The following is a 255,963-nucleotide window of genomic DNA, read 5'->3' as shown; positions in this document are numbered from 1 at the left end:
AAAATTAGAGATATCATTTATGACCAGGCACAGTGGCTCACACCTGTAATCCTAACATTTTGGGAGGCCAAGGCAGGCAGATCACTGAGGTCAGGAGTTCGAGAGCAGCTTAGCCAATATGGTGAAACCCCATCTCTACTAAAAACACAAAAATTAGCCAGGTGTGGTGGTATGTGCCTGTAATTCCTGCTACCCAGGAGGCTGAGGCAGGAGAATTGCTGGAACCCGGGAGGTGGAGGCCGCAGTGAGCGGAGATTATGCCACTGCCCTCCAGCCTGGGTGACAGAGCAAGACTCCATCTCAAAAAAAAAAAAAAAAAAAAAAAAGATATCATTTATTAAGTGAATACTCTGAACTAATCATTTCACAAAATTAACACCTAAATGCTTACTACAACACTAAGAGGTGGATTCTATGATTCTCCCCATTCTATGGATAAGGAAACGGAGGCTGAAGTCACGTGACCACATTCACACAGCTGTTCTGAGTGGCAGAGATGGGATTCAGCCCAGGCTCTGTGACCCAGTGTCTTCAGTATGTGGGACTGAGGCTCGAGAGACAGCTTGGAACTCCCTATAGACTTCAGTGTGGTCCGCATTAGGAAGTTAAAGCACTGAGATGGGACGAGGCTGTCAAGGGAGAAAACGTGCAGAGGAAAGTTGAGAACCATGTATAGAAATGGAAGACTAAGAGTGAGCAGGCAAAGGGAAGAAGAGGAGCCCGAGGTAGAAAGTAAGCAGGGGCAGCCCAGAAGAGGAAGTGGGTAAACATCCTGGAATAGGATGGAAACAGGTTTTAGGAGAAAGTGATGAGTGTCACTTGCTGTAGAGAGATGTCGAGAAGGGAAAGTCCTTTAAGGCCATGGGTGTGTTTATTATTTATTGTTTGTCGATTGATCCAGCTAATAATCAGTATGTTTGCCTCCTTAATGTTCTAGGGCATCTACAGTGCAGAAAGCAGAGAAATGTCAAGGAACCAATCTGGGTAACATCAGCAGCACTGGTAGAATTATACCTAGAACGAGCACAGAAATATAGAGGGAAATTTGTGCTGCGGTTTCCATGCTTCAAATATGCCAAGCTGTGATGTGGCAAATATAATCATTAACGCTGCTTGAAACCCACAGGGATCACTCCCGCATAGCTAAAGCCTCAGTGTTGCTTTCGGCTTGAACTCACAACCTGAAACAGCCTTGAATCTAGTATACTGTGGCCCCTGAGATCATTTGCCAATGGTCCAGATCTTATTTCAAGCTCCTCTTTCAAGCACCAGACGACCTGGAGTATGGCCATTTCCAGAACTAGCTGGAACTATTTTTCATCTAGGACCATTCAAATAAGTCTTTAATGCAATATCAGAATTTACAAACTCGGATCATTCTCTTCTACTTTGCCAGTTGCTAAGTAATCTTTTGAGGTTCTAAAACTCAGGGACTTTAAGATGATCTCTGCTGACACTGGAAAAGGAGAGGTCTCTTTCCTCATCCTTGGCTAAATAATAGATGAACTGGCATCTAAGTTGCTAAAACTGAACTCCCATTAGAGGCTTAAATGGCCTCAAAGTGTGTGTCCTGGAGAGAAGAGGCAGGACATACTGGTAGTCTTGAGGAATTATAGAAACTTGAAACTAAAGAATATCAAAAACTGTCTAGCTTAAGCCCTCATTTCACAGATGAGCAAAAAAGAGGCTTAGATATATTAAGGGCTTTGCTCTAGTCTCAGAGCTGGTTAATACCAGTACTAGGACTAGAACTAAGTCTCTTAACATTTAATCCGGTTCCTTTTCCACAATACTATTCAGAAAACAAACACTCATTGATCTGCAGATGTTCGTCCTCTTGCGTTCCAGCATTGTTGCAGCTAATGCCACTTACCGTCTCCGTGAGCATATATTTGTGCCTCAGGCAAGACAGAAGGGAGGCTGACAGACAAGTTCCTCAAATTATATTGAATGAAGACCTAAAGAGTTTCCTAAGAGGTAATATGAGCTCTGAGGAAAGACCACTTGGGCTTTGGAATTATTCACTCTTGGTTTTAATCCTGGCTTCATCATTGTCTAATTTGTGACACTGAGCAAGTTATATCTTAAACTCTGTATTAGTTTTCTATTGCTGTTGTATGAAATTACCACAAACCTAGTGGCTTAAAACATCACGAATTGATTCTCTTACAGTTGTGGAAAAGGCCCAAAATGTGTCTTGCAGGCTACAGCAAGGTGTCAGCAGGGCAGGCTCCTTCAGGTGTCTCTAAGGATGAATTGTTTTCCTGCCTTTTCCAGCTTCGAAGGTCACCTGCCTTCCTGGGCTCATGGCCCCTTCCTCGCATCACTCTAACCTCTTGCTTCTGTTGTCACATCTCCCACTACTGACTTTGACCTTCTTGATTCCCTCTTTATTTTTTTACTTAAAAAAATTTCTTTTAGAAACAGAGTCTCACTCTGTTACCCAAGCTGGAGTGCAGTGGTGCAATCATAGCTCACTGCAGCCTGGGCTCAAGTGATCCTCCTGCCTTGGCCTCCCACAGTGCTGGGATTACAGGCATGAGCCACCACACCTGGCCTTGACTCCTTCTTTTTTTTTTTTTTTTTTTTTTTCGAGATGGAGTCTCGCTCTGTCGCCCAGGCTGGAGTGCAGTGGCCCAATCTTGGCTCACTGCAACTTCTACTTCCTGGGTTCACGCGTTTCTCTTGCCTCAGCCTCCCATGTAACTGGGACTACAGGCATGTGCCACCACACCTGGCTAATTTTTGTATTTTTAGTAGAGATGGGTTTTCGCCATGTTGGTCAGGCTGACCTCGAACTCCTGACCTCAGGCGATCCACCCATCTTGGCCTCCCAAAGTGCTAGGATTACACGGGTGAGCCAACCACGCCCGGCCTTGACTCCTTTTATAAGGGATTACATGTGATTACAGTGGACCCACCCAGCTAACCCAGTATAAATAAGCTCCCCATCTCAAGATGTTTAACTTAATCACATTGACAAAGTTTTTCTTTGTTGTTTTTTTTTTTCCATGTATATTCACAGCTCCTGGTGATTAGGATATGGACATTTTTGGGGGTCATTATTCTATTTTCCACAAACTCTATGAGGCTCAAAGATAAGTCTGGAGCTAACAATTCCCATCTAGGGCTGAGTGCAGTGGCTCACACCTGTAATCCCAATACTTTGGGATGTTGAGGCAAGAGGATCGCTTCAGCTCAGGAGTTCGAGACCAGCCTGGGCAACATGGTGACACTCTATCTCTGCAAAAAAAAAAAATTTTAAGTAGCTGGGTGTGATGTGCACACCTGTGGTCCCAGTCACTTGGGAGGCTGAGGCAGGAGGATCACTTGAGCTCCAGAGGTCGAGGCTGCAGTGAGATATGATTGCACCGCTGCTCTCCAGCTTGGATGGCAGAGCAAGACCCTGTCTCGAAAAAGAATTCCCTCCTATCTAATAGTGCTTAGACATCACTTCTTATAAGACTTTCTTGGGACCCCAAAATCAGGTTAGGGTCTCCTCCTATGTGTTCCCATCACCTTCTGGGGTCACCTCTTACTGGAGCCCTTATAAAACCGCATTACAGTTACTTGATTATGATTACATCTTCCACACTAGCCTTTTTAACTCCAGAGAGTAGGGACTGTGCCTTATTTATTTTTGTATCTCCTGCCCCCAACATGGTGTCTGGCACTTGGTAGTTGCTTAATAAATATCTGTTGTCATGAGGACTAAAAAAGACCAAGTAAAATGCCCAGTGGGGCCAGGCACGGTTGCTCAAGCCCGTAATCCCAGCACTTTGGGGGGCCGAGGCGGGCAGATCACCTGAGGTCAGGAGTTCAAGACCAGCCTGGCCAACCTGGTGAAACCCCGTCTCTACCAAAAATACAAAAATTAGCCAGGCATGCTGGCAGGTGCCTGTAATCCCAGCTACTCTGGAGGCTGAGGCAGGAGAATCGTTTGAACCCAGGAGGCAGAGGTTGCAGTGAGCTGAGATCGCACCATTGTACTCCAGCCTAGGTGACTAGAGTGAAACTCCATCTCAAAAAAAAAAAAAAAAAAAAAAAATTCCCAATCGTACCTGGCTCAAATAGGTATTCAATAGATGGTGAATGGTGACTCCTTTTGCTAACACCCATTATTGCCCAAAAAAAAGTAGGAGAATTTCTTTTTTCTTTTTATTTTACTTTAAGTTCCAGAATACATGTGCAGAATGTGCAGGTTTGTTACATAGGTATACATTTACCATGGTGGTTTGCTGCACTTATCAACCCATCACCTAGGTTTTAAGCCCCGCATGCATTAGGTATTTGTCATAATGCTCTCCCTTTCCTTACGTCCCCCGACCCTGACAGGCCCCAGTGTGTGATGTTCCCCTCCCTGTGTCCCTGTGTTCTTATTGTTCAACTCCCACTTATGAGTGAGATCATGCAGTGTTTGGTTTTCTGTTCCTGTGTTAGTTTGTTGAGAATGATGGCTTCCAGCTTCATCCATGTCCCTGCAAAGGACATGAACTCATTCTTTTTTATGGCTGCATCGTATTCCATGGTGTATATGTGTCACATTTTCTTTATCCAGTCTATCATTGATAGGCATTTGGGTTGGTTCTAAGTCTTTGCTATCATAAATAGTCCTGCAATAAACATATGTGTGCATGTATCTTTATAGCAGAATGATTTATAATCCTTTGGGTATATACACAGAAATAGGATTGCTGGGTCAAATGGTATTTCTGGTTCTAGATCCTTAAGGAATCGCCACACTGTCTTCCACAGTGGTTGAACTAATTTACACTCCCCAAAGTAGGAGAATTTCTATGGATGACAAGTGAAATGCCTCCATCCCGACAGGGAAAGTACAAGAAAGCATGTCTTCTAGCTTAGAGACAAAAACCCTTTAAGGCAGTCAGAGCCAATGGCATGGTTTACCTTTTCTGTTTTTATTATAACATTGTTTTGCCCAGAACCCACCACCCATTTGCTGAAGAAAGTGTGCTGGCTGACTTTGACAGGCAAGTGGGGCAGGAACAGGTGAAAAGGAAGAAATCCGCTATCACTATTTCATCATAAACTGGGCAGAACAGAGCCTCAACCTGGATCTGCCTTTACCACTTCAAGTGCTGTGAACTCTTGGCTTGTGCCACATTTTCTCTCAATGGGCCACACTTGCTTTCTTTACTGACATTTATGCCTAGTGCAGTGGAGAGACAAGAGGATGGGCAGCAGGCCAAGTAGTTCTGGGTGGCCCTGTGGTGCTGGACTCACCGTAGTCTTGGACTTGCTATCTGACCATACGCAAGTCACTCCTCTTTCAATTTCTGCGCCTATAAAATGCATGATTCACCTCACAGACACCGAGAAATCCAAAGTGTTCCTGTCTTTAAAGAGAAAGAGTTATTAAAAAAAAAAAAAAAGCTACTGTAGATGTACCTATCAGGCTATTACTAGACCAAAGCTAAAACCAAGGCCAAAGCCAGCTTTGATTTCATTTCAAGTCCTGGAGCAAGGAACCTACTGTCAGAACTTTAAAGAAACATGCTGTTTAAAGTCAGCTTCCCAGCCTGCAATTTAGATTCAGACTCACACACATCCCACAGTGGAGACCTTAGTTCCCCTGCAGGTACACACAGTAGGACTTGAACCAGCAACTTTGCCTTTTTAGCTAAGCAGTAATGGATTGATTGCATTTACAGCCAGAGCCTGATTGGCGTGCCGGCCATATTTGCTGACAAAATTCAGTCACGTGATCTGCAAAAGGATGTTTTAATTATTTGTGAATTTATTTCTATGAGAAGTTTACAAAGGAATAAATATTAAATCAAATGCAGTTATGCATTTAGCAAGTCACTCTATTTAAGAACAAATTGTATACTCAGGCCATCATGAGCTCCTTAAAGACCACTGTGTTTTATTTATTTTTAAATCCCCATCTTTAAAATACCCTTAAAATAGTTGGCGATCAATAAATGTTGACTGACTAATTAGTTATTCCATCAAACACGATTTCTATAGTCTATTGCAGGGATAAAAGGGAAATAGAAGATGTAGTCTTTGCCACCAATTGGAGGCGACAGGGCAAACAGATTAAAGAGACATACAGTGAAAGGACATTGCACAGTGAAAGCCAATTTGCATTTATATGGAACTTGCCTGGTTTGGCAATATTGATCACTCGTTCATTTAATCTTTCATTTTTATCATTCAATAAATATTTTGTAAGCACTTTTCGATGAGATAACAAAGAAGAAGGCCGTGTTAACTCTGAATTATGCTCAGTTCTTGAGTCTTCTTTGACTAAACAGGCAAGAAATGGGCAATTCCATGGACAGTGCCCAGAACTGCTACTTTAGAGAAGCAAAAAGATACTACAAGGTTTCAAGGGAGAAAATGGATCCAGTCTAGGGGTGACAGGTGGGTCCATCTCAACCATGAAAGAGCACCTGCTTTCAGTGACATCATTTCAAACGTGAAGAGTAAAGAAGGGAAGGGCAACGTGGAATTTAGGAAAAAAGAACTCCTTCCAAACTCAGGAACTTTAATAGTCCGTAAGCAGGAATTTTGACAAATGCTTTTGACTCAGAGATTTAGAATTGTGGCTTAATAAAACTAATAAACTAAAAACCAATAAAAATAACACAAATGACCTTCTACTGTGGATAAAGGCAACCCCACTATCATTCATTTCACTATCAGCTCTGTCCAGAGGAATAAAATTCACCTTCAGCCCCCTCTTTACTGTGGATTCCTAAAACTGTGGCCAACCAACTCCCAATTGCCCAGTTTCTCCTGTGTCTTCAGTGGGGTTCCCAAGAACAGGAGGATTCTTGAGCAAGTGATTCATCAGGGCAGTGTTCTCAGGAGGAGGGGAGTGAGGAGGCGAGAGAGCACAGGGTGGGGAAAGTCAAGCAAGGATGTGGTCTCATCTGGAGACCAGCTTCAGGCTGATCCCTCCAGGGAGCTTGGGAAACCCAAAGTGCACCACACAGGCAATGCCTCCCTGATGCAGGGGGCTGAGCTTTTGTATGTCTGGGCCAGACTGCCTTTTGGGAGCCTTGACTCCCAGGAGAAGGAGGGGCTGTGAGTTGTCATCAGCCAGCCCTCACAGTAGCTGGGCGTAAAAGGGACCTGGATGGGGCACTCCTAGCACCTACCATGGTGAAATATACGAACCGCTGAATGCAAGTGAGCTCAGTGAAGGGAGATGCTAATCCCCAAACCATACATCTTGCCGTTATATTGTAACAATAAGTAATTCAAAATCAAAGCTGTTTCTACATCTCCCAAAGCACCTCAGACTCAACATATCCCAAACCTAAGTGTCACCTCACGTCCCCCATGTCACCAAACCGCTTCCCTGGTATTCTCTTTGTCGATGGGATTCCATCATAATGAGGTCACTCAAGCTACTGACTTCTCTCTCTCTCTCTCTTTTTCTCTCTCTCCAATCTGTTCCACATTTAATCAATAACCAAGTCCTACCAGTTTTACCTCTTAAATGTTCTTAAACCTATGCCTGACTCTCCCTCTTCATTACCACTGACCCAGGGCAGATCCCGGTCATATCTCACCAGATCTCCCTGCATCCAAATGCGTCCTCCCCAAATCCAACACCTCCCACCCCATTCCTGGCTAAAATGTTCAGTGATCTCTTTCTATAGAAATGTCCAAGCTGCTGACCTTAACTTTCAGCAGCTTCCCTGAACAGGCACCAGCCCATCTCGCTGACTTATTTTTCAGCACTTTCTGACTTGCACTTTATTTTCTAACCACACTAAACTGCTGACTGTTGCCTTGCCCACAGAATGCTGCTCTCCATCCAGGCCTGGGCTGATACTGTTTCCCCTTCTGCTAATGCCTTTGTCCTCTTTATCTGGCTCGCTCAGATCAGATGGCACCTCTCCAGGAAGCCTGCTGTCCTCCTCCTCCTCTTCCTCAGACTGGGTTCAGTATCCTTCCCCTGTGTGGTTGTTTCTTTTGGTTTTTTTTTTTTGTTTTTTTTTTTTGAGACAGAGTCTTGCTCTGTCGCCCAGGCTGGAGTGCAGTGGTGCAATCTCGGCTCACTGCAAGCTCCACTTCCTGGGTTCACGCCATTCTCCTGCCTCAGCCTCCTGGGTAGCTGGGACTACAGGCGCCCACCACCACGCCCAGCTAATTTTTTGTATTTTTAGTAGAGACGGGGTTTCACCATGTTAGCCAGGATGGTCTCGATCTCCTGATCTCCCACCTCAGCCTCCCAAAGTGCTGGGATTACAGGCGTGAGCCACCACGCCTGGCCCCACTGTGTGTTTTTTTGGTCTTTTTTTTTTTTTTTCTTTTTTTTTTTTTTGAGATAGAGTCACTTCGTCACCCAGGCTGGAGTACAGTGGTGAGATCTTGGCTCACTGCAACCTCTGCCTCCCGGGTTCAAGCGATTCTCCTGCCTCAGACTCCTGAGTAGCTGGTACTACAGGCATGCACCACCACACCTGGATAATTTTTGTATTTTTAGTAGAGATGGGGTTTCTACTAAACCCCCGGGCTGTTGGCCAGACTGGTCTCAAACTCATGGACTCAAGTGATCTGCCCACCTTGGCCTCCCAAAGTCTTGGGATTACAGGCATGAGCCAGTGTGCCTGGCGCCCTTTGTCTTTTACATAGCAAGCCACTGCAATTGCTACATAATATTACATTTATGTGCCCCCTTCCCTAGACTGTGAGCTCCCTGAAGTTAGGAAATGCTGTGCCTTATTTGTATTTGTATCCTAGGTGTTTAATATAATAACTGGTACTTCGTAGGTATTTAATAAATGAATGCTGAATTGATGAATATTTATTGAGCCCTCCCACCCCCTTGAGACAGTGTGCCATTTGAAGAAACTAGATTAGTGTAAACTCATATATAGTTCCCTAAGGTGGCAGGAGGCACTTCCAACACTAAAAGAACAGTACCAGACAGCGTATATTTCATTTCAGAGCTGCAGAAGGTGATACTGTCAACAACTTGGGGATGGGGGATGAGAGAGATCAGAAATGGCCTGGGAAGATTTCAGACCAGGAAGAGAGCAGCCCAGAAGGATAGGTTACAGAGAATTGGTGGCTATCTCACCCTGTTACCATGCTATGGTTTACCCACCACCAAACTGGTGGAAAAGTGAAATAGTTATTGATTCATTTGTCAACCTTAAATAACATGATTTAGAACATATGATTAGGTATAGAGTTTATTGGAGCTCAAAGCCAGGAATAGCCATCCAGGAAACACAGACTTCAAAGAAGTGGAGCCAGTGATCTAAAGTAAAAAAAGTTAAAGTCGGCCAGGCGTGGTGGCTCACGCCTGTAATCCCAGCACTTTGGGAGGCTGAGGTGGGTGGATCACGAGGTCAGAAGATCAAGACCATCCTGGCTAACATGGTGAAACCCCGTCTCTACTAAAAATACAAAAAATTAGCCGGGCGTAGTGGTGGGCACCTGTAGTCCCAGCTACTCAGGAGGCTGAGGCAGGAGAATGGCATGAACCCGGGAGGCGGAGCTTGCAGTGAGCCGAGATCCCGCCACTGCACTCCAGCCTGGGCGACAGAGCAAGACTCTGTCTCATAAAAAAAAAAAAAAAAAAAAAAAATTAAAGTCTTGCTTATATAGGCAGAAAACAAAGAAATTTAGTAGGATTAGAACATTCCATCTTAGACAATGAGATAGTTATGAAGTCTTTGTGTCAGAAAGGTAAGAAGGAAGTGAATCTATAATGAAGATCTATAGTGAAGGTGAAAGGGATCTTCCCTGGCACCCTTCAGTCATTTACAACATTTTACAAAACAATGTGGGTAAGAAAGAAGGCTAATCTATAATCAGAGAAACAGAGGTTACAGCTGCCTATTTATGTAACTTGAGTCCCATAATCACACTCCTTCAAGGTTCATAATATTTTAAAGTTCCAACAGCCTTGATTTTGAAATACTTATTTTCACACATTCAACAAATATTTGTTGAGCACGTACAATGAGGCACAGACCTAGGTGCTGGGGGATATAGCAACAAACTCAGAAGGTCTTATGTCTGCTCTCATTGAGCTTACCAGGTGGTGGGGAGACAAAACACAAAAGTAAGCAAAGAAATATATCATTACACATAGTAATAAGTCCCTGTGAAGGGACTAAACAGGATGGTGGGAGAGAAAAATAGCAGGAGGACAGGGAAGGTCTCCCTGAGGATGTGGTTTTAAGCTGAAGTTGGCAAGGACAGGAAAGAGAGGGAGGAGGAGCATCCCAGGACACAGGCCCGAGGGACTGCCCATTCAAGAAACCCAGAGGCCAGTGCAGCCTCAAAAAATGTGGGCTGACAGGACATAGTGGCTCACAACGTAATCCCAGCACTCTGGGAGGCTGAGGCAGGAGAATTGCTTGAGGTCAGGAGTTTGAGACCAGACTGGCCAGCATAATGAGACCCTGTCTCTACAAAAAGTAAAAAATAAAAATTAGTGGCCAGGCGCGGTGGCTCACACCAGTAATCCCAGCACTTTGGGAGGCCAAGGCAGGCAGACCACCTGAGGTCGGGAGTTCAAGACCAGCGTGACCAACATGGAGAAACCCCATCTCTACTAAAAGTACAAAATTAGCCGGGCATGGTAGCGCCTGCGTATAATCCCAGCTACTTGGGAGGCCGAGGCAGGAGAATTGCTTGAACCTGGGAGGTGGAGGTTGCAGTGAGCTGAGATCCTGCCATTGCACTCTAGCCTGGGCAACAAGGGCAAAACTCCATCTCAAAAAAAAAATTAGCTGGGCTACTTGGGAGGCTGAGGCAGGAGGATTGCTTGAGCCCTGGAGTTTGAGACGATGGTGAGCTATGATCACACCACTGCACTCCAGCCTGGGCAACAAAGCAAGATCTTGTCTCTAAAAATATAAACATTTTAAAATAAAAAATAATAATAAATTTGAAAAGTAAATAACAATAATAATTTTTTAAAGGTGGGCAAAGGACAGCAAAGCCTGACAGTATCTACAGTGGGGCAGGCAAAGGCAGAGCAGGTGGACCCAAGTCAGCCAGGATAAGTTTAGCTTTTGTTCTAAGTACTACAGCTGGCTGAGCAAGAGCTTTAAGACAGAGATGATGTGGTGTGATGTATTAATCAGTGCAGTTCTTGCGCTGCTATAAGGAAATACCTGAGACTGGGTAATTTATAAAGAAAAGAGGTTTAATCGGCTCACAGTTCTGCAGGCTATACAGGAAGCACGGCAGCATCAGCTTCTGGGGAAGCTTCAGGAAACTTACAATCATGGTGGAAGGCAAAGGGGAGTAATGAATCTCACATGGCCAGAGCAGAAGGAGAAGAGAGACAGGGAGGAGCTGGACACTGTTAAACAACCAGATCTCATGAGAACTTAACCCCTGCACAGTATCAAGGGGAGACTGTGCTAAACCATTCATAAGCACTCTGCCTCCATGATCCAGTCACCTCCCATCAGGCCCTACCTCCAACACTGAGGTTACAATTTGACATGAGATTTGGATGGGGACACAGATACAAACCATGTCATGTGATTTACATTCATATTGGAATACTCAGGCTGCTGGGAGGAGACAAGATTGAAAAGGAGTTTGGGAAGAAGGGAGAGCCATTGGGGGTGGTTGGGACTAGGATTAAGCTATTTAACTTTTCTCTTTGGAAAGATTATTATTTACCCCATTTTACAGCTGAAGAAACTGAGCTTCAGAGTTGGGATGGAGCCCCAATTTTGTTCTATCCCTGAATTGGTTCTTAAGTCCCAGCTGCCTCCTTTTTTTTTTTTTTTTTTTTTTTTTTTTTTTTTTTTTTTTTGACAGGATCTCATTCTGTTGCTCAGGCTGGAGTGCAGAGGTGCAATCACAGCTCACTACAGCCTCAACCTCCTGGGCTCAAGTGATCCTCCCACTTCAGTCTCCCGAGTAGCTGGGACCACAGGTGTGTGTCACAATGTCTGGCTAGTGTGTGTGTGTGTGTGTGTGTGTGTGTGTGTGTGTGTTTTGGTAGAGACAGGTTTTCATCATGTTGCCAAGGCTGGTTTCAAACTCCTGGCCTCAAGTGATCTGCCCGCCTCAGCCTCCCAAAGTGTTGGGATTACAGGCATGAGCCACCACACCCGGCCTCTTCTGTAATTCTTGTGTTCAGTTGCACATAACTTCCAGACTGGCAAAGATGAAAAGGAATGATAATATCCATTTTTGGCAAGGAAGTGGGGGAAAAGGGACTTCTCACCCACTGCAGGTGAGAATGTGAATTCATTCTGTCTTTCCAGGGGAAATCCAATGACTGAAAGAGGCGCATCCTCCTACAGCCACCATGTCCAGTTTTAGGAATCCTAAAAATAAATAAATAAATGAACTACTGAGCCAAGATGTTTGAAAAAGTCTTGTTTGTCAGTATTTGTAAGAGTGAAATAGTGAGAAAATCGGGTTACTCAAAGATGCACGGTATGATCCCATTTTGTAAGATGTATGTTTATGCATATAGAAAAAATTCTGAAAGAGTCTATGCCAAAATATTAAGAGGAGTTATTTCCAGATATTGGCATATGTGGAGATTTTGTTGTCGCTGTTTTTTTTATTTTTTATTTATTTTATTTTATTTTATTTTATTTTATTTATTTATTTATTTATTTATTTATTTTTTGAGATAGAGTCTTGCTCTGTCGCCCAGCCTGGAGTGCAGTGGTGCGATCTCGGCTCACTGCAAGCTCCGCCTCCTGGATTCAAGCAATTCTCCTGCCTCAGCCTCCCAAGTAGCTGGGACTACAGGCGCCCGCCACCACGTCCGGCTAATTTTTTTTGTATTTTTAGTAGAGATGGGGTTTCACCATGTTAGCCAGGATGGTCTCGATCTCCTGACCTTGTGATCCGCCCATCTCGGCCTCCCAGAGTGCTGGGATTACAGGCGTGAGCCACCGCACCTGGCCTGTTCCTGTTTTTTAAAAATCTGTTGTGTCTAATGTTTCTAAATCAAAAGAAGTTAACATTTTTAAATTAATAAATAATAATTGTACATATTCATGAGGTATATAGTGATGTTTTGATATTTATAATATATAATGATCAGATCACAGTATCAGCATATCCATCATCTCAAACACGAAAATGTTAACTTTTTATTGAAGTATAACATACATACATAGAAAATAGCACACATCTTATGTTCACAATCTGATGAATGATTACAAACTGAACACACTCATGAACAACACATTGATCAAGAAATAGAACATGACCAGACTCTTAGAAGCTCTCTTCATAAAATCAGACCGAACCTACTTTGCTATGTCTGGCTTCTTTCACTCCAGATTATGTTTATGTACATTGAGTGCACATGGACACAAAGAAGGGAGCAACAAACACGGGGCCTACTTGAGGGTGGAAGATGGGAGAGGTGTGAAGATAAAAAAACCATCTATTTAGTATGATGTTTATTACCTGAGTGATGAAATAATCTGTATAACAAACCTCCGTGGCTCACAATTTACCTATATAGCAAATCTGCACCTGAGCCCCTGAACCTAGAATAAAAGTTAAAATATAGGCTGGCATGGTGGCTCACACTGTAGTCCCAGCACTTTGGGAGGCTGAGGTGGGTGGATTACCTGAGGTCAGGAGTTCAAGACCAGCCTGACCAACATGGTGAAACCCTGTCTCCACTAAAAATACAAAAATTAACCGGGTGTGGTGGTGCGTGCCTGTAGTCCCAGCTACTCTGAAGGCTGAGGCAGGAGAATCGCTTGAACCCGGGAGGCGGAGGTTGCAGTAAGCCAAGATGGTGCCATTGCACTCCAGCTTGGGCAATAAGAGCGAAACTCCGCCTCAAAAAAAAAAAAAGTTAAAAAAAAATATGTGTGTGTGTGTGTGTGTGTGTGTGGTGTGTATATCTACATGTATATGTATATATAAATGTAACTTTTAAAAAACGATTATGTTGGCTGGGCGCAGTGGCTCATGCCTATAATCCCAGCAGTTTGGGAGGCCGAGGCGGGCGGATCACCTGAGGTCAGGAGTTCCAGACCAGACTGACTGACATGGAGAAACCCTGTCTCTACTAAAAATACAAAATTAGCCGGGCGTGGTGGCACATGCCTGTAATCCCAGCTACTTGGGAGGCTGAGGCAGGAGAATCGCTTGAACCAGGGAGGCAGAGGTTGCATGGAGCTGAGATCACACTATTGCACTCCAGCCTGGGCAACAAGAGCAAAGCTCCGTCTCAAAAAAGTATATATATATATGTATGTTTATGTGATTGATTCTTCCATGTAGCTGCATTTAATTGGATGAAGTTAATCAATTGATTAAAATCTTAGAATGGTCACACCTTGTCTTTTATAAATACAACACTGCAGAATCTGTGATAATCATAAGCATTTTGTCACCTGATGAAGCATTTTTCATCTAAACTAGCTCTAGGCATTATTATTATCCTCATTTAATAGAAAAGGGGCCTGGGATTGAAAGGGTAATTTGCCTTGCACAAAGCTAGTAGGTGGCCAAGCCAGGACTGCCTCTTATCTAAATCCATGCCCTTTCTGCCCCACCCCGTTGAATTAAGAGCAAAGGTAGCAGTGGCTTAAATGAAAGGAATGTTTCGCTCACCATTAGGCCATTTAGACATTGAGACAAAGTTACCAGGGAAAGTTGTCTAAACTTCTTTCCTGAAAATCATTGCAAAAAATTGGGAAGGCAAATATCCCATAAATATTCATCCAGCTTCAATATTAATTATCTCCAGAGAGAATTTCTTCTGCTGATACTATGATATCAGCATTTCTCATTTAATACTATTAATCATAATGCCTTCATGATTACATTGCATATGTAGTATATGCTTACATATCATGTGGATTTTACGTTTGCATATGCCCACTTTCCTCTCCAGCTTAATGAATATCAATGATTGCAGCCTCTTAGCAATAAAGGAGTGTCACTTCTCATTCACAGATGAGGAAATTGAGGCCCACTATCAAATAGATGGTTACGGCAGAACTGGAGCAAAATTCAGGTCTTCAGGCTCCCAGTCCATGACTCTTTGGAGCGCACATAACTACGTAAAATGAGAAACTTTGTTTCTACTTGGAAACATAAACAATGATAATCCTAATTGTTATTAAAACTGTGAAATGTTTTTTTTTTTTCCAAGACAGTAGGGCTGCATGACTTAGTTTTATGTTATAAAATCATGATATTGTACCCTAAGATAATGATCCTTCTTTGAGACATGATTCAGGTGTCTCTGCAGGAACTAATTTCACAATCCAGTATACTTCATAGGAATTTCGGAAGAAATTAGGTAAATTAGCAGAGAAAACATGAACTTATCACCTCAAATATTGACTTAAGCGCTAACACAAGTAACCTTACCTTATAGAGCTGTAGGACTTCAAAAGCAGAAGTGAGGTCACAGAAGAGCTTGGTCTAAACTTGTCCCCTCCTTCCCCATTCCTACTTCTGCTTCTGTGGATATTCCTCTTTTTTGGTAATTTTAGAGAAAAAAAAAAAAAAAACAAAAAACAAACACGAAGTAGTTCACATCCAGAGTCTTCCTACCTCCGAATGTAGCATTCACTGCGCTGAGAGCTTTTCCCCAGGAAGTTGGGCTTTGCTCTCACCTGGTCACCTTTCAGGAATCCCAAAAATACAGGGTCTGTTTTCCCTGCAAAAGAACAGTATGTGCAGGTCAAAGGACAACAGATAGGCCTATTTATGTTCCCAGAGACCTTGGCCAGGCCCTACTATCTTCTCTTCCCTTGTCCTCAGGTTGTGGGTCAGCCTCAGGTCATGGGTCAGGTCGGGCTTGCACAGCCTTGATCAGGTCCCAGGGCTTCCCTCCCCACCCTCCCTGGTGGGTTTTCTAGGCTTCTTCTTTGAGAGCCTCTATGAACCTCTGTCCTCCCAGTTACCTTTATAAATAGACAGTGGGGAAAAACAAATATTTCAATAAATAGTTGAATAAGGTCTCAGAGCTGTTGCCCTTCTAATGAGTGTTAGACACTGGAAAATACCTCACATTTCAGAGCTCTGGGCCATCCCCTGTCCTAGAGCTGGGCCCCCTAGGGTAGCGTTGTGGTCTGGGTACACACCTTGAATGCTGAGTAAATACAGAACTTCCTGGGCTTCTGGTGAGAACTCTTAGAACACGCTATATGGCATGAATATTTTCTCTCCTAGAGAAGATGGCCGAGCCCTGGGACTCTTGTCTGCTGACCCAGACTGTAACAGAGCCTGACAACTCACAGAGGTCTTTTTTTGTCCTCAAGCTCAGAGAACTTCAGGGCCAGCTGCCTTCATGTGGGTGAGAGGGTGGTGCACAGCTTAGGGAAGGCTGAGCGACAGGAGCTGCAGGGAGGGTTGTGGCCTCCTTTGTGGGGTCAACAGTGGGCCTAAGTCTGGGCTGGGTAGTTGGTGAGAGTGAAACTGGGTTGATTGGGAGAGGGACTTATGGCAGTGCCCCTGTCTGAAAGAGGAGCAAGGTCTCTCGGAAGATCCATAATCCTGATCCCTCACTGAAACCCAAACGCCTTGAGAAATCCTCTGCATTGCTGATGACTGACATTTAGTATAGTAATAGTTGTGTTAGGCCCTTTGAATGATAAACACCACATTCTGGCTAAGGATGATCTATCTCTAGGAAGAGGCCATGGGAGAAACATATCAATGAAGTCTCATATCCATAATGTTGTCATTTTAAATACAAGTCTTATTTTGGGATAATTTATAGAAAAATTGCAAATGTAGTCCAAAGAGTTCCCATATACCCCTTCGTCCCATTCCCCCCAGTGTTGACATCTTACATAACCATGGTACAGAAATGAACATAACTCAGAAATTAATACTGGTACAACTAAACGTTAGATTTTATTCAGATTTCACCAGTTTTTTCACAAACGCTCTTTTTCCATTTCAGGATCCTATCCAGGACTCGACATTACACTTAGCACACCCATATTGTTTTATATGTTTGAAAAGTTTGAAAAAATGATGGCAAACTTTCTGGCAAGAACAGAAACTTCATTATATTGCTTTCTGGCCATTATTGGAGAGAACACAGTGCTTATGAGGGAGGCTCTGGAGATAAGACAAGCAATCCAGCTTCAAATTCTGGCTCAAGCACTCTCTAGCTGTGTGCTTAATCTCTCTGAGCCTAAATTTCCTCAGCTCAAAAATAGGGATGATAACAGTATGTACCACTTAGGCTTACTCTGAGATTTACATGGATTAAGTCACACAAGGCAACTAGAATAGTGCTCAAGAAATGTTAGCTATTATTATTAATTGCATATGTAATTCACAACATAATTTTTCTAAAAATAGCTCCTTTGAGAGTCTCTGGAGTCCATCTTAATAAGAAATCACAACCTTCATTGTAAATCTGTTCCCCATTACAAAATTTGCTACATTGTATTGTAACTATGTGTTTCTGTATCTGTCTTTAACAGTATTGTAACTATTTGTTTCTGTATTTGTTTTTAACAATATTGTAACTGTTTCTATATCTGTCTTTAACAATGAACTGCACTTTGCACAGCAAGGCACATACAAGAGGAAAGTGTGTTTAGTGTGAAGGAAGACAGAAAACATGGAAAGTGGTTAGGTATCTCCTCCAGATGCTCTAATGTGGGAGTCAGGGCCAGAGTGGGGCACAGCATTTGTTCAGATCAAAGGAGCTGCATTTTTCAGGGCAAAGATTTAGCAGGGATGAAAAGATGAAATAACAGTGTAGAGAGAGCTACAAGCACTGAGCAGAGGGGCAGGGGGTAAGTGGGTCTAGATGCAAAGAAAACGCTTTCTGTCCTTAAGAGCATGCACAGTACAGGAGCCTGGAAGAACTTTTCATCCCGGGGCTGAACTGAAAATTCCACTGAACTCAACTGGGACAATGGCTGCAGTCAGTTTTCATCCTTGATGCTGAGTACCGAGCAATCCCTCCCACACTTCTTTATTTATTTATTTATTTATTTATTTATTTATTTATTTATTTATCACTTGATTGAGATGGAGTCTCACTCTGTCGCCCAGGCTGGAGTGCAGTGTCCCGATCTCGGCTCACTGTAACCTCCGCCTCCTGCGTTCAAGTGATTCTCCTGCCTCAGCCTCCCACATAGCTGGGATTACAGGCATGCACCACCATGCCTGGCTAATTTTTGCATTTTTAGTAGAGACGGGGTTTCATCATGCTGGCCAGGCTGGTCTCGAACTCCTGACCTCAGGTGATCCTCCCGCCTTGGCCTCCCAAAGTGCTGGGATCACAGGCCTGAGCCACCACGTCCAGCCTTTTATTTATTTTTTTGAAACAAGGTCTCACTCTGTTGCCCAGGATGGAGTGCAGCGGTGTGCCATCACGGCTCACTGTAGCTTCGACCTCCCCAGGCTCAGGTGGTCCTCCCACCTCACCCTCCCAAGTAGCTGGAACTGCAGGCATGGGCTACCACACCAGGCTAATTTTTGTACTTTTTTGTAAAGACAGGGTTTCACCAAGTTGCCCAGGCTGGTGTCAAACTCCTGGGCTCAAGCATTCTGCCTGCCTCGACCTTCCAAAGTGCTGGGATTACAGGTGTGAGCCACTGGAGGGGAACCACCCCATCTTTTTTTTTTTTTTGCTGTTTGTTGTTGTTGTTGTTTGTTTGCTTTTCTGTTTTGAGCCAGAGTTTTGCCCTTTCACTCAGGCTGGAGTGCAATGGAGCAGTTTTGGCTCACTGCAACCTCTGCCTCCTAGGATCAAGTGATTCTTCCATCTCAGCCTACCGAGTAACTGGAATTACAGGTGTCCGCCACCATGCCTGGCTAATGGTTGTATTTTTAGTAGAAACAGGGTTTCACGATGTTGGCCAGGCTGGTCTTGAACTCCTGACCTCAGGTGATCCAACCGCCTCAGCCTCCCAAAGTGTTGGGATTACAGGCGTGAGCCACCGCGCCCAGCCTTTTTTTGTTGTTGTTTTGTGAGATGGAGTCTCGCTCTGTTGCCCAGGCTGAAGTGCAATGGTGCAATCTCAGCTCACTGCAACCTCTGCCTCCCGGGTAAAAGCAATTCTCCTGTCTCAGCCTCGCGAGTAGCTGGGATTACAGGCACACACCACCATGCCCAGCTAATTTTTGTATTTTTAATAGAGACGGGGTTTTACCATGTTGGTCAGGCTGGTCTCAAACTCCTGACCTCAGGTGATCCACCTGCCTTGGCTTCCCAAAGTGCTGGGATTACAGGTGTGAGCCACCGCACCTGGCCACAATGTAACCATTTTGAAGTGCACAGTTCAGTGTCATTAAGTATATTCACATTCTTGTGCAAACCTCACCACTATCCATCTCCAGACTTTTTCATCTTCCCAAACGGAAACTTTGTACCCACTAAACAACTCCCCATCCCCCTCTCCCAGCAGCCCCTGGCAACCACCATTCTACTTCCTGTCTCTATTAATTTGACTACTCCAGGTACCTCATATAAGTATAATCATACAATATTCATCCTTTTGTGACAGGCATGTTTTACTTATCATAACGTCCTCAGTGTTTATTCATGTTGCAGCATGTCTCAGAATCTCTTCTCTTTTTAAGGTTGGATAATATTCTATGATACGGATACCTCACATTTTGTTATATTAATCCATTGAGGGACACTGGAGTTGCTTCCACCTTTTGACTACTGTGAATAATGCTGCTTTAGACATTACTGTACAAGTATCTATTTGAGATGCTACTTTCGATTCTTTTGAGTACATACCCAGAAGTGGAATTACTGGATCATATGGTAATTCTATGTTTAACTTTCTAAGGAATGGCCTTTTTATAGCAAGAAAGGGTTCTAGGGTGTGGGGGGTGGTGAGGAGGAGGGATGGTAGTTCCGAGAATCGAGATTACTTCAACATTCGTAAGAACCTCAAGGATGGTAGGTTGGAGGGATCTGAAAGTTAGTGTAGCACAGCTGCCTTCTAACACCTACAGACTCACTTCTGTGCGGCTTCCTTCTAGGGCTGAAATGCTCTGAGGTCTCCCTGTGCTGCCTTTACCTCTCGTGGCCACAGAGATAACATGAATCTGTCTGCTTTGTGACAGCCCTCAGGCCTCGGAAGACAGCTTTCTTGTCTCCCTGTCTTTTGTCTTCTAGAGAAAGCTTTGGGCTTTAATTTTCTTTTTTTTTTTTTTTTTTTTTTTGGTAGAGACAAGGTCTTGCTATGTTGCCCAGGCTGGTCTCAAACTCAAGGCCTCAAGTGATTCTCCTGCTTCAGCCTTCCAAAGTGCTGAGATTACTGGCATGAGCCACCATGGCCAGCCTGCTGTTTTTTAACTGTTCCTCCTATGACTCAGTTTTAAGACTCCTTATCCTAGGTACTCTCTGAATGAGTTAATTTCTGCACAATACTTATAAGAGTGGTATTCTAAGCGGAATGAAATACCCCCTGGCAAAGTCCAAGCAGCATGGCCTGGAGAGAGTTTATCACTTCCTTTATTCTAAAGCAGGGCATCAAATGACTGCTTGGGCAGGGCAGGGAACAGAAAGGTGCAAGTCAGGCCTCTGTGAGACAGCTGGGATTGGTAAAACCCAGGGTTAAATGGGAAGCATGTTGGCTTGCAAAGGTATTTACCTGGACAACAATGGCAGCCCCAACCAAAGAGAGGATTTACCCTAAGAAGAAACCATCCAGCCCACTGTTTCCTTTATTTTTTGATAGGTAGGTAAAAGGTGGATGAAGGACTGCAACCATCACAATGTGGCCTCATATGGAGCTTGCTTTCAACTAAAACCCTGAACACCTTTTCCCACAAGTGCTGCAAAATACCTCCCACCTATTCTTCACTCAAACCACTGATGTTTTCGACTCAACGGCAGGGCCTGACATGGCACTGACCTCTACTAAATGCCATGTTAGAATGATCTCATCTCTTCAACCCTTCAAGACTTGTCTAGTCTTATTCTGCCACCCTGTGTACTTAGTCCATCTCCCAACTTTATATCTTAGCTTGTCAACGCTGCTTAGCCATGATGAAGGAATTTTAGGAGCTTAATTGACTTTTTCAGTCCTCTCCATAAATTAGTGTGGTATGTACCACCTCAGCTGGACAGTTGCTCTTATATCTTTCATATTGAGCTGATTTCTGAACTCTCCCAAACAGCCAAGCATAGAATGAAGCCTTGTGAAGGATCACAACTTGAAGTCTCTTACACTTCACAACTTCCCATAACTTCTGACATATTTTTAATATGCCATTCTCTCTTCTCTAATAAGAATGGCAGACAACCTGTGAGTAGGCTATAATATTTAATGAGTTACTATGTTTGCCTGTGGATATTTTTAAAGGAATACAGTAACTCTTTAGGAGACAAATGCTTTTTTCCTCCTTGAATAGAATGCCAAGTAAAATTTGGGTAAATTTATAAATATTTCTTTTTTTTTTTTTTTTGAGATGGAGTTTCACTCTTGTTGCCCAGGCTTGAGTGCAATGGCACGATCTCCACTCACTGCAACCTCCACCTCCCAGGTTCAAGCAATTCTCCTGCCTCAGCCTCCAGAGTAGCTGGAATTATAGGCATGCGCCACAGTGCCCGGCTAATTTTGTATTTTTAGTAGAGACGGGGGTTTCTCCATGTTGGTCAGGCTGCTCTTGAACTCCCAACCTCAGGTGATCCACCCACCTCGGCCTCCCAAAGTGCTGGGATTACAGGCGTGAGCCACTGCACCTGGCCTATAAATGTTTCTTTATCAAATAAACATGGTGGGGGCAGTCAGACCTATATTATCCACCTTATTTTTCTTTTTGCCTTGATTACCAGTAATCTAGGCCAAATTCAGAGCCCAGATAATTGGCTCATCTCAGGGAATTTGTTATATTCACCCCATTTACAGAGCCCCTAGTGTATTTTTGATCTTAAATTACCCTAGTTTTGGAATCGGTATCAACTTTCTCAAGCCAGTTAGTATCACTCTGCACATCAGAAGAATATTTAAGTAAACGGTAGCCACTCAGAAAGGATTTCTGTCTTCCAAATGAATCATTTGCATCCTGCTCATTAACAAGGGCCTCTAAGTTCATAATAAGGCCAAGATATATTTTTTTCCAAAACGTCTTCAAGAGGAAAATATTAATTCAGTACATCAAGTTATGATAGGTGATCTAACAACATTAGTAGAATTAAATGAGGCAGGAAGTGCCATGAGAAATGCAAGTAACACTTAGAGAGGTAAAGCCTTCACAGCTCTTCAAAATGCTTCAGGGGCTTTTTAATAATATGTGTTACAGCATGAAACAGAGCTAACCCACATTTCAAAGGAAAGAAGGCCTTTTTCTCCTAAAGGTATATGTTCACAGTGACTTTATTATCCACAGCATTCAGCCAATTTTCGTGTTGGATAGATAAAGAACTTTCTCTCAATACCTTTGACCCTTAACATCTCTGCTGGGTGTGAGTTAAACTCAGCTGATATGAGAACAGTAAATATGACCCAAACTCTTTACACTGAGTGCAGCTGGGGGAATTCATCGACATGGCCTGAACAGTGATAAAAAGGGACTGCAATAATGATGTATTGAAGAAATATTTATCAAGAACCTAATACCTACATGGTACATAAGATACTAGAATACATTTATAAATATTTGTTGAGGAACTAATTATAAAGACTATTCCAGGTGCTTTAGGGTTCAGCCACAACCTATTATAAGTAATACCTATTATAAGTGGGTGCTTGTAATAGATATTACCATATTATCTAAGCACTCACTTTAATACTCATTGTTGTGGGCTCCACCTGATGTTATGATATGAATCTTTTTAGCTATACTCTGATCCAGAAGATCACATGATTAGCATCAATTTCTAAGGACAGTAATAAACTTGATAGTTCTGAGCAAATACATACACTACAGAATAGTCATTCAACAAATATTTATTGCCTGCCTACTATGTAGTCTATATATACATATATGTAACACACATGCAAAGAACAGTCTAGTTAGTAGTTTAGAAGGAAGGAATTGGATGTTAAACGGGCCTGGGTTCAAGCACTGGTGCCACCCTTTAAAAGCAGTGAAACATTAAACAAGTCTTAGATTCCTTATCAGTAAAATGGGAATAAAAGTACCTATCTGGAAGAATTGTTGTGAGGATTACATACAATAACACTGATGAAATACTAGCCCAGGACCTGGCATAATTGCTAATTTAAAAAGAGCAACTTGGCAAAGTGCTAGTTGGGAGGCCAAGGTGGGAGGATTGCTTGAGCCTGGGAGTTCGAGACCAGCCTGGGAGAAATAGCAAGACCCTGCCACTAAAAAATAAAAATAATTAGCTAGGCATGGTGGTGTTTTCCTGTAATCCCAGCTACTCAGGAGGCTGAGGCAGGAGGATCACTTGAGCCCAGGCGTTTGAGGCTGCAGTGAGCTAAGGTTACACAACTGCGCTCTGGCCTGGGCTTCAGAGCAAGACCCTGTCTCAAATGAAAAAAAAAAAAAAGACATTGTTTATATATATATGTACAAAAGTTTCTAAATAAAAATATTAATTCAGAAATCCACAACAGGCATATCAAAAAGATGACAGTAGTTTTTAATTAAAATATTTTAAAGGTAACAACAGGAGGAGGAAAAAAAGGCATATTTTAGCACAAAGGAAGGGAAAAAAAAAAAAAAGACACTAGGAGTTTGGTGAAAGTTTGCCACCAGAAAGCTAGTGGCAGTATCCATGCTTCAAACTCATATTGTGGGCCAGGTGCAGTGATTCATGTCTGTAAACCATGGCTTTGGGAGACTGAGGCAAGAGGATTGCCTGAGGCCAGGAGTTCAAGACCAGCCTGGGCATTAAAAAATTAGCTGGGCATGGTGGCTCATGCCTGTAGTCCCAGCTACTTGGGAGGCTGATGCAGGAGGATCTCTTGAGCCCAGGAGGTCTAGGCTGCAGTGAGCCATGATTGTGCCACTGCATTCTGGCCTGGATGACAGAGCGAAACCTTGTCTCTGAAAAAAGAACTCAGATTTTGGGGTTTAGTTCTATGTCCTCCAAGGACTGCAGACTTCTCAAACCAAGAGTAATGATGGTCCTCACAAGGACAAACTTAGGTCCACCCTCTCTGCAGAAGAATCAGGGAATTATGACTCATAGGAGCCACCACAAAATCACTAACTGGAAATCCTTGCTGCAGCTACACTGCAAAAGAATCGGACTTGATTTGCCAAATTCCCCATGTGATACAAGCGTGGCCATCTGCCAAAGAGCCAGAGGGAGAGAGGGCCACTCGCCTTCCTGGTGACACAGAGATTTCCTAGCCCCGTTACCAAACGAAAAAGCAACGCAAGGGCTTCTAAGAAGCCATCCCAATGACCTTTTGGCTTTGAGAAGAGCAGTCCTCATACCAGAGTGTTTGGGGTTTTGGCCTCTTTCAGTGTATATTCATTCTTACATGGGAAAGTTGTATTCTGAGGTTTCTGTGGTGCATGAAGCTTTTGCCTTCACCATCTGTTCCCGTGTCTTCCTTGGGTGACATCAGAGTACAGCAGTATTTTCCCTTGCCATCTAATGGGGTTTGGGCTGTTTGACTCAACCGTGTGTGTTCCTCAATGCCAGGGGAATAATCCTACCCTAAGTCAGCTGAACAGAAGCCAGGATCTAACTGCAAACAAGAGACCCAGCTTGCTTAACAGCATGGAAGAGACCAGTTTTGTTGCAGCTACCTGGGAAGACGGTTGCTAATTAGCCTGCAACAAAGAGTTCCTTGCTCATCTAAAAGAGGCAATCACTGTTCAGGTAGGTTAAAGTGTTTCTGAGACTTTTCAGTGCCAGCCGAGAGCATGGGCAGCTTAGGAGGGCAGGCTGGGTGCAGACTGAGAGCTTTAAGTACCACCGAGAAAGGTGACTGGTGGATGAATTTCTGGCAGTGCTATTGCCTCCAGGAGCTGGCCCCTGCAGACTGCTTGCTCAGAGAGTGGCCAGGACTGTAGAGAAACCGCAGGGAAGAGTATTTGAGGAGGGAGAATACAGATACTTTTCTGGAGTGGGGTGAGCCAAAGACATTCATTGGAGAGATTCCAATCTGATTCTCGGGTGCCAGTAAAATTGAAATTATTTGTCTGGGTCATGGCGTAGTTATAAGGACTCACTCAATATATGTGTGCAGATGGACTCACGTGGGATGTTTTTACACAAGGCACATGAAACTGAACATCTCCAACATGGACTTATTCTTTCTCTCCTTCTCACTCCTCACTGCTAGCCCTCCCTAACCCTTCAGCCTCTGTTATATTTCTGATCTATGCTAAGGCTGTCTCACATCCTTAGCTTCCACTCACCACCTCTTGTAGGTTCCTACACACTCTTAACACCTTTCTCCATTTCCAATACCCTCAGCTGAGGCCCTCATCATCTTTCTCTTGGGCTATATTGCAAGAGTCTCCTCACCATTGTCTCTGCCTCTAGTCCCTTTCACCTCCATCCAATCCTCTCTTCAGGCAACTGCCCACATTCTCTTTCTGAAATGCAAGCTTGGGCATATATCCAGCTTAATGGACTCCAGTAGCTGCCCAGTACCTATGGAATAAAGTCCAAAGCTTCTGCATGGCACACAGGAGCTTTCAAGATCGGCTCCCTCTGCCATTGCAGCTTCATTGCCTGCAAGAGTCCAGGACTGTCATCACCTGGATTACCTGCTGTTCTCCTAATATGACCTTGGAATTGCCTCCTTACTTCCTATGCTATTCCCTCAGCCTGGAATATCTTTCTCTTGTCCTGCCTGCCAAACTCCTCCTCTTTTTTCAAGACAAAGCCACCTCCTTTGTGAAGCCTTCCCCATCCTCCTTCCTCCAGATCTGGGTTAAGTATTCTGCCTCCTATTTGTGTGTGTGTGTGTGTGTGTGTGAAGGAAAGAGAGTGTGTGTGTGTATGTGTGAGTGTGTGTGTTTAAATATACATAACATAAAATTTATCATCTTACCCATTTTTAAATGTACAGTTTAGTGGCATTAAGTACATTCACATTCTTGGGTAACCACCACCACTATCCATTTCCAGGACATTTTAAACTTCCCCAGCTGAAATTTTGTACCCATTAAACACTAACTCCTCATTTCCTTCTATCCCCCAGCTTCTGGCAACCACCATTCTATTTTCTGTCTATGCGAATTTGACTATTCTATATACATTATATATATAGGATTTGTCCTTTTATGAGAGGCTTTTTTCACTTAGCGTCATGCCTTCAAGATTCATCCATGTTGTAGCATGTGTCAGAATTTCTTTTCTTTTTAAGGTTGAATAATATTCCATTGCATATATATATATGTGTGTGTGTGTGTGTGTGTGTACGTGTATGTAAATATATATACACACACACAGTGATATATATAATAGATCACATTTTCTTTATTCATCTATCAATGGACACTTGCATTGCTTCCCCTTTGGCTTTTATGAATAATGCTGCTATGAACATGGGTGTACCAATATCTCTTTGAGATCCTGCCTTCACTCTTTGATATGTACCAGAAGTGGAATTGTTGGATGGTATGGTAATTCAAACCCCTATTATTTTTCCTCAAAGCCGATTGTGCATGTTAAATATGCATCTTCAATGTGGTAATGTAGCTATATACAGACTTCCAAGGAGTAATTTTAGGTAATTAAAGCACAGCAAAGACTCTGCAAAGAACATCTGACTCTTCCCTGTGGTAAAAGTATGTTTTCCACACAGAAGAACTTGCAAACCTGTTGAAACGTGACAGTGTGAATAACACTTGCAATCTAAAATTAAACTCTGGCAAAATACTTCTAAGGAGAAAATTCTTTTAAGATAACCAGTTGGTAAGTTTTGTAGTTACCACTTCGTTATGACCTGCTTAGGAATTTGGAGTTAGGAACCCCAGTTCCAGCCCTGCCCTGCATATCACGTACAGCAAGTCACTTAATTTCCTAGGCTGATTCTCCTGCTTCAGCCTCCTGAGTAGCTGGGATTACATGCGCCCTCCACCACGCCCGGCTAATTTTTTTATTTTTTGTAGAGACGGGATTTCACCATGTTGGTTAGGCTGGTCTTGAACTCCTGACCTCTGGCGATCCACCCACCTCAGCCTCCCAAAGTGCTGGGATTACAGGTGTGAGCCACCGTGCCCAGCCGCTAAATGGAATTCTTTAAAGGAAAAAATGCAGCAATACTTGTTCTTCCCATTTGTGTAAGAAAAATCTTTGAAGATGAAGTAGAATCCTAGGGACATTTAAGGGTGATAAGATAGGTTCTGGTGGGATTTTAAAACATCACAATTGAGGAGACAGTTTTCCATAAATAAGGAATAGGCACAGAGAAGGAAAGCCCTGAACCAAGAATAGAAAAAATACTCTTGGTAAAAACAGACAGTAAGTCCTACATGGTATGTATACATTCCATCTAGGCAGTATCAGTTATAGCATTAGAATAAATACCCTAACCCACTTCCCACGGTTCTTTCTGGTTTGCTGTACATATTAGGTGTGGCAAAGATGTGTTTAGTCACTGTTATGATGGTGTCAAATGATGACACTTTTACCGAGTAATAAATCAACACAGGATTCTTGACTTAGAATAACTGACCAATCAACTTACTTGTACATCTTACAACCTCCATTCTTACCATGCATGTTTTCAGAATGTCTATGCTATTGATTCTCCACAAGGGAAGGCAGTATAAGGCAAGCCTGCTGGGTTTTTTTCACATATATTGCTAAACTAATATTGAGTGAGATATAGTCTTCCTTCTTCTCTGAAATTGAGGAAGTGGTCAATACAAAAAGAAACATGTTTGAGACAATTATAGAATTCAGATGACCTAACCAATGACTTGTAAATACAAGACATAAAAGGTACAGTGCTATGCATGTAGTTGCCGATAACTCTAAGAAAAAACGAGACAAGAGTTCGCTCTTCTGAGAAACTTAGATCCATTCTCAGTCTGGGCATGGTGGCTCACACCTGTAATCCCAGCACTTTGGGAGGCTGAGGTGGGCAGATCACCTGAGGTCAGGAGTTCGAGATCACCCCGGCTAACATGGTGAAACCCCGTCTCTACTAAAAATACAGAAATTAGCTGGGCGTGGTGGCGCATGCCCATAATCCCAGCTACTTGGGAGGCTAAGGCAGGAGAATAACTTGGAACTGGGAGGCAGAGGTTGCAGTGAGCCAAAATTGTGCCACTGCACTCCAGTCTGGGCAACAGAGTGAGACTCCGTCTCAAAAAAAAAAAAAAAAAAAAAAAGAAAGAAAGAAAGGAAGTTAGATCCATTCTCAGAGCTTTCAGTTTATGGTTCCGTATTTCTCTGTTTTAGAATGCTCAGAAACAGCCTGAAAAGCTGAAAGGGAGTTAGTATGTAATAAAAGTGGCATTTCTAATTAGAGGGGAAAAGATGAGTATAATGAGTGGTGTTAAAGGAACAGACTATGTATCTGGAGTAAAATATTTTTCCCTGTTCTCTTTCCCTTCAAACAGTGTCCTCCACACATGTTGTCAGGTGTCTGGTTAGACAGCCAGTTAACACAGGTAGCACCTGGGGTGCCACTCAGCAGTTCTTGAGGTGAATATTGTTAGCAGGCGACCATTCCCGCCATATGCTCCCTGCTTTTGCAAAACCAGTCCCCAGTGGCCAAAGACTTGTCTTGCTTTCAGACATCTATTATATGCCTGCCTTCAACTGATCAGAATTCACCCCCATACCTGCAAATCTATTCTCCCCAGTGACAAATGCTCTAATATTATTTCTGTGTATTAACAGTCAGCCACAAGTGGGTAGGATACTCACCTCATAGTTGTCTTCAATATGTGAAGAATGGCTGGTAGTGGTGGTTCACACCTGTAGTCCCAGTGCTGTGGGAGGATTGCTTGAGCCCAGGGGTTTGAGGTTACAGTGAGCTATGATTGCACACAGAACTCCAGACAGGGCTATAGAACAAGATCCTGTCTCTTAAAAAATGTGTTACCTATTGGGTACAATGTTCAGTATTCAGGTGATGGGTACACTAACAGCCCAGACCTCACCACTACTCAATATATCCATGTAATACAATTGCACTTGCGCCTCTAAATCTGTAAAAAAAAAAAAAATTTAAATACTAATGTGTGAAGAACTGTGTTCATTAGATTGCCTGAGCCCAGCATGGTGGGTGGCAAGCATGGGTTAAAAGCCAGGTTTCCAACAATTAGCAAAGGCACAGCTGCCAGTAAATATGGTGTTGTCTGTATCCCATCAGGAAACCCTTGCTCTTCTATTAGACCTAATTATCAGTCAGCAGCTGAGTTCCAAAAATGGTGCTATGGGTTTGGCAGGAAACAAGTCAGGAGAGGTTATCCTGCTGGGTGAGAGGTCCTGTGATGGTGCTTTACAATACATTTCCTGGTCAGCTATTACTGTGATTTGGTGACCTCAAAATCTTGGCTGGTGCTTTTAGGTCTGGAGGAGGAACTTGGGCAGTGGGAACCACAATGGTGGAAGCAGGGCGGCCGTCATTATTTTTACTTCAGGTTGCTAGTATCTGACTATTAGGGAACATGTGTCCAAGGGGTGGAATCAGGGAGAGTGGGATAGAAGGGAGAGTATCTTCTTGAAATCACATAGAATTCAGGAGAAGCTGAGTTCAATGGCAGCTTGCACACTGGTCACAGAGTCCACCCGCAGAGCCAGAGTTGCTCTGCCACAAGCCACTCCCTCATCATTCAGGGTGGGAATGCAACTTGCCAAGACTGCCTCCTGGCCTGGAGTCCCCCTCCAGCTGAAGGCCGAGCTCACCTGCTCCAGGGATGTTGCCTTGGGGCTCTGCTGATTAAGCTACCCTACCTTGCCAACACGTGTGAAGTGACAGGATGATTTTTAAAACTATAAAGATCCAGAAGATTGCATTATTAAGTGGGCCCAGACATGTTTAAATGCATTGCATATTTGAGGCCCTTTCCAATTCACAAGGTGCTTTGATACAAATTATCTGAGTCAACTGTCTTCCTCAGTTAGATTTCTAGAATCTAGTAACACCCTGTTGCCCTGTCTTCTTGATATTATATTTCAGTGATTGGTTTTCCAACCTAATGTCTGCATTTGCTCCAATATCAATGTGTGTTTTAGATTTTTTTTTTTTTTTTTGGTGGCAGATATTGTCAGATACTTCCAAATAGATCATACATTTTATTTTCCATAAGATGACCCACCTGGGCTACATCTACACTGCTAAGCGATACAATTGTCTCAGAACTGTACCCATGGAATAGAAACGTTTAAAAAAGAAAGTTGACCGGCCGGGCGCGGTGGCTCACGCTTGTAATCCCAGCACTTTGGGAGGCCAAGGCGGGTGGATCACCTGAGGTTGGGAGTTCGAGACCAGCCTGACCAACATGGAGAAACCCCATGTCTACTAAAAATACAAAATTAGCCGGATGTGGTGGTGCATGCCTGTAATCCCAGCTACTCGGGAGGCTGAGGCAGGAGAATTGCTTGAACCCGGGAGGCGGAGGTTGCAGTGAGGGAGATCGTGTCATTGCACTCCAGCCTGGGCGACAAGAGCAAAACCCCGTCTCCAAAAACAACAACAAAGTTGACCATAAGTGAACTGTTTACAAAATGAATTCTGTGTTCCCATGATTCCTATATTTCCTCCTCTGATGTCAGCACAATCTGGGCAGGGAGAAGGATTTTTCTTCCATCAGAGGCTCCAGCAAACACCTGGTAGAGTGAGTGACCTCTCTCTGTCATGGCTGGTGTGTGGTGCCGGCCCCTCTGGATAGCGGGACAGGGCCGGCCATTCTCTTTTCTCTGGTACAACCACCCGGTTATATGGATAGCATGTCAGTGCTGACTTCAACCAGGGATCCCACAGACATTTTAGGGAAAACAAGCCTTTCTGTTTTAAATCTCAGATGCTTTTGTCCAGGACTGGACATAGAAATATCTAGAAAACAGGTAAGGAGCAAATCTGGATGCCAGACCCTCTGCTGTGCTTACAGTCACCTGTTCCATTCTGCAACCCAACTTTTGTTACCAGATAAGCTTTTGTACCTGGGAAGGTCTGAATGAGAGCTCTTCAGTCACTCATCTGAACCAATGCCTGGGGCTGCCCCACCAGGACCCGTATAACTCGTACCATCTAAATTCTAGTCATAAACATAGCTTACGCTTAAAGTGGACCATGCTGCACTAATATTCAGTTCTGATTCCAAATATATGACAGGACTGTGCCTCTCAAATTAGCTTATGTAGTGAGCTGGGCAAATGATTATGTCATTTTTACAAGTTTAGTTTCTCTTTGCAGAAAACAGAACTTTACTAACAAACAGGATGTCACATCATAGGGCACATAGATGTCAAATATTCCGATCTGCCAGGAACAAAAAACCAGAATTTAAATAAAATCTCCCCAAGTATGATAATAAGCTCTAGCAACTGTCAGCCATGTGGCTACAGATCATAGAGAATTCATTCAACTATTTGTATTCTTCTGTGTCATCAGCTTCCTCGTTTATCCAAAAAATTAATTGAGCAACTACTATCTTGGGTACTTGGGAACACAAAAAGTCAAAATGCAGTTCCCACAACTTAATAAACTCAAAGTGTATTTGAGAAGACAAACCATTTTTTTTAAAGAAAATAACAATAGAAATACTGTGGGAAGCAGGAGAGGGAGGGAAAACTATATTGGATTGTGTTTTGTTTTTTTGGCCATGTGGGATGTTCTTTCCCTTTTAGCAGATAAAAAAGAAAATGTATTTTCTTTTTTTCTTGAGAGAGTCCCACTCTGTCACCCAGGATGGAGTGCGGTGACATGATCTCGGCTCACTGCAACCTCTCCCTCCCAGATTCAAGTGATCCTCTCACCTCAGCCTCCTGAGTAGCTGGGACTATAGGAGCTGCCACCATGCCTGGCTAATTTTTGTATTTTCAGTAGAGATGGGGTTTCACCATGTTGGCCAGGCTGGTCTCGAACTACTGGGTGGTTCTAGTGAACCACCTGCCTCAGCCTCCCAAAGTGCTGGGATTACAACCACAAGTCACTATGCCCGGCCAAGAAAAAGCATATTTTAATTTAAATCTTAACTCATAAATAGGGAAAGATCATGCCTTTAGTACATTCAATGCAGTTTGTTTGTTTTTGTTTGTTTGTTTGTTCATTTGTTTGAAACAGAGTCTCGCTCTGTCACCCAGGCTTGAGTACCATACCTCACTGCAAGCCTCAAACTCCTGGGCTCAAGCCATCCTCCTGCCTCAGCCTTCCAAGTAGCTGGGACCACAGGCGTGTGTCACCATGCCTGGCTAATTTTTTACTTTCGTAGAGACAGGGTCTCGCCATGTTGCCCAGGCTGTAGCACAGTTCTTATGCAGGTGTAGGATGAAGACTAATTTAGACAACCAAGCAGTTGTGTGGGGCAGGACTCCTTCCATCAGCATGATGTAGCTGCCCCCTGGCTTAGGGTAAATTTTTATCCTTTGGTGTCTGGTCCTTATTAAAACAGACTCTCCACCAGCCACTCTGGAGAGTCAGAATATTGTGTTATTATAGTTATGAAATGTTTAATCAGCATCCCTGTAATTGCCACACAATAGCCCCAAGATATTTGTCCCAGGATATTTAACATGTGCTTTGAGGTTTTTCAATAAGTGATTGGACATTGTAAGCAACACGGAACATGCCTTAGTTAAAAATGAAAGGAGGAAATAAGGAATAGTGATCTATGCAGCTACAGTGGGAGCAGAAGGAAAACACAAATCATCTTCCTCCACCCTCCTGCCTGCCTTCCCAGCATCATTCTCAGCCTCCCTGAATTGTGGCATTGACGCTTTCACTTTGGAAAAGATCTTCAAACCACCGTGATCTTTCCCACCAGTCTTTACACCCACTGTTCCCTCTATTCTAGGAATGGAGGGAACAAAATATACTTTAATGTACATATAAATCACCCAGGGATCGTGTTAAAATGCTAAGCCTGACTCAGTAAGTCTGGGGCATGGCCTGAGATTCTGCATTTCTCTCAAGCTCCCAGGTAATGCTGATGCTGCTGGTTGGAGGAGGAGCCTGGGCTTGCAACACCCTTTGCTGTCCGTCCTAGCTCAGCTGTCAGTTGTTTCTGGACACACGGATTTTATGCACACACATCTATGCACATACACGCCCATACAAATAACAACCATATCAACAACACCAACAAAACAACAAACCCTTTCAGGGACCAATCAAATTTCCAACTCTTTATTGTCAACTGATTGGTCCAGAAAGGCTATTTGAGACATCCAAACTGTTATTTCTGTATCATAAAAGGAAGATTATTTAAATTCTCCAAAAGTAGGAAGGGCTTAGTTTCAGAATAAATGACAGTCCTTTGGATAAAATTAGCTTTATGAAAAAAATGTTTTCTGCATTACTCTTATTTTAAAAAATTTATCTTAGACTGGAGTTGCTTAAAACATTAGGAAAAACTGGCCTGCTCAAAGCCTGCTGAGTGTTTAAGTCTCAAGTTTAGAGGCTGCCTTTCCAAAAAGCTTTTTATGATCCCAGGATGGGGGTTGGGTGTCCCTCCACGCTGCTCCAGAGAATCCTACGCACAATGTTGCCATAACCTTCATCTCCCTCGACTATAATTGCTTGTTTACTTGTCTGGAGTCCAAGCAGACCCAGAATGTCTTTCATTCCAAAGCCTTGAACATTGCAAGTATACAGAAAATACCCAATAACTGAATGAAGGTCTGAAATAACAGATCAATCCTGCAATCTTACTACTGTAGTGGATTCTGTGTGTGGGGCTAGGTAGAGTTGGAGACATTTTTTTGAAATGGTGCAAAATTGTGGTGTTTATAGAATGGTAAACTGTAAATATTCAGAATCTTTTTATGTAGTACCATTTTTCAAGGAGGCAGCGAAACACACATATATATTTTTACCTGTTCCTTACCTTGACCCTGAGTCACCCTTTTCAACTGTTGCTTTGAAGTGGTCAAGTGTTATTTTATTCTATGCATCTGCTGAGAACTTATATTATTTGTGTTTTTCTATTTCCTTCTGAGTGAGGGACCATGAGTTTTAGCGAGCCCTTGTAATTTTTAATCTGCTCAGATAACCTGGGCTCTTGGCTTTATAAACAGGAATGAATAGGAAACCTGTATTTCAAATGACAATGTTTCTTAATTTCCTTGTACTTCTTAGCCTGTCTATTGTGTAGGACAGATTTAGTTTGCTCTTCCAAAATAAACAGCTAGTGTGGTTTCAGGTGAAAGTTAATCGGAAATTTGTAGACCGCAGGAATATATTAGGAATTAAGATAGACAAATATTGGCTGTCAAAATAAGTAATGCCAAGTAAATCACCTGGCTAAGAATTATGCTCAATAATAGACCCAAATCTCTCTTTTTTCAATGATAGTGGTGGTGATAGTAATAATAATGCAATAATAACCACAACTCTGTGTGTTTGTGTGTGTGTCTACTAAAACACCTGTGGGCATGTCTGTCAATTACTAATGATTATCTCTAGGGTGAGATCATGGAATACTTCCATTTCCTACATTGTATATTGTGTATTTGTCTAGTGTTTGAGTTTATTACTATAGCATATATTTTCTGTTGTAAGCAGAAAAACAGGACAGAATTGTTAAATGGAAAAAAAAAACTTGTATGAGAATTAATGACACTGTTGCCCACAAGTACAGTCTTTTCTACATATGAAAGCAGAACACTATGACACGTTCAGCCTGAGGTTTCCACAGGAGAGGGGAAATTTCAGTTGTTTTTAACACTTTTAGTTGGTTGGAAAGGTCATCTCAAGGAAATAGTTTCTGATGTTTATGTCAGGACTCAACACAATATCATAAAGTTTGGTGCCTTGGCATGCTGAGTACCTTGAACAAACTGCAGGAAACCAAGAGAGCCTCAGAAGCAAGATCTGTTTCACCTTCTCTTGCCCTCCTTTCTGCTGCTTCTCTTTCTCTTTCAAGATAGGCCGTGGAAACTCTAAGGCAAGCCATAGAAAGTAGAATTCCTCTACCACAAAGCAAGTCATAAACCTGGAAATATTATTCTTTTTCTTCCCAACTTTCTTTTTGCTTTTTGAGACAGAGTCTCACTCTGTCACCCAGGCTGGAGTGCGGTGGTGGGATCTCGGCTCACTGCAACCTCCACCTCCCAGGTTCAAGCGATTCTCCTGCCTAAGCCTCCTGAGTAGCTGGGACTGCAGGCATGCACCACCACACCCGGCTGATTTTTTGTATTTTTAGTAGAGATGGGGTTTCACCATGTTGGCCAGGCTGGTCTCAAACTCCTGAACTCAAGTGAACTGCCCACCTCTCAAAGAGCTGGGATTACAGGTATGAGCCACTCTTTCTGCCCAACTTTCTGAATAGAAGCTGGCCATAAAAAAATTCTCTGACCTCCCCTGTTGGATGATTCAAGGTCATAAGACCTTCATTCCAGAGGCATCCTGCCCTGTATCCGGGAAGAAGGAATGCTGCACACAGATGCCGAGAAGAATCGGAACAGACAGGCATTGCTGGATCCCCCCTCGGTCTATTACCACAAGATCAAACTCTTTTGTCCAGTCACATTTCTACAGTGCTGTCCATTCTTCATTGAATCTAAGCAGAAAAATGGGCAGTTTTCCCTGGGTCTTCAGGTCTTCATTTCTGAAGTCTTCCATGTTACATAAAACTTTTTTTTTTTTTTTTTTTTTTTTTTTGAGACAGACTGTCACTCCGTCGCCTGGGCTGGAGTGCAGTGGTGCTATCTTGGCTCACTGCAATCTCCGTCTCCCAGGTTCAAGCAATTCTCCTGCTTCAGCCTCCTGAGTAGCTGAGACTACATGCATGTGCCACTATGCCTGGCTAGTTTTTGTATTTTTAGTAGAGACTGGGTTTCGCCACATTGGCCAGGCTGGTCACGAACTCCTGACTTCCGGTGATCCACCCGCCTCAGCCTCCCAAAGTGCTGGGATTACAGGTGTGAACCACTGTGCTTGGCCCCATGTTACGTAAAACTCTGATTAAATAAATTTGTATATTTTTTCCTGTTAATCTGTCTTTGTTTTATTTCAGAGCCAGCCAGGAACCCTGGGAGGGTTGAGGAAACATTTCCTCCCCGACATGTAGAAATCTTTTAATGCAAGGACATGAGAGTTTTTGAGTAAAGTATAGATACTGTCACCGGAAAAGGGATCTTGTCCCAGACCCTGAGAGCAGATTCTTGGATCTTGCACAGGAAAGAATTCAGGGCGAGCTGCAGAGTATAGTGAAGTTAAGATAGTTTATTAGAGACTACTCAATTACAGAGTAAGGTGTCCTTAGAAAGCAAAAGGAAGAACTCACTACCTTAAACGTAGTGCTTGCTTCTATAGGTTGTTAAGAATAGTGTACTTTATTACAAAGACTTGTGATCAGCTTGTGACATGCTATTAGTATTATTTTCCTATGTTACTATTGATTTCAGCAAGAATTAATGAGTATATTATATTATCTTTAAAGCAAAACCTAGTCTTAAACTAAGAATGCTTTTTGTTCTTAAAGTACTAGGACATTTCCATAAATTCTGGGTCTTTAATTAGTTATTAGCATCATTAACTCATTCCCTCAACCATAAATGTCTTGTGACCAACAGTGCCCAACCCCTTGGGAATGTAACACAGCAGGTTTGCTTTTATCCGGCCTTTATTCAAGATGGAGTCGCTCTAGTTAGGACGCCTCTGACAATACTTTTGGGGATTTCAAATGCTGTTGGTGATTTAGTAGAGAAAATTACATGAAAGAATCATACTAAAACCAAGTCTGATAACTTTTGCAAAATGAAATGGATGTTGGTAACAACTTAATGAAGACATTAATTCTGAATTGACCTCTTCAATAAAGTTTCAAGGTGGCTACCAAGACGCACAATTTTAAAAGATGTATATGCATCCTAATAAGGTAAAGCACTTCAAAATTAAAGTGACACTCAAAATTAAATTGATGCAGGTCTTTAGTCAAATGCATAATTTTATTCATCTGTATAATTTTGACCTTCTTGCTATTGCTGAAATTGCAGTCTTGTATTCCTCTACCACTTCACAAATCCATTTCTGTTCCCATGCATTGTAGTAGGCATTAAGATTGTCCAGCTCCAAAATTATGGTCAACTTACTGTTTGGATATTTATTTGAATTTTCAACAAAATTTTCTTAATTTAACTATTTATCCAAATATTTACTGAGTGCCTACTAAGTGCCAGGCACTGTTCTGGTCCTTGGGATACATCAGAAATAGAACAAAGATTGTGGCCCTTGTGGAGCCCATAGTCTACACAGGGGTGACAATGAAAATAAACATAAGAAATAGACAAATTATGTAGTATGTTAGAAGCTGATGGGTGCTATGAAAGAGATGATGTTTAGAGTTACAGGTTACACTGTGATAAAAGGAACACTTCAGCCAAATTAAATTTAAAGTTTAATTGAGCACAGAACGATTCGTGAATCAGGCAGCCTTTTGAGCCAAGGTAGGCTCAGAGACTCCCGCGCAGCCACACGGTGGGAGATTTATGGACAGAAAAAGGAAAGTGACATACAGAAAATGGAAGTGAGGTACAGAAACAACTGGGTTGGTTGCAGCTCAGCGTTTGCTTTATTAGAACACAGTTCAAACCGTTGGCTACATTTGATTGGCCAAAACTCAGGGATTGACACAGGTGTGGGCAACGGCCTGTTTACACCTTCATTTGTTATAGCTCATGATGTACAGAAAAACCTTTAAGCTGAACTTAAAATATGCAAGGAGGCAGCTTTAGGCTAAACTTGATTTAACAACTGTGTCAACTCTCACCAATGCCACCCACCTCCCCACACCCCCCAAGAAGGGACAGAGAACATACGTGTTTTTTAATACTATTGTTTTAGGGAACATTTGTGAGATGAGGTCCATTCATGTGTGGGGTCCAGGGCAGAGGCCCCTCTTGCCTAGTTTAAGGGCAGTATTGAGGGTAGACCTCGTTGAGAGGTGAAATTTGAGCAAAGACATGGAGGAGATAAAGGAGTTAACAACTGCAGCCATGTGGAGAAAACAAATTTCAAGCAGAGGGGCCGGCCAGTCAGCGCAAAGCCCTTGAAGCAGGACTGTATCTGGCATGTTTGGTAAACAGTAAAGAAGCAGGTATGTAGGTAGTGATGGGAGAGGAGAAAGAGACGAAGTTATGAGGAGCCAGATGGTGTAGAGCTCTGTAGGCCAATTGTAAGGACTTTGGCTTTTATCTGAGAGAAGTGGAGAGCCAGTGCAGATTTCTGAGCAGAGATGTGACATGATTTGATTTATATATCCATTTAGTCACAAATAACTTTTAAAGGTGTTTTGGAGAATAATTAAATGTGAAATTATGCACATTTACATTGACTGTGTTGTTTTAAGCTGGGATGTTACAATCTCATTGAAGATTATAATTCTGGAGTCAAATTAGCTGAAGACCTTCCTGCTTAAAAAGTTTTCCAGCATGTGATACATGCGTAAGTAAAGCTTTTTTTTTTATTATTTTTTTTGAGACGGAGTCTCGCTCTTTCACCCGGGCCAGACTGCAGTGGCGCTATCTCAGCTCACTGCAAGCTCCGCCTCCCGGGTTCACGCTATTCTCCTGCCTCAGCCTCTCGATTAGCTGAGACTACAGGCGTCCGCCACCGCGCCCGGCTAATTTTTTGTATTTTTAGTAGAGACGGGGTTTCACCGTGTTAGCCAGGATGGTCTCCATCTCCTGACCTCGTGATCTGCCAGCCTCGGCCTCCCAAAGTGCTGGGATTACAGGCGTGAGCCACTGCGCCCGGCCAAGTAGAGCTTTCTTCTATATACCTATTATTTTACTTTCTTCTTCTTTTTCATGTTCTTCACTACATATTTTGTGTGTGTTCCTAGGAAATCTTTTAAACTAAGTTTTATTTGATATGTGTATTTAGTATCGATGTTCTAAGATACTATTGAATAAAATACATGCTGCAGTAGCTTAGTTAAAATACTGGAACAGAGGCCAGGCGCGGTGTCTCATGCCTGTAATCCCAGCACTTTGGGAGGTAGAGGTGGGTGGATCACCTGAGGTCAGGAGTTCGAGACCAGCCTGACCAACATGATGAAACTCTGTCTCTACTAAAAATACAAAATTAGCCGGGCATGGTAGCACATTCCTGTAATCCCAGCTACTTGGGAGGCTGAGGCAGGAGAATCAATTGAACCCGGGAGGCGGAGGTTGCAGTGAGCCAAGACTGTGCCACTGCACTCCAGTCAGGGAAAAAGAGTGAAGCTCCATCTTGAAAATAAAATAAAATAAAATAAAATAAAAAACACTGGTACCAAAAAAATAATAGTCACAAATGACATTACTTTGTGCCTTTTACAAACAAATAATACTTTGAGGGCCAATTGTATACCATTATCATCTAAAGTCTGTCTCATTTTCTTTGCTTTAATGAAATGATAATCTATTATTTTCTACTCAAGGTTAACAGAAACTGGCTTGTTACTTAATATTTCTTTGACTTCTTTTTTCCATTAAAAAAGGGGGGTGTTTTTAAGATTAGTGGGTGAAAGTTGATGTATAAATAAGAGTAGACACAGCTTTAGGTAAAATGACGAAACAGGTTAAGTTTGGCTTCCTCTTTTTGTTTCAGTTCAGGCACATGCACCTAGCACAATACTTAGCGCATTGTAGGTGCTCATTATATACTGCTTAAATGAGCGAAAAGTTCCCTGAGACATTTATTTCCTGCACTTGTTAGGGTTCAGTGAGCCGATATCCCGCCACTGCCCTCCAACCTGGGCGACAGAGCGAGAATCTGTCTCAAAAAAAAAAAAAAGATAAAAAATAAAAATAAAAGACTACCTGCCAGAGGAAGTGGGCAATCTTCGCCTAAAGATATGAACTGCTAATGGTTAAACATCAGACGTCAGAGAAGACATATTTTAAAGTGGGGAATTTTCCCCAAGAGCACCCTCTAAACCACATCAGTGGGCAACTTAACGCACTTTGCTTGTCATTGGGTTAGATGGGAGTTTGAGGAATTGGGAGTAACATTTGGTATATAGGCTTGGGACATAATATCCTGAATTATTTCTATTTCATAATTCCTGTGCAAAAAATTATGGGAGTTGTTGATTCTACAGCAATTCCTGTCAATTTGTAGATTATCTGCTTATTAATAGTTTGTATTGTTTGGCAGAACTTGAAAACTACCGAACGATTACAGTTCAGGCTTTTTCCCAGTACCTCTGGCGTTGCTGTCTCAGTGACTAGGAGGTGAGGAGGGTGGCCCTTGAAATGCCAAACTGCCTACCGCAGCAGTCTGCCAGCAGCGTGCTGGGCCCAGAGCCGGGGATGCAGCCAAAACATCCTGGATTTTACCGACAGCTCCCACCCTCTGGAGGGACTGGTCTATTAGGGCATATGACACTGACAGTGCGCACTGTATACAAACCGTGTTTGAACAGGAGTCGGTTGGAAAATACACCACTGCACTGAATTACTTCTGCAGTGGCTTTGCAAAGCTCTTTTTGTTTCTTGAAAGAAGCCGACGGTAACCATTACAATATGGCTTTTTCCAGGTCCCAGAGGAAGGCTAGGGGTGCCTTGTGGGTAACCCTTTCTCCCTCTCCTGACTCCTTCCCGTTATTTCTTCTATCTTCATCCTCTAGACCTACACAATGGGACAGGTTGACAGTCTGTGTTGAATGGAAGAGGCGGACGATGCGCTTTTGTTTGGTGCTTCTCAAACGGTGCTCGCACTCCCCAGGGTCTGACGCAGCCCACTACGCAGAGCCCTGGGAGGAGGTGCGGACCCAGGGTACGACCCCCGACAGCTGAGAAACCCAGACCGGGCCCCGGCCGCAGCCCCGCGGGTCGGCCCGCCCCCCTGCCTTCCCTATTGGCTCGACAGTTCCACGCGTCACGCCTGCGACGCCGGCGCTGCCCTCCCAGAGGAGGCGGGGCTTACACGCGCGAGGCGGAGCCAAGAGCGCACGCGCAGACGAGCGGGTCTGGGTCCGGACGAGGGGAGGGAGGGGGTGGTGTTCTCGGTTTCCTGGGTTACCTGGGCGGGCGGGGGTGGGGAGTGCGCGGCGGCGGCGGCAGCGGCGTCGGCTCGGGGTTCTCCGGGAGAGGGGGAGTGCGCGGCGGCCGCAGCTGCCACAAACCAGGTAAAGGCGGCCGCCGGGCGCCGACGCTGCCGGCAGAAGGTTCCGGGTCCCGGCCCCTCTGCGTGGCCTGGAGGGGAGGCGGTTTGGGGCTGGTGGCAGTCAGCCTGGGTTGAGGGCCGGGGCCGCCGGGCTGAGGGCGCGAGGGCGCGAGGGCACTCGGCCTGACGCGCCAGCTCGGGGCGTCCTCTCTGGCTTCTGGGCTCTGGGACTTCTCGCGGCGCCGGGCCGCCTTTGACAGCCGCCGAGCCGCGGGCGGGAGCTCGGCTGGGCCCCTCTGGGCCATTGCAGCGGCCACTGGGCACTAACTTTATTTCGCAGCGCGCGGGGGGCGAGGTCGAGCAGGCTGACGGCAGTGTGTTGCCACCTTTATTTTATTTTTTGATCCTGTGCCGCTGCACTACTCAGCCCAGCTGGGCCCAAGCTGTCAGGTTGACGATGGGAGTTGACGGTTTCCGCGCCACCACCCAGCCGGTCACTCCCCGCGCTGTTGCCCTGCGGCGCTCGCCCACCTGTCACCTACACCGTGCGCCTCGGTCCGCTCTTTCCTCCTGTCCGTGACACCCTTTGACTGGGCGAGAGCCTCTCTTTCCAGGGGATCCCCTGAGACATCTGCCGTCTGTCTCCGGTATCACTGGAGCCTGACTGAGATGCCCCTTCGCTTCTGATGGGTTAAATAAGCTGGGAAATTACCCGAGAAGACCCCGGTACCACAGTGTAAAGCCCAGCGAAGGGGTTGCTTAATGGTCCAGGGGATACAGAGGCTTTAAGAAACGTTTCCTTAACGCTAATTCTTATCTGGTTAAACAAAACGTAACAAAACATCCCCGAGCCGCTCAGCAGACCATACACACCCAGCGACGGCACTTGATAGTTAATGGGGTTTGTTTTAAGCAGATAGAAAATTTTAAGGGAGTCGAATCTCGTGTTGAATGCGTTCGTGTTGAATTTGGGCCAGTGTTTCCTTGAAGATCAAATGCAGGTTGCATTTTCCTATTGTTTGTTTAACAGATTGATAGGACAAACAGAATTAGACTTTTCTTCCTGATGATTCTTGGCTCTTCTGCGCTATTATTTTAAAATTCCACGCCTAGATTCCCTATGCTAATAAAGATGTTGACTTTAAGCTTTCAATTTATAGATGTAGTTGATTAATATGGGGTATCTGTTTTAAAGAGCTTTGTTAAGTAGCCAACAACTCTTTTTCTGATAGCTCTTTGCTGTCATCCATATTGTTACTACAAAGATTGGAGAATTTGGAGAAGAGAGGGCATAAGGAAAAATGAATTGCTGTAATTTACATGAAAATACTTCACAAACTATATAGTTATATATATGTATTTAGTAAATATTTATTGAGCACCTACTGCGTGTCCGATACTTTTCTAAGAAAACATAAATATCTGCTCCTTCATGGAGCTTATATTCTAGTGGGGACCTCAGATAATAAACAAATAAAATATGTGCTGTGTCAGATGGTGTTAAGTACTACAGAGAAAAAGCAGGGAAGAGGGAGGGCAGGGAAGAGGGAGGGCAGGGAACCGGGAGAGGTTTGCAATTTTAACTAGAGGCAGCCAGGGAAAGCTTCCTAGAAAAGATATCATTTGAGCCAAGACCAGAAGTAAGTGAGGGGTAATCCGTGTACCTCTCTGAGGGAAGGATGTGCTAGCAGAGAGGAAGGCAGAAGGGCTTGCAGAAGCCCTCTGTGCTGGGCATGTTTGAGGACAGCAGAGAGGCTGATTTGGCTGTGGTGGAAAAAGCAAAGAGGAGTAGAAATAAAGTCAAAGAGGTTAGTGTGGTGGGAGATTAGACTGTATAAGGCCTTGTAGGCCCTTTTAAGGACTTGAGTTTCTACTCTCAGTGGAAAGGGGAGTCCACTCTTTGAGTAAAGAACCTTACCTTTTATTTTTAGTTTTGAGTCAGGATCTCACTTTGTCTCCCAGGCTGGAGTGCAGTGGCACGATCACAACCTACTGCAGCCTCGACTTCCCAGGCTCAGGTGATCCTCTCACCTCAGCCTCTGAAGTAATTGGGACTTCAGGCACACATCACCCACCATGCCTGGCTAATTTTTTGTAAAGATGGGGTTTCGCCATGTTGCCCAGGCTGGTCTCAAACTCTTGGGCTAAAGCGATCCATCCACCTTGGCGTGTCAACATTCTGCGATTGTAGGCATGAGCCACTGCGCTCGGCCCCAGGCTTGCCTTTTAAAAATGATCATTCTGGGCGCTGGATGGAGAATAGACTGTTGTCGGGGAAGGGTTGAGCAGGAGCAGAAGCTGGGATACCAATCCGGAACTGTTGCCCTAATCCAGGCCAGAGATAATGTAGCTTGGACCAGAGTGGAATTGGTGGAGGTGGTGAGAGGTCATTGATTTCAGGATAAATTGAGGGTAGAGATGTAAAAGACACCAAAATTTAGTTCCGAACAAGTAGAAAGATGGGGTACTTGTTTACTGAGATTAGGTTTATGAGAGGAGTAGGTTTGGTGGGGAGAAGGGTGGGAGTTGGTTAGAAGACAATAAAATTAGACATTCACGTTTTTAAAGAAAAAAATTATTCAATGATACTTGTTTAAGAATGGTAAGTAAGACTTTATTCAGAACCGTCTCAATAGGTATAGAGACCTCTGCAGTGGGGCCCTGCAGTAGGGGAGGGAGACTGGGCTCAACTCCGAATACAGCACGAGAAAATGGGAATTTATAGCCAAGCAGCAGTGTGGGGATTGTGGATGGAAAATTGCTAAAAGGAAACATCAGGGATAAGGGGGATTCTGGCTAAGCCGACCTAACAGGATTCTTGCTGAAGACAGGCCAGGGCGATCAGACATTACCTGGGGAATGGTGGAGGATGAGGAACCTGATCAGATATTTAGGATGATTAGATATCCAGGATGTTATGCTAAACAGACTTAGCAGGGTTCTTTGCTAATACTGGATTTTACAAGGAAGTGCACAGATGGGCCTCACAGAAAATTCAAAAGCCTGAGTAAGTTTGGCCAAGCAAAGAATTTTTGTCAAAGCTGAGATTATTAGTAGTAAACACAAGTGACTTTGTTGTGAAGACACTTTTTACGTTACCTTGACTATACCAGGGGGTTAAAAATTTCACCCATAAACTGCCAACTTTGATTTCATGATTATTTTCTTCTTAATTCTTTTGGACCAACCTAGTCATTCTTTTCCCAATTGTAGTTTTATTTTTGTTTGATTGCACTCACATAGTGTGTTTGTTAGCTTCAGTTGTAGAGAGAGCCATATAGTCCGGAATTTCAGAGTACCTTTTTGGTCTGTTGCTGTATTTAACTTGAACACCTTCATCTGATTAATCTTTTCATGAATTATCTTGTTGCCGGCTTAAGTTCAACCTTTTTTTTTTTTTTTTTTAGACAGAGTCATTCTCTGGTTTCTCTTCAAATTGTATAAATCTTTCGCCTTTTACTAAAGATTTCCGTGGAGACAGAGTCTCGCTCTGTCACCCAGGCTGGAGTGTAGAGGCGAGATCTTGGTTCACTGCAACCTCCACCTCCCAGGTTCAGCCAATTCTCCTGCCTCAGCCTCCAGAGTAGCTGGGACTACAGGTGTGTGCCACCACGCCCGGCTAATTTTTTGTGTTTTTAGCAGAGATGGGGTTTCACTGTGTTAGCCTGGATGATCTCAATTTCCTGACCTCGTCATCTGCCCTCCTCGGCCCCCAACTGTGCCTGGATTACAGGCGTGAGCCACCGTGCTGGGCCAAGTTCAAGATTTTTTTTAAGCCCTAAAATGTTATCAAGTGTGGCTTTACTTGGCCATTTGCAAAATTACAAAGGAAATGACTCATTTTTAATACTTTGTAATGTCAAAAGACAAAATTACAACAAATTTAGCTTAAAGATCTTACTTCACCTTTGCCATTGTAGAATCAGGCAACACCTCATTTTATAAAATAGAACAAGTGTTCTCATGAGCCGAGCAGAAGTGGTTGGTTTTATGGTAGTCTCACTTTCTCTTGAAGGGATGTGTGTGTGTGTGTGTGTGTGTTTGTTTGTTTTGAGATGGAGACTTGCTGTGTTGCCCAGGCCAGAGTGCAGTGGGGTGATCTCAGCTTACTGCAAACTCCGGCTCCTAGGTTCAAGCGATTCTCCTGCCTCAGCCTCCTGAGTAGCTGGGACTACAGATGCCTGCCACCATGCCTGGCTAATTTTTGTAATTTTAGTAGAGATGGGGTTTCACCGTGTTGCCCAGGCTGGTCTCGAACTCCTGACCTCAAGTGATCTGCCCATCTTGGCCTCTCCCAAAGTGCTGGGATTACAGGCATGAGCCACCGCACCTGGCCTTGGGGAGATATGTTCTAAGATCCCCAGTGGAAGCCTGAAATGGTGGATAGTACTGAATCATATATACACTATAGAGCAGGATGAGATTTCATCATGCTACTCAGAACAGGGTGCAATTTGAAATTATGAATTATTTATGGAATTTTCCATTTAATATTTTCAGACCACAGTTGACCTCAGGTAACTGAAACCTTGGAAAATGAATCTGTGGATAAAGGGATACTACCGTATACACTGAAAAGGGGTGAGGAAAACAGAAACAGAAAAGAAAAAGCAAATTGGTCATTTAAAGTTACTTTTCTTATTAGGGTTAAAGCAGATGGGACTTCCTTATGTCAGTCATATCATATCATATCAACTGGCCTGTTTGGGATTTGACTACTAACTCTGTCTCTCCTGATTGCTTGGAAGGTCAGATAAACAACTTAGTTTTGGCTTGGTGAAGTGGAACTTCAGCATGAGTGACTCCATTTTGATTTGATCTGTTGTCCCTAGTGCAGGAGGAACTCAGTCTAAACCAGTGACCTCCTATAAATTTCATTTAACACTGGTAAGTTAGTAATATGCAGGGATTAGCCTAATTCTTTTGTTTCAGTAAAAATGGCTTGAAATAAATGGGCCATCACATGTTAAATGAAGATCTTTTAAATCAAATTATATAGTATTTGTAGCAATAGAATTTGCCCTGTAAAACTTGGATAAAAAGTCTATCAGTCTCCGAAGCCAGGAGCTATGGCTTGTGCCTATAGTCCCAGTTACTTGGAAGACTGAGGTGGGAGGATCGCTTGAGCCTGGTTCGAGTCCAGCCTGGGCAACACAGCAACACGTCATCTCTAAACAGAACAAACAAACAAAACATATATATGTATATATCAGTCTTCTGGAATTTAAGGTCTACACTTTAAGAACCAGGAAATAAGCTAATTTTTTAAAATAGATTTTCAACCTAAATATATCTTAAAAATGTATAAAAATCTGTCAGATTAATAACTAATTATAAACTGATCTTGGAGTCTTTGAGGACACTGTATTGTCTTTGATATTATTTTATTTTGCTGCTGTGTCTCACCAGTGTTTGGCTTTGTAACTCTTAATCCCCCAACTTTGTTTACAGTAATGAGAGAGGTCCAATACGTTTGGAAATGTTGAAGGCTTTCCAGGTCTAACTGCTGAAAAACAAAAATCTTACCTAATAACATGAAAGATTAATGCTTAAAATTGATTATCTTAATCAAGAAAGGAATCAAATAATTTTCAAAAGGCTAGTCATTGTTCCATTCAAATATGATTCTTTGAAATTAAAACATAAAATGGATGAGGACATAAGAGAGCTTTTCACTATTTTAACTGAATGGAAGAAATAAATGAACAATAGGATAGATAGAGTACTACACATATTAGAAATGTTTAAAACTACTGCCACTCATCTTTAAAAAGCAATGTTTATATAACAGATTACTACTTAGCAATAACAAGGAATGAACTTTAGATCACACAACAACATGGATAAATCTCAAAATAATTACACAGCACGAAAAAAAGCCAGACCAAAAAGAAAAAAAAAGTACATACTGCATTGTTCCATCTATAAAATTCTAGAAAATGCCTATTAATCTATAATGGAAGAAAGCAGATCAGTGCTGGCCTGGAGATAAGTTACAGAGGGAAGGGGCAGGAAAGAGGGAGAACAGTGGCATACTAGGAAACTTCAGGGGATACTAAATATGTTTACTATCTTGATTTGATGATGATTTCATGGGTGTACACATATGTTGAAACATATCAAATTATGCACTTTATGTGGTTTGTTACATGTCAGTTATACCTGTAAAGTTGTGTTTAAAAGTGGCTTGACCATGAAAAGACATGGAGAAATCTTTAGTGCATATCACTAAGTGAAAAAAGGCAAACTGAAAAGTCTGCATACTTTATGATTACAAGTGTATGGCATTCTGGGAAAGGCAAAACTATGCAGAGAGTAAAAAGATTAGTGGTGAAGAGAAGGAGGGATGAATACGCAGAGCACAGAAGATTTTTAGGGCAGTGAAACTATTCTGAAGATACTACAGCGGTGGCTACATGTTATTATACATTTGTCGATACCCATAGAATATACCACATCAAGAGTGAATCCTAATGTAAACTGTGGACTTTGGGTGATAATGACCTGTCAGTGTAGGTTCATTGATTATAACAAATGTACCAGTTTAGGGGGGCTGTCCATAGTTGGGGAGGCTGTACATGTGTGAGAGAGCAGGGTGTACATGGAAACTCTGTAATTGCCTCTCTGTTTTGTTGTGAACCTAAAACTCTTCTAAAAAATAAAGTCTTTTTTTAAAAAAGAGGATAGAAGATTTCTGCCAGAAACCTGAAGAATTGCATATTTTACATTTAAAAATGGGGGGAGAGGAAGGTAAAGTCCACAAACTATATATTGAAAATCTTGACACTGACTGATTCCTAGAAAAACTATAGACCAGCTTGCCAAGTGCTTAGTGATTTGTAAGTAGAAAAGAAAGCACTGATTACTAAGACCCAGAATTTGTTTAAGAACAAGTCATATTAAGCTAACTTCATGCTTACTTTGCCAAAGATGTAATAGTATTTGTATGATACTCTTTGTATAGTACTACTTTATAACTTACAGAGTACATTCCCATTTATTATTTTATTTAACCCTGACAACATCCCTTTCAATTCGTGTAAGATGAGAAAGACCTCAACAGTAATAATCCCAGGAAGGCGCAAAGGGGACAGATGTGAGAGATTTTAGAAAGGCCTTGTGTAGTTATGGATAAAGGAGAGGGAGGAATCAAACCAGGCTTTAAGGATTCTAGATTGTCTGAGGGTGAATGGTGATGCAGATAATTACTCGTAATTTAAAAAATACGGGTGGAGGAGTGGATTTGGAGATGTGAAATCCATCAGTTTTCTTCAGTTTGGTGGAATTAGCTGTTTTATTTCCTTTGTTGAAACTGAGTCAGATATAAATACATTTAAAAAAAAAAAAAAAGGCCTGGTGCTCAGGAGAGAAGCCTAAACCCAGTAAAACAATTTTCATTTGTTCAGTAAATACATTCTTTCAAATACTTTTGGTAATGAAGGGAGGTTAGTGGGTAGAAGCTTGAGGAAGTAGATGTGATCATTGGGAAGGTTTGTCTGTTTTAAGGATGGAGAAGCCAAGGACACTTCAGTGGATTGAGGGAAAGGGACCATTGAAGAGGAAGAAAATTGAAGTCACAAGAGGTAGAAGATAATTGATCAAATGTACCGAGAGGAAATGGAAGAGTCAGGTCCAGGAGGACAAATGAAAGAGTTACCCTGAAGAAGAGGAATGATGTATCTTCCTGTTTAAAAACGAAAAGGAAATGGGGTAGATATAGATATAAGTTAGTATCCAGGATGACATCTCTTTTTCTCTGTGAAGCAAGATTATCTGCTGAGATTGAGAAGGAAGAACATGGGTTGGAGTATGCTTGAGGGGAAAAGAAAAGTTACTATTGAGATTGGAAAAGGGACTTAACTAGGGGTGTGTGACCTCTTTGCTGAATCATGATGAATACCCTTCCAGGCTTGAAATCACAAATGTACAGAGGCCAACAGGATGGTTAAGCAGTGTTCTCCAGCAGCCTGCCTGCTCCCACTCCCCTTCCCTGCCCCCCATAACAATGCAGAAAACAAATAGACTGAACTTGGACCACTCCCCTTCCCCACCCCCATAACAATGCAGAAAACAAGTAGACTGAACCTGGATTGAGATTGGAAGGGAAGGTGTGATGGAAAACTTGAGTAGGGGGTAGTGGGAAGTCAAGGAATAGAGAGTGGTAATCAGGCTGCTAATTGAAGGGTTGAGCCATAGGAATCCTGCGGAACAAAGCCAAGCCAAGACAAGGCTGGTAAATGTGGATAATGAAGAGGATGAAGAATCTAAATGAGTTAAGTGCAGGATTAATGGAAATAAAAGAGTACTAGAGATGGAAAAATTGGCACATATGATGTGAGAATTCTCAATATAAGATTCTGGAGTTAGCAGTTTCAGGTGATGATAAGGGCCAAAGAATGACCAATGATGGGTGGATAGCCAAGATTAATAGTGCTAATTATAACAATATTAATATTAATAAAAACTACTATTCATTGAACACTGTGTAGTAGTCACTATAGTAAATATTTTCCATAGGTTATCATGCTTATGTTTCACATATTAGTATCAACATTTTACAGATGAGGAAACTGGAGCTCAGTGAGATTGAGTAACTTTTCCCAAGACTCACAGCTACGAAGTACCTGAGTCTTTCTGAGTCCTTCTAGCACTGAAGCGCTTATGCCTGACTGCTAAACCATGCTAGCCTTCTGCAAAGTAGGGGTCATTGAAGAAGAAGAAGGCAAAGAGCATTAAGTCTTGTGTGTTGGAATCAATTATTCTTATGGATAATGAAGTCCCCAGAATATATAGCTTCTGTGTGGAAAGGAAGATAGTCATATGACAAAATTCTCAGTAAATGGAGATGGCTGACTCAAAGGTTGGTAGGTGACAACTATAAATATAGCTATAATGTAATCTTAAAAGTGGATAAAATCGAATAACAATGACTCACAAGTCATCTTGGGAAACTAGGAGAATACTGACTTGTCTTCCTGGCCCCCAAAGTGATGCATGTGAAAATATTAACCATTCATTTCTTAACCCTCTCTTCTCTCTTGGCTTGTGAAATTTTATATATATATATGTGTGTGTGTGTGTGTGTGTGTGTGTGTATTTACATATGTTTGTGTATATGTACGTGTGTGTGTATATATATATATACACCTGTGTGCACACGTGTGCACACACACACAGACACACCCCCCTCTTTTTTGGTTTTCCTCCTACCCCTCTAACCACTCCTCCTCAGTCTCATTGGCTGGATTCTTCTTTGCCAGCTCCTTCATGTTGGTGAGCCTCTGGATTCTCTCCTCCTCCTCACTTCTCTTTCTTTGTGCTTTCCTTTGATGATCTCATCTATTTCTAAGCTTTCATATACCACCTATATGTTAATGACTTCTGAATGTTCATCTAGAGATGAATCTAGAACTTTCTTCAAATCCCAAGATCCTTATATAGGAAGATGTACCCAGAAGAAATAGCCCATGATATTTCAGGGCAATATCATGTGACTAGAGAAAGTCATCTTAGGCTAGTAATCTCCACTCATGCCCATCTAGTTGAGGGCTCAATTCACTTATTTTCAACATCCACAACCATTTCTAAGGTGATAGCTTCTCTGGTTACTTATCACTGGTATGACCAAACATCTTGATTTGCCTAAGATGGCTCTGGTTTATGCCTATTGTTCAAGACCAACCTGGCCAACATGGTGAAACCCCACCTCTACTAAAAATACAAAAAATTAGCTAGGTGTGGTGACTGACGCACACCTGTAATCCCAGCTACTGAGGAGGCTGAGGCATGAGAATCACTTGAACCTAGGAGGTGGAGGCTGCAGTGAGCCGAGATCGCACCACTGCATTCCAGCCTGGGCGACAAGAGTGAGATTCCATCTCAAAAAAAAAAAAAAAATCAGTGTATCCTGTGTAACTTGTAAGAGCTGCTTATATCCATCAGCTCACTCTTATCCTACTTTTCATATTTAAGTGTCTAGACTTCGTTGTACCTTTACTGCATTATGACTTAGAGTTTGTTCAAGATTAAAATCTTTTGCCATTTCCTGAATTTCTGCTTAGTGATGCTTCCAAAGACAGTAATACTGATAATTATTCTTGAAATATTTCTCTATTAGCCTTATTTAAACATTTTGGAGAATGTTTCTAAAGTCATTTGCTCCACATTACTGAAATATATTTATTTTCTCTTCACCTTATTTTTTAAAAAACAGAACCCAGTAAGGCAGTTTTGATAAAACCTGATTATGCACAGTTTAAGGAAACATTCAAGATGTATAATTTTAATCTTAAATTAATCTTGATACTTACTACATTTTCTGAATGTTGTACTCTCATAAAAGTTCACAACCCAAAGAGGCATTTAGAGATCATCTAGTTTTTGTTTTTTAAATATCTGTAAGAATAATGGGCATCAGAAAGGTTAAGCACCTTGCCTGAGATCCTAAAGAGAACAAGGCAAAACAGAAAACTGAGAATCTCTTGACTTTTAGTCTACTATTCTTTCTGTTATACTACCAACCATTTGAAAATTTTAATGTATTTTAAGAAAGTGATGTCATAACCAAAAGATGTCTGTGCATCATAGAAACCCGTAGTGTTTGGTTTTCAATATGTAATTTGCTTATTTTAACCCTTTAACTTTAACCCTTTTTCTTTATACAAGTCTACATTTAGACCACAGTGATAGAAACTACCGAGTATGATAGAAACTACCCAGTGTGGTAGGGAAAAAAATTATGTGGGTGGAATTTGAAATGCCTGTGCTCAGAAAATATTTATATATATTCCTTTCTTATTTCTGTTCTGTGCCCTGCTCCCCTAACTATCCATCTTCACACATGGTTATAGAACAATAGATTCAGCCACCAGATCTGAGTTTGAACTTGTGGTTATCTTTCTTGGTGTGAAATGTTTTATAACAGTAAACACATTTTTCTGTAATTGACTGCCTCAATTTTGTTTTTTCTTTCTTTTGAAGGGAAGCTAATTTTTTTGTGTTTCTTAAGTATTATGAAATAAGAGGAAACGTGCTATCTATACGTACAAGGTATATTTAAAGCTTATAAATATCTGTGTTCAGTATGTCTAAAACTTATTTTGCAGAATCTTCTAAAACTTATTTTGCAGAATCTTTAACCTTATGCAAAATATATATGAAAAAAGTTTATTATTATAGTACAGCTACATAAATTATTTTTATTATTTTCATTTCACATTTAGGATAAGGCTTCAAGCTGTGTTTTTAGCATTCCTCAGGAGGTATGGAAAACTATCATGCTTATAATTGATTTTCAAGAACTTTTAAACTGTATGCTTTGAATTATCTTTAACAGTATGAATAAGCATCCAAAATTTTATTGCTGAAGGTTTTTGGTTTTAATATGAAAAATGTTTGGTAAGGTTTTTAAGGTGTTTTGGTAGTGCCTTAAATGCTAATTGTGGAATAGAGAATGGCTTTTGTAAATGTGTCTATTTCTCGGAGCCTTACCTGGGGGAACATTTCCTAAAGGTATTTGAATATTAAAATGTTTTCTATCAAAGTTAGTATTAAATGAACTGGTGTTTATTTATTGAACTCTTGTATCTGTGGTACTGTGTTAGATGCTCGTATTTTTCTGATCAAATGAGATCTGGTTTCCTTTCTTAAGAAAAGTATAATCTAGTTTTAAAAGAAACAATACAGTACAGTGTGGTGAGTGATAAGATAGAGGCATGTGGAAAAGTAATTAATTGGGAATTAATGGGAATTTCCATAGCAACATGATAAAAAATTAGTTGAGAAAGTGTATACCCTTTGAAGGAATTGCAGGGTGGTACAACGTGTTATGTGTTGGGAGTTTGGAAAAGCTAAATTGTAGCAGGTATTGCATACTTTGATCATAAGCAGTTGGGATCTTCTTCCCTATGAATTGGAGTGACATTTGTCATTCCAAGGGATATGAGTAACATTTTTAGTGGTTGTATATTTAGATTAAACAAAAAATAGACCAGACGGTGTGATCAAGTAGGAGGTTGTTAGTATTGCAAGTAAGAGAGGAGTTGAAGGTCTAAGGATGCTTAGGTGTAAGATTAGAAGGGAAGGACCAAATTCAAGGTGATGATGATAATATCTAATAATTATTGATTTTCCTGCCATCTGCCAGGCACTGTGCTATGCATTTTACATGAGTTATCTCGTTTAATGTTGATATTTGCAACAACTACAGCTACTCTTACGAACTCAGTTGTATAGATGAGAAACTGAGGCTTAGAAAGAGGAAGTCGAGTACCCAAGGTCATAGAGCAGCAGATGCAGAGGTGAACCAGTAAGTGGTCAAGAGGGAGAATTGACTAGGCGCTAGATGAAGTGCTATTCTGGTTTCTCACCTCAGTCACTGGACAGAGGCCATTTACTGAAAGAGGAATGAAGAAGGAAGAGCTAGCTGGCTTATTGGAGAGAGAAGTCAATGTCTGCTTTGGAGAATAGAAATTTGTATATAGAATACAAAGGGATTGCATGAGTCTGAATCCTGGCCCTGACACTTAGTAACTCTGTGACTTTGAGCAATGACCTAACCTTACTGTGCTTCAGTTTCCAATATGTGTCAACTAGGGATAATAATGTTACTTAGGAGATTGTTAGGAGGATTAAACTAACTACTCTACTTACCTAGAGTGCTTACAGTAGTGCCTGATGTGTAGTAATTAATCACTGTCGGTGTTAGCCAGATTATCATCATCATCATCATGCTATAAAAATCCAAAGGTCTGTTTTGAGGAGGGATGTAGTAGTCAGTGTAAAACATCTAGCACATTCCTTCTAACAGGGATAGAAAGCCGGGGAGATGATTTACCTGGATGAACCTTCATAGTTCCTTTAAATGCCGTCTCTCTCTCTCTATAGCTACAATATCTCAGAATTTCTACCCTTTTACGGTGCTCAGGGCCAAACACAGGTTCTTCCTGAGATATCTGGTTGCCGAATTTGTTTGTTTTTAGGAAAAATGAACTACCTGTTGAAAGGCTTAAGTTTGGTGTGTTTTAGTGTGACTTCCTCTGAATTTCTATTAAAATTTTGCCTGGCTGCCCTATGCCTGAGTTTCCTTTATTTCCTGGCCAGCTTTGTTCTGCAAGGAGCCAGAGTAACCTCTCCTACCTAGGTCAGCGCCCCAGGTTTCAGGGCAGCCGGAATGGCATGTTAACCAAGATTTCATGGGCTTGGGGAGAGGGGTAGGGAAATAGGCAATGTTGTTTATTGACACCCTGAAATATGAAAAAATAATATGTACACCTTTCTGGGCCATTGCTGTCTTAGATTTCCATTCTTCCCCCAGAACTACTGCCTTACTGCTGTTATACATGTTTGTTTTTTTAGTTTTCTTTACACAATTCTACATAAATTGGAAATATTTCATTAAACACATTTTTCTACTTTAACTTAGCTTAAATGCATAATACAGAATAAATATAGGAACAGCACAACCATTTATTTCCATATTCACTAGTTAAGGATTATTGTATTCCCACATTTTAAATATAGAACATCTAGTTCAGAGCCAATTCTTAACCCTCCGATGCTGAAATTTCTGATGCTCTTTAGAGCTGAAGGTGTTACTTCTTGTTAAAATGTAAATACTTCTTTTCAAGAGGAGCAACATTTTTCTTCCAAGTCATTTACTTTTTGGTATAAATGTACAATGTGGAAACATGGAAAAAGATAACAAAGCTGTAAAACATCTTGAGAAGTTTGTGGGGGGGGCAAGAAGTTTGTGGTGCTTGGAGGCGTGCTTGGGAGTTGGCACTAAGTGCAGCTGTAATTAGTCAGTTTTCTGTCCTGTCCACACAGAAAACTGTCTAATTACAGTTGTAAGTTGTGCCAGACCTAATCGCTAAAATGCTCTGAAAGGTAGAATTCTGAAAGATATAGTTTGGTTGTGAGTAGTCTGTCAAAAATTGTATGCAATATTAGGAAAAACATTGGATAGGACTCTGCAGACCTAGCTGTTAAGTCCTCTGACTTTTGGGAAATCTCTTAACTGCTGTCTGCCTTAGTTTATCTGTAAAATTTTGAGGGAGGTGATATGATCATTAACCCAGAGATCGTTTAACTCTCTGAAAGTTGATTGTAGAATGGATTCTCATTTTAAAATAATTTATTAAATGCGAACTCTGGCAGTTTTCCTTTATCATCAGTCAGCTTGTCACTTACCTCAGTATTAGTTGAAAAAATTTCTTTTGAGTATGGCAGTTACGTCTTACATATGACTGTGTTCCAGAGGCTCGTTTCTAAGATGGTTGTTGAGAATGTTTAGAATGCATAAGATTTGCCCTTACAGACAAAATAAACTACAGTATACTTGAGTGTTGCATTGTGAGACTTCCCCGGGAAAAAGGTCCGGCAAAGTACTGAGATTACCTCAACACGTGTAACTGGCTTACTGTTTGCCTTACGTGGTGCTATCCTACTTTTGGGGCCCTTTCCCCAGATTGTTGGAGCTACCACAAATGGCTTGGAGGTACAGGAATCTCTTCTCCCTCCCTGACAGGCAGGGGGCTGGGAGAGAATGGGGCAAAACATATTGCTAGCAATTCAAGTTGGAACTCTGAATTCATTTTCCCGTTGAGGCATGAGTTGTTACTAAGATTCTGTAGGGTCTGTAGTTAAAAGCCTTAACAGCATTTCCTTCCTGAAGCTGTCCCAATGTTAGTATCTACGGAACTGGAGACCACAATCTTTATTTCCTAAGAATACATGACATCTTGACTTCTAGTCAGATGCTCCTTAATGCACTCTTCAGAGAAGCAAGTTCAGTATTTGTCAAGAAGGGCCTGGGCTCTAAACAACTGCTATCATTTCTTTTAAAGTTAATAGATTCAATGAAAGTTGAACATACCACCAAGTATGGTGAGTAGTCAATAAACATGGGATCATGATTTGTCTTATGGAAGATTTCAGTTTGTGAAACCATTTATATTATTGTTAAATTGGTTTTCATGAATTTTCTTATTCAGTTATTTAATTTAGAACTTTAAGTGTCATATCTTTCCCTGATCTGCATTTTAAATTCCAAGAGGAATTTGATCACACAAAGCCCATTAAATATTTTAATTTCTCCTATTTAGTGAGTACCAGATTTTGCTTCAGTATTCTCGAGAGTGTATTTATTATCCACTATAAAATAGATTATAAAGGTTTTTATATTAATAAAAGTAAATATATAAAAATAATATTCCTAATGAACTTTGTTTTGTCTTTAGTTAGGAATCATTCTTTTTTTGCCAATAAACATATTTTTATTATTTTTAATTTTTCCATCAGTTATTGGGGTACAGGTGGTATTTGGTTACATGAATAAGTTATTTAGTGGTGATTTGTGAGATTTTGGTGTACCTATCACCCAAGCAGTATACACTGTACCATATTTGTAGTCTTTTAATCCCTCGCCCCCCTCCCACTCTTCCCCCCAAGTCCTCAAAGTCCATTGTATCATTCTATGCCTTTGCGTCCTCATAGCTTAGCTCCCACATATCAATGAGAACATATGATGTTTTGTTTTCCATTCCCAAGTTACTTCACTTAGAATAATAGTCTCCAGTCTCATCCAGGTCACTGCAGATGCTGTTAATTCATTCCTTTTTATGGCTGCATTGTATTTCATCATATATATATACACACACACACATATACATACATACTTACATACCACAGTTTCTTTATTCACTTGTTGATTGATGGGCATTTGGGTTGGTTCCACAATTTTGCAATTGTGAATTTTGCTGCTATAAACGTGTGTAAGTATCTTTTTCGAATAATGACTTCTTTTTCTCTGAGTAGATACCCAGTAGTGGGATTGCTAGATCCAATGTTAGTTCTACTTTTAGTTCTTTAAGGAATCTCCACATTGTTTTCCATAGAGGCTGTACTAGTTTACATTCCTACCAGCAGTGCAGAAGTGTTCCCTGTTCACCACGTCCATGCCAACATCTACTGTTTTTTGATTTTTTGATTATGGCCATTCTTGCAGGAGTGAGATGGTATCACATTGTGGTTTTGATTTGCATTTCCCTGATCATTAGTGATGTTGAGCATTTTTTCATACGTTTGTTGGCCATTTATATATCTTCTTTTGAGAACTGTCTATTCATGTCCTTAGCCCACTTTTTGATGGGATTGTTTTTTTCCTACGGATTTGTTTGAGTTTGTTGTAGATTCTGGATATTAGTCCTTTGTCAGATGTATAGATTGTGAAGATTTTCTCCCAATTCTGTGGGTTGTTTGTGTACTCTGCTGACTGTTACTTTTGCCATGCAAAAGCTCTTTAGTTTAATTAGGTCCCAGCTATTTATCTTTGTTGTTATTGCATTTACTTTTGGGTTCTCGGTCATGAAATCCTTGCCTAAGCCAATATCTAGAGAGGTTTTTCCAATGTTATCTTCTAGAATTTTTATAGTTTCAGGTCTTAAGTTTAAGTCCTTAGTACATGTGTAGTTGATTTTTTGTATAAGGTGAGAGATGAGGACCCAGTTTCATTCTCCTACATGTGGCTAGCTGATTATTCCAGCATGATTTGTTGAAAAGAATGTCCTTTCCCCACTTTATGTTTTTGTTTGCTTTGTCAAAGATCAGTTGGCTGTAGGTATTTGGGTTTATTTCTGGGTTCTCTATTGTGTTCCATTGGTCTATGTGCCTATTTTTATACCAGTACCACACTATTTTGGTGACTATGGCCTTATAGTATAGTTTGAAATCAGGTAATGCGATGCCTCCAGATTTGTTCTTTTCACTTAGTCTTGCTTTGGCTATGCAGGCTCTTTTTTGGTTCCATATGAATTTTAGATTTTTTTTTTCTAATTCTGTGAAGAATGATAGTGGTATTTTGATGGGGATTGCATTGAATTTGTAGATTGCTTTTGGCAGTATAGTCATTTTCACAATATTGATTCTACCCATCCATGAGCATGGGATATGTTTCCATTTGTTTGTGTCATCTGTGATTTCTTTAAGCAGTGTTTTGTAGTTTTCCTTGTAGAGGTCTTTCAATTCCTTTGTTAGGTGTCTTCCTAAGTTTTTTTTTTTTTTTTTTGGAGCTATTGTAAAAGGGGTTGAGTTCTTTTATTTGATTCTCCACTTGGTCGCTGTTGGTGTACAGAAGAGCTACTGATTCGTGTACATTAATCTTGTATCCAGAAACTTTGTTGAATTCTTTTATCAGTTCCGTGAGCTTTCTAGAGGAGTCCTTAGGGTTTTCAAGGTAAACAATCATATCATCAGCAAACAGTGAAAGTTTGACTTCCTCTTTACTGATTTTGATGCTCTTTATTTCTTTCTCTTGTCCAATTGCTCTAGCTAGGACTTCCAGTACTATGTTAAAGAGGAACGGTGAAAGTGGGCATCCTTGTTTTATTCTAGAGGGAATGCTTTCAACTTTTCCCCATTCAGTATTATGTTGGCTGTGGGTTTGTCATAGAGGGCTTTTATTACATTAAGGTATGACCCTTGTATGCCGATTTTGCTGAGAATTTTAATCATAAAGGATGCTGGATTTTGTTGAATGCTTTTTCTGCATCTATTCAGATGATCATGTGATTTTTGTTTTTAATCCTGTTTATGTGATGTATCACATTTATTGACTTACGTATGTTAAACCATCCCTGCATCCCTGGTATGAGACCCACTTGATCATGGTGGATTATCTTTTTGATATGTTCTTGGATTTGGTTAGCTAGTATTTTGTTAAGGATTTTAGCATCTGTGTTCATCAAGGATATTGGTCTGTAGTTTTCTCTTTTTGGTTATGTCCTTTCCTGGTTTTGATATTAGGGTGATGCTGGCTTCATATAATGAATTAGGTAGGGTCCCCTCTTTCTCTTTCTTGTGGAATAGTGTCAAAAGGATTGGTACCAATTCTTTAAATGTCTGGTAGAATTCTGCCGTGAATCTGTCTGGTCCTGGACTTTTTTTTTAGTGGTAATTATTAAATTACCATTTCAATCTCGCTGGGTCTGTTCAGGGTATCTAATTCTTCCTGATTTAAGCTAGGAGGGTTGTATTTTTCCAGGAATGTATCCATCTCTTCTAGACTTTCTAGTTTATGTCTGTAAATGTATTCATAGTAGCCTTGAATGATCTTTTGTATTTCAGTGGTGTCAGTTGTAGTATCTCCCGTTTCATTTCTTAATGAGGTTATTTGGATTTTCTCTCTTCTTTTCTTGGTTAATCTTGCTAATGGTATATCAATTTTATTTATCTTTTCAAAGAACCAGCTTTTTGTTTCATTTATCTTTTGTATTTTTTTTGTTTGTTTCAATTTCATTTAGTTCTGCTCTGATCTTGGTTATTTCCTTTCTTCTGCTGGGTTTGGGTTTGCTTTGTTCTAGTTTCTCTAGTTCCTTGAGGTGTGACCTTAGATTGTGCTCTTTCAGACTTTTTGGTGTAGGCATTTAGGACTGTGAACTTTCCTCTTAGCACCACCCTTGCTCTATCGCAGAGGTTTTGATAGGTTGTGTCATTATTGTCATTCAGTTCGAAGAATTTTTTAATTTCTATCTTGATTTCGTTTTTGACCCAATGCTCATTCGGGAGCAGGTTATTTAATTTCCATGTATTTGCATGGTTTTGAAGCTTCCCTTTGGAGTTGATTTCCAGTTTTATGCCGCTGTGGTCTGAGAGAGTGCTTGATATAATTTCAGTTTTCTTAAATTTATTGAGACTCGTTTTGTTGCCCATCATATGATCTATCTTGGAGAAAGTTCCATGTGCTGTTGAATAGAATGTATATTCTGCAGTTGTTGGATGAAATGTCTGTATATATCTGTCAAGTCCATTTGTTCCAAGGTATAGTTTAAATTCATTGTTTCTTTGTTGACCTTCTGTGTTGATGGCCTGTCTGGTCATTGGAGTATTGAAGTCCCCCACTATTATTGTGTTGCTATCTCATTTCTTAGGTCTATTAGTAATTGTTTTATAAATTTGGGAGCTCCAGTGTTAGGTGCATATATGTTTAGGATTGTGATATCTTCCTGTTGGACAAGGCCTTTTACCATTATATAATGTCCCTCTTTGTCTCTTTTAACTGCTGTTGCTTTAAAGTTTGTTTTTTCTGATATAAGAATACCCTGCTGGCTTTTGGTGTCCATTTGCATGAAATGCCTTTTCCCACCCCTTTACCTTGTGTGAGTGCTTATGTGTTAGGTGAGTATCCTGAAGGCAATAGATAGTTGATTGGTGAATTCTTATCCATTCTGTGGTTCTGTATCTTTTAAGTGGAGCATTTAGGCCATTTACATTCAATTTTAGCATTGAAATGTGCGGTATGGTTCCATTCATCATGCTCCTTGTTGCCTCTGTACTTTTGTTTGTTGTTGTTGTTTTGTTTTTGCTTTTTAACTTGCATTTTTGTTTTATAGGCCCTGTGTGATTTATGCTTTGAAGAGGTTCTGTTTTGATGTGTTTCCAGGATTTGTTTCAAGACTTGGAGCTCCTTTTAGCAGTTCTTCTAGTGGTGGCTTGGTGATGGCGAATTCTCTCAGCATTTGTTTGTCTGAAAAAGACTGTATCTTTCCTTCATATATGATGCTTAATTTTGCTGGATACAAAATTCTTGGCTGATAATTGTTTCGTTTGAGGAGTCTGAAGTTAGGGCCCCAATCCCTTCTAGCTTATAGGGTTTCTGCTGAGAAATCTGCTGTTAATCTGATAGGTTTTCTTTTATAGGCTACCTGGTACTACTGTTTCACAGCTCTTAAAATTCTTTCCTTCATCTTAACTTTGGATAACCTGATGACAATGTGCCTATGCGAAGATCTTTTTGAGATGAATTTCCCAGGTGATCTTTATGCTTCTGTATTTGGATGTCTACGTCTCTAGCAAGGCCAGGGAAGTTTTCCTCAGTTATTCCCCCAGATATGTTTTCCAAGCTTTTAGAATTCTCTTCTTCCTCAGGAACACTGATTATTCTTAGGTGTGGTCATTTAACATAATCCCAGACTTCTTGGAGGCTTTGTTCATATTTTCGTATTCTTTTTTCTTTGTCTTTGTTGGATTGGGTTAATTCGAAGACCTTGTCTTCGAGCTCTGAATTTCTTTCTTCTACTTGTTTAGTTCTATTGCTGAGACTTTCCAGAGCATTTTGCATTTCTAAAAGTGTGTCCAAAGTTTCCTGAATTTTTTATTGTTTTTTTTTCTTTATGCTATCTATTTCTTTGAATATTTCTCCCTTCACTTCTTGTATCATTTTTTGGATTTCCTTGCACTGGGCTTCACCTTTCTCTGGTCCCTCCCTGATTAGCTTAGTATCTAACCTCCTGAATTCTTTTTCAGGTCAATCAGGGACTTCTTCTTGGTTTGGATCTATTGCTGGTGAACTAGAGAGATTCTGGGGGGGTGTTGAAGACTCTTGTTTTGTCATATTACCAGGGTTGGTTTTCTGGTTCCTTCTCATTTGGGTAGGCTCTGTCAGAGGGAAGGTCTAGGGCTGAAGACTGTTGTTCAGATTCTTTTGTCCCACGGGGTGTTCCCTTGATGTAGTATGCTCCTCCTTTTCATATGGATGTGGCTTCCTGTGAGCCGAACTGCACTGATTGTTGTCTCTCTTCTGGGTCTAGCCACCCAGCGAGGCTCCCTGGCTCCAGGCCGGTACGGGGGGTTGTCTACACAGAGTCCTGTGATGTGAACCATCTATGGGTCTCTCAGCCATGGATACCAGCGCCTGTTCTGGTGCAGGTGGTGGAGGGTACAGTGGACTCCGTTAGGGTCCTTAGCTTTGGTGGTTTAATGCTCTATTTTTGTACGGGTTGGCCATGTTTTAATGCTCATTTTTGTGCTGGTTGGCCTCCTGCCAGGAGGTGGCGCTTTCCAGAAAGCATCAGCTGTAGTAGTACAGAGAAAGATATGCGGTGGGCAGGGCCCTAGAACTCCCAAGATTAAATGCCCTTTGTCTTTTGCTACCAGGGTGGATAGGGAAGGACCATCAGGTGGGGGTGGGGCTAGGTGTGTATGAGCTCAGCCGCTCCTTGGTTGGGTCGTGCTGGGGCTGCTGTGGGGAATTGGGGGTGAGATTCCCAGTTTACTGGAGTTGTGTACTTAGGAGGATTATGGCTGCCTCTGCTGAGTCATGAAGGTTGTCAGGGAAGTGGGGGAAAGCCAGCAGTCAGAGCCCTCACCCAGCTCCCACGCAAACAGAAGGGCCACTCTCACTCCCACCGTGTCCCCCCTAACAGCCGGGAGTCTGTTTCCAGGCTGAGGGCTAGATGGGCTTGAAAACTTCCCCGAGGCTATCCACCTCTCAGCTACGAAAGAAAAGGGCTTTAGTTCTTCCCTCCACCTGTGAAGTCTGCGAGCTGGATTTGCACCCTCCCCGGAGTTCTGGCCAGCAGGCCTCTCACCGCGTTCAAATTGTTAGAAAGTTAGGCTAGAGAATTCCTTTCCCTGTGGGGTTTTACCCCGTGCTCCTCTAGCCACCCTCCCAATGGATCCTTGTGGTGCCAGGCAGGAATGGGCTACTTAAGGACCCAGGGAGCTCCCAGGGCCTTTCTGCTGCATTCTCTACCCCTGTAATTCGCTAGGCTTGGCTCTCTAACTTGATTCAGCTCCAGGTAAGGTCAGAAACTTCTCCAGCAAACAGACCTTCAGCTTCTCCAGTGGGGGTGTGTGTTCGGGAGAGGAGGGTCTCCCTTTCCCACTTGCACAGTTGGGGCACTCACAGTATTTGGGGGTCTCCTGGGGCCTGCAGGAGCAATCCGCTTCCTTCAGAGGGTCTGTGGGTCCTCTCGGGATTGCTGGTTTGTTCTTGCAGTGGATCTGGAGCTAAAATTCACGATGCGAGCCCCCGCATGCTGCTCTGTCCAGAGCTGCAATCTAGTCCTGCCTCCTCCCTTCGCCATGATCCCAGGAGCTCCTCTCTTTAGTTAGGAATCATTCTGATGGTTATTGCTTAACACATCTAGTATTGACTAAAAAGTAACACAGTAAAGCTTAGATTAACAGATATTTTCTTGCTTAAATATTGTACAGTTCAACTGATATGTTTTAACTGGCTTATTCTTTAAAGAGAATTATATTAATCTGAACAAGTGCAGTTTCCCCCTCCCCCTCTTTGGTCCCCTCCCCCCACCAGTGTCCTGCATTTCAGACATACAGTTCTGTGTTGTAGTCTAAAAAGTTTGTAGAGAGAGGTTTAAAAATCTTGTTTCCAGGTGTATGTATTACAATCCAGTGGACTTGAGTAAAGGCTCTGGATACCATTTAGAGGTAGTATTTAGTGTTAGGGAAATGCCTTTGCCTGTTGTCTAATTTCTAATTGATAGAAGAAGAAAGGCTATGTATCTTCTAAACTTGCTTATTTCAGTTTTAGTTAATTACCCCCCAAAACATATGTAACTCCAAGACAACTGGGATAGTAGAGTCCAGTGACTAATCATTTCTGTGACCTTGGACCTGTAGGCCTCAGTTTTTCTCAACTGTAGAATGTGGGGTTAGAGAATATGATATCTAAAATTTCTGCCATTATGACAACATAAGATTCTAAGTTATTCATGTTTATTCCTTTATTCATGTCATTTACGAAATGATATAAATAGTGTTATCTTTTTTCTCATAAAGATTTTTTATTTTTACTGATGTGTTGTAAAGACTATATGAGATCTTTGAGAAAGTTGCTAATCAATCTATCAATATATATTAAACTCTGGAGAGCTGGGATTTAGAATAGTTAAATCCATATAAACTAACCTTTATTTTCAAGAAGGCTGCTTCAAATCATGGCAGATTTTGATTTAACAGAATTTATTGGGCACTTACTATTCTGTACATTATTTTGCCTAATTCTTAAAACAACCCTGATTTATCACAGTCTCCTCTTTGGCACATAACATTTTTGAAAAAAAAGTCTTTCCAATGGCACCTTCTCTAATACTATTGAATTAAGAAAATTAGGCAAGCACATAGTGTTACTTTAAAAGGGAATTTTCCAGGATTTTTTGGCATTTGGTGAAAGACTAACAAGTCTTTTGGGTGTTACTGTTTGATGAGGAAAAAGTATGCTTTCTAATCAACCTATAAGAATAAATATCATTATTATAACCTTTTTTGTTGTTTTTTCCTTTTACTTCTTTTTTTTTCTTGTGGAAGCCACAAGACAAGGAAAAAGCAGGAAATACAGGGACTTCTTATTTTTTTTTTTCAGTGCTTCCTTGGAAACAGCGTTATGAAATAGAACATCATTTTCCTCACACTGATCTGAGGAAAGCTTGCAGTGATCTTTTTCTTCCTTCAGATGGCACTGTCTGTCATAAGGTGTGCAGCTAGTACTGAGCATTTACATAGAGCTATAAAATTTGTCAACAACGTTTACTGAGGTTATATAATTTCTTAGGCTCCACATAGCAACTCTGTGGGGTAGTTTATGGAAGAGGCAGCCAAACTTCACACAGCTCTGTGTGACTAGCTAGTAATTGCTAGATTCCTGATCTGCGGCTTCTGGGTCCTATTTCACTACTGTCATGATGCCTACTGTATGTATATCCCACTATTCAGAACAGATTCATAAATAGTGAAAATAGAATGAGCTGGAGCATATTAATAAATATCTATTAAAATATTTACTTAAGAAATAAATATTGGAATTAATGAATTTGTGAAAAAGGGAACTGTAGCACAATGGACCCCTTTCCCTTCTTATCACTGTGGCCACTGGCTATTTGATATTTATTGAAAAGGAAACTCAGCCACCTAGGGACCATTTCTTGCCCTGTTGTTGAGCTTGAGATTTTATTTTCACTGTTACATGTAATGTCCTTGGTAGCATTGTCTAGAACACAGACATGACAAGGCATCTAAAAATGCCATTATATGAGGAGCTGCCCTAAAAGTGAAGAATATATGTGGTCATGACTTGCTGTGAGGGGCGGGTGTAGTAGTTCTCTATGTCAAGAAGATAAATGCGTGAAAATCCACAAGACTGAGGGTGATAGCTTAATTCTGTAATCTTTTAGGTGGATAATAAGTTGTGGAAATTAATCACAGAACCGGAACAGAGCTAAGATATCAAAGTTAACTCTCCAGATGTCTGCAGGAAGTCTCATTCAATGAAAGCAGAGCCACTGTTGACTGACTTTAGTAACCATTTCATTTCCAGAAGGTAAAGGAAATAATCCAGGGAGCCAGTACTCTTGAGTCTATCTTTGACCTAACTTGACTACGAGGGGCTTAATTAGACAAGTTAACCTAATGAAAATCCTGAGAGAGAGGCCACGCCATTCATTCAACAAATGAGTAGAATCGAATGCCTGCTGTTAGCTGTGTTCTGTTCTAGATGCTAGAGATTTAGCAGTGAATACAACAGACAAAATCTCTGTCATTATAGGGCTTTCATTTTAAGAACTTACAATGATCTGTTGTCCAAAAATACTAGCTTCATGGTTACTTAACTGCAAGGACCTTAACTTTCACTTCACTTTAGACATCTGCTTGCAGAGCCACACTGTGGATGTTGTCATCTGGGACCGCTTGTTTCAGAAATCTAAAAATTCTGACATCTTCATTCCCACATTGTGTACTCTTCAGTCTCGTAGAGATCCACACTTCCTTGATTGCCTGGATTTTCTGCTTGTCCGTCAACATTTATTTTCCTGGCCTCTTTCTTTTTCCTACCCAGTCTGTGTCTCATTTTTGGCCATAAGGACTGTTCTTCCACCCATACCCTTGGGTCCCCTTCACTTATGCTTCTGCTGCCTCCACCCACCAAAACTCCCATTTCCAGATCAGTGATAACAGTCTGCATTGTCTACTATTAGACCCAAGCAGCTGAATCCTGCTGGTGAATCTGAAATATCTGAAAAAATCCATACCACCAGAAATTCATGGTTTTCCACCTCTGCTAAGCTAGTAGCCAACCAGTAAATTCTTTTGTCTGTCATCACTACTTTCCCCCATTTGACTATTCTTCCAATAATTATTCTAAATTACTTAGCGTTTAGCCCCCAATCTCTAGACTCTCTTCTTTAAGCAGACAACTTTGCCTATTACTTGAATGAAAAAATTGAGCCAGTCATTCTTGAGCTCCCTCAGTTTCTGGCCTTCCACCTGTTTTCTATATCTGCAACTCTCCTTACCTCCTTTCCCTCAGCCTCAGAGGATGATGTGTCCCCTCCTGCTTCCCCGCCCCAGCCTAACCTCTTTACCTATGCCCTTGATCCAATCCACACTTATTTTCTCCATGAATTTTGTCCTTCATTCATTTGTTCTCTTGCCCCTGTCTTCAGTATCTTCCCTTGTGCTGGCTGCAGTGGTATGCTAGTAAAGTGGCTCTCCTGGAGAAAGAAACAAAAAAGACCCTAATGCATAACATTTGCCCATTTCCATGATGTAAATACTCTCACCATGATGATTTTAAGCTACCAACATGGTGCCAGTGATGCTGGGAAGAAGTACACACAATCAGAGCTGATAGGAGATGGATGGCCACGCCGCACCACCTCTTATTTCTTATAGCCTAAAAATACGGTTCTTCCAATTCTTTTAAAAAAACAAATACTTGAAAAAAAATATTCCTTGACCTATGCCTCCTTCTCCAGCTCCTCTCTATTTTCTGTTTTTCTTTTCTAATCCTGCCTTCTCAGGAGAGTCTATACTTGCTATTTCCTTATTCGGTCTGGTATTGGAAACCATGAGATGGAGTTAAGGATAGTTGTTGAGAAGGTATACATTTTGAGCATTGCTGAAATTGGAATGAAAGGCATGGTGGATTTAGTCTCAGTAGTCACTGTAAAGAAGTTAGTCACTGGCCTAATAGACAGAGGACTCGGCTCACCTGGTGTGGAGTGGTTTTGCCCTGACAGCAGACTCTGCACACGTGCCTCAGTTCTACTTGTGTGTTCTTTGCAGGTGACAGTACCATTTATCCAGTTAACCAAGCCAGTATTCAGAGAGTTGTCCTGATCCCTCCCTTACCATTCACTTCTCCATCCAATTAATCACCAAAATCGTGCTCCTTTTAACTCTTGGATATTTAATAAAATTATATTCTTCTGCTGTTGCTTTAGAAAAAAATATCCTTACCATTTGCTTGGAGTATTACGCCAGTCTCCAAATTGGTTTTCATGCAGCTAGAGTTTTCTCCATAAAATGTGTCTTCCACATTGCCACTAGAATGACCTATGTGTTCAAGATTGACCATGCCACTCACATGTTCAAAATAATTCATGGGCTTCCTGTCACCTGTAGCAGTGAGTCTCAGCCCTGACTGTTCATTAGAATCACTTATGAAGCTTGTTAAAAATACCGATGTTTAGGTCTTGCTGTGGGTTTAGCAGATTAGGTTCTCTGATCATGGGGCCTAGACAAACTCTATAGGTGATTCTGATAAGACTCACTAGCCAATAGATTAAAGCCCAAGGTTCTTAGCATAGTGTACAAAAGCCTTTCACCATCTGGTCTTTGCCAGCCACTCCCTCCATCCTTACTTTTCCTGTTTCTCATTTTGTAGTTGTGATACCAAACTTACTGTAATTTCCTCAGTGACTTAACTTGAGCTGCTGTTTCCATCTCTAATGCTTTTCTTCCCTTCTTTTCTCCCTTTACCTGTACAACTTCAATTTATTCTTCATGAAGCTTCCCTGGCCACTCAAATTGGGTTAAGTGCCCCTTAGCAGTACATAGTACCCTATATATTGATTTGCCTTTGCCACCGTAATGTAATCTTCTTGAGGGCAGAGACTGGAATTACTTTATGGTCTTAGTGTCTGATACAAAGTGGTTGTTTTGTAAATGATAGCTGGCAGACTAATAAGCAGGAAGAGGAATATGGAACAAAGCCAGAATATAGAGAATTGGAGTACAGAGTTCCTAAAATTCGAAGAAAAGGTAGGTAAGATGCCAGAGATAGTCTCTTGAAGGGAAAGTGGTTATAAGGTGGTAATAGGCAGTATCTCTACTGAACAACTGGAAATAATATGTGAAGGAAAGGGAGAGGGAAAGTGGCCACATGAACTGATGATTTATTTTATTTATTTATTATTTTATTTTATTTTATTTCATTTTATTTTATTTTTTGAGACAGAGTCTCGCTCTGTCGCCCAGGCTGGTGTGCAGTGGCGCGATCTCAGTTCACTGCAACCTTCTCTCCCAGGTTCAAGCGATTCTCCTGCCTTAGCCTCCCGAGTTACTGGGACTATAGGCGGTGCCACCGCACACGGCTAATTTTTGTATTTTTAGTAGAGATGGGGGCGGGGGGGGGGGGTTCTCCGTGTTGGCCAGGCTGGTCTCGAACTCCCAATCTCAGGTGATCCACCCACCTTGGCCTCCCAAAGTGCTGAGATTACATGCATGAGCCACCATGCCCAGCATGAACTGATTTTTAAATAATGTGCACAAGAAAGAAGGATATGAAACCAAATGGTCGGGTACAGTGGATCACGCCTGTAATCCCAGCACTTTGGAAGGGTGGAGGTGGGTGGATTACCTGAGGTCAGGAGTTTGAGATCAGCCTGGCCAACTTGAGCCCGGGAGGTGGAGGTTGCAGTGAGCTGAGATTATGCCACTGCACTCCATCCTGGGCGACAAAGCGAGATTCTGTCTCAAAAAAAAAAAAAATTGTATGTATATATATATATATGCATATATATATATATATGCACACATACACACACCCGCACATATAAAACCTATAGAATAGGAACACAGTCCTGGTAGAATAATGAGCTAAGATTTTGAAAAAGTTGGGCTGACCTTTTACATTTTATATGTAGAGAACGAAAATGAGGCCAGGTGCAGTGGCTCACGCCTGTAATCCCAACACTTTGGGAAGTCAATGCGGGAGGTTCACTTGAGCCCAGGAGTTCGAGACCAGCCTGGACAACATGGTGAGACCCTGTCTCTACAAAAAGAAAGAAAGGGTGCGGGGGTGGGGGATAGGGCAGTAGGGGGAGAGAGAGAGAATGAATATGACAAATAAATAATAGATTCTTACCAACAAATGAACCCAATAATCAGATACAGAGAACAAATGAAATTTCTTAGCTTTCTTCTCTTCTCTGACATGGAGAATGATCTACACACAGACTAAGAAGGGTACAAGTGAGAAAAATAAGAGGAGAAAATTGAAGCCCAAGATTGGGGAGGAGATTGTATCAGAACTCTGGATGCTCTAAAATGAATTCACAGCTCACGGTCAGATTCTGAGAACATTTGTTAATGTCATTGCTCAACTAATAATCTTTGAGTAATTATGGTGAAATGTGAAAACTTGTAGAAGCCTGTGGAGGAATAATGTTCTAAAATTAAAAAGAATGTAGATTCCATAGATTTTTGTAAACTTGATGTTACTTCCACAAAAGACTCTAGAGATCATTTTTAAAGATTTTCAAATATTATACTTAAAGAAAAGATGAGCAATAAAGGCTATGTGGGCTTTCTAAGAATTCATTTCAGATAACCCAGTTTCTACCTATAGATTCTACATTTACAGATTAGGAGAATGCTGCAGCTGTAATATATCTAGATTCCCATGGAGTATTTGACAGTCTACCATTCTATACTTGGGGACATGAAGGAGAGTTGGATTATAGTATGGGTATAGTTATTGAACAGTGGAACTCAATCTTGATTTAGTTACTCATTGGCAGCCTGGCAGGAAGTCTCTTATGGGCTGCTGTTTTTTGACCCTGTTACACTCATCAGTTTAACACCTCCTTCCCACTTCTCACTCTCAGCTGGCAGTCTTGCTGTTTATTGCACCAAGAAAATAGAAGCACCTGAAAAAAATTCTTGGTCCTCCTATTGCCAAATATACTAATCTTCCTACATCTATACTCATATTCTCTGACATTCTTCTTATTCAATTAGATGAACTGCCACTGTTCCTTCCACTTGTATGTTGGTCTTCTTCGTTTTGCCTACTCATTGTTCCTAGAATTATCTCTTCTCATTCTAGTTTTTCATCTATTTTCCTTTCTCTGTTAGAGAAACATACTATGTTTCAACTTAGAAACAAGCTATAATATTAATCAGGTTTTTTTTTAACCTCACTTATCTCATATCCCCCTCAAGCCATCACCCGTTCCCTTGCATGCTTTGTGGCAGAACTTCTCAAAAGAGCTGTCTAAATTGCTTGCCTTCATTTCCTCACCACTCTTTTCCACCCCACCAAGACCATTCTTTGAAAAGATTGTCAGTAACTTCCATGTTGCTAAATCCAGCAGTCAATTCCCAGTCTTCATCTTACTTAACGTCTCAGAATTCTTTTTTTTTTTTTTTTTTTTTGAAACAGGGTCTCACTCTTACCCAGGCTGGTATGCGGTGGCTCAATCTCAGCTCACTGCAACCTCCCCCTTTCAGGTTCAAGCAGTTCTCATACCTCATCCTCCCAAGTAGCTAGGATTACAGGTGTGCACCACCATGCCGGCTATTTTTTGTATTTTTAGTAGAGATGGGATTTCGCCATGTTGCCTAGGCTGGTCTTGAACTCCTGGCCTCAAGTGATTAGCCTACCTCACCCTCCCAAAGTGCTCTGATTACAGGCTTGAGCCACTGCACCCGCCAGCTTTCTCTCAGAATTTTTGATAGCATTGGTTACTCTTTTCTGTTTCAAGCTTTCTTCACCTGGTTTCTGGGAGATACCACTCACCTGATTTTTCTCCTGCCTCACTTGCTGTTCCTTCTCACTCTCCTGTGTTGGATACTTACCCTCTCCATTGACTCAGCCATGCTAAGCCCAGGGCTCAGTCGTAAAACCTCTTCTCTGCTCCCTTACACTCATTCTGTAGGTCCCCACTGTTCATTATAGTAGCCCCTAGCCACATGTGGCTTTTGTCTGCTATATTGTGTGGCAGAAATTATAGAACAGGCTCATCGTCTCAGAAAGCTCCGGTGAACAGCACTGCTCTGGGTTATTTCATCTGTCTAGTCCCATGGCTTTAAAAATTTATTGATGATATCCTGATGATTCCCAAATTGATTCACTAGTTCCAGCTTCCCTGCCTGTTTTGATCTTCAGCTGCCTACTTGATTACTTAATTTCTAAGAAACCTATCACACCTAACATAGCTAAAACTGAACGTTATTTTCCCTCGCAACTGTTCTTATGTCAGTCTTACCTATCAGTAAACAGTACTATTCTTCACACAGGCTAAAAAACCTTATAGTCTTTTTTGGGTGGGCATTGGGAGGGACTTGCATTCTTGGGGAGAAATGGTTTCAGGGGAACACTTCTATTTCCTCTTTCCATGCTTACTTTAGTTCCTGAGAAGGAAGAATGGGTTGACTTTTCTCACTTTTTCTTTGCAATTATTTTTTACCTCTTTTCCTCTTGCACTCAATATCCAGTGCATCCAGCATACATTTATCTCAGTGGCTTGGAACACACATTTCCCAGATACCCACATGGTCCATTTACTTATTCCATTCAAGTTTTTGCTCAAATATTACTGCTTCAGACCTTCCTTGTCCATCCTATCTGAAACAGCATTCCTATCACTCTATACCCTTACTTTGTTTTACTTTTTCATCGAATTAACATGACCTGACATTATAGTGTATGTTTGCTTTTCATCTGTCTCTACCTCACTATAATACATGATGGTAAGGATTTTGATTCTGCTCTAAACTCAGTGCATAAATTAGTAGCTCACATACAGTAAATGTTCAATAACATTTGTTGAATTAAATGGCATATTGATGAAACTTCTGATGACATAAAGTGAGATGTAGCTAATACATTAAATCAGTGTTTGTGTATGTATGTTTTGTTTTTGCTTGTTCATATTTTACATTTTACCAGTCACTATATGAGAAAAAGTGAAACATTATTTTTCTGAGAAGGTCATTTATATGATTATAGGCATTTGTTACTATGTTTTTCATTTACGGTAAATGCTAAGGATATAAAAATTCTACGAATATCGTTGAGGCAAGTTTTCTTTGTTATGACATTATAACAATTGTTGTATTAGAAATTGAAATTATAGTAATAAAGTTAGATTTAAAATTGGGCATTATAGCTATAAAAGGTAAAAAGTAATAAGACAGCGTCCCTGGCCTTAAGTAACTTGTGACCTAGAGGGTGAAACAGTCATAGATAAGTAACTACAGGGTGTGTCTATGTAGTTTGGAAACAGAGGCAAATATATAATGGGCTAAGGGCATCATTATTAAAAATGTATCTATACTTCCAGACCTTCTGGACACCTAGAATGATACAGGATGATAAAAATTAGAATACAGGTGTGTATAAAGAGTGCTGGCAGACTCAAGGAGGACACATGTGACTGTGCTGGTGGTTAGAATTATGATCTTGGATAAAATGAAACTGCATAGATATTCAAGTGAGGCTTTGAAACTACAGCGATAAAGAAGCCATGCCAGTTTAAGAGCATTAGAGAAATCCCTCAGCTTGGCCTAGAAAACGTCCCTCGATAAGAGAAACAGACAGATCTAGCTGACCAGCTGCCAGCTTTCACTTCTTACGGCCACGTTGAGTTAGCTGGAATCATCTTAGCATTGCAAGATAGATGGCTCTACCTTGTGGTAGTCCAAGCTGGAGGGTGGTAGTAGTCAGAGCAACTAATATAATACCATCTTTAGGCTCACAGTTTGATCCATAATTTCCCTTCCATAATTTTATTTTATTTTTTCCCCTTCCATAATTTTAAAGTTAAAAATATCTGCATGGGCTGGGCACGGTGGCTCACATTTGTAATCCTAGCACTTTGGGAGGCCGAGGCAGGTGGATCACCTGAAGTCAGGAGTTTGAGACCAGCCTGGCCAATGTGGCGAAACCCCCCCCCCCCCCCATTAAAAATACAAAAATTAGCCGGGCATAATGGTGGGCGCCTGTAATCCCAGCTACTCGGGAGGCCGAGGCAGGAAAATCGCTTGAACCCAGGCGGCAGAGGTTGTTGCAGTGACCCGAGATCACGCCACTGCACTCAAGCCTGGGCGAAAGAGTGAAACTCCTCTCAAAAAAAAAAAAAAAAAAAAAAATTGCATCATATTGATTAGCTCAGGAGGCAGCAGGAACAGGTATGGAAGGTGTGTTAGGACTCTATTCCAGGGCTGTTCCACTTGGTTGAGCCGTTGATATACTGCTTTCTGGTGCTCTGCCAGAGGAATGAGGGGGTGAGACTGAAATATACCCTGTGCTTTGATAGCTGTGTGCTCTGCTGTGTGGAGCTGCACACATCAGGAAGGGATGTTTTTTCCTAATTCACACAAAGCCCTGCATTGTCTAACACAGCTGTTTTCTGCCTGGTTTATCTTCAAGTGCCTAGAATAATGTGTGGTACAAGAACTGGTTGGCAAGCTGAAAGAAACTTAAGACAGTTTTCCAGATTTGAGCATTTTGAAGTAATTAAAGATCACTCCTGGGCCAGGTACAGCAGCTCACGCCTGTAATCCCAGTACTTTGGGAGGCCGAGGTGGGCAGATCACTTGAGCTCAGGAGTCCAAGACTAGCCTGGGCAACACAGCGAGACCCCATCTCATTTTTTTTTAAATAAAAACAATTTAAAAAATCAATCTGATTTTAAAACTTGTAATTCAAAATATCTTCATGTTTGCCGCATAACTATGATAAGGAAACATTCTTCATGCTTCTTCCTGGTAAGCACTGTAGAGAAGGGGAGAGCAGGTAACTAAAGAGAAATATCCTGTTGCTATCCCAGAAATAGAAATTTATCCTTTAGTCTTCTAGAAATAACCTTCATTATATTCTACTCAAAAGATTAATTCATTTAAAAACTTCAATAAAGATATGAAATTTGATGATGATTAATAAATCAATGTTTGGCTTTGGTATTGTCTATGTTCTTATGTATCCTCAAATACCTTTCATCCTAACAGGAAAGTAATGGCTGTACCTAGGAACTCTGAGTTGAAAACCTTTTTGTCTTGGTAGTATTTAGATATTCCACTGCCTCCTAGATTCTAGTGTTAAGAAGACTGGTCTAATTCTCCTTTGCAGTTAACTTGTGATTTACCTGGAGGTTTTAAGTTAAGAACTGGAAGAGGAAAAGTAGAGAGCTATTATTGAGTTGCTTTTTCAGATCACTATGTTCCAAGATTCCCTCTCAAGAGGAATTCTTGAAGTAGGCATTTTTTTAGAGTGCTCCTAAGATCTAAAAATTTCGTTGGTGGTTTCATACATCATGTATGAAGACTGGCCACTGATTATGTCACAACTTTGTTAAAATTATTTGTGGTTTACTATTGTGATTAATATGTTTGTCTTTTTTTTTGTAGGTGAAGCTTTGTTCTAAGAATATTTGTTTCATCTAGTTTATGAGTCCAAATGATATAGACTGTAAATGTCACAGCAGTGGTGAAAGACTGGTAAGTATATAATGTAATAAATATTAACCATCAACATGATTTTGAAGGCTTGAAACTACATAATTATGTGACATTCGTGAAACCCCAAGTTAAAACAGCTAAACTTTTCTTAGTAGAGATGGATGTATAGTTTGTGGTTTATTCATACAATGGTATATTGCATGATGGTTTAATGGAATGAACATTAAGAGGAAAAAGCAAAGTTACAAAAGGATATATACAGTATACTATTTATATCTGGTTGTTAGCTATAACCTCATGTTATATATTCTTTGTTTCTGGGTACTTTAAATATTAGAAAAAATTTAAAGAAAATACCGTGCAATCATCTCTTCAGTTGACATTAAAAATGACTGAAAGTCATTCAATTAAATTCAATATTTCTGTTAGGAAGAGGTGAATACTTCCTAATGTACAAAGCAAAAGTGTCCCCATCACCACAACTGATGTTGTTCTGTTAGTGCAAACTGATACAATTAGATAGAATAATGGAAATTGTATGAATATTGGATAAGATAATTCAGAATTTTTGTTATTTGTAGATTATAGAGTATTATATCTGGGAAATTCAAAACAAAATAATAAAAAAGCTCAGAAGTTTAGATATATGATTATTATATCAAAAGAAATCCACTTCCTATGTGCCTACTATATACCAGTTTTAAATCCTAGAATACATTATGGAAAACAAAATCCCATTCATAATAATGGCAAAAATATAAAGCGCCTTGGAGTAAACCTAACAAGAAATATGTAAAACCTACCTTATGAAATAATGGCAATTTCTACTTCAAGGAAGTAATAAGATAAAGGGGCAAGTAGTATAAGGGTGTTAATTGTAGCTTTGTTTATGATAATAAAAAGCTAGAAACAATCTATTCAAAAATAAGAGATTGGCTACATAGTAAACTATAATATAATGTTATATATGTAATATTTACATGTAGCAGTATGCCATACAGCTATTAAAGAGTGAGAGCTCATGTAAAATGTTTTTCAATATATCTAAATGAAATAAAAGCAAGTAATCATGTATATACACTAACCTATTCATATAAACATGTATATATTTTAGATACATTTTTAAATCAGGAAAAAACATACATTTCTGTTGAGATTATAATGCCTTTTACTGATATGGCATTAACTTTTATATCTAAAAATTTATATTGATTTCCATTATCTTAATTTCTAGAAGATAGACTTAATTATTCCCATAATTTTTCAGTTTTTCACATTTTTAATGTTTCTAAAGTTGCAGTGTATCTTGCAATGGATAGTGTCTTATAAGCACTTGTGAAGTAGTTGACCTGGCCTGCACATGAGTGCACTTGATCATAGACTTTCACATTGTCAGTGCTTCAGCAGACTTCTGTGCATTGCTGGTACTATGCCTGTTGAGTTTTTAAATGTTTTCCTGGTTGTTTTCTGAAACTTTCTGCTGATACCATCCAGTAAGATCAAGAAAGCACCAGCATATAAATTTATAGAATGACGTTAGTAGCTTTGAAGGAAAATCCCAGAAACAATACTGCAGTACTCTTAAGTGCTGTGGCATGAATGGTCTTGATGGCCCAGAAGGTGATATTGTAGGGAAATTTTATGTGATAAGAAGCATTGTGTCATAGTTTAATTCTTTTTTAGTGGTGTACTAAGTAATTATGTATCCTAAAATTATGAACAGATTCAATGAAATATATTAAAGTTGGATAAATATGAACTGAATATAAATTAGGTTATTGGATTTATTTAATAATTTTACTTTCTGAAAGCATATAAAGAACCAATATTAATATATAATAGAGGTTATTGCCGCATTTTAGAATGAGAGATGTACTTTATATTTTTCTCCTTTCTAATATTCAAAAATATTAAAAATATTGATGTTTGTTATACTAAAAGAGAGTTACTGTAATACCTAGAATTCTGATGGGAATCAAAGAATTAAACTGTGAGGTCCCAGAATGAACAGGAACTAAGGTAGTATTAGGAATTTCTCTGGTATTTCCCTTTCATGTTTATCTTTGTATCCCGTTGGTTCATTTTTACCTGGTTGGCTTCTTCTGACCCTCAGCTACCTCATAATGACTACCACAGCCCCATCTCTGTGTGACCTTTCAGCACATCAACTATATCCCTTTAGTTTAAATTCCCAAGAGAGAGAAAGAAAACCTGATTAGTCCAGTTCCTCTTTGCAACCCACACTATACGAGTCACATCTTGTGATGAGCATGGATTGTAGCTGAACTGGGGCCCAGAGCCTGACTGTGCCTCTTGGCAAGAGGCATAGTCATATGTGCACTGCCCTCTCAGCAGGGACTGTGGGGAGGGCTTCCCCCTGAAGCGGGTGAAGGGAGGTGAGGCAATACATGTCTTATTTAACTTAACATCTCTACGTTAAACATCTTTTAAAGGTTACTGGATACCTCAAAATTACTTTTAGCCCAGAGATGAAACTCTTTTGAAACTCCTTGGGGATTTCGTTGTTCATGGTTTTTCCCTTCTGGAAATTTGTACATTTTCCTCTGTATTTATGTTCCCCCATTCTGTTTGCTGTACCTTATTTCCCTTAATCTTAGAATGTCACATTACCCTTTATTTGATTTAAATATGTCATAAGAAGTGAAGTGGCGTAACTTTAGCTGTTAGAATTTTTCAGTTTTTATTCACCTGATTGGAAATCCTTTTTATTAACTGAACTTTGGTGTTTGGGGAGGATGGGTCAGTGATTGTGGGCTCTATCAAGTGAAAAATGGGTTATATTTTTAAAATACCAATTTATTATAAAATATATAAAGCAAGAACATTTTATAAGTAATGGGTTTATTTTTATTGTATTTAAGAAAGAAAGTCTTCTCCCTTAAAAAGAGAAAATGTCTTCCATCCAGGTGCTGTTACTTACCTATTCTCAGCTATGCTCAGGTATTTCAAGCCTGGGACTCATTTCTGCCATGGAAGGAATTATTTAAGAAGCACCTGACTAGGTCAGAACTATGCCTGAAAATATTATAGGGTTAAGTACCAATTTCCAGTAATTTTAAGCCAATCCTCAGTTAGAAACAAACAACAAAAACACATAGTTTTAAAAGTAAATTTGTATTTGTTTTCCTAATCTTTTTTTTGTAATACTTATTTTATAGCTCGGTCATGAGCACCGACAGTAACTCACTGGCACGTGAATTTCTGACCGATGTCAACCGGCTTTGCAATGCAGTGGTCCAGAGGGTGGAGGCCAGGGAGGAAGAAGAGGAGGAGACGCACATGGCAACCCTTGGACAGTACCTTGTCCATGGTCGAGGATTTCTATTACTTACCAAGCTAAATTCTATAATTGATCAGGTAACATTTTTATATCAAATACTGACTTTCATCAATATATGATAGTTAACTATAGCTACATGGTTTTGGATTACATAGTTTCTGAAGCCTCCTTGAGATAAAGTCCAGTCTTTCACATTGTTCCACTAAAAAAAAAGTGGACCTATTTATAACTATATTGTTTATTTGAATACTTTCAAAACGTCTGAAATATCTTAGAATTATGAATTGCCTAAGAACTAAATGGTTTCATATATACTATGCTTTTTATCATAATATCAGTGAGATAACTATGGTTCTTAGTAGACATAATCCTATATCCCTGTATCTTATGTCAGAAACATGATGAATTTTCATTTTCAATAAATATCAAATATGTTTTTGAAAAATTTTTGGAGGCTGCTAATTCTGGAGTGAAAGCAGAGACCTTTTATGTGAACTAATAATTACTGAGTCCTTTAGCTTGTATACATCTAATTTATCAAACGTTTTTGGCTTAAAGTATGGTATGACCATATGGTTTTGCTGTTTTCTAATTATAAAATTAACAGAGTTTTAAAACTAGTTGAGACTAGATGTTTTCATCTAACCTTCTTTTACAGATGAGAAAACAGATCCAGAAACATTAAGTACTCACATAAATTAATTTTAAGGCCAAATGTGATTTATATCTTTATTTCATTTTAGTAGAAAATGAATAATTATTTTGTGATTGTAAAACTCTACAATCTGCTTTCAGGGAACTAATTAATATAGTTAGTTGAAAAAATAATGAAGTGTTTGTAACACCAATATGATGGATTTTTTTTAACACTTTGAATGTTACCAGCTTTAGATGTAAAATTGGCCATCATTAAATAAAATTTCTTTGCTATGAAAGCATTTTGCTAATAAATACATATATTGAGGAAATATGGAGACTAAAACAGTACTTCTGTTTTCACTGTAAGCTAAGGAACATAGCAAATACAAATTAGGAAGCATTTACTTGTCATGGAATTTTCAGGACATTTGTAGGTTGATGGGTTTTTTTTGAGACACAGAGTCTCGCTCTGTCGCCCAGGCTGGAGTGCAGTGGTGCGATCTTGGCTCACTGCAACCTCCACCTCCGGGTTCAAGTGATTCTCGTGTCTCAGCCACCTAAGTAGCCGGGACTACAAGTGTGCATCACCACACCCAGCGAATTTTTGTATTTTCAGTAGAGATGGGGTTTCACCGTGTTGACCAGCTGATCTTAAACTCCTGACCTCAAGCAGTCTACCCCCGTTGGCCTCCCAAAGTGCTGGGATTACAGGTGTGAGCCACTGCACCCAGCCAAGTTTATGTATTTTTATTCTTTTTCATGAATGTGATTTGTTAAATGAGTGATTAAATATAATTTTTATATATTTGTATGACTTTTCTGTAAATAAAATTTAAAATCAGAAAAAATCATGTTAGACCATGTATAGTGATTTATTTTGAAATTTTGATTATTTTATATGTACACCATGCTCTGTTCTTCTTCCCCACAATAAAAAAATTCAATGCTTTGTCTTCTTTAAAATATACCATATAAATAGCATCAGTAATAGTAAATATCGAGGAATGACTCTAATAAAATATGTACAGTACTTCTGCATGGAATTCTATAAAACATTATTGAGAGAAACTAAAGAAGACCCAAATAATTGGAGCATTATATAATGTTCATGTATTGAAAGAATCAATATTATAAACATACATGTTTTCTCCAAATCTATAGATCCCAATTTAATCCCAATCAAAATCTTAATAACAGCATTATTAAAAATAACATTATTGAGATATAATTCACATATCTTAAAATTCACCCATTTTATGTGTACAATTCAGTGGCTTTTAGTGTAGTCACAGGTAAGTGCATCTGTCACCACAGTTAATTTTGGAATATTTTCATCACCTCCAAAAGAAACTCCATACCCTTTAGCTATTGTTCCCCTATCCCTTCCATTCCCCTACCCCTAAGCAAACACTAATCTACTTTCTATCTCTCCAGATTTTATGCTTTCTCTTTTATGTCATGAAATGTCTTTTAATGTATTACTAAATGACTGAAATAATTCATGCCATAACAGCAGCAGTAATTTTTCTTTTGGGAATATTTTGCTAGTCTGTAGTGTTAGCCATTCTAAAAGAATATGAAGTAGTATCTTATTGTAGTTTTAGTTCACATTCCTCTAACAACTAATGATGTTGAGCATTTTTTCATTTGCTTATTGGCCATTTGTATATCTTCTTTTATGAACATCTGTTTAAAAGTTTTGTACCATTTTTAAGGTCAGGTTATTTATTTATCATCAGTTGTAGCAGTTCTTTATGTATTCTGGATCCAAGTCTATTGGATTCCAAATACGGTATTTTCTTTGTATATATGGTAAAGAGACTACTTTCTCTTTTAAGTCATAAGAAATATTTTAAGATATTAAATGACTAAAATTATTTAGGTCATAAGTTAAATATTTTTTTCCCGTGGTGGTATTTTTTAATCCCTTCTTTCCACCTAGTCACTTTTTGGAATATCTGTAGCAATAATAGTAGGAACAGTAGATGTGCCTTTGGAGTGAAAATAAATAGCCATTTAAAACATAGGCCTTTATCAACATTTAGTTCTTTCAATTAGGAAATGGAGAATGAATGTTTGAGTTTTTAAGGGGAATTAATTGAATGAGATTTTATCATTTAAGATGAAATCATAACACTAGACACACAGTTGTATGTTTTAGGAGGAAATTTAGTTTTTCTATCTGTGCTTCTCATGAATAGGAGCACTTCTTGAGTACTCTGGGGTGATTTAAGCCCTTTCCCACCAACTGTAGTCCGTTTGCTTTATTAATATTTATTTATTTATTTTTGAGACAGAGTCTCACTTTTTCACCCAGGCTGGAGTGCAATGGCACAATCATGGCTCACTGTAACCTCAGCCTCCAGGGTTCTAGAGGTTGTCATGTCTCAGCCACCTGAGTAGCTGGGATTACAGACATGCGCCACCACGCCCGGGCTAATTTTTAAAAATATTTTTAGTAGAAACAGGGTTTTGCCATGTTGGCCAGGCTGGTCTCAAACTTCTGGCCCCAAGTGATCTACCCGCCATGGCCTCCCAAAGTGCTAGGATTACAGGTGTGAGCCACTGCGCCCAGCTTATTAATAGACATTTAATATAAAGAAGTAAATAAACTTTTTATTGAGGTATAATTTATATACAGTAAGTGCACAGATAATGTGTATGCAGTTAGATGAATAGTGACAAATACACCTCACATCAGTAGTCCCAATCCTTTGGGAGGCCGAGGTAGGTGGATTACTTGAGGCCTGGAGTTCGACACCAGCCTGGGCAACATGGCAAAACTCCATCTCTACAAAAAAATACAAAAATTAGCCAGGTGTGGTGGTGTGTGCCTATAGTCCCAGGTACTCAGGAGGCTGAGGTGAGAGGATTGCTTGAGCCTGGGGGGATCAAGGCTGCAGTGAGCCATGGTCGTGCCACTGCACTCTGACCTGGGTGACAGAGTGAAACCCTGTCTTAAAAAACAAAACAAAATCCAAATATTTACACCTGTGTCATCACCACCCAGATCATTGTTTAGAATATTTCCGCCACCTTAGAAAGTTTTGTCATGCCTTTTTTTCAGTCAGTCCCTCCCCTTCACTCACTGCAAGACCACCACTGTTGTGACTTTTAGCATGTAAATGTAGCTTTGGAATCATGTAGTATGTACTCTCATGTCTCTGAAATTCTTCCATGTTGTTGCATAATTCAGTAGTTCACTACTTCTTAATTTCTGATTAGTATTTCATTGTAAGGGTGTACTGTAATTTGTTTAACCATTCACCTGCTGTTTAATCTTTTGAGCTGTATGCATTTGGCTATTATGAATAAAGCTGCTTTGAACATTCCTATAAAAGTCCTTGGATATGTTTTCATTTCTCCTGGGTAAATATGTAGGCATACAATTTGTGGGCAAAGGGTAATGTTTGTTTAATTTTGTAAGAAACTGCCCAACTGTTTTGCAAAGTAGTTGTACTATGTTTCATTCTTACCAGCAGTGTATGAGAATTCCAGTTCTATATCCTCTCTAATATTTGATATTGCCAGTCTTTGTAGTGTTAGTCATTCTAAGTGAATATGAAGTAGTATCTCATTGTAGGTTTAATTTGCATTTTTCTGGCAATTAATGATGATGAGCACTTTTTCTATATTTATGGGTCTTTCTAGACTGCATTGTGTTCCACTGATCTTTCATGTAGTCTTTTATCAGTACCCTGTCTAGATTACTGTGGCTTTTATAAAAATAAGTTTGGAAATTAGATGTTGTAAGTTGTCTAATTTTGTTCTTGTTTTTAAAGAAAGTTTGGCCATTCTAGATCCTTCATATTTTCATATAAATTTTAGAATCAACTTGTTATTTCTACAAAATGCACACTAGGATTTCAGTTAAGATGGCATTGAATCTATAAATCAGTTTACAGAGAATTGACACTTAACAATGTTGAGTTTTCCAATGCATGAACATGATATCAAACTCTATTTATGTCTTCTTTAGTTTGTTTCTCTGCACTATTGAGTGGTTTTCATTGTAGAGGTCCTGCCTGTTGTTTGGTTAAATTTATCCTAAATATTTGATTCCTTTTTGATGCTATTATAAATGTTATTTAAATTTTTTTATTTTCCTGTTGTTTGTTGCTCATAGAAATACAATTGCTTTTCGTATGTTGATCTTGTGTCCTGTGCCTTTGCTAAATTCATTCATTAGATCTTGAAACTTTTCTGTAGATTCCCTAGGATTTTGTATGTAAATAATGATGTCATCCGTGAATGACAATTTTACTTTTTTCCCAATTTGTATGCCTTTTATTTTGCTTTCTTGACTTTTGCACTGGCTTCTAGTACAAAGGCAGATGGAAGTAGTGAAAGCGGACATCCTGGTTTAGTGTCTGACCTAAGGAGAAGCATGAGGTATTTCACCATTAAATGTGATAGGAACTCTCAGTTTTTCTTAGACACCTTTTATCAGAATGAGGGAATTTTCTTCCATTCCCAATTTGTTGAGAGTTTTTATACTGAATGGATGTTGAATTTTGTCAAATGCCTTTTCTGCATCTGTTGAAACTGTCATATGATTTTTCTTTTTTATTCTGTAATGTAGGTAAGTTATCTTGATAGTTTTTGTTGTTGTTGTTGTTGTTGTTTTCTTTTTTTTGAGACAGAGTCTCAACTCTGTCGCCCAGGCTGGAGTGCAGTGGCGCAACCTTGGCTCACTGCAACCTCTGCCATCCAGGTTTAAGTGATTCTCCTGCCTCAGCCTCCCAAGTAGCTGGGATTATAGGCGCCTGCCACTGCACCTGGCTAATTTTTGTAGTTTTAGTAGAGACGGGGTTTCACCATCTTGGCCAGGCTGGTCTTGAACTCCTGACCTCGTGATCCACCCGCCTCAGCCACCCAAAGTGCTGGGATTACAGGCGTGAGCCACTGCGCCCGGCGGTAGTTTTTAAATGTTTGCATTCCTGGAATAAACTCCATTTTGTTCATAATTTATTATACACAGAAATTTTAATCTACTTATTCTTAGGGGAAAATACTCTTTTTAAATATCAAAAATATTCTTTTTAATGGTTAAAGATGACAAAGTTGAATATTTCTACCATACCACCATGCCCAGCCTATCTTTGCTTTTAATCTTGGCACCCGTATCAACTAGATGAGTGACCTTAGTTAGTCACTTAATTGCTCCAGAGCACAGTATCCTCATCAGTAACATAAGGACATTCAGCTGGATGACTTAAGGGATCCTTCCAGTATAAAAATTGTCTCTGTGTAGTATTTGAAAATAATGGCTTCTGGTTTCTTCTATGCCCTATTGCCAACATATATATCAAAATTGGACTAGTATACATGAACATGTGTTATAAATACTACTTTTTAAAATTTCAGTGATACATAATTTCCATACCTATTGCACTCTGTGGATGTTTTATAAAGTTGTTACTTATGTTGCTGAGTAAAATGTGAAGTTTTACCAAAGGGGGTTGTACATTTATGAACAAAATATAATTCAAACATTATAATAGGTTTTTAAAAATCTTTGGCTATTTTCTATGTAGGAGAGTACTTTATTCTTCCTACATTTTTGTAGTAGTATCACTTTAATGTATAGTACTGCTGAAATGGGCTACCTGTAGTGATATATAAAATAAATAGAACAATATCAGACCTTTAGAAGTGTGGCTACAGTTTATTCACTGCTTTACTCAGCAGACCATTAAGTACCTACTATGGCCCAGCACCTCTGCTAGATGCGGAGATGAAAGGACAGTGACTGTCTTTACCAGGAGCTCTTCGCTTTTGAAGAGATAGATAAATAAATGATGACAAAGCAGTGTAAAAAATATTTGGTGAATGTAGTGGAGAGGGGTCATCAGGAACTGCTTCTTAGATATTGACATCCCTAAGTAGGAATTGGCAATGTAAAGAGGCAGGAAACACCAGACCAGAGGAATTAAACATGAAAAAACACGGGGGCTAGAGAAAACACAGCACATTCAATGAACTACAAGTAGTTTAGTGAAGTTACAGCGAAGGCTGAACTTTGCTTTGCTTTTGGTAAAACGGGGATTGGCTAATGGGGAGACCTGAAGGGCAGAGGCCATGACATGGCAAGCCTTGTATACCGTGTTAAGAAGTCTTAATTTTATTCTGAAAACATTGGGGAAATTTTAAAGCAAGGGAATAGGCAATGAGAATTATTCTTCAGATTTGACAAGTGAGTTAATGGTAAAATTGGCAAGAGTTGTTTCAATAGGAGAATAATGCAAACTTTTAAATATAGTAAAGGTAATAATAAATGAGCATTAATTTACTATATCTAGTTCTGCAGTTTCTGTTCACACACAAACCTAGTTCTATCTATGCATGATTGGTCTGACAGGAATGAGAGGATGTAGGGGATGTTGGCATTCCTACTTCTTGGAGTAGTGAGAGTGTGATCACAGTGGAAATCTTAACTGCTCGACAATGGTGCTATCCATGGAGAGTAGATAATTCATTGAATTATTCCCCTTTTAATTAATCCCCCAATTATCCACCCAGACTGATTGAAGCAATGAATATATCAGTTGATTGTGGTGTAACAGACCATGTTCCAAAACTTAGTGGCATAAAACAATGATTTCTTTGCTCATGATTCTGTTGAGTTGGCAGTTCTGGCATGGCTCAGCTGGAATAGCCACTTTGGCTCCTTGAGGTATCAGCTGGTCTTACATCTGAGTTTGCAGTCAGTTAGCAGATTAACTGAGGGCTATTGGGTGGGGCTGTTGGCCAGCCTCAGTTCTCATCCACATGGCTTCTCATCTTTCAGTAGGCTAGACTTAGCTTCTTTACATGATAGTGGAAACATTCCAAGAGGGTGCAGAAGCTGCAAGAAGTCACATAACAACATGTTGATCACATTCTATTGGTCAAAGCTAGCCACAAGTTGAGCTCAGATTTAAGGGATGGGGAAATAGACTCTATCACTTGATAGGAGGAACTGCAATTAATTTGTGGCTGTGTTTAAGCTACCATGGTCTCTTCTCTGACCAAAATTATTATTATTCCTCCTACACTCACTCCCCTCTACGCCTCTTGAAGTATATTATTCCATCATGACCTCAGGGTTGAATTGATGATCTCATGGTATGCATCAGTTCTGGATACACATGAGGCTTTCAAATATAGTAATTTTGTTGCAGCTCTTCTTGATTGAGAAACTTGTGATTTAGACAGGTTATCTGCTCCGCATATGCCCTATATACAATAATGAGATAGGAGTAAGTTAATTGTAGTAAGAAGAGGGACAGGAGAGGAACATAGCCATCTCTCGGCCATAGCAGTCCTGAAATCCAGTCAGCACATGTTGTCATGGCCCCTGTTCTAGGGTCTGGAAATATAATTATCTTCTGTGGGAGTGGTTCCCTAATCCATGTTTCTCCAGGACTCTTGGTTCCACCCTATGACGTGTCTTCTCTTTTCTATAACAATTAGCCCATAATATACAGCTTTCTCACCCTGCTTCCGCCTGTTGAAGAGTGGGCGCCCAGAGGCCTTTTTTCATTTTGAGCTGTCTCTATCCTATCCCTTTTAGGCCAAGCTGTTAGTATTTTTTAATAACCAACTTTCTTTAAAATGTTGTGAATTTCCTGTGAATCTTAGTGGGGTTCACTCTATGCCTCAAAAGCCACATCTATAATAGCCTTTGAGACAGCCCTCTCTGCTTTGTGCAGAACAATCCCCTGAAGATTCCTAGTAGTACTTTTGTCTAGGTGATAGGATCTACTAGGCACCACCTAAGTCTTTCTGGAGTCTTAACAAAGAGTATTATGGCCATTTAATAACCATTCTTTGCCTGCAGGGGAGGTGGGGCAGAATGGGAGCTGGCCGAGCAAACTATGGCCTACAGGCCAATCCTGTTGCCATTGGCTTGTTTTTGTACAATGTACAAGCTAAGAATAGTTTTTGCATTTTTAAAGGGTTGTTAAACAGAAGAATATGCAACAGAGACCATATATGACTCACCAAGTCTAAAATATTTACTATCTGGTTCTTTATATAAAAAGGTTGCAATTCCTGGACTAATTCAAGAAAAACTGTTAGCATAATGTTTATCACTGGGAAAAACAGTACATACAACTATCCTGACTCATCAAAAACATTTGATAAAAGGTCTAAAAACAAATTAAGCTTCGAATAGAGGATTTCTTTCATATACAAAGATTAGAAGAACCAATTTTTTTTTTCTTTTTCGAGGCGGGGTCTCAGAAAAAAAGACTCTGTCATGCAGGCTGGAGGGCATTGGCACAATCTCAGCCCTCTGCAACCTCTGCCTCCCAGGCTCAAGCAATCCTCCCACCTCAGCCTCCCAAATAGCTGTGATTACAGGCATGTATCACTATGCCCAGCTAATTTTTGTATTTTTTGTACAGATGGGGTTTCACCGTGTTGTCCAGACTGTTTTCAAGCTCCTGAGCTCAAGTAACCACCCTCCTTGGCCTCCCAAAGTGCTGGGATTGTAGGCGTGAGCCACCATGCTCAGATGCCAATAATATTTTTAATAAGAAGTTCTATGTGGGACCAATACAAGCATAATTCTTTATTACTATTTCCATTTGATATTATGTTTTAAATACATGTAGTGGTAAAGTGGAATATGAAAGCTAAATGTGGGAAAGATGGAGAAATAAAAATACTGTTTTTTAAAGTAATGTGAACAGAAAAATCCAAGAACTCATCCAGAAAACTTTTCAACAAAGTTGTAGAGTATAAGGCAAAGATGTTTGTTTTTAGCTGCAGCTATACAGCTAGAAAAGAAAAGGAAAGAGAAAGATCCTATTTGTAGTACTAATGTAGAAACTTTCATATATGTGTATATACACATATATTAGAAATAATTATAAAATTCTGATAGAAGAAATAAAGGACTTAAATAGTCCATACACATATATTCCTGCTTATGCATGGAAAATCAAATTTAATTAGCATGTCAAGATACAGATTTAATATAATATCAGAAATACCTATTAGGCTGGATGTGGTGGTTCACCCCTGTAATCCTAGCATTTTGGGAGGCCAAGGCAGACAGACTGCTTGAGCCCAGGAGTTCAAGACCAGCCTAGGCAACATGGCAAAACCCCATCTCTACAAAAAAATACAAAAATCAACCAGGTGTAGTGGCACGTGCCTGTAGTCCCAGCTACTTGGGAGGCTGGGGCGGGAGGATCGCCTGAGCCTGGGTAGTGGAGGTTGCAGTGAGCCATGATTGTGCCACTGAAGTCCGGCTTGGGTAACAGAGTGAAACCCTGTCTCAAAAAAAAAAAAAAAAAAAAAAAAAAGAAAGAAAAGAAAATAAATACCTATTAGCTTTCCATCACATTCTGGATAGAGTCCAAGTTCCTTATCATGTCATCCAGAAGTCCTTGAACCCTAGCCATCTGGTGCCCATCTGCCTGTGCAGCTTCCTAGACATCAGTCCGGTTTGTGATCTCAGCCCTTTCCCCTTTGACTCACTTGCCCATTTACTCCCGTCCCACCACTTCTACTTCTGAATGGCTAGGTTAGGCAATTAGTTTAAAACCCAGTCTAAACAATAGTTATGAAAAGGGCCAGTGCCTGGCACCTTGTTGGTACTTGAAATATGTTTCTTGAATGGAAAAATACCTCAATGAAAGTTACTTTACTGTTTGTTGTTTCTGTGGGGAATTTTATAAAGGTGTAACACAGTTATTTTCCCTGTAGAAAGGAAGACATAAAGATGTAAGTATTGGCTGGGCGCGGTGGTTCACGCCTGTAATCCCAGCACTTTGGGAGGCTGAGGCTGGCGGATCACGAGGTCAGGAGATCGAGACCATCCTGGCTAACATGGTGATACCCCATCTCTACTAAAATTACGAAAAGATTAGCTGGGCGTGGTGGCAGGCGCCTGTAATCCCAGCTACTCGGGAGGCTGAGGCAGGAGAATGGTGTGAACCTGGGAGGCGGAGCTTGCAGTGAGCCGAGATCGCGCCACTGCACTCCAGCTGGGTGGCAGAGTGAGACTCCACCTCAAAAAAAAAAAAAAAAAAAAAAAAGTATTAAATAAGAGTGGTATGTTATTGGCTGATTTCTCTTGATTGGGTGGTCTAGAAATAGCAGGGAATGGACCTGTTCATGGCATATATTGTCTAATATGGCACATTGGGAACTTCCCACTTGGATGTCATGAGGGAACACCTCATTCCCCTGGATTCTGTGACTATTGTGTGTACAAAGGACCTTGGGAGATAAAACTTGGGAGATGAGATCTTGGTTTGAAATAGAGGGCTGCAAGTTCTAATTTGCCAGGGTGCCCACAAATTAAGAGTAAAGGATTTTATCACTTCTAAAAGGACAGAATTACAAATGTGGTTTCTTTGGGACCAGAGAGGATAAATCTGGGAATAAATGATACCCAGACATTAATAAAAAAGTAATACACCCAGAGGATTGAAGAGAACTTCCCCAATGATGAATTGTGTTTGAAATTGTGGTAATGAAATGTGAAGCAAAGACTCGTTTCCCCCAGTGCTATATTGGGCATCAGGGTGGTGCGGGATGCCCTCTTCAGGACTACAATTCCAGCAGAGGGGCCAAAACCCAAACGTCTGCACTTGCCTCATTCTCATTCTTTCAAGGCCCATGGTTTGCAAGAACTAACTCACTTGGTGAAATGGGGGCAACAGGAATGTTCTTCCTTTCTTGAGGGGGAGAACAGCAGTCTTGGGTTCGTGTGGGAGGAGAAGCTCCACAGAAGAGGTGTTGCTGGGTCTGAGCCTTGAAGGTGGTTGAGAAGCCCTCATCTGAGTGGGAAGGACCCTGTGTCATGCAGAGCTCTGCCAGGAGTCAGGAATGCCTATTTACGCAGCAGTGGTGATTTGCCAGTATGTGGAGCCAGGGCTGAATTATCAGTACGGCGTGTCCGTAGCACTTTCTCAGACCCTTGAGGTTTCTGCAAGCTCCATTAGAATGCTATTAGTTCACCTGCCAAAGATAAAGACTCAGATTAGGAGGACTCTACCGGAAAGATATGCCAAAAATTGGTTTATCTTTTTTTTTTTTTTGAAAGACCATGTATATTTTTATTGGCATCTTTAAAAATGTTGAGGTATACTGAGTATGAGCTATACATGGAAATGTTATCTGTACATCTTTAGTTTTATTATTTGGAAGTAAAGCACATGGAAATGGGGCCCTTTTATATGTTTTATTTTGCATCTAAAATTTAAAGTCATTCATGCAGTGAATGGTTATTGAATACCCAACTCCATGTTAGGTGTTGGGTGGCAGAAAAGGGGGTGATTGCTGAGGACTAGGGCCTGAGCCCTGGAGTCCATGCCCTGAGAGAAGACTGACAAGTATGTTTGGGAAAGTTTCCCAACATATTTAGAGATAGACCTGAACTCCTTTATATGGTCCACAAGGGCCCATTAGATCTGACACTGCCTACCTGTCCAACCTACACCCTCCAGCCTTGTCTCCTAGCCCTCTCCCTCTTGGTATGTATGTTTCAGCCACTCTCCTTTCTTTTTCAAAAAAAGTTGTAATATATAATTCCTAAGTTAAAATAATCGTGAAAATAATCATGAAAATAATCATAAAATGATTAAAGTTAATTATAATCATGAAGTGACAAAAATATGAAATGACAAATTTCTGGAAAAATGTACATCGTAAAATTGACATATGCGTATAAATCTCAAAAAATCATCACAGAAAATATTGTAAAACTTACGTATTTTCTCCTTCAAGAGCCTAAGGGACAATTCTATTGCCAGTGGATTCCTTCAAACTCTTAATGAATAGATCATTTTTGTGGTAACAAATTTTTTTTTTTACTTTTATTTTAGGTTCAGGGGTGCATTTGCAGGTTTGTTATATAGGTAGATTGCATGTCATGGGGTTTGGTGTACAGACTATTTCATCACCCAGGTAATAAGCATGGTACCCAATCGATAGTTTTTTGATCGTCACCCTTCTCCCACCCTCCATCCTGAAAGAGGCCCCAGTGGCTGTTCCCTTCTTTGTGTCCATGTGTACCCAAGGTTTAGCTCCCACTTATAAAGTGAGACCATGCAGTATTTGGTTTTCTGTTTGTGTGTTAGTTCACCTAGGATAATGACCTCAGCCTCCATCCATATTGCTACAAAGGACATGATCTCATTCTTTTTTGTGGCTGCACAGTATTTCATGATGTATATGTGCCACATTTTCTTTATCCGGTCTACCGTTGATGGGTATTTAGGTTGATTTGTTATCGTGAATAGTGCTGTGGTGAACATAAGCACACGTTTGTCTTTATGGTAGAATGATTTATATTCCTTTGGGTATATACCCAATAATGGGATTGCTGGGTTGAATGGTAGTTCTGTTTTACATTCTTTGGGAAATTGCCAAATTGCTTTCCACAATAGCTGAACTAACTTATGTTCCCACCAGCGTTGTATAAGTGTTCTCTTTTCTCCACAACCTCACCAGCATGTTTTTTTTCTTTTTTTCATTTTTAATAGCCATCCTGACTGGTGTGAGATGGTATCTCATTGTGGTTTTGATTTGCATTTCTCTAATTGGTAGTGATGTTGAGCATTTTTTCATATGCTTGTTGGCGCATGTATGTCTTCTTTTGAAAAGTGTCTGTTCGTGTCCTTTGGTCGCTTTTTAATAGGGTCATTTGTCTTTTACTTATAAAGTTGTTGAAGTTCATTATAGATTCTGTATATTAGACCTTTGTCAGATACATGGTTTGCAAATATTTTCTCCCACTCTGTAGGCTGTTTACTCTGTTGATAGTTTCCTTTGCTGTGCAGAAGCTCTTTAATTAAGTCCCATTTGTCAATTTTTGTTTTCATTGTGATTGCTTTTGGCATCCTTCATCATGAAACCTTTGCCAGGGCCTATGTCCAGGATGGTATTTCTTAGGTTATATTCCAGATGGTTGTAGGTGTGCAACTTTATTTCTGGGCTTTCTATTCTGTTCCATTGGTCTCTGTGTCTGTTTTTTTTTTTTTTACCAGTACCATGCTGCTTTAGTTACTATAGCCTTGTAGAGTAGTTTGAAGTCAAGTAATGTGATGCCTCTAGCTTTGTTCTTTTTGTATAGGATTGCTTTGGCTATTCAGAGTCTTTTCTTATTCCATATGAATTTTAGAATAGCTCTTTCTAATTCTTTGAAGAATGTCATTGGTAGTTTGGAATAGCATTGAATCTATAAATTGCTTTGGGCAGTATGGCTTTTTTTTTTTTTTTTTTTTTTTTTTTTTTTGACGGAGTCTCTCTCTGTCACCCAGGCTGGAGTGCAGTGGTGTGATCTCGGCTCACTGCAACCTCCGCCTCTCAGGTTCAAGTGATTCTCCTGCCTCAGCTCCCGAGTAGCTGGGACTACAGGCACATGGCATCATGCCTGGCTAATTTTTTGTATTTTTAGTAGAGTTGGAGTTTCACTGTGTTTGCCAGGATGGTCTCAATCGCCTGACCTTGTGATCTACCTGCCTCAGCCTCCTAAAGTGTTGGGATTACAGGCGTGAGCCACCGCGCCCGGCCCCATTTTAACAATATTGTTTCTTTCTATTCGTGAATGTGGAATGTTTCTCCATTTGTGTCATCTCTGATTTCTTTCAGCAATGTTTTATAATTCTCATTGTAGAAATCTTTCACCTTCCTGGTTAGCTGTATTCCTAGGTATTTTATTCTTTCTGTGACTGTTGTGAATGAGATTGTGTTCTTGGTTTGCCCCTCAGCTTGGGTGTTGTCGATGTATAGAAATGCCACTGATTTCTGTACACTGATTTTGTAGCCTAAGACTTTGCTGAAGTTATTTATCAGATCTAGGAGCTTTTGAGCTGTCTTGCTTTCTATGAAAAAGCCAAACCCATTCCCAACACTTCATATACTTGCTAGGAGCTCTTTTCCTCCAAATCTTTTCATGGATTCCTTCTTCTCATCAATTAAGTGTCTGCTCAAATAGCCCATCCTAAATAGCCTGTCTAAAATGTTACCCTTTTTGTCACTCTGTAATCTCTTTCCTAGATAATTTCCTTCATAGCACAGCATTATATCTGAAATTTTCTTATTTTTACCCATTATTTTCTGTCTCCTGTGCTAGGAAGTAGGCTTCATGAGGATATGGATATTGTGTTCACTACAGCATTTGAAGTACCTGACACAGTGCCTGGCCTGTTTAGTAGGGGGATCAAGAAATATTTGTTTAACGGATAAAAGAGGAAAATGGGCATTCAGACAGTAACACTTCAGCAGGGTGTTTGCTGGAATGGAAGCAAATCAGGAACATGAAAGCTAAGTTTACTAAGGAAAGCAGGTAGGGTGTTAGAGAAGTCTCCCCACAGAGGAACTAAAAACCTAGAGAATGAGTTGTAGTTTGGCAGATGGGAGGATGGGGATGGAGAATTGCAGAAACAGTGAGGAAGACCTGTTGGGAGCACAGAGACCAGTAGTTTTCAGGGGAAACCTTTACCAGCTAGATGTATGGGGAGGGCTCATGTGTGGCGGAGGGAGCTGACACTGGACAGCTCAACAGGAATCATTGCCATGAAGGGTTTTCTATGCCTAAAAAGGGGTTTAGATTTTACTAAACTCCTTTTTTGAAGAATTCTGAGCCTTTTCAAAACCAGGACACCAGAAGGAGTAGTCTGAATGTCCTGTCTTTACTTTCTCACTTCCTTTGACTCTTCAGCCTATTGTAATTGGAGTTGCACCCAAATCACTCCATTAAAGCCGTTAGTTAAGGGGCATTCCAGTTACTAAATGCTTTTCGGCCATCATGTCACACAGTGAAAGGGCAACAGCTTTGGCCCTGCTGACTCCTTTCTTTCCTGAACTGGTCTCTTCCTTGGTTTCTCTGGTTGTACTTCTCTTTCTTGGGGCTGTTTTTCAATAGAAGCCTTTTCAGCCTTTTCTTTAGCATTGCCCATCTTTAAGTCTTTAAAGTCCAGAGTTTCATTCTTGGTGGTCTTCTATTGTCATTCTGTATCCTCACCCTGGGAAAATTCACGTATGTTCTTGCCTTCCACCCCAATTACTCCTAAATCTTGTTATTTACTTCATATTTTTTTAAGTTCCAGATCTATATATTTACCGTCTACTAAAAAGCTGTCTTCATTAGGATAGCCCATAGACATCTCAGACTCCATATGTCTGAAAAGTGAATCCATCATCTTTATCCCAATCTAATACCACTTGTAAATTTCCTGTCTTGGTGAATACATTATCAGCTACCTAGATGCTGAAACCAGTAACCTGTGGGTCCTTTTAGATCTTTTCTTTTCTCCCTTATGTGCCGTAGATAATCAACTGCAAGTTATTTTAGTTCTACCTTACAGTTTCTCAAATATGTCTCCTTTTCCCTTTGTTGTTGGAGTACTTCAGAAAGTCATCGTCTCTCTCATCTGGATTATTGTTTCCCTGCCTCTAACACTGCTTCCGCTTCCAACTAATTCTGTTCAGCAAATCTGATTGCGTCATCATGCGACCCCCTCTCCCACTGATTGGTGTAAGGTGAGAACTCAAACTTGATTTGTCGTTAAATCCTTTACTACCCATGTCGCAGGTGTCCCAGGTCTAGCTCTCTAGCTCCCATTCTCCTTCCATACTTCTGATAATGACTGCTCCTTTTTCTGAACTCCTAAACCGAATGCTTCTACCACCCCTGGATACTTACTCATACTACATGCCTTCTGCTGTTCTTTAACTGTTTATGTGTATGTATTTTATGGACCAAATGAGGGGACCTTCTCCAGGGCTTGGATCATATCCTCCAGAAAGGGTAAGACAGTATTTTTGTGGACATAGTGTGCAGTCAATAAATATTTATTGGATTACATTCACTAATAAGTCTTTCTCTCCTTATATATTATTTATTAATAATGTCAATTTCTCTTAAAATCGTCTCTGAGTTTTTCATTTAACTGCATGAAGGCTTCACATTTTTCTAGTAACTTTGTAGCATTGCTTTGCTAATTAATAGGGCTTAACTTTTCATTTTCACCTAGCAAATCTGTTTCTTCATAGGTGAGGAATTCTTGCAATGTGCATGGTGGTAATAGCTATTTTTGGAAATATCAGCAAGAGTGTGCTAAATACTGTCAAATACTCTTAGATTCTTCTATCATTAGAAAGGCTTATAAACTTAAAAGTATCACAGCTTTAACTGGATTGAAGATAGGTTAATTTGATTCTTAGCTTTTCAAATGCAGACTTTCAAGAAAAAGGATTTTTTGGTTCAGTTTAAGACAAGACATTAGGAAATGATGTGTCTTATCGCCTTAGAACATGAAGGATTCTTTTGTTACTGACATAGGCATTGACATGTAGAGAAGAACTCCTGACTCTTCTTCTGTCTCTCCTTCCACTGGTATGGAAGATACCTGTTCAAGAAGAAAAGGCAACAGGTATGCTTTTTCCCTTTATCATATCACTTGTGTTATCAAAATTTCATAGAAAAGTTACTTCTGCCTGAATGTTTGATTCTGATTCAGATTCAGAACACTATATGTTATTGTGATTTATTCATACTAAATATGAAAAATTATTTAGGCAAACACATTTTTTCTTCAATAATAACAAAAACCATGGTGCTTCTTGGGGGAAGTACTTGAATGTACTGATGATTAGAAAATGTATGAAGAAGCAGAAACACTTATCAGAAGGAGTGAGTCTAGGTGTGCAGCATAACATCAGAAAAATGGATAGTGAAAAGTTGGAAGTGAAAAGTCTGAATAAAGAAATTAAAGTTTCTTTGCTTATTTTAAAGACTGCTTTCTATTACCAGTATTCTGTAAGTGATTTCTGCAGTATTTGTTTTAGCTTAGTTTTTCTAGTGTTGCCTTTAAAGTATAATTTTTTTTTTTTTTTTTTAGGCAGAGTCTCACTCTGTCGCCCAGGTTGGAGGGCAGTGGAGTGATCTCGGCTCACTGCAACCTCAGCCTCCCGAGTTCAAGCAATTCTTGTGCCTCAGCCTCCTGAGTAGATGGGATTACAGTCGTGCACCACCATGCCAGACTAATTTTTGCATTTTAGTACATACAGATGGGATTTCACCATGTTGGCCAGGCTGGTCTCAAACTCCTGACCTCAAGTAATCTGCCCACCACAGCCTCCCAAAGTGCTGGGATTACAGGCATGAGCCACCGTGCCCAGCCTAAAGGATACATTTAATGTAATATTTTGTTTCAAGCTTGGGTAGAATTATTCTATGTAAGGTCAATAGATATTTTTAATTTATGATTTTGAAGAAATCATATGTCTATAAAGTACATGAAACTTTAAATGTTTCATTGGAGAGATTAATAGTTTTCCTCTTGATCCTTTCTTGTGACATGTTTGTGAGATGTTTGAAGATCTCTCAGGTTAAAAAAAAATTATTGTATTTTAATTCCTGTATTTTTAGTGAATTTCATGGAGCTTTTTTTAAGGAGGTATCTAAGGTTTTGTAATACTGTTTTTCTGCTTATTTATTGATTCACTAACTCTCTGCTTTTATTTTTTTCTGAGTTTGCAGAATTCACAAATTGTTAATCACTTAAGAAATCTGATTAATGCTCTTTGGGGGAAGTTGTCTTCATTGTCTGCATCTTTTGCTTGGGTGGAATTTGTCAGACTCCTTTTAATTTCTCCTCTTCCCATCTGGTTTGCTTTCCCTGTCTTAGTAAAGCACAGATTTTTTATTTACAGATTTTAATTTATTCACTCTAAATTACAGCTACTTTTTTATATAGCTCTTACTACATACTGCAAAGAGAAAGACTGATCTAATTATCTTTTTAGTTAAAGGGAGAATTCATTCATTTCCCCTAAGAAGTATTTACTGAGTGTTGACCATATGCCAGGCCCTATCTAGGCACTGGGGATGAAATAATAGTGTCTATACCTGGTGCCTAGTTCAGTGCTGAAACATTTGAGAAATAATTTGAATAAAGAATTCTTTAAACCTCAGTTTTGGAGAACATTTGGCATATAGTGTATGATTTTGAAATAATTTTAGAAAAATCTTAAAGTAGTTAAATTATATCAGGTCTATGAATACTATTTTTGAGAATATAATACATCCTTATATCTTAATTAGTGGTACTATGGGAAGAGATTTGTAAGTGGTATGAACAACAGCACTAAATACCAGATAATCTACAGCATCTCTTATGTTGAAGTTAGAATATAATATATAGTTTTAAATCAGATTTACTTTCTTAACTCTGTTCTCTTTTGTTCGTTGTTGTTGTTTTAAGACAGAGTCTCACTCTGTCAACTGGGCTGGAGTGCAGTGGCACGATCTCATCTCACTGCAACCTCTGCCTCCCAGGTTCAAGAGATTCTCCTGCCTCAGCCTCCCAAGTAGCTGGGATTACAGGCGTGCACCACCACATCTGACTAATTTTTGTATTTTTACTAGAGACAGGGTTTCACCGTGTTGGCCAGGCTGGTCTCAAACTCTTGACCTCAAGTGATCCCACCCGCCTCAGTCTCCCAAAGTGCTGGGATTACAGGCATAAGCCACCTCACCCAGCCTCTCTTTTGTTGTTTTAAAAATCAGTTTGTATCCTTTGAAGTAATGTCAGCTAGTGTTTAGAGTAAGTATAGGTGTGCCTCTGTTTTGTTGTTTTAAAAATCAATTTGTATCCTTTGAACTAATGTCAGCTAGTGTTTAGAGTAAGGATAAGTGTGAGAGGAGGTAACCCAGAGATATGACATAAATGAAGGAAATCAGCCCTGCAGCAAAATACATTGAGGATAAACTCCTTTAGTGGGTTTAAGATAAATAAGAGGGCTGTCACCTTAAAATTGAGTTTTAAAACATATTGAGGTATTCTAAGTCTTCTTTTTTCATTCCATTAGATTTTAACCTACCGCTCTCAGCAGATATAATCCTGACCAAAGAAAAGAACTCAAGTTCACAAAGATCCACTCAGGAAAAATTACATTTAGAAGGAAGTGCCCTATCTAGTCAGGTTTCTGCAAAAGTAAATGTTTTTCGAAAAAGCAGACGACAGCGTAAAATTACCCATCGCTATTCTGTAAGAGATGCAAGAAAGACACAGCTCTCCACCTCAGATTCAGAAGCCAATTCAGATGAAAAAGGCATAGCAATGAATAAGCATAGAAGGCCCCATCTGCTGCAGCATTTTGTAACATCGTTTCCTAAACAAGACCACCCTAAAGCTAAACTTGACCGCTTAGCAACCAAAGAAGAACAGACTCCTCCAGATGCTATGGCTTTGGAAAATTCCAGAGAGATTATTCCAAGACAGGGGTCAAACACTGATATTTTAAGTGAGCCAGCTGCCTTGTCTGTTATCAGTAACATGAACAATTCTCCGTTTGACTTATGTCATGTTTTGTTATCTTTATTAGAAAAAGTTTGTAAGTTTGACGTTACCTTGAATCATAATTCTCCTTTAGCAGCCAGTGTAGTGCCCACACTAACTGAATTCCTAGCAGGCTTTGGGGACTGCTGCAGTCTGAGCGACAACTTGGAGAGTCGAGTAGTTTCTGCAGGTTGGACCGAAGAACCGGTGGCTTTGATTCAAAGGATGCTCTTTCGAACAGTGTTGCATCTTCTATCAGTAGATGTTAGTACTGCAGAGATGATGCCAGAAAATCTTAGGAAAAATTTAACTGAATTGCTTAGAGCAGCTTTAAAAATTAGAATATGCCTAGAAAAGCAGCCTGACCCTTTTGCACCAAGACAAAAGAAAACACTGCAGGAGGTTCAGGAAGATTTTGTGTTTTCAAAGTATCGTCATAGAGCCCTTCTTTTACCTGAGCTTTTGGAAGGAGTTCTTCAGATTCTGATCTGTTGTCTTCAAAGTGCAGCTTCAAATCCCTTCTACTTCAGTCAAGCCATGGATTTGGTTCAAGAATTCATTCAGCATCATGGATTTAATTTATTTGAAACAGCAGTTCTTCAAATGGAATGGCTGGTTTTAAGAGATGGTGTTCCTCCCGAGGCCTCAGAGCATTTGAAAGCCCTAATAAATAGTGTGATGAAAATAATGAGCACTGTCAAAAAAGTGAAATCAGAGCAACTTCATCATTTGATGTGTACAAGAAAAAGGCACAGACGATGTGAATATTCTCATTTTATGCATCATCACCGAGATCTCTCAGGTCTTCTGGTTTCGGCTTTTAAAAACCAGGTTTCCAAAAACCCATTTGAAGAGACTGCAGATGGAGATGTTTATTATCCTGAGCGGTGCTGTTGCATTGCAGTGTGTGCCCATCAGTGCTTGCGCTTACTACAGCAGGCTTCCTTGAGCAGCACTTGTGTCCAGATCCTACTGGGTGTTCATAACATTGGAATATGCTGTTGTATGGATCCCAAATCTGTAATCATTCCTTTGCTCCATGCTTTTAAATTGCCAGCACTGAAAAATTTTCAGCAGCATATATTGAATATCCTTAACAAACTTATTTTGGATCAGTTAGGAGGAGCAGAGATATCACCAAAAATTAAAAAAGCAGCTTGTAATATTTGTACTGTTGACTCTGACCAACTAGCCCAATTAGAAGAGACACTGCAGGGAAACTTATGTGATGCTGAACTCTCCTCAAGTTTATCCAGTCCTTCTTACAGATTTCAAGGGATCCTGCCCAGCAGTGGATCTGAAGATTTGTTGTGGAAATGGGATGCTTTAAAGGCTTATCAGAACTTTGTTTTTGAAGAAGACAGATTACATAGTATACAGATTGCAAATCACATTTGCAGTTTAATCCAGAAAGGCAATATAGTTGTTCAGTGGAAACTATATAATTACATATTTAATCCTGTGCTCCAAAGAGGAGTTGAATTAGCACATCATTGTCAACACCTAAGCGTTACTTCAGCTCAAAGTCATGTATGTAGCCATCATAACCAGTGCTTGCCTCAGGAAGTGCTTCAGATTTATGTAAAAACTCTGCCTATCCTGCTTAAATCCAGGTTTGTATGTGTGTGGGTGGCGGCGGGACGGGGGTTGTTGAGCATGTCTAGATCTTTTTCATTGGATGCTTTCAAGTGAGTGATAAAGTGTATGCATTTAAACTTCTAACACTGATATCTCCAGGGCTTTGGCAGCAGTGTGATCGTATTTACTCTTTATTCTTTCCTAGGATTTAATTTCAATTTGTCAACAAAAAATGTTCTCCTTCCATGTCAGATTTGTTTTAACCATTTGTTTATGTATGTATGCATTTTTTACTGAGCTGTTTATAGAGAAGAGGATAGAGCCATTGATTTTAATTTCTCAACAAAAAGAAAAGTTTTAGATATACAACTGAGAAAAACGTAGATGAAACACAGATATCCAAGAGCAGGGCAAGTTTAATTACTTTATATTTCCTTGATAGAATATTATTGGCCATTGAAAATGTTTACAAAGATCATATTGGAATATGAGAAAATGATTATAATATCTTATGGGTAAAATATAAACAAAATAGTATTCACTTATTTACAACTATGTAAAATATGTATTACATGTAAAATAATACATAAAATGATCATTGAGGCAGAGACACTAATGGGATTATTAATTTTAAAATATTATATTTACATTTATAACCTCTGCAATGTATGTAGAAAAATTAGAAAATATAGATAAACAAAAATAAGAATATTAAAATTACTTTTAATCCTATCAGCGAGTTTTCCAGACTTTGTGATTGCCAAATCTAGTGCATTTAAAAATAATTTTATAAACGAATGGGTAGACTGGTCTTTCAAATTAATGCATATACCATTTTAGAAACTTATACAAAAATAACCTATCATTAATATCTTCATGTGTGGCATTTTTTGGTCAATCTTAGCACAACTACTTTAAAACTATTATTGATGTTAAATCAGTGCCTTACAGTCATTTAAAAATTTTTCTGACATTTTGGCATTGTTTAACTAGAACTGACTGATTTGAAAGTTTTGTAACTCTTTGGCGTATTTGTGGACAACCTGAATCTTTGTGATGAAAAGGCTGAGAATCACCTAGCTGGCTTATATTAAAATTATTACTAGGATTCCAATGATCTAGACACAAGTCTCACCTGAGACAGAGCTGAAAAATTTTTATAATATTTGTACCATTGACTGTTCAACTAGCCCAATTAGAAGGGAAATTCATGTGATGCGGAGCCTTCTGAAGATTTTCAGCTCTAGTGTGATTCTTTCCCTTCATAAGGTATAGATTTAAAGTAAACAAAAATTCCCAAGTGAACCATCAGGCGGACAAACTAATGAACAAACACATGCTTGCCTGCCCTCAGGGTGTCCGCCTCAGGTGTGGTGGTGGCTGTGGTGTTCAGAATTTATATAGAATTTGCCATTTGGAGAAAAATATTCTTCCCTGAATTGCTTCATTTAATGTGGGACAGGTAATCTTTTCTTTTTAGATACTGCTGGAGCCATATATACAAATGTTTGAAGAAGGATATCAGAGTAATTAGAAAGTAACTTGAGGTCCTAATTATATCTAACTAAGAACTTTAGCCCGATAATTGATGAATAAAATTAGGTAGTGGTTAGTATATCCCACATGCAATAGCGATATGTTAAATATTATATGTACCTATTTATAAATGATGTTTCTTTATTTAAACCTTTTTACATGCTTTTTTTCTTTCACAGGGTAATAAGAGATTTGTTTTTGAGTTGTAATGGAGTAAGTCAAATAATCGAATTAAATTACTTAAATGGTATTCGAAGTCATTCTCTAAAAGCATTCGAAACTCTGATAATCAGCCTAGGGGAGCAACAGAAAGATGCCTCAGTTCCAGGTATTGATGGGATAGACATTGAACAGAAGGAGTTGTCCTCTGTACATGTGGGTACTTCTTTTCATCATCAGCAAGCTTATTCAGATTCTCCTCAGAGTCTCAGCAAATTTTATGCTGGCCTCAAAGAAGCTTATCCAAAGAGACGGAAGACTGTTAACCAAGATGTTCATATCAACACAATAAACCTGTTCCTCTGTGTGGCTTTTTTATGCGTAAGTAAAGAAGCAGAGTCTGACAGGGAGTCGGCCAATGACTCAGAAGATACTTCTGGCTATGACAGCACAGCCAGCGAGCCTTTAAGTCATATGCTGCCATGTATATCTCTCGAGAGCCTTGTCTTGCCTTCTCCTGAACATATGCACCAAGCAGCAGACATTTGGTCTATGTGTCGTTGGATCTACATGTTGAGTTCAGTCTTCCAGAAACAGTTTTATAGGCTTGGTGGTTTCCGAGTATGCCATAAGTTAATATTTATGATAATACAGAAACTGTTCAGAAGTCACAAAGAGGAGCAAGGAAAAAAGGAGGGAGATACAAATGTAAATGAAAACCAGGATTTAAACAGAATTTCTCAACCTAAGAGAACTATGAAGGAAGATTTATTATCTTTGGCTATAAAAAGTGACCCCATACCATCAGAACTAGGCAGTCTAAAAAAGAGTGCTGACAGTTTAGGTAAATTAGAGTTACAGCATATTTCTTCCATAAATGTGGAAGAAGTTTCAGCTACTGAAGCCGCTCCCGAGGAAGCAAAGCTATTTACAAGTCAAGAAAGTGAGACCTCACTTCAAAGTATACGACTTTTGGAAGCCCTTCTGGCCATTTGTCTTCATGGTGCCAGAAGTAGTCAACAGAAGATGGAATTGGAGTTACCTAATCAGGTAATACCTTGTCCTTAGTCCAGCTCTTATGTAATATATATACATATATACACACACACACATATATGTAATAAATGTAATACGTATTACATAATATATGTAATATATATATTATTGTGTTATATATAACATAATATATATAATATATTACTTTTATATATGTGTGTATATATTACATTTTATGTATATATACACATACACACACACACATTTTATAAGTGTCAGATGAATAATAATGGATATTGTGTTTCAAAGTTGAAAGATCTAAATTTTTGTGTGATACTGTTGGCTGCCCTGCCCAGATCTCCTTTACCAAACTGATCACCCATTCACCATCTGCGCATCAGCACCCATCTTCCAGGAATCACCCTTGACCGATGGAAGATGCCTGGGAAGGATGCTCATAGCTAATGCTGATAGATGTGGCTCTAAGAAGTGGGGACAATCATTGTGGGGCACTTCAGGCTCCAGAGCTTCCCAGGAAATGAGGCTGGGACGAGACTTCTCCTAAAACCACATCTTTGTCCAGATTCTTCTCCTAACCTCTTCTGCTTTACCTCACATTCTTACAAGTTTTCTCCTGAGATCATTTCTCAACTAAAAAGGAATCTAGGGACGTGGAATATGGCAGACCTCTTCTGTCCTCGCTAACTTACACCTAACTGTTCAGTCAGCCAACAGGCTCTTCCTACTTCAGTTCCAGCCTCCATGTTGCCTTATCTCTAAAAAATCCTGATGCTTCCACTCTGAATTTCCACAACTGAAATTCACAAGCTTTAACACAGCACACAAAACTCTTCAGTCTTGCTTTGACTTCTTCACTTAGCTTCATTTCTTGCCATTCTTTACCATGCTGCAATGAAAACCAAATAAGATGAACTAAGTATTTTATCAATAAAAATGTTATTAATTTTAACAGGATGTTTGTATAGAGCTAGATATTTATATAGTCATTTTGCTTTCATATCAACTGCAAATAAATGGATTAGCTTTATACTTAGGTAAATATTATTTATTTTTTCATCATTTAGTTTTTTAAAATGGTTATTAATATTCTTAGTCTCTTTTATTTTACCTTAGAACTTGTCTGTGGAAAGTATATTATTTGAAATGAGGGACCATCTTTCCCAGTCAAAGGTGATTGAAACACAACTAGCAAAGCCTTTATTTGATGCCCTGCTTCGAGTTGCCCTCGGGAATTATTCAGCAGATTTTGAACATAATGATGCTATGACTGAGAAGGTATGAATAACAACATATAGTTGTGTTCTTTGGGTATGACCAGCAGAGGCGGAAGTGTGGGATGACACTAGGACGCTGATGAATGTCATTAGAGCATATGGACTAGGACTTGGTCAGATGAGTTCAGTGGATCTTATCTCCTCGTGATGGATATGTGATGGGATGGACAGTATTTTGTCATTGCCCCGTCTTATACATAACAGGAGAGTGATATGATAAGCTTTTCCTTATCTAATCTGGAAATTTACTGAGAATTACTTCCAGTTAAGACAGAAATATATTACTTGATTTGGTATATTTTACATATACCTGATAGTGTATTAAATGCTAATTCAGGGATGGTGATGATTTACCTATCCTATCTGGTTCTTTGGTGGTATAGCTAATATTTCCAGAACTCTCTACTCACATTAATTTTAAATCATTCAACATAAAAATGACTAGTGCCTACATAGAAAATAGCAGTCACAGTGTTTTAGTTGTTTAACATTTTTTCCTAAAACAACTATTGTAATTTTTTTTTTCGTAAAATTATGTGGTACATAATTGGCTTGTTTCCCTCTCATGTTATGTTTATTTTACCTTTAGTTGCCATCTGTCCTTTATTTTTTATATAACTTCTCCTTTTAGCTCCTTGATCTAGCCATATATATAATGTTTTATAAGGTTTTGAAATAACATTTTATGTTACTATTTGCCATAACTTAAAAACGTGCTGAAATAGCTATGAATACGTTCATCATATTACCGAATTAATTGATTAACTGTAAAATGTTAAAATACCTACTTTATTCTACCTTTTATTGTTGTTACAATGATGAAGTATTCTGAGCTTCTTTAAGTGAAAATGTTTTCTAAAATGAAGGTATTAGTGGAATTTTTATAAGAAAAGGAAAATTTCTTACACAGGAAGTTAGTACTGGAACTCTTGACTTCTGAGATGCTTGTTATGTAGACAGTTGCATTCTGAGATCTTTTAATTAATCCCTTTGAAAAAAATGTCTTGTCTGCTCTAGTTACCTAACTTATGAGGCATTTATAAAAATCCTTATGAAAAAATCTTTTTTATTAACAAATTGCACAAATAATATATATTAGTATTAAATTGTATGAAGTAAAATTTTTACCACATTGTGGTTTTTTGTCGTTTCCAATTGTATAACTAGAATGAAATTTCTTACATAGATTTATTTATTAAACTGAAATGACCTATAACTTACTTTGTTAGAAACCCGCTTTTTGAGGTATTAAGTTGTCTGAAAGGATCTGGGAAATTTTGCTGAGTGAATTTCATAATTTATAATGATTCATATTGTTTACTAAGTTTTTTCTTCAAGAAAATATTGAAACTGTCCTTAACATGACTTTTGAGTAATAAGTATTCTATTACTAAAAACAAGCAAATGTTAACAACCTTTGAATTACACTGGTTTATAGAGTCATCAGTCTGCAGAAGAATTGTCATCCCAGCCTGGTGATTTTTCAGAAGAAGCTGAGGATTCTCAGTGTTGTAGTTTTAAACTTTTAGTTGAAGAAGAAGGTTATGAAGCAGATAGTGAAAGCAATCCTGAAGATGGCGAAACCCAGGATGATGGTAAAATATCATTGAAGTGCTTGTAATTAGATCTGCAAGCCAGATCATTAAATAGCAAAGTGGTTCATAATAATACCACTTTAGAATTTTGTATTGCCTTACAGTTTAACAAGTGTGTTGCATAATCTTTTTATTGATTTTCCCGACAGTCTGGCATTCATATATGCAACAATGTGATATAGTTTGTTATCACAAACATCATCTGAGTGGTTAAGAACATGGAGTGAAGGACAGAGTCCCCAATTTCATGTATATTCTAGTGTGAAAGACAATAAATACCAGAAATAGATAATAAAATAGAAATCGATAAACTGGGTGATGTCGTAATAGTAACTGGGTGGTGAGGGAAGTCCTTTCTAAAGAGACAATGTTTACATTGAGGACTAAATGAAAACAAGCTAGGCAGACAAACACTGGCAGGAAGAGCATTCAGGCAGTTTGTTATAAAGAATACATAATACAGGAATGCAGACACCTGTCTGTGACAGCCAAGCATAGATTTCTTCTTAGTTTACCACAGCTCAATTTGTCTTTAGGATGGAACTATGTTGCCTATGATCCTTTCCTCCCTTGTCTTTGGACTTAAAATGAGGAGAATGGAAAAGATGGGTTGATTAGAGCCAAGAGACTTCTGGCAAGACTCCATCTTTTTATATGCTGACCTTGTGAGTGTCCCAGTACTGCTAGTCTTTTTTTTTTTTTTTTTTTTTTTTTGAGATGGAGTCTTGCTCTGTCGCCCAGGCTAGAGTGCAGTGGCATGATCTCGACTCACTGCAACCTCCATCTCCCAGGTTCAAGCCATTCTTCTGCCTCCGCCTCCCAAGTAGCTAGGATTTCAGGAGCCTGCCACCATGCCCAGCTAATTGTTATATTTTTAGTAGAGATGGGGTTTCACCATGTTGCCCAGGCTAGTCTCGAACTCCTGACTTTGTGATCCACCCGCCTCGGCCTCCCAAATTGCTGGGATTACAGGCGTGAGCCACCACACCCAGCCACTGCTAGTCTTCACTGAGTTCTCAGTAGGATATCTTCCTCACAGTCAGTTTTCTCGCTCTCATCTAGTGAATGGGAATAATCACTGATATCTTACTTAAAGGGCTTGATGGACCCATGACTGGTGCTTTTTGAAAAAATATTGGTTTATTAATTTTTTTATAGTACAGCTTACCATAGTACAGATTTGACTTTATAATTTTGGATTTCCTCCTTTTTTATGTTTGCTAAGTAGATCTCAACTTAAAGAATTCTGGTCTAGGTAGAAATTTATAAATTTCTTAACTGTATCAACATTTTATTAAGAGCACAGCAGTCTTAAAAGATCATATAAGTCAAATTTTCCAAAATGCAATATTCAATAAGACAGAGTCTGTTTCTCACTTATGAAGAAGGCAAAATTGATAATTCTTCCAACCACTAGTCAAGCCTACTATTTTCACAAAGATTTGGGTAGGCAAATTGAACTGCTCTGTGATTTAGGTATTTGGGGGGGGTCAGAAAGTTTGAATAGGTTTTTTTTTTAAAGTTGTGTCCATGGGATGTGTTAAATCTGTATCATATGTCTGGAAAAATTCTTATTTGTAAAATTTGTAGTTCTATTGAAGATGAAAATTTCTTTTAAGGCAACTCATTAATCTTCAAAATTTCCATATCATTGTCAAAAGTTGTGTTATAGGAAAAGATTGGAAAAGGTTTTGTAAGCATCCTCTGAATAGTACTTTTGCTACTAGATCTTCTAAATGATTAATGAAGTTTGAAATATTTAGTGTTTAGGGAATACAAATAATCTTTCGTTTTTCTCTTTTCAGGGGTAGACTTAAAGTCTGAAACAGAAGGTTTCAGTGCATCAAGCAGTCCAAGTGACTTACTCGAAAACCTCACTCAAGGGGAAATAATATATCCTGAGATTTGTATGCTGGAATTAAATTTGCTTTCTGCTAGTAAAGCCAAACTTGATGTGCTTGCCCATGTATTTGAGAGTTTTTTGAAAATTATTAGGCAGAAAGAAAAGAATGTTTTTCTGCTCATGCAACAGGTAAAAAATTCATTTAGTTAAATGTGATCAATATTTATCAGACTCATCACCCAATAACATCTCCTTATGTATAACCCAACTTTTCTGAAAATTATTTGAGATGATTAGTTATCTTTTCTGGTATCTCAGGTGAATACCTACAAGTGGTATTCCAAAATCTTCTAATTCCATAGTTTTCTAAAGTAGCATAGAAAATTAATGTCCTTTGCTAGCCAGTAGTAAATCCTCATCTATTTCTGAGACTGGGTAATATTTTTTAAAATGCATTTGATTTTAATACATGCTCGCTGTTTTGAAAAATCAATCAGTATAAAAAGAAAATGAAAATTAGTATAATCCTACACATAGTAGTCTTTTTAGTCATTTTTAAATACATATATACGTATATAGTAGATACCCTATCATAGAATTTATTATGACATTGCAGTTGTTTCATGCTTCTGTGAGGTAAGTAATTTAATTTTGTATTTTTTTTTAATCATCAGGGAACTGTGAAAAATCTTTTAGGAGGGTTCTTGAGTATTTTAACACAGGCTGATTCTGATTTTCAAGGTAAGTTGAAACTGTTTTAAACAATAGCTCTGAAATTATTTTATGTGAAAAGTTGATAATAATGGCTTCTGGCCAGGTGTGGTGGCTCATGCCTGTGATCTTAGCACTTTGGGAGGCTGAGGTGGCAGGCGGATCACTTGAGCCTGGGAGTTCAAGACCAGCCTGGGCAATATAGAGAGACCTGTCTCTATAAAAATTAGCCAGGTGTGGTGGCGCATGCCTGTGGTCCTAGCTACTTGGGAGGCTGAGGTGGGAGGATCGCTTAGGCCCAGGAGGCCAAGGCTGCAGTGAGCCATGATCGTGCCACTGCACTCCAGTCTGGGTGACAGAGCAAGACCCTGTCTCAAAAAAAAAAAAAAAAAAGGGCTTCCATTGGCATAGTGCTCTGTGATTTCAAAAAAGTGTCTTTATATGCATTATGTCATTTGTTCCTCAGATCCACACAATGAAATAGCCAGAGTGCAAGTATGTTTATAGAGAGGAAAATCTAGATTCCAAGGGGTTGGGTTGTTCAGGGTCTTATACAAAGAAGTGGCATAGTGGGGACTGTAACCCAGTCTAACGCCATGTTGTTGCCATATCTGGTATTGATTACTCTGTACTTGGTACTTCTCAGACCTTTGAGAAATTCATAATGAATGTATAATATGATTGCTAATCACAAGAAATCTAAATTTTAGTTGGAGAATTAAGGCTAGCCTACACGAGACTTTAATTTTGGTTTGTATGATGTTTTCTCATGATTAAATTCAGGTTATACGTTTTTGGCAGGAATACTCAGAAGTGATATTGGGTCCTTCTGAGTGCATCATATCAAAAGGACTTATGATATCTGGATCTTACTACTGGTGATGTTAACTTTGATCGTGTGGTTAAGGAGGTGTTTGCCAAGTTTCTCTATTGTAAAGTTACTATTTTCCCTTTATAATTAATAAGTATCTTGTGGGGAGATAACTTGAGACTATGTAAATGTACTTTTTCTCATTCTTTCATCCACTAATTTTAGTATTATGAAAAAAATATGAAAGTATGATGATTCTTGACTGGAACAGTTAATTCTGTGGTATCTGCCAAATAGTGATTTTCTGTTTCCATCATTCCTTCATTTATTAACTGAGATTGTACTGTAAGGAAAAGCTTTCTCTTCTCATTCATTTACTTATTTAGTATATGGGTGTATTTTTATTATTATGCTAGGCACTTAGTGAACCCTTGTGATCTGAATATGTGTTTTTAACTCTGAGAAATTATGTTCCATTATTTAATGACAGCTTTATTGGGATATAATTCCCATACCATAACATTCACCTATTTAAAGTGTATAGTTCAGTGTTTTGTATTAGGCAGTTTACAGAGCTGTGCAACCATCACCACAATTAATTTTAGAACATTTTCATCACCCCCAAAAGAAACCCTGTACCCTTTAGCATTTATTGCCTATTGCACCTTAACCCTCCCCTGCACTGATTCTTCTGCCCCTGGCAATCACTCATCTACTTCCTTTTCTGGATATTTTTCATATAAATGGAATATGTGGTCTTTTGTGACTGGTTTCTTTCACATAGCATGATGCTTTCAACCTTCATTCATGTTGTAGCATGTTTCAGCACTTTAGCTCTCTTTCTAATCATTTTTAAAATTTTTTACTTTGCATAGATTCCTTTTTTCAGTGTTTTTTTTTTTTTTTTTTTTTTTTTTTAAGACAGGGTTTTGCCCTTGTCACCAAGGCTGGAGTGCAGTGGTGTGATCTCAGCTCACTGCAACCTCCACCTCCCAGGTTAAGCAATTCTCCTTCAGTTTTTATTAATAGACTTTATTTTTTAGAACAGCTTTAGATTTACAGAGAAATTGAACAGATATTATAGAGAGTTCCCCCATTACACCCCTCCCTGCCAGTTTCCCCTATTATTAACATCTAATTTTTTATGATATATGTATTATAATTAATGAACTTATATTGATACATTATTATTAACTAAAGTCCATAATTCAGATTTCTTAAATTTTTACTTAATGTCCTTTTTCTGTTCAAGGATTTTATCCAGGATAATACTACATAATAGTTAGTTGTCATGTCTTCTTAGGTACCTCTTGACTGTAACAGTTTGTCAGACTTTCCTTGTTTTTGTTGGCCTTGTCAGTTTTGAGGGGTACTGGTCAGAATGTCCCTGTATCAGAATTTGTTTGACATTTTTCTCATTGTGCTATCTTGTGATTTTGATTTGTATTTCCCTAATGATTAGTGATGTTGAACCTCTTTTCATGTACTTATTGGCCATTCGTATATCTTGTTTGAAGAAATATCTATTCAAACCCTCTGCTTATGTTTGAATTGGGTTGTTTCTTTTTTTGTTGTTGAGGTTTAAGAGTTCTCTATATATTCTGGATATTGATTTCTTATCAGATATGTGATATGTTAATATTTTCTCCCATTCTGTAGGTTGTGTTTTTACTTGTTGATAGTATCCTTTGATTCACAAAAGTTTTTCATTTTGAAGTCCAATTTATCTATTTTTTTTATTTAGTTGGCTGTACCTTTGGTGTCATATCTAAGAAATCATTGACAAATCCAATATTATGGAATGTTCCCCGTAAGTTTTATTCTTAGGGATATATAGTTTTACATTTAGATCCTGAATTCATTTTGAGTTAAATTTTGTATACGGTGTTAGGTAAGGACCCAACTTTATTATTATTGTTATTTTGCGTGTGAATATCCAATTTTCTCAGCATTATTTGTTGAAGAGACTGTCCCTCCCCCATTGAATGGTTTTGGCACCTTTGTCAAAAGTCATGATTACGCTAGGGGTATGGACTTTTGAGAGGAAGATAATAGAAACAAAGTGCCATTGTCATTAAATCATATCAAGGGTACATATTGTCAACATGATTTATAATTGTTGATGTTGACCTTGATCACTTGCATTAAGTAGTGTTTGTCAGGTCTCTCCACTGTAAAGTTACTTTTCCCCTTCCCTGCTTCTTTTCTTTTTTGGCTGAAATAACATTCCATTGTGTGGATATACTGCATTTGATTTATCCATTCATCAGTTGATGGACATTTGGGTTGTTCTCCTTTTTTGCTACTATGTATAATGCTGCTGTGAACACTCATGTACAGTTTTTTGTGTGAACATGTTTTCATTTCTCGAGTCATTTATTTTGTGTCATATGGTAACTCTGTTTAATCATTTGAGAAATTGACAGACTGTTGTCCAAAATGGCTATACCATTTTATATTCTTACCATCAGTGTATAAGGGTTATAATTTCTTCACATTCTTGCCAACACTTGTTATTATATGCCTTTTTAATTATATCTATCCTAGTGGATATGAAGTGGTATCTCATTGTGGTTTTGATTTGTATTCCCCTGAAGGCTAATGTATTAAGTATACCTTTGTGTGTGCCTTAGTCCCGTTTGTGCTGATATAACGGAATACCACAGACTGAGTGATTTATAATGAACAGAAATTTCTTTTCTCACAGTTCTGGAGACTGAAAGTCCAAGATCAAAGTGCCAGCATCTGGCAAGGGTCTTCTTGCTGCATCCTCACATGGCAAAATGCAGAAAGGAAGAGAGGCAAAAGGGGGCTGAACTCCCCCTTTCATAAGGGCATGAATCACACCCATGAGGGCAGACTCCTCATGACCCAGTCACCTCCCAAAGATCCCATCTCTTAACACTACCACAATGGCAACCAAATTTCAGCTTGAGTTTTGGAGGGGACAGATATTTACACCATAGCAGTGTGCTTTTTAGCTATTTGCGTATTTTCTTTGGATTTCTTCAGAGAAATGCCTATCCAAATCCTTCAACCATTTTTATACTGGTGATTCATGTTTTGATTATTGAATAGTAAGAGGTTTTTTATGTATTCTAGATGCAAGTTCCTCATCAGATATGTGGTTTGCAAATATTTTCTCCCATTCTTTATGCTGTCTCTTAACTTTCTTGATGGTTTACTTTGAAGCATGTTTTAAAAGATTTTTATGACGTCCTATTTGTCTATTCTATCTTTCATTGCTTTGCTTTTAGTGTCATATCTTAGATCTAATACAGGATTATAAAGATTTATTATTTTAAAAAACAAGTTTCTCCTCTCCGTATTCCCTCCTCTTTTTTTTGTATTCTAATTGTAATCTTGAGCCTTCCCAATTGATCTTGCAAAGATAAGATTACCTTTCCTGTCATATTGACTACATCACTGTTTTTGTGCTACATTTTGAGACATTTTTTCAATCCCAACCTTTTATTTAATTTTTTATTTTGGTAATTTTAATATTTAAGAGCTCTTTTTTGATTGTTTTCTGGTTATTTCTTTTTCATATAAGGATATAATATCTCCTTGTATATATTTGATTATAGTAATAAACATCTTAAAGTTTCTTCTGTCCCCAAATTATCTGTTTTTCCTCTGGGGTCAGTTTTGTCTGTTTTTTTTTTGTTTTTTAAATATTGTTTTTACTGCTTTAGGTTGCTAATTCTCTAATATTTTTATGAACCTTTTTAGACCATTTATATTTAATAAAACTGTTGGAGATTTCCTCTAATATTGTGAAAGTGAATTTGTTTTCTATTTTGGCCTCTTTCCTGAGTGGGTAGTATGTTGAAGAGCTCTGTGTGAATGTGCCATTGGATGATTAGGGGCTTCCCAAACACCCTAATGAAGAGAGCTTTGCTTTGGGGGACCGTTAGGGATACTATTACCCTACATGGCAGTTTGCATACCTTAGAAAAATGCATCTTTCACATATAGGGCTTGAGTGGCGTATAGTGTCTTTGCGCTGAGAAAAAAGGCATCCCTTTCTTGATCCAGGCATCACAGCCCAAAACCAGGATGCATGGCTTGGCATACAGCATTCAGACTTTATTTTAGTCTCTACTTTTCCCTTTGGTTAGGCAGTTTGTTCAGTCTGCAGACTGTACAGTTACACTCAGTAGCCATGATGCTAAAAGCCTGTATACACCTGACCATTTCGTTTCTTTAGAGAAGAGTTATCAGGTTTGGGACCTAAAAGTGAATACTGAACTATCTGTGCTCTGTACTGAGAAACAGGAGAGAGGTGGATGTTCACAGACAGACCTTTCATTAATCCCTGTATTGTCAGCCGCACTGTCACTTTCTCTCCAGACCTTAGATGGACAGCTCGGCTTCTTACTGCTCTGAACCTCTTTGTAATTCAAAGGAATTCTAGGTTGCAGCTTTCTCTTTTATCCATCTACTTTTCCATCTTCAAGAAATATTTTTAAATCTCTTACTAGATGTGCCCCAATGCCCACTGCCCCCACATATTTTTGCTGTTACGGGTTTCTTCCTTCTTATAATTCTGTACTTTAATGCTATGAGTTTTCAGTAGTACACAGAAGCAAGTGTATATATCCATTCCCCCATTTTTAACTGGAACCTCTCAGTTTTGAACTGGAAAAAAAAAGTAAGCACACACACTGATCATATTATTTTCCTACTTAAAAACCTTTAATGGATTCATGTTATGTACAGGATAAAGTCCATGCTATTTTATAGTCTCATTGCAAGTAGTCTCTCCAGATGTATGTACTATTTTGCTACTGTGTCAACTCATTGCTTCTACAAAATATGTTGCTTAAATATGGCTTCTATTCTCTAAACTCCAGGTCTTCCAAAACTACCAATCTTTTAAAACTTATCTCAGGTTTTAAATCAAGATTATTTCTTTCAGGTCAAAGTGGAGATAATATTTATTTTCTAGGGTTTTTTGTTTTTGGTGAGGATCAGCTGAAATAAAGCATGTAAAAATACTTTGAACGCTATAATTTGCTCTACAAATATTAGTTATTATTTTGCTCTAAAGAATTCTATGAATTTGTGTATCACCATTTATGTTTTATGCTAAACCTATGATGGAATAAAGAAAATGTTCAAACTAAATAGTTTGTGGTATTTAAGTATTTAAATCATCTTTAATATTTCCACTACTTGTCATCTAATTTCGTACTTAAAAAGTGATAGATATAATTTAAACATTTTCAAGATAAGATAGCAGACTATTTTATGATATAGAAGCATTAGCTTAACAAATATTATATTGATTTATGCTTCTTTAAAGAATGCCCTTAGTTTACTTGTAGCTAATTAATCTTCAAGAAAAGTGAGCTCATGCTGGCCAGACATGGTAGCTCACACCTGTAATCCCTGAACTTTGGGAGGCCAAGGCAGGTGGATCACCTGAGGTCAGGAGTTTGAGACCAGCCTGGCCAACATGGTGAAACCCCGTCTCTACTAAAAATACAAAAATTACCTGGGCATGGTGACACATGCCTGTAGTCCCAGCCCCTCGGGAGGCTGAGGCAGGAGAATTGCTTGAACCTGGGAGGTGGAGGTTGCAGTGAGCCGAGATCATGCCATTGCACTCCAGCCTGGGTGACAGAGCGAGCCTCTGTCTAAAATAATAATAATAATAATAATAATAAAAAGAAAAGTGGTTTTTGTTGTTTTTGTTGGTTGGTTGGTTGGTTGGTTGGTTGGTTGGTTGATTTACATTTAGTTATATTGCTATTTCTTCAGCAAATTTTGTGATTCCTATACTAGATTTTTTATAATCCATTCAAAAAGTGACAATAGTATTTTACCTCTTTTGGTGAAATTGCTCATTTGTTCCTCTAACTGTGTACTAGCTTTAATTTTTTCCCTCTTTCTTTAATTTAGCATGCCAGAGAGTATTGGTGGATCTTTTGGTATCTTTGATGAGTTCAAGAACATGTTCAGAAGAGCTAACCCTTCTTTTGAGAATATTTCTGGAGAAATCTCCTTGTACAGTAAATATGCTATAATTTTTACATTTTTCACTGATAAATTCTTTCACTTACAATTTTTAATAGAATGTATTTTTAATTATTTAGAAATGTTACTAAGCTCTTTCTTTTGATGTGACAGTTGGTATAGGTAATTTCATGTTATTATGTGTGAAATACTCAATTATTTGCATATATTTTAACCATTTCACTTCAATTTGGATTAACCAGACATATCGCTGAGATTATATTTTCTTTACCCACCCCATCCCCAGTTTTTGTGCTTCAGAAAAGCTGAATAATTTTAATTACTAAAGAGAACTTAATTATGAATAGTTATAACCATCTTAGAGATTATCCTTTTCAAAAGGTTATTATCCACTATACTCTTCAATTATTGTCTATGCTTCCCCTTTCCATTGGTGTGGCTTAGTGTCTTTTAAACTATTATCTGCTAGGAAACCCATTTTTATAATGAAACCTTGACTAGAAGCATAAGCAAATAAGACAGAAAACTTTGGAGCTACTTTGTAGTGGGATTGGATGTTCCAGAGAACATCTAAGGCAGGGCGCCATGGCTCACACCTGTAATCCCAGCACTTTGTGAGGCCTAGGTGGGCAGATCACCTGAGGTCAGGTGTTCGAGACCAGCCTGACCAATATGATGAAACCCCGTCTCTACTAAAAATACAAAAATTAGCTGGGCGTGGTGGCATGCACCTGTAATCCCAGCTACTCGGGAGGCTGAGGCAGGAGAATAGCTTGAACCCAGGAGGCAAAGGTTGCAGTGAGCTGAGATCATGCCATTGCACTCCAGCCTGGGCAACAAGAGCTAAACTGTATCTCAAAAAAAAAAAAAATCTAAACATGAAACAAATTAACCACAAAAGATTACATATTTTAAGAATGAAGGCTGGGCATGGTGATTCACGCCTGTAATCCCAGCACTTTGGGAGGCCGAGGTGGGTGGATCACCTGAGGTCAGGAGTGCAAGACTAGCCTGGCCAACATGATGAAACCTCGTCTCTACTAAAAATACAAAAATTAGCTGGGGGTGGTGGTGGGTGCCTGTAATGCCAGCTACTCCGGAGGCTGAGGCGGGAGAATCGCCTGAACCTGGGAGGTGGAGGTTGCAGTGAGCCGAGATCGTGCCACTGCACTCCAGCCTGGGCAACAGAGTGAGACTCTGTCTTAAAAAAAAAAGAATGAAATCTGTTTCATATTTTATCTCAGCTACGAGAAAATGAAAATTTTAAAGATGTGGGAGATAGGAAGGTATTTAAATAGGAATGCTGATATGTGTGGGTATGTTTGTATTTTCATTTATAACCTAAATTTCAAGATTATTATGTACTTTATTACGTGATTAGAAAGTTTCATTTGTTTTTCTTTTTCTCTAGAAAATTCTTCTTCTAGGTATTCTGAAAATTATTGAAAGTGATACTACTATGAGCCCTTCACAGTATCTAACCTTCCCTTTACTGCACGCTCCAAATTTAAGCAACGGTGTTTCATCACAAAAGTATCCTGGGATTTTAAACAGTAAGGCCATGGGTTTATTGAGAAGAGCACGAGTTTCACGGAGCAAGAAAGAGACTGATAGAGAGAGTTTTCCCCATCGGCTGCTTTCATCTTGGCACATAGCCCCAGTCCACCTGCCGTTGCTGGGGCAAAACTGCTGGCCACACCTATCAGAAGGTTTCAGTGTTTCCCTGTGGTTTAATGTGGAGTGTATCCATGAAGCTGAGACTACTACAGAAAAAGGAAAGAAGATAAAGAAAAGAAACAAATCATTAATTTTACCAGATAGCAGTTTTGATGGTACAGGTATGATGACAGGATTATCTGATTTGTACACAAAGATTGTTTTCAGACTATAATTTTCCTTGAGCCGTAAAAATGTGGTAGTGTTCTTAACACTCTTAACATGTTCTTCACCTTAAATGCCTTACTTAGTGGTGGTAGGTCCTGACTTATCAAAGCATGAGTTGTCATATAGCCTTGAATCTCCATTACGGAAACTTTAGTTTTTTATAGGGATGAAGGGGACACCACATATACAACTTTTTCTGGGGTCATCAGCCCCTAAAGTTCCTTATGCGACTTCTCTCCTGGTCCCATTACTGGATTAGGGTGGCTCCTGATGTTATAAAAGGATAAAACCTTATAGCTGCCTTTCTTTCTGTTGTTTCCCAGCCCCTATTAGACAGTCCCCATTTCATTTTCTTTCTCTCTCTTTTTTTTTTGAGACAGTTTCACTCTTGTTGCCCAGGCTAGAGTGCAATGGCGCGATCTCAGCTCACTGCAACCTCCGCCTCCCGGGTTCAAGCGATTCTCCTGCCTCAGCCTCCTGAGTAGCTGGGATTCAGGCGCCAGCAATCACACCTGGCTAATTTTATATTTTTAGTAGCGATGGTGTTTCACCATGTTGGCCAGGCTGGTCTCGAACTCCTGACCTCAGGTGATCTGCCCACCTCAGCTTCCCAAAGTGCTAGGACTGCAGGTGTGAGCCACCACACCCGGCTAATTTTGTATTTTTAGTAGAGACAGCAGTTTCTCCCTGTTGGTCAGGCTGGTCGGAAACTTCTTTCTCTCTTTTATTTCAAGTTCTCCTTCTCATGCCATGTCTTACCTCAGTGGCCCTCCCCTAGTTCCTGTCACAGAATGTTTAAATGCATCAGCCATTCTCCAACATTAGAATAAATTTCATTCCAGTTCCTTCTTTAACTGAAGAATTGCTATTATACTGCATCTTGTTTCTCATATGACTAGGGCAGAAAAAAACTGTTCATTGAAAAGCAGTTTATGGTGATGGAAAGTGAAGTAGGTAGGATAATTCTTAGGGCCTGTGGAATGAATGAAATGACTGGATGAGACAGATGTTTAGGGTTTTATATGTACATGGAGATGCAGGCCTCAGTAGCTCTTCATTCCACAAATCTTTCTCATCCAGTGGAACCTCTGTTTTAGGGCACTATGCCTTCACTAGAATTTTCTGTTGTGGATTGAATTTTGCCACCTAAGAACTGATAGCTCTACATGTGATAATATTTATTATGCTATCTAATGTGCATTGAGTGCTTTCTGTGTATGTGTCACTTTGCTCAGCTGTTTCTATATACATTTTTAATCTTAACAAGTTAGTAAGTGCTCATACTATCTGTATTTTTAGAGGAAGTTAAGTAGCATGACCAAGTTACGTAGCTGGTAAGTGATGGAAAGGAATTGAAACTCACCTGTTTTTAATTCCAGAGCCTTAACATTGCTACTATACTATAAGCTATGCAGATTGCTTTCTCATGTTTTAATGGAGGCAATCTCAATGTAAACAGTCTCTTATAAAATGAATAAATATACATAGTGACCTGAGAAAAGTAAATATTGGAAAGTTTTTTCTTAATTTTTATTTTAAGGATATATTAGAAAACATATTTTAGAAAGATGATTTTGTATAAACACTTAAAAATAGTAGACATACATAAAAATTTTTGAAGAGAGATAAAGAATATTTTGCTGCGATATCATACCTTTTACCTCTAAACTAACTGGTGCCTTTGGGCAAATTAACCTCTCAGCGCCTCAATTTTGTCACCCTATATATATTTACCTTATAAGATGGTTGTGAGCATTAAGTTAAATATTTGTAATATTACTACTCTATAATTCCTAGGTACACACTGGTTTTGTCCTACTCTTTTATTTGTAGAAGTTCATATTTGGTATGGAACATTTTTAAAATTTCACATCAGATGTGAGTTCTCTGTATATCATATATCTTGGTCAGTAGCCTCAAAATAATCAGTGACCTTAACTCTTCTTTTTTAAAACTATTGTCATTGCTACAGGGAGTATTTTTTTAACATCGGTCATGGTTTTACCTGTTGAAAAATAGCAACTAATATGTATGCAGTCTAATAAGCAGTAGTGTTCTTTAAAAGTCTGAGCCTTTGGACATGTATTTTGGATTTTGATATATCATAACATAGCTTTACATAAAGTCACATGTATTATAATGACAAGTAGATCATCATACATCTTCAGGTAGTGCTGGGTTTTCAAAGATGAGGAAGAGGAGTCAAGATAAATAACCAGATAGCCCAAACCTGTAAGCATTTACCCTAGCTTGCCTTAAAGAAACATTAGAGTTTCAGAATCACTTAGCAATTATATTCAAAAACTACTCACCAGGGAATATAAATTATGAATATATTCAAACACTAGAGTTTTTCCTTAAAATTTGTAGTATGATTTTTTTTTAAATCATGCCATATTGTGATAATTCTAGAATGATTTTTGGTAGTGTGAGGCATGGACAATGATGTGTGCTCCCTGGACCAGGGTCAGTGAAGCCATAGTTGATAAAAGAAGCTTGGTACACATTGTAATAGGTTGTCACATAGCGGTCTGGTTACGCCCACAATTGTCCTCAGTTATTATACATTTTTTAACATCTAATAACTTTTAAAGTACTGAATTACATTTTTCATCCCTCGTGCTTTTTTGGAGTTAACATCTATACTCTGAAAATATGGTTGTTTAGAACAGATCAGGCTCAGACATTCTGGGTAGATAACCTACTACAAATGAACAAATTTGCTTTGTATTCTTCTAAATTCACTTTTCTACTCAATTGTTATGAACCATTTTATTGATCATTCTAACATCTTTTTCTTATAGAGAGCGACAGACCAGAAGGTGCAGAGTACATAAATCCTGGTGAAAGACTCATAGAAGAAGGATGTATTCATATAATTTCACTGGGATCCAAAGCGTTGATGATCCAAGTGTGGGCTGATCCCCACAATGCCACTCTTATCTTTCGGTATTGATTATCCTCAGCCTCCCATGAATAGATAATGTATTTAAATAATTTGCGTAAGAGACATTAATGTGAAATCTACTAATAAAAGTTCATTATAGCAAAACAAAAAGTCTCATTTAAAAATATATACATTCTAACAGCTATTAATACCACTTTTATAATAGTGTATTATTCTATCCAAAAATCCATAAAGTCTAAAATATATTAATTCTCGGCTGGGTGTGGTGGCTCATGCCTGTAATCCCAGCACTTTGGGAGGCCAAGGCAGGCAGATCACCTGAGGTCAGGAGTTTGAGACCAGCCTGGCCAACATAGTGAAACCCAATCTCTACAAAAAATAAAAATAAAAACAAAAAAACAAAAAACCGCAAAAATTAGCCAGGCATGATGGTGCATGCCTGTAGTCCCAGCTACTTGGGAGGCTGAAGCAGGAGTATCACTTGAATCTGGGAGGCAGAGATTGTAGTGATCCCAGATCGTGCCACTGCACTCCAGTCTGGGTGACAGAGTGAGACTCTGTCTCAAAAAATAAATAAATAAATAAATACAAACAAAAAATAAATGAATAAATAAAATACATTAATTCTCTGTTTGATTTTAGATCAAATACTGAAGTCTTATGCTATGGAAATATTCTATCAGATTGTAATGGTCTTAAGATGTTATTAACAGACATAAGTTTTCCATGTGCATTATATATTTAGTAGTGATTACCTAATAAGCTTGGGTTCTCCTTGTTATCTTGTCCTTTTATACTATCTCCTTTATTAAGTAGTATGGATACAGGTCTTTTATTTGTATTGAGTATGAATAGTATGATACTATTTGTCTAAAACTCAAATCTAAACAAACCAGTATGTTATTTAGGAATATATACTTTGTAAACGTTACAAACATTACTAGGTGCCTTATGTACATTATCTCCTCATTCTTTCAGTAATCCCACAAAGTAGATTAGACCTCCAATACTTAGACATTTATATTAGTTTTTCTGTGAACCAAATAACACATTGTAATTTCTAAATGGGCAATGACTATATAAATAGTAATAATATATATTTTTTTACAAACTGAATTCTGAATATTATTGCCTAAATTTATGACTACCAGCCAATGAGCCTAATCTATTTTAGTTCACGAATTGAGGTAATGATAGAATAACTAAGTAACTTATGGTATAAAACGAAGACCTACTGACTTTTCAAGCACTTTAAAAAAATAGAACTGATTTTTAATCTTACCTATTTAGAATTATAGTTACTATATGTATGTTAAACACTGAGGTCAGAATTTTCATGTTTTCAGCCTATGCCTTTTCTCTTTTTCTGTAGTGTGTGCATGGATTCAAATGATGACATGAAAGCTGTTTTACTAGCACAGGTTGAATCACAGGAGAATATTTTCCTCCCAAGCAAATGGCAACATTTAGTACTCACCTACTTACAGCAGCCCCAAGGGAAAAGGAGGATTCATGGGAAAATCTCCATATGGGTCTCTGGACAGAGGTAGGAAGCATTTTGAGAAAATGCATCTCAATCTCAGTTACAATGTTATGTTTCATTAGTCAATTATAGCTTCTGAAACAGAATACAGAAAATTCTAGGTTTTTACTATAATAAAATTTACTTTATTTTTTGTTGTTTCTTTTTTTATTTTTATTATACTTTAAGTTCTAGGGTACATGCGCACAACGTGCAGGTTTGTTACATATGTATACATGTGCCATGTTGGTGTGCTGCACCCGTTAACTCGTCATTTACATTAGGTATATCTCCTATGCTATCCCTCCCCCCTCCCCCCACCCTACGACAGGCCCCAGTGTGTGATGTTCCCCTTCCTGTGTCCAAGTGTTCTCATTGTTCAATTCCCACCTATGAGTGAGAACATGCGGTGTTTGGTTTTTTGTCCTTGCTATCGTTTGCTGAGAGTGATGATTTCCAGCTTCATCCGTGTCCCTACAAAGGACATGAACTCATCCTTTTTTATGGCTGCATAGTATTCCATGGTGTATATGTGCCACATTTTCTTAATCCAGTCTATCATTGATGGACATTTGGGTTGGTTCCAAGTCTTTGCTATTGTGAATAGTGCTGCAATAAACATACATGTGCATGTGTCTGTAGCAACATGATTCATAATCCTTTGGGTATATACCCAGTAATGGGATGGCTGGGTCAAATGGTATTTCTAGTTCCAGATCCTTGAAGAATCACCACACTGTCTTCCACAATGGTTGAACTAGTTTACAGACCCACCAACAATGTAAAAGTGTTCCTATTTTTCCACATCCTCTCCAGCACCTGTTGTTTCCTGACTTTTTAATGATCGCCATTCTGACTGGTGTGAGATGGTATCTCATTGTGGTTTTGATTTGCATTTCTCTGAAAAATTTACTATACTTTAACTTACAAATCTGTCAGAGTTGGACTTTTTTTCCCATTGGTCATTTTCATGCAAAATAAGCCTCCTGTAGAAGTGACTGTTGAAAATTAATATTTGGGTTTGGGGAGCATGCAGATACCTAGAAATTTAGACATTTATGTATAACTATATATCAAAGAACAGAATCTGTAATTTCATCCTGCAAGCCCATATATTATAAAACTGAAGCCATGATAATTATTTAAATTAAGTGGCTAATAAGGCTAATACCTAAATTAAATTAGGCTTTCAAAAGAAATTAGAATGACTAGCCTATGTATAAGGTGATAGATTCAGATAGAGTGCTAGAAATATACCAAGTGATAGATTCAGGGAGAGTACTGTATGATTTTTACCACACAGGAGAATTGTGAGCCAAGTTAATAAGAAACATCTTGTGGAATATCTTAATGTAAAATTTTAGCCTGTAGGAACTATAAGGTATCTTCGATTTGTAAGCATTGGGAAGTATTGTATTGAATGAAGTAGCATGAAAGAAGATAGAGAATTCGAAACTGTAATGTAGCATGGTAGAGGATTAAGCTGGTTGGATGAGTTTAAGTTGAATAATGAGAAATAAAAATGAATGGACATGGTGAGACTACTTAACAGGCTTTGAATGCCAAGCTGAGAAGTCTAGATTTAATCAAAGGGAATATAATATACTGCATACTTATTATGTTGCAGACCTTTTGCTAGGTGCTTTATATACATCATCTAATTCTCTCAAAAATCCCTCAAAGTAGATTAGACCATGGAAATAACATACACCCTTAACACAGATTAACCTATTTTTATTCATTCGTTTGTTCATTCATTACATTTATTGAGGAATTACAGTGTTTTGAGCACTTGATATATTAATTAGGCCTAGGGGACAATGGTAAACAAGATAGACACATTCCCTGCCTTCCTGGAGTTCACAGTCTGATGAGGAATCAGACAACAAGCAAACACAATTAAATGAATATTTACAAATGATGACAAATACTGTGAGGCCCATGCTTTAAAACCCTGAGGCAGAAAATATCGAGTTTGACACTTAACGATGGGTGGATCAGGGAAGGCCTATCTAAGAACAGGGTATTAAACCTGAGACCTGAAGGAGGAGATGGAATTTGCCCTGTGCAGGTGGGAGGAGGACAGTTTGAGGTGGAGGACAGGGCATCACTGCAGGAGGCTGCAGCAATTGATTGCTTACAGCTGTCCAGCCTCAATAATAGAGGGAGACAGGGAGCAGGAGCTTGTGGATTGCTTTACAGTCCATGGTGTCTGCCACAAGCAAGAACATGCTTTGGAAGTAAAATTAAGAGTTCAGTTTTGTTGTATTCATTTTTAAAAAATGTAAAAATACGTAATTGAAGCCTAATTTCCATGTTCCATGTTCCAAATAAAATACTGTCTGTGACGTTCTCGATCTTCATACCTGCCATGGCAGCTGTAGCCAATCAGCAAATTTGTTTCCAGAACCTATAGTTAAATCAGATGGAGCTGGGGCTGGAGTTGTAAGTAGAGAGAGCCCCTTTCTCCTAGGCACTCTCCACTCAATTTCTTGAGCTCTCAATATGTGCCAGGCACTGTATTAGGCACTTTATACAGATTACCTGATTTAATCCTCCCAACAATACTATAAAGTAGGTATATTATTATCCCAATTTTACATATGAGGCAACTGAGACCTAGAGTGACTTGCCCAAACTCATGCCACAAGTAAGGGGTAGAGCTGAAAGTTTAACCTAAACTCTGACCCTAGGGAGGGCCCATGCTTTAAAACCCTATGCTTTACTGCCCCTGCAGCCTTTTTCTGAATTATGTCAGCTGACAGGTAGAGGAACCATAAACTAACTATTAGACATGTTCAGAATGAGAGATTAGATTTTTATTGTGGACAGTCTGAAATTAGTGAGCATGGTCACTTGATTCACATATCACTCTGTTTTTTTACCCACCAACTTACAGCTACATTCCTTTGAGAGAATTGTTTGCCATTTGGCACAAGTTAATTTCATTGGTTAACAGAGCAAGTGACCAAGGACAAATATTTTATTCTGTTGACTTAAACTTGGTTCTCTAGTATCTTCGTCACCTTATAAGCTACAGAATAATTTCTAGGCCAGGCATGGTGCTTCATGCCTGTAATCCCAGCACTTTGATAGGCCGAGGCAGAAGGATTGCTTGAGCACGGGAATTCAAGACCAACCTGGGCAACATGGAAAATCCCTGTCTCTACTAAAAATAAAAAAATTAGCTGGGCATGGTGATGCGTAGCTGTAGTCCCAGCTATTCGGGACACTGAGGCAGGAGGATCACCTGAGCCCAGTAAGTCAAGGCTACAGTGGGCCATGATTGCACCCCTGCACTTCAGCCTGGGTGACAGAGCGAGACCCTGTCTCAATTTAAAAAAAAAAAAAAGAATTTCTAAAAGAATACATTTGAAGAGGCCTTTTAAAATAAGGTAACAGTACTGAAAATGAGTTAATACTTTCTATTAGTTGTTATTAACAGCTTACAAATATGGCAGAAATATATGGCACATAGTAGATACTTAATATTTGTTTAATTCATTTTGCATTCATCCTGCAATAGGTTTTCTTTCACCCTTAAAAATTTTTATTTCATTGTTATATTTTTATTTTACTTTAGTTCTGGGATACATGTGCAGAACGTGCAGGTTTGTTACATAGGGATACATGTGCCATGGTGGTTTGCTGCACCTATCAACCCGTCATCTAGGTTTTAAGCCCCACGTGCATTAGGTATTTGTCCTGATACTCTTCCTCCCCTTGCCCCAACACCCGCCGACAGGCCCCGGTGTGTGATGTTCCCCTCCCTGTGTACGTATGTTCTCATTGAAAAACTATTTTTTAAAATAAAAAATTTAAAACTATTTTAAGTCATAATGCCACTAGATGGCAATAGAGTTTCAGTCACAGCCATTTATTTGGTCAAGGAGAAGTATGTCATTGAATGTATCCCACATCTTTCCTTTATTAAAAAAAAAAAAAATTAAAATAGTTAAGTTTATATGTTATATGTGAAACAGAGAGCCTTAGGCAAAACTTTTAAAATAAATATACACAAAGTTGAATTTCTCATTAAGAGCTACCCATGTTAGCTTATCCTGTCTTCATCTTACAAATTTTATTTAGACTTTGCCTTCATAGATTACTCTCATTATCTTAAAATGGAGTTTAAAACATTCCTAAATTAGGGGTAGAGCTCTGTGGTTTCACTAGTTGATGAAGTCCTCCCTGCTTTGTGTGTCTTTCTGTGAGAAAGCCTTATTTTGCCTTTTCCAGTACTGTCTTTTGTAAGCATTCCTTCACCGTTATCCATGAAGCAAAAGAGACTAATCAAAAGCTGCATAATCACTTAGCATTAAGAAAACAGAAAATGCAGAAAGCATTGGTATTTCAATGGCTAGACAGAAATTTTGAAGAAGTTATGTTTTTACTGATTAGTTTTCAAAGGCCTCATAGATGACATAACATTTTTGGAATGTCATGGATTCCAGTTTTTGGAATTGTTTGTCAAGATGGGAGACTTCTTGGCAAAATTAAGGGGAGGTGGTTGGTTTATATCTGTAAACCAGGAAGGTGCATATACAGAAGTCAAATGGCAAAGAAAACTTGCAGCAAATGTCTAGTCACATTTCCCATGGCCTGCCGTGGGATCATCAGGTATCTCTCTTTGGCTCCCCTCTTTCTGCAGCACCTTTGACCAAGAGACAAACAATTAACCCTCCTCTCTTGCCCCAGTGCCAGCTGATAATGACCCAAGAAAATTGTTCAAGAATTCCCCATTGTAGGCCGGGCGTGGTGGCTCACACCTGTAATCCCAGCACTTTGGGAGGCCAAGGCGGGTGGATCACGAGGTCAGGAGATTGAGACCTTCCTGGCTAACACAGTGAAACCCCGTCTTTACTAAAAAAAAATACAAAAAATTAACCAGGCCTGGTGGCGGGCACCTGTAATTCCAGCTACTCGGGAGGCTGAGGCAGGAGAATGGTGTGAACCCAGGAGGCGGAGCTTGCAGTGAGCTGAGATCGTGCCAACCTGGGCAACAGAGCGAGACTCCGTCTCCAAAAAAAAAAAAAAAAAAAAAAGAATTCCCCATTGTTAAATATTCATACTTTAAAAATACTTAGTACTAGACTTCCTAAAGTCATTGCTTTAACTTTGTTTTTAATGTAGGAAGCCTGATGTTACTTTGGATTTTATGCTTCCAAGAAAAACAAGTTTGTCATCTGATAGCAATAAAACATTTTGCATGATTGGCCATTGTTTATCATCCCAAGAAGAGTTTTTGCAGTTGGCTGGAAAATGGGACCTGGGAAATTTGCTTCTCTTCAACGGTGAGTGAGCTATGATTGCACCACTGCACTTCAGCCTGGGCGACAGAGTGAGATTTTTTCCTTTGAAACATTTCCAGTTTTTTTTCTCAGTTAACAAATATTAAACTAAGTAAATTAACCTGGCTAAAATATCCATCTGTGTTCCTTCACTTGTGTTTAATAAGTACTGTATTTCCAAGATTCTAAGATATACTTTTAAAATATTTTAACATTTTTGTAATCTAGTTGTGTCTTACAATTGATATATACATTTAATATAAAAATGTATTTCTTGCATCCTCAAAAAAGAGAAGCTCATATTAAATTAGCGTTTTTTTATACTGGATAATGTAGCATCATGACTAGTAAACTTATTTTGGTTGTCTCCTTTATAATTTTATTATATCTTATACAAATATCAAATTTTAGGGAAAAATGAAATATATGATTTTTTAAAAATATGTCCTTAAACCTCACACATAATAGCATTCAGACAGTGTTTATTGACTAAATAGGAAGGAATAAAGATATTGATTCAAATTTTAGTTAGAAATGGAGTTTACCAAGATATAGCTTCCATTATTTAAAAAATACAACAAAGTAAAATAAAACAGAAAACCTGTTTTCTGGCTAAGGAGCAAATGGAAATGTTATGATTTAATTAAAAGCTTCACAATTAACTTTATATACATTAATTCATCTTCCATCATAGTTGACATAGGTTATTTTCTCGTTACACCAATTTCGAAATTGAGGCTTTATCAATTTTATAAAATATAGTGAACAACTGAAAGAATCTGGCTACAAAAAATAATTCCTGGTTTCTTGCTTTTTATGAAAAATTCTGGTTAGGGTGTTTTAAATAACTAACTTTATTTTTCTGCTATTCAGGAGCTAAGGTTGGTTCACAAGAGGCCTTTTATTTGTATGCTTGCGGACCCAACCATACATCTGTAATGCCATGTAAGTATGGCAAGCCAGTGAATGACTACTCCAAATATATTAATAAAGAAATTTTGCGATGTGAACAAATCAGAGAACTTTTTATGACCAAGAAAGATGTGGATATTGGTCTCTTAATTGTAAGTTTTAATTTTATAAATTTTAGTTTTATAGTAAATGTATTTAGGTATATTTATTGTAATGTATAGTTATGAATTAGATTTCTAAAGATTTTAATGTGGTTCCTTATCATTTTCTTTTCTTAGAATTATGTTTTTTTCTGAAAAAAATTGAAACACTTTGATCTCCTTTCAAAATTTGTTTCAGGCTTTATATTTATATCTCCTTTTCCTTGAAAGTGTATTTCTATAAAAAGTTTATCGGTTTATTTTATACCTACTGATTATTCAGGAAAAATGTTTATGATACAGTGAAAATAACACTTGTTAGTTTGACATACTCCTAAAAAAGTTGCTCATTATATGTTCTTTCCATACTTATAAATAAATAATATCCATTTATAATGTTAGTTTTAGTCACATATATTCAGGTCTTAGAAAACCTACTCTTTTTTATTTATTTATTTATTTTTTTGAGACAGGATTTCACTCTGTCACCCAGGCTTGGGTGCAGTGGTGTGATCATGGCTCACCGCAGCCTTGAACTCCTGGGCTCAAATGATCCTCCCACCTCAGCCTCCCAAGTCGCCGGGTCTGTGGTCATGCATCACCACACCGGGCTAATTTTAAATTTTTGTAGAGATGGAATCTCGCTTTGTTGCCCAGACTAGTCTCAAACTCCTGGCCTCAAGTGATCTTCCCATCTCAGCCTCCCAAATAGTGAGATTACAGGCATGAGCCACCATGCCTGGCCTAAAAAACTTATTATTTAATATCAGTAAAATTAGGAATTTTGCTTTCAAAGTATTGCTAATTCTGCTTATATGAGACTCTATTGATTTTTATATATTATTCCAATATTTTGTTCTACCAGTATATAATTTAGGAGCTAGTGGTGAGGATTTTTCGTTATAGCAACTAGAAAACTGAGCCTTCATAGTCTTAGAAAATCTTCTAAAATCTAGTAGATCTGGCCATGAAACTGGGTTCCTCTTTCTCTTGCTTCTTATGAGAAGTACAGATATTTCTTACTTGAAGGAGACTACTGTTTTGGAATGTATTTTGTTGTTGTTGTTGAGTTGCGGGGAGGGTAGATTTGGTTGTCAATAATTATTGGGTAGTAAGGGCCAGTGATGCTAAATGTTCTACAGTACATGAACACTATTATACAACAAAGAATGATCCTATCCTAAATGTCCCACCATTAAGAAAACATCCTTTAGGGAAATGGTTCCTCAAACCTGAGTGTGCACCAGAATCATCCAGAGGGCTTGTTAAAATATAGATTGCTGGGCCAGAGCTTCTGATTCAGTAGGTCTGAAGTGTGACCCTGGAATTTACATTTTTAAGAAGTTCCTAGGTGATGCTGTTGCTGGTTGAGGATCACACTTTGAGAACCTCTGCCTTAGGGAGACTGAGGAGCTCACACAGATGTTTGTTCAAGTAATAACTTTAACTCAATAGTTTTTGGTTAATCCATTTGTTTTCATAGAAAAATTTCCCTAATCCTTTTATTTTTCCTGAACGGTATATAGGTCATATAAGTTACAAAACTCAACATAAATTATCATGAATGAAAATTCTGAGGGTTTTATGTGAAAACTATTTTTAGAGAGCAAATTGTTTAAGCCCGATTTAGTAATTTGGGAGTTATAAGCTTGTGAAACAATGGTTAGGGAGAGGCGGTACCCTCAGCCAGGCACGGTGACTCATGCCTGTAATCCCAGCACTTTGGGAGGCCAAGGCGGGTGGATCACCTGAGGTCAGGAGTTTGAGACTAGCCTGGCCAACATGGTAAAACCCTGTCTCTACTAAAAATACAAAAACTAGCCGGGCATGGTGGCAGATGCCTGTAATCCCAGCTACTCAGGAGGCTGAGGCAGGAGAATCACTTGAACCTAGGAGGCGGAGCTTGCAGAGAGCCGAGAATGCACCATTGCACTCCAGCCTGGGCAACAAGAGTCAAACTCTGTCTCAAAAAAAAAAGAAAAAAGACAAGAATTGGTACCCTCATGTCAGGGTGCAGCGTCAGATTTCTGATTGAAACTACTGCAGGTTTGAAACTTTGCTTTTCCAGCATAATCATACACAACAGACAGTATAATTGGTTTAGCTGGTGCACAGATATGCTGGGTGGTATGTCTGATTGCTGTGGGTCATAAATAAAGCACAGGCCAGGCACGGTGGCTCATGCTTGTAATCCCAGCACTTTGGGAGGCTGAGGCGGGCAGATCACGAGGTCAGAAGTTCAAGACCAGCGAGTTCGAGACCAGCCTGGCCAACATGGTGAAACCCTGTCTCTACTAAAAATATAAAATTAGCTGAGTGTGGTGGCATGCATCTGTAACCCCAGCTACTCAGGAGGCCGAAGCAGGAGAATTGCTTGAACCCGGGAGGCAGAGGTTGCAGTGAGCTGAGATCGCGCCACTGTACTCCAGCCTGGGCAACAGAGCAAGACTCCGTCTCAGAAATAAATAAATAAATAAATAAATAAATAAATAAATAAGAAGAATAATCAAAGCACAAGGCCCCCATCCAGTTCTGAGAGAAGACACTGAATCTATATGATTTCCCTAAGTCTGGGTTTGGCATCTACTACCATTAAAACCGCCTTAAAGTACATTATGGGCCAGACACCAAGATTCATTCCTCTAATCCCAGCACTCTGGGAGGCACAGGCAGGAGGATCACTTTAGGTCAAGGGTTTGAGACTAGCCTGGGCAACATAACAAGACCATGTCTCTACAAAAAAAAAAAAAAAAAAAAATTTAACTGGGTTAACTGGGTGTGGTGGCAGGTACCTGTAGTCCTAGCTGCTTGGGAGGCTGAGGTGGGAGGATCCCTTGAGCCTAGGAGTTCAAGGCTATAGTGAGCTATGGTCATGCCACTGCACTCCAGCCTGGGTGCCAGAGCAAGACACTGTCTCTAAGAAAAACATACATTCTGTATTTAAAATTAACTTTAATTTTTAAAATAGTTTAGAGAATCTTGACAGGGAGCCACACACTGATGGAAACTATCCTTTGCCTGGGAGACATATTTGAAGTTCTATTTTATTTTAGTTAGGTGTGCTGACTGTTGACAATCTGGAATTTTATTCCAGTAGAAAGATCTAGTTTAGAGTTGCTTTTAAATGAAGAGTCAGCCAATGAGAAAATGCAAAGCAAAAATTTCAAATAAATTGACCTGACCCAGAGTTCCCAATATTTTTAAGTGCTTAGAATAGTGCCTGGTATGTAATAAGTGTGGTTTAAGACTTGGTTGATATTAGTAGTAATAGTATAACTTAATATATATTCTAAACTGAACAAAGCTGGAATCCTTCTCAACCTTGATGTGATCTATACAATTGATCACTGCTAAATAAATCACTGACCATTTGCTTTGTGGGAAACAGCCTTGCTTCTAATGTTTATCTGTTTAGTGTAGTAGCTGTTATTTTTTAAACAAAAGGATCAGTTGAGTGTGTTTTCACTTTGAAATACTTACTTGCTAGTTCATAGCTTGCATTTTAAACTTGTTGTCATTACTGAATGAAAATATTTGTATTTCAGGAAAGTCTTTCAGTTGTTTATACAACTTACTGTCCTGCTCAGTATACCATCTATGAGCCAGTGATTAGACTTAAAGGTCAAATGAAAACCCAACTCTCTCAAAGACCCTTCAGCTCAAAAGAAGTTCAGAGCATCTTATTAGAACCTCATCATCTAAAGAATCTCCAACCTACTGAATATAAAACTATTCAAGGCATTCTGCACGAAATTGGTGGAACTGGCATATTTGTTTTTCTCTTTGCCAGGGTAAGAATCACTGCTTATAGTTTTGTCTAAAGAGAAATGACTTACTTATTATTGATAAATTAAAGGATTTCTTTTGGACCACACGAAAAAGCTACACTCGACTATATTAAACTTTTAAGATAAAAAAATACATATTAAATATGTTATTAAGCTTTCTGCCATAGATGATTAAGGTTTCTTCTAATTTATGAATATTTTAGAAGTTTTCTATTAACCAAAAATGTGATTAGTACAATTAAATATTAAATGTACAAGATTTTAAATTGAGAGGAGGATATTTTTAAAAATAAAATTTATGAAGTTTTTATTCCTTAAATGTTTCCAATGCATAGGAAAAAACTAAGGGTCAACAAATACTTTAAAAAAAAAAACTTTTAATTTGTTTGGGTTTGGAGTTTTTTCAAAAAAGAGAAATATAAAGTTTGACTCAGGCCATAAGTACCATTTTAGAATGAATCATTTAATTATCTGTCCTGATGCAAAGTAGACAGTCAGTAATTATAGACTATTTCAGGGATTGCTGAAACCTATGTTAGGGAGCACAAACAGTCTCACTTTGGTAAAAATCATTTCTACTTCCTCTGGATCCACATCCCTGTTTAATTAAAGCAGCTTTGATCTTCCTTCATCCTCGGAATGCCATCTTCGTTTTATCCCTAAGTATAACTTTTGCAACATTATCAAGTTTTCATAGTCTCCCTATCTAACTTTCTTTAATGGAAGCATCGTTGATTAGTTTTGCAATAAGAAGCATATCAGCATTTGTTGTTGTTAGGGTTCTTACAAATATTTTGTTAGCCTTTGATCCACCATACTCTGTAATCTGTCTTTTCTTCTCCACCTCTTCCTTTTTCATAGTTTTTTAAATCTAGTGTCTAGTTAAATAGATTATCTCCTAGTGTTTTAAAATTAAAAGCCCTTTAACTCCTCACCAATATTTTGTGATCTTTTGTACCATCGTATAGTTTCAAAATGTATATCCTTGTTTTCTTCTCTTTCATCAAGGTATTGAATATAATTTTGTTATTGTTACATAGAGATTGGATCTTAGATAAAATGTTTACATTTTTATCTTTATATGTTTAGTATCTTGCCAATAAGACTTTTAAAGTATGTTTTTAAGTCTAAAACTTATAAACCTTGTCCAGTATCCTTCCTCCTCCCCTACAAAAATAAAATTCAGTGTCCTTAAAATCCTTACATGCATAACCTGCCTTGTGAACCTGGTCTCTACAATCCAGCCAAAGAGGCAACCTGCAGCTTCCTAGATGTACTGTGAACTTCCAGTTTAGGCCTTTACCCTTCCCCTGGCTGTGCCCTGTCCCAGCCACCCCTTTATTCCTGCTTTCCAGGATTTGGCTCTCTTCCTAGGTCATCTTCTCTCTGTGGAGCCTTCCCTTAAACCAAGCAGAGAGGGATCAGAATGGTCTCTGTGCTCTCCGGAGTACCTACTGTCTCATTCTTCTTTGGCCTTTAGCATGATAATGAGTGTGTGTTTCTTATGTATATAGTAGTTGTCAGAAAGTGTTGGTTGAAGTAAATTGACGTACAAGGCACGACATGTGGTTTTTATAGATACATCTTATCTCTTTGACAGGACAGTAGACCCCATTGGGAACAAGTATCATGTATTTTACTTCTTTTTATCTCCCTTACCACATAATGCAGAGCCTGTCTATTGACTAATTTATCAAAAACTTATGACACTTCAGATCACTAGTTATAAAATGCTACTGGCCACTAAAGTTGTGTGTCATTGTATACTATAGTATATATAAGAGACTATAGAACATGAAATTTATGCCTTACTCTCAGTTTTGTTTATTCACAAGCCTTAAATAGGTAGAGTATGAGCATTAAAAAAATACTTTGTAGAAACTAATGGATTGATGTTACAGAATGGAAGATTATACATGTTAAATTTTTACTCTCAGCAAATTGGGAGAAAACTATATCCACCCATTTTTTTTTTAGGTTGTTGAACTCAGTAGCTGTGAAGAAACTCAAGCATTAGCACTGCGAGTTATACTCTCATTAATTAAATACAACCAACAAAGAGTACATGAATTAGAAAATTGTAATGGACTTTCTATGATTCATCAGGTGTTGATCAAACAAAAATGCATTGTTGGGTTTTACATTTTGAAGGTATGTCTTCATAAAATTTATTCTTATAGTTTCATATGCAGTGATACTCATCTCGTCATCAAAGTCTTCCAATAATAGTTTTGTGTTTCAGTTATTCCTGAAGAAAATGGAGGAAACTTATTAGTGTATAGTTAATCAAACTAAGATACTCTTCTAGTTCTTTTCATCATTTAAATAATTACATTTTTCTTTTCTTTAAAGCATTTTTTAAAAGTAAGAAAAAAATAAACTCATTGAATTTTAGACCTGGGTGGGCCATAGATATCTCCCATGCTGTCCCTTCATTCCGTAGATTGATGAGATCTTTGCTTTAGCTCCCACCCTTATGGCAGAGAACCCAGTTCTCTAGGCACCTAGAGGCATACCATTCCATTAGGCACTGCTGCTACAGAGTTAGTTTTTCAAGTCACAGATATTCGTGCTCATTTTTATTATGATCCCGCTATCATCATATATTTAAATACATTTCTAGATAAAAGCATTTGGTAACATTGTGGAAATATTTCTCTCTGAGACTTCTGGTACTAAGGCAAAAGACGATTGCTCTACCCTTGCCTCCACCCCTACTTCTTTAAACTGCAAGATCCATACATTTGTGGCATGAATCCTTACTACTTTTTTGAAAATGTTTTAAAGCCTAATAGCAGATTAATTCAATTTAAAACATAAAAATTGAGTGCTGTTTGTTTTCACCCCTTGTTTGAACCTGAGTACTCACTTAAAAATATTTGTAAGTTTGGGATTTTCTACTTATCTGAATTGTTTTACAAAACAAGTTAAAGATACTTTGTGAAGTGTTAAATTATTTACTAGCTTTCCTTTGAATTTAATGATTGCTAAAATTGAAAGCTTAATGTTTCTGTTGAACTTCTTGATTAACCAATTATTAATGCATCTTATATTAATGCTAATTTTCTATAGACCCTTCTTGAAGGATGCTGTGGTGAAGATATTATTTATATGAATGAGAATGGAGAGTTTAAGTTGGATGTAGACTCTAATGCTATAATCCAAGATGTTAAGCTGTTAGAGGAACTATTGCTTGACTGGAAGATATGGAATAAAGCAGAGGCATGTAATATGTACTTTTTTTCCATTTTTTATTGTGGTAAAATGCATATAACACAAAATTTACCATCTTAAGCATTTTTAAGTTTCGGTTCAGTGGCATTAAGTGCATTTACAGTGTTGTCCAACCATCACCACCATCCATCTCTGTAAATCTTTTTTGTTTTGTAAAACCAAAACTTTGTACCCTTTAAACAAATGTTCTCCCTCTTTCTCTAGCCCCTGGAAACCACCATTCTACTTTTGACTAATCTAAGGATCTCATATAAGTAGGATCGTATAGTATTTGTCTTTTTGTGATTAGCTTATTTCACTTAGCTTAATGTCTTCAAGGCTCATCTGTGTTGTAGCATATGTCCAAATTTCCTTTTTAAGAATGAATAATATTCCGTTCTATATATTTATCACATTTTGCTTATCCATTCATCAGTTTAGAGACACTTGGATTGTTTCCACATTTTAGCTACCGTGAATAGAAGCATATACTCGTTTTTTTGTTTGTTTGCTTTTGTTTTTGTCTTTCTTTGAAACGGAGTTTTACTCTTTCGCCCAGGGTGGAGTACAGTGGTGTGATCTTGGCTCACTGCAACCTCCACCCCCAGGCTCAGATGATACTCCTACCTCAGCCTCCCCAGTAGCTGGGACCACAGATGTGTGCCACCATGCCTGGCTAAGTTTTTGTATTTTGGGTGTAGACAGGGTTTCACACATGTTGCTCAGGCTGGTCTTGAACTCCTGAGCTCAAATGATCTGCCTGCCTCGGCTTCCCAAGATGCTGGGATTATAGGCATGAGCCACCACCCCCAGCCAGCATATTCTTTTAAATATTTAATCATTCTTCTGAAAGAAATAATTAATTTATTACTTCAATGTAATGTTAATTATAAATGGAAATCTGGCACTTATTTCCCATGCAAAGTTTTGAACAGCCATGGGGAATGCTGAGCTGGAGAGTCAAAATCAAACTTGGGCTGGCTAAGAATACTGCAGTCAGGCAGGAGCATATGGGCTTATTTGGATCAGCTGAAGGCTTGCATTTACCATAAACTCTGAAAGGGGAGACTGCTAAGAGTCAGGGGAGTCAGGTCCAGGAGAGGGAAATGGATACACTTCTAACTAGGGGAGCCATGCTGGCCAGGAGTTAGAGATAGGACGATGGTATATAGGGCAAGGCTTCATCATAAGTACAAATTAAGCAACATAGATTGATCTTAGATGTAGGCACTACATCTCAGCACCTGGAATGGCTGGGCTTGTCTTCACAAGGACCCAGTCAGGGAATGAGTATAGGGTTGTTTCCTTTCTGCCCTAGTTTTAAGCAATCTTAATAGTACAGGCTCATACAGCCTTCTTAGTTCTAGTGTAGACTGTTTGCTCTAAGTGTGGGCAGGGTTCTAGTAGGTATTGATGATTTTTGCAAAAACAAAAACTAGATTGTCTAGAACTAATTAGAATATAACAAGATTATCAACAAATATTATTTATAGAGCAATTCAGAATATATATACCTTTAGAATTTTTTTAAAAATGGTTATTCCCAACTTGCCAACAGTCCCTAAAAATTTACACATTACCAATAATGAGTTATGAGGTTGAAAAAATACTCCTTTTGTTTTTTGAAACAGGATCGCACTCTGTCACCCAGGCTAAAATGCAGTGGCGCCATCTTGGCTCCCTGCAACCTCTGCCTCTCAGGTTCAAGTGGTCCTCCTACCTCAGCCTCCCAAGTAGCTAGGACTACATGTGTGTACCACCATGCCTGGCTAATTTTTAATTTTTTTTTGTAGAGATGAAGTCTCACTATATTGCCCAGGCTGGTCTCAAACTCCTGGGCTCAAGCAGTCCTCCCGCCTTGGCCCCCCAAAGTGCTGGGATACAGGCGTGAGCCCCCATGCCTGGCCAAAAAAAAAAAAAAAAACTAAAAAACCTTTTCTAATCTATTAGTAATAAAAATAAGTTTAGTTCAAATATGCTAGAGGAAAGAGAATTTTCTATTCTTCCTATAGAAAATTATATTACAAAATTGTTACATGAAGAGGCAATTCAAGAGTATGCAGCCACAAAACAGAGAAAAGTATTTTGAAAGGCATGTCCAACAGCCAACTAACTATTGCCATGTTTCTGGATTTTGTGGTATTCATGGTACTTTTCACTTTTTTAAACTTTGTAATTGGTTGTGATGCCTTTTCTCACTCTGAATAAATATATACTTTAAGATCTAAAAAAAAAGAAGATAAGATAGATAGATTAAAATATGTGTAATATTGCAGGGAGAGAGCAAATAATTACAGGGATAGCATATGTAAACAAATTGGATCAAAAGCAGTATAAATGTATAATGAAGAATATGCTCAGTTGCAGGTTGGAAAACCTAACTTGGACAAAGTTGGACAAAGTTGGACAAAGTTTATTTAGTACTTCAAAAGAGCAGGCAAATTTGGGGTTGTTTGATTTTAAAAGAAACATTTTTAAATTGAATTTGAAAGTGATAAGACACATATTACTTCTATGGATTTGAAATAAGGTTTTCTTACGTAATTAATTATATTTGAACTAAGTCTGGTTTTTCTTTTTTTGTTGGTATTTGTTTGTTTACATTGGCACTATTTTATCTTGGTACTACTTTTCAGATTTGAATCATGTTTTCATACTTTGGCTGCCTTGTCTGCCGGTTTTCGTGTGGCTTTTTCTTTTAGAATATCTTGGCTCTATCTTATAAAGAGAGAGACCCTGGGTAGAAGAGTATGATTAAGTCTATCAATATCTTGGTTCATTATTGCCGGATAATGGCAGGAGAAATAGGCTCTGCAACCCAAGCCAGTTAATTTTGCGTTTTGTTAAAAGCTTTATTGAAAGGTCAATTAGGATAATAAGATGAAGGGAAGGTTATCTTTCAATATTAGTTATCAGTGTAAGATCTCTTTTTTTCTCTAGTATTATGGACAAGTTAAGATTGATTCAATATGGGAGAAGCATTTTAAGGCACTGTCAAGGGATGCTAACTACTCTTTGAAGTGCATAGTTTGTAATCATGCAGATAATTCTATTATTTGAACTTGAAAGTAAATTAATCTAAAATTGCAGAATTTTCACATTATCCATGACTCTTCAATTTAGTATGATTTGCTCTAAAATTTTTTGGTTAAATGCTGCATATGCAGATTGGTATTGAAATGTGTACATTTTTAACAACACTCTTTGAACATAAATTATTTAAAAACAATAATGTTGGTAATGTGTATGCTTCTCTAATTTGAATAATCCCTCTTGATAATTCATCTTTTGAAAATACATTTAATGCCACAGAAAGGGTAATGTAGGAAAGCACCTAATACAATATTGTATTCAACATAGCTATTTAGAAATAGCCTATTGGCAACAAAAAATAATAGGGAATAAATTTTAACATTGGCTTTTTGCAGACATGTAATCTTTGATACTGAATATATACACAATGTTAAATTGTTGTGCGTTGTGTGTCTTCCAAAAAGCATGCTGCATATTTTTCAGTAAGTATGTGCTTATTGGCGTGTGTTTATCTCCTCAGCAAGGTGTTTGGGAAACTTTGCTAGCAGCTCTAGAAGTCCTCATCAGAGCAGATCACCACCAGCAGATGTTTAATATTAAGCAGTTATTGAAAGCTCAAGTGGTTCATCACTTTCTACTGACTTGTCAGGTTTTGCAGGTACTTTTCATGTAACTTTACTTTTGGAAATATATTCCACAGTTGTTTAATAATACTATGAACATCAAATTTTTGTGGCACTTTCAAAGGGACTTTTTTCTTTTTTTTTTTTTCCATCTTCTCTCCAGATTCTCTTCTTTCAAAAAATAGTACAGGAGTTTTTCAACTGCTGCATCTTACAGCTTGATCATCACGCTGTCATAATTCCTAACTCAATTACAAAAGTACAATTACTAAATTTCTTAGATTTTTTTTATGTTGGGATAGAATAATAGTTTTGTACTGCCTTGAACAGCAAGAATAGTTAATGAATTTTAACTTGTTCCATATTCCTTAAATATTTACAAATATGTATTGCTTTAATAAATATAAACTTGCTAACAGTCTATTTTATATGCTAGAATTAGCATTTTAAACTGTATCCAAAATTTTTATTAAAAAGTGACACTAATTTTATCAGTTACATTGTAATGTCTATGCTGTGGCCCTTTTAGTTAATTTTTTTCTCTGCCTTTATTGATATCATCTAATACCAACCAAACAGATAAAAGGCATCGATAAATATCTGCTTGGTTGGTATATTAGACAATTTTCCAAGTTTTTTTTAATGTCTAAGGCATCGATTAGAACTTTATCAAGTTAAATAAGTACAGATACTCCATGAGATCAGTAATATTTTATATGTTGAGCACCTTTGCTTCGGTGGCACTAAGGGCTTTTCATTATAGTTGGGCTAAAATTCAAAATCTGTGACAACATCTGTAAGAAGTGTTAATATGAGAAGGCTTATATGATCTGGCTACCATTCTAGCTTCATCTTGTGGTACTCAGCCTCCCTGGATTTCTTTCCCTTCCTTAAACAAGTAAGACTTTTTTCTGTCTCAGAGTACATGGTGTTCTTTTTGCTTTAACAATTATTGATCCCATTCTTTTCATCTGGCCAACTCCTACTTATCCTCCACATGGCAACTTAAGACTTACTTCCTGAGAGATACCTTCCCTGCCCTTTCCATATAAATTAGTATTTTTCCCTTTATACACTATGTACATACAGTTTGTTAGTTATTTATGGAATTATGGTTTATTTCCCTCTGTAAGCCTTCTGAAAGCAAGGATATGGTTTTTGTTTTGTTTTAATCACACTGTAATGTCAGTACTTGACACACCTGGGCATCTGATAAATATTTGTTAAATGAATGAATTCCAAAAACACAAAAACATTTTATTGCCTTTCTTGGCCCCTGTGGTAAATTAGACTATTGTTGTAGGGAATAGAATATGTCGATTGATCCTTCAGGCCCCTTGCTTACTGAGTGTTTTATGCATCATTTATGCATCAGTTTTCCTCAAAATTTTTTCCTTCGCATATCCATTTTGAAATGTATTGGCCAATTTTCATTAAGTTCATATGACAATGTGATATTCAGTCTTTGCATGTCAGAAAAGTGGCACTTATAAACTTTGAGATTTCCATATATTTTTTCACTTTTGTATTATTTACAAAAATGCTAGAAAAAATCTAGGTACAAATTTTTTTCCTTACATGTATAGTTCTTTACCCTTGTTTGTTCAAAGAGCCCACTTATCAAATTAACAGCTATTTATTAAACATAGCTTTATGTCAGGTATTGTGGGAAGTTTATAAAGAAATGAACTTAGTCTTTGCCTTTAAGTTACCTCAGAGTGTTTGTGCACTTTAGGAAGATTAATAAATTGGTACTATGTTGGATGTAAGGCAGTTTCATTCATTTGTGAGTACAGCATAAAGAACCTGAACCCTGGTGATTAAAATGGGAGTGTTTAGTAGGGAGCAAATATGGGAGAGATTATAAGGATAGAATTCATAGGACTTGATTCTGTTTAAATGGAGCTTCAGGAGGAGTCAAATATAACATAAAATTTCAAGCCGGGAGACCAGAAAAACAATAATTTCATCAGAAAAAAACAGAAGCAACCTTGTAAGTTTTCTAGTTTTTGTATCTACATTTGAAATTACAGCAGGACATTCAGCAACAGTGAAATGGTAATAGTGAAGCCATCAGGATAGAGAAGCACTCCAAGACAGAGAAATGTAGTGAGAGAATCAGAGGACTGAGGTTTACACCTCAGGAGATACCCATTTTCAGGATGTGAAACAAGAAAAAGGGGCTATTGAAAGAGATACAGAAAGAGTAATTGAAAAGCTAAGAGGAGACTCAGTAAAGTGAAAGCCAGAGGTCGGCAGAGGGGGAAGAACATGTAGAGAAGAAGATAATACCTTGAACCAAATGATATAGAAAGTTCAGAGAAAATGTAGGCAGATAAAGGGCCATTGACTCAGAAATTCTTAATGACTTACAAGATTTCAATAGCATGGATAAGGCAAGAGCCAGATTTCAGGGACTTTGGACAGCATGTGTGGCAGATCATTGAAGGCAGTGAGAATAAATGATTATTAAAAAGTCCAGCAGCAAAAGCAAAGACAGAAACAGAATGTTCATATAAGGTAAAGTTAAGGGATTAAAAAAATAGTAAAATAGAATACCAGTGACTATTGATAAAGAGTCAGTGGAGAGGGCAAGATAGAAGCAACCTGGGCTGGACTTGGGAATGAATCACTGATGCTGCAACCAAGAAAGTTAAGAAGATACATGGAGTATGGTTTAGAAGAAATGCAGATGGTTGTAGCAGAAATAGTTCTGAATTGGAAGTCGGGAGATCTATGTTCCTGTCTTAGTCTTTGCCACTTGACAGCTATGAGAACTTGGCAAAGGAGTTTTGTGTTTTCTTCTGTAGACTCAGCGTTCTCTTCTTAAATCTGAGGTAGTCGAACTAAATTGTTTCAAAATTAACATCTACATTTTAAGTACTCCAATTCAGTAATACCCAAGAGTAAATGAAGAGTGGATGTAGAGATATATATTTGGACATAGGAAGAGGGAAGATAAGGAATTTTACCTCCCATACCCTTAATCTGGAGGCCAGCTGCTACCCACTGGGGAGATGGAATTGGAGGATATCAGCAATTTATTTATATACAGCTTTATTTTTAGTAATTAGTTGGCATTTTGCCAAGCCTCATTATTCCAGACAGTAAATGGTGCAGTAGAAAGAGTTCAGAGGCCTGAGTTTGAGTTATAATTGTACTACCTACATATTTTATGTGTGGTTTACACTAGTCAAATAACCTCTTTGTGCCTCATATTCTAGAAATGAGGGCTAAAACCTCTCATAGAGCTGTTGTGAAAACAAGCTTCGTAAACTGGAGCATATTGTATTAGTATAACGAGTTTTGTCTATCAAAAGTTTTCTGTCCTAATCCTGTACTAATATTACTAATATTAGTAGTAGTAAAAGAAGAAGAAAAGATAGTAGCAGTAGTAATAGTAGTGATTGTAGTTTATCACTAACATTTATGTGGGGCTTACCTATATGCAAGGCACTATTCTAAGAGTTTATGTTATTTAGTCCTTATAACAACCCTATAAAGTAGCACTAGTATTACTCACATAGACAAAGAAAGTGAAGCATGCAGATGTTAAGTAACGTACCTAAGATCACGTGGCTAGTGAGTGGAGAAACCAGAATGCAAACCTAGGAAGTCTGGCTTTTGAGACCACGCTTGTGAGAGTTATATAAGTTTGCCTCAGTTAATTAAGATACATGGGCTAGAATTAAGTTGCCATCTGTGTTAATGAATTTTTAATAACAAGATTGCTTGAATTAGGAAATAACTCAATTTAATGAATTGTTATGGTAATGGTAAGTATGATCAGACTAGAGTAGTAAACCAACAGAAGTCTATCTTAAAAAGAATATTTTGCCTAAATGAAAAATCTTAGTTAAGTTGACAATTCTTTAAATCTAAAGAGAGTTTTTTTTATTTTTTCAGGAATACAAAGAGGGGCAACTCACACCCATGCCCCGAGAGGTTTGTAGATCATTTGTGAAAATTATAGCAGAAGTCCTTGGATCTCCTCCAGATTTGGAATTATTGACAATTATCTTCAATTTCCTTTTAGCAGTTCACCCTCCTACTAATACTTACGTTTGTCACAATCCCACGAACTTCTACTTTTCTTTGCACATAGGTAGGTATAATCATTTTTGTTAGATCATGGCTATTTCCACTTTTGTTTTATTCTTCCCACTTGATTCACATTTGTTTGACATTTGAATGGCCTCTGTGCTGCTCTAATTACATATTGGGGTTGGGATAGGGCAGAGAGTTATAGAATGAACTAGACATGGCCTCTGCCCTCAAGGAGTCTAAATGCCAAGTGGAGAAAGGAGACATAGACTCAAATAACTACATTAAAAAAAAAAAGAAATGTGTATTTGGTAAGTATCAAAGAGACACAAAAGAAGAACTAATGAGATTTCAGTGGACAGAGGGTTTCATCCGACCACTGTGGAGAGAATATTTAATAGGTTACATGACATCTGATGTAGACATTGAAGATTTTGAGTAGAATTTGATAGGTAGATTGGACAGTTAGTGTTCCAGGTAAAGACAATGACTTTAAAGGGAGGATAAAAGGAAATAGAAAATAGAAAAGGACTAATGAGTTTTACCTATATATAGGAGATCTGTAAAGGAATAGTGAGAGATAATGCCATAAATACAGTTTAAGACCACCATTTACTTATTTTTACCCTAAAGTCATATCAAATGGGTCCTTGAATGTAAGGCCAGAGAATTTGAACTTGTATTCTAGTTATAGGTCATTGAAAGGGTTTTATTTGTTTGTTTTGAGCAAAGCCTATAAGTAAATTATTGCAGTAGGATTCAGGAATAAGGAACTAGGGGCAGTAAGGCCAAATTATAGTAGTCCATGAGAGACAGGATAACAGAATCTGGGCATAGTAACAGTGGAACTGGAGAGGAGGGATAAATTGAGAAGTGGGAAGTTTAGGATGGAATGACTGTGGAGGTGTTAAGGAAAAAGGGTAATGGCTTTGGTTGTATAATATATGTTGTATTTGAGGTGCCCTGCAGTTATTTATAATATAATTTTCTAGTAGGCAATTGGGAATGAGGATTACAGCATGAAGAAGGAAGGGTAGGTTATAAGGAGCTGTCCACATAGAAGTGAGGTGAAGCTCTGAGAACAGATGAGACCACTGAAGAAAAGTAGAGCAAGAGAAGGAAAGAGAAAGCTAAGGAAAGAACTGCTGGTAGTATTACTAGTTGGAGGGTAGGACAAGAATGAAGAATCAGTAAAAGAGAAAGATGGAATAATCAGTTTTTTTAAGAACCAGGGAAATGTAATGTGGTAAGAAAGAAAGCAAGAATGTACCTACAAGAAAGCTGAGTCATAAATTTACATTGGAAAACTGGTTGTACAATAGCCATTTTAAGAGATGTAGTAAATGGGGCCAGGCACGGTGGCTCACGCCTGTAATCCCAGCACTTTGGGAAGCCGGGGCAGGCAGATCACCTGAGGTCAGGAGTTCAAGACCTGCCTGACCAACATGGCAAAACCCCATCTCTACTAAAAATAAAAAAAAAAAATTAGCCTGGCATGGTGGCACATGCCTGTAATCCCAGCTACTTGGGAGGCTGAGGCAGGAGAATGGCTTGAACCCGGGAGGCTGAGGTTGCAGTTAGGTGAGAATGTGCCATTGCACTCCAGCCTGGGCGACAAGAGCAAACCTCCATCTCAAAAAAAAGAAAAAAAAAGAAATGTAGTAAATGAATAAAATGAGCAGCAGTAAATGTCCAAATGAAATTAGATAGCATGACTTTGTGGTAGGCTTAACACATTTCATGGAAAAAGGACTGTGGATAAAGATTCTGAGAGTGGGTTAGTTACAAAGATGGGTAAAATATGGTCCCCTCTCTTTACAGCCTAGTTGAGGGAAGGAGGATAAAGAAACGATTATATCATGCCACGTGGAAAGCACAGTGATAAGGCAGTCAACATTTTTGTTTTCTGGTAGCATAGAGCACATGAAGACTGAGGGGGATTTCCCAGAGGAAGTGATGCCTGCCCTGAATCTTAAAGGATGAGTAAGAATCAAAGAGAAAAGGGCCTTCCAGGTAAAGGAAACAGCTTGACAGGGAACTAGGAGAAAGTGGTGTTGCTGAAATGTAATTTATGAAACAAGGCTTGGGAGGGGCCTAGGGACAAATAGTGGTAATTCTTGTGGACAAGAAGCTTGGGTTTTATCCAAGGTGGTAAGGAGGCATAGAAAGCCACTGGAAGGTTTTAAGCAGGAGTTGACATTCGAGAGAGAGCAAATTCTGGTAGCTGTGAGGATTTGAGAGTAACGAGATGCTCATCAAGGATACCATTTAGAAATCTGTGATAGTAATACAGTTGAGAGATGATAAAGCCTGCATTATAGCACTATGGTAGGGAAGAGAAGAGGTCAAGAAACAAAAAATGAAGTCATGCTAGGCATGGTGGTTCATGCCTGTAATCCCAGCACTTTGAGAGGCCAAGGTGGGTGGATCACTTGAGGCCAGGAGTTCAACTCCAGCCTGGTGAACATAGCAAAACCTCGTCTCTCCTTAAAAAAAAAAAGAAAAAAAAAGTTAGCTGGGCGTGGTGGCACATGCCTGTAATCCCAGCTACTCGGGAGGCTGAGGCGTGAGAATTGCTTGAACCAGGGAGGCGGAGGTTGCAGTGAGGAAAGTTCACACCACCATACTCCAGCCTGGGCGACAGAGCAAGACTGTCTCAAAAAAAGGGAAAAAGTCAGTAAAACCTGGTGACTGATTTGCCATGGATAAAGGAAAGGTAGTGGTCAATGGTAGCTCCAGGTTACCGCATGGGAACTTCCCAAAGAACAAAACAGAAGGAGTAAATTTAGGGCAAAAAGATGATTTGGATTTAGATTTGTTGCATTTGTGATTCATTTAAGAAACCAAGCAGTTGAATTTATAAGTATGAAGCTCAGAAATGATTAGTTTTTACAAATATTAGACACTGAAGGGGATATATAAAAATAAAAGACACAGTCCTTTCCTCAAGGAATGAACAGATGAACAATCTCCCTTGAGAGATGATAATAACATATAAAAGTGAATAGTTAAATGTTAAACCATAGAAATAACTATAAGTACAGTTGGAATTAAGAAAATAGAAGTTAATGTGGCCAGAAATAATAAACAACAGCAAAATCTGTACTAAAAAATTGTGAAGAGTAAGTATTCACATATCGTGTGCCTTAATATAAAGTATGCTATATATTTTTCTCTTTAAACATCTTTTTGTCAAAATTTGAATTTAATGATCTGCTTTTAAAGTTATATTTTTGTTTTATCCTTTTTAAAAATTGTGCTGTTTCAAAAAAAATTTGGATTCTAGATGGCAAGATCTTTCAGGAGAAAGTACGGTCAATCATGTACCTGAGGCATTCCAGCAGTGGAGGAAGGTCCCTTATGAGCCCTGGATTTATGATAATAAGCCCATCTGGTTTTACTGCTTCACCATATGAAGGTAAAAATAGCAATAATGGAAGTATGACCTTCTCATTTTAGTTCTGAATATTCTTAGATAATTAAATTGTACATATTTTAGAAGTATATGTAGTACAACCTCATTCAATCTAACAAGAGACACCCAGCACAGGTCCTCAAGAGAATTGAGAAAATGGATGAGGCTCATGCTATCTTGTTCTGGCATTCTCTGACTTCTCTTATCATAGTCATTTGTCTTTCATCAAGCTTCTGATTTATTTTACCATTTTCTTCAGAAGCTTTTTAAAAACTTTTATTCTCTTCTGTCTACCTAAAACCATCATTCTAGACAACTTCACTTGCCAGATAAATGGCCACCCAATACTCCAACTTCACATTTTTTGACTCAGGGTACCTTTTCTCTACTTTGTCTTACCGCTCTGCATGCATCTGTCTTGGACTTTATCATCATCAAGAATGCTTTCAAGCACCTGTGAAACTACAATATCCCACTTTGTTCTAGCCATATGATCTGTTTTTCAATCACATGCATCACTCTGAAACATTTTCAAATACTGTACAATCATGGCTCCATTTCTTTTCCACGTCTTTTGAACAGAATCTTTTTTTTTTTATAATTACACTTTAAGTTTTAGGATACATGTGCACAATGTGCAGGTTTGTTACATATGTATACATATGCCATGTTGGTGTGCTGCACCCATTAACTCGTCATTTAGCATTAGGTATATCTCCTAATGCTATCCCTCCCTCCTCCCCCAACCCGACAACAGGCCCCGGTGTGTGACGTTCCCCTTCCTGTGTCCACGTGTTCTCATTTGAACAGAATCTTTCTGTATCATTAGCCCTCCAGCCAACCACAGAAACAGACTCCTTTGGGGGAGTTCTGACATGCTGAAAAAAGGCAAAGGGGATGCATTCATCCTCTCTAATTGACAGCCTCCCATCTTTCTGTTTTTGTTTTTGTTTTGTTTTTTTTTTATCACACTCCAAAGTTCCCCTTGTCTCGCTTTCCCTATCCAGCCCAGGTCACATTAGCCAATAACTTCAGCAGTTACTCAGTTGGAAAGTATCTCAGTTTCCTTGTCCCCTTGGCCTATTGGTATTCTTGAGCTGAAAAATGCTAACCTGGCCTCAGTCTAACCATTGTCATACTGCTGAAAGTTGTAGCAGAGCTTTAAACGCTGCCCTGTAATTTTTAGGTATGTTCAGAATCAATACCCTCTTCTATTTCCATAGTAAGTATATTCAAGTCTTTAAGCCTACAGTACTTTTCTATCTTCCTAATTTACTCTTAACAGAATCTCATCGCTACTTTATAGAAGAAAAGAATAGGTGCAGGTTTTCTAGTTGCAAACTGACCATACATCTTTTTCTTTCCTGACTACTGTCCTTTTCCATACTGGGACATTGCTCTTATTGTCAGTCCAACCTAGTCTTGTCTTTAGCTTCAATCCTAATTATTAAATAGTGCAGGCGAGATAGTAATAGAGATAGATAGAACTAGATATATAGGTATTAGTCTCTAGTTTTGTTTTCCTCCCAAAGTGTTTCAGTTATTCTCTAGCACTTTTTATGCCCTTTTATAATAATATTTTAAGGCTATGTTTTTATTAGTTTTTCTTTTCTTTTTTTAAAAAAATTATTTTTAAATAAATGAGATAGGGTTTTGCCTTTTTGCCCAGGCTGGTCTTGAACTCTTGGGCTCAAGTGAGCCACCCACCTCTGCCTCCCAAAGTACTGGGATTACAGGCTCAAGCCACTGCACCTGGCCTTTTTGAATTAGTTTTATTTGGAATTTTACAGGACATATTTGTTTTTTAAATCATCTGTCATGTTGAAACATTTTCAAATACAATCATACCCCCATTTTTTCCAGATCTTTTGAAGAGAATCTTTTGGCAACTTTAGCCCTCTAGCCCAAATCCAGAAATAACTAGAAAAAAATTCTGAGCTATGGAGCTATTTTATTGCCACAAAGTCTATGCTCTAAAGCAGTTCATTTAATGCGTGTTTACTCTGTGTTCGTGGTCTCAAATTTTAACCTGCAAAAGAATCACCTGGAGAGCTGTTGACACTGATTCCTGGGCCCCTCTCTCATACATTCTGTATCAGTAGATCTAGGGTGGAGCCTGAGAATGTGAATTCCCAACAATCCCACAGGTGGTATTGATGCCCATGCTACCAGTCCACAGACTACACCTTGAATGGCATGCACTTGTATCCCATGCACTACAATGAGAATAATTTTTCTGGTGTCTTCCTGCATAGAATATTAGAAGCAGTAAATTAGAGAGCTGTGACAAGAAAAGAAACTATTCTCACTAATAGCAGCAAGAAGTGACTGCAAAAATGGAGGAGAGAGAGAACTGTCTAGGGCTGTTTAGGCTAGTAACAACAAGTACTACCATTTTTTGAGCACCTATTATATGTTGATCTCTATGCTAGGTGCATCACAAATATAATCTCAATCTTTAAAGCCACCCTGCGAAGTAGATATTCTGAACCCTCATTTTACATTTGTAGAAACTGTAGTACAATTAAGTGATTTACCTTGGACCACCTCACTATCATTTGAATCCAATTATATCTAGTTGCAAAGCCCACACTCTTTCCACTACATCCTGGTAACTGCTAGCCTGAGGTAAATTGAGTTTCACTTAATTCACTTAAATTCAGCACAGTAGAACCATTAATCCTAATGACTTTGAATCATTCAGTCAATACTGTATTTTGTTAAGAAGACATGAAAAGACATATGTTTTGGGAAGATATTAATAAAAAGTGGTTAAAATAAAAATAGTTTTGGCATTTAAGAATTTTAAGCATTAAGCCAGATGTGGGGTGCATGCCTATAGTCCCAGCTGCTTGGAGTCTGAGGTGGGAGGCTGTCTTGAGTCCAGGAGTTAGAGGCTGCAGTAAGCTGTGATTGTGCCACTGAACTTCAGTCAGGGTAAGAGAGCAAGACCCTGTCTCTTAAGAAAAAGTAAAGGAATTTTAAGCATTAGTTACTTGTAAAATTAACCTATATGGATTTTAGCAGTGCTAGATAAATGGGCTTTTGCTGTGGTTGCGATTTATAATGCAAAAGAGAGGTGGTTCCACTTAATAGATTTTTAAGTAGTATTTTTGTATCTACTCTTACCAGGAGAGAATTCCTCTAATATTATTCCACAACAGATGGCCGCCCATATGCTGCGTTCTAGAAGCCTACCAGCATTCCCTACTTCCTCACTACTAATGCAATCACAAAAGCTGACTGGAAGTTTGGGTTGTAGTATCGACAGGTTACAAAATATTGCAGATACTTATGTTGCCACCCAATCAAAGAAACAAAATTCTTTGGGGAGTTCCGACACACTGAAAAAAGGCAAAGAGGATGCATTCATCAGTAGCTGTGAGTCTGCAAAAACTGTTTGTGAAATGGAAGCTGTCCTCTCAGCCCAGGTCTCTGTCAGTGATGTCCCAAAGGGAGTGCTGGGATTTCCAGTGGTCAAAGCAGATCATAAAGAGTTGGGAGCAGAACCCAGGTCAGAAGATGACAGTCCTGGGGATGAGTCCTGCCCACGCCGACCTGATTACCTAAAGGGATTGGCCTCCTTCCAGCGAAGCCACAGCACTATTGCAAGCCTTGGGCTAGCTTTTCCTTCACAGAACGGATCTGCAGCTGTTGGCCGTTGGCCAAGTCTTGTTGATAGAAACACTGATGATTGGGAAAACTTTGCCTATTCTCTTGGTTATGAGCCAAATTACAACCGAACTGCAAGTGCTCACAGGTACTTATGTGTTTTTGTACACTCCTCCCACCTTTATTTTACTATTCTTTAAAGACTCTCTACCCCTCTAGAAATGTCTTCATTATGCCACTTCTTATAATACAACAAACAGAAAAGTTTATTTCTTTATATACATAATAATAACAAACAGAAAGATATATTTTTCCTTATTTTAAGACTAGATAATATTGAATTCCATATTTAACCAAAATCTAAACCATAAGTAGCACTTAAAAAAATATATTGTGGTTTAATTCCTTATAGTTATTAAGGAAAAATTCTTCACGACAGAGAAACGATAGGATTTATCTAGAGCTTTGACTCATGAGAATGATTCTGTCCACTTGGTGCTCATGTGAAGGTGGGAGTGATTTGTAGACTGGGCCTGTCCTGGGTAACATCTTACTTGATCAGAGACAAGTGACGGCTCCAGAAGGGAAGAGGAACAGGTGTCATAGGGTGGCTGCTCCATTCCACTCAGGTAATTATAATGCAGGTCTTAGTGCTGAACATTGGCAGTTCTTCTCTGGATGAAGTCAGAAGAGAGCTAAAATGGCCTCAGAAAGCAATACCAGTGTTTCCCAGGACAGGCTGTCACCAGACTGCACAGAGTCCTCCATGTTATGACAGACATTGCCTAGGCGTTGTATTTCTTCAGCCATTTTCCTTCTGCTACCCCAGTTTGTTCTCTCTCCAGAAACTTAAGGTTCCTCTGTCACCTGGACACAGATGACCTTGCTTTGGTGATGAGATATCCCCCTTATATTTTCCTCTACTTCTGCTATCGCAGACCCATAACTTTATATGGAGCTCAAATGCAGCAGTGCTAGAGAGCATTCGCTTTATGAAAAAAATCTCCTTTCACCAGGAGCTTCCAGAAGTTTCACCTGGGCTAAACCCAGCAGCATTTGTTAGGATATTTAGATGAAGGTTTTATTTTCACACTTGGTTCTTGAGAGGATATTCTGTAATGCTAGATTCTTCCCCTGTACCAATATTTGCCTCTCTTCTCTGTGAGTGAACTGGGTTTTTCTGACATGCCTAGACTCCTAATAAAGCTGTTTCTTCCTTGGTGAATAAAAAAAACATTTCCAATAGCATCTCAAGTAGCAATGTCCAGTGAAACTTTCTGCAATGATGGACATGTTTTATTCATGCTGTCTAATACAGTCAGCACTAGCCACATATGCCTACTGAGCACTTGAAATGTGGCTGATGCAACTGAGGAACTGAATTTTTAGTTTAAATAAATAGCATAAGTGACAGTGACTGCTGTATTAGACGTCAGAGATGTACAATTGAATAGTGTTAGTAGACTATATGCCCAAAAAAATCAATGATAAAAAGTGATGCTAAATTTGTTAATCACAGTTAAATTAGGAAACATTTCTTAAGCATTATGAACATTTGTTTCACCTGTTAAAAAATGCTACTACTTGTCACAGTTCCTAAGGTAATCATCATGCACTTTTCTTGTCATGTTAGTAAGACTTTTTTGGTCTCTGTTTTAGTGTAACTGAAGACTGTTTGGTACCTATATGCTGTGGATTATATGAACTCCTAAGTGGGGTTCTTCTTATCCTGCCTGATGTTTTGCTTGAAGATGTGATGGACAAGCTTATTCAAGCAGATACACTTTTGGTCCTCGTTAACCACCCATCACCAGCTATACAACAAGGTGTTATTAAAGTAAGGGCAAATACTAGATATGTTATTTTAATTCAGAAAAATAAATATATATGTAATTTAAAATTTTGAGTATATACATTAAAGTAGACCTAAATCTCTCTTTTATATTTTAGAATAATGAACTAATATAGTTTGTTACTTAATACTCATATATTATTAAAATTTTTTTATTTTGATAGCTTTAGGGATACAGGGGTTTTTGGTTACATGGTCATATTTTTGCATCATCCAGTTTTAAGTCCCCCTCCATATGTTGGTTCATATCAATATGTCTTTAAATCTACCAATAAATCCCCGTATCTGAACACTTAGTATATCTCTTTTGTAAAAATTACAAGGAATACGTGGTTCATTGGAAATCTCTTCTTCAGTGTACTATCAAATTTTAGACATTTACTTCAGCTCTCAGCTTAGATGACACCTTTTCAAAAAGACCTTCCCTGATGATCTTATCAAAATAACTTCCCTCTAATCTTACTTATTATTTATTCTATGATAGCATCCTATTTATGTCTTGTAATTATCTTATTAATCTGTGTACTTGTTTTTTAAATTTCTCACAAATATAAGCTCCATGAGGGTGGGCATCTTGTGTAATAGGTACTAAGTATATTATTGAATGAGTAAATGCTTGATATGAATAGTTTCCATTAGAAAACAACCCAATATTAAAATAATCTTGTAAAGATTCTCATTTTTCTTTAGTTTGCTTGGATGGAGGTATTGTTTAATCACTTGCAATACAACCTAGTATTGAGCTCCCATTTCATGTGTAAGTCCCTGAGCTAGTTGCAATATAGTATATAAAGGGAAATAATATAAGCCCCTACATTCAAGAATTTCACAGTCTAGAAGGGAGAGTCTCATACTTAACTAAGTAAAACGTAAGAAATTCTGTGATGAGTACTGCAGTGGCAGTATTAATAGAGAATTGAGCATAGGGGAAATGGAAGGATTCATGGAAAAAGTATACTTTGTGTTATGCTGTAAACTTAGAAAGCTTTTTTAGTAGGGGAATGAATAGATGTGTGTCTCGGGGAAAGGAGTCTATCACTACTGTGAGAGAGTCATTGAAGGGGAGAAAGAGGTGGAAGGATTAATTTGGTATTACACGTGTTGCATTTAAGATGCTAGAGAAGGGTGGAAATTCAGGCCTGTGCTCAGGATAAATAATCTGTCAAGAAGCCTAGAAGTAGAGGTCTAGGATAGATATAGATATAGATATAGATATAGATATAGATATAGATATAGATATAGATATAGATTTGCAGAGAGAGCATAGTTTACGGATTTTTTCCCTCTCAACATTAGGTACAAATATTCTACTTATACTCAACTAAGGCTGCCAGTCTACCAGGTGTCCATGCTCAGCTAAAAATGCCGGTTTCCCCATGAGAGAAACATTAAGATCTCCAAGATAGAGTCATCATTAGCATTCCACAGTAGCCAAAGACAAATTCATTTCTGCTTTGCTGTGGTGGTGGCATTTTTTTAAGCTTTCTGTGTTCTTCTGTACATATGAACTTAATTTACAAATACAGTTGTGTTACACTGATTTGTATATATTATATTTAATTTTAATGCATTATCTAAATTGACTTAAATTTTTTGTTTAGCTATTAGATGCATATTTTGCTAGAGCATCTAAGGAACAAAAAGATAAATTTCTGAAGAATCGTGGATTTTCCTTGCTAGCCAACCAGTTGTATCTTCATCGAGGAACTCAAGAATTGTTAGAATGCTTCATCGAAATGTTCTTTGGTCGACATATTGGCCTTGATGAAGAGTAAGTGTGTTCTTCCCTCCACTACAATTGGGAATCTTTTGTCTTTTTTCTTTTCTTTTCTTTTCTTTTGAGACGGAGTCTCGCCCTGTTGCCCAGGCTGGAGTGCAATGGTGCAATCTCGGCTCACTGCAACTTCCGCCTCCCAGGTTCAAGCGATTCTCCTGCCTCAACCTCCTGAGTAGCTGGGATTACAGGCACGCACCACCATGCCCGGCTAATTTTTTGTATCTTTAGTAGAGATGGGGGTTTCACCATGTTGGCCAGGCTGGTCTCAAACTCCTGACCTCGTGATCTGCCTGCCTTGGCCTCCCAAAGTGCAGGGATTACAGGCGTGAGCCACTATGCCTGGCTTTTTTTTTTTTTTTTTTTTTTGAGACAATGTCACTCTGTCACCCAGGCTGGAGTGCAGAGAGACACAGTCATGCCTCAGCTCATTGCAGCCTTGAACTCCTAGATTCAAGGGATCCTCCTACCTCAGCCTCTTGAGTAGCTAGGATTACAGGCACGCACCACCACACTTGGCTAATTTTTTTTACTTTTAGTGGAGATGGGTCTTGTGGTGTTTCCCAGGCTGGTCTCAAACTCCTGGCCTCAAGCCATCCTCCTGCCTTGGCCTCCCAAAGTGTTGGGATTATAGGTGTGGGCCACCACACCCGGCAAGATCTTTTGTCTTAAATGTAAAATTTAGTGAACTCACTCTTAACAAAATCTTTTGGTCGCCTTTAGAAAAAATCTGCTAAAAGTAATTTTCCAGGTAAAGCAATGTATTATTTGCCATATGATGTTCTTTCTAATATAACTTCATCCTTTATAGTTCATTCACTAGTTAGAAACTAGAAACAAATAAAAGCTGCATCAGATGAAAGTGATAGCTAAGATTTGGCAGATAGTATTAACATGAGAAGATTAACTGAAAAGACAGGTGAGGCTGGGCGTGGTGGCTCAAGCCTGTAATCCCAACACTTTGGGAGGCAGAGGCAGGTGGATCACCTGAGGTCAGGAGTTCAAGCCTGACCAACATGATGAAACTGTCTGTACTAAAAATACAAAATTAGCTGGGCGTGGTGGCACATTCATGTAATCCCATCTGCTTGGGAGGCTGAGGCAGGAGAATCGCTTGAACCCAGAAGGCAGAGGTTGCAGTGAGCCAGGATTGCACAATTGCACTTCAGCCTGGGCAACAAGAGTGAAACTCCGTCTCAAAAAAAAAGAAAAGAAAAGAAAAAAAGAAAGATAGCTCATGTATTCTCAGTGACAGATTACATAAAGGATCCATATAGGAACGCCTTACTCTCCTCAGAGCCTTCAGGTCATCTGGGAGAGGAGTAAATCCCTCACCTAGAATTCCTGGATACACTGATTGCTGAATTTTGACCCTGGTAGAATGCTGATGGATTAGCAAATAAGTGTAAAAATAAAAGAATATTTTTCTCCCAAACCAAAAGTTTGGCAGAAATTAAACTGTAATTTCTGTTTATGATAGAATAGAGAGAAATGTGTGTCTCCTTATTGTGATAGACAAATTCAGACCTTAAAGAATTTACTAAATTGTTATGGTAGTTTCAGTGCTACTTTTCATTTACATACAACTTTTGGCTTTCACAAAACAATTCTGCATTACCTTATTTGATTCTCACAATAGCCTTGAGAAGAAAAGAGGACATATATCACCACATATTTTTCACAGATAAGGAAAATGAGGCACAAAATACTTAGCTAATTTCATTCCATCCCAGAGGCAAGTTGTATTGGGATAAGAACTCGAGAATCATTCCCTTTTGCTAGACCTCTTTTTACTAGCTCACTGTCTCTCAAATACTATGTAAAATAATAATAATAATTTTCCTGTGCACTTAAAGCCCCCAAACATAGTTTCTTTGGACATAAAGGGCTCATGGATGAATTAAAATAAATCAGTTAAAACCAAGAAATTGTATGCATATTTCACTTGAATGTTTGTGTATTTATCTTGGGATGGACTTCTAGCAACAGCTTTTACCCTATTATTGGAGGGACTCTGTCATTTTAAAAACAGGTTAAGAATCCTTACTCCCCCAACTTGTTTTTATGACTTCAAAATCAAGTTAGCAAAATGACCCATAGTGGCTATCATATTTTCTTATTTTGTGATTGTTTCTAATGTGCTCTTAACTGTATTATTTATTATAGATTTGATCTGGAAGATGTGAGAAACATGGGATTGTTTCAGAAGTGGTCTGTCATTCCTATTCTGGGACTAATAGAGACCTCTCTATATGACAACATACTCTTGCATAATGCTCTTTTACTTCTTCTCCAAATTTTAAATTCTTGTTCTAAGGTAGCAGATATGTTGCTGGATAATGGTCTACTCTATGTGTTATGTAATACAGTAGCAGCCCTGAATGGATTAGAAAAGAAGTAAGTTTAAAATTATTATTTAAAATTACATCTGATAAATACTTTAGAACAGGAAAACTTTAGTATTAGTTTACTTTAATACATGAGTTTACCTATGTAAGAAGCCTTTCTGTGTACCTCTGAACCTAAAATAAAAGTAAAAAAATAATAATAACAGAAAGAAAGGAAAAAAAAAGCAAGAAATTGTATTTACTGAATGTCCCTGTATGCTACTTTATTAACTGGCCCAAGTTAGTTTCTAACCCTTGCTTGATTTGGAAAACCCAGATGGAGAGAAGCATTGTAGGCCTAATATCGTACATTGAGGTAGATTATCAAGATTAAGATTGAAGACCAGAAGTAACTAATTCATATTTATTGGGTATTTATAAATAATATAAATGCAAATCTATTACCTCTTTTAGTCCTAAAAGTAACCCTAATTTATACAAGTGAGATTCAGAGAGGTTAATTAATTTAGTCAAATTCACCTTCTCTGAAAAGTCTTCGCAGAATGTTCCTGTTCATACCCACACAATCTTCATCCTTAGTGTGGACTAGAAACTGCCTATGTGTTCTTACAGTATCTTGTATTAATCTCTAGTGTTACGCTTACAACCATTTACTATTTATAGTAATCTGTTTACTTGTCCAGTTCTCTGTAAAACTATGTATTTCTGACAGGTGTCAAAGTGTATCTTATTTCTATTTCTAGCATACACACTACATATTACTTGCCATAGAATAAGCATGAATAAATATTGAATGACTGCATGAATGAGTGCAAGCTGGTCGAACAGGAATTTAAACCATTTAAATCAGTTAGATGTGTCTTAAATTGTTTGTTCTTTTTCTTATAAATGTTCTGTTTTCTTCTTTTGTTGTTATCTTTAGCATTCCTGTGAGTGAATATAAATTGCTTGCTTGTGATATACAGCAACTTTTCATAGCAGTTACAATTCATGCTTGCAGTTCTTCAGGCTCACAATATTTTAGGGTTATTGAAGACCTTATTGTAATGCTTGGATATCTTCAAAATAGCAAAAACAAGAGGACACAAAGTAAGATTTAATTTTTATGAATTTGGGGAGGGAGTTGTATAATAGACAAACCTGTTATTTGAGCACAATCTCTTTCTTCTTAGAAACTCTTTTACTAAAAGTTTAACATTAATTTTGTAATAATATCTATCAGTTTAAAAAGAAGCCTAAAAAGGCTTGAAAAAGTGGCAAAAATAGAAAAAGTGATTCCCCCGTGTAGTTAGTAGTTGGCAATACATAAGTGAAAGATGTCACTGATTTTTCTTACCAAGTAGAATTTAAAAGTGTATGTTGCGTAGTAATACCTTTTAGTTTTCTTTAATGGTAATTATTAAAGTGAATATGAAACAAAAAATATGATAATTGCCGGTTAAACTTTTGCCTTATATAGAAAAAAAGCCTGTTCTTTGAAACAATTTTTAAAATGAAATAAATTTATGAGCTAATATTTTTCCATTGAAGGTTTTTTAGTGACCATTTGTAAATTTGCTTTAAAATTGCTTTTAACAAGAATTTTAAAATGTCTACTACCATCACCCCCATGCTGATCAAAATTTAAAAATTTATATCAAAACATTATTGTCATGATACATAAAATCAGTTCAATTAAAAAATTAGTAACCACATAGCTTGAAAACATTCTAGTATCTTCTGTTTTTAGATATGGCTGTTGCACTACAGCTTAGAGTTCTCCAGGCTGCTATGGAATTTATAAGGACCACCGCAAATCATGACTCTGAAAACCTCACAGATTCACTCCAGTCACCTTCTGCTCCCCATCATGCAATAGTTCAAAAGCGGAAAAGCATTGCTGGCGAGTATTGAAATCATATTTTAATAACCGTAAATTGAGGCTAGCTTGACTTTCCTATGTTCTTATGCCATTCACACTTTTAAAATATTTCTTGTTTTACATAAAATTTAAGAAAGATTTTTCCTGAAGGAAACTATTCTGCTCCTTACTTTTAGTGCTTTTCTCATTCAGTTATTTCTTGAGCACCTGCATACCATGTGCTGAGCATTGTGCTAAATATTGGAGATACAATGATGAAAAAAACAGACACAGATTCTGCCCCTGCAGAGATTGTAAAATAGTAGGGAAATGTAGAGGGTAGGAATAGAGATTATAACAGGGCAATCTACATCAGGAGTTAGGGAAGTCTCTGAGAAAGGTGTCCAGCAATCATGTTTTGGCATGCAGGAAGCTGAGCATTAATGCTAGAACTGATAAAGAATCTGTTTCTACTCAGGACAAAAGAGATGTACAACTGGGAGGGCAGCTCAAGAAGAGACAGTGCATTCAGATATTAAATAAGGAAGAATGTCATCAAATAATAAACATTAATATTGTTAGTCTTCCTTATTTTTTCTACGAAATCTGCTATGATCTTTACCCAGAAAGATAACATGAACACCACATACACAGGATATGCACACATACATATGTATACATAGTGGATAAATATGCATGTACACATGCACACACACACACCATCTCCAGAGTATTTGGTAAATTGTTTGAAATTTAATCACTCTTACTGTCTTAAATTCACTTAAGTTCAAATCTTTCTTTCACCTGTGTTAAGCTACTTCTGTGTTCAATGCTATGCAAAAATTTTAAACCATGTGAAAAACTCACTTGTAAAGAAAAGCTACCAAGTACCCATTGTTTTGCAGTAGTATGTTTAAATTATGCTAAATCAAACTTATATAAATAAAACTTCTAAAACATCTATGTAACTAAACTTACTGCCCTCTACATTCTTCCTTATTTAATATCTGAATGCACTGTCTCTTCTTGAGCTGCCCTCCCAGTTGTACATCTCTTTTGTCCTGGGTAGAAACAGATTCTTTATCAGTTCTAGCATTAATGCTCAGCTTCCTGCATGCCAAAACATGATTGCTGGACACCTTTCCTTTGCAGGACTCCTTATATAGTCAGTGACTGCTTAGATGGAATTTGCCCTCTATTGATATCAGAAAGTACACCTTTACTACCCCTGCTGTTTCTTTTGTATTGATACTTCTCATTCTCATATCTGTTCCTCCTCTGCTTCCATCTCTAGATCTCTGGTTTTAGTTAATTATCACCTTGTGCCTGGGCTAACACAATAGTCCTCTTGCTATTTCCCATTTGGTCAATGATTTCTCTAGCAGTCTTTAATCTCTCTCTTTAGATACTAGCATTTTGTCACCTTGAGCCTTAGAGCCCTACGTAACTTCAAGTTTATTTTTTTTTTTTAGTTTGAGTCATTTTAAAACAGATAATGAACTTTTAGTCTTTTCACTAGATGGCTGTCCTTTTTTCTGACTTCTGTAGCTTGTTATTATACTTGGACTTGTCTTTTTCACTCTAAGTAAATGTGATTGCTGCGAGCTGTTAGAGACTTACAGAATCCTACAAGTTTTTAGCTTAATAAAAGACCTTAAAAGTCATCCAGTCCAGCTTCCTCATCTTAAGACCCACTGCATCCTAGAACTAGGGACTGCTGGCACATGCACCCCTATACTCACCCCTTTGTGTCCTGCACCACATCTACTCATCCCAGGTCTATCGTGTCTCTTAGGACCCATCTCTCTCTCTCTCTGAAGTCTCTCTCAAGAATCCTTCCTGTTTTAAGTACTACCCTTATTGAAATTCTATCTTTGTGAATCTAGTTTGCAAAATACCACTTTATATGTGTTCGGTTGTTGCTTTGTAATTGTTTCTAAGTTGTTTTTTTACACATATACTTGGGGAAGATTGTGCTTTTTATTTCTTCACTATTACTTAAAAGTATCTTCAAAAGTATTTTGGCTTTGTATGCTACAGCTACAAAAACTACAGAATACTGAAGCTCTTCTGTTTCTGAGCAGTGTGGTTACAAAAACTAATTCAAGTCCATTTGTCCATGATACTAAAGTGACATAGAGGGATTTCTATTTCTGTCATGTCTATCAATTAGGTAATGAATTGTTCCTTCAAAGACTTAAGCCATTCTCTTTACTGATAAATGTTTAGGTGTGGTAGGGGGGATTCCTAAATAGATTCATTTAGCATTTGTTGAAAACTACTGAGATGAGTGACACCTCCAGCCCCACTGCCACTACCCTCCACCTTCAGCAGGAGTTGTGGGGACTGCCAGCAGCTGCAGCTTCCATTATGGCCACACACCAGACTCTGATAATAGACAAATTTACTCAAGCCCTGAACCCCAGGATATCCATGACTTGGAACCAAAGTTTCTTCAGCAGTACTGTCATTACATCTAGACCTTAAGTTCTTGCATTGCTAGAGGAGTTAGATACCATTTTATTGTCAGATTAATCTTACAACCTCACTCAGGTTTACCATTCTTCTGCTCAGCAGTTCCGAGTTGCCTGCTGCCCAGTGAACAAAGCTCTGATTCCTTAACCTCTATATCTATTTTTGGTCTGGATATCTATATCTATACATATCTTTATATGTAATTTTACCTGTATGGTATCATGCTCTACCTACTGTTTATAAATTGATTTCTATTTCTGGTCATTATAGATATTTTTCCATGTTAAGAAACATAAATATTCTTTTATTTTTAATGATTACAAAATAATCTATTATTTTGATGTGGATAATCTTCTGTAACTTTTATAGATAAACAAAGGTTTTTTTGCTTGGTTTTTGCTATTATAAATAAGGTAGCAATATATACTTTTAAATGTATTTTTTTACTTGTCTGCTTATTAATATGAAAAACTTTACACATCACCCTTAATGCATGAAGGTAGAAGTAGTCAGCATTAGGATATTATTTAGAATGCTAGACATATATTTAAATTGTCATGCACTCGCACATACACACAGTTATATTAGTAATTCACATACAAATGAACTTTATATTTCAGCCAATAGTAATACTAACCATTAAAAGTATTTTATTATTTGTGAGAATGAGACAGGCATTACGTTTTATATTCATTATTTTATTTTATCAACAAAACAACTCTTTCTTTATCCGTTTATTCAGCCATCAAACATCAAATATTTCTTGAGTACCAACCATGTACCAGTTGCTATTTTATCAGTCTTCATGGAACTTGTACTGGGGAAAATGATCAATAAGCATATAAACAAATATATTTAATATAATGTTAGATAGTGATAAATATCTACCGGTGAAGTAAGCTCTGTTTTCTTTCTAATCCACATCTTATGCATGAGAAAACTGAGGTTTAGAAAGAAATGTGCTTAAGGCCACACTAGCTCTGCGTGGCTTCATAGCAGGAGTGCTGAAATACCCTCCCACGTTTTCTAGTATTAATACCTAGTACTAAAGAAGACTTACTTAACATTTCCTTATTCAATGTATTATCATACCACTGAATTACAATCATCAGCTGCACGTACAGCATGAAAGCTGTCAGATGTAGACATTAGGAAGAATCTGCTTAAACTAAGTATATTGTTTGACAGTAAAACTCTTGAATATATACAGGATATGAATTTTTGTATTTTCTTTTTTTTTGCCTCAAAAGTGACTATCAAAATATATTAACTGATTAAGAATACTAATTACCCAAAATACTGAGCAATCTAAAATAGCATTAAAATATTTAAATATCTTACAGGATAAGTCTTTAAAACCTGTTATAATTTAGTCATATGTAAGTAATTTTTATAGAGGTTATTTATAGAAATTGATATATGTTTTCATAATTTAAAACAAAGGTTCAATTCCAATGAAGGGTTCCATTATTCCTCATCTACCAAGACATCATTTTGGTTCCTATGGTCAACTTCCGATGCCCTTCTCCTTCAGTCCATTAAATCAAGACTCATCCCCCCAGTTTTCTCCTGGATGCACTACCTATGTTGTACCTCCTGGAGCAGGTGCAGTAATGGTGCAGGAATGCCACTCCTCTCTGTTCAGTCTGAGGAAACCTTTCTCAGGAAATGCTTTTGTAGCATTGAATTCCAAATGATGCATATGTTTTAAATCATTTTAATAACAAATCACTGGAATTATATTCACCTTTCTGATCTCTTCACTTTCATTGACTGATTTCTACTTTGTCACTATACACAGTTTTTAAAACTACTTTATGAAATTCAACAACAGTAATTACCCAGAAATAGTAGTATTCTTACTAAAAAATTATGTGCATTAAAACTTGATTTTGGAATACAAAGAAGTGAAACAGTATTTGAAACTATTTTATCAAAATGTTCTGAACTAGTTGAGCCCATTTAATACTTTTTAACTCGAACTTTGCCAAATGACATCTGTTTTATTAAGCTGTGTCACTAGCTTCAACATTGTTATTTAGGACTTTGAAACCAAAAGTACTGTTGCATTTCTTCAAAGAGGGAGAAGCATCATTTTCTCTTAATCACTCTTTCCTTTCTATAAATTGACTTTGTAGTAAATAAGGTTGTTTTCATGGTCTGGTAATCAAAAAATTTCAGCAAAAATAGTTTCCTTGATCCTTATTAACACTGGGATTTGATGTTTTAATTTATATACTTTTAAAGGTCCTCGAAAATTTCCCCTTGCTCAAACTGAATCGCTTCTGATGAAAATGCGTTCAGTGGCAAATGATGAGCTTCATGTGATGATGCAACGGAGAATGAGCCAGGAGAACCCTAGCCAAGCAACTGAAACGGAACTTGCACAGAGACTACAGAGGCTCACTGTTTTAGCAGTCAACAGGATTATTTATCAAGGTAAGACTATAGGATTAGTTTGTTTTTCCTCAGATTTTAAAATGAAAGAGAAGTAATCTAAGAGGAAACTGGTTAGTTTTCAGATGTTTAAGCAGCATTATTTTTCAGTTCTTAACATCCATATTATTAAGAGTTTCTTATTTGGAACTGATAAGTCTTGAATAAAAGTCCACTTTGAATGTGTTCAATGCTAGCCCAGACTGACCAGTTTAAAACCATATGGCACTTCCAGTATGATCTTTTGAGATCGTTGTAGATTCACATGCAGTTAAGAAATAATACAGAGAGAGACCCTGTGTACCCTTTACCCAGTTTCCCCCATGAATCTTGCAGAACTGTAGTATAATATCACCACCAGGTGAGTAACATCGATACAGTCAGCAGCATTTCCAGCACCACAAGGATCTCTCATATTGCCCTTTTCTTAGCCACACCCACTTTCCTCTCACCCCCAGCCACTCAGCCCTGTAACTGCTAATCTGTCCTCCATTTGTATATTTTTGTTTCATCAAGAATGTTATATAAATGGAAGCGTACAGTATGTAGCCTTTTGGAATTAGTTTTTTCACTCAGTGTAATACTCTGGAGAGTCATTCTGGTTGTTGCATATATCAATAGTTCCATTTTTTTCTTGCTGAGTGATATTTGTGGTATGGATGTATGAATCTGGGTTGTTTCCAGTTTTTGGCTATTACAAATAAAGCTTCTGTAAGCATTTATGTGCAGGTTTTGTAAGAATATAAGTCTTTATTTTTCTGGGGTAAGTGCCCAGGAGTGCAGTTACTGGGTCATACGGTAATTACATGTGTAGTTTTTTAAGAAACTGCCAAACTTTTCCAGAGTGGCTGTAGTTTTACATTCCCATCAACAGTGTATGAGTGGTCCAAGTTTTTTTACATCCTTACCTAGTGTTTGTTGTTGTCACTATTTTTTATTTTAGCCATTCTGACAGATGTGTAGTGATATCTCATTGTGGTTTTAATTTACATTTCCATATTGGCTAATGAATATATATGTACATACTTAAAATGTAATACTTAGAGCACCCACTAAAAAAAGCTATTCAAAGAAATACACTCCAAAACACTATAAATCATGTTCTCATCACACACACAAAAAAGTGGTAACTATGTGAGGTGATAGATATGTTAACTAGCTTGATTATGGTGATTATTTGACAATGTATTCATATATCAAAACACCTTAATTATATACAATTTCTATTTGTCAATTATATTCCAATAAAGCTGAAGATTGTTTTTTAAAAAACACTATAGATAAGTCAAAATGGAATTCTAAAAAAATGTTCAGGTAACCCCAGGAAGACAGGAAAAAGAAAACAGTAATTGTTAATCACTAGAAAAACATGATAAACTCAAGTTATTATTATTTTTTTAGCTTTTTTTACTTTTCTTTCTCTCTTTTTTTTTTTTCTTTTTTTTTTTTGAGATGGGTTCTCACTCTGTCACCAAGGCTAGTGGTATGATCTCAGCTCACTGCAACCTTTACCTCCTGGGCTCAAGCAATCCTCCCATCTCAGCCTCCTGAGTAGCTGTGACTACAGGTGTGCACCCCATGCCCGGCTAATTTTTGTATTTTTTTGTAGAGATGGGGTTCCACCATGTTGCCTAGGCTGATCTCAAACTCCTTGACTCAGGTGATCTGTGTGCTTTCACCTCCCACAGTGCTGGGATTACAGGCATGAGCCATCGTCCCCAGCATTTTTTTTTTTCAACTTTTCTAATATACATTCTGTGCAACAGACTCCCAGACTAAACTCTGAAATTGAACCATGATTATCACATATACAGCATGTAAATGTATAGCACGTGCAGAGAAACAGCTCTGTAGATCCACTCATGTAAATATGACATGATCTTTATGTTTGATTTGTATAATAATCTCATGGTTTTAGTCATTTTGCAGTTTAACTTACTTTCATTAGTCAATTAAATATTTAATTTGGAATTGTATGACATGCATTTTCAAATTTCTGTTATTTTACGTAAATTCACTTTCTACTACATTGTATCTATTACATCTAATACACCTGATACACATTTAAATTGTGATAACTGAATTAGTAATTAAATACAATATTTTTTACCAGTATTATTACTATTTATAATGGCAAGATAGCAGTGATATGACTAATTTTGTATTCTTTTTTTCAATTCAAAGAATTTAATTCAGACATTATTGACATTTTGAGAACTCCAGAAAATGTAACTCAAAGCAAGACCTCAGTTTTCCAGACCGAAATTTCTGAGGAAAATATTCATCATGAACAGTCTTCTGTTTTCAATCCATTTCAGAAAGAAATTTTTACATATCTGGTAGAAGGATTCAAAGTATCTATTGTAAGTAAATTAATTACATGGGAAATGTTCATTCACACAAAGGAAATAGAGGTTTTATGTTGACTGTATTATACGTTTTCAAAATCATATTTCTTTGTGCTCTTTCAGAGAGCTTTTTAAAACTCAGACAACTTGAATTTTTAATTATAGAATAATATATATTGCTAATTCACCCTTTCCAAAATGACTCAACTCATGCAGCATTGCTTTTTAAGCCTGTAACCCTAGAAGACATTTTCTAGTGTTGTTTAGTAAGATCAGCATCAGAAAAGAGTAGATCATCATCATTGATGACTACTGTGGGAGTTTACATGAACTGTTTGTTTTTAAAGGACTGTATTTATGGCTACTTACTCTCATTTTTCTAATTATTATGAATTTTAGATCTTGGCCTAAGTTTAACACCTTTAAAATTATGTAGAGAATACTGATAAGTGTCAGGGTTCATTTATCATCATCTCACTTGGGTTTCTGTGGGTCACTTACAGTTGACACAACGGAACAAATCGGTCAGTTTACTCCATAGATAGCAAAAGCCAATCTAATTCTAGCAGAACTCGTAAATCATGACATGTCAATCTCTAAATCTAAACTAGATTTTGGTGTTTTAGCTCTGAACAGCAAAACCAAGTACAGATTCACTTAGAACTCAGTCACTCAAACAGGGCCCTTAGGACTAGATGTAATTAGAGAGGAGCTGTTTTTAAAACTCAGAATGAATTCTGAATGTACTGCTTCCAGTTCTAAACCAGATACAGGTGATTTGATCAGCATTTGGCTAGGCTTAGTGGGACCATAGTTAAAACAATTGGTTAATTGTTAGGGAATACTCTATGGTAAACCCATAGAGTAGTTTCCCCTTATCTTCAGAGGATACATTCCAGGACCCCTGGTGAATGCCTGAAACCACAGATGGTACTGAAACCTGTATATACTATTTTTTTTTCACATACATACATACCTATGATAAAGTCTAATTTATGAATTAGGCATAGTAAGAGATTAACAATAATAGTAAAACAAGAGTTATAACAATATACTTTAATAAAAGTTACGTAAATGTAGTCTCTACCTTTTTACAATGAGTAAATACCTTATTATACGGTACTTAACTATTTTCAGACCATGGTTGACTGTGGAAAGCAAAACCACAGGTAAGGGGGTACTGCTATATGCAGTGCTTAATTTGTGACTATTATACTCAATAATGTAGCACAATTCAAGTCTTTATTATGAATCCTTTCTCTTTTTTATTGCAAAATCAGTGTAGGCTTATTTATCATTGTTCTTTGATACTTTTTTTTAATTTATAATTTTTGAGCCTTTGGTAATTTTTTCATGGCTTAGGACTTTAGCTTCGTTGTCCATCTCTTCTTTTAAACTGTGGTAAGATGTATATATAACATAAAATTTACCATTTTAACCATTTTTAAGGATACATTCAGTGGCACTAAGTATATTCACATTGTTGTGCAACCATTGCCACCATCCATCTCTAGGAACTTTTTTTTTTTTTTTCTGAGATGGAGTCTCAGTCTGTCTCCCCAGCTGGAGTGCAGTGGCCCAGTCTCAACTCACTGCAGCCTCCACCTCCCAGGTTCAAGCGATTCTCCTACCTCACCTTCCCAAGTAGCTGGGATTACAGGCACCCGCCACCACACCCAGCCAATTTTCGTATTTTTAGTAGAGACAGGGTTTCACCATGTTGTCCAGGTTGGTCTTGAACTCCTGACCTCAGCTGATCCACCTGCCTCGGCCTCCCAAAGTGCTGGAATTACACGTGTGAGCCACCACACCCGGCCGGAACTTTTTAATTATCCCAAATGAAACTCCGTGCCCAATAAATAATAACTTTCACCACCCCTTCCCCCATTACCCAGTAATCACTATTCTACTTTCTGTCTCTGTGAGTTTGACTGTTCTTGATATCTCATACAAATAGAAGCATACAATATTTGTCCTTTTATATATGGCTTATTTTATTTAGCATAATGTCCTCAAGGGTCATCCATGTTGTAGCATGTGTCAGAATTTCCTTCCTCTTTAAGGATGAATAATATTCCATTGTATGTATATACCACATTTTGTTTATCTGTTCATCCACTGATGGACGTTCAGACTGTTTCCACCTTTTGGCTATTTTGAGTGATGCTGCTATGAATGTTGTATGCCCATCTCTTTTAAACTCCTATGTGTATGGATATGTATATCTCTTTCTAATTTTGACTGTTAAAACCAATCTGGAATAAAACATGTTCCATAATCTTCTTTAGGGCTGTGTTGAGGCTAGCATGGTATTGCTTAAGCAGTCTGATCCTAATTCATTCCTATCTTGATTGATTTTAGGGTTCAAGTAAAGCCAGTGGTTCCAAGCAGCAATGGACTAAAATTCTGTGGTCTTGTAAGGAGACCTTCCGAATGCAGCTTGGGAGACTACTAGTGCATATTTTGTCGCCAGCCCACGCTGCACACGAGAGAAAGCAAATTTTTGAAATAGTTCATGAACCGAATCATCAGGAAATACTACGAGACTGTCTCAGCCCATCCCTACAAGTAAGTATCTCAGCTTTGATAAGAGAAGTAAAACGTTTGGTGAAATACAAAGTCTGAATAAAACAAGAACTGAAATTAAACTGAATGTTCATGCCTAATTTATAAATATAATTTTCTTACCAAGCAAATTTAACCTAAGGTCTTTCCTCAGGTGCTTTCACACAGGCTCAATTTAACCTCTGTGTTTATTTCCCAGTCTTTTTTCTAATGCCTAAATTAAGAAGTTCTGTTTCAGAGTTTCTGTCAGATACTTTGTAATGTGTTAACACATCTTGAAGTGTTTTATTTAAGGATTGTTTGGAGGCTTTTTAAAAAAGCATTATATTACCTGTGAAACATCTATATTGAATAGCTCAAACAACAGTATATATAACATATCTCAAAAATATATGTGGTCAGTTAAAATAGATAAAAATTATTAATCATTTGGAATAATCAAACCCAAAATACCTAAAAGAATTTCAGAGTGTATAAAGTTTATCACTTCAAGAGTGGTAGTTGGAAAGTTTAAGAGGTACATTAAACCATATTGGAGGGCTGTTTAACAGTTTCTTAAAAAATTAAACATATATTTAACTTGTGACCATATTACTCCATTTTTAGATATTTGCCTGAAAAAGAAATTAAAACATATGTTCATAAAAAGGCTTGTGTAAGAATATCTATGGCAGCCTTTTTCATAATGGCCAAAAACTACAAATATTCAAATGCTTATCAACAGAAGAATGTACAAACACATTGTGATTTCTTTATACCTGTAGAGAAAAATCTGTATAGACTATTCTACAGCACCATATAGACTATTATACAGCTCTAAAAAGGAACAGACTACTGGTACATCTACCATTATTGATGAATCTCAGAAACATTGAGTGGGGAAAGGGACAGCCAAACACAAAGGAGTACAATCTGTGATTCTATTCATCTGAAGGAACAAGCAAAACCAAGATATGATGATAGAATTCAGGACAGTAGTTGTCTCTGTGGAAGGGGGATGGTGAGAAAGGGAATTGACTGGAAAGAGGTTTAAGGGAACTTTTTGGGGTTATAAAAATAAGGTCTTATTTTGAGTAGTGGTTAAATGGATGTATGCAATTGTCAAAACTCATAGAAACACTTAATATATGTATGCTCTATTATATGTAAGTTATACCTCAATAGAGATGAGAGAGGATATATTAAAAAGGATAGGTATCCCCTTTAATACATGGAAAACTCATATCATATTAGGAGTCAAAACTATCTGGAAGGAATACTTTTAGGTGCTTTTTCCAGTATTAAGACACTTTCAAGTACACTGAGGGCACTGTCTTCCTTTTCCCAAGACAGAAGCATATTTAGCCTGTATTTTCCTTCTGTGGAGAATTTGAAATGGTATTTTTTTCTTTCCTTTATACTCAGCAAAGTTGCTATCCATCAAAATTCAACTGTGGTGTTAACAGTCCACTTTTTCTCATACCATCTTCCCTTTCCCACTACTTCGTGTCTGTCAGTGGTATCATTATCTGTCAGTGGTATCATTATTGAATTTCTGCTTGAAATTTTTAACTGTGGTTGTGTTGACTTTTTCTTCTCTCTCTCAATCCATTTCATCACCAAGGCCAGTTGTTTATTCACCCACGAAGACTGAGGATATTATCTTTAACCTAATAGTTTTAGCAGCCACTGATGATAATTGCCAAGATCTACTTTTTCATTAAAGAGTTACAAAATAGTGATTTCTCTAAGTCTCTCATTCCGTCAGCATCTATAAGCTCTGACTTTCCTATAGGGAAGAACTTTCCCTTGTCAACTATTTGACTACGTTTTTTTTTTTTCTATTTTTTTTCACTGTTCAAGGTTTATTGTGGGTTTTAGTTAGTATGACACTTGGATAGTTGGTTGCATTGTTTATATGTAGATCTCTACATAATATGGTAATGTACACTACTGATATATATAGTTCACAAAATAAGATCCTTTGGAACAATTATGCACCATACATGCAATATTGGATTTATATACTGGATCCAGGATGTGACTGATTGGGAAAAAATGTTCAATGAAGGAGCCAGGAAGTTATTTATATAACACGCGGTAAACATCCATCTGGCTCAAGGGCCAACTGCAGCATGTGCAGCATTGGCAGTGGTGCCTTAGAGGTGGCAGAACTATTTCACACAAACCAGTTTAGGACTACACAAGATTAGTACCATCCAGCCTACAGAATGGTACTACAAGATATAGCTACCTACAGGATATAGTACCTACAGAATATACTGTAGGATTTTACAAACCATTCCTATTTCTAACCTTAGGAATTGATGTTTTTCCCAATCCATCTTAACATCACTGCTTTAATCACAGATCAGATAAAAAGGACAATATGCACAACCTCCAACTAAAATCCTATTGTAGCCTAGACAGTGAAATGGTATGACATTAGAAGACTTTAAAATTGCAGCTCTTTTTGTATCCCCCAAAGTGGATCTGCACTGTTCTTCAAATGGGCCCCTTCCTCAGGAGTCAGAGTCACCTTCACACAGTCTGAGATTCCATTCTCTTCCAAGATGCAAGGAACGCTAAGGAAGACATCATCCTTTATTCCACCAATCATGGTGGAAATTGGGTGCACCCGCCTAAGATTCTTCATTATACTTTCTGCCAAATCTGCCACAGAGAGTCCAGTGGCCCAGGATGTGTAGCCTTTGAGTTTGATCACCTCGTAAGCACTCTCAACCACCTGCTTGAGAACCTCTTTCCACTGTTCCTTATCTATATCAGTCCCTAAATCTGGGTGCAGAGTCTTGAGGGAGACACCAGTAACATTCGCTTTACTCCATACAGGCACACTAGAATCTCCATGTTCCCCAAGGACTCACCCATGACAGCTTAATGTGTGAACTCCCAGCCTTTCCCCCATTGGGTAACGGAATTGGGCTGAGTCCAGATTGCAACCACTTCCAATAACATGGTTTTTTGGGAAGGCCATTATCTTCCAAGCCACTATAGGTCAAAGATATCCACTGGATTTGAAACAATAAGCAACTTGCAGTTCGGGCTGTATTTTACAACATTAGGAATGATGAATTTAAAGATGTTCACATTACACTGGACCAAATTAAGATGGCTTTCTCCCTCTTGCGATGTGCCTCAGCCGTGATAATGACCAGCTTGGAGTTTACAGTTACAGTATAGTCTTTGCCAGATACAATCTTTGGTGTTCTAAGGAAAAGGCTGCCATGTTGGAGATCCATCATCTTGCCCTTCAATTTGTCTTTCATGACATCAACAAGAGCAAGTTCACCTGCCAAGTCCTTCATTAAGATACCGATGGCACAGGCCATGCCAAGAGCACCAACCCCAACAACTGTAATCTTATTCTGGAGGATCTGTTCTTCCTTTAGAAGACTGAATAAGCTGATCCTTGAGCGTATACTTGAGAGTATATTGGACTTGGAAACAAAAGGAATCGGGAATGCACGTCTGGTGGGTGTTGGGGCACGCGGCAATGAGATCCAGACTCGTCGGCAGCGGCTGCAGCACCTTCGCTACCTTTAAATACAGTCAGTCAAGGAAAAGCAGGATAAATGCTGTTTCCTTCCCTGTTTATTAATTTTTGGAATGATGAATTCATGCCCCTAGTGGCCTCTAATTCTTGTATTTGTTTTTATTTTTGGAGTGTCATTAGGAGCTCAGGTATTTTAAAATAAATGTTATGTGTTTTAGTCTATTGCAGTCATTATTCAGTTTCGTATTAAAATTAACACCTCTTTAGATTCAAGTCGTTGTGTCGACATGGCCTTTTTCATTTTAACAAGTTAATATGATTAAACTTCCTTGTTTTCTGGCACAGAAGAATGTCCCAGGCCCACCTTATGCAATTCCTTCCCCAAACCTAGAACCCAACTTACCTCCCAAGAAGACCTTATATCCTTTTAAGGAGATGATAGTATTTAGAGACTACAAATCTAAGGACTAGGTATGTTTATTTCTACTGGGTTGTCATTTCTTCTCGGCCTTTTTTAATGGACAAAGCTAGGAAATACGTATTTTTTTAGAAAGACAAGTCATGAGTTTATACTTTCGCTTTTTCTTGGATTCTTTTATTTGTATTTCTTACTAATGTTGATATCTTGGTTCCTAACATTAACATAATCACTTATTTGCTTTGTCTTTCTACATATATAACATTTTCAAAATAAGATGATCAACATGATCACTAATAACAATCCTGCTGAGTGCAGTTGAAGATGTCTTTGTGGTTCTTTTTTTCTTAGCATACTATTATGGTTATACAGTGAAAATACTGTATTATAAAAGCACTTAAAATAGTTTTCTTTATTTGGTCAGGCTGCCAACTTCAACCAATTAGATAGTTAGGTAGGCTTTTTTTTTTCCAGTTTGTTTTATAGTTTTTTGGGATTCCTTTGGGTTTTTGTTTGTTTGCTTAATCTTGTTTTTAATCATGTGAAATGTCTACATGGTTCTAAAAGCAACGTTGTGAAACAGCACATTCAGAGAGGTTCTAGCTTTTATCCCTTTCCCCTCCTCTTATTCTTTCCCTCTCTGTGTAGGTAACTGACTTTTTTTTTTCTGTTGAAGATACAAGCAAATCTATGTATACATGTATTTACACATGTAAATATTCTGTCCCCTACTTCATAACACAAAGAAAGATAGCAAAGTATACACACTCTTCTGCACCTTACTTTCTTCACTTAGTATATCCTAGAGATCATTATTACATAGTAGTAGAGAGTGATCTTCTTTATGCCTTTTCACAGCTGCATACATTTAATTTGTATTTCATTTGGAGTGTGCCTGGGTTTTTTAAGCCCCAGACTTCTTTGCCATCACAACTTGATTCTGATTAACTCCCCAGCCTGCTGACCCTCTTCTTTTCAAGATAATCATATCTTTGTGTCTTGCAACCTCTTCACATCCTGTTTATTTTTACAGTCATGCTGTTTTATTCATATTGTCCACCAGCACAGAACACCTCTCTCTCCTTTGTCTATCTATATCCCCATTCTATCCATTCATTTGGCCATGACCCAGATCAGTCTATACCTTCTTTAAAACCTTTCTCCCTTTCTGTAGTCCACTCAGAACTCTTCCTTCTTAGAACCTTCTTTGAAAAGAAATATTTTACATATTTTAGCACTTTATTATTTTCTAAGGATTCATGTTTAACAGATTCAATTCCTTAAATCAGTTTTTTAAGGGCTGAAAATAAGATTTTTTTGTTATCTATTCCCAGTGACACCTTTTATAGTCCCTGAAATGATAATCAGTAAGTGATCAGAGGGTATTAAAATGAGATATTAGAAACAACTTAAGCGTTTAAGAAAATCATGTGTTTCTTTTGATATTCACAATGAATAAAAACATTTCTGATAGTTTTTCAAGATAATTTTTGAATGTCATTGAATACTAAACTGAAATGTTTTTAAAGTTATATCAAGATCATTACCTTTAAGACACACTTAGGAAAGTCTTTTAGTCATTTACCGTTTTTATTTATTTGCCAACTCTTTAGGCCTTTTACTCACAGAGCTTCTGTTCATTTTTCTCTTTTGGTCAGGTAGCAGCTGTCTCTGACTAATTTAAAATGTTGCATTAAAATGAGCTGTACTATTTTCACCATTGCATATGTTCATCTTTTGCTTTTGGGAAATGACACGATGTGATTCAGCATGTTAATTTAAATATCACCCAAAATGTAATCATTTCCAGATCCATTTGCTGACATTTAATACTATTCACAGTTTAAAATGTCATAAAACTAAATACAGTGATATTTGTGTCAATGCTGATTTTTAAAGTAAAATATACATGTTTAACTTGTTGGCAAAATTATTGTCTAAATAATACATACTGTACACAGTAGAATCAGGCGTAATATCTACAGCATGTAAGGGCCACTTAAAAAATCGTGAATGAACATTTGGTTTAGGTTTGTGCTGCAAAGGACAATTGTCATTATCTTAAGTAACACTGTAAATTTTGGTTTTAGGGCCTGTTAATAAAAGATTGGCTAAAACAACTCTTCCATGGATATACACATAGAATTGTCTGCGTGGGGTTTGAGAGTTTTTCACCTTTTGTTCTAGGGAGCAGTGAATGCTTACAAACTAAAGATAGGTTTTAGTTCTAGAAATTTCACCAAAGGAAGAAGAGTAAATAAGTTTTAAGGTCTAAAGGAAGCTTTCCCTTCTAGTTCAGTTTCTCTGTGAGAAAAACTAAAAATTATCTTCCTTTATCCCAGTTTCTTTCCTGTATTCCTTTAGCAAGTCCTTTCCAAAATTCTTTCCCCAAAAGCTAGCTGGCTAGTTTGCTTGCTTTTTAAAATATATTTTATATGAAAAAGTTTCAAACATACAGAGACTAGAAAGAATAGTGTAATAAATACCATGGAACCATCACCTAGATTTAACAGTTGTTACTATTTTTATTATATTGACATCATTTCTTCTTTTTCTGAACTATTTTAACATATATATAGAAATTATGATATTTTACCTCTAAATTCTTTTTTTAAAATATTTTCCTATGTAACATAACATTATTACATCTAACAAAATTAGCATTAATCCTCTGTCATCAAATACTCAGTGCATAATCAGATTTCTGTACTTATCCTCAGAATGTCTTTTGTAGGTGCTTTATTTAAATCAGATGCAACCAAATAAATCTAGCAATATAATTTAATTACTACTAAGTAATTTAAATGTAAGAATTAAAATTCTAAATGACTAAAAAATTATTACTTTTTTTAAAGCATGGAGCCAAGTTAGTTTTGTATTTGTCAGAGTTGATACATAATCACCAAGATGAATTGACTGAAGAAGAGCTAGACACAGCAGAACTGCTTATGAATGCTTTGAAGTTATGTGGTCACAAGTGCGTCCCTCCCAGTGCATCAACAAAAGCAGACCTTATTAAAATGATCAAAGAGGTGAGTCAATGAAACCATAGTACTTTCTTAGGAGATTCCATCATAGATAAAGAATGATTGACACTACTGTTTTAAGAACAGGGTATCATTGATGATGAACTTGAAATGATTATTTTATTTTATTTTTCCTATATACTATATTGCTTTTTTCTATGTGAGAAAAAATAGGCTTATTTTAAGGAGCATTTTGTTCTCTGTGGTCATCAGTATCCATTATCAGTAGCCTTCAGTGAAGGAAAGATTTTTAAAGTGACAAGCAAGCTGAAGCATACCTTGAGTTAGAGGTTCTTTAATGAAAAAGCAGAGTAAGGAGGCAAGCAGCTATGTAAACTCATCAGGTTTAGCAACTCTGGTTAACCATTCTACTCTAACTTATGTGACCTAAATTACATAGACACAGAATTATAACATTATAACATTGTTTAGATGGTTCATTTATTTTAATATTCTGGTCTCCTAGGGACAATTGTTTTTCCTTTGTTAACTGGGTTTTAAAATTAGTTTGTTGGGCTCTGTGACAATGTTAGGTGAGAAATAATAAATTTTATATAGTATATTATTATCTAAATCTTTTAGGAACAAAAGAAATATGAAACTGAAGAAGGAGTGAATAAAGCTGCTTGGCAGAAAACAGTTAACAATAATCAACAAAGGTAAGATTCTATATGTTGCAAAGGCATGTATTTTAGGAATCCATTAGATTTCACATATACTTTTAGTTTTAAAGTATCATGTTCTGATAAATACGTTCCATGCATGCTTAACTATGGACAATCTTATTATTTGTTTAGTCTCTTTCAGCGTCTGGATTCAAAATCAAAGGATATATCTAAAATAGCTGCAGATATCACCCAGGCAGTGTCTCTCTCCCAAGGAAATGAGAGAAAAAAGGTGATCCAGCATATTAGAGGAATGTATAAAGTAGATTTGAGTGCCAGCAGACATTGGCAGGAACTTATTCAGCAACTGACACATGATAGGTAAGCTGCGGGAGGTCAGTTAAAATTGTCTTCCATGAAGATTTAAGATATTGATGTTAAACTGAATTTGTATTCCAGAATTCAGACTCATAAAATCATTTCATTAAACAATTTTTTGTTTAATCATTTGTGATTTTTTTTCATCTTAAAGAATAATCATATGAGTTTTTTTAATTCTTGAGGAAGAAAAGTAATGAGAGGGGGCAGTAGCTCATCTAGATAGTAAAATTAGCTTAATTTTAATATATGGTCTTTGTAAAAGAATAGAGAAATCACTGAAACAGGATGGTTGAGAAAAATATATTTTTCTAACTAATTTAAAATATGTATTACAAATAACAAAAAGAGGGAAATCAAGGTATTATTCTCTAAATTTAGTTAAGATAACTTATTCATGTGACTGGTGTACTAAAATACACTAAACATTAGACACTAAAGTAAATTCCATATGGATAAAAGAATTACTCAAAAAGTTTATAAAGTAGAAGATAATAGGATATTTGTCAACTCTTTGAAGGATAGATGACTTTCTAAGCTCAAATGCAATAGAAGAAACTGCAAATAAATCAATGGATTTTAACCTTAATTTTTTCCAGTGTATTTAACAACCATAACAAGAACAAAAAAGCCTGGAAATATATTTTCAGCAAATAAATAGTTATTTTTATTGTTTGAAAAACTTACACAGATTCTAAAGTAAAATATTATGATCCCAGAAGTTTGAATGAGCAAAAGGCATGAACACATTCCTCACATAAGACAAATGAATTACCAAACACATGGGAAAATATTCAATATTGCTAGAGGCTAATTTGGTTTTCTAGAACCTCTAGATACCACATTTTACTTTTTATGTTAACAAAAATTTTGGCTGCTAATATTCACAGAAGGATATTAGCTGTCCTTACTCAGAACTTTGGTGGCATTGTACATTTTGACAATATGTATTAATCATCCTAAAAACATTTTACTTCTAGCTTCAGTTATCCTATTTTAGTGATTCTATCCTAAGGAAAATATTCGAAATATGGAAGGCAGGCCAGGCACAGTGGCTCACACCTGTAGTCTAGTACTTTGGGAGGCTGAGGTGGGAGGATCACTTGAGCCCAGGAGTTCAAGGCTACAGTGAGCTATGAACATGCCACTGAACTCTGGCCTGGGCAACAGAATGAGACCCTGTCAAAAAAGAAAAAGAAAAAGAAAGTAAACATAAAAGTTTTCATCTCTGCATTATTTATGCTAGTGAATGAATTAGAAACAAGTTATAAACCGTAATATGGTTAAATACATTACAATGCATCTACCTCTTTATTGGGCAGCCATTCAAAATGATGAGATAAAGATAATACTGTTTCAGTAAAATAAGGCAAGTTATAGAAAAATGATCATAATGATCATAACTACAAATTAAAAACAGATGCACGTTTTAAAAAAAAAAGACAACAACCGCTACCAGTATTTTGGTATGTTTAGGGTATGAATAAGGGTATTTTTTTCTCTTATTTATTTCTAAAAATGTATTTAATATGTTTTTCCTGTCTTATTTCATCTAAGATAAAACTTATTTTAAAATCTTTTTAAAAATGTGATTCATACCACAGAAAGAAATTGATTTTATTTGTTTCATTAGAGAGTAGGCAAAATGAGGCCAGGTGAGGGGGCTCACGCCTGTAATCCCAACACTTTGGGAGGCCCAGGTGGGTGGATCACTTGAGGCTAGGAGTTTGAGACAAGCCTGGCTGACATGATGAAACCCCATCTCTACTAAAAAAATACAAAAATTAGCCGGGTGTGATGGGAGCCTGTAATCCCAGCTACTTGGGAGGCTGAGGCAGGAGAATCGCTTGAGCCCAGGAGGCAGAAATTACAGTGAGCCAAGATCACGCCACTGCACTCCAGCCTGGGCGATACAGCCAGACTCTGTCTCAAAAAAAAAAAAAAAAAAAGGCAAAATGGGAAATGTAAAAAATCAATTTGGAAAAAAAATTTACCTAACCATATTAAATCCAGCATGTTGTATTATGTTGCTAAAGTGTTCATAGTAGTCATTACATATCTTTTAAAAAATTTAATAGTTGAAAGAAACTGGAAGCAGAGCTTGCCTTCAGGCGAGGAACTGGGAGACTGGGATTCCAGAGCAAAAAGACACTTAGATTTTATTACTTCTACTTGTATATGCATTCCCTGATCAAATATATAAACATTTGGAGTTTTAAAATTGACAGATCAGTTGTGACTTACTTATTCAATCTCTATAATGATTTTTTTTATAGCTACAAGTCCTGGATGGTCACTTAAAACACCCTTTAATCTTTTTACTTGCAGAGCAGTATGGTATGACCCCATCTACTATCCAACCTCATGGCAGTTGGATCCAACAGAAGGGCCAAATCGAGAGAGGAGACGTTTACAGAGATGTTATTTAACTATTCCAAATAAGTATCTCCTTAGGGATAGACAGAAATCAGAAGGTAATAGTGGCTTCTTGACTCAACATATAAATACAGCAGAGAACTATGGTCATTAGATAAAGATAATATTTACTTTTCTCCTCAACAGATGTTGTCAAACCACCACTCTCTTACCTGTTTGAAGACAAAACTCATTCTTCTTTCTCTTCTACTGTCAAAGACAAAGCTGCAAGTGAATCTATAAGGTAACTTTGAATCAATAGACCTTCACTCTTTCGTGAATATACAACAGCTTATTGTAGTGTTTATGTAATATTTATTTTATATAATGCCATCATTTTCAGAAAAATCCTAAACAGGAAAGGCTGAAGGGAGGACAAGGTTATATGGCCAAAATCCAAAAGGAAATGACATTTCTGACAGCAAGAGTTCATGGGATTTCAGTCATCATGTTCTGGCCCTTGTTAGTTTACATACACACACACACACACACACACACACACATAAAAATGTATATATATACACATATTTTGTAATTGACTGTTTAACATCTCTATCTATTAATATAGATAGAGCTGCTGGTGGTATCATCAAGCGGCAATATAATGTAGTGATTAAAGGTTTAGATTCCAGTTCCTGCTCTTACTAGCTCTTTAATCTTAGGCAAGTTACCTAACCTCTCTGTCTCAGTTACCTCATCTATTAAATGAAGAAATAATAATAGGTATCATAGCGTTGTTGAGTATTAAGTATGTTATTATATATTAATTATTGATAGTATTATCATTGCAGTTATTGTGGTTGTTATTATACCCATTTCATAGATGAAAAACTGAGACACAAAGAAGATAATTAGCTAAGAACACAAAGGAACTTTCTGATTCCAAATCCTCTGTTTTTCCTAGAATACTAGGCTTTTTTTAAAATGTGTTTGATAAATTACCTTCATAATAATGTAAATAATACAATAATAGTACATAACAAATAAATAATACAAAATAATAATACAAAAATAAATAGACCACACACAAAAAATGTATCTGAAGTATCAGAGGCATGAAACAATGTTTGCTTATTTACTAGAAAATATAAAATATTGATATCTCTTTTAAATAACTTAATTTCTATATTCTGTCTACAGGTTATAGGGATTATTAGCCTTTTCTAGGCGTTTCAGTCATTTCTCTTCTAATAGAATGCTAAAAAGGAGCTAATATTTTCATGAGGGTTTCGACAAGATACCTCATGCTATTGGAACCCTATCTAGTCTGCTTTGCAGAAATCTTTTACTAGGTAAAATAAAGCATATCCTCTCTGAAATTGGTCAGAACATTTAGTCATAGTAATTTTAAATATGTTTTGACAGAGTGAATCGAAGATGCATCAGTGTTGCACCATCTAGAGAGACAGCTGGTGAATTGTTACTAGGTAAGTCAAATTTTGAAGAATTTTGCACATATTCACCCTCCCTTATTTGATTCTTAGATTATTTAAAGTGTTTTTTGACAGCATGCCATTAAATTGGATAAACTTTCTGTAGTATCATATAGGCTAATTTGCCTTAACATTATATGTAATTGCATATGAGTCATGAATGTGAAGAAATGATATCTTGTGTTCTGAAAAGCACATGAATAGCATTTTAGTTTTTATAAAATTGTTTCTTCATGAATATGCAAATTTATATTTAACCATTTCTTTTGTTGTATGCCAATTTAGATTTTTTAAAGTGAAAAATTGTTGATATCTTACCTACTATTTTATCAGATATAACTGTCCATAAGAAATATGTCTACTTTAAGATTGTCCATAATTTATATTCTCTATTGTGCTTCTGAGAGAAAGGAGAAGATTGTTAGTCCATGGATACCTATATAGTTATATTTGTTTGGAAATTTTATTCTCAAAATATGAAGGAAAACAATTATACCACTTGATCTCTATTCCCTTAAAGAACCAATTTGTATGCTGTAGGCTAGGTTCTCAAAGTGTGAGAACCCTGAATTAGTAGCATCAGCATCTCATGGGAGCTTCTTAGAATTGCACATTCTCATGCCTCAGTCCAGACTTGATGAATCTGAAATTCTGAGGATGGGGCCCAGCAGTCTATGTTCTGATGAGCCCTCCAGTGATTTGATGTACCTTCAAATTCGAGAATGAATGTTGTAAGCTATAGCCTCCAAGGTCCAAGATATGGAGCTTCAAGCCTGCTGGGACTGAGCCCCACCGTCACAAGGATGGAGATAGTACCCTTCTCTGAGCTAGCCATGCCACTACTTCACTACTTCACTACTTCACTACTCGAGGGTGATGAGCATGCAGGGGGCGGAACCTCAGAGAAGTTCCCAACATTTTAAAACACGATGTAGGGACATGGGTTAGCAACAGCCAGCCTATGAAACAGGAAAAAGTTGGGGGCTATGTTTAGGGCCTACTCTACCCTATTGAGTGTCTCAGTCTGCAAAATCATTAAGGATTTCCCTTTGGCTAGATAATTTGGTTTACCACTTGACTTCAATTAGTGTGGAACAAAATAAAGCAAATCGATGCTAGTAATGTAAGAATAATGGTAATAATAAATAGCCAACATTTATTTAGCACTGAGCACATATGCATTTTGCATATATTCTAATTTAATTCCCATAGTAGCTCTGTGAAATAGAGCTCCCTGCAACCTTTTTTTTTTAATAAAGAAATTAAGGCACAAAGAGGTAAAGCAACTTGCCTAAGACTTCATGGATACTATTCAAAAATGTTTATTGAGTGCCAGGAACTGTGTCGAGGTAGTGAGATTCAAATTCAGACCAAAGGACTCCAGAGACCATGCATGAAACCATGAATGGTAGTGTGCACATACATTTTAAAACCCTTATATCCAATTACTTTCTGCAGGTAAATGTGGAATGTATTTTGTGGAAGATAATGCTTCTGATACAGTTGAAAGTTCGGTGAGTAGAGGCTTAAGTCTGTATTTACATAAATCTAGACAGATTCCAAAAATGTATCAATTCAGTATAACTAGAGAGAAGGAAGAACTATTAGAGTTCATTCTTTGTCACTCTATGTATAGACTGGTCTGAGTTCCAAACATTTTTTTAAATATAATTTTAAAAAGAAGACTGTACCATCTCCTCTGGCTTATGGCGCAAGTATCATAGCAGTTAATATAAGTCATATTCTAAATGCTCCTATTATATCAATTTATGTTCATTCCTTCTTATTACTGTCCTCCGTTGCAACAAATATCTACTCCTTGCCACTCCCAGTTCACTATCAAGTACCTTTGCCTTCAGAAAGAAAGGAAAAATATTAAATAATTGAATAACTTAAGTAATTCTGATATTCACATAGCTTAATAATGATAATTGTGATTATTTTAGACAGACTGATATTAATCAGAAAATAGACATATTTTTTGTATAATAAAGCTTTTTATTTGAATTATCTTTTATGCCATTAAAATATTTTTTGAGATTCCTGTAATAGGAGAAATAAGCTTTTTGTTTCAGAAAAGTTCTAAAGCCGGGAATTCCTAAGGATATACTAAATGAGATGATGTGTGGTTTAATTATTAATATATATTTTATTTTAAATAAATTAGGCTGGGTGCAGTGGCTCACGCCTGTAATCCCAGCACTTTGGGAAGCTGAGGTGAGTGGATCACCTGAGGTCAGGAGTTTGAGACCAGCCTGGCCAACACGGTGAAACCCTATCTCTACTAAAAATACAAAAAAATTAGCTAGTTGTGGTGGTGGCGCCTATAATCCCAGCTACTCGGGAGGCTGAGGCAGGAGAATCGCTTGAACCCAGGAGGCGGAGGTTACAGTGAGCCGAGATCACACCACTGCATTCCAGCCTGGGCAACAGAGCGAGACTCTGTCTCCAAAAAAAAAAAAAAAAGAAAGTAGTGAGTGAAAACATGAAGTTTGGTTATAAAATAAATAATGTAAAAAAAAGTCATGAAAGTATTTAAAGTAGTCAGAAATATGAACAGCATTCTTTTCTCATTTATATAGCAATTACCACAGGGTATGTCCCAGATAGTAAAATATAGTTATGTTATTTTTCAAGATGGATCCTTTTATCAGCCAAGGAATTTAATAGTTGATGTATGAGACAACTTTTTTGTATGTCCAAAAGATGACAGTTTTTCCCCTTAAAAATTGTACTCAATTTGTGTTTAACTCCATTTGACATGAGGTGACAGAAGAGTCTGAGTCCACCTGTCGAATATGTTGGTTTATTTTCAGTGCTTGAGGATACATTCACAAATACTTGGTCTGGGAAGACACCATTTAATTTTAAGTCAACTTGCATGCTATAAATGTGTTTTATATTTAAATAAAGAGGAAAATTTTTTTAAAAAATCTAAAAATGTCCTTGCTTCTTAATAGATTGAAAGATCCTTCTTTCCTATGTACTTTTGTAATGTTGGTTCTTCTTATATAACATTTGGTATCTTGTGTTGTGTGTGCAAATGTGTGTACAAATATTTCATGCCCCCTTTTTGACCCATACAGATTTATTTCATGCAGAGCACTTAGAGTACCTTGCGCATAGATGTTAATTAATATATGTTGAATGAATGTTGAAACTAAACAAAGGAAGAATTCAGTTTTAAGTGTGAAAATATTACATTTTCATTAAGACATTTTATTTTATTCATAATATATTCCCTGCCTCTACTTATAAAAATTATTTTGGACCAAGAACAATAGTAAAACACACATAGAGTAGGATAATTTGAATCTAAAAAAAAAAAATTAAGGTTTTGGAAAGATAAAGAGCCTGGGATAAAATAGTTCTTGGCAATTGAGTCCTAAATTTGCTCTGAGCTTCCTGTTAGTCAACACAGAAGAGTAAGTAAATGCAATTTTTTAAAAAGGAAAAAAACTGATTAAAAAAAAAAAACTAGGATGCAGGTTGATTTGAGGAGATAAATTCTAGCTAGTTTTAAACTTTAGTAGAAACTTTTCATTATTTCTCTATTAAAAGCATTAAGTAGCACAATTTGTGTATTCAGTTACAATTTACAAAAGATTAAGATGCATTTTTTTTTAAGTTTTTCTTGATTTTGTACTTTAGGAGGGACCTAGTGATGGTAGGATGTGTAGGCCCTGTGGTCCCTACCTCTTCATTTCAGAATGTGGGGATTTGTCTGAGTACACTAGGATTAATACTCTCAAGCAGATTCAACCTTCCAGTGATTCTTTTCTCATCTTCTTTTCTTCTGTTGACCACCTAGCAGGGGAATGTATCTATTTGGTATGTGTTGATCTGTCAGCTTACATTTAGTGAGTGGGGCTTTATTTGCAGGAATGCCCCATTAGTTCCAGGAATGCTCCTCCAGAGACTCTGCTTTCCCTTTGCTGGATGACTCGGAAGCATGAGAACTGTTTCACAGCTCGGGCGTTTCCAGGCCATCCAGACATGGATTTAACCTAAATCTATATGATGGCAGGCCTACAGTTATGAATTCTCAGAGAGAGGCTTTTTTTCTATGCTCTAGGCTCCAGGCCAAAAGAGACAAGCTTGCGTCCTGGTTAATCCTCTTTATTTTTATTTTGTTATTTTTTATTTTTTTAAGACAGAGTCTCACTCTGTCACCGAGGCTGGAGTGCAGTGGCGTGATCTCGGCTCACCAAAACCTCCGCCTCCTGGGTTCAGGTGATTCTCCTGCCTCAGCCTCCCGAGTAGCTGGAACTACAGGTGCCTGCCACCACTCCTGAGTAATTTTTGTATTTTTAGTAGAGATGGGGTTTCACCATGTTGGCCAAGCTGGTCTTGAACTCCTGACCTCAAGTGATCTGCCTGCCTCCGCCTCCCAAAGTGCTGGGATTACAGGCATGAGCCACCGCACCCGGCCTATTCCCCTTTATTGATGGGCACATTTGTTTGTCTAATCTTTCATTAGGAACAAATCCCTTCCTAAGTTTTAGCTTTCTGAAGCAATCTCAATTCCACACCCTGATTCTAGGGGCCCAGGGCCTCATCTTCTGTCCTCAAGTTGCTGTGAACCTATGTCAATTTGTTTCTGAAACTGGGGTATGTGCATACATGCATGCATATGCAGACACATACAACAGAGCAACCAGAGTATCACTCCCTGCTTAGTGCTGATTTTCCAGTTCCTCTACATTTTTGACTTCTGGGGATGTCATTTCCCTTGTTTTCTTGCAAGCTTAGCTATGTATTTAAAAGGATATTTGCTTAGTAAAAGAAGCCAACCTTAAAAGGCTATATACTGTATAATTCGAACTATATGACATTTTGGAAAAGGCAAAACTATAGAGACAGTAAACAAATTAGTGGTTGCCAGAGGTTGGGGAGAGGAAAGGAGGGATGAGTAGGTAGAGTACCGAGGGTTTTTGGGGCAATAAAACTATTTTGCATGATATTGTGTTGGTGGATACATGTCATTATACATTTGTCAAAACCCATGGAATGTACAACACAAAGAATGAATATAAACTCTGGACGTTAAGTAAGAAAAATTGTAGCAATATTGGTTCATCAGTTGTAATTAGTGTCCCACACCAAATGCAAGATTTAATAATAGAGAAACTGTGAGTGCAGGGCCAAGGGAGGGGAGGATACATGAGAATTCTGTATTATCTGCTCAATTTTCTGTAAACCTAAAACTAGTCTAAAAAATAAAGCCTATTTTTTTTATTTCTAAATTTTATCATTCATTTTGAGGTGTTTTGCATTGGGAGAGTTTTCAGGTAATCTTATCTGCCATCTGCCACAAAAAGATTTTCTGTTTTATTTTGATGCTTTTTAAAATCTAAAATTAAAGTAATTATTTATATTTCTGGTAAAACAAATATTTTTGCCTATTTCTTTGTCTTAGAGCCTTCAGGGAGAGTTGGAACCAGCATCATTTTCCTGGACATATGAAGAAATTAAAGAAGTTCACAAGCGTTGGTGGCAATTGAGAGATAATGCTGTAGAAATCTTTCTAACAAATGGCAGAACACTCCTGTTGGCATTTGATAACACCAAGGTAAATTCACCCTTATTAATTGATATATATTGTTTAAGTGCTCATGGGCCAATGTAACTATACTCATACTGATTACATGAAGGTTTACTGAAATTTAATAAAATTGCCATGTTTCTTAGTCCTGATTAAAGTGAAGCCTTTGTTATATGAGGATTATCTTTGACCTCCACAATGAGGTAAATTCTGATTCCCCAAAATGACTGAAAGGAGTAATTTAAACTTGCTCAGTGCTGTAGTAGGGTTCATCTTTGACAAACTCTCTTGACCTCTAATCACTTCGGCCACCATTTCTCTGCTCTCCTTTATGGAAAAACTGTTGGGGAAAGTTGCATATGCTTGCTGCCTCCAGTTTTCTTTTGAAATGCTTCAGACAGACTTCTCACCACTCTCGTCAGGGTCATCGGTAACCTCTGTGTTGCTAAACCCGTAATGTCATAATCTTTCTTTGTCCCCATTTTACTTGACCTATTGGCAGCGTTTGACCCAGCTGATTTTTCTCTCCTTAAATAAAACCTTCCTCCCTGGGCGTCTGGGTTACCATTTTCTCTTAGTTCTTATACCTTACCAGCCATTGCTTCTCAATCTTGGTTGCAGACGCCTCCTTGGTGTGTTGCAGGGCTCCTTCCTCAGACCTCTTCTCTTCTCATCCAGTCTTATGACTTTAAAATACCATCTGTATTCTAACAACTTACACATTTATGTCACTACCCAAACCTCTCCCCTGAATGCCACACTCACATATTGTAACTCCCGACTGGTGTCTCCATTTAGAAGTCACTAATTGGCATCTCAAACGTAACCTGTACAAAACTGAACTTCTAATCTTCCCCCCAAAATTTCCTTCCAGTTTTCTCTATCTCAGTAAATGACAACTCCGTCTTTCCAATGCCCAGGCCAAAACTCTTGAGATTATCCAAGACTCTTGTTCTTCTCTCATACCCTGCATACACTCTATTAATAGGTTCTGTTGGCCCTGTCCTCAGAATACATCGAGAGTCTGACTGCTTCCACTGCTACCATCCTGGTTTAAGCCACTATCATTTCTTGCCAGAATCATTTACAGTAGCCTCCTAACTGGCCTTCCTGCATCCATACTGTTTCTGAAATCAAATAAAAATTGCCGTATTTCTTAGTCCTAATTAAAGGAAAGCCTTGGTTATATGATGATTATTTTTGACCTCCAAAATTGTGTTAAATTCTGATTCCCCAAAATGACTGAAACGAAGTAGTTTAAACTTGCTCAGGGCCGGGCACAGTGGCTCATGCCTGTAATCCCAGCATTTTGGGAGGCCGAGGCAGGCAGATCATGAGGTCAGGAGTTCAAGACCAGCCTGGCCAACATGGTGAAACCCCATCTCTACTAAAAATACAAAAATTAGCGGGGCATGGTGGCACATGCCTGTAGTCCCAGCTACTTGGGAGGCTGAGACAGGAGAATCACTTGAACCTGGGAGGCAGAGGTTGCAGTGAGCCAAGATCACGCCATTACACTCCAGCCTGGGCAACAGAGTGAGACTCCATCTAAAACAAAACAAAAAACTTGCTCAGTGCTGTAGTGACTTTCAGCTACAATGACTTTGACAAACGCTTTCTTGACCTCCAGTCCCTTCACTACCATTTCTCTGCTCTCCTCTATAGAAAGCCCCTTAGCCCCCCTTCAGATTGTTCTCAACACAGCAGCTAAAGTATGTTGGATCATATCTTTTCTCTGCTCAGAATCCTTCAATCACTTTCATGTCACATTCAGTTAAAGGCAACATCCTTCCAATAACCTGATAAAGCCCTGGATAATCTCGTACCTTGTTACCTCTCTGATGTCATTGTCTGCCGTTCTCTCCCTCGCTCTGTCTACTCCATCCATGCCTTGAATGTCAGGCACACCAGTGCCTCGGGGACTTTGCATTCACTGTTGCCTGGAATGTTTTTCTCCTTAGAAATCCAAATGATTTGCTTTGTCACTTTTTCAAGTTTCCTGATCAAATATCTTCTTATCAGAGAGGCCCTCCCTGACTCTATAAAGTAGCCACCCCTCCCTCTCCACCAAGCATCCCTTACCTCCTTTACTTTGGTCTGTTTTTCTCTATAGGATGTATTAGCATCCAGCATTTTCTGCCTCTCCCCAGTAGAATGCCAAGTCTTTACTTTGTTAAGTTCCAGTTCTTCAGAATTTTGAACACTACTGGTATGTAGGTATTCAGTTCATATTTGTTGAATAAATGAATGCCTCCTTTTCCTTCCAGGGCTTCGCTTATAGTCTGTCATAAATCCCCTTCCGTGGACCTTAGCACTAACAATTGGCAAACTTCAGATTTAGGCTACAGGTTTAGGATGTTCTATTCTCTGGGTTTTGCCTATTCCATAACTACCAGTGCATTTCCTCATTAAGTTCACTCTCTCATTATCCATATCTGTGGCTCTTCTTCCTATGTCTGAAGCATATACCTGCTTAGAATGGGTATTTCATATCTGTTTTTAGCAAAGCTCGTCTTGTCTGTTTTTTTCATTTATTAGCAATCATTATTTAATTGCTTTAAAAGAACCAATACCCCTTTTCTGTGACAAAACTATTGTGAATCTCTAAAAAAGAGTTTATATATGTTTTCAATCAGTAGTGAAAATCAAATATCCTATTTACATAGGATGCTTTATTTAATTCTTATGAGAGAAATATTATCACTCCCATATTATAGACATGGTAACTGTAGCACAGAAGGTTAGCAGGAAAATATACCAGATCTGTCCAATTCAGAAGACCGTGCTGTTTCTACTACACCATATTGCATTTATTTAGAAGAAAACTCTTCTTTTTTCCTTATTTTTTTTTCTTTTAGTATCTGTGTCTTAAGTGACTTTTCTATACAAACTTTTTCTTAGAAGGTTTTCATTAACATATTTCTGCAGCAGTAAAGCATAGTGGTGAAGAGCCCAGCCTCTGGAGGACAACCTGGACTTGAATCTCAGTTCTCTACCCATTAATGTTACTGAGAAAAAAATCTTTTTTTGGAGGACATGAGATTTGTAACATGTCTATAATGTCATGGGTTCTTTGGAGAAAAGTGCCAATAAGACTAAAAATAATATCTGGGTTTTTTTTTTCTCCTTCCCTTTTAGGTTCGTGATGATGTATACCACAATATACTCACAAATAACCTCCCTAATCTTCTGGAATATGGTAACATCACCGCTCTGACAAATTTATGGTATACTGGGCAAATTACTAATTTTGAATATTTGACTCACTTAAACAAACATGCTGGCCGATCCTTCAATGATCTCATGCAGTATCCTGTGTTCCCATTTATACTTGCTGACTACGTTAGTGAGACACTTGACCTCAATGATCCGTTGATATACAGGTAAGTTAAAAGAATCGTCACCTTTAGGGTTCATCCATCCATATGTTGTATTTCTTTATTAAAGTTTTCATTATGAAAAATTTCAAACATGCACAAAATAGAAGAATTATATAAGAACCCACATACCTATCACCCTGGTTCAACAATTGTGAATTATGAAGATTTTTGCCAAACTTATATTATCTTTTTTTTCTTATTTAAGGCAAATTGCAGACATCTTGTTATGTCACTTCTTTGTTCTACAGTATGCATCTCTTTAAAAAAGTAGAACATCTCAACCACAGTGCTATTATCACATGTAAGAAAATTGACAATAATTCCATGATATCATCTAATATCTAGTCCATTTCCAAATGTCCCCTGCTTCTCTCAAAGATAGCTTTTTATAGTTGGTTGTCTTGAATCAGGTCCATTGTCATGTTTGGTTGCTATATCTCTGAACATATACCTAGAATAGCCTTTTTTTTTTTTTTTTTTTTTTTGAGACAGAGTCTCACTCTGTCACCAGGCTGGAGCGCAGTGGTGCAATCTCGGCTCACTGCAACCTCTGCCTCCCGGGTTCAAGCGATTCTCCTGCCTCAGCCTCCTAGTAGCTGGGACTGCCGGCACGTGCCACCACGCCCAACTAATTTTTGTATTTTTAGTAGAGACGGGGTTTCACCATGTTGGCCAGGATGGTCTCGATCTCTTGACCTTGTGATCCACCCACCTTGGCCTCCCAAAGTGCTGAGATGACAGGCATGAGCCACTACACCCAGCCAGCCATTATTTTTTATGTGTATTTTTTCTCTTTATTTTCTCCTGACATTGACTTGTTGGAAAAACCAGGTCACTTATTCTTTTGGAGGCTTCACATTCTGTATTTTCTGATTGCTTCCCATGACATCATTTGGTTTGTTCCCATAACCCCTGTATTTCCTAGAGACTGGAAAAGTCTTGCTTAGGTTCAGGTTCAACTCTTTTTTTGGCAAGAATCCTTTATAGGTGGTGATGTGAGCTGTATATATATTTTCCTTTTTTTTTTTTATCATTCTGCATGGTTGAGAGGAGTGAGCTTTATATTGTATCACATCAGGAAGCCTATGATATTCCACTGTAATGGTGCTCAGTTTGATCTGTGGGCTCAGACTCCCATTGAATTTGTACCTAATGGTTTCATCCATTGATGATTATTGCTTGAATCAATTATTTCACTAGAGGTTGCAAAATGTTGATTTCCCATTCTCTCATTTCTTCTAAATTTATTAGAAGAAAATAGACAAGGTGAGCCTAGGATGTTTTGTTGTGTCAGAAAGCGAGGAAACTAATATGGTCTTGTCAAAAGGACTCAGAAGTTGGCCAGGCGTGATGGTTCACTCCTGTAATCTCAGCACTTTGGGAGGCCAAGGTGGGCTGATGGCTTGAGGCCTGAAGTTCAAGACCAGCCTGGCCAACATGGTGAAACCCTAACTCTATTAAAAATACAAAATTTGCCGGCCATGGTGGCACATGCCTGTAATTCCAGCTACTTGGGAGGCTGAGGCAGGAGAATTGCTTGAACCTGGGATGGGGAGGTTGTGATGAGCCGAGATTGCACCACTGCACCCCAGCCTAGATAACAAGAGTGAAACTCCGTCTCAAAAAATAAAAATAGAAAAGGACTCAGAAGCCAACTTGAAGTGCCTCTCACTGCCAAAGATAGGATAGTCTGAGAATAAAAAGAATAATGACTGCAATTAGTTGAAACACATGGAAATAAAAAGAAACATAAGGTCATAGTGATACTTTTTAAAAGGCCAAGGAAACACAGTGAAACAAAATTCATTGGTCCCATTAGAGGTAATAGGGCACCAATTCCTTACTTTGAAATTTGGCAATTAAAGGAACAGAATTCAGCATTTATTCTGCCTTTCCTGAATGAACTGTATTTTAGAGTAATCAAATAGTCCTAGTTGATGAGGGAATGTTTTGTTTGTTTAATATGAAAAAATATTCTGATGTTTAGTTTAAAGAAAAATGGACTCCAAATATTTCACTTAGTATACTAGAGTATTTCAGCTGTAAGTGCCAAAGAGTGGGCCTAATTCAGACAGTTCTCAAGAAATCAGATTTAAGCTGGGCGCAGTGGCTCAAGTCTGTAATCCCAGCACTTTGGGAGGCCAAGGCAGACAGATCACCTGACGTCAGGAGTTCGAGACCAACTACTCAGGAAGCTGAGGCATGAAAATCACTTGAACTTGGGAGGCGGAGGTTGCAGTGAGCTGAGATCATGTTTGGGTGACAGAGTGAAACTCTGTCTGAAAAAAAAAAAGTGAATATGCTTGCACAGATAAACACAAAAACATCTGGATGTGTATAGACCAACATGTGTGGCCTGGGGTAATAGTATTGTGGCTGATTTTTAGTTTATTGTTTGCTCAACTGTAATTTTGTATTTTTCAGCTGCAACTATTAACATAGCTTGTGTCCAAAAAAAAAAAAAAACCCTATTTATACTATCTATAAAAAATTGCAGGCCAGGCGTGGTGGCTCACACCTGTAATCCCAGCACTTTGGGAGGCCGAGGTGGGTGGATCACCTGAGGTCAGGAGTTTGAGACCAGCATGGCCAACATGGAGAAACCCCATCTCTAATAAAAATACAAAAATTAGCCAGGCATGGTGGTGCATGCCTGTAGTCCCAGCTACTTGGGAGGCTGAGGCAAGAGAATGGCTTGAACCTGGGAGGCAGAGGTTGCAGTGAGCTGAGATCACGCCACTTCACTCCAGCGTGAAAAAAAAAAAAATGTAGGCAGCCATCTTAAGTGATTTTGCTCTATTTTTAGATGTTAATTTGTATCTATTCTATAAATTGTTTTTGCTTTTTAACAAGGTTTTTATGATTAGAAAAATCTCAAAGATAAAATTAGTGCATTTAATACAACTAATTTCAACGTTCCTAGAAAATAGTAATTTATATTAAAAAAAAAAAAAGATGTATCAACATGTGGTTAAGCAGACCTGGTTTGACTCACTGAAATGTAGGCAAATCTTGCTGTTGGTCTAGTTATGGTGCTGCAGGTTGAAATCCAGGTGGTCCCATGCCTGTGCCAGACCAGATGGTTCCTCAGCCAAAAGAGCCTTCCCTTCTTCATCAGAGCTTTTTCTTTTGCTCCTTCAAGTGCCACACAGGGACACCACATGATTCTGTAGCTTGTAAAAGTGAGGATTCATTCCTGGAGGGATGAGAATTCATTCTCCTGCTTCAAGGAATGGTGTCATGTGGTGTTCACAGAATGTGAACACCGGCACTGACAGATTTGTACGCATGCATACATACTCTACACTGTGCGCAATGGTATCACTCCCCATCTACTAACTAGGTAGCAAAATATTTATTTCAGTTCTCAGTCTCCAAATCTCAGCTTGGTCATTTTAAGCACGTGTTGTTTCTTCAGTTTTAACTAACTAGGCTAATAATTACACAGCATCTTCCTCTGTTCCTAAGTTCTGTCGAAACTGCCCTTCATTCTACACCACCTAACTGGATGTAGAGTCTGGAAAATGGGACACTAACTTTCAGGGCTTGGTCTAGGAATCTGCTCCCACGAGCAACATCAGTTATGATTCTAGAGGAAGCAGCAGAAGTAAGGGAAAGAAGGATAGTAGTAGCCCTTCTTATTTAGGCTACTTGTAAGTCAGGAATTCCTAATACTGGCCTGGCTCTGTGGGGAAAATTCTACCTTAATTTCTGAAATCATAATTTTGAATGGTGACTGTTAGTTGCAAAACAATATGTTTAAGCAGAGAAATAAGGGTGGAGCATTTTGTTGACCACTTACCTACTTACAAGATGCAGACATCTAGGGAGCTTAATCTTGACAGTATCAAAATATTTAATTTTTAAAATTATCCTTTTCTTGCAGAAATCTCTCTAAACCTATAGCTGTTCAGTATAAAGAAAAAGAAGATCGTTATGTGGACACATACAAGGTAGCTTTTGTTTTTACTCGTACTTTATTAAATGAAAAATTGTGTTTTGTTTTACAGACTTGTGTTTTACCTAATTTTAAATTTATACTATGGATTTTTTACCTTCTTGTACTAGGATTGACAGACAACTAGAAATCATTATGTGAAATGAAATATCATCTTCTATCCTGATTTTCTGAGAATACTTTGCCCAGAAAAAGAATACACTTATTTTGGCATAAATTGAAAGCCAATAACTCATTGTTTATTCCAGTATTTAGTAGTCACATTCCTTATAAAAATCACAAAGATTTCCAGGGACCTGCTATTCGTATCCCCTAGTGTTATTTATGTAATAGTGTTAATATATTTATAATGTACCCATAACCATTAGTCATATTCAGGAAATTATGCATTGGTTTATTAAACAAAAATTTATCAGATTTTAACATTTTAAAAATAAAATGAATTACCTTTTTCTGTGAAATTAATATTAATGAAATTCTATTGGAAATTCAAAAATCATAATAGCTACGCATTACATTCTTCACGAGTATCAAGACCGGAGCAACTGAAACACTTTTCTCATATTCATCACATTATTTTATGCCACAATTCCTGAAACATCCCTCTAAGCATCTTATGACTGTCACTACTTGATTCTTCAGCAGTTGAAAATGCGTCATTGCTGTGGAAATCAAGAAGTAACTCTTGAAAATTCACTATACCTGACTTTGTTATCAGAACCAGACAGAAGCTATGGGAGACAAGAATAGTGACAGATATTAAATGTTTGGTTGAACTTCCTACTTTATGATGGGAAGATAGGAGTAGTGAAAAATCACCATATTCTTTTTTTTTAATCTCTGATAACTGCACTGTAAAACAGACTTAAAATGTTATATTATTACCAATAATGTGACATAGTTTTTACATTTCTATTGCATTTCTACTTCTAGAGAAGCAGTTCTCTAGACAGCATAGCATTACATCTTGAAACTCTTTTGAAATGAAGACATCTCTAGTGACAGAAGCACCTCTCATTTGTTGGGTGCTTGATCAGCTTAGACATTATGAGCCATTAGTTAGGAGGTGGAGTGCTCAAAGTTAGGTAGGTTTTCTATGAGGGAATGAAAGAGTGAAGGTGGAGATGAGAAATGCTTCTGAGTGTTTGGGTCTTAGTGAGGCACCAAGGAGAAGACTCCCAGACACTCAAGGAGGCTGAAGTCTCCGGGGTAAGAGTGGGAGGGCCAGCCATGGGAGAATGGCCTCAAAGGGGTAGTAGAGAAGGAGAGAAAAAAAAACATCCAGCACTTTTCTAGCATTGCCTGGAGCCCACAATCATGAATTCTCTGGATTCACCGTTTCTTTCAGTACTTGGAGGAAGAGTACCGCAAAGGAGCCAGAGAAGATGACCCCATGCCTCCCGTGCAGCCCTATCACTATGGCTCCCACTATTCCAACAGCGGCACTGTGCTTCACTTCCTGGTCAGGATGCCTCCTTTCACTAAAATGTTTTTAGCCTATCAAGGTAAGAATTTAATAACTGCCTAAAAAGTCATGTTGGGTCATCAGAAACAACAACAGCAACAACTTAGGACTGACTTTTTAAGAACTATTAAGACTAATCAAACTACAGGAAAAAGAATTCTATTTATTCCTTGCCGAAAATGCTCCTCAAAAAAGCTGTAGTAAGCCAAATCATCTTGCTAATGTCTCAAATTTTAGCTTCAAATTAAATGTCTAAGTTTATAAAAATGCAATTCACTTTTTAAAAATTAAGATAAAATTCACAAACCATAAAATTTACCCTTTTAAAGTTTATGCAGTTCACTTTTTAAAGACATTCTACCTAATACTTATTTCAAATCCAGTAAGTTACCTTTGGAGCCTATGTACGTTATTGCAGTTTATTATAAAGGCAAGTACATTATTGAGGTTTATTATAACTAGTTAATAAAAGATGCACACCGGCAACTTCACTGTGGTAGCTTTCTAGTTAATAATCTTCTACATCAGCATTTTAAGTGACAGACTGGAGGCCTGAACATGACTTAGATAGGAGTGAATTTGTATTTTTATGGAGATTGAGACATACTCACCTGTAGTTTCTAATGAGAACTGTGATATTAGTTCTATAGCTGTTTCTCATGGAATCCAGAATACTTTGAGGAATCATTATCCATTCTTTTACTCAACCATTCTTGAACTACTTCATGCTTTTTACTCATGTACAACCTATTGGAGGAATGAATTTGTATTCACTCTTACTGGTCTATAAAAGGGGCTTTCCTATGTTTGTCTCTCTGTAAGTAAACAGAACAAATGTTCTATATGACAGCTGTTCAAATATTTGAAAATTGTTGGCCTGTTCCCTTTCTCTCTCTGTCTTGTTTTTCCCATGGCTAATTATCCTTGGTTAATTTGACAGCAGATTGAGGGCCTCCTGGATGCATGGTCCTATCCCAGCTGCTGCAAGGAATACCAAAAAATAAATAGGACAGTTTTGTACTAAATAAAGAGTTTTTAAAACCAATGTTTAAGCCATCCTTGTTTGCTGTGGTTTCCAAGCCTGTCACTATTCTGGAGATCTTTCTGGACATGTTCTGATTTGTGAATGCTCTTGATGAAAAGAAAAAGGCAGTCAAAATAAAAAAGAATATTTCAGATGTGGTTTGGGCCCCTACAGTGTTTAACAGAACTATTACCTCCCTCCATCCAAGACTACATTTCATTTAATGCAGCCCAAGAATCCATTAATATAAAACTACCAATCAACTAAAATTTATCAATATTTTTATTCATGTTACTATTATGAATGTATTCATATATTATGTTTTCTTCATTATGTATTTATGAATATATTTTGTTTAAAACCTAGGACTACCTCAGTCTTCATTCACTTTCATCTCATTAGTTTCAAGTGATATCTGTTGGCTTTTGAATTTATTTCTTGGCTTTGGTTTAATGCAGGGATTCTCCACCTTGGCACTGTGGTCATTTCAAGCTGCATAATTCGTTTGTCATGGGAGCTGCCCTGTGCATTGTAGGACATTTAGCTGTATCCCTGTTCTCTCCCTACTAGTGCCAGTGGTACCACCACCACCCACACCCCATCCCCCCAGTTGTGAGAATCAAAAATGTTGCTAGACATTGCCAAATAACCCCTGGAGGGCAAAAGTGCTACTGGTTGAGAACTACAGTTTTAATATATGCATATTCTAGATAATGGGAATTTGTAGTAGTACTGTTTAATAAAATGTAGGAAAATACAGAGAATCTTAAAATCTGAACAGAACCTACCCAATGTGCTACTCTTGTTCCATATTTCCTTAGTCTTAGCTCCAGATACTTTGACCTCACCATGGCCTTACAAAATTACCTTAATTTTTCTTTTAGTTTTTTTGTTTGTTTTTGAGAATTACCTTAATTTTTCTGAATTCCATTTTGATTGATAACTTTTTCTACTAAGTTAGTAGGTATTTCTTTAAGTGGCCCTCCTTACTTTCTGAGAAAAAGTAAATGTTTCTAAACCTTATTTCTTCCCAGATTTTTTTTAGTGGCCAGCCAATGCCAATTGACTCAACAGAATAGATGAGAAAGTAATACAAGTGACAGAAGATGTTGCTCAGCAGAGCAACTAAGGCTGGGAGAAGAAACCTGATGCTGCGATGTGTTTGTGGCAGTCTCCAAATGAAAAGATGTGTTCAAATTTCAGCAAGTTCAGAGGAGTTTTAGATGATGCAATATGGTTCCTAAGAAACATGTAAACTGCTACTGTTTTCAGGGGCTAGCTTTTGGATATCATTTAATATTCTAGGCCTTTCCCTATGGCTAGAAAGTCTGATCATTGTTGGCAGAAAAGAGAGTCCAAACTTAGTTCTTTATTATTAATAGTCTACCCTGGAAAAAAAATGAACGAAAGAGTGACTATGCTTATTTTTATTTTCATTCACAGGAAATTTTACTCAATTCTTTAGCTCAGAGTTAGAACACCAAAAAACAATGCACCATAACCTACGCACCCCCCTGAAAAAAAAAAAAAAAAAAGAAAGAAAAGAAAGGAGAAAAAGTAGTCTTAAAAATTCAAAGTGAAGGAATCATGCTTCCTGATGGGGAAAAAACTATTTGCCTACTTGAACTTAAATTTTCCTTCTTCATTATTCATTCATTCAATAAATAAACCATTATTGAATACCCATTATGTGCAAGGTGTGGGTGATATCCCAGGGCCCTGTTTTTGTGGAACTTTCATTCTACTTTGATAGATAGATGAAAATTAAACAAATAGATGATATAAACTAATCTAATAATATGTATTACAAAAGCATAATACAGATGAAAAATGTAATATGATCTCAAGTTTATAGAAATATTTATTTTTAAGAACATGAATAACTTCTTTTAAACTATGGGCAGACAAAATGAGCATTATTTTAATCTTTTTGAAGTGGCAAAAGTAGATTAATTATGATAGGCCTCAAATAGAATTAGGTCTTTGTGTCTTAATCGTATTATTTGTATTTTTTTATAGATCAAAGTTTTGACATTCCAGACAGAACTTTTCATTCTACAAATACAACTTGGCGACTCTCATCTTTTGAATCTATGACTGACGTGAAAGAACTTATCCCAGAGTTTTTCTATCTTCCAGAGTTCCTAGTTAACCGTGAAGGTAGAGCAATAAATTATTTCTAATTTATATTTCTGAGGGCTTGTGGTTATTTTGTAATTTTCCAAAAATGAAAATAGCTTTTTTAAGTCCTAAAAATTTTTGAGTCCCCAAATAAGAGAAAATGTTTTTTATTAAGTATATAATTCTATTTTCAAATAAGCTTGAGGATTTTAAGTATTTTATAGGACTAAATATGTTTGGAAAACTGTAACTTTTAACTATTAAAATTATTTGTAAATATGTATTTTAATTTTATTATAGAAATTGCTTTATTCTTTTTTCTGAATACAAAAGTTACAATGTGCTAATTACTTTAAAAATAAGAGGTATGACTTTATTGAAAGCAAAATGTAAATTAACTGAAATCTCAATTATTTTATGAGGAATGAACAAAATAGAAATAAAATACTCTGCCCAGAATTATCTAATAACCAAAAGGAATACTGGAGTATAAAATCAAATTTTCTGTGATGCCAACTAACAGTCTTGGCTGCCAACCTTAGCTATTCTTAAATAGAAGAGCAGCTAACCCTTTAAGGTGTATCTTTGGGTCATTTTCTTATATTACTTAATTCTATAATTTTATGTGATCCTTAAGAGCATATGAAACAGCTTTAAGAAGTTGGTGTTGGGCAAATTACGTTGGAATTTTGTTGTATAGTGTCTGTGTCTCTGAGGTTGTTTGATTGATTATTGAATCATCAGTAGATTCATGCCACCCTGGAGCTTATTTCATAGTGTTGCTCAAGTGAGAAATGCCTCAGTCAAACATCAGCACCTGTAATTTGGGGCACCTGCCTTGAAGCTTTTCATTTAGGACTCCTGTTTAAATCTGCTCCTTGTTTTCTCTGTCCATGGTCTCTTATATGTATGTTCTAGCTATCTGTGGCTGTATAACAAATAATCTCAACACTTAGTGGCTTGAAACAATAATACATTTATTATCAATCACACATAATAAAATTATTTTTTATTGGTCAGAAATAAAAAATTGGTCAGAAGTTCAGAAACAGCTCAGCTAGATGGTTTTAGCTCAGGGTGTCTCATGCTGTTGCCTTCAGGTTTTCTGGAGCTGGAACAGGCAGGGGATGAAGACTTAGGCAGCTGGAGCACATCACCCTCTCTTCATGCAATGTCAGTGTTTTTTCATGTGGTCTCTCTGTGTGGGCTAGTTTTGGGCTTCCCCACAGCACGGCAGCCCTGGATGTCCTACTTGGCAACTCAGGGTTCCAAAGACAAGTGTTCCAAGAGGGAGACGAACAGAGGCTGCATGGCCTTTTCCAGCCTGTTCTTAGCAGCCACGCAGCATCACTTCCACTGTATTCTTCCTATTCATTGAGGCAGTCACAAGTGTCTTCCCAGATTCAAAAGAAAGGAAGATAGACTTGCCTTGTGATGGAGAGTAGCAAGATTCTGGAAGGGCATGCAAGACAGGGAATGCTGTTACAGCCATTTTTGGAAAATACAGTTTTTTACAGCGTATATCATATCATTTCCTATCAGTGTTCCCCTGGGACACTCGTATGTCAGTTGTCTGCTTTGGGTCAGGAGTCAGATGTTCCCTCAGAACACCTGAAAGTTGGGAAAGATTGAGTTTGTACAAATGCCCTTACACACCCCATCCCCAGCCCATTCCCAGATGCCTCATTCACTGTTAAATAAGTAAGTTCCTGCTGCTGCCGCTCCTGAAGCCACACACATGGAGTTCTGCAGGTGCTCAGCCAGTCCATCCTAAATCAACCATGCAGCTGCTCTGTACGATGACTGCTGAGCTTTCTGAGATGCTCACATCCCCATCCCATGTGAATTTATATAAACCCTTGATTTATATTCCATATCATATCATTTCAAAATACTTCCCAAGTATTTTGGTGAAGATCCTTCTGTTTTTACAAGATCAAAAAGTAGACAGACAGCAACTTAATTTTACATGGAACTTAATCAGCTTTTAAAAGGTCATTTTTAATTTTTGTTATGGTGTTCGGCAAACTAGAAAATGTAGCACAAAAAGCCATTTCTGTTTAAAGGTAACATTTCCTTTAGGATAATTTTTTTAAATAAACACTTCTGAGATTTTTGTTTATACTGATGAGACAATTAGATATTAGCTCATTTACATCACAGAAGAACCCTCTTATTTCCTGTGTTGGGATAATTTTGTTATCTACAGGAATGCTTAGTAGAAAGGAAGTCAGAACAGACCCATAGACTTATAAAATTAATAGACTATGGCAATTCATTCTAACAATGTGTATACTTTATATTAGTTGAGTTTTTAAACTATAGAATACTACTATTTACTAAATATAATCTTAAATTTATTAAAATGTTAATACCAATAGTTTAGAAATGCTTCTACAAAGCCTTAGTTTGATTCTAATCAGGTTTACAATTGAATAGATATTTAAGTACTTAATGCCCTTTGAAGATGTGAATAGTGAGAATATTGGAATTAGTAGGCAATGGTTTTCTCCTTTTCTTCAATATGTTATAAAGTGGTAGAAGGATAAAGTTGAAAGATCTCAAATTTAATTATGATAGCATTAGCTCACATAGCCCTATTAGTAGGTACATAAGTAGATGAGCAGTGGTGTTTCTTATTCAAAATGTAAATCCTCCTTGCTATTCCCTTTTTTGGTTGTAGCACACAAACAGCTATTTTTGTGAACTCTTAAGACCTGCTCTGTGGCTGAATGAAACTTGCTGTGGGGGAGTTAAATATTAATATTAATCTTCTCTTTTAGGTTTCGATTTTGGTGTGCGTCAGAATGGTGAACGGGTTAATCACGTCAACCTTCCCCCTTGGGCACGTAATGATCCTCGTCTTTTTATCCTCATCCATCGGCAGGCTCTAGAGTCTGACTATGTGTCGCAGAACATCTGTCAGTGGATTGACTTGGTGTTTGGGTATAAGCAAAAGGGGAAGGCTTCTGTTCAAGCGATCAATGTTTTTCATCCTGCTGTAAGTGACTCTATTAAAACAATCTGTATTTATATAAGATAGAACCTGAATATTTTAAGGTTAGTTGTTCGGCCATTCCTTTAAAACACCCAAGTTATCAAAGAGAATTGGTAGTAGCATTAAACTGTCACCTAAGATTTTTCAGGTTTTATATTTCCTCTCTTTAAAAACAAGATACTGTCTTTTTCAGAGGTGCCCCAAAACAATCCCCAGGTTTGATGATTCACTAGGTGGACTTGAGGATTCAGCATATAGTCATCCTTCCAGCTCAGGTTTATTACAGTAAATGATACAAAGTAGAATCAGCATGGGGCAAAGTCTGGGAGAAAGCAGGCACAAACATCCAAGAATCTACCCCGGTAAAGCACAAAAAGCATACTCAGCCTCCTCCAGCAACGAGTCATAATGACACATGTGAAATGTTGTCTGCCAGGGAATCTCATTAGAGACTCAGTGTGCAAGACTTTTATTGAGAGTGGCAATGTAGGCACCCTCTGCCTCGCACATACTGAAATTCCAGCCTCGCAGAAGGAAAGCAGGTGTTCGGTATAAACTGCGTTGTTTGTACAGTTTAGGCACAGTAAGCCACTGTTATCAGTTAGGGAATGGTTAGGACCTCTCCTGAAATCCAGGTTCCCAGACAACAGCCAAGAGCCAACTTTGCAAGCAGGCCTTTCCAGAGATAGCAGTCAATCTTGCTATGTTAACTCTTTTCTGCACACTATCCTACATACATGTTCTACTTTAAAATGGCACCATGTTTTCTTATTACAGAAAAAATACTTGTACTTTGTTAGAAAAATGTATAAAATACAGACTAGCAACAGGGAGAAATTTTAAAGTCCACTTTAATATCACCATCCAGAAATAAATAGTGAAAGCACCTTTAGACTTCTATCTATACATTTGTATCATTCCATTTATATAATAATAATAATAATGCTATTTGGTAACCTTATCTTCTCCCTAAATAAGATAATCTTAAATTTATTCAAGTCATTGGGTATCATTCTACATTATTTTTAATGGCTACTTACTATAGGTAGAGCGTTCTTAATCCAAAAATCCAAAATTCAAAATGCTTCAAAATCAGAAACTTTTTGAGTGCCAACATGATAACCAAAAGAAATGCTCATTGGACCATATCAGATTTCAGATTTTTGGATTAAGAATACTGAACTGCTAAGTAAATAATGCTAATATTCCAAAACCCCCCCAAAAAAAACCCTGAAATCCAAAACAATTCTGGTTCCAAATGTTTGTATAAGGGATACTCAACCTATATTCTTAAGTATAGCTATAGAATAATTTATTTAGCAGTCTTCTATTGTTGGATATTTAGTTAGGATTTGTTTGCTATTAAAATTAATATTTCTATGGTTATTTTTATGTACATCTTTACTTCCTTAAGATAAATTCCTAGAAGTAGAATTGTTACATTTTTACTTTTTATTTATTTATTTATTTTTGAGATGGAGCCTTGCTCTGTCACCCAGGCTGGAGTGCAGTGGCATGATCTCAGCTCACTGCAACCTCCACCTCCCAGGTTCAAGCAATTCTCCTGCCTCAGCCTCCCAAGGAGTTGGGATTACAGGCGCCCACCACCACACCTGGCTAATTTTTGTATTTTTAGTGAGACAGGGTTTCACCATCTTGGCCAGACTGGTCTCAAACTCCTGACCTCGTGATCCACCACCTCAGCCTCCCAAAGTGCTGGGATTACAGGCGTGAGCCACCATGTCTGGCCTACATTTTCAAGTATACTTTTTGATGTTGTTGGCTAGACTAACTTTAGAAAAAAAAAACTTACCTCTTCAGGAAACATTTATTTTGCTAGGTGCTGGGGATGCAAAAGTAAATAAGACTCAAATAGGGTGAAGGGGGTTAGGAGGAAAGCCAACTTTCCTCTCCAAGGTAGATGGGCCTGCCTGGATGTAGTAGTAGAGTCCAAATGAGGCCGCTGAAAGGAAATCCCTCAAGGAGTGGGAGGTGAAAAAGCAGATTCTGAAAAGAAAGATACTTCCTTTTAAAAGGAAATATCTGAAGGACCTCTCCACTAACTGTAATTTTCTGTGTCGACTGTAGCAAATCTACAAGCGTTTATAACAAATACAGGTAAAATGCACACACAGAACCTACAGTAGACCACTCCATATCTAAGCTTATTTAGGCCAGTAGCCCATTCCCCAAAAGTAGCTTTAAAATAAAAAGCTCATTAGTATATTTTGTTCCATAATTATTTTGAGTACGTCTGAAGTCATATAAAATTAAATTTCTTAAGAGATGTATAATCTAGAAAAGAGAATAAGATAGGCTTCCTAATTATTCTAATAGAAGATAAATGCTATGGAAAAGTTCATTCTAAAAAAGGAGAATAATATAGTTTCATTGGTGAATAACAACTTTACATATAATATTAATATGTAAGGGGAAAAAATGCCTTCTTTTCCTCAGGTTCACTGGCTGGAGCCTCTGCAAAATAACAAAAACAAAGAAAAACAAAAACTCAGATTAACAAGAGAAAAGCATATAAATTTATTTAATGCAAGTTTTATGTGGCATGGGAGGCTTCACGTGGAAATAAGACCCCAAGTAGTTAAACCTGAATGTTTTTATATCTGGTTTGATGAAGAATGGAATGTCATGAAGAAAAATGATAGGACAAAGGAGTAGGAGCTAAGTGTAATTAACCAGGGGAATAGCAGGACCTGTTTGTTCAGATTCCTCTGTGTCCCTTTGTCTTCTGAAATGAGGGTGCTTCTTTACTACAGGTATAGGAAGGGTAACTCCTAAGTGAAAATCTTATGATCTGCTTCAGGGGAAGGCCAAAAAGTCCTTCCTGCACATGCTGTTCCTCAGATTCCTTCAGTATGCCAGGGTACGATATTTTGGGGTTGTGTGTCCTGAATTCCATCAAGTATAAAATAAATGCAAGGCTTCGGGTCTGTTTTTTGAGCTTCATTTGATTCCAAAATGCAACTTTAAAAACTATTAGGAGGCCAGGCATGGTGGCGCATGCCTGTAATCCCAGCACTTTGGGAGGCCGAGGCGTGTGGATCATTTGAGGTCAGGAGTTCAAGACCAGCCTGGCCAACATGGCAAAACCCTGTCTCTACTAAAAATACAAAAATTAGCTGGGTGGTAGTGGCTCGTGCTTGTAATCCCAGCTACTCGGGAGACTGAGGGAGGAGAATTGCTTGAACCTGGGAGGTGGAGGTTGCAGTGAGCCAAGATCATGCCACTGCACTCCAGTCTGGGTGACAGAGTGAGACCCTGTATAAAAAATAAAAATAAAAAGAGCAATTAGGAATCTTAACATTAACTTCATTATACCCTTTTTGTTTATAATCCTGAACCATCTTTTCAGTTATTCTTATATAAAATTTACATTAAAAGTATCACTGGGCCAGGCACAGTGGCTAATGCCTATAACCGAAATGCTCTGGGAGACTGAGGCAGGATGATCGCTTGAGGCCAGGAGTTTGAGACCAGCCTGAGCAACATGGTGAGAACCTGTCTCTACAAAAAATTTAAAAATTAGCTGGGCATGGTGGCACACTCCTGTAATCTTAGCTACTCAAAAGGCTGAGGCAGGAGGATCACTTGAACCCAGGAGTTCAAGTCTGCAGTGAGCCATGATCGTGCCACTGCATTCCAGCCTGGGTGACAGAGCAAGACCCTGTCTCAATTTTTTTTTTTTTAAAAAAAAAGTATCTGAAGACTGAAATATACATGGTAATTCTCATCTGACTGGAATTTTTTTTCACTAATTCTTTGGGACTTTAGTAACTTTTAGAAGGATAAAGTTTATGCCATCGTTAAGAATTTAATAAAACTTATTTAATGGGGCAAAACAAAGTATGGCAATTAAGTGCAGAGACTCTGAATTAAGGATTGAGTGCAGATCCTCACTCTGTGACTCTGCCATTTGTTGTGTGACCTTAGGGCAAATATCTTGACCTCTCTGTACCAAAATGTACAAACTTGTAAAATGTGAATAATAAAACCAACCTCGTAAATGAGGAAGGAAATTCATGTAGGATAATGTCTGCTAACACAATTAAGCACAAATAAATGTTAACTTTTTAAAAAGGCATGTAGAGATGCCTGTTGCCCTTAATGACCATTCACTAATACATGGGGTTCACTTAGAAATGAATACCACAGAATGTTGAAAAGCACTATTTTAAAATAAATTTTAAAGCAGTTCTAGCTACAGGAGTGTATCAATCCTTATTTGATTTTTTGAGTACATTAAGTAGCCATTGCAAATGGCCTTGCTTAGATAAGTGTTTATAAAAAGTATTCACAACAAGAGCAAAAATTGACAAGTGGGATCTAACTTAAGAGCTTCTGCACAGGAAAAAAAACTATCAATAGAGTAAACAGACAGCCTACAGAATGGGAGAAAATATTTGCAAACTGTTCATCTGACAAAGGTGTAATATCCAGCATCTATAAGGAACTTAAACAAATGTATAAGGAAAAAAACAACCTCATTAAAAAGTGGGCAAAGGACATAAACAGACACATTTCAAAAGAAGACATACGTGTGACCAACAAACATATGAAAAAAAGCTCAATATCACCGATCAATAGAAAAATGCAAATCAAAACCACAGTGAGATGCCGTCTCCCACCAGACAGAATGGTTATTACTAAAAAGTCAAAAATAACAGATGCTGGTGAGGTTGTGGAGAAAAGGGAACACTTGTACACTGTTGGAGGGAATGTAAATTAGTTCAACCACTGGAAAGTAGTGTGGTGATTCCTCAGAGAGCTAGAAACAGAACTACTATTCTACCCAGCAATCCCTTTACTAGGTATATACCCAAAAGAATGTAAATCATTCTACCATAAAGACACATGTACATGAATGTTCATTGCAGCACTAGTCACAATAGCAAAGACATGGAATCAACCTAAATGGCCATCAATGACAGATTGGATAAAGAAAATGTGGTATATATACACCATGGAATACTTTGCAGCCATAAAAAAGAACAAGATCATGTCCTTTGTTGGAACGTGTATGGAGCTGGAGGCCATTACCCTTAGCAAACTAATGCAGGAACAGAAAACCAAATACCACATGTTCTCACTTGTAAGTGGAAGCTAAATGAGAACTCATGGACACAAAGAGGGGAACAACAGACACTGGTGCCTATTTTAGGGTGAGGGATAGGAGGAGGGAGAGGATCAGAAAAAATAACTACTGGGTACTAGGCTTAGTACCTGGGTGATGAAATCATCTGTACAACAAACCCCTGTGACTCAAGTTTACCCAAATAACAAACCTGCACATGTACTGCTGAACCTAAAGGTTTTTTTAAAAAAAGGATTTGATCGCTGGTGCTGGGAGTTGTGGTGAGGAGAATGGAGTTGAAGATGACTTAACTTCTGAAATATCTTTGGAATTTTATTTTGGCATTTATAGAAATGTTATGTGTAGATATGTAATGAAAGCCACTATGACTGATTAAATATACTAAAAGCTAAGCCATCCAAGTGGATATGTACAAAATATGGCTGATCTGTACTCAATTACTGACCGCCAGCTTTAGAAGTAAAGAAGTAAATGTGCATTGCTCTCTGTCTGACTCTACGGGATAATGACACTAAGAACAAATATGCTTCTTAGTGCAGTAACTTTATTAGTACAATAATACCCTTTACATTTAAGAGCTTTGAATTTTCATTGCTGCTCTTTTGGTTTTATCCATAATATTGATTAGAACCTAAATAATGCTCTCTTTAACTATCTACCAGCATTGTATTTTAACTTCATTTTTGCCTTTTCCTATATATTGCTTTGGATAAGCAACTTCTTCAATAATTTAGTATCAGGTCATATATGATATTCTCAGATCTTAAATTAAAAGCTAATTTTATAAACATAACTAATTATAACCATCAGTCAAGATACATTGTTTTTGTTCACCTATTCAGAAACATTGATACTTCTGATCTCAGTGAGACCATGAGTGATTGTTAACCTGAACAAAAGCATTTTTTCCATAACCTAGAATATAAAACAAAGTGTTGTTTTTCCCTTTGGTATTATTGTCAAGTCTTTCTTTTTACTACATATGTCTTGTTCCTTTACTCTTTCACTCTGCAGACATATTTTGGAATGGATGTCTCTGCAGTTGAAGATCCAGTTCAGAGACGAGCGCTAGAAACCATGATAAAAACCTACGGGCAGACTCCCCGTCAGCTGTTCCACATGGCCCATGTGAGCAGACCTGGAGCCAAGCTCAATATTGAAGGAGAGCTTCCAGCTGCTGTGGGGTTGCTAGTGCAGTTTGCTTTCAGGGAGACCCGAGAACAGGTCAAAGAAATCACCTATCCGGTATGTCATTTGGATTTCAATCGAATGCAGCAAAACCTGATTAGACTCTTGTGATGCCAGGCACTCTCCCAGGTGCCAGGGACACAGTAATGAATAGCATGGTCCTGGCCTAAAGCTGTGTGCCAGTCAGTGCAAGACAGGTGCAGCAGCGAAAGCAGAATCCTGTGCGAGGTAAATGCTGTGTTAGCGATATGAGAGAGTGCTTTGGGGAGCTCAGAGGAAAAAAGAATTCATCGTTTCAGACGGTAACCTCCCTCAGGGAGCAGAGAGAATTGTTATTCTCAGGGAAAGCCTCGCAGGGCAGTGACATAATGGGATTTTTCAAGCAAGAAGAGAAGGACTAGAGAATAGTTTGAGCATTGGTGTGCCAGTGTACACATGCATACCATGGTCTTGGTTATCATCTACAATCAAAAGGATTGACCAGTGATGCGGATGTTTTGGTTTATACCTAAGGGGAACTTTACATATTTCTTTGGCCTCCCCAGGTTGTAATGATAAGAAGTATTGCCTCCAAAAATAGGAAGTAGGTATAATTTTTACTTCAAAATAGAAAAATCAAGCAAGCCTTAAAGCTAAAGTGGATTTTAATCTTCAACTCAATTCTTCGTTATAAAAACAGCATAAGATAGTAGAATGTGAATTGTAAGCACTATAAGGGTTTGCAGAAGGAAATCACAGAAAATGAAAAGGTAAGGGAAAGACGTTGTAAAGGACCTTAAAGATGAAATAACTCAGTGTATCTCAAAGTGCAGTAATCTGTGACCTATTTTAAGAGGAAAAGGTTTTTACACACCTACACCTTGTTTTGACTATTATTCCTTGTAATATTACTTTATGTAAGACAGAACACTGGATATAAATTATTTGCACTCATAGCTCACATATGTCAAATGTTCATGTTAAATACAAACAAAACTTATTCCACCAGTGAAATTCAATTTTAAAGCATTAATATGGTAGACAGTGTTGTTTTGCTAAAACTAAATTACAGGTGTTGAGTTTCATAATAGAAAACTATATTTTTTGTTTTGAAGCTTCACAAATCACTTTAGTCACTGTAATTACCAGGGTCACTATTTTTAACTACAATCTGTCACTTGATTGATTGATTGATTGATTGAGATGAGTCTCGCTCTGTCGCCCAGGCTGGAGTGCAGTGGCACAATCTCGGCTCACTGCAACCTCCGCCTCCCAGGTTCAAACAGTTCTCCTGCCTCAGCCTCCCTAGTAGCTGGGATTACAGGCGCCCGCCACCACACCCAGCTAATTTTTGTATTTTTAATAGAGACGGGGTTTCACCATATTGGCCGGGCTGGTCTCGAACTCCTGGCCTCATGATCTGCCCGCCTCGGCCTCCCAAAGTGCTGGGATTACAGATGTGAGCCACCACACCCAGCCCAATCTGTCACTTTAACATGTCAGCATAATTTTACAATACATCCCTGAAAATTAATAAATGCCATTTAATTTACTACTATACTTACTGCTCGTTAGCTGTTAAAGTTGTATCTGAGCAGTATGTCTGCTCGCAGTGGGAACATGGTACCAGCCTGCTTCATTCCCACCTCAGAACCTTTGTGATGACTCTTTGCTCCACCTGGAATAACCACTCCCCAGATATATCCCCAGTTTGCTCCCTCATCTCATTCAAGTCTCTGCTCAGACATCTCCTCCTCAGAGTCTTCCCTGACCCCCATTTAAATGCTTTCCATGAGCTCTGATTATATCTAATTATGTCTAAAACAGCTGTTCCGTCATCCTCAGATCCCTTCCCCTTCTTTGTTTTGGTGTATAGCACTTCTATCACCTGACATATTGTATATGTATTTGTTTATTTATTTGTCTATACTCCCATCCCAAATAGAATGTAACTCCATAAACACAAGGACTTTGTCTGTCTTGTTCATTACTGTGTCCCCAGTTCCTAGGAAGGTCCTGGGCATATATTAGACACTCAGTATTTTTTAAATTAATGTCTTCTCTGATGCAAATTCTTTAAGGTTTGGTTTGCTGCATTTCTGTGTGATGTGTAATGACATTTATGCCACTGCTTTTCTTTATTTGAACCATGGTGAAACTTTCGACACCATACTGCTTCTTGACTCTGTGGGCCTTCACTTGACATCTACACAAAATGCAAACACAAGCCTTGAAACCAAGCAACAGTACTCATTTATAAGGGGGTCATCTGGATGACCCAGATATGCTTGTGTGAACTTCAGTTCACTATTGAAGTTCAAAACAATCAGAGCTGTATAAAAAGCATTTCAATAAAGCACTCCTCTTTAAATATTCTATGAGAAGTGGCTGTTCATATCGTTTGCCCACTTTTTCATGAGGTCGTTTGTTTTTTTCTTGTAAATTTGTACCAGTTCCTTGTAGATTCTGGATATTAGACCTTTGTCAGATGGGTAGATTGCAAAAATTTTCTCCCATTCTGTAGGTTGCTTGTTCACTCTGGTGGTAGTCTCTTTTGACGTGCAGAAGCTCTTTAATTAGATCCCAGTTGTCAATTTTGGCTCTTGTTGCAATTGCTTTTTGCCTTTTCGTCATGAAATCTTTGCCCATGCCTATGTCCTGAATGGTATTGCCTAGATTTTCTTCTAAGGTTTTTATGGTTTTGGGTTTTACATTTGTCTTTAATTCATCTTGAGTTAATTTTTGTATAAGGTGTAAGGAAGGGGTCCAGTTTCAGTTTTCTGCATATGGCTAGCCAGTTTTCCCAGCACCACTTATTAAATAGGGAATCCTTTCCCCATTGCTTGTTCTTATCAGGTTTGTTGAAGATCAGATGGTTGTAGATGTGTGGTGTTATTTCTTAAGTCTCTGTTCTATTCCGTTGGTCTATATGTCTGTGTTGGTACCAGTATCATACTGTTTTGGTTACTGTTGAAAAAAAGCTCAAGATCACTGATCATTAGAGAAATGCAAATCAAAACCACAAGGAGATACCATCTCACACCAATCAGAATGGCGATTATTAAAAAGTCAAGGAACAATGGATGCTGGTGAGGCTGTGGAGAAATAGGAACGCTTTTACACCGTTAGTGGGAATGTAAATTAATTCAACGCTTGTGGAAGACAGTGTGGCAATTCCTCAAGGATCTAGAACCAGAAGTACCATTTGACTCAGCAATCCCATTACTGGGTATATACTCAAAGGAATATAAATCATTCTACTCTAAAGACACATGCACACGTATGTTTATTGCAGCACTATTTACTATAGCAAAGACATGGAACCAACACAAATGCCCATCAATGATAGACTAGATAAAGAAAATATATACCATGAAATACTATGCAGCCATAAAAATTAATGAGATCATGTCATTTGCAGGGACATGGATGAAGCTGGAAGCCCTCATCCTCAGCAAACTAACACAAGAACAGAAAACCAGACACCGATTGTTCTCACTCATAAGTGGGAGTTGAACAATGAGAACACATGGACACAGGGAGGGGAAAAACACACCCTGGGGCCATATGGTGGAGTTGGTGGGGATGGGAGAGAAAGCATCAGGACAAAACCTAGATGATGGGTTGATAGGTGCAGTAAACCACCATGGCACACGTATACCTATGTAACAAACCTGCACGTTCTGCACATGTATCCCAGAACTTAAAGTAAAAAAAAGAAGGAGAATAATGATCATAAATATACTATGATATAAAACAGTTGCCATTGTATCTTTCTGTGTCATTGAAAAACTAGAAGTTTAAACTCTGCAACTCATATAAAAGGAAGTTCCTTTTATATGAATTCCTGGCAAGGAATTGTGAATGATAAATTATAACTAAAATTTAGCACACACATTTTTCTCAACTTTATTTGTTGATTTTTTTTGTTTTTGTTTTTGTTTTTTTGAGACAGAGTCTTGCTTTGTTGCCCAGACTGAAGTGCAGTGGTGTGATCTCGGCTCACTGCAAGCTCCGCCTCCCAGGTTCTTGCCATTCTCCTGCCTCAGCCTCCCCAGCAGCTGGGACTGCAGGCACCCGCCACCACGCCCAGTTAAATTTTTTTGTATTTTTAGCAGAGACAGGGTTTCACCATGTTAACCAGGATGGTCTTGATCTCCTGACTTCATGATCCGCCCGCCTCGGCCTCCCAAAGTGCTGGGATTACAGGCTTGAGCCACCGCGCCCGTCCTTTCTCAACTTTAATATTGATAGATTTGGATCCCACAGGGCAGCCACAAAAAAACACTGTTAGACAAAATTTTAGAAGCTTGTTTTCAAAATGCCTGACCCTAACGTCTCTGTTCCCACATGAGCATTCCTGAAGCTCTTAAGCTTTTCCAGAGATACTCATTTTTTAGACCACTATGATGTCATTTAACATGTCTCCTAAATAGTCTAGCAGAATTATTAGAGCTCCTAAAGTGGCACGATTTTTTTAAAAGATAGTATATAAGTCAGTGATGCCTTTTTTTTCATTTATTTGGAAAATGACATAAGCAAGTTTCACTAAAAATCAGGTTTTTTACAGAAATGACTGAAAATTGCTTAATATATTATTTTTATTTTATGTAGCATTTCCTCTGAAGAGTTGAAAGTAAAATAATGGGTTAAACTCTTAAATGTATAAAAGGAGGGAATCCATTAAAAAAGAAGAGTTCAGTAGAGGATAAAACAGTCATAAGGAAAACAAAAAGAATAGAACTATTTGGGGAAACTCTTTAAAAGGGCATCATGTCTTTTCTTCTTGATTTTGAAACTTTTTAATAATTGTTTTTGCTTGAAGTGGAGGAAATCTTTTCATTACTGTTCGTGGGCAGCCAAATGGGTATCTCTCTAGAGTCTTCACTCACCTTTCTTCCCCCAAATCCTATTGTTCTTCAAGCTCTACCTTTTATTTTTCACTGACAATTCTTTCTCATCTCTTTTCTTCTCTAGTACTGGCTAGAGATTCTCTAATCCTCACAATATGTTCCATAGATAAACACTTTCCCTTTCACTCATCACATATCTATTTGAGATGAGAACCTGCTATGTTCCAGGCACATAGATGAATCAGAGGTGTTCCTTCTCTTCAAGGAGCTCATAGCTGAGTGAGGTTTCCTGTGCTACATGTGGTCTTGATTTCTATTGCCATATGTACATATGGCTTGTCATACTACCAAATTACAGTCCTCCAGTAAGTATCAACTTTAGTTTAGGTATTTCAACTAGAAATAAGAAATATACTAAATTTTTTTTCTCTGCTCAAATTTCAAGGAATTTTGAATTATTAACCACATATTTTCATGCAAATTAGGCCAGAACCACAGAGTAAAACTCAAATAAGGGACAAATATTTCTATACACTAAGCATGGGGAAGTAAAAAAAAAAATGCGTTAAATAATTATTGCCCTTACAGAGCTTATAATCCATATTACTTTCTCTTACTTTGTTTAGAGCTTAAATTAGAAGTAATTCTACACTTACCACCTTTTAAAAAGCCATACTTTTTATTTTTCTTCATTTTAGAGTCCTTTGTCATGGATAAAAGGCTTGAAATGGGGGGAATACGTGGGTTCCCCCAGTGCTCCAGTACCTGTGGTCTGCTTCAGCCAGCCCCACGGAGAAAGATTTGGCTCTCTCCAGGCTCTGCCCACCAGAGCAATCTGTGGTTTGTCACGGAATTTCTGTCTTCTGATGACATATAGCAAGGAACAAGGTAAAATAAAATGTAACGAAGATCATTCTGGATATATCTTTCATGAGATTTGAGTATTTCTAGCTCATCTGTGCTGCTACTTTGAGTCCTTGGTGGAAAAACTCTGCTCAAATTTGTGGTTATTTAGTGCAAAGTAGGAATGAAAACATGCTACATGAAAAAACAGAGAGTTAAATGCAGTGCCATTTGAAATGAGAGGAGGAACTTGAAGGGGACAAGAATAGATGGTTATGTTCACAAAATGAAGATGTTATCGATTTGACAGAAATGTACACTTTGAGGCTGTTGAGCCCCAGAATAGACAGACGTATTTGACCAACAAATCTACCATCTCAGAAGATATAGTCATGGGTTTAAGCAACAAACACAACAAGGATGTCGAGATAGCCTTGAAAATAGGTTTTAAAGACACGTATTCCTGAAAACCAATCCTTTTTGACTCCCCACATACTGACTCACTAAAAGCAACATGTGGGAAAGTGCTGTGCAGTAGAGGCCTCTTCATATTTCTAAATGTCAACTAGACACTGGAAAACTAGGGACATTTTGCATTTGAGCAGTCCCTCAGCCATTCCAAATTAGACATTTCACTAGAAACAAAAGAACTCTTCCTACTTACTGTGGACATGGGGCACCAAAATGAATGACCTAGGGCACTCATCTGTTTCTATCAGGTTAAATGCAGACTTGCCTAAAAGCCAGTGTGTGGACTAGATGCCTGTTAGCAGCCAGCACTGCTGGCAATTACCATTACCTTCTGTGCACTGTGCTCTTTGGGAGCCATATATAGCCTTCCACCCAACCTGCAATACAAAGGTGCCAGCACCCAGAGAAAACATCAGTCACTTAAAGAAATTAGGTATGCTAGCTGGGCCATAGTTCTTTTAGGCTCACTCTTATTTCTGTCATGAAATGAATGCTTGTTTTATAGTTGTTAGAAATAAGAGAGGATGCATACCGTTTTATCTATGTTTAGTGAATTAATAGGATAGGGTAGAACTGTTTAATCGTAATTATTGTGATATCAATGGTTCATTCTTACTAGTATGTTACAATTAGTTATGAGGCAATTTACAAGTAATTTACTAATAATACCAAAGTACCAACATGTGTGAATTATTTACCTTTAAAAAATTAGAGTACAGTAGGCTGGGTGCGGTGGCTCAAGCCTGTAATCCCAGCACTTTGGGAAGCTGAGGCGGGCAGATCACGAAGTCAGGAGATCGAGACCATCCTGGTTAACATGGTGAAACCCCGTCTCTACTGAAAATACAAAAAAAATTAGCCGGGTGTGGTGGCGGGCTCCTGTAGTCCCAGCTACTCGGGAGGCTGAGGCAGGAGAATGGCGTGAACCCATGAGGTGGAGCTTGCAGTGAGCCAAGATCGCACCATTGCACTCCAGCCTGGGAGACAGAGCGAGATTCCGTCTCCAAAAAAAAAAAAAAATTAGAGTACTGTAAAGTTTCTCTCTGTTGAGCAAAAGAGAAAGAGCAGGTATTATCACTTTGCATTATGGGACTTAAACATGTCAAACATATTCTAAGCCTATCTTATTTGTGCCACTACAGTCATGAACCCTTAGTGTGCCCTTAATAGCTATGTTCGTTCAAATTACACTTAATTTCTTCACACAATGTATTTGGAATTTGTCAGAACCTGGGTATGTCCAGAGCAGTAGTTTAATAGAACAGTTTCCTCCATGGCCTCCACGGGCAGTTCCTGAGTTTTGCATCCTTGCCCTGCTGCTTACTAGCTATGTGGCCTTGGGGAAGTTAACTTCGTGCTTTGCAAATCCTGGCTTTTGATCTATAAAGTAGGAATAACAAAATAATTTACCTCACAGGGTAATTTTCTGTAAGGATTCAATACAATAATGTATGGGGATGATTAGCACAGTGCCTGGTTCATTCTAAGTGCTTAATAAATGCTTATTGGCCTGTAAAGACCCTAGGGTCTGGGAGAGGTCAGTGTTTACTACATACACTCAACATTAGACCCAGCAAGGAACAGTCCACATAGACATTCTAGAGAGGCATTGACTGAACAATGTTGTAGCTTACAGATGAAAGTTAGGTCACTTGTTAACACAAGAGACACACTGCATCAGAATCTCTGGGGCTTGAGTCCAAGCTTATACATGCTGAAAATCAATTTTAGATTCAATTTTAGTAGATCCTATTTAAGATATACTGTCCTAATAGTTAAAGGAGAAGTTTCTTTTTCTGAAAGAAAAAAAAAAAAAAAAGATGATGCCTCTTGTGGTACTGGAATGAGAAACCTTGGTTTATGGAGCACTTGCTGCATGCCAGGCATCATGGTAGATTTTGAGAGGACTCAAGACTCATGATATATGTGGTTCCTTTCCCTAGCAGCTTATATTTAGAGGAATTTCTATTTAGTGAGTATATTCCAATTATTTTGTTAATTTTACTCAGCCAAACAAAAAGCTGTGAATTGCCTATTTTCAATATGCTGTTGATTCATTCAAGAAATATTTATTTGTTATACTCATCTACTTCTGGGTATTCTGCTAGGTACTGGAATAAATAAAGCACATCGTCTCTCCTTTAGGAACTTAAAACATTGCAAGTTTCAAGGGCAGTACCATTTACAGCATCTATGCTGCATTTAGCTATATTCAGCATACCAACAAAGCATAGATAATTAATAGTACTGGGAAATGATGTCAAAATTTCCAAACTTTTATGCCAAGAGAACATCATACTATGTTGTAAAAAAGAGAGAGGGCTGGGCGCAGTGGCTCAAGCCTATAATCCCAGCACTTTGGGAGGCCGAGGCGGGCAGATCACTTGAGGTCAGGAGTTCGAGACCAGCCTGGCCAACATGATGAAACCCCATCTCTACTAAAAATACAAAAAAAAAAATCAGCCGGGCATGGTGGCAAGCGCCTGTAGTCCCAGCTGCTGGGGAGGCTGAGGCACGAGAATCACCTGAACCCAGGAAGCGGAGGTTGCAGTGAGCCGAGATTGCGCCACTGCACTTCAGCCCGGGTGAGAGAGCGAGACTCTGTCTCAAAAAAAAAAAAAAAAAAGAAGAGAAGAACAGAGCCTCCTTGAATTGAATGAAGGTCTACCATACACAGTTCTGCAGTTGACAGGATTAAATGATCCCTTCTCAGGCTAGGTGTTGCTTCCACTCTAGCAGTGTTATCTTCCTGCTACTAACAGTTGTCTATCCTGGGTATCTAGAAAGTTAAATAGTATCTAGTTCATATTTATTTTTAAAAGAAAAGGTGTCTCAGAACATGAATAGAGTAAGCTTCACTATTACTGTGTTTTATAATAATTTCTTAACAGAAATTTTAGTTCTGAGTCAAACAAATCCCAGTCAAAACAACACAAGTGAAAAAATATAATCCCACCCTGAGAACCCTGTTAGCATTAAAGGAATAAAACTAAAAAATTGTTCCATTTTAGAAATTTAAAGGTGGTTTTGCACCAAATGATATGTTCTGCTATGTAAACTTCACCCTTTAATCTGCCAGTTTTGGGCTGTCATGTAACAATCGAGCAGTGACAATCTGATACTTTTCTTTCTCCTTCTTGAGGTGTGAGAAGCATGAACAGTACGGACATTCAGTGGTCAGCCATCCTGAGCTGGGGATATGCTGATAATATTTTAAGGTTGAAGAGTAAACAAAGTGAGCCTCCAGTAAACTTCATTCAAAGTTCACAACAGTACCAGGTAAACATTTTATTTTATTTTATTTTATTTTATTTTATTTTATTTTATATTTATTTTTTTTGAGACGGAGTCTCACTCTGCCGCCCAAGCTGGAGCGCAGTGACACATCTTAGCTCACTGCAAGCTCTGCCTCCTGGGCTCACGCCATTCTCCTGCCTCAGCCTCCCGAGTAGCTGGGACTACAGGCACCTGCCACCATGCCCAGCTGACTTTTTGTATTCTTCTAGTAGAGACGGGATTTCACCGTGTTAGCCAGGATGGTCTCGATCTCCTCACCTTGTGATCTGCCCACCTTGGCCTCCCAAAGTGCTGGAATTACAGGTGTGAGCCACCACACCTGGCCAACTTTTTTTTTAATTTTAGAGTGTCGCTCTGTTGCCCAGGCTGGAGTGCAAAAGCACACTCTCAGCTAACTGCAACCTCCACCTCCCAGACTCAAGTGATCCTCCTCCCTCAGCTTCCCAAGTAGCTGGGACTACAGGTGCGTGCCACCATGCCTGGATAATTTTTATATTATCTGTGGAGATAGGGTTTCTCCATGTTGCCCAGGCTGGCCTCAAACTCCTGGACTCGAATGATTCACCCGCCTTGGCCTCCCAAAGTGCTGGGATTACAGTGAGCCATTGTGTCTGGCCCATGTAAACATTTTTGTGGAATCTTTATAATGGTTAATGCATAAAAATGAGTCAGACTGGCCGGGCACAGTGGCTCATGCCTGTAATCCCAGCACTTTGGGAGGCTGAGGCGGGCAGATCGCCTGAGGTCAGGAGTTCAAGACCAGCCTGGCCAACATGGGGAAAACCCATCTCTACTAAAAATACAAAAAAAATTAGCCAGGCATGGTGGCACATTCCTGTAATTCCAGCTGCTCAGGAGGCTGAGGCAGGAGAATCGCTTGAACCCAGGAGGCAGAGGTTGCAGTGAGCCAAGATCACGCCATTGCATTCCAGCCTGGGCGACAAGAGCGAGATTCCATCTTAAAAAAAAAAGAGTCAGACTGATAGCAGCTAGGTTGGTTGGTTGGTTGGTTGGTTGGTTTGTTATGAGATGAAGTCTCGCTCCATCGCCCAGGCTGGAGTGCAGTGGTGTGATCTGTGCCCACTGCAACCTCCACCTCCCGGATTCAAGCAATTCTCCTGCCTCAGCTTCCGAAGTAGCTGGGACTACAGGCATGTGCCACCACGCTTGGCTAATTTTTGTATTTTTAGTAGGGACGGGGTTTCACCACGTTAGCCAGGTTGGTCTCGAACTCCTGACCTCAGGTGGTTCTCCCGCCTCAGCCTCCCAAAGTGCTGGGATTACATGCGTGAGCCACTGTGCCCAGCCAAGCAGCCAGTTTTTAATATCCTGCAATTTGTCCAGTCAAGAAGCTGATGTTAGGCTGGGCGTGGTGGCTCACGCCTGTAATCCTAGCACTTTGGGAGGCCAAGGCGTGGGGATCACCTGAGGTCAGGAGTTCGAGACCAGCCTGGCCAACATGGTGAAACCCTGTCTCTACGAAAAATACAAAAATTAGCCACGCATGATGGCGGGCACCTGTAAATCCCAGCTACTCGGGAGGCTGAGGCAGGAGAATCACTTGAACCTGGGAGGCAGAGGTTGCAGTGAGCTGAGATCGTGCCATTGCACTCCAGCATCAGCAACCAGAGCAAAACTCTATCTCAAAAAAAAAAAGAAAAAAAGAGAGAATCTGATGTTTATAGTACTTACAGACTTCCTAACTACCACTATATTTGTGTCCCCCAAATTTGTTTTCTACCCATTTTCTGTTCTTTTTTTTTTTTTTTTTTTTTTTTTGAGACGGAGTCTCGCCCTCTCGCCCAGGCTAGAATGCAGTGGTGCAATCTCGGCTCACTGCAATCTCTGCCTCCCGGGTTCAAGCGATTCTCCTGCCCCAGCCTCCCAAGTAGCTGGGATTACAGGCGCGCGCCACTATGCCCAGCTAATTTTTGTATTTTTAGTAGAGACGGGGTTTCACTATTTTGGTCAGGCTTGTCTCGAACTCTTGACCTCGTGATCCGCCCGCCTCGGCCTCCCAAAGTGCTGGGATTACAGGCGTGAGCCACCGCGCCCAGCCCCCATTTTCTTATTGAGAGAATATTATCATAATCTCCTGCTCAACATCAGTGAAGGGCATAGTGTTTGAACCAAATCAGCATTGCCTTCTTCTCAGTGTTCACTCACCTTTGTCATTAGGTCATTTTCTGTAACCATAGTGCCATCTTTTATACCTGATTTTTCCTAAATGGACTGGTTATTCAGGCATCATGTATAGTAGAAAGAACATTGGGCCTAAAGCCCTGTGATCTTTGTTAGTGTCCCAGCTTCGTTATATACTAACTGCAGCCTTTGACTAGTAACTTAATCTCTCCAAACTTGAGTTTCTTTCCTCCTCATTACAACCAAGATAATAGTACTCACACTTCTTTCTCAGAAAGCTGCTGTAAAATGTTTCCAGTGTTTGTGAAAGAAACGTGTAAACTGTAGCCGGGCGTGGTGGCTCAAGCCTGTAATCCCAGCACTTTGGGAGGCCGAGGCGGGCGGATCACAAGGTCAGGAGATCGAGACCATCCTGGCTAACACAGTGAAACCCCGTCTCTACTAAAAATACAAAAAAAAATTAGCTGGGCGTGGTGGCGGGCGCCTGTAGTCCCAGCTACTCGGGAGGCTGAGGCAGGAGAATGGCGTGAACCCGGGAGGCGGAGCTTGCAGTGAGCCGAGATTGCGCCACTGCACTCCAGCCTGGGCAACAGAACGAGACTCCGTCTCAAGGAAAAAAAAAAAAAAAGAAACTTGTAAACTGTAAAATACCATGTAAATATACAGTATGCTGCTGCAACCGTTCCAGACTGTAAATCGTATGGACAGCCTTCTTTTTTGACTCTCTTTCCGTGGGAAGTTCTCTTACCATCCTCTGATTTCCATTACCTGCATAACACCTGCTGCCTTATCATGTGTCCTAAAATGTATCCCATTCCCTGAGCTCTTTAGAAATGGAGGAAGCTACTTAGGGGAATATTTAGCAGTGAAAGCAAGAGGAGCAGTGCCTTGTTTGCATAACCCTCAATATCCCTGACCAAAATATTGCCACCATTTGTTATATAGCTTACCAGGAAACTGACAGAAGTAAGAATAAAGAGACAGTGAAAAACAACTTTACTAGGAACTTTAATAAGATTCTTTTTTAGTTTTGAAACATCAGGCTGCATTAATCAGAGGCTTTGTATGCAGATAGAAATATATATATACAAACACAAACAAGTTATAACCATAAATCATGGCAAAGCTGGTAGTATAACTAAATTGGAAATGAGTCTACAAAATAAATGAAAACACAAAAACATATTATAGAATCAGTATGTCCCTTACTGCACCCTTTTTGGGATTATTATAAATTGGGAAAAACAGACAAATATGTACAGTGGGAGTTAGATATACAATACATTCTACCTGTCAAAATACACTGACACAAATTTATGAGCAGATTTAACTCATTGCTGTCATCAGTAATCTGTATTTACAAACATCTTGACTTTCCAATGAAAAGTGAAGAAAAACAAATGAAATCATCATCAGTATTAATTGAATGTTTTCAACGCAATGTTAAAGATATAAGCTTTCAATCAAATTCTTTACACCTTTAATTACTAGGCATTCCTTCTATTTAAGAGTTGGGTACTGTTACATTAGATTGATGTGGTGTGAAGAGAGGACAAAGATGAACAAATAACTTTAAAGTTGCTTTCCGATTCACTAATCTATTTTCACCAGTACAAAGACAAGCATTTAGTCAAATTGTTTTTGCCAAGTAAATTGACTTGTTAGTTTAGCAGATCCAAAGCTTGAATAAAGTTGTTTAAAATTCTTATTTTTATTTTTTTCTAGCTTTATTGGGATAAAATTGACAAATAAAATTGTATATATTTAAGGTATACAATGTGATGTTTTAATACATGTATATATACATTGTGAAATGATTACTACAGTCAGGCTAATTAACACATTCGTCACCTCACATAGTTAGCATTTTTTATGTGTGTGATGAGAATATTTAAGATCTACTATCTTAGCAGATTTCAAGAATACAACACAGTATTATTAACAGTAGTCACCATCCTCTACATTAGATCTCCAGAAGGTAATCATCCTGCACAACTGAAACCTGTACCCTTTGACCACCATCTCTCCATTCCACACACATTACCAGCACGCTCAGCCCCTGGCTACTGCTACTCTACTCTCTGTAGTTCAGCTTTTTTTAGATTCCACATAGGAGCAGGATCATACAGTATTTGTCTTTCTGTGCCTGGCAGATTTTACTTAATACAATGTCCCCCAGGGTCATTTGTGTTATCACAAATAACAGGATTTCCATCTTTTTAAAGGCTGAATAATATTTCATGTATATAAAAGAATTTAAACATTGCAAAATTATTTGTATCATAATAGATGAAAATAAAGATGAAAGAACACTATCACAAGTCCTGCTAGCAAAACAAGATGTGATGACATTGTGTGATACTTTTAAGTCAAATGACTAAACTGGATGAGAATACTATATTGCATTTTCATCTAGAGATATATTTCTAAAGATATATTTTTGTTCTCCCATTCTTTGATTTGAGAAAATTCAGCTAGGATATTATTATTATTATTATTATTATTATTATTTGAGACGGAGCCTCACTCTGTTGCCAGGCTGGAGTGCAGTGGTGCGATCTCGGCTCACTGCAACCTCCCCCTCCTGGGTTCAAGCGATTCTCCTGCCTCACCCTCCCTACTACCTGGGACTACAGGTGCGTGCCACCACACCCAGCTAATTTTTTGTATGTTTAGTAGAGACGGGGTTTCACCATGTTAGCCAGGATGGTCTCGATCTCCTGACCTCGTGATCCGCCAGCCTCGGCCTCCCAAAGTGCTGGGTTGCAGGCATGAGCCACCGTGCCCTGCCAGGATTTTGTTATATAAAGACTCACGCTCTGAGATTTCACTTATATGATCAATTTCATCATCATCAGTAGAGTCTAGAGTCCTGACGGCTGTGTGCCTTCATGTTGTGATTAGTCTCATAATTGTGAAACATCTTCCTCTGTCAGCTTTCTTGGTAGAAAATGAAAAATTCTGAATTCTCCACTGTGTTCAATGAAAGCCAAAAGTAGACTACAGAAGTGGTGTCTCCAGCCTTCTTTTATACTTTCTTGAAAGATGACACTATACTTTGGACAATGCAATAAGAAAACCAAAAGATGACAATTTAGTTCACATATTAGATTATCCTCTTGGGAGATTCCATCATTCTCCCATTTCCTTGCTTGTTTGTTTGTTTTTTGCATATTTAGGAATAATTGATGAGTAGTGATGAAATAATTTTTAGAATGATGAAATCGCTAAATGTTTCAGGATATAGAAAAACAAGTTAGTTATTAAGATCTTATAATGTAACTTAGGTTGATTCACTGGATCCATATGGTAATTCCAAGACAGAATGAGTTTTATTCTATGTATTTTTTAAAAGTGCATTTTCTCTTTGTTCTTTGGAAGACCTCCAAGAAAGAATAAAATTTATGAAGTATCAATCCTTACAAATAGAACTACTCAAGAAAGAAACTGAAAACATAAAATTGGATCCAATGGATCCTTATGGTATAACGGGAGTTAAGAAGAATAAAGATCAGAGAAAGTCATTTTCTAAGGTAGCAGAGACGTGAACACACTTGTAGTGCAAGGGAGGAAGCCAGCAAGAGACAGCTTGAAACTGTAAGAAAAAGAAAACAAGGTTTCTGAGGAAGCCTGAGGATGAGGCAAGGCTGACCTTGAAAGCAGACATTTCTTTCTCTGAATCAGAAGACAGGGAAACATGTTGAGGTGCAGAGGAGAGGAGAGGAAGAGGTGTGCAGCTGGAGGTCTCCATCTGCTTAGTGAAGTGAGTGTGGGGGAGGTGGGACAGGAGAGCAGTTGGGGACAGTTGCTGCGGACATGGTGCTTGGGGTGGGGGTCAGCTAGCATGGAAAAGAGGACCTGTCAGGCCACATAGAAAATTGACTCAAACCTGAATGGTGCCTCCATGGTTAGGACTGAGGGATTTTGTACCAAAGGCATAATCCCATCTTTTACATTCACATTTATCTTCTTTCTTCCCCTGCTTAACAATCTTTAGAACTATTAGAAGCAATACCTCTGTTTACATGTACCTGTTTCCCCACCAAAGACATAAAACGAGGAAAATAAAAGCAAAAAGCAAATAAATATGTGAAGTACACATACATTCACACTCAACCTTGGATTTAATCAATCCTGAATCATTTTGTTAAATTTATCTAAATATATATACATATATACACATATATCCACACACAGGCACGTATAGACATAGACTATGCATTATAATATATTTTAATTTGGAAACAACATTTAGAGATTTGGCTCAAAGTTATGGAATATTACTATACCTGACACGTTTCTGTTTCAAGAAATGTTTACCTAACATTTTTGAGAGTTAAAAAAAATAGTTGTCAGAAAAGTAGAAGTATTTTTCATTCTTTTATTTTATTATTATACTTTAAGTTTCATTCTTTTAAAACATGATAATCTTTGATTGGTCCTTTTTCAAAGGTGACTAGTTGTGCTTGGGTGCCTGACAGTTGCCAGCTGTTTACTGGAAGCAAATGCGGTGTCATCACAGCCTACACAAACAGATTTACAAGCAGCACGGTAGGTTCTGGGCTTCTGTGTGGGTAGTATGGGACTTTGTCAATGAGGGGAAGAAAGCCTTTATGAAGTATAATTCACTTTGCATAAGATTAACTTAAAATGTTTATACCTTAATCTCCCTACATTAGGTCTTAAAATTCTTTAGGGTTTATTAGAATCATGAAAAATCTTGAAAACAATTGTAGTAGTCCCATTTTTTTTCAGAGACAGTATTTTGAGTTAGATCTGTTTTGTATTTAGGCTTTTAAATGACATTTTGGTGCTTACCTGTATTTGCGATATCAACCTGAATGCTTAGGAGTATACCGTAAGAGTCTATCAGTTTGAAAGCTTAGAAACCCTAATGTCCAACATTCCGATTCCCTCTGGGTAAACTAAATGACAGCAAAATCTAAGTAGTCTGTCTGGATTTGTACCACTTACTGGAAGAAATTTTATTATTTTTCAGCCACTCACTGAACTCCCAGGATTTTGGAGTTGAATCATAAAACGGGAAAAAATAAGACAGATTATGCAATGCTTCTTTTAATTTACTGTTTTTGGGGGGTTGTTTTGTTTTGTTTTTGTTTTTTGAGACAGAACCTCCCTCTGTTGCCTAAACTGGAATGCAATGGCACAATCTCAGCTCACTGCAACCTCCGCCTCCCGGGCTCAATCAATTCTCGTGCCTCAGCCTCTCGAGTAGCTGGGACCACAGGCATGTGCCACCACGCCCGGCCAAGTTTTGTAGTTTTAGTTGAGATGGGGTTTTGCCATGTTGGCCAGGCTGGTCTCGAACTCCTGGCTTCAAGTGATCCTCCCACCTCGGCCTCCCAAAGTGCTGGGATTATAGGTGTGAGCCATCACGCCCGGCCTGTTTTTGTTTCTTGAATCAACTGCCTGTGGTGCAGTTGAGGATATGTGTCAAGTTTAGGTTGATAACTCAGTAATCATCATTCTGATCCAGAATTTTCGCTGTGCATTTTTTTCCATTATAATTTTCTTTATAGTATTAAATCTGTTTTACTGAGTGAAACCTGTATGTCTAGCATAGGGTGACTCCCAGGTTCTTCATTTTCTTTTTTTGTTTGTTTTTGTTTTGTTTTGTTTTAAGACAGAGTCTCACTCTGTCGCCCAGGCCAGAGTGCAATGGTGTGATCTTGGCTCAATGCAATCTCTGCCTTCCGGGTTCAAGCAATTCTTCTGCCTCAGCCTCCTGAGTAGTTGGGATTACAGGCACACACCACCACACCCGGCTAATTTTTGTATTTTTAGTAGAGACAGGGTTTCGCCATGTTGGTCAGACTGGTCTCGAGCTCCTGACCTCAGGTGATCCACCTGCCTCGGCCTCCAAAGTGCTGGGATTACAAGTGTGAGCCACTGTGCCCAGCCAGGTTCTTAGTTTTTTTTCCAAGCTTATTCCCTTTTGAACTCTTGTTAAGTTTCTTTGCATGGTCACTGAGGTATAAATGTGACCATATTTTGTTTCTGTCTCTTAGTCTAAGGAGCCATTAAAATGGTGTAAACAGGAGTTATATGATCCAATCAGCATTTTAGGGAGACCACTGTAGAGCCTGCAAGGAGAAACACTTCCAAGGGCATGAGACTGGGAGCCAGGACACCAGCGAGAAGGCCACTGCAGTGATCCAGGCAGGAAGCAAAGAAGGGCAGGTTAAGGAGCCCGAACAGTGGAGTGTATGCTCTAAGACAGGCCCACACCCAGGATAGAGGACCACAGAAGAAGGACATCCAGACATCAGGGAGCCTGATAAGTTACACTTGAGCTGGATCCTAAAGGATCAATCTACTATAAGTGAAGGAAAGAGGAAAGAACATTTCAGGCAGAGGAAATAGTTTACACAAGAGCCTGGAATCAAAGGCATGGGGATTTTGGGGGGTGGCAAATACTTTTCTGTGTAGTTTAGAGTGTAACGTGTTGGGGAAGAATGACAAAAGCGGGGCAGGAAAAGATTGAGGCCAGTGATGAGGTTCTTATATGCCATGATAAAAAGAATGCTAAAGAATATAAGCAGGGTGTGGTGGCTCATGCCTGTGGCCCCAGCACTTTGGGAGGCCAAGACAAGAAGATCGCTTGAGCGCAGAAATTTGAGACCAGCCTGGGCAACATAGCAAGACCTTGTTTCTACCAAAAAAACAAAAATAAAAAAATTGGTTAGGCATGGTGGTGCATGCCTGTGGTCCCAGCTACAAGGGAGACTGAGGTGGGAGTATCACTTGAGCCCAGAAGGTCGAGATCACAGCAGTAAGCCATGATCACACCACTGCACTCCAGCCTGGGCGGCAGAGTGGGACCTGACTGAAATTGTTTTTAAAAAAGGTTATAAGCAGAGAATATAAGTGTCATAACTTTTTGAATGTCTCCTTTTTATCACCTTTTGATTCCCAAAGACTTAAAATGAATGTTAATTTTATAACATCTGTAATATTCACACTGCCATTGCCTTTAATCTTCTGAGCTCCCCTTTCTGACTTCCCCTACAAATCGATTCTAAACCCTGCTGCTAGGGCAGTTGTCAGCTTGTGCACTTGGATCATTTTGCACGATGACATGGACACCTTTTTAAAACCTGGCTTTATCTTTTGCTTTTTATTTCCTTTTGCTTTTGCCAACACTTTGAACAGCCTTGTTCTTAGTTTTCCCTACTTCTCCATTTTTAATTGTGCACTAACACAGTGTGCAGTACAGGTTTAAAAAAAAAAGGTTAAGCTGTCACTATAGGAGTATTTGTGCACAGGATAGCTTTGAGGAAGCAGATCAAGAGCATAGCTATTACAATTTAAATACTGCAAGACATACACTTCTTTTAGTTTTGAGGTCATGACACACTTGTGACGGCTTATGTTGCTTAGCTGTCCTCAGTTATATATTTGCCTTAAAGCAGATTTTTCAGCTAATTTTTATAGGATTTTTTTTCCACCTAAGTATTAGGTAATCAAATCATGAGATTAATAGTTACTATTTAACAGTGCCAAAAAATCTAACTTAGTAGTGTAGTTTTATCAGTTTGTTCTGTTGGGAGATTACTTGGGTTTTTGTAGACATTGTTGTTGCTTTTTCCTAGGGATCGTGTTGCTATTCTGGCATCTCTAAGGTTGTGGTTCTGACCCTGAGCTTGTGAGGTTAGCAGGAGACACCTCATGTTCACTGGTTTCTGTTCTTCAGCTTTCCTGACCCACTGAATGCATGGTTTTAAAAGTGTTCATGTTCTCCTTTGGATTGTCTTTAACACAGACAAAAGATGGGCCCCCCAACCAGTGCCACATAGGATGTGGCCAAATCCTTGTTTGAACATACTTTCAAGGGGATCTTACGAAATACCTTCCTTAGCTAGTAAGCATATCTAACTTTGAGCACCGTAAGTTTCTGTTGAAGCACCCAAGATAAAAGTCTTCTAAAATGCATTCTAGGTAATGATGAATAAGTTGACTCGTTATATGGGATTGTAACCTATAAGCCATTTAAATGTTAGAGGAGAATATCTTCTAAATGTGATAACTGATTTTAAAATAGTTGCTGTCGGGTTATTCTGTCACTAAGTAAGTAACGTGTCCACATCATCTTCGTATAAGTGAACACCTGTATATCTGTTCTCTAACTTGAGAGTGGCAGAAGAATATGTATGCAGCTTATACAAGGTAGTATTACTTCGTTCAAGAACAATATTTAAAAGAAGGTGCCAACACAAGAGACCTGCTCGACCCGCTGGAAGTTATTTTCTGACCCATCAGTGAATTGTCTAGTAATATTAGCCTTTGCAGTCATTTCAAAGTGCAGAGTTTATTAAAAAATTATCAAACACTACTATTAGGAGCCCTATGTTGTGTTTACCCATAACTGTTACTCATTTCACAGAGTAAAAGGTGGAGAATAGGTCAATAAATCTGTACTCTATGTTTCTTGTGACATATTTTTTATAATAATGAATGGGATTGACTGTGGTCAGTAGGAGAATGACCTAAAACTTTAGGAAAATATTGGCCCAAGGAGACCAAACTTGTAACTTATCAAGTAGAACGCTAACCTCATTTTACTTTTGATGTTGAAGTAACTCACTAATCTGTACTCAGTGAATTGGAGATAGTTGTTCTGTTTAAAATTGGGACACTGAAGAAAAACAAAGCATGTGTGGAAAAAAATAAAATAGAACTTCTAGAAATGACATAATAAAAATAATAGTTAATATTTACTGACTGCTTACTTTGTATTAGGCATTGTTCTAAGCTCTTTACAATTTCTGATGTATTGGGTTTTGACTCAAGTATCTTTATTTTTCTCTATATTCTTTCATCCGACTACATTTCTGTGGTTTTAACTATTGGCCCTAAGCATAAAACAGATGTGAGGATGATCTTATTCTAAGAGCTGTGCATTGTGTTCCAGCCCCAGGTTGTCTGATACTTTCCTTTCTTATCTCCCACCTGGCTCATGGCCTCTCCTGCATCAGTAGTGCCTGCTGTGGGCTTCCTGAGGCTGCACAGCATGCTTCTCATTTCTTGTCCGCCACATGCTTCTCTGGGGCTTCCTCTCCATGTCCGCCAGCAGCCTGTTGAGCTAAGGCACCTTCCCTTTCCTTGTTGCTCTTCTCTTTCTCCACTTTCTTCTTGGGCATACAGGGTCTTGCCCTTTTGCCCATGCTGGAGTACAGTGGCACAATCACGGCTTACTGCAGCCTCAACCTCCCAGACTCAAGTGGTCCTCCCACCTCAGCCCCATCCCCGACCCCCTACCAATAGCTGGGGCTACAGGCACACACCACAATGCCCTACTACTTTTTAAATTTTTTTCTAGAGACGGGCTCACACTATGTTGCCCAGGCAGGCTATTCTCGAGCTCCTGGGCTCAACAATCCTCCTGCCTCAGCCTCCCAAACTGCTGGGATTACAGACGTGAGCCACACATTAAATCTTCGTAATAACCCTTTGATGTAGGTTTTGTCATTATCTCCATTTTTACATGAGACTACTGAAACACACAGTTAATCCTTCTTGTAACTTGCCCAACGTGTCACAGCCGATTCATTGGAACAGCTAGTTAAGCAGCAGATTACAGAATTAATTAACTGAAAAAAATTACACAGAATATAAAATAGAAAGATAAAGAAAAAAATGAGGAAAGAAGGGATATGAGGCCTAGAATGAGAGCATCCAAATGTGATGAGTAGTTACAGGATGAGAGAAGGAAGAAAGGCCCAGTGTGAAGAGATGATGACTGAGATTTTCCTACAATTAAAACCCAAATTTTGGATTAAAGAATCACAGCAATTCTTGGCAGGATAAATAGAAATGAGTCAAACCTGTCTCCTCCAGATGTCCCCCTGACCATTGCCCCAGCTCATTCCTTTGCATCCTGCCTGGGTCCCTATGTTGACCTTCTCACTGGTGTCCTGGCCGCCAGTCTCATGTCCCTGGAAGTTGAGTCTCCTTGTAGGCTCTATGATGGCCTTCCTAAAATGCCAACTGCATCACATTAGTCCTGCCCCAGACACTTCACTGACCCTTTATTGCTTGGGGGATAAAATGTAGGTTGCTAGGCCTCACACACCAGGCTCCGTGCTCTGACCCCTCTCTGCCTCACTGCTGCCTCTACCTCACTACCACATTTCTTCCTGCTCCCTACCTACCCTGCTCCCAGTAACATTGGCAGTGCCACTTTCTTTCATATCTCCTTTCCCTCACACATGCTGTCTTCTTAGCCCAGAGTGCCCTTTGACAGCCATTTTTCTTTGAGTAAATTCTGCCAGTTCTTCAAAACTTCAGTTCATATGCCGTCTTCCAGGGAATCCTCCTTTCACTCCTTGTCCCCAGTCTGAGGAAGCGACTTATCTGTGGGTCCCCAGAGTTCTTTGTGAAAATCATCTTTGGTAGCCCTCATTCCTTACTGCCATGGAGCTCCCAGAGGGGAACTCTGTATCCCCAGCTCCTGGTTCAGTGACAGGCACACAGTAGGGGACACTCAACAATGTTTGTTGGATGAATAAATGTATGGGTTGCCCTCCACATTACCTGTCTCTCTCTGTAATATGAAAATCACTTGTAGGCCAGGCGCGGTGGCTCACGCCTGTAATCCCAGCACTTTGGGAGGCTGAGGCAGGCGGATCACCTGAGGTCAGGAGTTCGAGACCAGCCTGGCCAACATGGGTAAACCTCTTCTCTACTAAAAATACAAAAATTAGCCGGGCGTGGTGGCAGGTGCCTGTAATTCCAGCTACTCGGGAAGCTGAGGCAGGAGAATCACTTGAACCCAGGAGGTGGAGGTTGCAGTGGGCCAAGGTTGTACCATTGCACTCCAGCCTGGGCAACAAGAGCGAGACTTCATCTCAAAAAAAAAAAAAAGAAAAAAAGAAAAAAAAAAAAAAGAAAGAAAATCACTTGTGTGTCCTTATTAAAAATATCCATGGGCCAGTCACAGTGGTTCATGCCTATAATCCCAGCACTTTGGGAGGCCTTCCCAGGTGGGAGGACCACTTGAAGCCAAGAGTTTGAGACCAGCTTGGGCAGCATAGCAAGACCCTATCTCCACAAAAAGAAAAAATTTAAAAAGTAGTTGGGCATGGTAGTGCATACCTATAGTCCTATTATTCAGGTGGCTGAGATGGGAGGATCACTTAAGCCCAGGAGTTTGAGGCTACAGTGAGCTGTAATCACACCACTACACTGCAGCCTGGGTGACAGAGTGAGACCTTGTCTCAAAAAACAAAAACAAATAAACAAAACTATGATCATTGCCGATGGCCAACAAGAGATTTACTGTTTCTTAAAAAAGTTGTTCAGAATAATCCTCCCCTGAAACGATGAAGAGTGGATAAAATATATATACAAAAATATATCTTTATAAAATATATCCATGTTTTAATATAACTTATAAGTATATATTTTAATATAATGTAAACATATAATGATAAAATATATTTTTATTCAGTCTTAGTTGTGTGTGTGTGTGTATACATATATATTTAGAGAGAGAGAGAGAGAGCCTTAAAAGCATTGAAGATCTGACAAGCTAGTAAGAAACTACCAAGCCAGAGAGGTAAATAAGCAGGAAGGAGCTTTAGCCCTGAGGACACTATCAATCCTGAAACACTGACACTGTCCTTGGACAGCCTCTATGGAAGAAATGGAAAACAGCACCCAGGAACTAAGCAAGCTGGGGAGTGCCAAGAGAGCCCGCCTCCAAAAGGCTGGTCCCTTTCATTCTGCTCTCTCAGAATGAAAATGAGTTGCATGGGAGAATGCTTGCATGGAGTTATATCCTGGGCTGGAATTCCCTGGTTTGTCTAGGATCCTCAAAGACTTCACTTTGCGTTAAGGTGGCCCCAGGCTGGTGTGGTGGTGGGTGTCATCTGGCAGAAACAAGGAAGTTACTTGCATTCTGTTCCACAAATAGAGGAATTCCTACAAGTAAATGTTATAATGTAGTGACAAATACACAAAACCCGGCACAAAAAAATACAGCTAAGAAAATAAATTTATGAAAAAGTTAAAAGTTATAATAAAATAAATATCATTTAAAGCAACCTTGATTGCCACTTGAAACTTAGGAAATTGTCAAAGATTTAGAGTGGGGCCAAATCACAAACTCAATGCTGCGGAACCCAAGCAGAAAAGGAAGGGGCTCAGGTCCTTTAGAGCAGGGAATTCCTTGGTCCTACATACCTCAAAGCATGATCTGAAATGGGTTATGGGTATATCCCAGTGGCTCTGCAGACTCCTGGCTGTGGAGAGTGTCACAATCTGAGAGCCAGAATGGCTCTAAAGGGAGGGCCCAGGGATCCAGGCTTACGACTCTTGCTCTTGTTAAAAGCCGATCTGGTCGCTGTGATTGTTTTCAGGTGAAGGTCACACGCCCTAGCTAAACAGGCAGTTGCTACACAGCTCAAGCCAGTTGTTCCAAGGAATAATGTGAGCCTGGTATTGCCTGGTCTTTTGATTCTTTAAGTGTAAAATATGTATTTTTATGTCTATAAAAATATGTAACTGGACTACATAGCAGCTAAGATAGATAGCTATACCTAATATATCAACACAGATATATTTCAAAAACAATGGTGTTTTTGAGAAAAGGCAAGATGCAGAAGATACCTAAAAAAAATACCATATATTCAGAATTCATAAACATGAAATACAATATAATACTTATATGTATTATACAATATGTTGTTTATGGCTATAGTAACATAATAGAAGTATAAAAACTTACATAGGAATATAAATACAAAATTTAGGCTAGTAGTAACTTCTGACAAGACAGAAGAAATAGGATGTAAAACAGTACACAAAATTATATGTACAATGTGTAATGCTTTATTTAAAAAATAAATTGATAATATAAAATGTTAAGATTCTGGATAGTCAGTATATAGCTCTTTATTATACTTATTCTTTCTACTTTTCTATATTTTTGAAGGGGAAATATTGAAATGCTTTATGATAATACTTAACCTAACAAAGCAAGAGTCAAACCCTGTGTGGACATCTGGTATCCATGAGCCAGTGTGGCCCTCAGAGCACCAGTTTGGAAGCTTTGATTTAGAAAGTCAAGCCATAACTGCTGAGTATCGGTAGCATTAGGGCCCATTACCATTGGTAACATCACCAATTTGTATGACACCTTCTGAAAGTACACTGTCAAGAACTATAAAATTATTAATATTCACAAACCCACTAGGAAAATTTTGGAAATTTTAGCAGAGACAGGGTTTCACCATGTTGGCCAGGCTGGTCTTGACCACCTGACCTCATGATCTGCCTGCCTCGGCCTCCCAAAGTGCTGGGATTACAGGCATGAGCCACCACGCCCAGAATTTTTTTTTTAACAGAAGCATTTCTTCTTAAAAAACTTTAATTATTTATTTCCCAAAGGTCTGCCCTCTAATCTACTAAAAACCTTTTATACATGAAGAATGTATGGTATTATCTATAATTTGAAAAAAAAGAAACAATTTTAAGTGTCTATCAATGAAGGATAGTTGTAAATTATGGGGTACTAACTGTATAGAATATTATAACATCATTAAAAATTATTTTGAAGACAGTGTCAAAATTAGAAAATGCTTATAGGAGAATATGTAAAATATAAAATAGGAAATTTTTATGTGGCAATATTACAACTATAAAAATACATGTATATTTGAACAAAGATTGGACAAGAATAGACAAAAATGAAAACCAGATAACTTGAAATTATGAGGAATTAAAAATTTTTTAATTTCTTTCTTTGTTTTACTCTGAATAGGATTGAAGAATGATATGTTTGAGAAGACCATTTGAGTCACTTTGGTTGTTTTATTTTTGAGATACTATACTAGAGTACTTTTTGTTGTGGTTTTTATCTCATACTTAATTTTAAAATTTCAGCCATCAGAAATAGAAATGGAGACTCAAATACATCTCTATGGTCACACAGAAGAGATAACCAGCTTATTTGTTTGCAAACCATACAGTATACTGATAAGTGTGAGCAGAGACGGAACCTGCATCATATGGGATTTAAACAGGTACAGAAGAAGGTCTCCAAATCAAACATAGCATTTTTACTATATGAAATAGATAAACCAAAATAATGTCTTTACGTTATAATCATTTTAACCATGAAACACATGCTTAAAGGTAGTAAGATTACCTATTATATTTTATTGAAGTCATACAATCAGATAGGAAAACATGTATGCCTTATGTACAATAGGTACATAGACTGAGAAGAAGAATCACAAAATAAGAGAATGTAATTATATTTAATGATCATATACAAATTCATGTCTTTTTTCTTTCAGGTTATGCTATGTACAAAGTCTGGCGGGACACAAAAGCCCTGTCACAGCTGTCTCTGCCAGTGAAACCTCAGGTGATATCTCTACTGTGTGTGATTCAGGTGAGCTTGCTCCAACCCAAAGCACACGGCTGGCTGGTGCTCTAACAGCGCATTCGGCCAGTGGTTACCTCCTAGGTCGAGCCATTCTCTCAGGTCCCTGCCAGATCTAAATACTTTGGTAACAGCATGTATATGTATAGAAATACAATATGGTCCAAGACTGAGTGCATCAATTTAGGCCTCAGCTTATGCAGAAGTTAGTATTGTCATAATTTAACTATTTTTCTGATACATGTAAAATTGCATTTGAGTACATGTTAAGCTAAGCAAATTATTGTTACATAGTTTTTTCAGTTTTCTTGGTTTTGACTTTTCTCCCCTTTTTTGCTTCTGCTTTGTAACTATTGACTTTGTTACCTTCCTCCTGTGAAAGAACAAAATTTTAACAAATTGAGTTGAAAAATTGAATTAGCTTTTATTAATGATTCGTGAATCAGGCAGCATTCCATCTATGAAACAGAAAGGTACCCCAGTGAGCTGAGCAGAGGAGGTAGGCTTCACAGGCAGAAAAAGCTGAAGAAAGCAGAAACAAGGAACAAAACTCAGATAGATCATTCCACAGTTACTTTCCTTAGAGGATTAAAGCAGAAGGAACTTCCTTATCATACCAGCTCAACTTGAGTGATCCCCTATCATTGATTGCTGTGAACCTCCTGTTTTTTTTGGAAAACTAGCCCATTTCCAAGTTCAGTTTGATTATGCGTCACCTCGCACAAGTGACTACTCCATTCTTGTTTGATCTGGTATGTTAGGGCCTAGTGCAGGAGCTCAGTCTAAAACATTGGCCTCCCGTAAATTTTATTTAACACTCCTGACTAAATGAAAAGCCTCAGCAGATGACCAGCTTGAATATATGTCTTCCAGGTTCAGACAGAGAGCAATAGTATAGAATAGTAAATGGAAGTATAATTTGCCTTAAAAATTACATGACAAAAATATATCACCTAATCAAGAGTGTTTTGTTGTTGTTGTTTCATATATACATGTTAAGAAACCAATGCATCCAGCAGAAAAGAACAGTTGGAAAATTCATGAATTTTCTGTTTGCATTTCTATTTTTAAGGGTCTTAAGATGCAAAGGATCCTCTGAAAAACTGTTTGCTTCTTTCTGTCCATTCAGTGTTGGACATACCCATAGTGGGTAGTCCTCTATCCTTTGCTTGCATTTTTTACATTGTTTCTTTTTTTCTAACACAAAATGTATGGTGTTTTTCCAGAGACTAACCAGTTCTCTGACACCAACTGGGTGTCCCACCGTGCAGTTCAATTGTGACACTAGAAGTTTGCAAATTTGGAGGCTGCCATGAGCCCCACCCTCAAGTTCAATAATTTGCTAGAATGACTCACAGAACTCAGTAAAACACTATTTATACTTAACAACTATCATTTATTATAAAGGATAGAAATGAACAGCGGCTGAAGAGGTGCACAGGACCAGGTCTGGAAGTGCCCTGAGTGCTGGAGTGTCTGTCCTCCTGGAGTCAGGGTTGTGGAGTTAGGGTGCACCATGTTCTGGCACACAGTTGTTAGAAACAAGTGCTTGGTGCCGTAAAGAAAAACTAGCACTTAGAAGATTTCTCAGGAAGGCACATTTACTTCTGCAGAAAGGTGCTGCCTGCGTCCGACCGACCGATCATAAGAGCACACCGAAAAAAGGAGATAAAGATTTTTATCCCTAACACAGCTCCTGTTGCTGTGTCCTCTCGCCATTGGCTGGAGTCAGACTGCACAATCTAAACTAACTCAATTGGCTAAGACTTAAAGTTTTCTAACTATGGTAAACATGGAGTTTGCGAGAGGAGGGGAGGAAGAGACTGTTGCTAAGGCAGGAAGGGTAGTTTATAGAACAAGTCTGGGCATGTCTGGGCATATAGAGGTTTGCTAGTTACAAAATAAGCAAGGGTGGGGGCTGTTTACAGAGCAAGAAAGACCAAGGGAGCTTGGAACTTATTATTTCTGACACTTTTCCCCTTTTGATTTTATACTTCTTCCTCTTCAGAGTTCTTAAATTTTTCTAACATCTCTTGGCTTTGTAGTTCCTTTTGGTTGTTTAAGAGTAGGAACTTATTTGAGTAGGGCGGGGGAGAATCGAGAGAGGTTTTGGTAAGAGCTTTTTCTATAAGCCTTTGCCTTAATCCACGAATACAAGGTATGATGCAGCAACTTACAAGAATGAGTACACTGATAACAATTGCAAGGGGGGTAAAGATTGATGTTATGAGTCCTTTCTTTTTCTAAACCATTTTTCCATGAATTTTCGGCTAATTTATTTACTAGGGTGGTAAGGCCCTGTAGGGCTTTTGTGATTGTTCTACTGGGGGCTGTGTTGTTAGGGATAAAAGTACAACATTGGACTCCAATCATGACACAGACCCTGCCCTTTTTGGCCAATATTATGTTAAGGACTATTCTATTTTCCTAAGCCATCTGACTGGTAGGACCTAATTGTTCAGCTATTCCTTTAATGGCATCCCTAGTATAGTTAGCAAACCACTGTTGATTATAATAAAGGTAATTTATCCAGTCTACATTTTTGCTTGCAGTTACCCATGAGAACAATATAGATTCAAATCCTGCAGCTATTTGATTCCTGGCTTTAAATTCATTTAGCACCTCTTGTGGAACTTTGATAGCATTTATATATATGTGACGATCAAAAGACCCGAGGGGGACACTTTTTTTTTTTTACGATTGTTCTTTCTATTTGGTTGATGAAATGCGAGGGTGAAAGGGATGGCTAATTGGATTAGAGCGCAAATGCCACTCCACTTGCTTGGCAGAGTACTTAATAGTGGTCCACTACAATACTACCATACATCCGCTTGGGGATGAACAAGGGCAGACAGGCTGGTTAACTCTTGAAAAGGCTTAGATTCACTGCATCCTGTTATGCTTCCAAGGAATGCCAAATATTCCCCCTGTCGTGAGAGACACAAGGTAAAATTGACATTGTTACTTGGAGGCCAAATAGCTCTGGAGGGCTGACCCACAGAGCCTGTAACTTCTGGGAATAGTAACGAGAGACTGGCATGCCTTATTGCCCCGGGCTGTGGGGTCTTGGAAGAGAGCTGCTATGCAGTTCATATTCTGTTGGTCAGAGGACCATCCAAGTGGAAAGGGGACGATTTGGGTCTCTGCTCTGCCTGTTGCAAAAGCGCAACAATCGCTTTTATTTAAGGTGTGAGCGGAATATTTAATCCATTTCAGCCAGGCATTTATATCTTGGTACCCAGTTTTTATGGCTAAAGTTTGTTTTAAATCCTTGACTTTTATTATAACTACTTTGGTTTTGTCATTGGGCATGAAATGGTAGATGGTTTGATTGGATGGGCTTGGGGAAGGGGTAACAATAGAGGATAGCAGGGAAGAAACAAAGCGCATTTCAAAGAAGCCTGTAGAGTCCTTTCTAACGGCATTTTCTCCTAGACCATAGAAGCGCCTAAGGTGGGGTTAGAGTTGCTAGAGGTAGGGATAGTAATAGAGATGAGTAGTGGGTTGCACTGGTGGGTGTGACAGTTGTGGGGGGCGGTGACTCCTTTGGTGAAATGGAGGTAATGCTTTAGGGTGGTGCAATCATCTGAGGATGTCTAACCTTGATTTTTGGTGGTCTAAACAACATATGCCCATTGAGAACATAAATTGGGGAGAGAGTGCTGATCTCCCCACCATAGGCGGGATAAGGGGGCGGTAGTGGCTTCCCTGGAGGGGCAGAGGTATTTTTCTGATGCTATTTCTCTTTGGCGTTGAAGGTTCCTGCAGGGTATAACAAAACAAGCATTAAAAGTAATATTTTGGGGTGAGCTTGACTTAGTTACATTAATAATAAAATGGAGGGCGTGGTTAAGGGAAAGAGAAGAGAAAAAAAAAGAGACAGACTGATTAGACTTTTCTTTTTAACATTGCTTTGGTGGGAGTCGGCCCTGGGACAGTGGTCCATGGCTTTGAAGAGGGCAGTGCTTTCTTGACTCGGGTATAATGGGTCTACCCTTTTTCAGCAGTTTGGATTACTGTTTCAGTTGTTAAGAGGACCAGGTAAGTTCCTTCCCAGATGGGCTTGAGCTTTCCCTCTTTCCAACTTCTGATAAGGACGTGATCTCCGGGTTGGTGTCGGTGAACTGGGAATTTGAGGGGTGGAGTTTGTGCTAGGAGGCTTTGAGTCTTGAGGGAGTGAGTAAAGGGTGGCAGACAGACTAAATACATAGTTTCTAAGAAACTGATCCTTTGTCTCAAATGTTGGGAGGTCAGTAGTGGAATTTAAATAAGGCAACCTATAAAGCATTTTATAAGGGGATAAGCCGATATCTTTCTAGTGAGCAGTTCAGACTCTTAATAGGGTAATGGGAAGACACTTAGTCCATGGTAATCGAGTTTCTAGAATTAATTTTTTTAATTAAGTTTAGAAAAGTTTCTTTAGTTATAAAAGTAATCAAATCCCTTTTCACAATGGAAAGTTCTACATGATCTTAAGAACTAAAATATCATGATTTGAAAAGCAATATGGAAAGTTATTTGCAGTACAAACTCTATCACATTCACTTAAAAAGCAGCCAAAGTTGCTTTTTTCTAGGTATACAGGCAACATTCCACACCATTCAATACTACCTCCCTTTTGTGAAACACTTTCTTCTGGTGGCTTTCAGAATACTAGTCTCCTGATTTTTCTTCTCGGTCACTGGTGGGTCCTTCTCAGTCTTTTGCTGGTTCCTCTTCTTTTTGTCTACTTCTTAACGATGGCATACCTTAGGTCTCTTGTCTTTTGCTACCTTCTCTTCTCTAGCTGTACTAGGTGATCTTATCCAGAGTCATGGTTATTCCCTAATGACTCCTAAATTTATTTTTCCAGTTCCAAATTATACCCTGAAATCCAGACTTGGATATCTAATTGCCTACACAGCATTTTCAACTTAACACAGCCAAAACAAAACTTGATTCTACATTCCTCCAAACTTGTTCCTTCTCCAGTATGCCTCATCTCTGAATTTCAGAATTCACCCAGTTGACAGGTCAAAAACTTGAGTCATCCTTTACTCTTCTCCTTCTTTCTCCTTATATCCAAGCTATTAGCAGACATTATCTTCTCTACTTACAAAATAGAGTCTGAATCTAACTTCTAACTTTTCCTACCCTAACATCTATCACACTAGTCCAAAACTGTTACCTAGAACACTATAATAACCTAACTGGTCTTTGCTTTCCTCTTTAATCTTTTTCAGTCTAACTTTCACACTGTAGCTCTATATTTCATAAAGGTAAATCGAATTATGTCATCCTCTTCTTAATCTAATTGCTTCCCATTTACATATCTACGCCAGGCTATAAGGACCTGGCTTTCTTCCTTATGTCACTTCTTACTATTCTTCTCTCTTAATCAGTATGCTGTAACCTCACTGACCTCTTTGTTATTCCTTAAACATGCCAAGTAAGTTACATTTTAGGGCCTTTTCACTTGCTTTTACCTTTGTCCAGAATGCTTTTTCCCTAAATATTTATATGGCTCATATGCTTACCTCACTGGGGCCTCTGCATATGTTATCTCTTCAAACAGGCTTCCCCAAGCCATCTTATCTAAAGTATTAACCCTCCCCACATTCTGTCCCAGTGGGATTCATCCTGGGATGTAAAGATGATTCAACATATACAAATCAGTAAATGTGATATATCATGTTAACAGAATGAAGGACAAAAGCCATATGATAATCTCAAAAGATACAGAAAAAAGCATTTGACAAAATTTAATGCATTCTATCCCTATTCCCTGCCTTTTATTTATAGCAGTTGATATATTTGCTTATATTGTTATTGTTTGTCTTCTCCATTGGAATGTAAACTCCATAAAAACAGGTACTTTGGGCTGGGTGCAGTGGCTCACACCTGTGATCCCAACACTTTGGGAGGCTGAGGCAGGTGGATCACTTAAGGTCAAGAGTTTGAGACCAGCTTGGCCAACATGACAAAACCTTGTCTCTACTAAAACTACAAAAATTAGCTGGGCGTGGTGGCAGGTGCCTGTAATCCTTGTGAAAATAAATAGTTTAAATACTAGCTCCATTTCTTTTCCCAAATAGAGCTCAGGTTTACTGTCTTTTCATTATCTTTCCAATATTTTAACATGAGACTTAGAGGGTTATCAGAGGGAATCATATTATCTGCTTTGCTCTTTGTAGTTTTTGTTTTACTAGGGTTATTTCCCATCCTGGAAGTTTTAGATGTGTCCCTGAGTTTCCTGAGCGTATGGGGTTCAACCTCTCTTACTAGAGATTTCTTGCACCCTTTCCCTGGAGACTTAACCCCCCTCCCCACTGGAGGTTTCTTGCACTCCTTTACTTTACTCCACACTCGCTTTGCACTTAATTGTGCATCTCATTCACATACTTTCAACCTCCAGGATGTCCCGACCACCAAAGAAGTACTTCACTGCCCCTGCGGCTTTTCTTACCTTGGTCTGTGCACAGAATTACTTGGTCACCATGGCATCTGTAGGCCTTTTCCTTCCATGTTGCTGAGAGTCTCGGTATATTCATCATGCTGGTGGGTCTCAATCCCTCATTCTTGAGGCTGCTGCAGTGAGACACGTCTCCTCACAAGAGATGATTGGAGACCCTTCTCCGGAGGAGAATGGGATCCCGGATGTGCCCCCATTTTGTTAGAAACAAGTGCTCAGTGCCTCAAAGAAAAACCAGCACTTAGACAGAACATTTCTCAGCAAGGCACATTTACTTCTGCAGAAGGGTGCTGCCTGCATCCGTCTGATTGCAAGAGCATACCAAACAAAGGAGAGAAGAGTTTTTATCCCTAACACAGCTCCTGTTACTGTGTCCTCTCCCCATTGGCTTGAGTTGGACTGAACAATCTAAACCAATTATTGGCTAAGACTTAAACTTTTCTAAATATGGTAAATATGCCGTTTGCAAGAGGAGGGGAGGAAGAGACTGTTGCTACGGTGGGAAAGGTAGTTTACAGAATAAGTCTGGGCATGTCTGGGCATATAGAGGTTTGCTAATTACAAATTAAGCAAGGGGTGGGGCCTGTGTACAGAGCAAGAAAGACCAAGGGAGCTTTGAAGAGAAACTTATTATTTCTGACATAGTTGTGTTCACCAACCCAGAAGTGCTCCTACCCTTGTCATTTAGGGACTTTATGAAGGTTTTGTTACATAGGTCAATCTCCACCCCCACTCTGCTCCCAGTGTCACTGGTAGAGGGTGTTGACTGCAAGTTGTCCAGGTTCTTGGTGTTTTGAACAAAGAATTGGACAAAATGCCCAGCAAAGCAAAGAAAGAATGAAGCAACAAGAGAACAAAAGCAGGAATTTATTGAAAATGAAAGTACACTCGGCAGTGTGGAAGTGGACCCAAGCAGCAGCTCAAGGGTCTGGATATAGAATCTTCTTGGGTACAAATACCCTCCGGAGGTTTCCCATTGGCCACTTTATGCTCTCCTCATGTGAATGAAGTGGTATCCCACAATCAGTCTGATGGGTTGCCTAAAACCACCAATCAGAAGCTTAAATGGAGTTACAAAGGTCACACTCCTGTGGAAACATCTGATTGCTTTTTGCAACCAATCGTAGGCTAAGGTGAAGTTACAAAGTTGCAAATGAAGACTCCACCCACAATCAGTTTGATTGGTTGCAGACAGCCAATTTCCCATCTGCCAGCAGAAAATGTGGGAGTTTTGCAAAGGGAGTAGCCTCTGGTCCTTTTGTTCTTTAGGCCTGGAAAGTTAGGGTTTTCCTTTCAATTTAGTTCTAGGAAGTGAGTGTGAAATGGTCTTAGGTTCCCTGCCTCCAGACCCTATTCTCCTGCCTCACCAGGAGGTGGGCATGAGAGTTGGGGGGTATCTGGAAGTTTCAGTCCTCAATCATGTAGTTGATTTTTCTGGTGACCAGCCTCTAGACTGAAGCTATGTAGTCCTCCCCACTGAGAGTCATCTCATTAGCATACAGAAGACAGTAAATTCCAAGGGCTTTAGGGACTCTGTCCCAGGAACCAGGGACAAAGACCAAATACTTATTTTTCATTATACCACAGATACCTGTTAGGGTTTTGTTATTGTTGTTTCTACAAAACATTCATTTATTCTTGTGTTCAAGAGAAGTAATATCTCAGTCATGATTAGATTTCAGATATGAAAGAATTTTTGCTAGTCTTAGCCCCCAGTTGTAAAATAATGTCATGAAAACATTTTTATTTCCTAATGATTATAACAAAGGGAAGAGATCTTACAGAGTTGACTTTGGTAGTACAAGTTTGCGCAAATGATTGATGATTTTTTATTTCCTTGATTTGTGCATTAGCAGCTTTTAGTGTGTCATATCAAGAGGAATACTGGGAAAATAATATAATGATTATTTATATGGAGTTCTCTACTTTCTTGTTTTGGCAGTGTTTGAAAGTTAGGACTGATCTGAGGGAGTTGAATTTTGTAAAGTTAATTACTTTCCTGCTGCCAGTAGTGATTTATATCTGTGATATTATATCAGCTAGTCATATGGGAATGAGAAACAAAATTACTTTTTCTGCAATTACCAACTCACTAGTAGGGTATTCAGGTGTCCCTGGGTAGCACACAATATAATAGAGTAATGGGTAAAACTTTTTTCCAATTTGAACAAAAAGGCCTTGTCAACTTTTTTTAAGGTCTCTTGATACATATATAAAAGAAATCATAAAGAGCACTTGGTATATAGAGAACATAATTATTTAAATTACTTTTTTAAAGAGAGGTCAAATTTATCTCTAGTGACCCAGACTAGAGTTCATCCTCCTATTTTCTTGTAGGCCAAGAAGGAAAGAAAGTTATCAGATTTAACCTATCGAAAATTTTGACTATTTATTGGATATCATCCAAGTAATCTTAAAATTTAAAAATATATATATATATGTCTATGTATGTATATACATACAGACAATCTTTTGTATCTGTGGGTTTCACATCCATGGATTCAACCAACCTCAGATTGAAAATATCTGGGAAGGAAAATGAATGGTTGCATCTGTACTTAGTATGTACAGACTTTTTTCTTATTATTATCCAAACAATACAGTATAACAACTATTTATATAGCATTTATATTGTATTTGGTATTATAAATAATCTAGAGGTGATTTAAAGAATACAGGAGGAGGCCGGGCACGGTGGCTATGCCTGTAATCCCTGCACTTTGGGAGGCCGAGGTGGGTAGATCACGAGATCAGGAGATCAAAACCATCCTGGCTAACACAGTGAAACCCTGTCTCTACTAAAAATTCAAAAATTTAGCCAGGCATGGTGGCACTCGCCTGTAGTCCCAGCTACCCAGGAGGCTGAGGCAGGAGAATCGCTTGAAGGAGGCGGAGGTTGCAGTGAGCTGAGATTGTACCACTGCACTCCAGTCTGGGCAACAGAGCGAGACTCCATCTCAAAAGAAAAAAAAAAAAAGAATACAGGAGGATGTGCAGAGGTTATATGCAAATACTACACCATTTTATATCAAGGACTTGAGCATCCATGGATTTTGATATCCTCAGGGGTCCTGGAACCAATCCCTCTCAGATGCCTAGCGACAACTATATTATGTGCCTGTGCTGTATGTGTAACATCTTCTCAAAAGTTACATTGTCAAGCTCATTCCTCCTGATCATAATTTCTCAGTTCTTATGATGGGATATGGTTTTTATAGTGATAAGATGTGAAATGTATTAAACTGTGAAAATGTAATCTGTGATTTCTGGGGGGTGTGTGTGTGTGTGTGTGTGTTTACCATTCTATCACTGGATCAAAATATATGCCTTTGAACTAAGGCGAGACATCCATAGCCTGGTCCTCTGTTGCCAGTGGCAAGATAGAGTTAGTAAAATATTCTAAGATTCACAGTGGGGTGGTTCTTTAATTTATTTTGATTTTCATGACTGTGTATACGAAAGATAGAGATGCTTTTCAGGAATGCCTAGGTTTCTGACTTTTAGTTGATGTGTTAAATTATACATTCGAGCAATCTGGTATTGGGTAACAGTGTCAAATTTTGATACTTACAGAAGTAGGCAGATGAGTAGTTATTTGGTTTTGTGGTAGCCCAAGTTACTGAGTGAGCCGCTAGGATAATTCTTTGGCTACTAAGTTCCATGCCATACTTGAGAGTCCAGGCCCACATTTAGATTTTTTATTTTGAAGGATTAAGCCATGCAGTAGTGGTAGCTATGGGTTACAGCGAGAAACCCTACCTCAATATCTTTTATGGCTATGTTTCCAGTGACTTCAATGAGCCTTCTAGCCTTACTAGTACTTATCTAATTATTTTATCTTTTAAAAAAATATTTTAGCAAACATTTAATTCAAAAGAAAGGTTGAAATGTAGCCTACTCATGGAAAATATTGTCTATAATTCTATTTCTTTAGCATACTGAGTCTCCTGCATCTTGATGCTATATTTAGATATAATCAATGTTCTACAATGGGAAAACTTAGTAGAACATTGGGCGTGTGTGTGTGTGTGTGTGTGTGTGTGTGTGTGTGTGTGTGTGTGTGTGCATGTGTGTCTCAATGTATATTTAAATAAAATTTGCCATTCCAGCCATTTTTTAAGTATTCAGTTCAGTGGCATTAATTATGTTAACAGTGTTGTGCAGCCATCACTACTATTTCCCCATTCCTCCTCCCTCAGCTTCCAGCCCCTGGTAACCTCTATTTTACTTTCTATCTCTCTGAATTTGCCCATTGTAGATATTTTATGTAAGTGGAATCATACAGTACCTGTCTGTTTGTGTCTGGCTTATTTCACTTAGCATGATGTTTTCAGGGTTCATCCATGTTTTCGCATGCTTCATTCCTTTTTACGGCTAAAGAAAATTGTGTGTGTGTGTGTGTATGTACATACTGCATTTTGTTTATGCATCTGTTGATAGACATTTAGGTTGTTTCCTCTTCTTGGCTATTGTGAATAATGCTGCAACACACTGGGCATTTTGATCTGTGGTATTTGGCGGTCTTTGGCATATTTTTAAATAAAGAAGCATTGTTTATATGTTTCTTTGCTATAAAATATGAAATATTTTCATTGTCTTAATAAAAGACAGAAGCAAAGCCTCTACTTATATGTTAATGAAAAGATAAAATTAAATGTAGTGAGACTATGTCATCAAACTTTATCGTGCCTCCTAACCGCTTTATCAGTATGAGAATATTTCCCCAGAGAAGGCTGGACATATCATCATCAGCCCCCAAACCATCCTGTTTATAAAGCATGGCAGGCAATTATGCTTCCCCCAACCCCAGAAAACTAAAAGAAAAACTTTTGGTTACTCTGTAATCTTTGAAAAGAAAAAATTAATAAGGTATTGCTTTATAAGATTTAATCTTAGATGTTCTGAAGAATACTTTTTCTTCTTTTTTTAAGAATTAAGTTTTAACTCAGGTAATTTTTACTACACCTTTTTTTTTCTTCAAAAGTCACATAAGTCACTTTTTTTTTTTTTTTTTGAGATAGAGTCTCTGCTCTGTCGCCCAGGCTGGAGTGCAGTGGCACTATCTCGGCTCACTGCAACCTCCACCTCCTGGGTTCAAGTGATTCTTCTGCCTCAGCCTCCGTAGGAGCTGGAACTACAGGCGCCCGCCACCACCCCTGGCTAATTTTTTTCTATTTTTAGTAGAGATGGGGTTTCACCATGTTGACTAGGCTGGTCTCGAACTCCTGACTTCAGGTGATCCACCCGCCTTGGCCTCCAAAAGTGCTGGGATTACAGGCATGAGGCACCACGCCTGGCCAAGTCACTTCTTATGGATGGTTTCACAGAATATTTCCTTCACTTTTTGGAGACTGTTTAGCTTTCCAAGTATTTTCAATCATAACTCATATTTGGTGGTTCATATGCTGAAATATTACAATTACACAAAGATGATTATTTTACCTTGTTACTGTACACATAGATTGCTTCTTCTTATTTTTATTTTTTCGCTGGTTATTGTCTCTTGATTAATACATAAAGATCTATGCAACTTGGCTTGGTGCAGTGGCTCATGCCTGTAATCCCAGCACTTTGGGAGGCCGAGGTGGGCTGATCACTTGAGGTCAGGAGTTCAAGACTAGCCTAGCCTACATGGCAAAAACCCATTTCTACTAAAAATATAAAAATTAGCCAGATGTGGTGGTGTGCACCTGTTGTCCCAGCAACTTAGAAGGCTGAGGCAGAAGAATCTCTTGAACTCGGGAGGCAGTTACAGTGAGCCAAGATCACACCACTGCACTCCAGCCTGGGCAACAGAGTTAGACTCTGTCTCAAAAGAAAACGAAAAAGAAAAATCTGTGCAACTTGTGTAGTAATTTCATTTATACAGTCTTCAGTCATGGGTTGTCTACAAACTTCATCAATAAACAAATGAGCTTGCCCTTCAGGGTTGCCCTTCTGGGGCCAAATGTGGGCTCTGAGACAGCCACATTCTGGTAACCTGCCGGATGATTTGGGTGTTTTAGCTGGCGGAGGCAGTGACCTCAGACTCTGGACGGTGAACGGGGATCTCGTTGGACATGTCCACTGCAGGGAGATCATCTGTTCCGTGGCTTTCTCCAACCAGCCTGAGGGAGTATCTATCAATGTAATCGCTGGGGGATTAGAAAATGGAATTGTACGGTAAGAGGAATTTGGATTCTCTTTTTTTGATTTCATTCATAAGGACACAGAAATTTCAGAAATTAATTTTTAATATCTAGGCATATTAATATTCAGTATTTAAAGATTTAAACTCACCTTGGGATGTAGGTTCTTTAGTTATTCCTGTTTTATTTCTAAATAATAAAGATAGCTTTAGTACAGTTTTGAAGTTTTATGTTAACTATAAAAGATTAACAGTATGGAAGTATACAAAGTTAAAAGTTCTCTTATTCCCACATCTACCCCCTGCAAACTCCCTAGAGGGAACTACTGTTAATTGTTTGTTACATTTCCTTCCAAATGATTTTTAACAAATAAACAAATATAGAGGGCTTTTTAGGAAGAGTAATTTTAGTTTTCATAATTAGATGATTTTTTTCCCCTCTAGGTTATGGAGCACATGGGACTTAAAGCCTGTGAGAGAAATTACATTTCCCAAATCAAATAAGCCCATCATCAGGTAAGATCTTCTCCCCCTCTTATGCTTCAGAATGCAATTTGTGATTGTATTTTTCGTAGAGAGGTATTTAAGCACACAGACTTAAAGAAATGTGCAATTGAAGTCATCATGAAAAGCCAACCACTTAACACACAGCGGGTTGTCCGTGACCCAGCAGCAAGAGAGACCACACTCCTTGTCTTCATGGAGCTTAAAATCCGAGTCAGTGACTCAGAGTCTAGTGGAAAGACATGCTTGTAGTGTGTCTCTGGAATCATAGAGACTGTATTTTTTCCTTTCATATTTGACAAGACCATAATGGTGATTGATAGCTGCAGGGGTGCTTGACAAAATAGATAAATAATCAGTTACTCTTTGCTTAGTTAACAAATTTGACTTTAAATAATTAGAAATAAAGTGATTCAAATTTTACTTTATTAAATTAAATGTATTTTCAGTGTACTAAATTTAAAGTTTAAGGAACCTAAATTAATTACTAATGTTACATTTTTTTCCTTTTCTCTTTTAGGGAAATAATATATAGCCATAAAATACTTATTTATCTTTATAAGGAGAAAATATAGTACTGTTATATTTTTTAAAGTTTTGTACACCCAAATATTTGTTGTTTATGTAATAAAGCATAAACAAGGAGGCAAAAGAAGATATGCAAAGAAGAATAGAATGTACTGAGCTTTGTGATCCTGATTTTATTCTATATCACCGCATTTATGAGCATCTCAACTTGTCAGCAGAGTGACTATGTTAGAATTACAGTCAAAACCAATGAGTTGTAGGCAGTCATTTAGTTTATGTCTCTCTGCGCCACTGAAGATAACTTCTTTACACTAACCTCAGTATGATGACCAATATGCTAATACACTTTTAAGAAATATAATGTACAAATGGGAAATTTTTTTTTTTTTACAGCCTTACATTTTCTTGTGATGGCCACCATTTGTACACAGCAAACAGTGATGGGACCGTGATTGCCTGGTGTCGGAAGGACCAGCAGCGCTTGAAACAGCCAATGTTCTATTCCTTCCTTAGCAGCTATGCAGCTGGGTGAATGCGAATGAACTTCACGTTCTCCAAAGCACTTTAACTCCAAACTAGATTTGTTGACTTCACCAGTTTTAGGAGGTTGAACCTAAAGAAATGGATGACTGGACAAACCATCCAAATAATGATAAAGTCTATTCATCTGCACAAAATTCTGAAGAGTCACATGATCCTAAGAGGAAAGTTCTGTTCTATTTTAGGGATAATCTGGAAGCTTGTGTCAATATGCACTAGCCAACAAGTTTTAAGCCTCACATGGTACATTAAAATGATATTCTTAAAATTTTTTCCCACCAAGGTATTCCAAAGAAAATATTAAGGTCTCCCCTTTTTCTGTGATTCCAAAAGGACCAGTAGAATTTAAATTGGTTGGTTAATTGTTTATATAAAACACACTAAAATTATATTTTGAAAGTTTTCTGCCATGAAATACTCCTCCCACCACACACACATGCTCCAAGAGGAAAGAAAAAAAGATAATTTTTAGGACTTGATAATTGCTTTCTTTGAGAAGCAAATTATTCAGTAGGTGCCTCTGTACCAAATATTTTATGGAATATCTAAATACTAAAATAAACTATGAATGAATCTCAAAATTAGGCAGTTTTTGCCAGTTGCCTTCTTAGCTCAAAGGAGAACCAGAATTTTTTTGACAGCCACAAACAAGAATACAGGTATCTTGGATTTCAGACACATTCTGTTTCTTCATAAAAATTTTACTTAAAATCTGTAATGCTAGATATTGACTATCCTTAGTTGAGTCACTGAGGTTTAAACACAATGGTAAGTCTTAAAGTCTGCTATTTACAGAGCATTGAATCTGCACCAATTTGCAATAGAAAGCCTTCAGTATGCAAGAAGTTTGCATGGGTATTAAGAACACAGCCTAAATAAGGCATTTAATCTAATCTGCAGGAAGAATTTTCTTCCCCAAAACAGAATTATAAAAGCTTACTTTAAACAGGAGGCAGAATAATTCTTTTAGGAAACCATTTCATTCTGTTTCTACTAACCTATACCATCTGAGAATTCTAGGAAGAATAATAAAATCTCGTGTATTCCACAGCAAACTTACATACCATAAAGACAGAATTCCTAAACATCTTGGAGCCGTCTGTCTCTCCCATATGATGGCTGTCTGTATATTTTTACTTGGGGTGCTGCTTTATTGGCTTTGAAAACACTGTCAGATAAGCTCAGTAATATGTTACCATGGGATAAAAATATGTATCCCTGCCTAAGAATAACTTGTGCATTTGTTATGGAAATTTAATTCATATGGTGTTTACAGTACTACTTTTGTAACTTCCAGACTTTCTAAAACAGTCTGCTTAAAAACCATATAAAATATAATTCCAAAGTCTCTGCTGTCAAGATAGATTCGAGAGAAAGCAAGTGGCCATGTATGCTTTAACCTTAAACTGCATACACATGTGGTGATACCTAGGCTGCATTTAGATCACCGTGTGCTCAGGCCAGGTGTGAATCCTGAGGTCTGTGGAGGTGCAGAGATGAGATTACTCCTATTCACGTTGAAGTGATTTGCTTTGTTAACAAAAAATTGCAGCTATTGTCTAGCTTTCATTTTTTTACTGAGAACTTTAAATTAGTCCCCTATTAGAATAGGGTTGCTACTCATCTTTTTTTAAAAACCGAATTTCATCATTTATCTAAAGAGAAAATATGCAGAATAACTGGTCTTGTTAAGAGTGCAATATTATATTTTTATGTAAAAATAAAAATTAATTTGGGGGGATTATTTATTCAGCATGAAACCTAATATGTATATGTTTGAAATACTTCGTAATGTGCATGTTGTAGCAAACATTTCTGTAAATTATCACAAGCTCTGTTACCTTTATATACACTGCCTCTTCAATTTGGAAATAAATTTCATAAAAATAGACGTAAACACCTCTTCTTTAAGCTATTTAAATATTATGAGCAAATATCAAATCGATGGCTTTCTGTGTAACCCACATAGGTTCTGTCTTTAGCTCCACTATGCATTTATATCACTAGAAAAAGATAACTTTCTTTTTTTTTTTTTTTTTTTGAGATGGAGTTTAGCTCTGTCGCCCAGGCTGGAGTGCAGTGGCACGATCTCAGCTCACTGCAACCTCCGCCTCCCAGGTTCAAGCGATTCTCCAGCCTCAGCCTTCCAAGTAGCTGGGACTACAGGAGTGTGCCACGATGCCCGGCTAATTTTTTTTTTTTTTTTTTTGTATTTTCAGTAGAGACGGGGCTTCATCGTGTTAGCCAGGATGGTCTCAATCTCCTGACCTCGTGATCCACCTGCCTTGGCCTCCCAAAGTGCTGGGATTACAGGCGTGAGCCACCGCGCCCGGCCTTTCATTTCTTATTGTGGTTTTTGTACTAAAATTTTATGTTTCAACCTTTACTACCCTTAAATGGTGTGGACACTAGTCCCAAGATCAAACCGCTCATTTTAAAGAAAAAACCATCTGCCCACCCCCGAGCCCACAGCAGATCTATGTGGAGCCCTTGCCAGGTGCCAGGCACTGTACCAAGTGCTGAGGATATTGTGCTGCACAAAGCATGGTGGTCCCCTGCACTCCTGGAGGTTACAGGCTGGTGGAGAAACCACCATAAATAACACACAGTATGTACAGTTACAAACCATGGTAAGTGTTAGGTAAAATATAGGGTACTCTGAAAGAATGTAAGAGGAAGGACTTTATTTAGATTGAGGTGATCTAGAAAGCCTCTTGAAAAATTGAAATTTTTGGTGAGGCGTGGTGGCTCATGCCTGTAATCCCAGCACTTTGGGAGGGCGAGGTAGGCGGATCACTTGAGATCAGGAGTTAGAGACCAGCCTGGCCAACATGATGAAACCCCGTCTCTACTAAAAATACAAAAATTAGCAAGGCATGGTGGTAGGCGCCTGTAGTCCCAGCTACTTGGGAGGCTGAGGTTGCAGTGACTGAGATTTTGACACTGCACTCCAGCCTGGGCAACAGAGCGAGACTCCATCTCAAAAAAGAAAAATTGAAATTTCTGTTGAAACCTAATGAATGATCGGAAATCTGGTGAAGATGGGGGCAGATGTGTTCCAGATAATACATGTTCAATAACTGGGGCAGGAACATCAGCAAAGGCCCAGGGAAGGAAAGAACATCCTGTCCCTGTCTCAGCTTCTTGGTGGGTGAGGGTGGGAGTGAAAACGGTGGGTGATGTCAACAACAGCAGTCCAAGGGCCCGAGGGCTGCCCTTCTTTCTGCTTTGCATCTGTGGTATTTTTAAGATTCTCGAGACTACAGCATTCCTGTTCCTAGGTGTCTGTCCCAAAGAGAACTGAGCAGTAGCATTTTGTCGGTGTGAGCCTGCCAACCCAGATGTCCCCTCTTTACCTGAAAGTCTCAGTTGGACTCACCCTTTCCACAGTGCTCACTGAACGCCAGTTCTGTGCAAGCCCGAGGCTAGAGGCTGGGTGGGGAAGGGAGGGGAGGGGGATTCTTTCCAGCTCTAAGTGGCTCATGCCTGTAGTCCCAGCACTTTGGGAGGCTGAGGTGGGCGGATCATGAGCTCAGGGGCTCCAGGCTAGCCTGGCCAACATTGTGAAACCCCATCTCTACTAAAAAATACAAAAATTAGGCGGGCGTGGTGGCACGGGCCTGTAATCCCAGCTACTGGGGAGGCTGAGGCATGAGAATCGCTTGAACCCAGGAGGCAGAGGTTGCAGTGAGCACTGCACTCCAGCCTGGGCGACAGAGCAAGACTCAGTCTCAAAAAAAAGAAAAACAATTAAAAAAAAAAAAAAAGAGCTCATGCCTGGTGACCTGCTTCTCACTATTTTGGATGACTTGTTTATGTTCTGAGGGGAAAAGCAAAAAAAAAAAAAAAAAAAAAAAGCTACAAGGCCAATTTTTTTTTTTTTTTTTTTGAGATAGAGTTTTACTTTTGTTTTCCAGGCTGGAGTGCAAGGGTGCAATCTCGGCTCACTGCAACCTCCACCTCCCAGGTTCAAGTGAGTCTCTTGCCTCAGCCTCCCCAGTAGCTGGGAATACGGGCGCCTGCCGCCACGCCCAGCTAATGTTGTATTTTTAGTAGAGACAAGGTTTCACCATGTTGGCCAGGCTGGTCTCAAACTCCTGACCTCAGGTGATCCACCTGCCTCGGCCTCCCAAAGTGCTGGGATTACAGGCGTCAGCCACTGCACCTGGCAAGGCCAATGTATATAAAAATGAGTAGAGAGGAAACAAACTCAACGAGTGAACATTTTTTATCAGTGATTGCAGAACAATGGGAGTTCTTGGATTATGCATGTTGCAGGCCCTCTCTCTGCTGATTATCCTTCAGGTGTCCCCAGTTTGTCCCAAACTGTCTCACATCTTGGACAGCTATATTATTTTTTCATTGTACTCCTTCTCAGGATAACACTCCATGTACTATGAAGCCAAAGCACTTTAAAACCTAATGAGCTTAAAACCTTGAAGCAGAAAGACCAACTGAAAAGCATTAGCAGCTGGAGGGTAGATGGGAAGGAAACAAAACAACTGCCGCTGGAGAGAACAATTCACCATTGAGGTCAAAGGTAGCAAAAGAGCTTGTAGGTTGAGCACAAACTGGTATTGTGGAGTATTGCAAAAGTTTCATGTTGTATGCAGGATTTCCCCCAGTCGTTTTCAACTGCACAATTAAGGCAGCTACATTTGCCGATACCAAACATATACACGTATATGTACATTGAGTTGAGAAAGAGGTGCCACCTATATCGTGTGTCATGTGACAACAGAAAACTATATCTTGCCACTTTGGGGACACTGGGTTGCAACTCAGCTGTTTGAGAGAAATTAAATAATACAGTGTGTCCTTTGAGGCCAAAATGACTAGAAGATCATTTGAGACTAGGCTACAATATTCCTGCTGAAGAGCTGAGCTCGTTTCTTCCTTCATGAAGGAAGTTAATGAGAGATGAGTTTGAAAAAGATTGTCTCGTGGCAAAGTTTGGCTCATTGCCAAAGTAAATTAAACCGGTCTTACCAAAACTTCTGAAGACTGATGATAATGAACTGGTGTTTCATTCTCAGATTTTAATTTTGTTAAAATAGCTGTAAAAGTCCTTGGAATCCAGTTCCAAGGGTAAATAAAAAAGACTGTCTTTTCTGAGACTTTTAGTAAAAATTAAGCTATAATTTTCATAGTGGTTGATATAATCTAAATACAAATGAGTAATTAGGTAACTTCATTATGTAGTTTCTATACACAATTTTCTGCACAGTAGTAGTTTATTACAACCAAGTAAAAGCTACTTACCTGTGCTCCTACGTGGATATGAATTAGACATTCTATTTTATTTTCTACAGTGATCTGGAGAACAGGGTTAGGAGGTAAAATGTCTCACAGCCTGAGGTGGAGACTAGAAGAACAGCTGTTTTCCACCACCCTTTCCACCATGTGCATTTTTAGGCCCAAGCATTGTTCTCTGTTCCCTGCTGCAGGCATTTCAAAGCCAGCTTCAGCCCCACCTCATGGATACACGTGCTCAATGGTGCTGCTCACTGCTTTATGTTTAACTGGTAGTCTCTGCCACTGTGTTCTCCTGAACTTTAAATTTCCTCAGTTATTACAACCAATTATTCGGTATATACTTTGTGTTGGACAATCTTTCTCTTGTGAACATCTACGAGTTTCGAAAACAAAAATCATCAGAGCTGAATCTGAGAAATAGAACTGTTTTCGTCAAAAACAAGTTACAATTACAAGGTACTGAAAAAAAACGTGTGATTCTGCAAGTAATTCCAAGAGAGGAATTTTTTTAAGGCTTTGAGCAATGCATAGTATCGCTGGAGTAGGGTAGATGAGGTACTTGGGAGAAACGAAGGAAGAAAGCAAGCAAGCGTCACAGGACGGATGGACAGGTACCATGTCTTACTGTTTCTTTTCTTGATTTTTTGTTTGTTTGTTTGTTTGTTTGTTTGTTTTTTCGAGACAGAGTCTTGCTCTGTCGCCCAGCCTGGAGTGCAGTGGCGTGATCTTGGCTCACTGCAACCTCCACCTCCCGGGTTCAAGAGATTCTCCTGCCTCAGCCTCCCAAGTAGCTGGGATTACAGGTGCGTGCCACCATGCCTGGATAATTTTTGTATTTTTAGTAGAGATAGGGTTTCACCATATGGGTCAGGCTGGTCTCGAACTTCTGACCTCAGGTGATCTGCCCACCTTGGCCTCCCAAAGTGCTGGGATATAGGCATGAGCCACCGCGCCCGGCCTTCTTGATCATTTTTAAAAAAACTTCCCAACCCCAAATAAACTACCAAGTCCTGCTTGCTCTTCTTTGTGTTTGGATAACGTCTTTCACAAAAATGAAGCCCACACTAGATTATCTTCACTTACACACTTTCCTTGGAGTGAACTTATTTGACTCCCCTAAAGGGTCTCTTAACTCTTTTCTTGTCCTCCGTTTTAGTAGATTACAGTTCTTCCTTATTTATCTCGGGATAGTTCTTATACAAATATTAAAACAAGCGTAAAAGTGACAAGAGTTGTGTACACATGTCCTGTCAGAAACGACAAGAGCTCCTTTTAGATCCACTGAAAAAGGCTTATTTAGAGCCCTATTTAAGACCAACAGTTTCATTATCATTCAGGGACAAATTGTGCCAGAAGCAACCTGTCTCTCTTTCAATCTGGTAATCCTTATATTTTCTCTATGCAGTAAATTGCTCAATATTAGACAATATTTTGCAGTTTTTATTATCCTGTTATCAATTGATGCTTGGGAACTTTTTATCGAGGAATAACACTCAAAAGCTAATGCTGTTCTTTTAGTAATTTCCTTCCTAAGTGAGGCCACTCATACACCAAACTACCTTTGCCAAATCTTTAAAAAAATTTAAATTTAAGCAAATCGAGTACATGGTTTTCCTTGATGTCCCATTAAACATAGAGCATGGTTGCTCATTCTTTTAACGTTTTTGGGCTTCTACAATGTACCAGATACAAAGATTTATGACAGAGAATCTGCTCTCAAAAGAACCCGATGAGAAAGGAAATGTAAAAAGAGAACTGTGACACAACCAAGTAACTTTTATAATAGAAGCATCTACATATCAAGGTGACTCAAATGGGAAGTGGGGAGCAGTCAGATTAGGTTTCCCAAAGATATTAAAGATATAGGAAAATCTTGGCCAGGCATGGTGGCTCATGCCTGTAATCCCAGCACTTTGGGAGGCCGAGGCAGGTGGATCACCTGAGGTCGGGAGTTCGACACCAGCCTGACCAATGTGGAGAAACCCCATCTCTACTAAAAATACAAAATTTAGCTGGGCGTGGTGGCACATGCCTGTAATCCCAGCTACTCGGGAGGCTGAGGCAGGAGAATCGCTTGAACCCGGGAAGCAGAGGTTGTGGTGAGCCAAGATCACACCATTGCACTCCAGCCTGGGCAACAAGAGTGAAACTCTGTCTCAAAAAAAAAGAAAAACATATATATATATATAAATCTTGAAGACAAAAATTTACCAGATTTGGGCCAAGGTAGAAGGAAACCAAGACTCAAAGGTATAAGAAGACAGGGAGTGGAAGTGCTCAGTGTGTCAGAGACAGAGGTGGAAGAGGGGATGGGGGGAAATGAGGGTTAAACTATAATGGGAACTTCTGCCTCTGTCCACTTGGGGAAAACTGAGATCAGACTTACCCCGTTATCAAAAACAACTGGGAAACGAGATGATCTATGAGGCAACGATTTTCAGTGTGGAAAGCAGACAGCACAAGATATGATGCCTGAAAGAAGGGAAATGAACTGAGTATATCTTATTGTTGTCTTGGTTTTCTGTACTTAAAAGGTAGCTACAGTGCAGAAGGAGATCCGAAGAAGAGTACAGAAATCACGCTGAGGTGAGGAAATGGAGACCAGAGTTTGGGGGAGGCTGAGAAACCGGAATTTGTGGCACAGAGTACCATACAGTCGGTCGCTGCCCAGCAATGAAGAGATCCAGATTGAAAACAGAAATCATCACAGCTGAATCTGAAAACTAGAACTATTTTAGTCAAAAACAAGTTATAGTTACGAGGTACTGAAAAAAAAGTCGTGATTCTGCAAGTAATTCCAAAAGAGGAATTTTTTAAATGTTTTGAGCAACGTACAGTGTCATTGGAATAGGGTAGATTAGGTACATACTTGGAAGAAACGAAGGAAGAAAGGAAGCAAGCATCACAGGCCGGATGGACAGATACTATGTCTCATTGTTTCTTTTCTTAATAGTTTTTAGGAAAACTTTCCAAACCCAAATAAACCACCAAGTCCTGGTTGCTTTTCTTTGTCTTTGGATAATGTCTTTCACAAAAACGAAGCCCACCCTTGATTATCTTCACTTACAGGGTAATGCCTGTGGGTCCAATGGAGGCTCTGGCTGAATACTAAGCTGTATGTGCATAACACAAAGCTCCATGGGTCTGAGCAAAGAATGTACAGGCAGCTGTAAGCTGAACAGTTCTCGGAGCTCACAGGGGATTCGGATACATCTGAGTTCCAACCCACCAAAGGGGAAGAGTTCATTGAACACACAGGCTTTCAACTGCGACCCCAGAAGAGTCACACCCTAGTAGGAAGGCTAAACTAGTCCTAGAATAAACTAATCCTATAATAATGGCTATGAGCCTTTAAGACAACCATCAAAAGGATCAAACATCTGTAAATACCTTCCAAAACAAAGTCCCTATTCTTTAAAAGAACACAGCATCTACTAGAAATACAAAAATTAGCTGGGTGTGGTGGTGCACTTATGGCACAATATCAAATGGTCTATCATATCTGTGATTGGAGTCCCAGAAGGAGAAGAGCAAGACAATGGGTGAAAAATTTTTAATTTGAAATATTTTGATAAAAATTATAAACCTACAGATCCAAGAAATTCAATGAACACCAAGCAGCATAAACACAAAGAAAACCACATCAAGGCACATCATAATCACACTGTTGAAAACCAGTGATAGAAAACTTCACAATCAGCCATAGAAAAAGAGACGCATTACATATCCAGGAACAGGATAAAGATCTGCAGATTTGCAGATTTCTTTTATTTTTTCTTTTCCTTTTTTTTTTTTTTTTTTTTTTTGAGACAGAGTCTCACTCTTGTTGCCCAGGCTAGAGTGCTGTGGCGTGATCTCAGCTCACTGCAACCTCTGCCTCTTGGGTTCAAGTGATTCTCCTGCCTCAGCCTCCCGAGTAGCTGGGATTACAGGTGCCCACAAACACGCTCAGCTAATTTTTTGTATTTTTTAGTAAAGATGTGGTTTCACCATGTTGGCCAGGCTGGTCTCGAACTCCTGACCTCAGGTGATCCACCCACCTCGGCCTCCCAAAGTGCTGGGATTACCGGCGTGAGCCACTGTGCCTAGCCTGGAGATTTCTTCAGAGAAAGTATGCAAGCACAATGAATGATATCTTTAAACTTCTTCAAGATGTCAATCTAAAAAAAATCCTCCAAAAACAAAGGCAAAATACTTATATTCAGGAAAACAAAAACAGACAATCACCAGGCAATTTGTATTACCAAAAAAAGGTTAAAAAATGTTCTACAGGCAGAAGGAAATGATATCAGATAGAAATCTGGATCTTCACAAATAAATGAAGAGCATCAGAAATGATAAAAGATTTTTTAAAATCATTTCTAAATGTTTCAAAAGAAAATTGACAGCTTAAAGTAAAATAATGTTCTGTGGGGTTTATTACCTATGTAAAAGGGAGATATAACAAAAATAATACAAAGGATGGAAGAGGGGGAATGGAAGCACACACTATAAAGAATCTAATAGTGAAGAAGAAGTGGTATGATGTTATTTGAAGGCAGTCGACAGTAAATTAAAGATGCATTTTATAAACCCTAGAACAAAGAAAGAGGAGGAAAATGAAGGTCAATACTTGAGATAAAATGGAATACTAAAGTATACTCAGGCAGGAAAAAAGGAATGAAGAATAGGACAAACAGAAAACCAATAGCAAGTTGGTAGTTTTAAACCCAACCACATGATAATTACATAAGAAGTAAATGAACTAAACATTCCACTTAAAAGTAGAGATGGGGTTTCACCATGTTGGCCAGGATAGTCTCGATCTCTTGACCTCATGATCCTCCCACCTCGACCTCCCAAGGTTTTCCTTCTTTATCCCTAGTCATATTCTTTGTTCTGAAGTCTTCTTTGTTTTTATCTATATAACCACTGCGGATTTTTTACTATTAGTTGTCAAGCTGACAGATCGTCAAGCTGAATTTAAAAGCAGATCCAGCTCTGTGCTGCCTACGAAGATGGAGAATCCCACTTTTAAGAATAAAGATACAGGCCGGGCGCGGTGACTCACGCCTGTAATCCCAGCACTTTGGGAGGCCGAGGTGGGAGGATCACCTGAGGTCAGGAGTCTGAGACCGGCCTGGACAACAAGTTGAAATCCAATCCCTACTAAAAAGGCAAAAATTAGCTGGGCGTGGTGGTGGACGCCTGTAATCCCAGCTGCTCAGGAGGCTGAGGCAGGAGAATCACTTGAACCTGGGAGGCGGAGGTTGCAGTAAGCTGAGATGGCACCATTGCACTCCAGCCTGGGCGACAAGAGCGAGAGTCTGTCTCAAAAAAAAAAAAAAAAAAAAAAAGATACAGATAGATTTAAAAATTAAAAGGATATAAACACATATCATGCAAACACTAATAGTAAGAAATCTGCAGTGGTTATATAGATACAAACAAGACTTCAGAACAAAGGATATGACTAGGAATAAAGAAGAAAAACCTTGGGAGGCCGAGGAGGGCAGATCATGAGGTCAAGAGATCGAGACTATCCTGGCCAACACGGTGAAACCCCATCTCTACCAAAAATACAAAAATTAGCTGCGCATGGTGGCGTACGCCAGTAGTCCCAGCTACTCTGGAGGCTGAGGCAGGAGAATCACTTGAACCCAGGAGGAGGAGGCTGTAGTGAGCCGAGATCGCGCCACTGCACTCCAGCCTGGGCGACAGAGCGAGACTCCCTCCCACTCCGCAAAAAAATAAATAAGAAGAAAGAAAACTGATACCCAGGGTCCTGGTGCCAGACTTTACACTACTGCAGCTATCCTGGGTGATGTCCAGAGATGAACGGAATCAGAATTACCTGGAGGGTTTGGGGAATCACAGGTTGCTGGGCCCCACCCCCAGAGTTTCTGATTCCTTAGGTCTCGGTGGGGCCTGGGAGTCTGCATCTCTAAAAGATTCC

General features: G+C 38.5%; 1 protein-coding gene and 2 pseudogenes across 2 annotated transcripts; 2 read left to right on the top strand and 1 right to left on the bottom strand.

The window, feature by feature from the left end:
- The first annotated feature begins 24,175 nt into the window (after positions 1 to 24,175).
- Positions 24,176 to 246,663, top strand: LYST (lysosomal trafficking regulator). 2 transcript variants are annotated; one of them, XM_031001211.3, is made up of 53 exons: positions 24,176 to 24,697; positions 74,259 to 74,348; positions 77,489 to 77,687; positions 94,541 to 94,631; positions 97,072 to 99,154; positions 100,835 to 101,864; positions 102,945 to 103,106; positions 104,544 to 104,700; positions 106,506 to 106,732; positions 107,218 to 107,284; positions 113,973 to 114,082; positions 115,459 to 115,885; positions 118,736 to 118,880; positions 120,212 to 120,385; positions 125,495 to 125,655; positions 126,526 to 126,716; positions 130,250 to 130,495; positions 132,470 to 132,643; positions 133,565 to 133,714; positions 137,259 to 137,396; positions 141,268 to 141,466; positions 144,692 to 144,823; positions 147,953 to 148,580; positions 150,092 to 150,269; positions 151,886 to 152,055; positions 154,225 to 154,455; positions 155,329 to 155,495; positions 156,136 to 156,288; positions 160,969 to 161,160; positions 163,342 to 163,520; positions 165,867 to 166,073; positions 172,837 to 173,013; positions 173,590 to 173,666; positions 173,805 to 173,993; positions 176,319 to 176,464; positions 176,553 to 176,649; positions 177,771 to 177,832; positions 179,297 to 179,352; positions 183,258 to 183,410; positions 186,522 to 186,766; positions 190,650 to 190,716; positions 192,070 to 192,226; positions 195,230 to 195,370; positions 198,115 to 198,332; positions 204,454 to 204,684; positions 210,158 to 210,347; positions 213,916 to 214,052; positions 220,665 to 220,763; positions 230,118 to 230,257; positions 230,534 to 230,631; positions 243,079 to 243,235; positions 243,645 to 243,716; positions 244,626 to 246,663. In XM_031001211.3, exons 3-53 carry the CDS (start codon positions 77,496 to 77,498, stop codon positions 244,762 to 244,764), a joined length of 11,409 nt encoding a protein of 3,802 aa, XP_030857071.3. In that variant the 5' UTR covers positions 24,176 to 24,697; positions 74,259 to 74,348; positions 77,489 to 77,495; the 3' UTR covers positions 244,765 to 246,663. The 2 variants fall into 2 exon arrangements, with proteins under 2 accessions (XP_030857071.3, XP_055228536.2); XM_055372561.2 differs by lacking the exon at positions 24,176 to 24,697 and adding an exon at positions 40,883 to 41,067.
- On the top strand, positions 44,474 to 44,523 carry LOC115932107 (uncharacterized; annotated as a pseudogene).
- On the bottom strand, positions 168,410 to 169,852 carry LOC134758561 (L-lactate dehydrogenase A chain-like; annotated as a pseudogene).
- Positions 246,664 to 255,963: the final 9,300 nt, after the last annotated feature.

The sequence above is a fragment of the Gorilla gorilla genome, chromosome 1 (genome assembly GCF_029281585.2).
Source record: "Gorilla gorilla gorilla isolate KB3781 chromosome 1, NHGRI_mGorGor1-v2.1_pri, whole genome shotgun sequence".
Classification (NCBI taxonomy): domain Eukaryota; kingdom Metazoa; phylum Chordata; class Mammalia; order Primates; family Hominidae; genus Gorilla; species Gorilla gorilla.
Note: the sequence above shows the minus strand (reverse complement) of the source record. Positions and strands in the feature narration are given on the sequence as shown.

Excerpts from the sequence above, each read along its gene's own strand:
- LYST (XM_031001211.3), top strand. The coding sequence starts at position 77,496 with ATGAGCACCGACAGTAACTCACTGGCACGTGAATTTCTGACCGATGTC. Across the intron at positions 104,701-106,505 it reads TGGCGAAACCCAGGATGATG|GGGTAGACTTAAAGTCTGAA; the intron begins GTAAAATATCAT and ends TTCTCTTTTCAG. Across the intron at positions 137,397-141,267 it reads TGACTTGTCAGGTTTTGCAG|GAATACAAAGAGGGGCAACT; the intron begins GTACTTTTCATG and ends TTATTTTTTCAG.